At 43.4% G+C, this 283,844-nt stretch overlaps 2 protein-coding genes across 9 annotated transcripts; both read left to right on the top strand.

Annotated features, from left to right (window-relative positions):
• The first annotated feature begins 41,228 nt into the window (after window positions 1–41,228).
• DENND5B (DENN domain containing 5B) lies at window positions 41,229–213,554 on the top strand. 6 transcript variants are annotated; one of them, XM_075006597.1, is made up of 23 exons: window positions 41,229–41,466; window positions 112,633–112,698; window positions 124,515–124,624; window positions 134,793–135,459; window positions 151,830–152,017; window positions 155,898–156,434; window positions 157,983–158,214; window positions 161,074–161,224; window positions 169,203–169,296; window positions 170,846–170,956; window positions 173,081–173,212; window positions 173,990–174,142; window positions 174,615–174,693; window positions 177,457–177,538; window positions 187,790–187,918; window positions 189,410–189,531; window positions 193,229–193,374; window positions 197,123–197,241; window positions 203,474–203,661; window positions 204,941–205,023; window positions 205,160–205,286; window positions 207,877–208,054; window positions 209,148–213,554. In XM_075006597.1, exons 1-23 carry the CDS (start codon window positions 41,355–41,357, stop codon window positions 209,329–209,331), a joined length of 3,990 nt encoding a protein of 1,329 aa, XP_074862698.1. In that variant the 5' UTR covers window positions 41,229–41,354; the 3' UTR covers window positions 209,332–213,554. The 6 variants fall into 6 exon arrangements, with proteins under 6 accessions (XP_074862698.1, XP_074862709.1, XP_074862719.1 ...); XM_075006608.1 differs by lacking the exon at window positions 112,633–112,698; XM_075006618.1 differs by lacking the exon at window positions 170,846–170,956.
• A 15,146-nt stretch (window positions 213,555–228,700) lies between these two features.
• Window positions 228,701–262,397, top strand: SINHCAF (SIN3-HDAC complex associated factor). 3 transcript variants are annotated; one of them, XM_074983783.1, is made up of 6 exons: window positions 228,701–228,757; window positions 253,077–253,226; window positions 256,188–256,287; window positions 257,246–257,372; window positions 258,448–258,598; window positions 259,862–262,397. In XM_074983783.1, the coding sequence occupies exons 2-6, from the start codon at window positions 253,099–253,101 to the stop codon at window positions 260,022–260,024; spliced, it is 669 nt and encodes a 222-aa protein (XP_074839884.1). In that variant the 5' UTR covers window positions 228,701–228,757; window positions 253,077–253,098; the 3' UTR covers window positions 260,025–262,397. The 3 variants fall into 3 exon arrangements, with proteins under 3 accessions (XP_074839884.1, XP_074839882.1, XP_074839883.1); XM_074983781.1 differs by lacking the exon at window positions 228,701–228,757 and adding an exon at window positions 237,452–237,530; XM_074983782.1 differs by lacking the exon at window positions 228,701–228,757 and adding an exon at window positions 240,139–240,247.
• The last annotated feature ends 21,447 nt before the right edge of the window (window positions 262,398–283,844 follow it).

Below are 283,844 nucleotides of genomic sequence, written 5' to 3'. Positions count from 1 at the left end.
GGACCAACCCCAACAGTATTGTTAGTGAGGTTTCAGAGGAATCAGTACTAGGCGCCATGTTATTCAACCCCTAGCTCAATGATCAGGAAGCAAATATAAAACCACTGCTGATAAAATTTGCAGATGGCACACAAAGTAGAAGAGTGCTAAATGAGAACAGGATAATTATATTGAACTAGCTGGATCACCTGATAACCTGGGCCCATTCCAATAAAATAAGCTTTAATACAGTCAAATACAAAGTTATGTATCCAGGGACAAGATAGGCAGGTGATGTCTACAGAACAGGGGACTGCGTCCTGAAAAGCAATGACTGAAAAGGATTATTATGGCTGGGGTCAGCAGACGAGCCACTGAATACGAGGGAGAAGCTGTGGCCAAAACAGTTAGTACAGTCCTGGGATGTACACACAGGACAGTGCACGTAGGGAGGTAATTTTACCTCTGTACAGACAAGGAAGTAGTGAGGTGTGGGAAATTGATAGATTAGTGAGACAAATACTATATACATGTCTAGTACTGACGCTTGAAAAAGGTGACAAAATTAAAGAAAATTTTGAAAAGAGGCACAAAAATGATTTGGAGCTGGACACCTAAATAACACAATCAGTGTGGAAGTACTTTCCCAGGGAAAAAAATTCCTGATACCAAAGGGGTCTTTAAAATCAACAAGAACCAACGGCTGGAAGCGGAAGCCAGGCAGTTTCAAATGAGAAATTAGGAATTATTTTTCAATCGCGTGTGAGATTAAGTAGTGGAATGACCTAGCAATGGAAGTGGTGCACCCGCCATCTCTCGACATCTTCAGACCCAGAATGGAGCCCTTTTGGAAGACACTTTTTGGTCAAACATAACTTAAACTTTAGTCTAAAGATATTGGGCTCAGGATAAAGGTGAAAGTTAATGACTCCTGTCATATATTGGATATCAGACCACACGACTATCTTCATATCTTCTTCTAAGATATGAAGCTGAAAGACATCACAAAACTATGTGAAATTCTGTGGTCTGTGTGGTAGACCAGAAGAGTGCTTCCCAAAATGTGTGCCACATAAGGGTTTTACATGTGCTGTGGAAATTTTGTCATCATTAAGAGAATTTTTATTTAGTAAAGTAAGTCTTCTATCAATTAATTAGAATCTTTGGATTTCATTTTTTTCTTTATATTTTCCCCAATATATGAGTAATTCCACTTATAAAAAAATGAGAAGAGATCATGTTTAAAAAATGTGGATCAGCAGCTCCGTGTAGCTCTTGCCGGCATTAAACTGAATATTAAAGAGTTGTGTTCATTAAATCATGCTCACATTGCACATTACAATTCTAGTTGAAAATGTAAAATATTGTTTTCATTAAAAAAGTAATATATGCATGTTTCATTTTTAAATAAGAATTATTTCTTGTAATATTTTATGCTGACTAATTGTTTTGGTTTTGGTGTGCCATGAAAAGTTTGGGATCTTAAAAGCGTGCTGGTTTTCCAGTTGTATGGTTCGTTGCATTGTTTGTTTTGTTTTTTTCTACAGTCTCGGGAGAGGAAAAGATCAGTTTCTAAAAATAAGAAACATGAGTGTAAACACACACTGACATGACTCAAATGCTGGTCTCTTTTCTGTAGATTAGGTTTCAAATCTTGTTTCTTGAACAAAATTAATAAAAAAAAAAGGTTAAAACTGCCTTAAAATCAATCCAAAGAATGCGATCTGCATCACTGATCTTGTACCTCTATTCCCAGTGTCTCTTTAAAAACTCCTGGCTTCTCCCCTTACAGGTGTGCAGCAAGCCTGTAAAATGTTCTAAATCAGTTCCATATCCCTGTCTTCATTGGGCAGAATTACTGGCATTGGCTGTGCTAGTAAAAGCAGTCCTTGACAGCAACGTGCTACCACGGTGACAACCCTACTGCAGACAAGATCTGAACCTTTTTTTTTTTTTTTTTTAAATAACCTACCTTTGTTATTACTGTGACAGCTTAACCCTGCAGCCTGTCTGCACAGTGACTTTGGCCTTCTGTTATTTTTTTGCAACTTGTATTGTTGCTAAGGTTAGTAAATGGCCCGGTATCTGTTTCCTGGTTCACGTGCACTATCACGCTGAGGTCATCAAGCTCGTGCTCCGCTTTGGAAACCACGTGCTTTCTTTTCCCTTAAAGGGTAACAGAGCGGTAGCTGTGTCAGTCTGCACTCCAGCAAAGCAAAGCAGCAGAAATGTAGCACTTGAAAGACTAACAAAATGGTTTATTCGGTGATGAGCTTTTGTGGGACAGACCCACTTCTTCAGCTCAATCTCATTGTCAGTACAGACTGACATTTGTAAGTACAGAAGACCAAACAGAAAAAATTGCAGTAAAAACTGACATATCGAATGGAAGGTAACTGATGCCTTTGTTCATACCACGTTAATACAAACAGAGACATCAGTTACCTCAGGTATGACAAGGACTGCTTCCCTTTCTTTGATGCTAGTAATTATCTCAGACAGGACAATTAACATCCCCCCACCTCTCACCCCCTTCCTTCAATGCTATTTTATTTGTCAGTTTTTACTGCAAATTTTTAAAGTCCTCTGTACTTATAAATGTCAGTCTGTACTGGAAATGAGATTGATCTGAAGAAGTGGGTCTGTCCCTCAGAAGCTCATCACCGAATAAATCATTTTGTTAGTCTTTAAAGTGCTACATTTCTGCTGCTTCATTTTGATCCCTTAAAGGGGACAGTGTCTGGGAGGGTAAGACTGCTGCTGGATCTGCCTTGAGATACCAATTTAAAGGAAAAAAATCTGGGACGGCAGGGAGACAAATCAGACTGACATTTAGCATCTCTGACTTCTGGGATTCTTGCTGCATTAGAGTTGGATTGTTCATTCTGGGTTAAAAAATTCACATTTAAAAAAATGTTCTTCCCTTAGGTAAAGAGAGCAACCAAGATTACAAAACTAGAAATGATCCTTGCAGTCTAATTTACTTTTTGCTCCTTACTCTGACTGAAACAAAAAAGCAGTCCAGTAGAACTTTAAAGACTAACAAAATAATTTATTAGGTGGTGAGTTTTTGTGGGACAGACCCATTTCTTCATACCATAGCCAGACCAGAATAGACTCAATATTTAAGTTTCACTCTTCCTGTTTCACACAGCCAGAAGAGTGAAAATAAACTAGCCACTTTCATTTTCAGTTCTCACGCCCTCCTGCAATGCTGCAACAGCTGAGGTGTCAATGTTTTGTTGTTGTTTGGGTTTGGTTTGGTTTTGAGACTGAAATTCTTAGAATTCCATGGCCCTTCATACATTCTTACAATAAATATTTCTCACACTGGTGTTCTAATTGTTTTTCAGTTCTGCATCTGAAAATAAAAGTTAAAATCAAACAAAAATAATTAGTCAAAACAAAAAGCAGTCAAGTAGCACTTTAAAGACTAGCAAAATAGTTCATTAGGTGAGCTTTCGTGGGACAGACCCACTTCTTCAGACCATAGCCAGACCAGAACAGACTCAATATTTAAGACACAGAGAGCCAAAAACAGTAAGCAAGGAGGACAAATCAGAAAAAGATAATCAAGGTGAGCAAATCAGAGAGTGGAGGGGTGGGGGGGGGAACATCAAGAATTAGATTGAGCCAAGTATGCAGATGAGCCCCTATAGTGACTCAGGAAGTTCCCACCATGATTTAAACCATGTGTTAATGTGCCGAATTTGAATATAAAAGTCAGCTCGTCCACTTCTCTCTCTAAAACGGTGCGATAATGTATCTTCAGTAAGACACATACCTTGAGGTCATTGACAGAATGCCCCATTCCATTAAAATGTTGACTAACTGGTTTGTGGATCTGGAGTGTTTTCATGTCTGTTTTGTGCCCGTTAACCCTTTGTCTAAGGGAGTTAGAAGTCTGTCCAATATACAAAGCATCTGGGCATTGTTGACACATGATGGCATATATGATGTTAGTAGAGGAGCATGAGAAAGTGCCCGTGATTCTGTGAGTAACCTGGTTAGGTCCAGTGATGGTATTTCCAGAGAAGATATGTAGACAAAGCTGGCAGCAGGCTTTGTTGCAGGGAAAGGTTCCAGGACTGGTGTTCCTGGGGTATAGGCTGTGGCTGTTAGTAAGGATCCTCATGAGGTTGGGAGGTTGTCTGTAGGAGAGAACAGGCATGTCACCCAGGGCCTTCTGGAGTGTAGCATCCTGATTAAGAATAGGTTGTAGGTCTTTAATAATTCGTTGCAGTGGTCTGAGTTGGGGGCTGTAGGTGATGACCAGTGGTGTTCTGTTCTTGGCTTTTTTGGGCTGATCTTGGAGTAGCTGGTCTCTGGGTATGCGTCTGGCCCTGTCGATTTGTTTTTTTACTTCTCCTGGTGGGTAATTCAGGTTTATGAATATTTGGTAAAGTTCTTGTAGTTTTTGGTCTCTGTCAGTTGGATCAGAGCAAATGCGATTGTACCTAAGAGCTTGACTGTAAACAATGGATCTAGTCACATGTGCAGGATGGAAACTAGAAGGGTGTAGATAAGTATAGCGATCAGTAGGTTTTTGGTACAGTGTGGTACTGATCAGGCCACATCCTTGATTAGTAGTGTAGTGTCCAGGAAATGTATCTCTTGCATGTTGTAATCGAGGCATAAGTTGATGGTGGGGTGTAGATTGTTAAAGTCTCTGTGGAATTCTTCTACAGCCTCTGTACCATACTTGGCTCAATCTAATTCTTGATCTTCCCCCCCACCCCTCCACTCTCTGATTTGCTCACCTTGATTATCTTTTTCTGATTTGTCCTCCTTGCTTACTGTTTTTGGCTCTCTGTGTCTTAAATATTGAGTCTGTTCTGGTCTGGCTATGGTCAAGAAGTGGGTCTGTCCCACGAAAGCTCACCTAATAAACTATTTTGCTAGTCTTTAAAGTGCTACTTGGCTGCTTTTTGTTTTGATAGTGTATAGACTAGCACGGCTTCCTCTCTGTTGCTATTCAAAAATAATTAGTGTGATACCATTTATAACTGATACGTTCTGTTGAAGCCAAGGACTTCTCTGTGTTTAGGCAGCTAACAAAAAGCTTTATTGATCAATAAGGCACCAGATGAGCCAAACTGGTCACCCGTAAAACCAGGTCCAGCAAGGCTTCTCAATTCATCTAGATCTAGTATTTTATACCCTTACACAAACAAGTGCAACATCTGAGGCAATTAGTCAGAGAAACATAAATCATTTTCAGAGAGAAAACTGTTATCAGCAAGGAGGAACAGGTATCAGGGACAGGGAGATAGCTGTGCTAGTCTATATACTATGAAAACAAAAAAGCACTCCAGTTTAAAGTAGCACTTTAAAGACTAACAAAATCATTTATTAGGTGAGCTTTCGTGGGACAGACCAACTTCTTCAGGCCATAGCCAGAACAGAACAGACTCAATATTTAAGGCACAGAGAACCGAAAACAGTAATCAAGGTTGACAAATCAGAAAAAATGATCAAGGTGAGCAAATCAGAGAGTAAAGGGTCTGGTATGCAAAAGAACCACTATAATGATCGGGGAGTAAGAGCTCCAACTCTAAACAGTTCATTAATACATTCCACTGAGCTCATCCCCCTGCCATTCCCAAATAGGTGAGGAAAAGTTCAAGTTCTTGTGTATGTGCAGAAAAAAGAAACATGAAATGGCTTCTATTATATAAAATGGCTTCCAGAGTTCCTATACGGAAAAAACATCAATGATTAGTTATCAACTATTTGGAAAACAATTCATTATCTTGGATAAAATTTGGCAACTGAAAGCCATATTATTTTGAGATTGTCTTGCTGTGAGAATATTGGCTTGTAGGAAGTAAAACCTCTAAAGTGCAACCCTGCACTAACTACAACAGAGCTACTCACAGAGCGAAAAGCTGGCCATATTGAAGTTAATGCCAGGGTTTGCCATTGACTTCAGGACAGGATTTCACACACAGTGCATTAAATTAATCACCACCGGGATAAATCCTTAAGCACACTAATGTAGTTACCCATCTAAATTCTATCAGACTCTGAAAGCAGAGTAGAGGGTGTGACCTAAATTAATGCATACGAACAATATCACTGCTTAATTATATTGTACAGCGGTACCTCGACTTACACAAGGGTTGCATTCCCACGCACCCTGGCATAACTCAAATTTGAAGTAAGTTGGGGGGTGGCTTTTTCCCCTGGCAGAACACACCTGGGGCTCCTTTTGAAAGGTAAGTCCTGGGGTGAGGGGGCAGTTGGGAATGGTTAAGCCAAGTAGTGGGTTGGGGCTGTGGGAGAAGGACAAGGGGGTTAAGCTTGGGGTGGGTTCGAGAAGTGGGGCATGGGTAAGCTGGAGCCAGTTGGGGTGGGGGTGAACAAGAGCCACACGGGGTGGTGAGCCAGAGCCAGGCGGGGGAGGGGGGGCGCTGGAGGCCGAGTCAGGCACGGGGGGGCAGGGTGAGCTGGGACCTGGGGGGTTTAAACCAGGGGGCAGGGTAAGCCAGAGCCACATGTGCACGGCTGGAGATGAGCCGGAGCTGCACGCAGGGGGGTTGAACTGGGGCCGAGGGAAGCAGGATTTTGAGCTGCATTTAACTCATTTTAATGCAAGTTAAGTGCAACTTCAAATTGCACGTTTCGAGGGATTACTGTATTTTTGTTACTATTACTATCTTCTTGTGTATTATATCTGTATTCATAAAACAAACAGCACCAAATTCAATAAAAATGTATGATTTTTTAAAAAACCCTGCCTATTTGTCATACAGATGTGAGAAGAAGATTCTAGACTGCACCTCACATAATGCTCCATCTCAGATGATTTTTTTATGACACACCTCTCTTCCCGGACCGGAATAAATTGCTGAATTACTTTTCTTTTTAAATAAGTGTAAAATAAAAGGATTTCTGAAAAACTCCTGCGGAGTGTGGTGAACTAACCCTAAATTTAAAAATGCAAATAAACAAAATCAAAATGGGGAATGGATTTACTCCTTGCAGCTACTTTTAATAGTAAAGTTTAGATTCATTTCTTCACTTATTTATAAAGCCCTTGTGAAATAAAGTTGAGTTGGTTTAGATCACAGCTTCCCGGTATTTTTGTCCAGTATTTTTGCAGAGGACATCTGGCAAACCTATGTTTGCTTCCGGTTAGCCATTCTGTCGAGAGAGGGCCAGGTAGTCTGACCAGTCTCTGTCGACAGACCAAATCACATTTTTTGATCTGCTTTCACGTGTGGACTCACTCTTGAGAGAAGTTTTGTCTGACACCTTCCGACAGTGACTTTTGGTGACAGATCCGTTGAGTCTAGACATAGCCTACAAGTATGGGAATTGGGAGGTATCACGGTATGCTGCAAAACCAGCCTCCAGGCAACCTAACGAGTACAGCTGGCCATTAGCAGGCTACCTAATCAGCTACACCACCTGAATGGTGGGAAGCCTCAGCAAATCACTTCTTAACTCCCCCAGCAAGCTACCAACTGCTCCTAGCATCAGCCTATCAAAACAAAAAAGCAGTCAAGTAGCTCCCATGAAAGCTCACCTAATAAATTATTTTGTTAGTCTTTAAAGTGCTACTTGACTGCTTTTTTGTTTTGATAGTATATAGACTAGTATGGCTTCCTCTCCGTTACTAATTAGCATGGGCCTGTTTGACCCATGCCTGCTTTGCTCCAGGTAACCTTGTTCTGACTCTGGGCTTTTATTCTAGGCTACTGACCCCTGCTCTAATTTACAAGACTTAGCTGACCATATCCTAGTTTCTCACAGGTTCCTTCTTCAGTCAGTCTAGGCATGTGGCAGAGCCTCCATTGACCAGTCCCCTTGGGTGTAATCAGTAGAGCAAGGGCTGTGTAAACTCTTTCCTCCCCTACTCCTCACTGTACTAGCTAAATTTGTTGCTGTCTCCCTCCCTGCCTGGGGGAGAAAAGGAGTGGTGAGGGTGCTGAGCATCAGAGCCCTGGCTCCTTCTACCTCCTTTCACACATGCACACACACACACCCTCCTGCCCAGGAATATGCTTTGGGAGTCTTAGCGGACAGCTGGGTGGGATTCAATGGCCTACGTTATAAACGGAGTTGCTGAGTCCAAAAGGGTAAGTCTTTTGTTCTAGAAACCTTCTGTCGCACAGTATTTGATTGATCTAAAAGCCTTACAAGGGCGTTTTGCTTGTCCTCTGTGATAACTATAAATAAATATTATAAATAAATCAAAACCCAAAGTTTTTAGAACTGTCAAAACAGAAAAGCAGTCAAGGCTGGAAATCGTACAATATCCTTAACCGCCATCTGCCTCCAGTAGCTTAGGCTAGGCCGCCATCTAGTGGTCAGCTGCTTTAATGCAACTAAATTGTTCCCTGAGAACTAAGACCTCCATTTACACTTGGATATACTCCTGAATATTTTGGCAGAATGTACCATGTCTTTATTCTCAGAGAGATAGCCGTGTTAGTCTACAGCTTCACAAAAAACAAGCAGTCCTGGTGCATTTTAAAGACTAACAAACTTATTTATTTATTAACATGTCTTTACTGCACATCCTCTCTGTCTTCTGGCCCTGCAGTGAAGAGCAAACTGAGCAATTTACAACTGGGGCAATTCATCATGGATGTACTTGTACAGGCAGATTTCAGCTTGTAGGTGTGCTACGAGCTGCAACAAATGAAGAGCTAGAGTAAAAATTAAAAGAACCAGCTTTCATGTTAAATCAAGATGTTTAACCACATGAGGTATGAAATAAAAATCTCTACAAGAATCCTGGTAAAGAATGACACATTCCGATATGATACTATTCATTCTACAGCAGAAATAAAACTGTGGCATATGGCATACCAAGGGCTGACCATGCTGCCTGCAACTGCAGAAAGAAAGTTGACAACGTCTTTGCCATTACCTCATATAACAAGAATAAAATAGAAGAAAATCACACAACTTCTTGGATGGAAATCATATTAAACGTCTGACGTGAGGTTGTTCAGCTCTTTTTTTTTCTGGCTTTTTTTGGGGTTTTTTTTTTTTTTTGTTTAAATCTCTGTGAAATGTTTTAACCTCCAACATGCTCCAATAATGTGTTGTGGGAATTAAAAATTCTTACATTGTCATTGATGGGTTGACTGAGGAAAAGGAGGATTGATAACACAGCTTCACAATACTGTCTCAGCTTCACAGAAAAATTGTGTCTCTGCATTTATTACTCTTTATGAATTTAGGCTTATGATTAACACATGTCAAAATCGTGTAAAGTGGCAGTTTACTGTATTGTTCAACTAACATAACTATGCTGACATTTGCACTAAGGACAGGGAAGACTTTGATCAAAACATAAAACAAACTTTGTTCATCAAGGGACTGTACCATGAGACACTGAACGTACTATAGGAATTGAAGGAGGTTTCAGAGGGATTTGCTGGATTACTGGCTGATGAGGAAATCTAGCGCAAGCTAATTAACAACAAAGAAATGGAATCTCAAGGCTGGAATAGCTCATTCCTTCTCTTCTTGCATTTACGGCAGAAGATTCAGTTTAGTATCTCATATCTATGTTTGCAAAGAAGGTTATCAGTTTATTGCATCACAATAGTATGAAAAAAAGGATAGAAGTAAAATTGCAGGGGCAGAAGAGTTGAATTCAATGTTGTCAATTATTAAAAGACTTGCACTCTCATCCAGTAAGCTCAGAATCAGTCAATTACATTTTTAGCATGTTAGGATCAGTTCAAACTTCATAGTAGGTTTGATGTTGAAAAATTTGCAAAACTGTATCGGTAGCTAAAGACACCTGCAAAAGAGCAGGAGACCTACCTAACTAGCTGGTAGACAAGAACTAGAGTCTTGTGTTTTCTTTCATTTTACTCACAAAATTGCAAACTCCTGCACTTCAGGCAATACATGCCTTTGTGCACTTTTGTGGAATGATTATGTTGATGTGGTGAACCACACCACCCAGGATTTGTTTCATTTCACAAAAGTGTTGTCTGTTTTCAGTATGTTTCCTGCTTCCCCCTACCCCGCAAGAAAATAATGGGTTCTAGGAGGTTGGGAACATTCATAACAACTCTTCTGCCTGAAAACCTGATGCAGCAGGGCAGGAGAGAACTTTTGGGAAACAACTACACTGCTAAAAACATCTGTGGCAGTGTCTCACAGCTTAGGTCTCTTGGGGCTCATTCCTCAGTGCTAAAAATAGCTGGGTAATTTGTTCCTGGTTAGTTTGAAGCTCCGTCTCTGAAGCTTGGGTGGAGGACAGATTCAGAACCCAAGAAAAAATGTCTCCATGGCTATTTTTAGCACCATGGCATGAGTCCCATGAGCCCAGCTCCGTAGAACTGGGCTTTGAGATGCTGCTGCAGTTGTTTTTTCATTTCAGTGTAGCTGTTCCCACAGTGGTACCAGTCTGGGTCTACAAGGGCTAATTAATGCACAACCTGCTGGTGTGCATTAGAATTTCCTTGTGGTGCTCATTGGTTCACCAGGTAAACCAGTGCTAAGGCACTTAGGGGCCAACCTCTCACTGACACTTACAAATAAAATAAACATTTAGGCTTTTGAGCACTGAAATTTCTTTTTAAAATGGGATGTAGGGTTCCTAAATCACATGGGAAATTTAGAACCACAGTCCCAGAAAGACTTTATCCACTTGCCAGAAAGACATTTGCTTCTCCTTGGGCTGATCGTGGCAGGAAGAGACCATAGGTGCTGAAACCAGGAGTGCGGCAGGTGCTGCACCATCCCCTGACTTGAAGTGCTTTTACATATGGGAGTTACAGTTTGGTTCAATGGCTCTCAGCACCTTCAGTATAAAAACTGTACAGCTGTGTTTACACTAGCATTGCACTTTTGAAAGAGGCATGCAAATGAGGCACATATTTTCATATCAGGTGCCTCATTTGCATATTCCTCTTTCAAAAGAAGAAAAGCAGCGTAGACACGGCTCTTTTGAAAGTAAGTCCCATCTTCAAAAGAATGCTTCTTCCCATTTTTGGGAGTAAGAAGGGTTCTTTCAAAGATGGGGTTTACTTTTGAAAGAGCCAAGTCTACACTGCTTTTCTTCCTTTGAAAGAAGCTATTTTAAAAGAAGAATATGCAAATGAGGTACCAGATATGTAAATTTGCACCTTATTTGCGATTTTGAATTACTCATTTACATGCCTCTTTCAAAAGCGCAATGCTAGTGTAGACACAGCCTTCCAGCCCTTCTGGAAGAGACCACCAAAAATGATCAACCCGGGCAGCCAGAAAGCACATCCCTGGTCAGCCAGAGCTAGTGAGACCTGGGGGACTTTTGAAAGAGGCAGCAGAACATACTCCAACCACTTCAAAATGACTTTCTTGCAGCTATGGAGTCAAAGACCTCTCAGTGGCACCATGGGGATGTGGTTATTGAGGAAACAGTTGCAGACTGAAGCTTTACTACTTCTGTGCCATGTAGCTGCTTGTACTACTACACTGAGATACTTCACTAGGAGGGCGTGCACTTGGGTTACCATTTGGCTTCCCCTGAATGTACAACAAAAGTGATTAGGAGTAAGGAACAGCTTCCATATGAAGGGAGATTTAAAAAACTGGAATGTCGCTTGTCGGACAAGACATGATTAAAGGGATATGTCAGAAGTTTAGAAAATTATGACTGATGTGGTAAAACTGAATAAGGAAATGATATTTACTCCTTCACTAACATAAGACAAGGTCACCCAATGAAATTTATAGGCAGCAGACGTAAAACAAACAAAAGAAATTATTTGTTCATGGTCAAGCTGTGGAACTCTTTGCCAGAAGATGGTGGAAAGGCCCAAACTATAACACGGCTGTAATAAGAATAAAATAAGTTCAAGAAGTATAGGCCCATCAGTGGTGACTACCCAGGATGCACAGCGATGGCATCCCTAGCCTCTGTTTGCCAGAAGCTGGGAATGGATGATATGGGGTGGATCGCTTGATGATTGCCTGTCCTCTTCATTCCTTCTGAAGCACCTGGCATTGGCCACTGTTGGAAGGCAGGATACTGGGCTAGGTGGACCATTGGTCTGACCCAGTATGGCCAATCTGTTGTTCTTATATAGACCCAAATGTAACTGCCCCTGCTGTAACCCACTACGCTCCACTCCTCTCCCAGAGGTGAGACAGAGCCCAAGAGTCCTGCCAGTCTCTCTCCACAGAGTTTATGACAAAGGAAGAATATACATTAAAAACTTAAGCCTAATCAGTGTTCCTTAAGTGACTTACCACAAGATGTCAGAACATGCCCATTAGAGCTGAATGGCTCTATTATTTCCTTAAATAGGGTGACCATTTCTTTAAATTTGGTAACCATAGCAGTGAACTCTGTGACCTCTAACAGTAAAAAAGATAGAGATTATGGTACTAAAATTTTTGAAAGGAGTGGACAGACGTGTCTGCATTTGTGGACATGTCTGGATCTCCACAGTCTCAATCGTAGTGAGAGACTGTCCTCAGACAAAAAATAAAATGTGAACCGGCATTTCATGACAAAACGTACAGCATTAGCTACAAAATATCCTAAGGGTGACATGCCAAAAAAAGCCTGTGAGGGGATGCCACAAGAAATGAACTCCAGACAAAATAGCCTGCTGGCATGGTCTAAAAATGCTGAGAGCTTAAACTCTGCAAGTTTTAAGGGTTCATACAGCATTATTCAAGAGAGAAAGCCTTTCACTGATGGGGATTATGTGAAGACATGCGTGCTAAAAATTGGTCATGAACTATTCGATGAGTTTCACAACAAGGACAAAATTTTATGGAAAATTTGAGTACAACTACTTATTTTTCATTTGCTTCATATGCAACAACTGACATATGTGATGTTAACCAGTTGTGTATTCTGGGATGGTGTATTTGTAGAAATGCTGTGCATGAAGAAATTATTGCGATATTACCAATGAAAAATCAAACAAGGGGTGAAGACATCCTGGAACTGTGATGAACTTTGTAAACAAGAAGGATATACAGTTGGATAATCTTGTCTGTCTGTGCCGTTGGTGCACCTAGCATGGTCAGCAAACACAGGGGATTCCTGACTCTTTTGTCAGAACAGCAGAATCGCCTGCTTTGGAACTTCCATTGCATTGTGCATCCGGAGGCACTTTGTGTGAAATCTTATTGAACCAAACTTAGAAGTGGACTGGTCATTCATATTGTCATTTGGATTCCTGCCCAATCCCTCAATCACTGTCATGTCAGTCACTGCTCAAGAAAATAAACTTTGAATACCCCGATCTACTAATCCATAGCAATGTTCACTCATTGTCTCGTGGGAAAGCTTTGTCTCGTTTTGCCAACTGTATTAACAAGATTGAGTCATGTTTGACACTCTTCATATATAAATATGCTGAGCTTTCAGACTGTGACTGGTTGCTCAAGCTATAGTACCTCATTGACATTACTGGTCATTTGAATGAGATGAACCTTAAGCTACAAGGGCAAGGAAATCCAGTCCTGATTCTGCAGGACGCATTGTTTGGATTTGAGTCAAAATGACTGTCTTCATCAAAGATATCGAGATAGGCAGACTGGCACGTTTCAGAACCGTTAAAGCCAGTCTCATTCTTTTGTTGCTGTGCTGCAGGGCAGGCGCCAACACGTCACAAAGTTCCATAAAAGTGGACTTGCATGTGCGAAAGTTCTGCACCCACTGCCGCTCATCCCAGGACTCCAGAACAATGTGGTCCCACCAGTGTGTGCTGGTCTCACAAGTCCAAAACCGCCGCTCCACTGTCACCCATGCACCCAGGGCAGCCAGCAGTTGTGACTTCTTGGACCGCCCTTGGGAGATTTGCTCTTCCAAACCATCATCATCATCCTTATCATCATCAGCACCATTATGATACTGAACCATCGCTGAGCTTTGTAATCGAAGGAAAAACCGCGCACCAGCCAGTGTGATTGCTGAAATGATGTGTGCTATGAGTTGAAGCATTTGGGGATCCATGCTTGCGCTGGAATGCCGCAGCAGGAAATGATGTGATCTCCAGTTCTTTATCTCACAGTTGCTAGTGCTCTGAATTCTGGGACAGTACTTGGAATTCTGGGATTCAATCATGAAACACCCACAAGCAACTGGGGCTAAGGTACTGTGGGATAGGTACCCACAATGCACTGCTCATGCTGTTGAACTTGCACAGGGCAATGGGGATGTGGAAACTCGACATGGAAAAAAGGTGGGTCAAATTTCAGGAAGCTTTGTAGACACTTAATTTGAATTCATAATATCGAGGTTAAATAATAAAATTTATTAAAGATCTCATTCATCTTGTGGTATAGACACAGCCCAAAAGTAATTTGTGCTCAAGCTTAACACAAGACAACCTGAATGCATGCATGAAGATGAATGTGACCTGTTGTGATGTAAACTCCAAAGATATGGTCAAAAAGCTGCAGAAGCAGAAGTCTGATTAAATAAAGTCTGAGAGTCCATTGTTTCATTTATGCTATTATTGACCATTAGGTCAATTATCAATAATATTAAGTTGCACATTTTCAGTCAGGCAAATGGACATTCTTATACTGGTTCTTTGTGGACCACTAAATTTTGCAGCAGTTTGGCTGTTTGATTTGACAAGGTTGTCGACCCCTGGTCCAATGCAGTGCTGCGGTTGCAGCCACACTTGTGCTTCCACGCTGGTCTTGGAAGGGGAGAAGTGCTTCCTAGGAAGCCCCCAAGGGAGGATGAGTCTCTGAACCCTAGTGAAATATGGTGTCCAGAGGAAGGGGACATCTCACTGACATTAGAGCCCCTCTGACTTGACACCCCCGCACGCCATGTACTTGCCATCTGGCTTCCAGTCTGCCTCTGTCTTAAATGCTCTGAAATGTAGTCATAAAATCTTCACTGTTTTTCAGTCTGTTCTACTTCATGGTCTGCCACCAAGGGGTGCCCACGTGGAACGCAGCCCAGCACTAACCATCCACGGCCTATAGGTTCCCTCAGCCACATAGGAGTAGGGCCACAAACTGGACTATACCAGCACCTTGTCTGCAGAAGCAGGCCACAACAAGGGGTCCATGTTCAGTGGTATAGTGATGAATGTTTCTAGGCCTTTGTGTTACCCATTTCCAGACACACCTTCTCTCCCATTTCCAGACAACAGCAGGCCCACTGACTGGGAGTGGGGAGCAGCAGGGGAGTATAAAGGGGCAGTTGCTCCGGGGCTCAGTGTTTCAAAAGGGCCTTTCAAAATGGCTGTTACTTTGGCAACAGTGATGGCCAGAGGTCTAAGAACATAAGAATGGCCATTACTGGGTCAGGCCAAAGGTCCATCCAGCCCAGCATCCCCTCTGCTGACAGTGGCCAGTGCCAGGTGCCTCAGAGAGGGTGGACTGAAGACAGTGATCAAGTGACTTATTTCCTGCCATCCATCTCCAGCCACTGACAATCAGAGGCCAGGGACACCATTCCTACCCTTGGCTAACAGCCTTTTATGGACCTACCTTCCATGAATTTATCTAGCTCTTTCTTAAATTCTGTTACAGTTCCAGCCTTCACAGTCTCCTCTGGCAAGGAGTTCCACAGGTTAACTATGCGCTGAGTGAAGAAGAACTTTCTTTTATTAGTTTTAAACCTGCTACCCATTAATTTCATTTGGTGTCCTCTAGTTCTTGTATTATGGGCACAAGTAAATAACTTCTCCTCATTCACCCTCTCCATACTTGTCATAATTTTATATTCCTCTATCTGAGTTCTGGGCCCCTTTGAAGTGCCATGGCAGCGCTACTCCACCGCTGCGCATGGCTGTGAGGCAGTGTGGAGAAGTGGGGGCGGTGCTGTTGTTCAAGCAGTGCTGAGGGTTGACTGCCCTAGGCTCTGTCTTTTCTGCCCTTGGCTCCAGGAACATGGCAAGCATATTGTGTTGTCTTTCTGAAGTGTTCCCAGCTCTGCTCAAAAGCAGATTTCCTTTAAATTGACCAGGGCCAGAGAAATAAGTGGAATTTTTCTGTGCCTTTCTTACCGCATAGGGCCTAGCCACTCACTGGTCATCTGACATTTGCTTTGACCAGGGGTGGGGAACCCCAGGCCCCTGGTCTGGATGCAGACCCCATGGCTCAGGGCTCCCGCCCATAACATCCAGCCCACGGTGGGGTGGAGAGTGCAGAGCCCTGAGCCTTGCGGGCGGGATCAGGCAAACTGTGGTCTGGATCCAGACCATGGGCTCTGCTGGAGGCTGGGGGTAGAGGGCAGGAAGGGGCTCCACGCTCTGCTGACAGTCACTGCTGTTCTGCCAAACAGGGAGAGCAGCAGCCGCTTGGGCAGTGTGCCCACAGGCTTCCTACTGCAGCTCTGATTGCCTGGAATTCCAGCCAATCAGAGCAGTGGAGGGCAATGACTGGGAGCAGGGGGGAGTGGCACAGAGCCATGTGTTTCCGGGGCTGCTGCAAAGATAAGTGCATCCGGTGGCTTTGACTTCACACCCCAGACTGCTCCTGCACCCCCTCCCATCCAGATCCTCCCTCACGCACAGACCCCTCCTGCCCAGACCCCACACTCCCTCCCACCAGACTCCCCACACACATCCTGCTTCTGCCTCTTGCCTCCCAGAACCCTCTTCCCAACCCTGACCCCTCCTTCCCAGACCCCACACAGCCAGGCTTCCTACACTCTTCCTTTCACCTAGACCCACACCTCCAGCCTGCTCCTGCATCTCCCTCCTGCCCAGACCCCCACCCCTCTCCGACACCCCCTACTACCCAGATCCCCCACCCCCAGCTTGCTCCTGCTCCTCACTCCACAAAACTTTTACCTGGAGTAAGATGGATTTACATGACAGTTTGGTCCCTTTTGGAGGTCGGTTTCCTGGGTACTGAGACCATAGAATTGAGTCCTCCCAGAGCTGAACTGGTTCAGTGTCTGTGTTGCCCAGCACAGGGGCAGTGCCCCCAACTCTGTGTCTTGTCTGGAGGAGACCAGAAGATTTTGCTTAGCAGAAGAGGATGGTGGCAAGTCCCACAGCACAGTTAGGTGGGCATCAGCGGCATGACCAACACACCAGGGGACAATCCTAAGGAGACTTCTGTGATTCACCCCATCACAGCCTCCTCATTGTCACCTCTGCCTGCCACTTGCTTACTCACCTCTGAAGGGGGACACTAGAGTGGAGGAAGATTTACCAGACAGGCTGTGGGGGACTTAGGGAAAGGTGGAGTAGGGAGAGGCGGAGGCAGAACCAGCTGTGACATTATCTGGTTATAATGTGACTATAAAAACCATTGTTGATACCACTGTACTAAAGTTACAAAAAAATCTTGTGCCAACTAGGGCACATGGCCAGAAAGGATTAGACAATCCCAGGCCAAATGATCCAGAGTCAACCTGCAGAGACATGTGAGGAAAGAATGTAAATGGTAATTAAAGCCACTCAGCGCTAATTAGGCTACAACTTTGAAATGCCAACCTGTACTGTGAGAAGTAATACTAGTTATATGTGATTTCTTAAATCTTACAGCTGCTAACCATGTAAGCAGACAGCTCCTGTCTATCACTGTAACTGTTGCTTCAGAGATCAAAAGGGAATATTAACATTTAGATGAATCTTGGGTGAAATCATGTCATTGTCTCTTTGAAGATTGTGATAAACTGCTTAATGGACAAATTAGCTAATGCTAATTGCCATGATGTTTGGGAGATAGAAGGTTACATCAAAAACCTTTGATGTTCTCCCATGCAAGGAAGCTGCTGCTGCTGCTGCTTCAAATGTAGGAAGTCCCTTTGATGAAGATCTTTTTCTTATCTTGTATCTGCTTGGATGCTCACTGGGAAAGCCACAATTCATGCAGGATGAGATCCCAGGCGATCCTGGTACTCTTACAATGAACATTGACTTAACTCTGAATTGATCTGAAAAGATCCATTTGCAGCAACAAGATCGCCATCTGTATGATGTATAAAACAAAAAGGATACAGATTCACACAGCTACCTCTCAGTGTCTGTTATGTAACTGAACCTTAAAAACTGAACTCATGCCTGTACACGTAATGATCTTTTAACCAACACTCCATCTCTTTTCTAATGAATTTTAGTCTAGTTCATAAGAATTGTCTGTCAGCATGTTTTTGATATACAGTCTGAAATATTCGCTAGCCTGGGAGGAAGTGTGTCTGATTCTTTGGGAGTAGTAGAACTTTATTTGTCTGGGTACTTCAAGGGAACTCTGACATTTGGACTTCTGATTGACCAGTAAGGTAATACAGATGCTGCTTTGTGCTCACTTCGTAAATATAGATAGTGGAATAACCACGAGCTTTGGAATTGGCCATCTCATTTCCTGTGATGCACTGTAATTAAGTGACTTCAGCTGGCTACCCTAGGACTCCATTTATCACACCAGCCTATTATGTCTGCTGCCCATGGCCCCCAGTGTGGATTTTCTAGTTCCAAAATTATTTCCCACTAACCAGTAACAGTCCAGAGAGCAATCACAACCACTCACTTGTCAATGAAGTTTGAATTCTGGTGTCCCTGTGCTGGAGGGCTGGGTACACAGACCAGAAATAAGGAGTCATGTCGCACTTTAAAGACTAACAAAATACTTTATTAAGTGATGAGCTTTCCTCGGACAGACCCACTTCTTCAGATCATAGCCATACCAGATATATAGGCAGTCCGTCGTATCCGACAATGACGTCTTGAGCTTGCACAGGCTCATCGGTTGTGGACTTGCATGTGGCTGAGGAGACCAAGCTTTGAACGGCATGGGCATTCACAGTGGGGGCAAGGGAATTGTCCTAGCTCTGTTGGTGTGGCTGCTGCTGTTGTTTTCTTCCTCTCACAAGCATCAATAAGGCATACATGTCGCTGCTCTTCAAAGTTGTCATACGCGTGTCGTATGAGAGCACACCAGCCTGTTTGGTCTTTTGCATGTTGCTCTAGCTGATCTGGTTTTAAACCAGCATGAGCAATGTTGGCTCCCTCACAGTCTTTATACCTCTTGCAAGGCCTACCTTGATTCCTTTTGCCCTGGGAGAGTTCACAGTAGAGGAGTTGCTTAGGGATTTTTGACTCCTCCATTCATATGATGTGCCCTGTCGGGCAAAGCTGGACTTTCAGAATCATGGCTTCAATGCTCGTGGTTCCTGCTCTGTCCAGGACTTCCAGGTTCATAACTCTGTCCTGCCATCGAATGTGCAGTATTGACCTCAGGCTGCATGTGTAGAAGTGCTCCAGCAGTTTTATATTTTCTGTACAAGGTCCAGGGTTCACAGCCACACAGGAGACCGGTCAGGACTACAGCCTTGTACACTTTCAGTTAAGTGGACTGTTGGATATTGTGCTGGTTCAACACTCGTGCTCTCAGACGTCCTAGTGCCCGGCTGGCCTGGCAGATTCTGGCATTGATTTCTTTGTCAAGGGAGCCATCACTGGCTATCACACCGCCAAGGTACTTGAACTCCTCTACTGTTTTTAACTCTGTTCCTTCAATAAAGATTGAAGCAGGGAGAACGGCAGATCCTGGAGCAGGTTGAAACAGCACCTCAGTCTTTCCTAGGCTGATGGTCAAACCAAAGAGGCGAGTGGCATCAGCAAACTTGTTAACGATAAGCTGGAGATCAGATTCCTTGTGTGCCGTAAGCGCACAGTCATCAGCCAAAAGGGCTTCAAGGATGAGCCTCTCAAGCGTCTTGGTTTTAGCATTCAGACGACAAAAGTCAAAAAGTGACCCATCAAGTCTGTATTTTATGTAGACTCCATGGGCCAGGTCCCTAACTGCGTGGCTGAGGATGCACATGAAAGAGAGGTTGAATAACACTGGGGCCAGCATGCACCCTCGCTTCACACCATTGGATATCTCAAATGGATCTGAGGACTCACCATTTGAAAGAACAAAGCCAGTCATGTCATCGTGGAACAGGCGTATGAGGTTAACGAATCTTCTCAGGCAGCCAAGTTTTGACAGGATAATCCACAAGGCTTCTCTGTTGACAGTGTCAAATGCCTTGGTCAGGTCTATAAAGACAGTGTACAGATCCAAGTTCTGCTCTATGCACTTTTTCTGGACCTGACAAACAGCAAAGCTCATGTCAATGGTGCTGCGGCCTGGGTGAAAACCACACTGTGCCTCTGGTAGGTTCTCCCCTGAGATGCTGGTGATCAGACGATTGAGGATGACTCGAGCCAAGATCTTTCCAGCAGTACAGAGAAGAGAGGTGCCCCAGTAATTTCCACAGTCAGCTTTGTTGCCCTTATTCTTGAAAAGCGAGATGATGTGGCATCCTTAAAGTCTTTGAGCATGTTTTCTTCTTCCCCGATGCCGAGCAAGATGTTGTGAAAGGCTTCAAGTGACACTGGTCCTGCTGCTTTGAAAATTTCAGCAGGGATACCGTCCTTCCCAGGGGCTTTGCCAGAGCTGGTCTGGCTGATTGCCTTTCTGACCTCATCTATTGCTGGGGGCAGGTCAAGACTGTCTATTGTGGGTTTCTGTGGGATCTGGTCTAGGGCCACAGGTTGACAATGGAGGTTCTGTTGAGAAGGTCACTGAAGTGTTTTCTCCACCTGTTCTTGATGCTGGTCTTCTACCTCAGAAGGGTCATGCCATCTGCAGACAGGAGAGGTGTAGTACTTGGCTTTGAAGGTCCATATATAGCTTTGATAGCACTGAACAACATCTTGGAGTTATTGGTGTCCGTGTAGTATTGGACTTCATCAGCTTTACTCTCCCACCACTCGTCTTGCATTTTGCAAAGTGCTGTTTGTGCCTGGCTCTGAAGATGTTTGAAATGATGACGTTTGGAGAATGTGTTCTGTTTTCCCTCTAAGATCTTCATGATAGCTGCATCATTTTCATCAAACCAGTCTTGGTGAACTCTGTTTTTCAGTCCTAATGTTGACTTGGCTGACTTCATCACCAGGGTTTTGAACTGGTCCCACTTTTGTGTTGGGTCTCCAGTCAGAGGTTCATGGGACGTCAGCGCTTCGTCAAGGCAGGCTGCGAATTTCTCACTATGACCAGTATGTTGCAGCTTCCTGATGATGAAGGAGGGTCTGACAACCTTAAGCTTCTTGTGGTGCAGTGGTGTGATGTGCAGCATAAGGACTGATCTGATAAGTCGATGATCAGTCCAGCACTCAGCTCCCTGCATGGCCCTGGTGATCTTAACATCTCGAATGTCCCACCTGCAACTGATGACATGGTCAATCAGGTGCCACTGTTTTGATCTCGGATGCATCCGTGTGGTCTTGTATTTATCAGCTTGCCTGAAGAGAGTGTTGCTAATATTCAGGACGGCATGGACATCCACTGCAGCCTAGGAAGTCCCAGCCGTGACGACTTTTCACACCACTGGAACCAGGCTTCTGAGGTCGAGAGAGTGGAACTGCCCCTGTGCAACGGCATTTCCACTTTAAACATTCTTCTGCACAGGTTCTTTGCATATTCTCATCACTTCCGTCTACCTCAAAATCCTAGAGGGGTATGGAGTGTCCAGGGAGGGGTAGCACCTCTGGTGTGGGGACTTGTCGTGTCTCTTCGGGGCAGTTCTTGCACCTTTGGTCCCCACCTGGCACCCAGCTCTCACCTGTGGCTCCGAGAAGCTGTAGCATGCAGTGGCCACGCCCTCATAAATGACTTCGACAGGAGGGCTAAACCAGGTGAGGGTAGCCGGCAGGTCTGAAACCTGCGGTAAGATAGGGAATTGCCTATCCCAGCATGCAAAGTCGGCCCTGGCGGACTGGGTGGATGAGATCAACAGCAAGATCCAACAACCAGGAAGGTGGTTCTGTGACGCTCTGTGGAGAGCGACCAGAACAGACTCAATATATAAAGCTCAAGGGTCCAAAAATTGATAAAATGTCCTAAAAGGCACTATGTGCTGGATGGTGGCATGTGGCATGCTGTGATACCTAGTTGTGGTGTGCTGCACTTTACAGATGCAAGCACTCATGATGAATATGTGCAGCACTGATGCAGGCAGCTGTACATACATGAGCCCAAGTAATACACAAACTTTGGTGGCTACATGCTGCCTGCCGTGGCTTGCGGCAACCAAAACTGGTAGTGCAGACATGCCACAATCACTATTGTAAAAGTCTGAGCTCTGAAAAGCTGACTATCAACAACTCAACTCTGAAATAAGGGTGCGAATGCGTTAGTCCAGTACAGAAAGTGGAGTGCAGTTTGAATTGCAACTGATGAGAGAACACTAACCAGCAAGCAATTTCTGGGCTATTCCGCTCTGAATGACATCTAAATGACCGGCTATGAAGTATGAGTGGCTAATCTAATAGATGTTAAATTATCATGCTACTAGCCAACAAACCATGGTTCTAATAGCAAGAAGTGGAAATTGTAGAGTTTGTCATGGAGGGGTTTTCTTAAAAAGGATTTGAGGATATCCATAAATTTCTCAGGAGAACTGTGGTGGGGGTTCTTCTCTGAGTTCTTTACAGAAAAGTGGCATCAAAGAGTTGTCAGTTGGCCCCATTAACATAGTTATCATTAACCCATCCCAGGAACCTTCTACTTGCTTTCCAAGATACACAAACAAGGGAACCCAGGCTAGCTCATCATAGCTGGCCAGCCACAGCACTCTTACCAAGGGAATAACAGTCAAGCTGCTTAAAAAACAATCCCCAAACCACTCACCGAACAAAGATTCAGCTTCTTCCAGGACACAACTGACTTTCTCCAGAAATTCCACAACATTAACAGCCTCCCTCGGAACACCATCCTTGTTACCATGGATGTCACGTCTCTGTACACCAACAGCTCGTACAATGATGGCATCTCTGCCTGCATGAAGTATCTACGAGACAATGGACAACACTCTGATAGTCACCCCTAATATATCACCAAACTTGTCCATTTCATCCTTACCCAGACCTATTTCACATTTAATAACAAAAACCAAGGGTAGTAGGATGGCTCCTCAATAAGCAAAGCTCTTCATGGGACATGTTAAGAAAGAATTTTCTCGAAAAATGCACTAAAAATCAAAGTTATACTTGAGATAAATGGGTATTTTCATACTCTGGACAGACGACAAACTCCCTCACAGATTTTCAGCACACCTTTAACAAGCACCACTCATCTGCCAAGCTCTCTTTAGAACATGACCACGACAGCTTCAAAAATGGAAAAACTACCAACGGTTATAAACTAGAAACCCACACATTGCAACAAATACCTCCAGAAATCCAGTAACCACCCCCTACTCACCAAGTAATATGTTAGCTCCAGACAAGTACTCAGATATGACAGAATATACTCCAAAGAGAAAGCCCTCTTTAACCAAACAAGGACACTCCACCAAAGAAGTAGATTACATCATGTATTGAGTCATGCAAATACTCCAAGACAATTTAATTCCATATGGGGAAAAAGCCTTCTGACCACATGTCCCTAGTTGTCACGTGCTACCCCACACTGGAATGTATGTGCTATATAATCCAACAATTACAGCCTATATTTGTTGGGGACCACATCCTGAAAGAAATCTTTTTTGAATGCTCTCTTCTGGGCTTCAAACAATCTTCCAGCCTCACAAAGTTCATCGTCAGAAGCAAGTTCCCCGCAGACCAGGACACACCTACTCCAAGCAGCACCAAAACCCTGCCAGAACAACATGAAAAACCTGCAGACATATCTCCACTGCTACAATGATCAGTACTCCACACAAAATACCTTTCAAGATACATGGCTTCTTTGTATGCTTATCACTATAAGTGATGTACTTCATTCTATGCACTAAATGCCCCAATGGCTCTCATTACAATAAGGCTGTGTCTACACTAGGAAATAAAGCTGAATATATTAAAGTAGATTTTATACCACTAGATTCCATAAAGTCGACAGTGGGTGTCCATGCACATTTAGAAAGTCAACACAGCGTGTCCCTGTTACCTTTGCTAAGTTCGACTGTGTCAGCAGTGCACTGTGGGTACCTATCCCACAATTCCTGCACCCCCATTGCATTCTGGGTTTCTGTGCCAGTGTGTTTTGGGGGAAAAATGCTCTTCAAGTGGTTGTGGGTGTCTGATGTCATCACCCCAGGATGCATTGCCCACTGCCACTGAGAACAAACTGCCAAAATGACAAATGCATTTTTGCACCACTTTTCCACAGCCTGCCCCGGCACATGCCGTCACAAAGCTAGTGGGCCAGTCCTGAGAAATGTAAAATGCAGAAATAAAATTCTGAAAAATTTCAATTTGGAGCTATTGAAAAGTTTTTTGTTTTTTTGTTTTTTGTAATGTTGAAATTCTTCATTTTAATAGTGTTATTTTGATTAACTTCATTTTGAGCCGGCAGCTTTATCGTGGGGGAAAGGGGCAGCTGGAGAGATCAACAGCCACATGGTGGGGAGGGAAATGCATGATGCAGGGGGCAGCTGGAGAGCCCAGCAACCGTGTGGTGCAGGGGGCAGCAGGAGGGCCTTGCAGCCGCCTTGTGTGGGGGGCAGCTGGAAATCCTGGGCTGATTCCTGCTGCCTGTTTCCTGCTTCCTGCTCACTAAAAGAGCAGCAGAGGTGAAAGTGATGGTCAGAATGGACATATGGAGTCATTTTGGGATACTTCTGTAAGCAAATAAAATTGAATTAAATAATGCTGTGTCTATACTAGCATTGTCAATCTTGTAAATTCAAATTTGGTGTTACTCTTCATGAAGGCTGCATCTGCACTGCCCCTCCCTTTCGGAAGGGGCATGTAAATGCAGCAGATTGAAAATGTTAATGAGGCACTGATATGGATGGTCAGCGCTTCATTTGCATAACGGCAGCCACTCGCCACAACGAAAACTGGTGCTTTTGAAATGCAAAGTAGCTGTGTAGATGGGGTTCCTTCAAAAGGAAGCCCCACTTTCAAAAGCACCCTTCTTCCTGAAAAAATTAGGAAGAAGGGTGCTTTTGAAAGCAGGGCTACTTTTCAAAGGAATCCCATCTACACGGCTACGTAGCATTTCGAAAGCAGCACTTTTGACAGGGAGAGTGGCTGCCATTATGCAAATGAGGCACTGAACATTCATATCAGGATCTCATTAGCGTTTTCAATCCACTGCATTTACATCCCACTTCTGAAAGGTAGGGGCAATGTAGACCTGCCGAAAAAGCTGGAGTAAAAATCGACCATAGGACCCCTTAAAATTGACCTAATGATATTTGTAGTGAAGACAGGTACGTTACAAAAGCGACTTAACTCCCTTAAAATCAACTTTATGCTCTATTGTAACAGTGGCCATAGAGAGATATTTCAATCACATCTATAACTTTTTAAAAACAGGAGTAAAACAGAACCCTTTAGAATGTAATTATAAATATCCAACAAACCCATTTTCTTAACACACAGGTTTCTGTCACCTTTGTTCTTCTTGCTCTACCTTTAGCATCAGCCCTCTTTCACCCACTTCTCCCATTGTTGTAAGTATAGCTCCGGCATCACCCCCCTTTATTAATTTCTTCCTTCAATAAAGTGGAATCTCCTGAGGCCTAGCACTGCTCCCGAAAAACCTCTCAGTTCATCCTCCTTACTCCTAGCAGACTTGTCTGCCTTACAAGCTGTTCACTGCGTCAATTGTCAGGGACCACCAAGTAGTCAATATGGCCCCTTGTGACAGAATTTTTCTTGTTCAACACCTCCTACCCTCTGTAAGTTGTTCTGATCCACTCTGATCCTTGCCCTCCAGACTGGTGCAGTTTGAACCACAGCAAGTTGCTTTCTTTTGCAATGGAGTCATTGTTCTTTACCCTGGCTCCTTAAAGGACTTTGCGGGTTTTGGGTTTGTTTTTTTTTTAAGATCTTTGATGAGGAACAGTAGCAACTGTAGCAAGCACAGCTAGCAATTTGCAGGGTACTCACTGTACCCAGGCACTCTTCCTTATATCTTGGGACAAGAGATTTTTTCACTTCCTTATCTGTCTGGAGATTCAGGTCATGTCCACCTTTTCTGTTGCATATTCTTCCCTGCGCATAGCTCTCTATTGTCTTGCACTGCACGTTGTCATTTACATCTGTGCACTGTGGCTGTACAACATCATCACATCACTTTGCATGGGCATAAATGACAGTACAAGGGGAAAAGGCAACAGAGAACCAGGCCCAGGGAAGAATATGGAATCCCCTTTAGCCACATCTGCAACCCTATACTGACAGCTCTGTCTCAATACCAAGTTTTCTCATTTGTAGGAAGTCAGAAGGGAAGAATTTGGCTGGGCTGATTTACTCTTTTTGACCAATATTATATATGCCATTATATGCCAGCAATGCCCCACCACTGCGTACCCTGGACAGACTGAGCAAAGTCTTTGCCAAAGAATGAATGGAAACAGAGCAGACATCAGGAATCTCAATACACATAAGCCGGTCAGTGAACACTTCAATGGAGTGGGTGATTCTGTTAAAAACCTGAGAATTTGTGTATTAGAACAAAGAGAATTTAAAAACAGATTGCAGCGAGAAAATTGTGAATTGGAATTCATATTCAAATTTGACAAATTAACATGTGGTATGAACAAAGACTACAATTACCTCACACTATTACAAGGACTGCTTCCCTTCCTTTGATGCTCATAGTTATCTCAGGAAAGACGCTTAACTTCCCTCACCCCCCGACCTGCCTCCGTCAGTCTTATGTACTTGATTTGTCAGTTTTTACAGCCTTTTTTTTTTTTTTGGACGTCTGTAGTTATAGATATCAGTCTCTACTGGAAATGCTATTGATCTGATGAAGTGGCTCTGTCCCATGAAAGCTCATCACCAAATATATCATTTTGTTAGTCTTTAAAGTGCTACATTTATGCTGTTTTCTTTTCTCCTAGTTAATCATGTTTTCTGCTAGCAATGGGAAATTACCAGTTTTAAGTGATTATCGTTTCTGGCTTTCATTGCTTGCACTTTTCTTCATTTCATAGTAAATCTTAATCTTCAGAATCTGTCACTTTGGGTGCATCTACCCTAGCCAGCTATTTCGAAGTAGCCGGCACAACGTCGAAATAGCATGCGTCACATCTACACGCGCTGTGTGCTATTTCAACATTGAAATCGATGTTAGGCGGTAAGACATTGAAATCGCTAGTCCCATCCGAAGATGGGAATAGCGCCCTACTTCGACATTCAGTGTCAAAGTAGGGCATGTGTAGACGATCTGCGTCCTGCTACTTCGAAATAACAGGGTCCTCCATGGCGGCCATCAGCTGAGGGGTTGAGAGATGCTCTGTTCAGCCCCTGCGGGGGTCCATGGTCATTGCGTGCAGCAGCCCTTATCCCAGGGCTTCTGGCTGCTGCTGCTGCAGCTGGGGGTCCATGCTGCGTGCACAGGGTCTGCAACTGGTTGTCAGCTCTGTGGATCTTGTGCTGTGCAGGGCAAGTGTGTCTGGGAGGGGCCCTTTAAAGGAGCAGCTTGGGGCTTTGCTGGCCCCTTATTTCAAGAGGGAGAGCTTGTGTGTGTGGACACTCCACATTTCCTTCCGGGGAGGCTCCTTTCGATGTTCCTCGTCGCTACTTCGATGTTGAACGTCGATGGTACCAGCCCTGAAGGACGAGTAGACGATACGCATCGAAGGAGCCTATTTTGATGTCCTTACTTCGAAATAGGCTACTTCGACATAGTGTGCTAGTGTAGACGTAGCCTTTAAGTCAAATGCTAACATTGGTTTTCAGTATTTCCTCCTAAGATCTGGAACAAAGAATCAGACTTTTCCTCTGTGGAGCCCTGCATACTACTTCCACCAGCAGGCAGTGCTTCAGAGAAAAGTTTTAAAAAATGTTTTGTTGTCAAGCTACCTTGTACATACTTGTCAGTGACTCTGCTGTCTTATGCTTTATTTGCTTCAGTATCCTTCAGTAAAAGACATCAGGTCCTGGTGATATACTGCTCTTGAATCTCTTATGTTAGCCCAAAATTTGCACATTGATTTTTTCCGTTAAAATCTTTATTATTTTTATTTAAACTTTTAGATAGCGTCATAAGGAAAGGGATGGAGGGACAAGACTAACAGACAATAAGATGCAAATAAATGTGCATAAAGCTTGAAAGGACTAATTTTCAGATTTGACAGGGAGAAAAATTGACTAGATTGCACTGATGTAGGAGTTCACAGGAAAGCTAGCTGAAAGAAGTGGGTTGGTTGTAAAGAAGGATTTGAAGACAGAATAAGATTATTCTAGGCAAAGGGAGAAAGATGAAGAAGAAAAACTCAAAGGCAAAAGTGGGAGGAGACAAATTAAGTAGCAAAAGACAAAGAGCTGGCAAAGTGTATGAAGCAAACACACTTTTTAAAATAATAGATTGGAGACTTCAGTATGCTTTTGGAGTTTAAATCTGAACAGGCCAAATTGGTAGGCATAAATCCTACAATTTATGGGTCTTCCCCTTGGACAAATTCACAATTACCAAGAAAACAGATCCTGCAGGTTTGTATTCTGAACTAAATCAAATTATAATGCCAATAAAGTGAGTGGTTTATCTTCAATACCAGCCTCGTATCTGTAAAAACTTTAAACTGAACAAAACGGAGAGCTTTTCTTTGGCTTAATGATCCATTGAGTACTGTGATACATAATGCATTCAGGAAAGACTACTGTTCTGTCTGTGATTTACCATAGCCATCAGTTACAATATAAAGATCTTGCCAGAGTCTCTGTGGCTACTTTCCATGTGTGATGAATTCCTAAAAATCAGTACCAGCGGGAGCTTGTAGCGTTTTGTTTGCTTCAAGCACATCCAGTAATATTTACATGATGTGATTTAGCTGAGATTGCTGTTAGGATGCCCTGTAGCACTGCAGCAGCACTTACAGGTTATGTTTATGCTGAGGATTAAGGAACTCTGATGCCTGCCTGTTTTCCTGTCACTGCCTGGGGAGTAGACTCTCCTGTCGACCACAGTGGCTTTGTTCTTGAGTCCACATGAGATCTATGGCCTTCTCCAGTAGAGTTGGTGTCCGACTCATGGTATTCATCCTACAGTCAGATCAAGGGAGACTTAAAGTCCTTTTGGACAATCAGTGAGACAGACTCTCTGCAAGTACCCTGAGTAGATATTTCACCAGCATAGTCACATGCCAATGGAGGAATTTTTCTGTGGGCAACGGGCAAAACCATCCCGCACTAGTGATTGTGTCACTGACTTGCTGTGTGTCCCTGGCCAACTTGCTTAAACCAGATGTTCAGAGGACTGGGCACACTCAACTCCCATAAATCAGGCCATTATGCTCTTTGTTCTTACCCTGCCTGTAAAATGCAGATAACGTTCACCTTTGGAAAGGGCTTTGAGATCTATAAAGTGCCCTGTAAGGCTACGTCTACACGTGAACGCTACATCGAAATAGGCTATTTCGATGAATAACGTCTACACGTCCTCCAGGGCTGGCAACGTCGACATTCAACATCGACATTGCGCAGCACCATATTGAAATAGGCCCTGCGAGGGAACGTCTACACGCCACAGTAGCACACCGAAATAAGGGTGCCAGGCACAGCTGCAGACAGGGTCACAGGGCGGACTCAACAGCAAGCCGCTCCCTTAAAGGGACCCTCCCAGACACACTTGCACTAAACAACACAAGATCCACAGAGCCGACAACTGGTTGCAGACCCTGTGCATGCAGCATGGATCCCCAGCTGCAGCAGCAGCAGCAGCCAGAAGCCCTGGGCTAAGGGCTGCTGCACACGGTGACCATAGAGCCCCGCAGGGGCTGGAGAGAGAGCGTCTCTCAACCCCTCAGCTGATGGCTGCCATGGAGGACCCCGCAATTTCGATGTTGCGGGATGCGCAACGACTACACAGTCCCTACTTCGACGTTGAACGTCGAAGTAGGGCGCTATTCCTATCCCCTCATGGGGTTAGCGGCTTCGACGTCTCACCGCTTAACGTCGATGTTAACATCGAAATAGCGCTCATCACGTGTAGCCGTGACGGGCACTATTTCGAAGTTAGTGCCGCTACTTCGAAGTAGCGTGCACGTGTAGACACGGCTTAAGTGCACCGCACTGTAATGACTAAACCCTGCTGCCGTCCTGCCATGGTTCACACATTTCTCTCACTAGGCACCAAATTAAACACTGGTGTTGGCAGACTTTGCTGAGTCAATCCAATATGGGGCTGTCGGTGCAGGCTGGAGTAGGCTGCATTAAGGCATGTTAGTTATGATATTCTATCTGGGCTGAAACTGATCATGTGTTTTCTTTCAGCAGCATATTGCCTACAACAGCATATCTCAAACTTTTTTTTTTTTTTTTTAAATAAAAGTACCCCTTTTCAAAAAAAAAAAAAAAAATTTATAAGTACCCCCCAGTACCTACAATTTTCAGACACACAACATTTAGATGAACGTAAAATAAGTCCAACTTTTTTATTCATGAAAAAGGTAGAGAAACACTGAGTTAATGTACCCTCTGGAAGAGCGCTGAGTACCAAACCACTGTCCCATGGCATATTTCTAGCACATAGCACTGCAAGGCTATGTCCAGATTAGAGGGTTTTGTTGACAAAATGGCTCTTTCAATCTGCTTTAGTGTTTGGATGCAATCTGTCAACAGAAGTTTTGTGGTAAAATATCTTCCAGCAAAAACTTCTGTAAACAAATTGCTCTATTGTAGATGTAGCCTAAGTGTATGGAAACAGTTAACCACGTGCATCTCCGACATCAAGGCCTCAAGATGTTTGTAGCAATGATAGCCTAGAATCTGTTTTATGGGAAAGATGCAAAGCAGTAAAGAGTCAGAAGTCTTGTGACATAGGAAGAAATACCCGCATATTTTTGCTGGCTGAAGTCATAAAGTATAGTTTTATCCCCATTATCAGTGACTGAGTATTCTAAGTGAAGCTTAAGTGTAGACTGTTTATATTTGGCTATCACCAAACTAATAGTTAACACTGTTCTGCCAGACAATATGGATCAGTGAGCTTTAAAAAAAAAAAAAAAAAAAAAAAAAAAAGGAGAAAATCATTCTAGTCTTCATGTTTAGCTGAGTAAAGGCGTGTTGTTTCAATCTGCTTAAAACATGTTTTTTTCTGTATTGCTAAACCAAATAAGGTTCTAATCCTGCACAGACTTCAGTGAGAGTAACATGCAGCTTAATATTATCATGTGGTTTGGACAAAATGAAGCAGTGCATCACACAGGAGTTGTCAGAAGGCACCTCCAGGACTTCTGTCTTAATACAAATTGAACTAATCTGTGATTTCAGCATTTGTGATCAGGCTTCTCACTGGTGCACTTTGATTTCAGTGAGAAGTGCCAGACATCTACTTCACAATGCAATACAGCACAGTTACTAAAACACGGAAATTTTCTGAGTCACTATAGGGGCTCGTCTGCATACTTGGCTTAATCTAATTCTTGACCTTCCCCCACCCCCCACTCCTCCACTCTCTGATTTGCTCACCTTGATCATTTTTTTCTGATTTGTCCTCCTTGATTACTGTTTTTGGTTCTCTGTGCCTTAGATATTGAGTCTGTTCTGGTCTGAAGAAGTGGGTCTGTCCCACGAAAGCTCACCTAATAAATTATTTTGGTCGTCTTTAAAGTGCTACTTGACTGCTTTTTGTTTTGATAGTATATAGACTAGCACGGCTCCCTCTCTGTTACTATAAAACACAGGAAGTTTGCTAAGGAGTCCTGGAATCTATAGAAAACCCACAAAAGTGTGATGAATGAAAATTCTGAACCACATACTGGAATGAATACAGTAGGGACTCAACAGTTGCGAGAATTCCATGTTGAATTTCACGAATTCTGCTCCTGCCTGGAGCCCGGCTGCTGGCGCTCCTGCCCGGAGCCACAGGGAAGCTGCAGCTCCCAGCTGTTCCTGTCTGAGACCCCAGGAAAGCAGTGGCTGCTGGCGCTCCTCCCTAGGGCCCCGGTGGGGAAGCAGTGGCTGCTGGTGCTTCCTGCCTGGGACCCCAGGAGAGCAGTGGTTGCCAGTGCTCCTCCCTGGGGCCCCAGAGAAGCTACAGCTGCTGACGTTCCCTGCCCAGAGCCCTGGGAAGCGACAGCAGCCAGTGCTCTCTGCCCCAGAGCCCTGGAGAAGTGACCACTGCAGATGCTCACAAATACTTGAACTCACGAACTCTAGGTTTGCGAATGTTGAAACCCTACTGTACTCAGCGTGATGTCTTTAATCAAACAGCAAAAAAACATTCTTTATTCTGTGTTCCATAATTGGTGCATATATGATCACAACACTGCTACAAACTCAGAGATAATCCTGGCAGATTAAAGATTTCTGTGGCTTGTAGGTCCTATTCTAACTGCACAGTCACTGCTATTTGCAGTGCTGTTAGAGCAGTGCTGGTCCCAGGATATTAGGGAGACAAGGTGAGATAAGATATTTTATTGGATCAACTTCTGTTATTGTGAGAGACAGAGGGCTTGTCTATGCCAGGGCTTTTTTGTGGAAAAAAACCCTTTTTTACTGAGAATAAAAAAAATTTTGCATTCACACTGCAAAGCTGGTTATCCTGGAACAACAGGGCATTTAACTCAAAACAGTAAATCCACCAAAACAATTACTTTTACCTACCTCCCACCGTTTAATTTCAAAATTGACTCAGTCTGTATTAAGCAGAGTAATTATGACTTAATCGGCCTCCAGGAAAGCATCCCATCCTTGCTCTTATTTCGAAATTGGGCTCTCTGGTGTGAACACACTCAGTTTCAAAATGCTCTTGCAGTGTGAATGCTCTTTTCAGAAATAACATTTCAACGTTAGAACATTGAAATAAATATTTTCTGAAAAATCCTGCAGTGTAGACATAACTTAAATGAAAAGGATATGGTGAATAAAAATGATTGCTCTGTGTAGTAGCTGGTTAAAACACACCAAAACTGAATTGCCTCTTATGTAAGTGAAAAGTCAGAACTGAAAAGTTTAAACTTTTGAGTACTTTGTTTGGGAGGGATCTAACTGATATAGCATTAAATATCTGTTTTCAAGGGATGTTATATTATTTGCTCATCACCAACAGAGAAGCCTGCAACAAAAGAATAGTATCATCTTCATAAAAAAACAATTTGGTTTGCTTGAAGGTTTGTTCTGTGTGGACTCTGGGCATGCAATCTAGAGCTGAATGGTCAAACAGAAGTAAGTTAATAAACAAGCCAAATTACATAAAGTAAACTAGCTCCACCTGAGATGTAGGGAAAACAAAAAGCCATTCAGCTGGTCCTACTTAGAGTTGGCATAGGATCCTGCTAAACTTGATGCTGCATTCAGAGAAATGATGAGCACATTAGCAGATCTTATTTATTTTTCTGTTTACAGAAGAAAAATCTGCTGAAAATACATCGATGTAAATAGCTTAAAAGCCAAAAAGGGCAAGCTGAAATGCCTGCCATTGAGATACAGTCTGGCACCAAGAGCAGATATGTGTTGTGGTCACTAAAAGGGTCAATGTGATTTGCGGCTGCTTTCATAGAAACGTCACATCACAGAGCAGGAAAGCCTGGCTGTTCCTCTGCTTCTCCCTCTGCATAATGCTCTATCACTATTCCAGCAGTTATTTTCTATCACTAAGGACTTCGAATTTGTCACTCCCCCCACCCCCACTCATGCTCTCATTTTCACTGGAATGGTTCCAGGGGCAGGTGGGGATTCTGATGTGGGGCCAGGGATGAGGGATCTGGGGTACAGGAGGGGGGTCAGAGCTAAGGTTGAAAGGTTTGGAGTGAGGGAGGGGCTCTCAGCTGGGGCAGGAGGTTAGAGCACAGGAGGCAGAATGAGGGATCTGGTTACAGGTTTGGGCTCTGGGGTGGGACTGGGAATAAGGAGTTTGGGGTGCAGGAATGTGTTCCAGGCTGGGACCAAGGAGTATAGAGGGCTGGCGTGGGATCAGGGCTGGTGCACAGGAGGGGTCAGGCATAAATGCTCTGAAGGGCACGTACTTCAAAACAGCTCCCAGAAGCAGTGGTATATTCTCCCTCTGGCCTCCAGTTGGAGGCTGTGCCATGTGGTTCTTCACACTGCCTTGTCTTCGGGCACTGCTCAACAGCTCCCCATTGGCCAGGATTCCTGGAAAAACAGGTGCTGCAGAGGAGCAGAGGAGCTGGAGGGGGGTCATGGAGTCAGAGGAGGCAGGGAACCTGCCTCAGCCTTGCTGTACCACCCACCAGACTTTTAATGGTTGAGTTACCAGGGTTTCTTTTTGATTGGGCATTCAAGTCAAAAAACAGACACCTGGCAACCTTAACTGGTATATGGTAAATTCCTCTTTTCCCCCAAATGGTTAAGATATTCTTCCCTTCCATTTCTACACTGTTGGGCTGCTGTGTACCACTCAACAACTGCTACAAATGACTGTCTTTCAATGTTGACCTTAGTAATTCCTGTATATAATGTGGGATGGCTGTGCCACAAAGTGGGTGAGGTAATATCTTTTAGTGGACCAGTGTCAGATGATGAAAGCGAGAAGCTTTAGAGCTACTGCTGAGGCCTAGCCTACACTACAGAGTTAGAATGATCTAAGGCAGCTTACATCAACCTAATTACGTCAGTGTCTACACTACTGCCTCGCTCCCACACATGTAAGTGTCTATTACACTGATATAATGACTCCATCTCAGCAAGGTGTATCAGGCTTATGTTGATGTAGATACATCTGCTGTTGCTGGTCATGGTGAGTTCATGGCTCCCTGCTGGAGCTGTGAAACGGACAAGAAAGACAGCTAGGCTCTCTGCTGTGAACTTGGGGCCTGGCTGACACCTTGAAATATCACCCTAGGGCTGGTGGCAGATTCTAGCTACAGTTTAGTTGCCCTACCGGCTCTTGACTCCCCTCTCCCAGCCAGGCTGTTGCCTGAGCTCCCTGGTAGGAACCTGGCTGTCCCCAGAGCCTCTTGGTTCTCTATTCCCTGTTGGGGGCCCAGTGGCTGCCCAGGCTCCCAGCAGGAAGGGGAAACTGAGAGCCTAGACAGCTGTTGGGCTTCCAGTGGGGAGTGGTGGGTGGAGCTGAGAACCCAGGCTCTCACCCCACCACAATGCCTCTCAAATTGGCAGAGGCGTTGTCTCCACTTCGCAGTAGATCAGTGTGGTAGCACTCAATCCACTGGCCATTGGATTTGTCATGTTTACTGTAGATGTAATAAATTGATCTCCAAGCTTATTCCCCTCGACATGAGAACTCCACCAAAATAAGAAGAGCAGCTGGCATCCACGGGATAACAGCCCCCCACTGTTACCCACACAAATTTCTTTATCCCTTCCACACTCAGGGACATTCACATCTTTACCCAATCCATAGGGCTCAAGGCGCAACCCTGTTAATTTCAACTCACACCTTTACCCAATTCCTAGGGCTCAGGGAGTAATTCCCTGCAGGTATGCAGGATCTGTGCCACTGAAAAAGCCTTACATAGTAACATTGTTATTCTCTATTTACTATTATCAAGAAAGCAGAGTACATGCTAAGCACACAGTATCATGCTCACCAATCCTGATAAGGCAGGCAGGCAGACTTCCCCTGTTGGGACAGACAAAATCACTCTCTGGATGCTGGTTGCTGCAGCTGAGAGTCTGGCAGTGCTGGTCTTGAGGGGAATGAGTCCTCCCAGGTTTTTTACTTAAGGTCTTCCTTCTTCCATCCCTGCTCCCCTTCCTGCTTTTTCCTTCTTGGATTCCAGTTTAGGTAATGAAACATGAGTCCTGCTTACCTATACCTTGACCAATTATGTTAGTATAATTTTACTGACCAGTCATAACATATTGTAACAGAATTACCTAATCAGCCATACTCCACCACCTTAACTGATTTACGACTAGCAAAACTAATTATACAGCAGACAGAAACAATTACAAACCACACAGATTATACAGAAAACAGTAGAAATGAGAAGACAATCATCATAGAATGGTGATTCCACAGCCTCAGCTATTGATAAATTATTGCCTGCCAGACAAAATGCTCTTAGTGTCTGCATACTTGGCTTAATCTAATTCTTGACCTTCCCCTCCACCCCTCCACTCTCTGATTTGCTCACCTTGATAATTTTTTTCTGATTTGTCCTCCTTGATTACTGCTTTTGGTTCTCTGTGCCTTACAACTTGAGTCTGTCCTGGTATGGCTATGGTCTGAAGAAGTGGGTCTGTCCCACGAAAGCTCAACTAATAAATTATTTTGCTCATCTTTAAAGTGCTACTTAACTGCTTTTTGTTTTGCTCTTAACTAAGTTTTCTTTACACATCTTGACATATGTTTCTTTATCTGGTAAGAGTGGGGTGCATTAGGATGTGCTCTTCTTCTTAACAGCCTGATGTGACACTATTGTACTGAAATGTAAATAGGATATGAGTGTATGACCTGTAGCTTCACAGTTAATGGTTGCTGCTCTTTATCCTGGCTACAGAAGAGCTCCCAGCCTCTCAATGTGGCTAGAAAGAAACCATGTTAGTTATGCTGTTACACTGCCAACCTCACTGTACACAAGACTCTATGGTAAGTATATTGACTTCAGCTACACTGTATCAGAGGGTTAGCCATGTTAGTCTGTATCTGCAAAAACAATGAGAAGTCCTGTGGCACCTTGTAGACTAACACATTTATTGGAGCCTAAGCTTTCATGACATGCATGTGATGAGAGCTTATGCTCCAATAAATCTGTTAGTCTGTGAGGTGCCACAGGACTTCTTTTTTTTTCAGCTACGGTGTTTGTGTAGCTGAAGTAGACCAATGGCACCATATAGGCAAGACCCTGTTGGTGATGCACACTACAGACAGAAGGAGGGCAGCAGGGACAAGAAAACTGTAGTAAGTGCTACAGTGCCTGTAAATTGACCACGTCAGTTTGTAATATAGACCTCCCCTTAGACCTTCTCTTCAGGTCTGGGAAAGATATTCAGAGATTCACTGATAAATACAAGGTGGAACAGATTGTTCAGCATAACAGGTTAACACATATCGTAAGACCCATTCAAAGTTAAATGGCCTTTAAGGCCTCTGCAATCATAGGACAAAAAAAAAAAAGAAAAGAAAAGAGGGCTTAGCGGTTAAAGTTTGCTGTAAATACCCATGAGTTCAGTGTCTTTATAAAGATTGTGATTTTTAGTGTTTGACTATGCTATAAATCTAAGCTCCCAGGCTCACTTTTGAAGGTGCTGTGCTGTGCAGGTTTCCTTTGAGGGCTAGGACTTAGAGGTGAGATATGGAGCAATGGTGTTGTGAGAAGTGTTTACCCCAGGTTAGAAAGGGTTGTTTGTTTTTTTTTGTCCTTTGTAATTTTTTCATGTGTCATCTTCTTTCAAGAACATAGTGATTGTCTGGTTTCACCTTCATTGTTGTTACTGGAACATTTAATGCACTGGATGAGGTGCACTACATGTTGTGACTGTCGTGTAGGTCCCATGGTGTGTTGTAGGGGGCCATTAAACATTGTAGCATTTGAGATACTGTCTGCAGGTTTTGCATCTGTTGTTATGGCAGTATTTGGTGCTTCCTAATATATGTCGTGCTTGCATCTGATGATGAACTTGGTGATGGGGAGAGGGATTGTTTGAAGGCCAAAAGAAGGGAAGCAGGAGTTCTTTTAGGATGGGATCACCACAAATGATATCACCACACCAACCTTGTCTAATATCCTGGGACCAATATGACTACAACACTGCAAAGTACTGTCAACAAACCAGAATAGTCCTAAAGTGAATTTATGAAAAAGTGTGTAGCATAGATAAAGAGGTTCCTTAATTACTTATTTGGCAATGACTGTAGTAAAGAGAATTGTAGGTACTTCCAAAGGCTACCTTGTAAGGGTTATGTACAAATATACTGCTTCAGCCACACCAATAAAACTGTGCCTCTGTAAGGCATCTGGCAAAGAATCTCTGTGCCAAAAGGAGAGAGCTCTTCAGTTAGCACAATAAAACTGCTTTCACAAGCAGCAGAAGCTATGCTGGTTGGACAAGCTCTCCCAACAACATAAGCACCAATGTGGACCGTGCTGTGTTGATGTAACTTATGTCCAGCCTGTGGTTTATTCATATCTCTGCATGACATAAGTTCTTCCAACATAAACTTTAGTGTTGATAGCCTTAGGAGGAGGTGGTGAAGCAGTCATGAACTGCTAATGTTATGAAAGTGTTGCTTATTCCTTGTTGGCCGCGTCTACACGTGCAGGCTACTTTGAAGTAGCGGCGCCAACTTCAAAATAGCGCCCGTCATGGCTACACATGTTGGGCACTATTTTGAAGTTGAAATCGACATTAGGTGGCGAGATGTCGAAGTCGCTAACCCCATGAGGGGATGGGAATAGCGCCCTACTTCGAAGTTGAACGTCGAAGTAGAACACGTGTAGACGATCTGCGTCCCGCAACATCGAAATAGTGGGGTCCGCCATGGTGGCCATCAGCTGAGGGGTTGAGAGACGCGCTCTCTCCAGCCCCTGCGGGGCTCTATGGTCACCATGTGCAGCAGCCCTTAGCCTGGGGCTTCTGGTTGCTGCTGCGGCAGCTGGGGATCCATGCTGCATGCACAGGGTCTGCAACCAGTTGTCGGCTCTGTGGATCTTGTGTTGTTTAGTGCAACTGTGTCTGGGAGGGGCCCTTTAAGGGAGCAGCTTGCTGTTGAGTCCGCCCTGTGACCCTCTCTGCAGCTGTTCCTGGCACCCTTATTTTGATGTGTGCTACTTTGGCGTGTAGACGTTCCCTCACAGCGCCTATTTCGATGTGGTGCTGCCCAACGTCGAAGTTGAACGTCGACGTTGCCAGCCCTGGAGGATGTGTAGACGTTATTCATCAAAATAGACTATTTCGATGTCGCTACATCGAAATAAGCTATTTCGATGTAGCGTGCACGTGTAGACGTAGCCATGGATAGGTCTACACCGCACAGTTATTTTGAAACAACAACCCTTATTCTGAAATAACTTTGCTGGCATCTACATAACAACTGCTATTTTAAAATAATTTCAAAATAGCATTTGGTTTATTTCAAAATAAGTAAACCTCATTCTATGAGGAATGGTGCCTATTTCTAAACAGCTAAGTTTGTAATATAGACATGCCCTCAGAGCTACTCTTCAGGTCTGGGAAAGGTATGCAGAGTTTCACAGATAAACACAAAGTGGTACAGGTTGCTCTTTCAAAGTAGGGGCTTTGTAGACAAGGATTAGTCTATTTTGAAATAAGCTATAGTGCTTCCAACGGCTCAATTTCTAAATTGGCTCTATTGTGCGTTGACACCCTATTTTGAAATAGTTGAGGTCTATTTTGAAATGCATTTTGTGAGTAAGCGTTATTTAGAAATAAGCTATTCCAGAATAAGGCTGCTGTGTAGACATACTGGCTGCTTCTACACATGCCTCTTCGGTAACGAGCAGCCCAGAAAATGCTATAGAGGCACGGATGTAAGTTTCCTGTGCCTCATTAGTATATTACCATGTGATTCGGAATCCAGAAGAAGCTCTTCCATACTCCAAAATAGCCATGTAGATGCATGGTCCACAGAGACCCCCTGGAAGGAAACCCTCCTTTTGGAAGCCCCCTCTTCCTCAAAATTCCTCTACACAGATATTTTGGAGTCTGAAAGTGCTTCTTCCACGCTCTGAATCACATGGCCATATGCTAATGAGGCACCTCATTAGGTTTTTCTGGGCTGCTTATTACCATGCCCCTTCCTTTGGAAGGAGTACATGTGGAAGGGGACACTCTATGGCTATGTCGGCAGTACAGAGATCCTTCAAAAGAAGTTCTTCCAGAAGATGTCTTCTGAAAAAACTTCTTTAAAAAGAGCACGTCCACACGCAAAAAAGCAAATTGAAAAAATTGATCTGCTCTTTTGATAGAGAGTGTCCACACAACCTCCACTCTTTTGAGATAACCCGCCAGGGAGTGACAAATCTAGTGCCATGAGGACTCCTATTTTGAAAAGGGGGCCCCCCTCTGGTGCCATGAGAATTCCTCTTTCAGAAAAAGGCACTCTTCCTCATCTGGGAGAGGAAGAGGGCTGCTGGAAAAAGTGCTGCGTTCTTCCAATTTAAGATCAAAAGAAAGCATTTTTTGTGTAGATGCTCCAAAGGATTTTTTTGAAAGAGCCCCAGCTTTTTCAATAAAACTCAATACTGTAGACATAGGTTATGAGTGACAAGTGAAGGACTGGCAGCTCAGCAGCCACCTATTGATTTTTGACAGAATCTGATCAGAAATGTTTTTATATGAGCCAGAATGTCCATAAATATAAGGTGACCACATTACCCTATGGTACATATGGGACACCAGCCTCTGGGGTTGAGGGAGGGAGCTGCTGTCCCATGTCAGGGCTCCTTGGTGATGGGGGCTACTGCCCCATGGTGAGGCACCGGAGAGGGGGATTCTGCAGCCTTCCAATGAGAGGGAACAGAGGATGGGGGCTCCACAAACTCCTGGGGGGGGTGCACCAAAAACAGGGACTGTGCAGCCTCCTGGCGGAGGAGGGACAGAGAAGGTGGCAGCTGCCCTGTGGCAGGGATTCCTGGCAGCAGGGGCTGTCACCCTGGGCAACAGGGTTGCTGCCCCACAGATGAGCTTCCCTGCAGTAGGTATGCCCAGCAACGAGGCAGCCACCCTGTAGCAGAGCTTGCCAGCAGAAGGACCTGCCACTGTGGCGTGCTGGGGAATGGGGCAGCTACCCTAGGGAGGAGCTCTGCTGCAGCAGAAGGTGCCACTCCAAGGCACCAGGGAACTGGGCAGCTGCCCGCAGCAGAGGCTGCTACCCTGAGACCCCCCAAGTGTTGGGGAACAGCAACCCCACAAAACACAGGATAATTTGCCCATTTTCTTTGAAGAGTCAGAACGCCTGCGAGACAGCTTAAACAAGAGACCAGCCCACTAACAGCAGGACAGATGGCCACTCTACATAAACAGTTTATCAATTTTTAAGTAAATATGAACAGAAGCCAACATAGTCTATTCTCCTTCCAAGCACGATCAATAACTCACAGAATCCTAGGGCTGGCAGGCAGCTCAGGAGGTCATCTAGCCCAGCCCCAACGACCGGGTTCCCCCGCCCCGCCGCTTTGAAGGCAGCTGGCTGGATGCCGAGGCCAGCGTGCTCGCCACACTCTGCCTTACGTTCCTGGAGAGTGGGGCGAGCTGTGGCGGCGCCTGGAGCGCTTCGCTGTGCGCTGATGACATTGAAGCCGGGCTCGGGCCCGCATTAGCACCTATGCGGCGGACAGTCCGGCCGCACTTAGCACTGGCAGCCTAGAACAGGCGATTACCCGGAGCCTCGCGCCCCGCCCGGGCAGTGATTTAAATCTCCCGCGGGGGGCGGGGCGGAAGCCGCGCAGGGCCCGCCCCTTCCCCTCGCGCTGAGTGGCTGCTGCCGCAGGGAGGGCGCTGTGCCCAGCCGGCTTGGCCGCCCCCTCCCTTCCCACGCAGCTGCCCGCGGCCGGGGCATTGCCTCGCCTGGGCGCTCGGGGCTGGCGGCGCTGAGTCTCGTGCCCGCCTGGCGAAGTGGGTGAAGCGGCGGCTGCTGCTGCAGGGATGAGCGGGAGCGCTGCCCCCGGGCCCGGCCCGGCGCCCTGCCGCTTCGCCCACTACTTCGTGCTCTGCGGGACCGACGCGGACAGCGGGCTAGAGCCCGACGAGCTGTCGGGTAAGCGGGGAGGGGGCGCCGCTGGCTCCCGCCCTAAAGCCCGGTGCCGGGGTCGCCCCGGAGCCCATTTCGCCTCGCGCGCTCCGCTGTCCTTGCGCGTGTCCTCCTCAGCGGGCGGCGGCGGGTGCGCGCTGGAAACCGCGGGCTGGCGGCTGCTGGTAGCCGGGCGGGGGCTGCGCACCCGGGCTGCCCGCCTGGCTCCCTGCAGCAGGCCGGGGCGTCTTCCTTGGGTCTCCCTTCGCTCGCTCGCGGGGAGCCGCTCGCTGTGGGGGGAGCTGCCTTGCTAATGGCTCCTGGGGCGGCTGCAGCCCTTCCCACCTGCCCCGGCAGCTCACTGCCGCGCCAGGCGCCCGCGGGCTGTGCAGCGCCCAGGCATTGGCCCTTCTCCGCCCCGGCTCCACGCCGCCCTGCTGTGGCTCGCGCTGCTTTGTGGTAGCAGCTGCTGCGGTGGCTCGAGCTGGTTATGTCCCTGGGAATAAGCCGCTAACCTCGGGATGCGCGGCTGGGATCTTATTCCCGCCCGGACTTTAGCCTTTAATTGGAGCTGCATTCACTTGGCACCTCGGAGACTCTGACTGGTTACATCCTGGCAGCAAACGTGTGCGTTTAGCAGTAGCTTGGGCTCAAAGAGCAAGCAAGCCACCTTTGTACCGTCTGGCAACGTGGAGCAGCCTCTGGCTGTTCCCTGCTGTGGGTTTCCCTCTGCGGGGTTTGGGTTTTTCTCCATTAGCAGAAAATCAACACGCATTGTTGTTACCGAGTGTGAAGTGCGCTGGTATTTCTCCCCATGTCTGAGTTTGGAGGGGCTAAGGGAGGTAGCTGTTGGGGTGGGGTGTAACTGATGTAGAGGGATGCAGTAAAAACTGAAGAGGTCCTCTCCAAGGTGGTGAGCAAAGACTCTTGCCAGCTGCAGTTGTTTTTAAATCCTGCAATGCATTCAGCTTCAAAAAGAAAATGAAACACGTCTAAGAGGGTACCCTTAAGTCCCTGCTTGTGTATTCAAATGTTTAACCTCCTCTTCTCCTATCCCCTCTTTCCTGGGGGTGGGAGGTGGGGAAAATAATTTAGAAGTGCCCTTCTTCAAAAATGTAACTTATCCAGACAGTATGGAGAGAGATCCCATTTTGTTAGGAAGTGGTTTCTGTGGAATAATTAAATGCTGTTTCCACACTCAGTTTCAAGGTCAGTGCATAAAGGATTAAAAATGAGGTGTTTATGTGTAAATCTTGTTGAAAGCAAAGAAGGCAGCACTTTATTCACTGCTGATCAGTACATTATAAACAGAGTGCCTGTGCTTCACTTATTGTGGTGGGTCTCCATTTTCGATGGACATTTTAAAAGGAGAAGGTTGCTAATATGAATATAGTCAAATGTGATCTTTCCTGTTCCTAATTGTTAGAATAAAATGAAAACATCTAGGGGGATAGGAAGAGTTGAATAGAGTAATAACATTTTGAGGGGCAAATGGATCTGGAAGACTTGAAAACAAAAATAAGTGAAATGAATAATACTTTTTAAAATTCATTCTGGTAGGATTTTCCCCAAGTTTTCATAGACTCCAAGACACAATATCCCAATGTAAAAGTGGTGGTGGTGGGAGGGGGGAATGCTACAGCTTTTTAGAGACCCAAATTTTTACTTTCTGAAATTTTTATTTTTGGGTTTTTATTTGTCTCCCCACCTCATTAGTAGAAAATCAAAGTAAATTATTTTGGAGGGTGTGAAGATTATCTGGAGCAGAGATTATTCATCCTATTTCTTACCATTGAGTTGACTATAGTGGGAAGTTAATACATTCACTTTGTATTTCAGGATCGTACATTCAAATAAAGGGTAGAGAAAAAATTATTATAAAGGAAGTTATTAAAAATTGAATTTCAACTTGAAAAGAATACCAAAACATTAAATAAGCCTCTGACCAAGCTGTGGTTTGACTGCACAAAGTCAGTATTCTACAGTAGAGTCCCAATTCTGCAAAGTGTTATGCATATGTGTAACTTCTGTTTCTGAAAATAACTTGCCAGCCAGCACTTTCTTTAGAAGAGTTTATCACCACCTCCACTATTAATTAGCTGACTTACTATGTGAAGAAGCTTGCATATAAATTATAAGACAAAGTGAGAACTGTTCATGGGAGAGTATAAATAATTTACTGTTTTTTTGCATTTTTCATTTCATGTGTTCTAACACTACTTGTTTTGGTTTTGTTTTCAGTAGAAAGAGTTTATCATTGTCAGGTACAGGATTGCATGTGTGTGTGTGTCCACTTTTTTATTTTATATAATTGAAAACCTGGAGAACTTGTTTGTAGGGGATGTATTGAGTTATCTGTTTAAAATAAATGTCTTAAACCATTTTAAAAATATCATTAAACTCTCTTGGTATAATTGGTGTTGGAATAGCTTAAGTTTTAAAGTAGTCCAATTCTAATAATATCACTTGAGTATGTGCACTACATGTTTTGCTGTTCAGCTTAATAACAATCACAGGAAACCAATGTATTTTAACTCAAATATGTTTATAGTAACCTAAAAGCATTCCAGGACTCTTTTTATTTTAGGTATACTATTCTAAACAAAATTGTATAGTTAAGCAAGAGATGTGCTGCTTATCATGTGAACCTTGTTTCACTGTTACCTTGACCACCTTCTGCTTATTTGTTGAATTCATCTGTTTTCTCTTGTCTACTGTAAGCTCTTTGGTTCAGTGACTATTTCTACTACATCTGTGCATAGCTTAGCCATGAGTGTCACAGATCCTCTGCTGGAACCTCTTGAGTGTTGCAGTGTACAATGGAAGTCATACATAAACTGATCAAGGTTCTTATTGGACCATTTGCATCTTACTTGAAAGGTGTAATGAGACTCTGAAAGCACAGTAATAAGGACAATACATCTTATTGTTTTAATACAATGTAAATTACTCCGGACATTTTTAATTAGATATTTGGTATTGGAAAAATATCGCAGAGCTGGAAGTGTTGACATTATTTTGATTATGGGTCTAGCCAACATTAATGAGTTCCTTCCTTGGTTGTGATTTAATGGCAAGTGAAGTGACTTGTTGGATATTATGAGATGAGGCCAGAGGGACCTGGACAGCAATGTGCTTTCCTCCTTGTTCAGACAGCGTGACAAATGTGTGACCTGCCCAGGGGATATAGTGTAAATTAGATATTTGAAGCTATGGAAGAGACAGAAATATATTCCTCTATATCTGTATAGACTGTCCTCTTCATTTTGGCTGTGTGTGGGAAAATAAATGCTGGCAAAAGGGGATGTAGCTATAATAATGTTGAGATTTCTATCTCTGTATTAAAGACTGCAGTAAATCACAGCCTTTCAGGGCAAGGACAGTGACGCCCATGATGGCAAAACTCTCTATCCCTAATCTAGCAAAATACTTAAGCACATGCTTAATTTTAAGCACATAAATCTTGTTGTTGTAACTATTTACGTACTATTAAGCATGTCTGTAAGTGCTTTTCTAAACTGGGTCCTTAACAAAATTAAATTGCAGTTGGGACCTCAGTATGGAAGTCTCAAATTGGAAGAGGCTAGCTCTTCCGCTGTGTCAGTAGTACCATATCCTTTTTTTTTTTTAATGAATTTTGAATGGATTTTAGAAACAATTTCCCTTTTTCCCCCCACACCATGGGACTCATTTGAGATGGGTGGTGAAGCACAAATGCTTTTACTAAGTCATGTGGCTTGCTGACAAGCTGCCAATGAGTCAGCATTCCAACATCATCTGGTATTGCATGACCTATGTTTTCCTGATCACTAGGGCTAGCTTTTGTATTACATATTAGCTGCATTTAGGCCTAGGTTGACTGTGTGTGTGAATTACTTGTGCTTATGCCTGTGGAGATAACTTGCTTACTATTTTATAAACGCTCATTGTTTGTAAATAAGGTGTTCTGTAAATTAAACTTAGCATTGCAAGATGATGTGTCATAGGCTTTGTCTTAATTTTCAACATGAGATTTCTGTCTATACTGGCAAGTCTTTGAAGTGCAGCTTAATCACAAAGGGCTCTGTCTAGATTGCGCGGCACATTTTGTGTATCTTTTGCTGACAATTCTCAGCAATTTATGTATCTCTTGGTCTGCAATTTGTGTGTCTGTTGCCAACAGCTGGGTCGGGAGAGGGTTTCCTAACATTTGGCCCATCCACGTGGGACCAAATGTCAGAAAAAACCCCTCTGCCGAGATATCACTTCTTCCTCGTGGAATGAGGAAGACAGGGATGTCAGCAGATGGCTCTTGACAGAAGGTTAGACATAGCCTTAGTGCGAAGGTTTCTGTGCAGTAACTTGACAGTGTTTGAGAAGCCCTTATTTTACTTAACTCCTGTGTGCTCTCTTTACTGGTAGTTCAGTTTGTATTTATTTGTCAAATAGGAGATAGATCCAGTACTACCATATCCATTTAATATTTTTATTGTATAAGTAAGTAATTTGCAGTTTAACCTATTGAAAATGTCTCTAATTACCTGCCTTTCAATGTTTTGCAACCCCTCCAGCATTCTGTGTAGCGTATGTGTATACTGTACATGTGATTGCGAGCAAAGAAATTACTTGGCACTGCTACAAACCTGAGGCTGGAAGAAAATCTTTTATGGTGGGTAAGAAAAGAGGATTCAAGCTTGAACTGGAGCTTAATAACTATTGAGGTCAGAAGAGGAGCAACATGTTTTTATGTGACCTATATTCTGAAGAGCATGAAAATTCAGTTTCTTTGCTTGCAATCACATGTGTATATACACACAGGTTGCACTGAATGTTCTGTTGAACTCTGTGTGCCCTGTTGAACTCAATGCCAGATGGTGTGAATGACAACTTTTCTTCTGTCCCCTGAGATGAAAACACAGTCGATTCAAGTTTATTTTTATCTTTAAGCCGGCTTCTTTCCGATAGAAACTAAAGCAACTGTCAAACTGTCACTCTCAGAACTACATGGCTTTAGAATGAATCCATCCTAGTAAATATTGAGACTTGGCTTAAGGTGTAAAAAGGAAAAACTCAACATCTTACTCTGTAAAATTTAAGGAAATAAACAAGCAAAGGGCTGGGGCTAAACTTTGGATCTTAACTGTAGTTATTCTGAAGATAAAACATATCCAGAACAATGTACTGCAGTTTACATTTTAATACCTTTTTTTGAATGCACAGTGGTACTATGTGATGTTGCAACCACGTCAGTCACAGGATACTGAAGAGACAAGGAAGACGTCTTAGCATATATTCTAAAACTACTTCTACTAAACTGTCTCTTCAGTCCTCTCTGGAGTTCTGACACTCTGGCTGTGTCTACACTTACTCACAACTTTGAAGGGAGAATGGTAGGTAGGGCGTTGGGAGATTATTAATGAAGTGCTGCGGTGCATATGCAGCACTTTATTAAGCTAATTCTCTCCCATGCCAACTTCGAAGCGTTAAACTTCAACATACTGTCTTGCATGTAGTCATGACTAGCCCGCAAGTACTTTGAAGTCCATTTACTCCTCGCAACTTGTAAACGTGAAACAAGGAGCATTAAAGTTCTCACTAAAGCCTTCTCTATGCTTGGAAACTTAGCTGGCCCTAGTGTAACAGTATAATTTTGCCACTACAATTATATTGGTATAATTCCCTAGCTGGCCCCTCGTATTTAGAATAATAGTAGCCTTCATTCAGTTTAGTCAAGTATAGTGTTCTCGTAATGATGCTGGTTAATTTCTGTATGCAGACAAGAGCCTTTGCTATGATCTTGTCACAGTTGCAGTTCCTGTTTCTGATTTTATTTCTTGTTAGAATTGCAAATGAATTGGCAGCCTAAAGGCTTTTTTCAAAAAAGAAGGTTGCTATAACTAAGATGCAGAGGCCAGGGGCTTTGTAAGTTTATCGTAGGATTGACAAAGTAAACCATCAGGATATGTCCCTGGAAAGGCTGGGCAGAGAAGATGATTACTGACACCACACAGCTTAGTGAACTTTCTCATACATCTCAAGAGAATGGGGTTATTATGGAATTATTTGCAGGCCTGGAACCCGGTTAGAGCTCTTGGAACTGATAGAATTTTAACATTTATCAAATGTAATGGTGGGAGAGAAGGTCTGTAAGAAGAGTAACAGGTCTTCTAACAGGTTTTAGTGCGTCATACATACCATATGAATTTTGTATGGTTAGAGAGAGTAGACTTTTCATTGTAATAGCTGATGAGCACAAGTTGGGGCTTCTGTAATAAAATACCATACACAAGAAAATGTGGATAAATGAGTCGGGAAAATCATCTTCTGGTGTGTTTAAATTCTCTTTAGGTTTTTGCTAGTGTAGATGAGAATTACTTTTTTTTTCTTAGTCTGCTTAAGTAACCTGTCACTCTTCCAGTTAAAGGGAGTGTAGTGATACTCTTCATTTTCTTGTGACAGTGCTACAAATAGCATGTAAATAAGATCATGTATTTATGTTCCCCTGGAACAGTGTCAAACTTACTGTGTCACAGCCATCCTCAACCCTTGTTCTGTAACTTTTTTTGTTTTATGGGTGCAATATGCAGGTATTCAGGCACAATGAATGTAAGTAAAAATAGTTGAGTTGATATCAAATTAAAGAGACTGTCAAATAGAATTAATGAAAGTTAGGCCCAAATTATGCAAATAATTTTCCACAAACTCCTTCCTTCAAATGACTTGTTTATCTAACTGGCCTGTAGCCAGTAAGTAATTGCTGAGTTACTAGGAGTGTGCCGTGTCAGTGTGTTCCTGGCATAATGTGGTGGCTCATAACTGAGTTGAAAATCTCAATATTCTCTGGCCCCAAAAGCTGCCTATATAACCTTTTATGTTTGAGACCAATGGCCGGTTTGAAAGAGGGAGGGAAAACAGACAAGACTTTTTTGGGGGAAATAAAAAAGCACAGAATTAGTATATAATGGTAAGTCAGTGCACTGCTTCTTATAGGATTTTCTATTACATGTTTAAAAACAGGCTCCCTTCAGAAAAATCTTGATGCCAGAGGAAACAAGGCATCTTTTGTTCATATTTGTCAGTGCCTACTGAAAAGTATCCAGCTACAATAGCCTGTAATAAGGAGACTGGCTTGTTTGGTTATCCAGCTAACTTAGTGCTACTGGTGTCTGGTGTTACTGTATCCCTCTTCAGATCATATATATTTATTCTAGGGCTGTCAATGTGTGTTAAGGAAGGAAAGGCTTAACGCATTAAAAAATAAACTGATAGCCAATAGTATAGTGTTGTGTCAAAAATCTCATAAAAGAACATGTGACTGACATTCAAAGAATATTGTTGAGTAGTAAGAACCTGGAATGTAGTTTTGTATAAGGCTAGTGTAATGGGATTGAGGGGTCCCCAAGTTCTGCACCCCATCTGCAGGTAGGAGTGACTTTCACTTAGCAGGAGAACAACAGGTTTACTAGCGAAGTTTACTAGCCTGTTGCCAACAGGCATCATACAGAGGTGTCAGTACAGCAACTAGAAACAGCCAGTCCAATCTGTTTTGGAGAGAGAAGGCCCTGAGGGGGGGGGGCCAGAGCTGGGACCTTGCCTTCTGCTTTGTCTTTCTCTCCCCCAGACTAACTGCTTTCCAACTCTGTTCCAATTCAAACCCCTCAGGCTCTGCCTACCCCTTTGTCTGCAATACAGGGGTGTCACCTAGGTTACCCTCAGCAGGAGACCCACACCCTCTGTGAGCCACATACACACACATCCCCCACTACATCACATCTGTCCCCCACTTCCGGGTGGAACTGAGCGGGGTCACTCAGCCAGTGACCTGAGGAAGTTCATGGCCCTCCTCATGTGACAGGGCATTCGCTAAACCCTCAGTGCTCCCCTTGATGTGTACCACTTCCATGTCATAATCCTGCAGGGGGAGGCTCCACGTCAGGAGGTTGGCATTGGCCCCTTTTATGTGGTACAGCCAGGCAAGTCCCGTTGGTTCCCTCAGGTTGGCTGGTTGGTCTCCCTGCTTCAGCCTCCAATCCATCAGGCACATTCTTAAGTCAGGTAGGCAGAGCACATACAGCTGCTCCAGCAAATGGGTGGAATGTACTTACTGTCCAGTAGATGAAGGCCCCCTCCACGTGGGGGAACCACACTTTGCTGCCCTTCAGCACTCATGGATCTTGCTGCCCCCCTGCTCTTCTTCCTACTGTGCCCCAGCCGCTTACTGCCAGAAGCTCCATCCACAGGGTGCAGTACCTGCCACCAGCTGTTATGGACTGCGGGGATCCCCATGCTCTGCACCCAATCCGCAGGCATGAGTGACTCTCATTTAGCAGAACATCAGGTTTGTTAGCCAATAGGGACACAGCGTCTTACAGAGGTGTCAGTACAGCAATCGGAGACAGCCAGTCCAATCCATTTTGGAGATAGGAGGCCCCAAGGGTGTTCCCCCCCGCCCCCAGTCGGTGCCTTGCCCCCTCCTTTGTCTGTCTCTCTCTCTCTCTCTCTCTCAGCCCAGACTAACTGCTTTCCAATTCAAAACCCTCAAGCACCCCATCCCTCTTTGTCTGTGGTACAGAGGTGTTACCTGGTCGCCTAGGTTATCCTCAGCAGGAGCCCCACGCTGTCTGTAACCCAAATGCAGATGTATTCCCCCACCACATCACAGCTGGTGAATGGGGAGGGAGAAGGACAGAGATTTGCAGACATTCTCTTCCCCCCTCCCCCCAAGAGTTTTTACAAATGGCTTTTTTAAGTAGCCTAAGATACTGGGGTCCTGCTAAAATCGTATTAAAAGGCAGTTCTAGCTAGGATTGTTGATAGGCTGAAAGAATAGTGAATGTTTTATCCTCCCTGACTTTTCTCTTGAAAGTACCATTATTGGAAGTCCTATTTACAAGTACTTGACTGTATTGCTCAAGATGAGATTCTCCTTGGCACCTACAGCCAACAGTTGGAAATAAGGGTTCATTGAGGCTTTTTAGTTCATAGCTTCCTTGTCAATAGTGATGATCAAGTTGCCTATCAAATCGGTGAACTATTTGGAATCAGTGTCTCCTTACCATGCATACTAAGAACATCTGTTATGTCCTCTCTGAATGTAAAATGATTTTTTTCATTAAATCCATGAGTTAAACTTCAGAATTTCAATGTGGATACTTGCAAAGTGATTCTGAAGAGCGTTGCCATGTACAGAAGTTACTTTTTTAAAAATATGTTTAAAGATCTTTGTAGATTGGAAGTGACCTTGCTCTCAAGTGACGATGTTATAAAAGTTAAGGTAACTTTTATCGGACTGTTGCTTGGTCTGCGAAGAGCATGTGCTTTTTGACTTAAAATGAAAAACCTCCAAAAATGCTTATTAGAAGATACTTCTAAAAAGAAAAAGAAAACAAGAACCAAGATGAGACTTAAAATTCACACTGAAAGCGAAGTTGATTTACTTTGAATCTGAATGCTTAATTTTAACTACTAGCTTGCATGTCTTTTTTTAAAAAATAAGGGACAGTAATTATAATGTGAAGAATTTAGTCCTTGCTAATCAAATTTAGTGGGTTTTAATTCAGTCATAAAATGCACCCTGCTTCCAGGCAATATGCCTAGTTTTTTCAGGGATTCTGTGGACCTTCACACAGGGAAGCTGGAATTTCCACCCTCCCCCTACTCACAGCTTTTTCTCTATTCACTTGGGTCCTGTAAAAGGGAGACATGTAGGGAGGGGTTAGGGATGTAATCTAAAAAGCCATGTAAAGCATAGTGACAGCCACTCTCTGGTGTTGACAATAGCAGATTTTTTTTTCTTAACCTGAGGTGCCATTTACTCTGGGGGTGAGCGGCTGCCACAGATAATTTCACTTGCTGGTGACATGTAATACAATTTTCACTATTTAAAAAAGTACTTTGATCTTATTCACATGAATATAGATATTTTCGTGCACTAAATGGCAAGCTATATGCCTTAACTAGCCACTTGTACGTACAATTGCATGCTTGATTTCTCCATGCTGTTCCGACAGTTACACATCTCTGAAATGTGGGCTCTTCAGCAATAAAAGACTTCATGCTTCTTGTGAATGACAAACCATAGTTAAGTGTTGATAATAGAAGCATGAAGCAAAGCATTAATTTACTCAACTACTACTCACATCAATGAAATACACTGACGTATTTATATCTCAGTTAGGGAATCTGCTTTTATTCTGTCTGTTGAAAATTGGGAGACAGATGGAGCCTGCTGCAGCAGTGTATGGAGAACACACAATGACTTTTTTTCTTGATTAGTGGTTGGTGCTTTTTCTTTTCCATCACAAACTAAAACGATTGGGCAATGAGAGCAGTATGTAATTGGATGGCTCTTTTTGCTTTTAGTTGTCAGTGGGTAGCAAGAGAGAATGTGGTGCTTGATTATTTAATCATGCAATACACTGCAGAGAAAAATATAATAGCCGCTAGTCTTATTTTTCTTCCATGTTAAGTGGTGGTATTTAAGTTTTGTAAAATGTTAGTTTTCAGAATTTTGTATTTGAAAATAGCAATTTTATTGTAAGGAAATACATTTGTATCTCAGAAGCTAGCATGACTGCTAAGCATTGTAAGAATAGCAGGTTTCCATTCATGAAGCATTTTTGTTAGTTTAATCCTTTTTAAAATATTAACTCCTGTGACTGAACACTGAAACAAGGCAGAACCTTCAGAAACAGTGCGATACTGAGTAAAATGAGATGTTTATGGATAGAAAGTGAAATGAGATTCAGAAGAGTGACCATTTTCTTATGGATTGTTTTGTCGTACCATTGGTTCTCAGTGAATGTTAATGCTATCTCATCTTTTATGAACACCAGTATTAAAATTTCTAATGCTGTATTCTTGTTTTATTTCACAATATTGTTAAATAGGAATCGTTACAGACTGAGTGTCTCTAATCTGGAACTCTCTTGTTTTGGCAACATTGGCAATCCAGCATGATTTTATTTAACTGGGTGACCGCTTATCATGGATGTGGCAAACTTCCCCACAGTCCCATAAAGTTTGTTTAACACTACAGCCACCAGTCCTGGCTCTGTGTTCTGTACTGTTACTTAGCTGTAACTTACCCCTAAATGTCTTCTAGGAGCCCAGTAAGCAGTGGAAGGGTTGATAATGCTGGCAGACAATATTCACCTCGTATGGTCGGGCAAATTCTCTCATCTGGCACCAGTCAGGTCCCAAGAGTGCTGGATTAGAGATGTTCAACCTGTATTAAGAGCTAGATTTTAAGTATACACAATGTGCCACTTTTCGTGTGTTTGACTTCTGACTGTAATCACTACCGTTATCATTCAACTAAGTGTTGGTTTACAAAATTCACAACAATTGGCAACTACTCAGCACAGATGGATTGTGTGATCAGCCTTTTCCCAAAATAATACTTCCTGAAGATATATGGATGCTTTTAGGCTTTAAAGATGACACCAGATTTTCCACAACTTTTAAATCCAAACATACTTAATGTTTCGTTTTTTTTAAACTGAGGTGTGACAGATTTAAATATTCATTGTCTAAGGCATGGTTTCCAAAACTGGTGGGCATGCAGAAATTCTGGGGGGGGGGGTGACCTGGTCCCCTCTCCCCCCATTATTCCCCCCACCCCAAGAGAGAGTCAGATGTTTCCAGCTCTCAGCCCCTGACATTTTATGTGGGTGACCCGGTGCAGCCACTATAAAAAGCAGGCAGCTGGTGAAGTTCCACATGGAGCTAGCTGCTGCTTGCAAAGGTGAGTGAGAGTGACTTGTGGAGGGGAGGAGGAGGATGGGGTTAGATGGGGGATTGGGGGCATCTGGCTCAGGGGAGGAGGATGGGGATGGGGAAGGAGTGGGGGCTGGTGGTGCCTGGCTTTGTGGGAGGGGAGGGCCCAAGCTGGGCGGCTCTGGCAGCTCAAGGCATGGGTGGGTGGGTGGCTGGTGCAGGCAGCTCTGGTGGCTGGCATGGGGTTGAGGCATCTGGCCAGCTGGGGCTGCACCAGGCACCCGCAAGGGGCCAAGAAAAGCTATTTGTGCGTATTTTTAATTTTAAATAAAATTTTTATATTAAGTTTGTGTTTATTTTAAATTACAAATTAAATTTGTTAAAAAAGAGTAGATTGGATGAAGGTAAAGAACAGGTGGGGGGGCGTGAGGGTTTCTGAAAAATCAAAAGTGGGGCATGATGCTGAAAAGTTTGAGAACATCTGGTCAAAAGAATGTTGCTAAATAATCATTCTTTTTTAAATGCTGACCTCATGTTAGGTGGCGTGACTGAAAAATGTCTTGTGTCCTATATATAAACAGAAGGTGACTGAAGAATGTTTTCCAAATCTCTTCTCAGAGCAATTACTTTTTAAATCATTTTTATCTTTAACCATAGGAGTACAAGACATCGAATACGTATTTGGTTGCTTATTTTGTCTTTCTTCTGAGCTTCAAAAGGGGAAAAAAGTGCAATATTTACATAACGTATTGTGCTGTGATAGAGTTGTCTGTCTGCTGTTTGAATGCAATACAGGCCAAATGTCTCACAGAAACAGTTTTCCTGAAGTAATCATGTCCCCTCTCCAGTGCTTTTTGCCCTAAACAGTAGGGCTACGTCTACACAGCAGCCCTATTCCACATTAAGCTATTCTGAAATACTATTCCAAAATAATTCTTTCAAAATAACACTGCTACGCACAAATGTATTTTAAAATAGCTCATAGCTATTTCAAAACACATTGTCTAGACCCTTAGCACCTATCTTGAAATAAATGCTATCTTGTGTCTCAACAGCAACTATTTTAGAGGCGCTGTTCCTCCTGCAGTGAGGTTTATAAATTTTGGCATAATGCACCTGCTATTTCAAATTGATTTTGAAATAGAATGCATGTAGTGTAGACGACAGCAGAGTGGAATAATTTTGCTTTGTAACCATAGCCTCGGTGAAAAAGAGTTGAACTTTTTTGGTGAGTTTGCCCTTTACATGACCCCAGAGAGCTTAGCCCCCCTTGAAACATTTAAAGCACTGCTGAGTGCTTTCCCCTAAGTGAGAATATGTGGTCGTGGCCCCAGGGCTGGGGGAGAGCTCTCCAAGCACTCTCTGTAAACCACCTTAACAAGGGGAGCAGCTTGCTATACTGGGAGGCCATTCACACTGGTGATTTACAGTGCTGTAAGTTAGTGACAAGAGTTGTGCTGTAACTTGTGCACCTGCTCTGCTGCCCCGTCCCTCACCTTTGAAAGTCAGTGCCACGTCACTTCTGATGAGTGCGGAGGCTGCCCCACCACTCTCCCTGGAGTGGTGCATGCTGATTTCAGGCTGCGCTGCTCTGGGGAAGGAGAAGGGGGACTGCCCCTGCACGGCCACACCTGCCAACTCCACCCTGAAACCAGCCCCCACTGGTAGTGTTGCAGAATTTCCACAGGAAGAGGTGGGTGGGGGCTGAGCAAGGGAAGGGGGCAGAGAGGAGCACAAGTGAGGGGGGGTATGGATGAGGAGGGGGCGGAGCAGGGGCACATAGCTAGTGCCACCACTGCATCCTTCCCAGAAGACCTGCACCAGTCCCCACTAACTGTAGAAATGGGTTCACTGCCCTGATTAATTCATCTGTTGTCGTCCCTGCACTCGGCAGGAACAAGGAAGAGCCAATATCTTGAGCTATGTTGTGCTGTCTGGATATATATGCATTTTCACACCTTTCTCCAGCAAAATTGATGCAGTTGGGAGGGCAGCTATAGCCCTAAAACAAAAAGGAAAGCGCTAGTTTAGATCTCTTATATGAATTGTTCTGTGTTTCTAGGAATTGCCAGTTTCCTTGCAGTTGGTCAGTAACGAACTGGCTAACACGTGTCAGTTCGGTATTTCCAATTGAAATCGTAAGTGCCTCTTGGATTTCAGCTGCTGGTGAACATTTTTCTGTTCTAAATTCTACACCACTGCTTTTGAAGGAGTCCTGTCTATTAGTATTTTTGCTCAGGCCAAAACCAAGTGGCTTTTAGACTAACGAGAATGCTTGTGTGAAACCAGTTGTGGTAAATCTTAACTTTATTAAGAGAACTGATTTTTTTTCATCCGCTCATGTATTGCATTGGCTCTAACTAGTAAAATGGGAAACTAAATCTTACCCTGAAATCAGTGTTGGGGTGTTTGTGTTTTTTGTGCTCAGCAGGAGCCAGGTATATTCTCCTTTTTCTCTTCTCTCCACCCCAACATTATAAGGGCAAACCTTTTTGTCTTGCAGTGTGTCATTAGTAACTTCACTGGTAGCCACATAAGTATCTTAGACAGCCAGGTGTGTGTGTGTCTTGGTGTGTGGTGTTTTTTGCTTAATGAAATCTTAAGGTCTAAGGTCACCACCCTGGTATACATGGAAAATTAACAAAAATGTTTCCCAAATTGACTGTTAGTAGTTCGTTTCTAAAATGTTTTAAGTGGTGGTGTCATTCTTTTGGTGCTGATAGCTCTTCATGCATAGGAAATGTCTGATGAAGTGGGTCTTCGAAATTCGGCACATTCTTCGAAGAACCTGTGGCTACGCTGCCCCTCAGTGCTTTGAAGTTTGCAGCTTCCAAGTTCCTGTGGCAGCCATTATGATAATGAGGTGCTGCATATGCATCACAGCACCTCATTAGCCTCCTGCGACTTGCCTGCTTGGCTTGCCCCCTTCAAAGGAGAGGGCTAGTGTAGATGCACCCATCTCTGTCCAATTCTTTAAACCAGCATACCCTGTTGGCTGGATTTAAGAAGTTCAAGTGTACTTGTGACAAGCTGAGGCTCATGTGATTCCAGTTGCAGGCCTTGAGGCCTGTGATACTGAACATCTGTTGGCTTAGTTAAGTTAGATGCATAAACAAAAAATGTGTAATGGGCCAGACCTGGTAAATTGCTATGGTTGTGCCAATGTTGGGAATGAATTTGTCAAGTTATCAACTTTTACAGTAACTTTTAGTTGCCTACCCTCTTTTACTTATTCAAAAACAGGGTTTGCATCACACAATTTGTATCTGTATGACACTGAAAAATCATTTACAGAAATCTTACTTCTAAGAATTCTACTAACTGGCCAGCTGTGTACTCTGACTTGTCAATCACTAAATTGTGATTTTTATTAAGCAAAAATTCAGGGAATTCTAGTTAAAGCAGTCTTGTGGTACTGTGCTTATCAAAACTACACTACCTGTTAATGCCTTTTTAATTGATTAGCCACACCCTTTGTTTGTCCCCAAGCACAGCTCAAATAATTTCATGCTGAAATGAAGTTTCTTAAAATTGTCTTCTAAAATAGCTCCTTTCAAATCACCAATGGTAACATATTTAAATTTTATAGTCTTTTATCTGCAGGTTTTTTTATATGGTCTGCTGGTGGTGGGAGGTTGTTTGTTTGTTTTGTTTGTTTGTTTGTTTGTTTGTTAAATCTTCTTTCTCCACCTGAAAGAGAGTTTTTCGGATGGAGATACAAATTTCGTGGAACTGGAAGGGACCTTGGCAGGACTAGGCACCATCCCCCCTGCTTTTTTTTAACTTCCCTATTTGTCCCAGATCCCTAAATGGCCCCCTTGAGGATTGAGCTCACAACCCTGGGGTTAGCAGGCCAATATCTCAAACTACTGAGCTCCCCCCCCCCCCCCAAAAAAAAAATATATGTGGAGATACACATCTCATAGAACTGGAAGGGACCTCGGGAGGTCATCAAGTCCAGTCCCCTGCCCTCTTGGCAGGACCAAGCACCATTTCCCGCCCCCCCCAACTTTAAAAAAAAACAAAAACTATTTGCCCTAGATCCCTAAATGGCCCCCTCAAAGACTGAGTACACATCCCTGGGTTTAGCAGGCCAATGCTTAAACCACTGAGCCAACCCTCCCTGCTAAAAGAGGCTGTGGTTACCATCAGTTGTCATCAAGACTGTGGAATCCTAATGATTTAGAGCAGCGGTAGGCAAATGTGGTCTGGGGCTGGATCTGGCCTGCCTAGCCTTTTAATCTAGCCTGTGGCTGGACCCTGTGGCTGTCGGAGGGGGAGCAGTGGGGTGCTGCCCTCACCCCCTGCAAAACCCCTTGGGTCCCATTGGCCATAAACCAGCCAGTAGGATGACAGATTTTGCAGGGGGTAGGGGCAGTGTGCAAATCTAGCCAATGGATGCTGAGAAATCTTGCTGGGGGCAGGACAGCACAAGAAGCTCTCTCCACCTGCTAGCACAGAGAATCACATAGAACAGGCTGGGGCTGCCGGCAGGCCAGAGAGTTGCTGGCCAGGAGCCTGCTTTCTGGTGCCATTCTCCCAGCTCCCTCCCAGACCCTGTACCTGCTCCCACCCCTCCTGCAGACAGAATCCTCCCCCTGCAACCATGCCCCTCTCTGACTCTCTACACCCCAATCCCCTGCTGCAGGTCACACCCTCTCCTTCACTCAAACTCTCTCTCAGACCCCATGCTCTCTTCTGCACGTCAGTCCCCACCTCAAGCTTCATTCTGCATCTAACCTCATTCCCAGACCCTGTACCCCTCTATTGAAAATTTGCCATCCTTAAGCATTTTTCCAAAATCACTGATGGTGGGCCACTCCAAAATTATGGCCCACCCCTGGTTTACAGAAACAAATGAACTTCCTAGAGCCTTATTTTTTCTCCCAGAGTTGTTCCTTTACATTTAAACTGTGTCATTTTCTGATGTGTCAGGTGCAGAGAAATAAAACTAGTTTAAATTGGGAAAAGTTTCACTTTATATTAAAATGCTTTCTGTTGCTGTCCTGCAAACCTATTGTGTTGGTGATGTGAAACACACAGTCTAACTGTGCTGTTCATGGTAGAAACTAAATCGTTCCTTCTGTCTACAGCAGCAGGTTTTAAATAGCGCATTGCTGTCATGTGATGAGCATGAATGTCAAAACATTTAAAGAGAAACCGGTAACCTGATGATATCCTGTACATTAAATATTTATTGAAGAAAACAAATTCCAGAGCACCATGCTATGCAGGCAGTTGTAAACTGGCCAGATACACTGCTGTGTTGGTAATAACATGAGCATTCATGTTATGGGTTTAGGAAGAACATAACACAATTGTGTTTAATTATAATGGTGTATTTTTGTACATCCACAAGCTGACACATGGAAATTTATAAACAGGGAACTGAAAAACATCTGAAACTGTAGAGAACCATTTGACCTTAACTAAACTAATTGCTAGTCAGCTGCCACAGGAACAGCCCATTATTTTGTTTTGCTTTCTAGTCTTTGGGTAGAAAAGCCATACGAAAAATCTTCTAATATGTAGTCCTTTGCATGGCTAGTCCTGAGCTATACCGTATCTCTATTTCATGTGCTCTGGAACAAACAAGTTATAAATAAGAAAAGAAAGGTGAAGGCAAGCCATGTTAATTACATCTAAAATTTTAATGCAATAAAAATATATTATACCATTTGGATTCTTGGATTCTTTCAAACCAATGCACAATGGCCATGATTAATAAGACTTGGTTGTACAACCGTAGCTTATGTAATAAGTTTGTTGTCAGGCCGGTGGTGTAAAGCCGTGCTATTATACAAGTGTCCAATTCATATGCTTGATTTAAATGCCTTTAATTTCAGCTTCATTGTTGTGGTTTCCTTAATAAATCAATTTTGTTGCTTGGGAAATCCAGAAGAGGGAGTTTAATTTGCAAATGAAATCTGTTTGCTTTACTGGAGGAGTCTGAGGAAAAAGGTGCAGCCGCTACATAACTGTGAAGATATGAGATACTATTGGTTTGGTGGTGGTTTAAATATGGAAGCCTTAATTATCTTGCCTTTGGATCCCCTATGGCTTGGCTTATTGTCAAATATTAACTAGAAGGACTCTACAAATTAGTCTGATATTGGTTATGACTGGTACAGATGTTCTGGGTATTCCAACAGTCCAGTGATAACAAATCTCAACAGAGCACTTTCCTGCTAAGATTTCTTCTTTTTCCTCTTTCTCCCTCACCCCTCGTTCCCAGTCCCAGCTAGATATATTTTTATGGTTGTTCCTGCTTTCTTTGTAAGGAGGACCCACCATGTCTCCATCCACAAGGTTTAGTCTCCACAGAGCTGGGGGGCAGGGGCGGGGGGAAGGGGAGAGGAAGGAAGAAGTATTTCACCTGTTAGCTTGTCCCTGCAGCTATTAATAGAACCTTTTTAAAAAAAAAAACCATGAATTTGCTGCATATACAGTGGTGCTCTGCTGCAAAATGGGTGAGAGGGCAGAGCCAAGATGTACAAATGGGTCTAATCACTGGACCTTACCTTACAGCTCTTGGTGTTGGCTTACTAAATGGGTAATATGGCTGCCCTGCATTGTGTAGCTTCATTAAAGTCAGTGGGACTGCATAGGAGGTAATTAGATTTAAAGCATCTGTCTCAAAATAGTGCATCGTTCCTGTCTGGCAGCTCCTGAGAGCGAGCTTTAACGGTTCTTAACAGATCCTTAACTGAAGAACAATCTGCCATGTAGTTTGGGTGTATAGAAATCCTTCCTGCCCTTTCCTATTGTCTCTCTCACTTGTCTGCTTTAGCATTGTTGTCAGAATAAGCGTTAATGGATTTGTTAGGGTGAGCGCTTCACAATGTGACCGTTGACTTTGATGTGCCAGAGGACATAGTTTGCCACTCTCCACAAAGGATTTCTAGGTCTTGCAGGCTGCCATCTGTTTCTGGAAACCAGTGTTTGTGTAGGAGTGATGCAGTTTGCATGCAGAAAGCTTTTGCCTGAGGTGTGGAGAGAACTACTGAGCCTTTTTGTTCAGGCCTTTTTATTTCCACATTAAACTAATCCTCATCCTCCTCTTTTAAGAGAGTTAAAGGCAAGTGGTTGCATCCAGCTCCACTGAATACTATCTTAATTTTTTGGTAATAGATCTGAAATGTTTACCTTCAGATAGCTGGAGGAAAAGGGGTAAAACAACTTTGAGTCTAACTGGAGGTTAGATTTTAGTTTTGATGCTTTGATTTATTTGGGAACTAATTTTCAGAATAGAATTATTTGAGCTCCCAGAAGTTCTTCCTTTGTTTTGTAGTTCTAGGTTGAAAATACGGCATTCTCTTTAGATGGACCTCGAGTTTGAATTATTGGGAGTTACCAATGTTGCTACTATACAGTATTAAAAATTCTGATTGAGAGTCTTGAAAATTACTTTTAACTTTGAAGTTGTATTTAGAAGCTGAATAGATGACCACGTCTTTTTTTTTTTTTTTTTTTTTTAAATTACCTTTAGTCTCTCTTGCTCAAATCACTCTCCGGTTCAGACTGATTGACTCCAGCTTATATCTGTCCAAACAAAGCAAGTGTTACATGGCATCCAGAAATGTAAGTGCACAATCAGTTTGAGAGGGCATAATTTAATTAGCCATGATTATTTTACTGACATTTCAGCTTCTCATCATGAAATGACAAAGCATGGATTTAAGTGAGCAGGAGCTATGCATCCTGCTTAATTTCTGGAAAGGAAAAATACTTCATGCTCTGGAGAGTAAGGCACATATTACTGTTGCCTAATTGTGCCAGCTGAAGCAAAGCAGAGGCCATGTCATAATGGCAAAACTTTGTGTGTACAATAGACGCTTGTTTTACGCGGACTTGACTTGCATGTTTTTATATTAATGCAAGTTGAGTCCAGGGGGACACTATTTTCTTGTACCCTGCCTTGCTGCTTACCCTTGTGCTGTTGGCTAGGTCAGGGGCTCCTTACGAGGCTGCTCCTGCCTTGCAGCTGCCCAGCAGAGCTGCCCAGGGCTCCAGCGATGCAGCTGGAGGTGCAGCCCTGGGGCCAAGTCATGACGTGGGTGAGGGGCTGCAGGGGTGCCATGGCTGCTCTGCATGGCCCGTGGCTGGAGCAGGAGACACCAGCCCCCTCCCACCCGCAGGGGGAGCTGGAGTCACCCGCATTCCCCAGCCAAGGGAACTCTGGGGATCTCCCCAACCCCTCCTGCCCCCAGTTTATGTGAAATTTGATTTATATACGGGGTTTACTGTATTATAAAACTCCTAATTATAAGTGAATGTTCAAACCCTGCAATCTGTTTCCATTTATGAAAATATATAGACACAAAGTTGTGTTGCAGCTCTCTTTAGAAGCTGAGCATATCTTGAAGTTTCCTTTTTCTGAAGACAATGGACTCTGAAAAATTAAATATTGAAAATTATATGCTTCGTATATTTATCTTGTAACCTGTTAGTGCTGGAAGAATAAATGCTGAGGTCCTCATTTATTTAACTTCAAACTCCAGACATGAGCATATGTGCAGAGAATTAGAAATGTGTGATTCTTGAAAGCAGTGGCCATAAGTGGTTTTCTGTTTTGCTTATGGATAAAAGGGAGAATGTGTGCGCCAATGGACAATTGGATTTGATCAATATGTCAGTGAACCTTTAGAAGTGACCCATATTCTGGGTCCTCTTTCTATTTATTGGGTTTTATCTTGGTGCAAAACAAAAGAGCTTTTTATACTCTTACCTAATTGCTTTTAGAGCTCATCCAGTTTGGATTACTTTCCTAAATTGACTTGCCTACACGTAAGGCTTGAATACATTGATAAGCTAATTACTTGTACAGTAGTATGATAGGATTGGTTAACTTGGTGGGAGTGCATTGTGTTTCTTTGCACAGCTACTCTAGGTAGTACAGAACTGTAATGCCTGGCTTGCAGGGTGAGTAAGACTGAAGTCTAAGACTTTAAAAATGACTGTGCAATGCATGACAAGTATCAGAGAGGAAGCTGTGTTAGTCTGTATCTTCAAGAACAGCAAGTCGTCCTGTGGCACCTTATAGACTAACAGATATTTTGGAGCATAAGCTTTCATGGGCAAAGACCCGCTTCATCAGATGCATCCAAATTGTCTGTTAGTTTATAAGGTGCCACAGGACTTCTTGTTGCATGCGATGAATTTGATAAAGACCCCACTACTCTTGCTCTCTCTGAATAGTTCTACCTGAGAAGAATGTGTATCTGCAGAGCTCTGGTTCTACACTTGCCATTCCCTGTAGTTTAGCCAGTTGTTGGCCTGATGGAACCATGGCTATGTCTATGCTAGAGGGTTTTGTGGACAAAACCCAGGGAGCATCCAGATTCATGGCATTCTGCCAACGGTAAGTCAAGAAAACGCAGCACTTTTGTCAACAGCCAGACCCCACTCCCCAGGAGGCACAATGCCTCTGTTGACAGAAACCTGGACTGAACGTTCCCGGGGCCCTCTGTTTGACAGAAAGAGCTTCCGGGACACTGGGCAGCCATGTCCGCTGTGCTTCCAGTTGGCTGGTTTCCCAGTAGAATGGCCGAGTGGTCCAGCCACTCTCTGTCGACAGAGCAGGTTACTTTTGCGATCTACTTCCCAGTTTCGCCACCATCTGTCAACAAAAGTTTGTCACTTTAATCTAGATGTAGCCTGTGCCTCCAGGAATGACTTTTGGTCTGGGCAGAGAGAAGCTGATCTCTGGCAGAGTTGTTGAGGTCACAGTTCACCTGCATTTGACCCTGGGGTATGGATGGGTTAGGGGGGCTGGAAGGTGATGGTACTGTGAAAATAAGAGGTAGAGATTTTCTCTGCTTTCTCTTGCTTGGCTGAATGGAGCTTTCTCTCCTCTTTGGTGTGGTGGGGGCTTCTCCTTATATCAGATTACTTAATCACTGGAGGTTTGTCTTATGATTTGGTTATCCTGTGTGTTTCTCCCATGGTGCAATAGGATGAAGGCATTCTGATGGGTGGAGAGGCCTTTGCATTTCTGTGCAACTGCATGCATGTCCCCAGATCTACTGGTCTAGAATTGCTTTTCCTGTCCGGTGGTATTACAGCAACACTGCTGTAGTAGCTTTTTATAAGAGAATGGCAGCATTGGGGATCTAAACTGGAGCTGGTTTGGGACTGGAGATGGAGGCAAAAAGAATTTTTTGGGGAGGAGAGAGGTGGGGGAGGAGAATAAATGCCAAGGGGTGGAGTGCAAGATAGCACAGGAGATCTAAAATATAGGGCTTCAGCTTTCAGAATTGTTACAAGTGTGACCACGGTAACTTTGTACATGATTGTGTGTGGGTATGGCGTCTGTAGTGCTTGGAGGTACTTCCTGAGGAGCAAAGAGATGGACTCTAAGGAAGGAGGCCATTCATGCTTGGAGGCTTTGAGAAAGAAGGTAAGAAAATAACTGATGTCTCTAATAAGGCTGATTTCAGAGAAGGACAAACTATTCCTTGGACTGCTCCGGAGGAATCTTTAGTCTCAGACAGCCTCATAGAGGGCTTCATAAGAGTTATGGAATATAGTAATTCCTTGATTTACGTGGAGGTTGTGTTTGAATTTCACGTAAATGAGAGAGAGTTGGAGTGGGCAGCTGGGGGAAGTGGAAGGAGCAGCCATGCAGCCCCTGGCTTCTCTTAGCTGTGGGGGACACAGCTGTTTGCCCAGCAGTTTCTGAGAAACCGCACTGCAAGCAGCTGTGTGCCCTCTGGGCTTCCCAGCTGGGGAGAGACAGCTGCTTGCAGTGTGGGTTCCCTCAGCCGCACAGCAAGCCTCTGTCTGTGTGCTGGGCTCCCCAGCTGGGGAGCCCGGTGTGCAGACAGCTTCTTGCAGCACTAGTTCTCCTGCCCCACCAGGAAACTGCTCCTGTAAGGGGCAGCAGCCATGAGTCAGTCTGCTGTCCCTGACACGAGCAGCTTTTCCCTGTTCCTGTCGGACTGCAGCCTGACTTGCTGCTGCTGCCCCTGACGGGGACAGGAAACCGCCCCCTCAGGTGTGGGAGTTAAGACACGCGCAACTCAGTCCATTAGAGAAGAGAGTGGTTGATTGTAGAATTGAGTGCTAGAGCTTTTCTAGAAGGTTGGGGAATGTAATTTTCCCAAGTGTATCAGAAAATTGGCTTATTGGTTTGAACATATGTCTCTGCTAGTGAACAGTTATTCATCTTCCTCTTAGAGCTTCATGATGTAGTATGTACAGCAGTGCTCAGTTGTCACGGTACAGCCCTCTGTATTGGGAATAGCTTCTTGACACTGGTGTCAGCTGCTTACCCTAAGCCACAAAAAGAGGTAATTGTCCAATATATGGAGAATGGGGCACCTTGTCAATAGAGCAGAATAACACTGGCCGCTTGGGCCAGCGGTCAGACTACATAGCAATCCTGACACTCTAGCTGGTTTTGCCCCAGTAATCTTTCTGCTTGGTTTGACTGTATGTGAGCACATATGGTTTGAACCTCATGCAGGCATGAGTGAGATTTTCGTTGGGAAGCAAACTCAAGTTTTGGGGATGGGAGGAGCAAAAGCTATAATGCTTCTGAAAGAGAGGCATTGTCCTGGAGGAATGAGCACGTTGCTTGGGATCTGAAACGGAGTTCTGATCCCAGTTTTGCCAGCGATTTGCTTATGTGGATTTTTTGACAGATCATTCGCTCTCTACTTCTCTGGCAGGGATATTCTGAAGGTTATTTTATATTTGTATGGTGTTTGAAAGTGTTGAATATTTAAGTATTGCAATTTGTATGTGCAATAGACTCTTTTCTTTAGCAAGATGTGCATCAAAGGTCATTTTATATAGGCTTTATGAAAATGTTTATGAATATGACCTAACTGGCCTAAGCTTTTTGCAAAATGTTTCATGTTATAATTGGAAAGCTTACAATCTACTGAATATGATCATCCCACTTATACACATTTATCATTCCTGCATTGGATGTTAAAAATATGGAGTATAAACCTGTTACTAAAGTAGCCATGCCATTAGTAGCACTTCAGGAGGTGGATGTTCCATTGTTTTCTTGCGAATGAACTGTAAATGGACTTAGCCCCTCATATCAGGCTTACAAGAAAAACTGTATTTTGCTAGGACCAACCATGTGGCCATGGCACCTGATGCTGGGACCCATCTTGGATGCTGAATTTTTTTTCTCCACTGAAAATGAGGGGAAAAAACGTAAACTGAACACAAGGGATTCTCACCTTTTGGCAAAATTCACATAAAGATGTGAAACTGAACCAGTGGGTGCCAGCCATCCAGATAACCCTGCAAGCAGAACAGGGCGAACAGGCTGAGCCCAGACTGCATATGAGGTTAGTCTGTTCAGATGGTTATTAGATCCACTGTTAGGCTAAGATGTTACAGGTAACAAGTTGCTTAGTGTATTAAACTTTAGCTTTCATGTTCTGTTTTTATTATGTTTAGTTACCTACTTTGTTCTGTTTCATATATCTTGTGACTGCTTAAATCCCACCTTTTTATACTTAGTACAATCACTTGTTTGTTAATAAACCCAGTATAAGTAATTGTTAACAGGGTGGGGGAAGATTCTGTACAAATCTTTCTTTACCCTGAGATAGCGGGTGAGCATGGGTTTACCATGTATAAGGCTTCTTACATAGGGCTGATCTATACTTAATATCTTCTGGAGTTCGATTTTGCCATATTTAAGACCACTCTGGGCTCGGCCATCAACTGCTGTACTCCATGCTATTGCATGGAGTAAGGGATGTTGGAGTGAGCCTAAAGGGGCCCTGGACTACAGTAGGTAAGAAAGTATGTTCTGGTCTATGCTAGCTATGTTAATGATGTAGCTAGAACTGTGTATTGGAAATCGACTTTCTACTGTAGTGTAGCTCAAGGCAGAGTGAGATAGATCTATCTGGGGTTCAAGTCCCGTTGAGGCTGTGCATTGGGTGCTAAGGCAAATCACTTTGACTGATCCTTCCCAGCACTGACCTGTTGTCATTGTCTGTTAGATAGACTGCAAATGGCTGTGAACCTGTCCGTGCTGAAGGAGGCCAGAGGTCAATGATTCCTCTAATTTCTTCCATCCCTGTGCAGAATAAATTTTATGCAGACCAAAAGCATGTGCGATTGGGCATTACCAATACAAACACATTCTGCCAGTTTTGAGAGCTGTGTGCACTCTGCTAATCAACTGGACGGCATTTGCATCTGAATCTCTACTGGATGGCCACTCAAATGCCTACCTTATAGGGAAAGCTGCCAGAGGGCCTGGCTCAGCAGGACAGAGTTCGGGGGCACCCAGGAAGGCAGTCCCAGTGGTATTTCACATCAAGTGAGAATCCCTGGGGGGGTCTCTGTAACAGTACCCATCACAATATACTTAAGGTATTTCGAGCCCTAAACTAGTGTGGAATACTGGGAATGCCACAATGGTAGTTATAGTCTCTCATATTACCTACTGTATATGCAGTAAGCAATTTAGTCTGGTGCTGTTGTGGGTGAATCCATTTAAACTGGACCCATTTGCACTACTGGACATAAAGAACTGATCAGTAAGGAGGAAGAACAGCTAGTTTTCTGCTTTATGAACCTATCTTACATGAGTGGAAAGCAGCAATTTGGCTCCTGGCCAGGAAGGAAGCTTCATTGATGCCTCCAGATAAAGAGTGCCAAATACTCATCTTCCGTGAGAAATGTACTAAATGAAATTCTAAATCAACTAGAATGACTACTGCTGCTCTAATTTAAAGGTTAATCAGTTAACTTATATTAATGCACTGGATTCGTCAGTGTCTGATGGGGATACTTTTGCACGGAAAGATTATGTGCAGTGAAAAACAGTTGGTTAAAATTAGACGGCTAAACCTAGCAGGAAGGGAGTGGCTTTCTTTCTCTTATTTTTACGCCTATTTCTGCTTCAGTTTTGTTTTGGGTCTGTAATTTGAATTGTATTCTTTTCCTTTGAATATAACAGGGAAATTATTTCATTTAACTGGCCTGTTCTTGCACTATAATATTTGCTAGCAAGATTCTACTTTCGTGTGGCAGTCATAATTCACTTGGTGCTTTAGGAAACTGAACTAAGACACTTCACAGCAGAGAAATCACTTCTCCTATTTAAAATAAAATAACCGTCAAAAGCTTTTCACTTTGTAAAACCTGAATTCTTAGTCTAAACCTATATTAGCTTAAAACTGTAAAATGATTTCTTCTGTCATTTATTTTCCAAGCCCAGAGTTCATGGCCTCCAGGTCTCACATTCTGCTCCTCTCCTGTCACATGGTTTATGTCACCAATGCCTGAAGTACTATAAGAACACAGAGCTTTTTGGTCTACTTTAGGTGATAATTTCAATTGAAAAAAGACAAACTGAGGTGGAGAAGAAAACTTCAGGACTCAAATTTAAATCTTACCCAGAAAGGCATCTCGGTTACCTTGTAAAAGGCATGTTGCTTTTTCAGTCTTTGAAAAAAGAGTTGGTGTTATGTTCTAATCATTTGAAGTCTGTCTGTATGTTTAACCCAATACAGAGCAGCTCTTTTTTTAACTCTGGAGTTAAGCTAAAACTGAAAATAACAGGGTCACATAAAAGATTGTATAACTTCTCCAGAAAAAACAGGCAATTTCTCCACTGGATTAGTACTTACATTCTCAATCTTAGAATTAGAATTTTCTGTTTTGATGTTCACCAAAATATTTGTAGGCCAGGCACCCTCGTTTTAGTGATTGGGAAAACTTAATACTCTTCTAAACCACATTTTTAGATGGAGGCACACTGAGGCATGGGGACTCAATCCATTTGTGGGTGGGAAAGAGTGTGTTTGTTTGTGTTTTCCATGTGGCTAGGTGGGAACTATGCATGCACCAGTTTGGGGGTCCATAGGAAATAGCTTGTTATTTTAAGCAGTTAACTGAAATTAATGTGATTTTGGAGATTAAGAATGAGCAGATGTTTGGAACTCCTTTTCCACCTTATTCCATTTTTCAGGTCATCAAACTTTTCAAATGTGAAATAAGACTCTGTGTCCAAGTTATTTTCCATGTTATTGGAACTATGTTCATGGTACTTCAACATAACATTTTTACTTCAATTATTTTGGTAGGAATAAGCATTGCCATCTCCGCATTGTAGTAGTTGAGAAATTAAGAAAAGGCAGATATAAAGTTGCTCTTGCCAAATACCTGTAATAGGATTTGTCTAGGTAGGTGTAATATATGGGTTGTCCTAGGGTTGCCAGCCCTCCAGGATTGTCCTGGAGTTTCCAGAAATTCAAGATTAATCTTTAAAGTTTGTCCTGTCATGAAACTTCGAGCAATATGTCCAATAAAAATTGGAGAATTTTTGGCTACCCCATTTATTAAATTTACTTGACATACTAATTCTAAATCTCTAGAGTATATTGCAACATACAATGAGTGGATGTAGGATTTGTATTTCTCAACTGTGTGTATTTTTTGGTTAAAAAATGTCTCAAACTTATTTTACAAAGGATTCATTTTCTGTTTGTTTTTTACAGATGCATAGATTCTACTGATCAGTGCTATACATTGGATCAGAGTGCACAGTAAACTTGGCAGTTGAAGGAACTCATTGCAGCTTTGGCTTCTAAATTAATATTGTGCCATCCATCACTCAAAGCATAGCTTCCATGTTATTTAGGTTTGTCATGACAGATCTCCACAGTGTGTTTATGGTTTGTCAAACCAAACAAAAAGTTGGTCTGAAATAATGCTATGGCTGCTTGAGTTGTCTTGCTCTGATAATCTTAGCAAAGAGGACCGAATAACCCACTGCAACAGCAATGGATTGCAATGAGTGTCGTGATGGTGGGCCCAACATCAATTTAGGGAGTGTAAATTATAATGAAGGCTGAGGTTTGGAAATCAGTGAATGAGTTTTTGCTACCTAAACATAGGCCTTGTCTACGCGTGCAGGATATAGTCGCTGATGAAGACCTGCTAAATTGATGGCAACATGACCTCTGGTACTCAGAGTAACAATAGTTTAAGGTGAGTTGATGGGGCAGTGCAGCACAGTGTAGATGCTGTAGTAAGTCGACATAACTATGTTGATTCCAGCTACATTCATCACATAGATGAGGTAGGGTAACTTGGACCTTGTCTACGCTGTCATGGTACAGCAACCGAAGTCTTTAAAATGATGATTGCTTAGACTTTTTACAGAATCTCAATGTGACAAAATTGAAACTGCTCATACAAAGTGGGGTAAGATGGAGAAGTGTTTGGACTCTGACGTGTAACATCTAATTGATCTGCTTTTGAGTATCACCTTGATGATGTCTGGCAAAAGCAGAGACCATATGCCTTGGTCAAAACACCATATTAGATCCTGTTTTTGTAGTCACAAAAAGACATTGCAAGATACAAATATGAACTGCAATATATATTGGGTCTGTGCTGTTACTATTTAGGTTTAGTAGGTGTATTTCAAAGTTAGGCCATTATATTTAGGTGCCTATCTGCATCTGCAAAGAATTAGGTGATGCCAAGGCTAGGAAATCATCTGTTTTTTAAAATCCAGTGGTTGAGTATGTGTTCATACACAAATGTAACTAAACAGAAGTTTTTAGTACAGTTTTTTAAAAATACATTTAGCTAGTCATGTTTGACCTGGTTGCTTAGTTTTTAGCGGTTTTAGCAGTCCATTTGCTTGGAAGAATGCTTCACTGCTTTCATTGGGATTAGCTGTTAGGGGATTTAAATGTATTGAGGACAATGGGATGGTGCAGCTTGTTTGTATCAACTGAGTTCCCATTTAACTGTTTATCATGAGCGTGTATGCATACACAATATGGATCTCATTCTAAGAAGTGCTGGCTGCCACTTTTATCAAATAGTCAAAGGGAACTCTGGGCATTCAGAACTCTGAAAAACAGACTCCATATGTAATTGCAAACCTAGTATGATTATAGTCAGTTAACGCATTTTTTACAGTATCAGTTCAGCACAGTTAGCTATGTGGTCCCCCCGCCCCTTTTCTGGCAAAAGTTTGCACCCTGAACTTTATTTCAAAGCATACTTCCACAGAATACCAGAAGGAACTTTACCTTAATTTTAACGAAGTAACCCACCATCTGTGCACATCCCCACCCCACATCATCTCCCTCTGCTGAGAACTGCTGCAAAGATATGGGATCTTCCCCCTAAAATGAAAGAAAATCACATTATGCTATTTTGGAGTTCTGTTTGAAATGGTACACCAATTTCTTAACACGTGATTAGTCATGTCCAAGAAGCCAGAGTCTTTCAAATATAATATACAACTTTCTAAGTCATATAAAATATAAGCAGACTGAAATTTAATGTAATGACTGTGGTGATCAAAACTATTCTGCACCTTAGCTTTAAAAAAGTTGAAGCGGTGTCTCCCGATAGGTAGTATATTCTGCATGGAGGATTTCAATTCCATTGCTAATGGTTCTGAGTATTTTGCTCACTGGTGTATTAATTTTGTCAAACTTACTTATTTCTGTTGACTTGGTTCTTCAGAAGCTTCTCTGCCTTTTTTCCCCCCTCTACACAGTCTCAACTCTGAGTTGAAGGACACCTGTGTTATAAGAATGTAGTTCAGTGTGTGCATGTTAGTTTAATTTTTGATCATCCTGAGTTAAGATGGCTGCCTTTGTCAGGGTTAGGTGGTCACAGTGGAAAACTTCCTAGGTGGCCACCCAAGACCCCTCTGGACCCGACCAGATTAAGCACAGGTTCTGTTTAAGCTGTGGTTTAGACAGCCAACAGAACTTTAATGTGTAGTTGTGAGGTGGGGGACCACCAATGGCAGAGTGAGGTAAAGGAGCTGGAATTGGAACAGTCCACATAAACATTCTCTCCATTGCAACATCTTGCAAGTAATTTCACTCAGAACTGTATTTGGTAACTTGCCACACATGGGCTTCAATGAGGATTACTGGTGAAGTGCTGCTAAACAGGTGAAGGAATAGTTGAATATTGCCTTTTGTGCTGCTTGTATTAAATGTATTTGGAGGAGAGGGGAACACTTGACATGCTTAACTTTATGGGGAATGGTGGGCAAAGTTTGTGTTTAGACCAGTGGTCTCCAAACAGGTCCACTCCTTCCCCCCAGGCAAGCCCTCCGAAAAGAGTAGGGAGAGAGTGCCTTCTGCCCCCAAGCTCTGCTCCAGCTCCCGGCTGCAGCCTAGTTGCTGTTCTGGCACTAGCCTTGGCCCTCTTATCCTTGTCTGGGTGCTGATCCTAGGGCTAGGGCCCTGCTCCTGCGCCTGGCTTCCACTTGCAATTCCTGGGGGCATGCAGACAGAAGTTAAGGGGAGCATGACTTGAAAAGTTTAGGAACCGTAGACTGACTCTACGCTGAATTGTAAAGGATCCCTAATATTCTCTCTCCTTCAAGTGCACTTTGTCACACTCAGTTTAGTGTGGTTATCTACGAAAATTGTTCAAGCTGTCCTAGCTTCGGTAGCTATCTAGCCACCCAACATGGGTGGGACTTGTACAAGATGCTGCCATAATGTTCATCTACATAGCTGGTGAGGTGTAGGTTCCCAGCTGGGATAAACATGCTAGCTCTGCTCTCGCTAGCAATGAAAAATAGCAATGTGGCTGTGATGAGAGGGGTGGTGGCATCTTCAGCCAGACTATGATTCCACCTAACCCTGGGGTAAGTATTCCAACTAACTGAAGCTGCTGCTTGTGCATAGCCATGTTATTGTAGGGCCTTTTGTGAGAAGAGTTTATGGCTTTTTTTCTTTAAAAACATCTACCAGAGGTGGGAATTAGACCTCCCAAATTCTACATTGATATACTCTTTAAACGACTTCTTTTCAGATTGCTTCAGTTTCTGTACTGTTAGAGTTGTGGAGGGCAACCTGTGGCCAATGGCCACATGCAGCTTATCGAGCTTCTATTTGTGGTTCATGAGGCATTTTGTTGGCTGATTTCATCCACATAGTTTGTCATCTTCCCCCCTCCCTCCACTGGTATTACAAAAGTAACACACTTAAAGCAAGGGCACATGAAGTGAGGTGCTTGCTGATCACACAACATTGTGAGTTCAGCGCTCTTCCTTTGCATCCAATCAGAGCGCTGCTATGGTTCAATTGGCACACTCCGTAAATCCTAGGTACACAAGAGCATTGAGTAAAACTACTTTATTCTGGGAGACTGTTGTGGTTACGACAATCTTACAGCCCACTGAAATGAAGGAGGGTCACTCATACAGCCCACTCCCTAGCCTAGCTTCCCCTCACTAACTTAGAGTAAGAATACATATTCTTTGTCCCTGAAATATCAACAAATTAGAACTTTTCCATCTCCATTCACTTTGAAATACTTAAGGATCAGCACTGAAGGCTTTATGAGCTAGTCTTAAGCCTGAAATAGTCATTTCATTAAGTAAAAATTGTGATCCTTAGTACTATGCTTGCTTATTTGCAAGTGCTTTTTGTGTGTAGAGTACTGGACAGGAATACTAAGACTTTTTATTTCTCTCAAACCTGAGTAGTATGTAAAGATAGCCTTGTGGGGAAAAATTTATTACTGATTTTTCGAATATCTCCTGTGCCTTACATTTGAAAGACTACCGCAAGCTAAGTATGCACACTAGAAGTCTGCATAAGTGTGCAATTGAATATAATTTCATTTATATATTGCATCTTAGTTTTTATGTGCAAATCAAGGTAATGAGAAATTAAAGGGATTCAGCAGAAGTCATCCTGATGCTCACTGAGGTTAAAAGAAGTGAAGTGGTAACATAATTAGGCTAGTTTTTAATTCAAGTTAGAACTAACTTGCTTATAGAGTGAATATGGTTGCCTAAGAGGCCACAATGCTTAATTGATATGCTAGTGCAAGAGCAAGGAGGTGAAGGGGTGGAAAGGAGCAACCACACTTCAGGTAAAACTGTCCTCTATCCTTCAGATCACTACACTTTCTCCTCCTGGGAATGAATAGCTCAGTCATATGACCGGGTCTAGTGGGAACAGCTACTTCTCAGATAGCAAGTTATCAGAGTTCTAAAGTTCAGTTTTTATTTTGTCCATTGCTTACCCCGAGTTACAACTACTGGGGGACTCAGCGTTCAAGGGAAAGTGCTATACTCATGGTTCTGATAGTCATGGGATAGTGTGGGGGGGATGCTACAGCACCCACAGATTTTTGCACCCAGATTCTCTAGCTCTGGGTCACCACCTTTGGGAAGTCTCTGCATCATCCTACCAAGGCCCTGGGGTTCCACTGACTCCACTGGCTTCCCTAGGCTCCCCCCCCACACACACACAGGTCCTTCCGGTTTTGTGGGTTCTGACAGCCCTCAAATTTCCATCACGGGCTGGCTCTATAGGTCTCCGGCTCTGCTAGCCCTGGGATGCAGGCCAGCAGCCTTGGAAGCTTTGTTGCCACCTAGGGTCCTATGACTGTCATGGAGCTCTACTCCTGGCCTCAGCATGTGGCCCCAGGCTGGGCTAGCAAAGGACTAGGGTTGCTAACTTTCCTAGACCTGATGGACTGGATGCCATTGCTATCGATGGTGTCTGGTCAGTCTGGCTAGGGGAGTTATCAACCATCAGCTGGGGGTGAACATGTGTATGGGAGCTGTAACTCAGCACTCCCCTACCTAGTTGTTCCAGAACCACTGCTGACGGTTCTCTTTTTGTCCCTTGCTAGATGCAGTTCAGTGAAACCCAACCAAGTACGGGTAGAAAGTACTTGTCAGAGGGATATGGTTGGACTGTATTACTGGCACAGCATTCTGCTCCAGAGCCTTTTCATCTTCTGTCAGCTTTCAAATAACCTGTGTCCTCTTAACTTCACCATAGAACTCACTGTGCTTCAGTGACTCGCCGTACCCTCCTAACTGTCTTTGACCCATCTTCTGCAATGGCCCATCAGTACTTTCTTGTTGCCATAATGGGCTACTTTTTGTTTCACACTGCAGACAAATCTGAGACAATAGTTTGTAAGACTTCTTTTATAGATATTGCCCCATTACTTTTCTCTCTGAGCTCAATCTCTGCAAGTAAACAAGTTTCATAGAGGAGTTTCCCAGTACCTCCTTCATTATTCATTGCTCACAAAACTGGAGAATGGGGTCTCAGATATGAAGATCCAAGGGGTGATCCTCTTCTTACAGAAAGAGTCTAGAAGACTTTCACAGAAATCTTGTTTGGCTTCGTCAGTTTGCCTAACTGTATTTGCTCCTCAGACATTGTCAGCCTTAGTTCTGTTGCCAAGGGCAAAATATTCCAGTTTTATTATAGTTCCTCTGTTCTTACAGTAGATGGCTGTAGGCAGACTGATTCAAGGATCTTGGCTATGATCTTTGTTGGTTGCATTTTTGGAGAATTCCAATGACTGGCTTTGCAGAAACCCTTTTTTGGGGGCAAATAATTTGTTACAGTGGGACTTGTATCATTCTGGATTCAAAAATACCTGATGGGTTTTTCTACAGTTCAGTGGCTAGTACAGTACATTATGAAATATTAATGTTGAACTTAGTCTTGTTCTATTAAAGGGCTCATTAGATTTAATTCAAAACCACCGTATCTTGGTGTTCAGACATTTTAGTGAGGCAGCTGTGTGCAGCATGGTTGCTACAGATAGCAGTAGATCATGAAATAGTCACAAATAGTCATAAGCTTACTCTTTTTCTCCTTTAATTTTTTTGGAGGAAGCTGGAGCAGTGGAAAGTAGAGCTTTGGCCTGCTAAACCCCGGTTTGTGAGTTCAGCCCTTGAGGGGGTCATTTAGGGATCTGGGTCAAATAGATTTAAAAAAGAAATCTGTCAGGGATGGTGATAGTCCCCTGCACTCACAGCAGGACCTGGACTCGATGACCTTGGAAGGTTCCTTCCAGCTCTGTGAGATAGGCATAGGTCAGAACTTGTAAAGCATTAATTGTACCAGTGAAAAGAATTACACTTACATAGTAGCTTAACTATTTATGTAATGGCTTATGCAAGGATGATTTTCATTACCAGAGTATTGTCCGTGGCGTGTTGGTGCATGAAGTAAAATATATTCCTTTATTGGAGATTGTCAAAGACTTTACAATGAGATGAGGCTTCACAAGGTCCACAGTGTCCATACAAATCTCCCATTTGACAGATAAGAAGCAGCTCAAATTAAAGGTCTCGTCCAGCGTCACACTCTAAATCTGGAGTTGAGCTGTTGTTCCCATTTTTCCTTGGGTTGATCTCCTAGCAAGCTCACCCACGTTAGGGAGTCCCACACAAAGGTTGTAGGCCTCCATATGTGGTGGGTAGATTTTTCTGTTTTGGCAAATCTTTGGTTCTTAATAGGGATTTTCTCTTCAATATTAGTTTTGAAAGCCAAAGTGGGCAGAGCTTGTTTGATAGAGTAGTTCTGTTTGAAATGAATCAGTCCCAATACAGTCAGTGGTCAGTGTAGGATGGCTTTCATGAGCAACCTCACAATAGGAAACTGATATGATTGTGGTAAAGGTTATTATTCAACGGGGAGAAGACCTGTGTATCAAATAAGAGTTGAAAAATGAGTTATTCAGTTTTTAAAGCAATTGTGATTATCTAAGGTAGGTATGGGAACACCTTAAAAACATCTGGTAATTTGAACCTATCCTTTCTTTTTTGCTCTTCTCTAGAGTACTAAAAATAGGCTAGTTTCCACTGTTTCCTTTTTCTGTGCACCAACATAATGCTTTGAAGTTTGGACTTTCAAACACTATAGTATTTCTTTAAATCAAAACAAAGCACCATGTTTAAATAACTCCTTTTTAATTAACTATTCCATTCTAATGGAAATTGTGTCCCGTCCCCCCCCCCCCCCACAAAAAAAAAAAGCCACCAGAAGTTTTAGGATAACCTTGCTACCTCTCTTTTTTCCTGTACTGGAAAGAAACTGAACATAAAACCTTGCCAGCATAGCATGAAGTGTTGTATAATTCTTAGAGGTTTTAATATCACAATTAACTCAGACATTTAATGTGCAAACCTTAATGCTTGTGTAACTTATCTATAAATACAGCAAGGACTGAGTTTTTCCACCATTAAGGAGACTAGTCTATCAAAGTGTGAATATGCAACAGACAGAAAAGAGGTTTATCATTGAGAGTAATTTAATTGATTAGGCAAATAGAATGGCAATTGGAAAATCCCTTTTAAATAAGTCTTGGAATGAAAATAAGCAATGGAACAAAAAGGAAAACTGTTGTACCTTTTTTGAAATTCAAAATTTGAAATTTTTGGTAGGGAACAGCAAAGTAAAACTATTTTTAATGATAAAGTTTAAAATATCTTCATTACTTTGTGACTTCCATTTTGCCTGTGAAAAAGACAAATTTGTGAATAGGGTCTTATCCCATTGACATCTGTGAGGGTGAGAACTCTTCAAACATTCCAAAACACTGAAGTAGTGCTTCGTTAGTAACTTGTTTATAAGCTTCTTTACTATTGGTATTGCTGTGCTGCCTACGGCCCTTGATCAAGGTCTCATTGGACTAGGCATTGTACAAACACAGAACAAAAAGACAACATGCATTCCTATGGCACTTTATAGACTAACAGATATTTTGGAGCATGAGCTTTCATGGAAAAAGGCTCGCTCCATCAGAACAAAAAGACAGTTGCTATCCCAAAGAGCTGCTCTGAGCAAAACAAAACTAGAACCCTTTAGTTGTAAGAGAACGCTTTCGTCTGTTGATAAGGTAGTAAATCTAATACTGTGCACCTTCATTTGAGAATAGGAAAGTTTGCAAGTGTTCAACAAAGTGCACTTCCACTCCAAATGGGGACCTGGCCACCTACTTATACTGCGGCTTGTTTTTACTACCATCTAGATTGAAGGGGCAGTGATTGATCTAGTTGTAGTCAATTCATCTAGTATAGATGCAATGAATTGTCTGCCAGTTAAGCTCATGCCAATTATTAGAAGGGTGGCAGAGTTAGTCTGGATCTTCAAAAACAACAAGAAGTCCTGTGGCACCTTTATAGACTAACAGATATTTTGGAGCATAAGCTTTTGGGGGCAAAGACCTGCTCCTGGCCCACCACCCTGGTGGATGAGTGAACCCTCTCTCTGTTCAGTCACCCATCCCAGTGCCACCCCAGGAGCCCCTGTTGTTCATAGTTCCCTCACACAAATAGTTTTCCATGATGACATGTTCATATGTTTTAAAAGTTTATTTTGCACAAAGAAAATCTGTGTGCTTGCATCCCTAACCCCATGTCCCTCTTGTGAGGTGGGGGAGGGTCATTGTGGGCCCCGGTCGAAGGCCTCCCGCAAGGCCTACCTGACCCACACCCCAACCCTGTCCACCTCACAGCACGGGGTGGCTGCTCATACCTGGCAGCGGTCTTGGCAGCCCAGGTCTGGAGAAAGGTCCCATTTGCTCTCTGGTCTTGTGGAGAGTGTAGCGGGCCATGACCACCGCCAGCACGTTTGGGATGCTGACCTGCAGCCTTGTGAGGAGGCATCTAAAACTGCCCCTTCAGCTGCCCGAACACCAACTCCAGGGCACTCCTGGTGTGTTTCAGGTGCGCATTGAACCGGTCATGGGATGGGTTGGTGTGTCTGGTGTAGGGCCTTGTGAGCCATGGGTGCAAGGGGTGCGCAGCGTTGGCCACGATGAATGGGGGCATGGTGAGGTCTCCCACCGTGAGCTGCTTGGGGGGGAGGTAGGTCCCCATCTGCATTCTGTGGCTGAGACATGAGTTCCTGGGCATCATGGGCCTTCCCAGACCATGCTACATAGATGTCCATGAATGGATCATTAGCATCCATGAGGACCTGGGGGACCCCAGAGTGCTAACCCTTTCTTTCTATGATGGCCCCGGTGCTATGTTCCAGGGCACAGATTGAAATGTGCGTGCTGTCCAGTGCGCCGTAACAAGTGGGAACCCCAGGTCCGTGAAGCCGGACGGGGTGGTGTCCAGGTCTGCAGTGGTGACCACCCAGCAGAGGAGGGGGGTGTTGACTGCCCAGATGACCTGCATGGAGTACAAGAGGGATGTGTCCAGGAGTGTGTGGCCTGATGGTCCTTGGCCCTATGCAGGGTTACCCCTTGCTGGGTCCCCTCACCCCCATGTGGGATACATGTCCCCGTCCTGGCTTAGCTCTGTCAGGAGTGCCCCAATGGTGGCCTTTCCCACCCTGAACTGATGCCCGATGGGGTGGGGGCTGTTTGGGGTGGCAGGTTTCCAGAGGGCAGTGGCTTCCCTCTTACGCAGGGGGACTGTGGGCCGCATCCTGGTGTCCCAGTGCTGAAGGGCTGAGGCGAGCCAGTGGCACAGCTCCTCGAGTGTCTGCTGGTTTGTCCAGAGGTTTTGCCACCCACTGGTTGTTGTCCTAGTCCCCCAGCAGATGAAGCATCGGCATCTAATGGGGAGCTATCAACACCCAGAATAGAGAAACTGTCTTTGTAAGCTGTGAGCCACTCCCAGTCTCTGTTTAATCCATGGTTAATGGAGTCAAATTTGCAAATACATTGCAGCTCAGAGATTTCTGATCGCTCCCCATTAGATGCTGACAATGGCTCACATGCCCCTGTCTGATCTGACTTGTTTTTTTCTCTCTTGATAAGTACTGTTGATACTGGGCCATTTCCAACTTGCTGAATAGACCTTGTCAGCTCTGGCCTTCCCTCTTACTGGGACCCCACTCTTTAAATAAATACCCCTCTGAAACCACCAGCCCCCTCATGTACCTGATGAAGCAGGTCTTTGCCCATGAAAGCTTATGCTCCAAAATATCTGTTAGTCTATAAGGTGCCACAAGACTTTTTGTTGTTCTCGAAGCTACAGACTAACACAGCTACTACCTCTCTGGTTCTATGGTACAGGTTGAAACTCTTAAATCCATCAGTCTCTGGTCCCAGCAACATCCCTCATCCAGTAGGACGAGGGGTGTCCCTGGACCAGACAGTTGGGCAGGAGTGTGCAGCCCACATCCTCAGGCAGCCCTGGGTTGGGGCTAGGGGGGAAGGGCAGAGGAGCCCACGTCCCCCCAGCAACAATTGTGGAAGGGCAGGTGTGCAGGGCTGGGGCTGGAGCCAGCTTTCCCCCCACAGCCCTAGGGTAGAATGTTAGGGAGCAGTCCAGTGACAGGAGCAGGGAAGGGGAGGGTGCTGGCTTGAGGGCTGTGGCAAGGAACCTTCCCTTGTCTGGCAAATTATCTAGTCTAGGACCGATCAGGTCCCGACCATGCTGGAAAAGGGAGGTGGAACCTGTACTTAACAATCTCTCTCTTAAAATCAGAACTATAGGCTACTTGCTCTTTTCCTCTCTCTTACATCAGTTGGGCTGTGTTCTTGATCTATTGTTGTGCATACCTGTAGAAGCCTGCTGTAGGATTGCTTTTGTTGAATTGGTGAAATGGCTTGAATGGGATTTGTTAGTCTCCAGCTCTCTTTTGTGGATGTAATGGGATAGTATGTTCCCTTCATAAGTCTGCCTTCTGCAGCATATTCCATTAAATCTGGTCTTTCTCATGCTGTATCTGTGTTCAGCTGCTAATGTTATAGCCCAAATGCAATCTCGTAATTTAACTTACCAGCATAAGTGAAGACTCTTAAATTAGACTTTTCATTACAGTTTCTATGGTTACATTAGAGAAGAAACCTACTAAACTGCAAGTCAGAAGGGTACTAAAAAGTGTTCTGGTAACAGTTGCCTTCATTATTGTAGCTTTACATTTCCAGTTCCTTTACTTCTCTATAAAATCTACTCTGTTTAAATGAGTCTGTATTTCTGAATATTAGCTGCTGCTATTTCTAGAAAATATTTGTCGTGTTAGGATTTAAGTTTTACAAACCAAAATTAGCCTTTTTAACTGGTAAAAGCTATGACGACAAAGATTTTGTTTGTGCTTTTTTGAAGAGGCATTTTTCTAGCTCTCTGTAAACAAGAGTAGACTTACGTAAAAAAGAAATTCCCAATTTATGGTTGAATACTAATCAACCTAAAATAATTGTATAACAGACCTTGTCTAATCTCTTCTATCTTGTGGTGGGAGACGACAAACAGATGCTGGTTCATCATGGCTGAAGCAAAGAAAATCAGTAACCATATAACACTTTGTTGGGTGCTCTTGTTTTTTGAGTCCTGAGTAGATGATAAACCCTTGGTAAGAACTCTGAACCAGAAGTGGAGACATTGTGTAACATTGTTGTAGGATGGTGGGTGGGGTCTATGTGCTGTGAATTAAGGATCTGTTTCCTACCCTCTATTAAATTAGTACTGGAAATAATCAAAAGTGGCTGCGGACTTCATTTTAAACTGCCCAGTAGTCCTTGCTTCGATTTGTGTTAACATGCAAAGAATATGTAGCTCTAAGAGCATCAAATCAGTAAATATATAGCCAATGGGCAAAAACCTCTCTATGAACTCAGCAATAGAGAAGGACAGGTGTACTTACTTGAACATCATTTTGAAGTTTTTTAGTAAATATGCTTTTGAGCAGGGGGAGGGAAGGGAACAAACATTGTGCTGTTCCTGCATTCTGTAACATAAATTTTGATACATGATTGTGATGTGTTTATGTGGATTAATACAAATCTATTAAATGCCTACTTCTTCATAAAGCGATGACAGAACACTAAGCAAAGTGCTAATTCTATACTACATTTTAGATTTGTATTTCTCTTGGCAGAAGCAAATTGCCAGAAGCAAGTTTCAAATGCCAACCGTAATAAATAATTCCATAGCAACAAATTCACCGTGGAATGAAAATGTTTAATTGTGGCTGTTTACTGTTAGATTAGTAACTGGGATCGGCTCTTTTCCATTGGCCATCCCCCATTCTATTTTGAATCAGCATAACTGTCATTCCTGAAAAGTTATTGGTGTTCATTTTAAGATGCTTAAAATCTTCTGTATTGCTAAATTTTTAAATATTTCATACCTAACTAGTTTTAAATCTTGGATATAAAGTTAGAGTTTCTCAGGGGCAGCCACACAGATTAGTTTGCGAGCTTAGATTTAACGGTAATTTAGATTTCAGGTTAATGTCACTATTTTTGTGCTTTCTAGACAGATGCAGAGGGGCTCAATTTGATTTGCTCGGTGTTCATGAGTGAAACTCGTAGTTTCACATTTTTGTCTGTCATCTTTTTAACAAGAATTTCTTCTTCTGTGTTGCACCACCACAAGAGCTGGTCTTCTCTGTGTGTAAAATTGTCCATCAAGAAGGTGTGGTGGCAGAAGTCACCTTCAGCCGTTCCTCTGTCATTCTTCCCTGTTTGTGGCGTCAGCTTGGTGCTGCCAGATTTCTTTGCTCCATAGTATCAGACAGTGATTCGGAGGTATAGGGGAAAATGTTCCAATGTTTCTACTTCCTGCCAAGATGTAAATTTGGGCCAGCACCAGGCTCAGGTAAGCAAGCAAATTCCCAGTATTAAAATATCCAGACAGATTATATGAAATTATTAAAAAAAAAAAAAAAATTAACACCCAAGAACACCACCTCCAGTCTGCTGAAATGTATGGATGAGCTTTTTTTCAGTAAAGCCCCTCTTTCCTCTGCTGCTTCCAGTCAGGCTGTTAAGTTCTGCTGTAACTGATTGAGAGGTAGCCATATTTCGTTGACATCCGGAGTATCATCTCTGCATAATTTCTTTCAGTTAAACAAGAGCAATAGGAGGACAAAAGTCTTGTTGCCACCAAAATGTTTTTGAGACAAATGACTGTGTATGAATTGCCTTGCTGGCAAAGTACTAGTTATCTCTGACCCCAGGAAAACTGCAGGTTTACTGCTGGAGAAGAAATGATGTTGCTATAGTGAGCACTATCTGTATGTATCACACAGGAGTGAGTCTGTATTGGGAAAGAGTTCACATTTTTGGGTTTTATCTTAAGCAACTATAAAACTGAATGAATGGGTTGAAGACTTTTTTCTGTTTTTGTTTTTGAGGCTTCAGAATGACTTGAGCTCATATGAAACTGGTGAATTTTTAAAATACTAGACTGGAAAAAATAAAAGTTACAAACTCTTTAACTAGATCCATTGCATCGGCAAACAGATATTCTTGTCTTCTCCATGCTGCACTGGGGCCGCCTTCTTGCTGCCAAGTCACTAGACATACAGTCAGATGCGAGCTGGGAGCAAGGAATCAAATTCCCATTGTGTACATTTCTCCAGCCACTCGTGCCATTCCTAGCCCATGACTTTCATACCTTTTAAAAAAAAAAAAAAAAAAAAATCCCACAAACCCATGTGGCACTCGTTACCTTCTGTCATTTCTGACAGAAGCATGGAGTCCACACAGCTCTGCACTAGTGCTGTGTACCTTGTAAATACAGGCTGAATGATCCTCCAGTCATTGCAGAGCTGTGGGAAGAAGGCCAGAGTGGGGAGACATGACAGCTTCTCTGAGGGCAAATTACTAAGGGAAGTAGCAAAAAAACCACAAAAAGCATGGGTGGTAATATTCACAGAGGAGCTGTGGATGATCGAAAGCTGTTTCCAGGCCTCAGAAATGAGCAGCAGATGGGGGGATTGTGTGATAATCCCAGGTTTAGGGTGACAAGTGGTTGCAGTTTTTGGATGTGAAAAATCTTATCTTCTCTGGTCTATGCTGAGCTTGCACCAGCAGCCCAGTCCGTAGACATGGGAGTGAGGTACACTGATAGTGTAGAAGCAGGTAATGATCACGCTATGGAAGCTTGGTGTGCTGTATTACGCTAGCATCAGTGGGAGATCACTTTGGATTTGCAAAAACTGTATTGAGGGCGGCTCCAATGCAAACTTAGAGCCATTGATTGTGTTCTGTTCAGGAATGTGACATTGCAGTGTATAGCAAATAATGGATGGATTTGCAGTGATGTCATTCCTGATTTGTGTAGGGCTGACTAATGGCTGAGGTGTCCCTTTTTTGGCATCAGCCCACCTTGTCAGAGGACTTAACAGAAATGGTTATTTTTCTATGGCTTATGCAAGTGGTACTGGATCATTGCGATGGTTCAGATACCGGTCTTCGGCTGATCAGGTAAGATGCATAACACTCTCCTCTGTAGGAATATAGGACTGTTCAGGAAGATGCAAGTGGGTACTTTTTCCCATGAGTGGCATATTTCCCATTGGTGATGTTGAAATGTCAGTAGAAAGATGGGAAAGGTTCACCTGCTAGTTCAGGAAATGTAGAAAGAGTTGGAAGCGATGCTGATAATATTTACTTGTTAGACTAGAGCTCAGTGAGACATGTATCCCAGAGGTTATAGCTGCCTGTTGTCCTGCATAATCAAAGGGAAAAGTTGCTGCCAGAAAATAGGGAGAGGCAGAGCATCTGTTTGTGGACTTGGAACAGCTAGGTGCAGCAACTATTGAAAGAGCTCAATACATAGTGGTCCAGAAATGGTCAGCCATCATAATCTGATGTGGTGGGACTGTGCTCTGTCTGCCCCTGCAGCTCTCAAGGTTAGGAATGGTGCAGTTTTGAGTGTACATTTATAAATATCATATGATCTTTTACTGAACCTATGAACTATACTGTGGTTACTGTACACTTACAATTACACTATTTTCTGAGAGCCTTTTTACATTAGAAGCAGTGCGCACTTTGAGTGGCGTTAGAACATTCTGCAATATGTTTATAAAGTAATGAGTTTATTTTCAAAAAACAATCTGTGCAACAGAAATTATACAAAATATTAATGTGCAATTAAGACCATGTTGTTCACTTATAAAATTAATGCGAGAATTTTAATTTTAAAATGGTACAAAAACAATGTCCATTTCCGCTAAATACAACATTGACCTATGAGTGCTGCAGCTGGTGATATGAATCTGTGGTTTTCCTTATGGTTGCCTGGTATGGAGTAGTAATGGTGACAGAATGCACCCATATGTTCACATCCTACACACTATTTCAGTAATCTTTCCACAAAACATACATTGTGAGGCATCATTTGAAATGTAACAACTCACTGGTCAACAATGTCTAAATTTATTTCAAAGCTGATTTCATCATATCATAGAATCATAGAACAATAGAGCTGGAAGAGACCTAAAAAAGCCATCAAGTCCAGCCCCCTGCCCCAAGCAGGACCAAACTCATCAGATCAGCCCCGCCAAGGCTTTGTCAAGGCGAGACTTAAACACCTCCAGGGATGGAGACTCCACTAATTCCCTGGGTAGACCATTCCAAAGCTTCACCACCCTCCTAGTGAAAAAGTTTTTCCTAATGTTCAACCTGGACCTTTCCAACCACAACTTGAGACCATTGTTCCGTGTTCTGCCATCCGTGACCACCGTGAACAGCCTCTCTCCAGCCTCTTTGCAACCTCCCTTCAGTAAGTTGAAGGCTGTTATCAAGTCCCCCCTCAGTCTTCTCTTCTGCAAACTAAACAGTCCCAATTCCCTCAACCTTTCTTCAGAAGTCATATGCTCCAGCCCCCTAATTATTTTGGTCGACCTCCACTGGACCCTCTCCAGTGTATCCACATCCTTTCTATAAATGGGGGTGCAGAACTGGACACAGTACTCCAGATGTGACCTCACCAAAGCCGTATAAGGAGGAATAATCACTTCTCTGGTTCTACTGGCAACGCTCCTCTTGATGCAGCCTAATATGCAATTAGCCTTCTTGGCTACAACGGCACATTGTTGACTCATGTCCAGCTTCTCGTCCACTACAACTCCCAGGTCCTTTTCTGCAAAACTACTACCGAGCCAGTCGGACCCCAGCCTGTGACAATGCTTGGGATTCTTCTGGCCCAAGTGCAGGACTCTGCACTTGCCCTTATTGAACCATCAGATTTCTTGCAGCCCAGTCTTCCAATTTGTCTAAGTCCGTCTGGACCCTGTCCCTACCCTCCAGCATATCTACCTCTCCCCCTTGCTTAGTGTCATCCACAAACTTGCTGAGGGTGCAATCCAACCCCTCGTCCAGGTCATTAATAAATATGTTGAACAGAACAGGACCCAGAACTGAACCTTGGGGCACTCCACTAGAAACCGACCGCCATCCTGACATCGAGCCATTGATCACTACCTGCTGGGCCCGACCTTCTAGCCAGCTTTCTATCCATCTGACCATCCATTTATCCAGTCCACATTCCTTTAACTTGCTGACAAGAATATTGTGGGAGACTGTATCAAAAGCTTTGCTAAAGTCCAGATAAATCACATCCATTGATTTTCCCTTTCCACAGAGCCAGTTATCTCATTGTAGAAACTAATCAGATTGGTCAGGCATGACTTGCCCTTCATGAATCCATGCTGACTATTCCTGATCACTCTCCCCTCCTCCAAGTGCCTCAAAATGACTTCCTTGAGGAGCCCCTCCATGATTTTTCCAGGGACTGATGTAAGACTGACCGGCCTATAGTTCCCTGAATCATCTTTCTTCCCTTTTTTAAAGATGGGCACTGCATTTTCCTTTTTGCAGTCATCCGGGATCTCTCCTGATCTCCACGACTTTTCAAAGATAATGGCCAAGGGCTCGTCAATGACATATGCCAACTCCCTCAGAACCTTAGGATGAATTAGGTCCAGGCCCATCGATTTATGTACATTTAGCCTTTTTAGATAGCTCCTAACCTGTTCTTTCCCCACCAAAGGCTGTCCACCTTCATCCCACAATACACCACTTATTGCATTCGTCCGGGAGCTTTCCTTGCCTGTGAAGACAGAAGCAAGGAAAGCATTAAGTACTTCAGCTTTCCCTACATCATCTGTCACTGGGTTACCTCTCTCATCCAGTAGAGGCCCCATGCCCTCTATGATCACCTTCTTCTTGGTAACATGCCTGTAGAAACTTTTTTGTTATCCTTCACATTCCTCGCGAGTCGCAATTTCAGTTGTGGTTTTGCCTTCCTGATAACTGCCCTACGTTCTCAAGCTATACGTTTATACCCCTTCCTAGACATCTGTCCCAGTTTCCACTTTTTGTAAGCTCCCTTTTTGTGCCTAAGTTTTCCAAGGATTTCTCCAGTAAGCCAGTCTGGTTTCCTACCTTATTTACTTCTCTTGCTGGGCATCGGGACAGTTTCTTCTGTGCCTTCAATAGGGCTTCCTTAAAATACTGCCAGTTTTCGTGGACTCCTTTTCCCTTCATGATAGCATCCAGGGGATTCTGTCTATCAGGTTCCTGAAGAAGTCAGTCTGCTTTTCTGAAGTCCAAGGTGTGTAATTTGCTGCTCTCTTTCCTTCCTGCTTCCCAGGTTGTCCCCCGCCTCTACCTTCCCTATTAGTTCCTCCCTGTTTGTAAGCAGCAGTTCAAGCCGCACATTTCATCTCATGTTTATAAGTTTACCATGTTAGCAAACAATAGCATGAAGCCTCTTCCAGCCTGAGACTCCAACCTCACTGTGGGACAGTGAGGGCTAACTTTTTCTAGGGTTAACCCTCAGGCGAGGTATTTCAGTGATGGATTGGTCTATAAAATGGCAGCGTGGGTAGATGGGTCTGGTTTTTTTTACTTATTTATTTTTAATATTTGTGTGTGAGAGAAAAACAGTGTGGACTTTTGGGAGCTGGTCCTGACCCAGGAATTTGGTCAGCCATGTTACTTGGAACATAAGGTAAGGGAATTCACCTTGAACCAAGACTAGTTTAAGTTTTAGCATTAGGCAGCGTTTTACCTTTCTCTTGTAACCATTTCTGACTTTGGTGTCTTATTCTTGCTGTTCGTTCCCAGTAATGTCATAATAAGGATAGGGCTGTCATCCATGATGCTTCATGTGGAATGAGTATGGGGTTAGGAGTGTGTGGAAAGGAGCTGCTGGGATGGATTTCTCCATAAGCTGTAAAGGGACGTGAGCCCATGACTGTTGAACTTGTAAGGATTTGCGTTTTCTGCCTACGGAAACCCCATTATGTCCTTGCACATTTCCCTCTTCTTTTCCTACTGCGGCTTCCAGACCTTTTGCCTATCTGTTTTTTCCTTCTCTAGCCTGTCTGCCATATTCATCCTCCAGGCCCTCTGTTCATGGATGCAGCACTAACGTGCAAGATCTTTGTGACCATGTCTCCCTAGTTCATGTCTGTCTCCCCCTTTATCAGGGTCAGGATTTCTGTGGCTGTGGAGGAGGCATGTCTCAAGGCTGTAACAGCAGCAACTGCAGATGGAATATTGTATGTACAGACACAACAAAAAGTGAAAGACAAGTTTCAGAATGCCATTCTTGTAGTCTCAGAGTTTTAAATAAGACATGCTTATTGACACAGCAGCCTTGGAGCAGAGGAACTTCAAATTGCACCTGAGACACTACCTGAATCGGGAGTTTATTCATATAATTCCCATTAACTACTGCCCACTCCAGAAGAACAGAGGAAATGTGACATGGTTAACCTATCCTTCCTTTTTTTGTCCTTTGTTAAATGAAATGCTGTAGTTTGTAAAAGGTGATTATGCTTGTATGTTTCAGCAGCTGTGGTGATGATAGAGTGAAGGTGTATGTGTTAACAGGGCATTGCTGAAAGAGGAGAGAGTTGAGGTTGCATGGACAACTTTAACTGTGCAATTTCAGATTTTCAGAAGTTTGTTTTATGCAACTCAGTGTTATGTGAGGGAATTACATCCCACTGTAACTTTGCATGAATATAATATTTTTGCAATCCAAATTCTTAATTTATTTTAACAGGAGATAATGTTGGTAGGAGTTGATAGTCATTTAGGCAGTTGTACATATCATGACCTACAATCTGCATACGGAGACAGCCTCCACTTCTTCCCAAACCCATTATCTGGGGCTCACCTAGTGGGCTTACAGCACACCATCCCAGTCAGTCATTGGTCTGTTCACTGCATTTCCCCACTCCCACCTGGATTCTCCCTTCTATTGAACCCAACACTCACTTGTTGCAAGAATCTCCCTGAAGTCTTCAGGTTCTGCTGTACAGACATTTCTATTCCTATTACTTCCCCTGCCTACTTTAACCTGACTCATATGCAGCGCCTGAAGTGCAGAACAATTATGTTACAGTGGAATAATAATCCTGCTCCTGTTTCAGAATGCTTGATTGGAGGGTTGAGTTTGTGGCAGAACTGCAGAAAGAAATCGCAGAAAGCTCTGCTGACCCCCATCAGGTAAAGCCCCTCTGCAAGAAGTGTGTGTGGATATATGTCTGACAATTTACATTTTCTAGTCATCTGTGAAACCTCCAATTTCCCATTTTTATTTTTTCCCAACACTTAGTAACTTTCATATTGTTGTAGCAGCTGGTCAGATATTTGGTCTAATTAAAGAGAGCTATCATAGCTCCTGGAAGCAAATGTCTTGATGCTTTTGAATGTGCAAGCAAGAATAAAGTCCAGATGATTTCTGCCCCAGTGAATCATCTTAATGTCTGGTAGATGACAACTACTTAAATCATTGGCTAATTGCTGCAGGGTAGGCAAAACACAAAACTAATGTGCCACTTCTCCACCCATTTCCGCCTGTTGTCGTGTTGTACTCTTGCTTCTCCCATAAACTTCTGCAACACCTCGATCCAGGAAACACCAAGTGCCTATGTGTTGGCAATGCTGGCAGCGTGCATGTTTTGTTTTCCTCTGTAGTTAGGGGCTGTCAGTTTCAAACATCTGCATTTGTGTGTAGGTGACCTGAGGTAGCACTTGGGAGATGCACCACCCTCCTGTGCCTCTGCAAGCATCTCAGTTACTAAATGGGGTGCTCCCTCATGCCCCCTACCATGCCCTCTGGGTAGCCCTCCCTTTACCTCCTCCCAACCTCCACCCTGTAGGCATCAGTAGCCTATGGTGCTGTGTCCCCTTTGAAGACATGTTAATCTGCCATGAGATCAGAAAGCAGCAACTTGCTCTTCCCCACAACGAGTAAAGTACATTTTTTTTCTTTTTCCAAATAACTAAGCCAAATTTTGCTTATTTCCAGCCTTCGTTTCCTATTTCTGCAATTGCACTCCATCTCGTCATCCCCCTGCCCTCTGTCCGCCACCCTGGTCCCATGCTTCTTGGTCTCCTCCACACTGAATACAACAAAGCTTTTTGACTGTTGTATTCACAGTGAACCTCCTAATAAAATAGAAACATGTTAGAATAAAAGCAATATGTAGCAAGCTGTGTGAGTAATTAAATCTTAATTGCACAGGGATACAAAGCTTCAGACTAGAAATGGTCATGATAGAGTGCTGACTGGTGTAATATTGAACATTTCCTTGAATTACCCTTGCCAGTATAGTGGCTGCATGTAACCCCTCATGGTTTGTGGGTTTTTTTTTCTTTATTGGTGTATGGGCACTTTAACCCTTCCAGGCTATACACTGCATGCAAGTGAATTGAACTGAATGCATTCTTAAAAATGCTTCTCTGTTTGGGTCCCCCAAGGATTTATTGGCTGCTGTGCAGTCAGTCCCTTTTGTAAAACTTGACAGACTGAGCGAGTGTCAGTAGTTAGTAGCTAGATGTATGTCAAACAAATAAATAAACCCCACTCCTGGTAACTTTTAAAAACGTATTTTATTCAGGTCTTATACATATGGAGCTATACCTACATATCTCAAAGAGCTGGAAGGGACCTTGACAGCTCAAGTCCAGTCCCCTGCCCTCTTGACAGGGCCAAGTACCTCTAAATGGTCACCTCAAGGACTGAACTCGCAACCCTGGGTTTACAAGGCCAGCAGTCAAACCAGCGAGTTATCCCTGTAGTTCTGTATTCCTATGGTGGGATTTCTCCAAATTTTGAATCTCAAATGGTTCTCTGCATCTGACTGTGGCATACCAAAGTTCAAAGGAATCGGATTATGCATGTTGAATGTAGCAGTCTTAAAAGTGTTTAAGACCTGATACAACCTTAACAGTGGCACTGCTGTAATTTCACAAGATACCTTGGCTCTTAAATTTTGGTGTAAGCATTATATCAGAATGAGTCTTGCCTAACTGAAAGGATTCATAACTTTCTCATCCACCCTCATCTTCAAAATGTTTTTAGTAAATATTTTGAATTTTTCAAAATCTCAGGAAGAGAGAAGCCATCCTCCATATGTCAGATTTTAATCAAACTTGCCTGGCACTTTTTCCACGTGTCATTTGCCAGATCTTTGCGACTTGTCGCAGCACTTGCTAATGTACCAACATTCTGTGGTGGTTCTGCTAACTTGGTGTAGACTCTCATCAGCCTGGGGCAGGGGAAAATATTGTGAAGTAGTTTCAGAGTTAGTTGTGCAATTTTGTATTTTTAATATTATGGTAGATCTTTAGATAAAACACAGGTTGCATGTGCCTCGATATTTGCATGGAAGATGCTCCAGTACTGGGTAAGGGTGCCAGAGTCTATGGTGGGAGCAGAGGGGAAATAACCAGATTAGAGCATGCTTGTGGTGTTATGGGAACCTGTGATACATTGTGGAACTAAACCATTGTGCCTATAAAGTGAAGAGGAAAAGAAGGATGATGGAAGTAAATCGTATGCAGCATGCCACTCTTACTTTGATTACTGAGGGCATTCCACACTTAACTGGTGTTGGTGGGGTTTTGTTACTTACATTTGCAAGTCCTCTTTGAATAATTTAGGAAGTAAAATTGCTCCAACTGGAGGGTGCATTTAAAACAAAGCTTTTGAACATGCATTTTGTACTGCTTACCTTAGGGTTTATTTCAAGCCTAACCTGATCTTTTCCTCACACCACATCATATCTTGCACTTTTAGACTAAGGTAGTATAGATGGTTTTTAGACTTTGTTTTATCCTTCTGTCTCATGCTGAGCTAATTTAACCTCATCTTGGTAAACAAGAAAACAGTTTTTATTGGACAGATTTCTGAGCTGGAGTGACTGCAGCTGTCGTCTGGCCTGTGTGCAAACCAGTTTTGTTCATTCTTTTGCCTGGCAGGGAGCCTACACCAGAATTGTGTCAGAACTAATCAGCAATAAACCAATGTCAGGATTTCTGTAGAAAGCTGCCCTGCAGTGAGGCAGTAGCAGTAAAGCTTGTCAGAATGGATTAGTATGAATGCTGCCTAGTCTGCAGCTGTGCAAAAAAACTCTGAAGTATTTCAGTTATGACTCATTGTTTGGGATTCCGAGCTTTCCACAGAAATGTGGCTGCGCAGTGGCTTATACGCTCAGAAATCCAGCATGATCTATGGAAGGGGTGAGTGAAATGCCAGAGGACCTATAAAACACAACTATTGTTTTGAAATTTGGAGCTCTTGGGGAGGGAATTCAGTTCTGTTGTCTGGCCACAGGATGTAGAAAATATTGGCCTCCTGTGGTCCTGAAAATTCTCTTGTTTGGCGTTGGTCCAGTCCCAAGGGTACTGGATTAGGGATGTTCAACCTGTATAGACTGTAGACTCTGATGTACCTAATCCATCTTCCTGAGTGACCATAGCTCCTTTGGGAGAATTTTTCCAACAGCCAAACTGCCTCTACCCTAGGGGGGTGGGCCGAGGTTGACAGTCATTGTAACTAAGCTGACCTAACAAGTGTATGTCAGGGCATTAGATGCTTTAATTTTTGCTGTTGTGTATATTCACCTGCAATATTATGCTCACTAGCTCCCCAAATTATCCTGAAACCGATGGCAACTGCTGACCATTTATCTAAGGCAGGTGTGACTTTGCACCTTAATTGAACAATTAACACTTTTGAGGATGGTCTTTGTCGGAAGTGGCAGTGGCAGTTAATGGGACCCGCCTGGCTTCTTTCTTTCGTGTCGAACTAGGCTTTGATCTACCACCTTGGAACTTTTTGCACAAAATCTGTTCCAGTAGAACAGAAAATGGTCTGTTTCTTGTCCCTGGTGAAGATGGCAAAGATCAGTCACACTGCCGCAATGCAAATTCCAGCAATGCAATGTAGGCCAAGGGTTTCACCTGCTGACTTTTGATACCCTACCAAGAGATTGTCCTGGGCTGACTAGCACTCCTGACAATCTCTTTATAATAATACTTTTGAGAAGCCCTTTTTCAGGTGGAGGATGGAAAGACAGCTTGGACTTCTGTTAGGAGCCACCTTGCCAACTGACAAGATGCACAAAACAGAAGATGTGAGCAACGTCATATCTATACAGACACTGCATCAGCCTCACTCCATCTATTTACATATCTCATGGACGGGAGGAGCTGGTGTAAGTAGGTATTTAAATCAGCAGGAGCAGCGCTGTAGCATAGATACTGTCATCATTAGGTCCACCAAACCTGCCTTACATTGCTCTAACTGTGTAGCATTGAACAGCCCCAAGTCTATATTTTGTCACAGCTTCCAGTTACAGAGTGCATTGTCAGAAGGGTAGCTGAATCCATAATGGTTCTCAGGTCTGACGCAGGAATATATAGGTAGCATAGGTTTTTGTACTTCTCTTCTCAGAGGGTACAGTGGAAAATGCAGTGATTTGCATATGCTGCTCTAGTTGTATGGGTATTCATTAATTATTCATCAGAGAAGGAGGCTCTTCAGGAAAACTTGATGTATTGCAACTCCTTTCTGTCTTAATTGAATTCCACACTTGTGTCTAGTACACATCTGCTGCTCACACAAAATGAGGGGCATAGCAACAAAGGTAGCCATGTTAGTCTGTATTCTAACAAAACAAACCAGCAGTCATGTAGCACTTTAAAGACTGAATAATTTATTAGGCGACGAGCTTTTGTGGGGCAGACCCACTTCTTCAGATCTGCATTCAGTGCATGGCATGATGGTTTTATAACACAGAGATCCCAAAAAAAAAAAAAAAAAAAAAAAGCTCCTCACCTAATAAATAATTTTGTTAGTCTTTAAAGTCCTACTTGACTGCTGGTTTGTTTTGTTAGAATGAGGGAAGAAAAACAAAGAACCACCTGGTACTGTAAATCTTGAGGTGTTCAAGGCTTGCAAGAATACTCTGTTTCTTTATTTTTATTTTTTTTAAGGCAGGTGCTGAAGGAGAAGCTTTGTTGCACTTATTTCACTAACAATATTAGCATATAAAATGTACATATTCTGTGCTGTGCTAATGTTGCCTGATGGTCATTTTACCCATTCAGGAGTAAGGAAAATAAATAATATCGCAGTTTCTCAGAGAGGAAAGATGGTAGAGCAGTTAAGAGAGTTGCCTGAGGCCAAACAGTTGATCATTTGTCAAAGTCAGGTTCATAATTTTGGAGTTCTGTTACCTTAGCCTGTCTCATAGTCCCCTGCTTTGGTATTGTTTCCCAATTTTACATTTTAAAACTGTGCCTGAGCCATACCTCTTAAGGTTGTGGTATCAAAGGTTTTGTGGGGAGGTTGTACAGTTTCTTATTTTAAATCTTCCTTCTTTCCCTGTTTTATTAGTCACTGGCATAGATCATTTCTAGTAGCTACTGGGATATTCTTAAAATATATTGGAAACACCATCTTCCTGTTAATTTTGCCTTGCAAGGTCTATGTTTTGGGAATACATTCCTGACAAAATATTTAATGAACTAGGATTTCATAGGTTAGTCCTCTGATCATCACCTGTTCCAAAAAAGCACTATTTCTAAATTATTTGACAAATTGAGGATTCAGAAAGGAAGAAGGCAGTTGTCCTTAAATGGGTTCACCTATTGTAAGAAAAGCACGTGCAGGGTGATTTTTTTTTCCATTTTGTTGGAAGTAAGGTTATCATTAAGTGGTTTTTGAGCATAGCCTGAAAGGTTTGTTTTACTTTAAAAGCTTTTTAGGTGAAATGTTGTTGTTTGGTAGATGGTTTTTCAGGTTCTGCTTTTTTAAAAGCAAATCACCTGAATTTGACCCATCTACCTGCACTTTGAGGGTATCTCTTCAATGGAGCAAAAGAGCAGGTCTGTACCTAAAATACTGCAGCGATGCAGCTTCACTATTGTAGTGCTTAAAGGAAGAAGCTCCTACGCTGACAGTTTCTCCTATCTGCAGAGGGAGCTCCCGCCTCTTGGGCAGGTTCATTATGTCCATGGGAGAAGCTCTCCCACTGACAGCACTGTCTACGCTTGGGATTAGTTTGGTCTAACTATTGCTTAGGGGGGTTGGATTTTTTTCCATCCCTGAGTGATGTGCTTCTATGGAGATGAGCCTGCAGTGTTCACCAGGCCTCAATCTGGGTGACTTGTATCCAGGTCTGAGCATCCAGATTAGGCTAGCTCAGATGTGAGTAACCACAGCTATGAAGCACTACCAGGATTGACTGCCCTCCCTGGTGCCAACTCACCAATGTGTGATGTAACAGGAACACTCCCCTAGCGTTGATGACACAGGCACAGAAATTACATTTAAAAACCTAAATTTACTGGCTGCTTGGAACATAATATTGCTTTATTTCTTGGAATTCAGAACAGTTGCACGTAAGCAGGGGTGCAGTCAGAATTTTTCTAAGGAGGGGGCGGGGTTGTCAAGCATGTTCATGTGTATGCCCTCACTGAGCTGCCCCATCTCTTTTTGGAGAAGCCCTGGAAGCAGAAGAGGTGAAGGAGGCAACATGAAAAGATGGTGGCCTGTGGAGAGCCTGGTCAGGTGTAGTACTGGGGGGTCTGGAACCTCCGGAGGAGCTGCTGCCCCTGCTCGAGGAATTGCTCGTTGCTGACAGGCACCTTGTTCGTTCTGGTCACATGGAGGGAATGGTGCAGGGTGAAGTGTTTATTGGAGGACTGTCAGCACTTGAAAGGTTTATTCTGTGTCAGCTTGCTGATTTCACAGCAAGATCAGCCCAAGGGAGAGCAGCACCAATGTTCTTACCAGCACTTGTAACTAGGCCCAGCCAGCTTGGGTTAGGAGTGCCACCTAACTTGGGATAAACAAGTTCTTGTTTGTGGGCCTAACATACATGTGCACATCTCATAGAGTTGGAAGGGACTTTGAGAGGTTATGGAGTGTGGTCCCCTGCCCTCTTCACAGGGCCAAACATCATGCCAGACATGTGGGTTTTTTTTAAATCTATTTGCCCCAGACCCTAAATAGCCTACTCAAGGATCAAGCTCACAAGCCTGCATTTACCAGGCTGATGCTCAAACCACTCAGCTATGAAGGGCAAAGCTAAAAGGTTTACCAGGCACCAATGGTAATGCCAGAGAGCAGGATAGCATACTAATTTAGTAAGTGTGATTTGGTGAAATTAAGCAACTCACGTTCATCTACAACGCATAGCGATGCGTGAAAAACTTGAGAGTTCTGGGGCTGAAAGTGTACCATATGCAGTTCTTTTAACTGATTTGGGGATTGTGAATTTAAAGCCTGAAACGGAGCCCTCCTAGCTCTTCACAAGCAACTGCATTTCAATGTTTTGTTTGTTTAAAAAAAAAATTAAGCTTAACTGCTTGGCTCAAAAGTAATAGTTTAGATAACTCTATAAGCCTCCTTGAAGTTTGTAGCTATAAACCTTGAGTTCGATAAATGCTCAGTTTTCTCCTCTGTAGTAGGCATGTGTGTGTCCTTTTCAGTTTTTTGAAAGAGGAATTCTATTCCTGACATGCATAGTCACAAATTGGTAAAAGCATCTGGCAATTGCCTGATCTCATGATCAAAACAAAAAGCAGTCAAGTAGCACTTTAAAGACTAGCAACATGGTTTATTAGGTGAGCTTTCGTGGGACAGACCCACTTCTTCAGACCATAGCCAGACCAGAACATTCGAGTCTGTTCTGGTCTGGCTATGGTCTGAAGAAGTGGGTCTGTCCCACGAAAGCTCACCTAATAAACCATTTTGCTAGTCTTTAAAGTGCTACTTGACTGCTTTTTGTTTTGATAGTGTGTAGACTAGCACGGCTTCCTCTCTGTTACTGATCTCATGATGTTTTTCCATGCACCTGTGGAGCTGTTGGCATCTTACTTTGTAACAGCTCTTGGTAAGCTGATGATTGTATCCCCTTGCAATCTTTTTACCCATGCTATTTGCAGCCAAATAGTAAAAGGATAGACGCGTCCTCAATGTCTTAGTTCCTTTGTCAATTAGCAGTTGACTGCTTATTTGTTTTAAAGACAACAGAAGAGTTGCGGCTCTCCATAATATCACAGCTGTGTGTCTGTTACAGTTGCTGTCACTAACAAATATTTGTGGTCTGAAACTTCCTTTTGATGTGCCCTTAAAAAACAAAAGGGGGAAATCCCTATGCAAGTATCTATATACAGAGTATATTCATTTCCTCTTTTTACAATTTAGAAGGATATGCAGGTATGTATTGCATCTTTCCTTTTTGTTCTGAGAAGAGCTAGTATACATTGAGGATCCTTTGGGCTACATTACACTACAAGATAAACTCATATTGAAGGCAGTTAGCTCGATACAAAACTTCACTGTAAATACAGTTCTCTTAGTTCAAATTAGGGAGCACCAATATTGATATAATATTGTCTCTACCAGCTGGGTGTAGTGTCAAGTTTGAATTTAAAATTTAGAATTAAGGGCAGGGGCACTGGATATGTGCAAGCCTCATATCTCAAAATTGAATCTATTAGCCTCCAGAAATGTCTCTTATATATCCCACAAAGCTACACGATCACCTGCCAAGTATGGCTGCTGCTGTCCAGGTGCACAGGAAGGAGGTCACAAAAAGCCCGCAAATTTGAATTCATCAGCACCCATTCCTGGCAATATAAAGGGTGCCAATAATGAAAAATTTCTTTTGCCCATCACATCGTACTGCATAGGTAGCCACCTCCTTCAGTCATGAGTAATGGTGTGCCTAGTAGTTCTCAGGCTTGCAAGAGAGCTCCAGTGTGGAGCCATCAGGAGATGAATCAGTGGTGAGCAGACTTGGGGTGTCCAAGAGAAACACAAACATATATAAGATCTAGCAGATGATGATCACCAAAGGTTACTCCCGGGACTCTACGCAATGCTGGATGAAGGTGAAAACTCCAGCAGACTGAACACACAGTCCAGGAAACCAACTGGCTTTCTGGGTCACCTCCACAGACCCACCATTATTATGAACAGCTGCACGTGCTTCATGGAGAGGACCCCACCACATTATCCAGTATTAATTACAACAATTGTGGAGGCCCTGTTCTGGAGTCCAGGGTGAGCTGAGAGGAGCTGGAGACCCAGGAAGAAGAGGCCAATGTAGAGGAAGATGGGGGCAACCAGCAGGGGCCCAAGGAAGTTCTTCCCGACAGCCCAGACCACTTCACCCTAGAGCTGGAACTGGTCCCCTTTATGCTGGTCCCCAGGACCAAGCTGTTCTGGTGAGTATTTTTTCCTGAATGCTAGAAGTGGGTTGTGGGTGGGCATGGGTATGGGTACAGGTTTTCTATGCATCTGTCCCCCTCAGAACAGCATGTTCATATTTCTGGGCACGGAGAACTTATCCTTTTTGGAGATCTCCAGGAAGGCTTCATCCAGGCATTCTTGTATTTTTTTGCACCAGGTTTTTGGGCAGGCCTGACTTATTGTGGCTTCCATGGTAGCACACTTTGCTGTACCAGGCAACCAGGTAGCAATCTGGTGTCACGGCGCCACACAGCATTGTGGCAAATTTTCCAGGCTTGTGGTCACACAGGATGAGCAGCTCTTCTTTGTTGATATCTGTTATTTTTGGCAGGGTGATGTCGTCTTTGGCAACCTAAAGAAGTATGGGAATTTGGATTGGTTATTTTTTTGCAATGCTCCCTGCCCTTTTAAATTTCCGTGGAGCACGTTGTCCCACTATGTGGCTGGTGCACACACCGTCTCTTCTCCCTCTGGAGCACAGGTGGCAGGCTCTCCAGGCCTTCTTCCCTCCCATTTCCCTTTCTCCCTGCATTTTATTTAATTAATTTTCAATTCACTCCTCACCCAGCCATCCATGCAGCTGGAATCAAACTCTTCCCCACCTTTCCCCCTCGCCATGCAGCTGCCAGGCTTTGCAGATCCTGCTGCCGCAAACCGGTATGTACAGTATGGGTGAGTTTGTCCTCCTGTACGTGAAATTTTTCCCTGATGAGGGCTGCTCTGGTGACCGCCAAGAAATGTTTTTACCCTGTCCTGGCAGGCAACTGGAAAACCCCTCCCCCAGCATCTTTTTTTTTCCAATTTACCTGGATCTCTCTGCACCCAGCCATCCATGCGGCTGCAGTTGAACTCTCTCCCATGGCCACATGGCTGCCGGGCTCTGTGGTCCTTGCTACTTGCAGGGGATTGCTCCAGGAGTAGGCAAAAAGAAGTATTTTCCCCTGTTCCTGGACAACAGACAGCTTACCCTTCTTTGTAGCACCTCCACCTTCCCCCCCATAAAGTGAACAGTAGCATACCATATCCACAACTAAATGCTCTGAATAAATGGTGGTAAACAATGGCTTCTGCAATGCACACCTTGAATGCCATCCTTAATAAGCCTGAAGTGGCCTTGCAAAAAAGAAAGTTTCCCTGACAGTAGAGAGAGAGAGCTATTCATTCCTTGGGTAAGGGCGTAGTGTGAATCATATCTCAGTTGTGACCTTCACTTTCCAGCTGTCATGCCCAGCGTGGGAGACAGGCCAAGGAAGCACAAAAGGTGTCAGCAGGATCTGATCCTGCAGCACACGGAGAGGTCTGAAGCGGAAACTAGTGACATGAAGAGGGAGATAGCAGAGTGGCAATCGGGTATGCTTGACTTCCAGAGAGAGCAAGTGGCAAAGCAGATGGAAAATGTGGCAAAGCTTATAAGGGCTGTGAGCAACCAAACGCAAGTCCTGCACTCCATGCTGGAGCTGCAGAGGGGCTCCCAATGCAGCAGCTGGGAGTCCCCTGGAAACAGGTCATCCACCCACCCATTGTCATATTCCCCAAATGTGGGGAGAGAGGGAAAGGGCAGCCTGCCGCTACAGCCCCAAGGGTCACAGCAAAAGGCTGTCCCACCGAACTTGACCACACTTCTTTCCCCTTCCTCTTAAACCTTTCTTCCACTCCAAAATAAACTTACTCTTTTGAGATCAGCGTGGTGATTTTTTTTTTTTTTTTTTTTTTTTTTTTTTTGCCATGCACAAGTTGTAGCATGCACAAATCATTGCTGGGAACAGGGCAGGGGTGGTAAGAACTGTTAGCACAGCTGCCTGCCACAATGCCAGGGTCTGTAGAGGATTCCTGGTAGAGGTACCCGAGTGGGGGTGGAGAGGGCCAATAGCACATCTGCCCCCTTTTTTTCGTTTTAAGGAAAATAACTCTCCCTCCACATCCAACTTAGCCCCCTCCCTCCCAGTGGTTTGACCATTGGCCTGCTAAACCTAGGTTGAGCTCAATCCTTGAGGGGGCCATTTAGGGATCTGGGGCCAATAGATTAAAAAATAAAAGAGGGGGGTGCTTGGCTGTACCAAGAGGTCAGGGGACTGGATTTTATGACCTCCCAAGGTCCTTTCCAGTTCCATGAGGTGTGTTGCATGTATTTCTCTCTCCAATAAAAGCATTCTTTTAAGACACGGTCTGACTTATTGGCTCACATTTGGTGGAGAGTACAAATGAGTTTGTGTGAGGGTTGGTTGTTATTACAGCAGAGAAATACCTCGCCATCCTGTGTATGGCAGTTCATTTGTGAAGCTGTTTTTTAAAGCATACCTTACTGCTGCTGCCTCCGCATGGTCATTGGTGAATGGCTGTGTAGGTGGCCACACGTAAACCCTGCCTATGACCTCAGACTCGATACTCCAGGTGTTCAGGAAAGAATCCCACCTGGGTTCACAAATGTGATACCGAAGAACGCATGCTGTAATCAGAGTGGGGACATTAGTTTCACAGAGGTCCAAATGGGTCAGTTGGTATCTGAACCTCTCTTTTAAACAGCCAAAGGTGCACACAACTGCCATTCTGCTCTTGTTGAGCCTTTAAAGTTTTCTTTGCTGCAGTCCAAGGCTTCTGTGTAAGGTTTCATAAGACAAGGGAGCAGAGGGTAAGTAGGGTCACCCATTATTACAATAGACATCTCCACATGGTCAATCTTGATTTTTACCCATCTGGGGGAAAAAAAAGCCCCGTCCATGAGCTTTCTGTATAGCTCAGGATTTCTGACCTCCCCCCTCACCCTTTGGTGAAATGACCTTTGTTATCTACCAATGCCTGCAATACCATGGAGAAGTACCCCCTTCTGTTTTATCTACTGAGAGGCCAGGTGGGCTGGAGCCATGATGGTGAGGTGCATGCCATCTGTTGCCCCACCACAGTTAGGAAAGCCCTGACAAGCAAAGCCTTTCACTATGGCCTGTATATCTGCACGGGTCACAGTCTTCCAGAAGAGATGCCAACAGATTACATGGGCAACCTGCATCACCACAATCCCCACTATAGATCTGCCCACATCAAATTGATTTGCCACTGACTGGTAACTGTTGGGCTTTGCAAACTTCCACAGAGCAATTGCCGCTTGCTTGTGAACTATTAAAGCCTGCCTTTTTCTTGTGTTGCTGTGCTTCAGGGTGGGCACCAGCACATCAAAAAGTTCCGTAAAAGTGGACTTGGGCATATGAAAGCTCTGCAGTTGCTGCTCCTCATCCCAGGACTCCAAAATGATATGGTTCCACCAGTGTGTGCTGGTCTCATGAGTCCAAAACTGCTGCTCCACTGTCAGCAGCGCATTCAGGGCAGCCAGCATTTGTGAATTCTTGGACCACAGTAGAAAGATTTCTTCTTCAAAACCATCACCACCACCATCTCACTTTGTAACTGACACAAAAATTATTACACAACAGTTCATGAAGTTGCTGTAACAGTGTGTGCAATGCACTTGAAACATTTGAGGGTCCATGATTTTGCTAGTACTGTCTCCTGTTCGTTTACATGTAGTTACTGGGTGCTCTGAATTCTGGGACAGTACTGTGCATTCTGGGATAGTGACATCAAACACCCACAAGCAACCAGGGCTAAGGCACTTACCCATGCAGTGGAACTTGGACAAGGCAATAGGGACACAGAAACTTGACATGGAGAAATGGAGGGTCAAATTTCCAGAAGGTTTGTGGACACTTGCATTTGAATTTTTACTATTGAAGTTAAGAAATAAAATTCATTAAAAATTGAATTATCTTGTAGTGTTGGTGTAGCCTCAGTTTCTTAGTGTATTGCAGAATAATGAATAATACAGCACCATGAAAATTCATTAATAAAATACTGTTGCCCTACACAAGTTAATCTGTAGTGTTACAATAAATTACCATCCAATTGAGGTCCAACTGGTAGAAGCACCCTTTGCTTAATATCTTCCCTTGCAACTTTCAAAGGATTGGAGAATCTTTACTAACTGGCAAGGTTAATTTCTTGACTGACTGTTCTTTTGCCACAACTGTCTTTTTGGAATGGATGTGTGTGTTTACATGTGCGTATCCTGGAATGCTTAAGGATCTAGCCAAAGAAATCTTGGAACCATTAGCAATTAGAGAATTCCTGCAGGATAAGTGAGAGGACTGGTGAAGGGCAAAGACAGGCTGGCTGTAGAAAAGGAAACAAACTGGACCTGGAGAGTTACACAAGTCAACCTAACTTGGATTATTGGAAAAATACTAAAATGAAGTATGTAAACAGTCAGTTTGTAAGCATTTAAGGTAATGTTCCCTCTTATCTCTTCCATCCGTATAGGGATTTTTTCCAGCCATGTGAGGAATAAATTGTTATGTGCACTCAGGCATGTGAGAATGTGCACCACCAGCAGGACCAAGAAACCTAGCTGTGGACACTCTGCTAATTAGCATTTTAATCTCTCCTGAGTGGCTCCACAAGCACATGGCTTGGGGGAGCACTGATCTAGAATGGTGGGGGGGCAAGCCTCCCTTGGGGAGAGGGGCGTGAAATTTCATAAACTGATGCAGCACGATGGGCGGCTGGGTCTGAGGCTCGTCCATCTCATTTAAAGTGTTGAAATACACTACTGGTTTAATGTATGTGTATTCACATTTAAATACCAATTAATACAGTTTTACAGTTTATAGACATCCTCTTGGCATGTGTAAGAAAATGCTTTTTTCATATGAACATAATGGAAATGTCTGTTGGTTTCAATTACATTAGAACAAGGGACCCTGCTAATTGGAGGGACAAAAAGAGAGGCCTGATGTAAAGTTTGCACATTCCTGATCTAGAGAATAATGGGATTATAAATAAAGGCAGAATAGATCTGTCATGAAAAAATAGTCAAACTTTAAAGGTGGAAGGATGATTATGTAGTAATCTCTGGCACACTGCAGGCCACAGAACCTCACCCACCCTCTTTTCTAATAGGTCCATAACTAAGGCATGTGTATGTTCAGGAAAAGTCATGGACAGCTCACAGACAAAAATTAATGGCTTGTGTATTGTGTACCCCTGACTAAATCTTAGGGGAGTTGGTTGCTTGGAGGGGGGTGGGGGATGGCACCAGGGACCACCAGGTAGCAGCTGCTTTCACACCCCACTGCCCTTGTTCTTGCTGCTCTCAGGAGCACTCACGGAGCTGCTGAGCTGTGGCTGCTCCTGCTACCCCTAGGATCAGGCAGTCCCAGGGCTGGCCAGACCAGCCACTGCTCAGGTGGTATCTTAAGACTCTTTAGCTGCATGGTGTGGCTGGTTGTGAGACTGCCCCAGCAACTGGCCATGAAGGTGCTCCAATGTGGTCATGCACAGCCCAGCTGCTGGGTTGTCTCTGGGATCAGCCACGCTGGTCACTGCAGAAATCGCCGAGCCCTACCCACAACCTATTCAAAGTACAGAGAGTCCACCGCATCCTCTAGTTTAGACTAATATATAAGCAGTGCTCCATACTGCAGGGGAAGGTGAAAACCCCCAAGGTCTCTGCCAGTCTGACCTGAAGGGAACTTTCTTCATAACCTCAGATACGGTGATGAGTTACAGCCTGAGCACATGGACAAGACCCACCATCTAGTGTCTAAGGTGTTATGAGATCTGCACTATTTACAGATAAATACTAAATCTAAAATAGCATCACATGTTTTGGGTTCAGTGATTATTTGGTGAAGAATTTTGTCAGCTTTCACATCCGGAAAACCATTTATCCTCCAATCTGTATCTCAGAAATTAGACTCCCATAATCAAATACTACTGGGAATTGTGTATTTGATTTTAAAAATATTAGAAGTCTCACTTCAGATCGATTGGATCCTGGGGGTACTTTCCCTATAATAACTTTGATGTACCCAAATAGTCCATTGTTTCTGCTTTCTTTACAATCCACCTCATCATTAATGTACAAAGCTAGTCTGCTACCTTTACCTTCACTTCTGTCTTTTCTGATTCAGAGCAACAAAAGTAGTAACCACAATGCCCCCCTCCAAATGCTGAAGGTAATCAAAACCGCATTTTAAACTACCCAGAGACATTCTAAATTTATGGCTTTGTTTGTCCTGGGTCTCATGTCTCAAAAAGTAGGGATATGTGACAGACTAGTGTAGGATTTCTTCTGATCTAAACTGTCCTTGAGAGTCATGGGTATTCTTTTGTTTGTTTTGGTTTTTGTTTTTATTTTTCTTTTGTACCATAGTAAGATATGTGGTGCTAAATGTTCATGTCTGATGTGTTTCACTAACCTACAAGCCTCAGTAGGTACAGCCCTTGGGCAAACAACACTGCATGAAATAGTTCCTCAATGGACAAGTTTTAAGGTGGGGGGTGTGTGAAACCTAATGATCTACATAGAAGTAAACTTTCTTCCTTAAATTTCTATCATGTGATAAGATTCTAATGTTAACACCTGTGGACCTCATCTTACTGAAGAGTAAGTTAACAAACATGCGTTTCTGGAGAGGGAACTGCATTAACTTAAAATGGTATGACACAACCTACTGTGTGAAGCATGAAGTTAGTGTGTTGATGGGATATGATGTTGGCTGAAGACCAAAAGATTATGCCACTGGGTGAATAGTAATAGCAGGGTGGACTCCTATACCAAAGTTAATCCAGACAGTTTATTTGGCACTTGGAGGGGCTGTATTTCAAGGGCAGCCAGTTAATCCTGAGTGGATGGAGGATTGTAGACTCGGCTGGGTAGTTAAACTGTGATTAGGAAGGGAAGAACTGCAGGAAAAATTAAGCTTCCCTCTGGGAGTAAGAAGTAGAAACACTACAGAAGGCTATTGGGCTTGTTTTACGTACTTTGCTTTAATAAAAGTGAAATGGTGTTTCAAAACCCGCAGTTGAAACATAGTCAATCAGTGGGCTTTGGTGAAGTCTGCAGAGTCCCTAAGATGGTTGGGAAAAGCAGACAGAATTGCCTGATACTTGCAGGCAGAAGTGAAGAAGGAAGGTGTGAAAGATCTGGACTAGCAACCCACAGGTCCCAGTGTCGAACAAAATGCATGCCAATGAGGCAATAGATTGTGACAGATATTCTGAAAATGTTATTGCACCATAGATGAACTCAATCTTTTTAAAGCACTACTACATTTCACAGAACATATATACAAAACTTTCTTCTGTCATTTCCTTGGCTCCACCCCAGTACTTTGAGCAGGAATTTTACCATTTGGTCACTTACATCATCTGTAACCAAGAGCTGCCAAAGATGCCCGCCCCCTCTTCCCACAGAGTTAAACTCAGTTTTGTTCTGTTCATGTAAAAAAAAAAAATCAGGAAAAGGTATAATTACCTGTGCTAGAACTAAATAGTAAAAAAAAATCACACTTGTTTGGGGTGAGGGGAAGGAAGTGCCCACAGGAAACCACTTTTAAAACCGAGGCATCTTTTAAAGATTTAGGTGGAAAAGTTCCAAGCCTAGCACAATACGGTAAGAAATTGTCCAGCCCACACTTACCTGAACTTTTTGTGTTTCCCAAGAAAAGCAGAGAGGTGGATATGAAAGTTGGTGGGGGAGAAGGGGGGCTGGGGGGAGAGAAACCTCTTGGACTTCTGGCAGCCTGTATCTGCCATCTTTGTACTCTGTGTCAAGTATTCATTAATTAAAACCTTGGAAATAAAAATGTAGCCCAAATAGGAGTTTCTCTTCTTTCTACCATATTTCCCTACCTCATAGTCACCTTAACTTATTCACCTTCTGCCATTGTGGGAATAGTTGATAGTTTTCAGTAACAAAACATACCCAGAACTAGCTGTCCTAGTTGGTGACCATGAAGGCAATCTATATATGCTGCTTTGAGTGATTGCACATGTGCATTCCAATGTGCATGCGCATGCACATTCCCAGTTACTAGAAAGTTTTCCCCCTAGCTGGTAGCCATTGGGTCAGTGTGGCACCAATAGAGGTACCATCTTACCTGACCCTCCCTCTGTCCCAAGGTGAACCCGCCATGATGGCATGGCCACCTATGCCCCCTGGCCTCACTCAAAAATGGGGCATGATGCCAAAATGTTTGGGAACCACTGCTCTACAATATGGGACATGAATCATTTGCAGGTTTTAACCAGTGTAAATTATGGTGTGTCTGTAGCTTGAAGTCTTTATATCCTATTTAAATCTGGCAGTTCAAAGAGAACTTAATTGAGCAGATCTATTAAGATGTATGAAGTTAAGACAGTTTTAAAAACCTAAAGGTTTTAAAGTGGAGAGACTTATTTCTTTTCCTTTCTACTTTCACAAAATGCAAAGCAACCACCCTTCATTGTAGAGAACTTTAGAAAGATTTTCAAATAAGAAAAGTCAATATAAAAATATTTCCCTTTTTAAAAAAAATACAGATCTCTTTACAAATCAGGAAAACAGATTTTGAGGTAAAGAACTTAAGTAAAGCATGAATCAGTGCAGTTAAAAATCTTAGAGGAACTTGACATTTTATGTTTATTTAACTGGTTAAATTTGTTGACGCATCCAGATTATGAACTTGAAACATTTTATTACATTTAACCCCAAAACTGCTACTTTACAGTGAGCAAGTTTATTACTTGTCTCTTGTTGTAAGGTAGAAAGATAAAGCGTTTGGAGTAATGCTCAAAGTTGTGTGTGTTGACAGAGGCATCAGACACCAATGTGTGCTGAGCCCGTGGTGGTTGCTGCTGATATAATTGCTGTGAAATGGGGGGTGGGAATGACTTACTTTAAAAAAACTGAATTTTTCACACCAACAGCAAATAAAAACATCATATTGCTTTAAAATAAAGCTTCAAGTATGGCATGTTAATGTAAAGGCCTAATACTCAAACTTCTTCTGATAGTACGTATATAACATAAGTATGGTCATACTGGGTCAGACCAAAGGTCCATCTAACAAGTATTTCATATTCTGACAGTGGCCAATGCCAGATGCTTCAGAGAGAATAAACACAACTGGTAATCATCAAGCCATCCATTATTCCCTGTCACCTATTCCGAGCGCTGACAGAGGCTATGGACACCTATTCCCCCCCCCCCGCCCCCCCCCCCCCCCACACACACCCCTTCTGGAATTTATCTAGTTTTTTTGTTTGGTCACAGTTATTATCTTGGTCTTCACAGCATACTCTCAACAAGGAGTTCCACAGGTTGACTTTGTCGGGTGAAGAAATGCTCCTTTCGTTTGTTTTAAACCTGCTGCCTATTAACTTCATTTGGTGACCATTCTTTGTTGATTGTCTGATTGGATGTGGGAATGAAGAAGGGAGGGAGGTTGTGAGGTCGAGGGCAGAGCTGTAATTGATTGGTTCATAGTGACAGCAGGTCCCTCTTGGCTATCAGGCAACAGAAATGCTACAAGTTGGGTAGACCCCTTCCACGTGGTTACCTACATGCCACAGAATAGGTAATATCCTCTGGGAGCTGCTAAAATTTTGTTTACATTCTGTCTTTGGGTTGATGGTAATTGGTAGCTTTGTAGCATTATGCAGTACTGAGCTTCTAGGTCACGGGGTGGGGAGCCTATGGCCTGTGGTCCAGATCTGGTCTTACAGCTTGCTTGGTTCTGGTCCCTGAGGCTCAGGGGCTCCGTCCTACCCCACACACATCCAGCCTGCTGTGGGATTAGGGTGTGGCACCCAAGCCTTCCAGTTCAGAGTCAGGTGAGGTGGGTGGGGCTAGATGTGCCCCATGGGCGCTATCTGGCAGGGAGGTGGAAGTGGTTCCATGTGCTGCAGCTGTTGCCAGTCCCTCTCTCCCTGCCCTGGCTGGGGAGAATGGCGGCAATGAAGTACTGCTTTGTGACTTTCCCCTGCCCCTCGGGCTGGATCTGTGGCTAGTCAGAGCAACACGAAGATGGTGCCTGAGAGCAGTGGGGGACATAAAGCCACATGTGCCCCCTGAGGATTTGTGCTGGGTAAGCACCCTCCCGCCATCACCCAGACCAGCCCTCTCCCTCCCAGACCCTCCAGACCCCATCCTGTTCCTGCACCCTCCCTACTGCCCAGATCCTATACCACAGCCCTGATTCCCACACACTGACTCCCTCATTTGTGGCTTCCTCAGCCCGGAGCCTGGGGGACCCACAAAATCTCCCAACCCTGGCCCCCCATGCCTTGGAGCTGGGGTGTGAGGGGAATGAAGGGACTGTTGTTTTTGCAGCAAGGGACCATGTCAGTCAGAGTGGCCCCGACTGATTTTTCTGTGGGTCAGTGGCCCCTGACCCAAAAAAGGTTCCCACCCCTGTTCTACAATGGTGGGTAGTGGTCAAAGTTCCCTCAAATCTCTTCTGTCCACACACAGTTGGGTTTTTTTCCCCCATTCCTGTGCAGAATACTTTTTTGTTTTGTGTTGTGTTTTTGTGTACCAAGACATCTGTGAATGTGCACCACCAATAGAAACAAACGAACAAACCCATGCTGTGGGCGTGCTGCTAATCAGCTGGGTGGCATTTGATACTCTTCTTCTGAGTGGCCACACAAGTACACTGCTGACAGGGAACATTGGTTGTGGTTGCTTTTTGGGGTTTTGGTCACAGCTTTGTGTGTTGTGATTGTGAACAGAGCAGTACAGACCCCGTGGGCCTGCTACCTATCTGAGCTTTCCTTGATAAGCCACCATTCTCTCTCAAAACAATTTTCTTGTTCTTCTCTGCATTTTCTAATACTGGCATATCCCTTTTTTAATCCTAGCAACAGAAATCGTGTACTATTATCTCAGTTTTGACTTTATTAAGCTCTTAGATGTAGTGGCCGAACTTTCCAGTGACTAGTGGTTTTTAGCAATTTGATTTTGAAATATATTGAAGAGTCTTCCCTGCCCCCTCAAAGGTTCAAGTAAATCCTACTCCCTTTCTTTCCCAGGCAAGAAGCGATCAGATTATCAATATAAAAATGAAAGGCACCAGCAAGAGAAACTTAAGTACCTTGTATTTACATTAATGTGCCACACTTTTCCTCCCCTTTGTCTGCTCCAAGGTATCTGATGTCTTTATAAGATAAAGATATGGTGTATCAACCCACCATACTGAAAGTGTATTGTGTGCTGTATGACGAAGCGCTGGAAAGCATCTTTCTTCCAGCAAGCAACAAATCAGACAGCTAAGGGCCAGATTTTGATATCTCCCTTCTGTTTGATTTCTCTGTAGTCTCCCGTGCACTTCAGTGAGAGTCCTCCTGGTGCAAGGTGGTGTTCAATGAGAAGTAATTATGTTGGAATCTGCTCCTGTGTTCATGGGCATTTAGGTTAGTGAGACATGACCGGGAAGTAGGACTCAGCGTAGACAAAAGATGAGCATAGACAGAGGAAAACTCAGAAGAACAAGCTTGAATCCCATTGGCAAAGTCAGTGGGACTAAAGAATGTTCTTGAGTGCTTTTCTGGATGAGGGCGCAAGATAGCAACCAGCATCTATTTTGGGGACTTGACCAAGTATGTAAACAATGTAAGGCCTAAATCCTTGCGTAAGACTCTTACTTAAAAATAGTGCACTATGTTGAAATAACTCGCAAGAACAAAGTCAAAAATAGTGTATGATGTTAAGAACTCACTTAAATCTATCGCTCAAACTCTACCTTTCTAGCTAGAACAGATCCTTTTTCTTTTCTGGTTTCCTGGATTCAGAATCCTCACCAACTTATGTACAGGGGAACAACAAAATAAGAGCATCACTTTTTTAAAGCTGGTGGTGGTTCAACCGGACAGGCTAAAGATCTGTGTCCAGAAGCTGTGTTTAAATAATGGAAAGCTATGGATCGGAATCCCGTACTCAGAAAGCTGTTTTCTGGGGCAGAAATCCGCTCTGGTAGCCAAAGGGCCATGTTTTAGAATTGCATGCATGCTTGTTGTGGAGAAAATGGAGGCCTAAGACTAAGGGTATGTCTTCACTGACAGTAGGTCAGGGTCAGTCCGTAGTAGGGACATGCAAAATTGAACTCTCTGCGGTCAGCAGTCGAACTCTGTACTCCATAATATCGCGAGAAGTAAGGGAGGTCAATAGCAGAGTTTCCCTCTGTGAGGATGGCCAGGTAAGTTGATTGTGCATAAGTTGATTCTAGGTATGCAATTGCCGTAGCTAGAATTGTGCATATACAATCGACTTTAATGTTTAGTGTAGAGCTGGCCGAAGTGAATAACTGTGCTCCCCATGTCTAGAATTGTGAAAAGTCCATTTTCACCTGTTATATTACTTCCTGCTAACTAATTGAAGCCTTTGGGATAAACTAAGGAATACATTCATAAAACTGCGCTGTACTGTTTAGGTATGAAGCTGAGTAAAGGGACATATTTCAAACATATACTCTGAAGCTAGCTGCCTAAGTGTAATACTTTCTCTTGATTATGGTGACTTTACATAAAATAGACACTAATTCAGTGGAAACATTATGAATGATTTAACCTATATTTAATAATCCTTATTACCCGAAGGCAAAGATAAAATTTATATCTCTAAAATGGCTTAATCCACAGTTCTTCTGGTGACATGGAATTTACCTACGTTGTTCAGTTTAAAATATATCCACTGTCTGTCAGTGGAGTAACATTATACAAGATAAACAGAGTCAGTTTCTTATAGCTGCACACTCAAGCGCCAACAGATGAACAAAGACTTCTTAGTACACCAGGCAACAAATAGTGAAGTAGGTTAAATAGAATATATTTAATGAGTGGATGATGCGTAAACTGAATTGTTAGGGTCAGATTATTTAGTCTTTTTTAACTTTTAGAACTATATAATGTTAACTTTGAAATCGTAAAAAAAAATTGCTTTTTTTCCCCAAAAGCATACCTATTCAGTGGTGATAAACTATAGTTTCCATACCATAATTTTTTTTTCCTGTTCAGTTTGCATTGACAGGAATCCTACTATACATTATTGTTTTATAACTGCACACTTATTTCTTCATTATTAATAGTTCTTGGTCTTTGTTTTGGAACCATATGAGTTCATAAATCTCTGTACTTTAGTGCAGGGTTGGCCAACATGTGGCCTGCGGACCAGAATCTGGCCCGCATAGCCTTTTCCTGTGGCAGCAGCACCATTTTACCCAAGCCAACCAAAGTGAGTGTACGGTGCAAGGTGTAGTCAAGCGAGGGCATGGGGTGGCAACCTGTGGCTCCAAAGCTGCATGCACCTCCTTAAGGAACCACGTGCAGTTCTCTGCCCTGCTGCATCTGAAATGATAGAACTAAATTTAATTGGTTTAACAGCTGGCAAGGCAGTGGGGAGGGATCTGGCCATCAAACCAATTAAATTTAGTTCCATCATTTCAGCACGGCAAGCCAGGGAGCCACCTGCACTGCAGGTAGGGGAAGTGAGCAGGAGAGCTGGGGGGAGGGGCGGTCAAGTCTGCCCCTGCTGGAGCCATGCCGAGAACAGGAGGGGAGGTGGCAGCCATGGAGAAGCAGCAGTAGCGCGCAGAGCTTGTTGTCTGAGGCAGGTTAATCCTGGGGATTAGCGGGGTGGTGGGAGGGCAGGTTTGAGATTATTTTGTGTTTGGTGCCTGGAACATGTAAAAAAAAAAAATTGCCCTGTGGCTCCTGTTGTGAAAAGGTTGGCCACCCCGTTCTAGTGTTTAGATATGTGTCGGCAGTGTGACAAGCTGACCCATTTCCTCCACCCCCACTTCTTCCCCACCCCCATTATCCTAGATCATTCAAGTCCTCTTGCTGTCTTGTCCCACTGAAGATAAGGTATCCATATATTAAAAATTCTTGGTAGTTGAGAGTGTAACCCCTTTATAATTTTTAAAGGGCTTAAGTTAGGAGTTTTGACGATGGCAGCCATTCAAACAAGACAGGTGTAGAATCACTCTGGTTATTAGTGTACAAAGTAGTTCTGCATCATTGATTAACCCAGAGATTTTAGAGCATAGGAAATTTCGTAACTGAGAGCAGACTGCAGTTGTGCGTCTACTTGAATAGCTTCTTTGTTTGGGTTTTGTTGTTGTTTGTGTGTGTGAAGAGACTATTCCTTCCTTGAGTAATTTCAGGAGAGGCAGTGTTACTTCCCACTCCTATGGAATCTACTGCTATTAAAGAGGTGGGGGAAGGATCTCATGGGCCCAAGAACTACACACTTTTTCCTAACTGGTGGTTTCCCTAACTAACTTACATTCTTCTGTCCCAACCCTAGGAATCACACAGATAGCAGTTTATTTCTTACAGACTCTAATTATTAGATTTTGGTAGGTGGCTCAGAACATGGGACTGATATCATTTAAGGTTTCTGGAGCAGAAAACCATTGCTTTGCAGGTTGAAAATGTAACCAATGTGTTAAAACTGAGGGAGAAAATTGAAGGTCAATGTCCCACTGTCAACCCAAGGAACAAGAAGTTTCCTCCTTAAAAAAAAATCCATTCTAGATTTCTTAATTAAAAGCAGTTCTCTCACTCACATGCAGAGGAGTGTCTTATCACCTCAACAGACAATTAGAGAAAACAGGAATGATTGCTTCGAAGTTCTTGGTGCCATAGACAATTGACCAGCAAAGAGAGAAAATAGATTTGCTCTGTTTATTTCACTTCTTGAAAATAATTGAATTGTCTGGTAATTCAGTGCTGTAAAGAAATTTTTTATTTTGGTTTTGTAGATTTGATCTGCAGTTCATTTATTTAGTGCCTGAGCACATCAAAATCTATTTTCATTTGATTTTGTTTCTGTGGTATTTTACTGTATCTCTAAAGATTTTTGTGGACTCTTTTTTTTCTATGAAAGAGTGACAAAACCTGTGCTAGGAAGAGAACATTCAGTTAGACATGTTGTAAATGAACCTTCAAATTCAATGTTGCCAATTTTGTTTAAAATGTTTTAGTTTATGTTCTATCAAAACAACACGGCTATCTCTCTGTTACTATTCAATGTTGCCAATGTTTATTGGGGTACCTGCTGTGGAAATATGTTAAGGGTTCTTTTCTCAGCTCCTAAACTATATAATCAGTGTTCAAAAGCACCGTTGCAAATAGTGCCATCAATGTGAAACTTCGTTTTCTAGAGGCACCTTGCCTATTAAAAACTGCTGTATTTGAACAGTGAAATTATAAATAGACCTATTAGCCCTGCTTTTTTAACTCTCAGATGGAATAAACTATAGTATTAGAATTGCAGCACTGTTGCTAATATAAAGCATTTAAGTGATTCTGTCCTTTTCAGTATGAGCCCAACATACCATTGCTTTGCTAAAATATGCTGTAGGCTTTGTTCATGTATTAATTGGCTCCTTAATAATTTTAGATGTTTTGAAGTTATACTAACATATCATTATAAACTCTTCTATTGCTACTGATCTTGACAGGTCTTCACCTCTGTGTTAATGTGTTTACCAGTTACATGCTATAACAGGAAGGATATACTTTAATATTCAGTGCTAGGTGCTTTGTTCTTTGGCAGAAGGGCTGGAAAGGAATGATTTCTTCTGCATCATGTTTTTCTGAGTTTTGTGCATCTTTGGTTTGTTCATACATGCTTTTTCTTTTTGTTTTTGTTTCCATTATGCTATATATAGTCTTATACCAGTGGCTAGAAGCTGATCTCCATGGCAAGAGCTCAGATACTGCAAACAGAACCTCAGGTAAAAGAGAGGATGTAAAAATCAGAACTCCAGGCTCTCTCTGCCTTTTTAAAAAATATTCTTCATCTTATTTCTCTTAAATCAACTCAGATTAAGTCTCAGCATTAAATATTGCACCATTTGTTTGTAGCTTAACTTGAATCAGTATCTATTAAATTATATCTTCCTCTAGTGCTCTCTTGGCAGATATGTTTCACTCTTACAAAATAAACTTAATTTTTCTTGACGTATATTGGTGGAAATCCTTCCACATATGTATTTAGATATATACTTATATTCATAGAGACAGAATCTAAAGGCTTCTTTTATGTTACTACATCAATAGATATTTCTATCACAAACTCCAGTTGTACCTAAAATGCAGGTGTAAACCAAAGTTTTTGAGTTGCCACCAATTCCTGCTACAGAGGCTCATACGATTTTGAAAAGATCTACGTTGTAAAATGTGCCTCATTATATCTGCAGGAAATAGCATGTTTGAAATTAACAATTAAAACTTTCCACACAGATTGATAGGACATCTAACTCTCCAAAGAGTCCTTGATTTGCTTGTACTTGCTTAAATCTGACATTGATGCATTTCTATCAAACATTGAAGGGTAAGTGTTGCATGGAATATACAATCCCACCTAAACAGATTTCCAGTTGAATAAATTCATTATATATTTTTAATTTTAGTTCTAGAATCATATTTATGTGCCACGGCCCCATGTAAGAGAACTACAAAGCATTAGTCTAACGATAACAAGAATATGTGTAGAGTCCTGGATACAAACATTTGGATTGGCATCTGCTAGAATCAAGCTGTGGACCGCTAGCTCTCCTGTATGTGCATCTGCAGTCACAGCAGCAAGCAGAGTCATGAAGTCTTGTGGGGGCTGGGAGCAGTGGGAAAGCTCCCTAAAGATCCTCTAAAAGAGGTAGGAGATATTTTTATTGCGGTAGCTACGTTCCAGAATTCATAATCAACCACACACAGCTACAGTTCCTCAGGCTACAGGGTGTGGAATGAGGGGGCTTTGCCAATTTAATACACATCCATTTGCAGCCTCTAGCTGCGATAGCTACTATTTAAATGTTTTGTTTAAAATCTCAACACTTCTAGTTTTATTTTCTGAGCAATCACTCCAAAATGCAACTGATTATGGATAACTGAAACCTTTTTGCCCTTTATCTGAGTTCCTCACAACCAACCCCCTAAATAAACAATAATACTTTACACAGCTTCATGACATCTGCTTATCATTTGAAGATTAAATTCGCACAATTTCACATTTTATTTAGCAGCGGGGTTCAGCACCTAGCCACTTACTTGTAAATCTGAACTAAACCACATTTAGCAGAAAAAATTAAAATTTTATTAGTGTTTTAAGGTAAAATTTGCAGAACTATAATTCCACTCTTGCTCTATATAATTCAAGTATCCATTTTCAGTGAAATTTTATCTGACCTATTATTAGTTAAAATATTCAACTTACTACAAACGTTTTGACCCTCTGATTTCAAGGGTTTAATTTAGGGCCAGATTGTTAAGCTTGCTTGCACCGAGGTAGCCCCTTTGTCTGTGAATTTGAAGTAAATGGAATCTGCTGTGGAATTCCGTGCAATTAATAGTGTCCGTATCTGGCCCACAGTGATAAGAAGCTGGATTCCATTTTAAAAGCTAAGTCAGGCTCAAATATGGTACATTCTGGTAATTACAGTTTGGAATTTCACAAGCTAATATTGCAGATTTACATGTTAATTATATTAAATCATAATTCACTTAGTGCCTGAAAATACTGTCAAGTTGAAGTCCCTCTCCAGGCGAGGTGTGATGCAGCAGTCCAATACCACCAGTGATGGGAGTTTATAAAATGGTTTGAATACTCCCTCATGTTTGCCAAGAAGATTCTGCCTGCTGTGACTTAACTTTTCCCACTTTCTTTCCTGAGTGGATTTAATTATTCTATCTGCCTGAGTGTTGGTGAGAGTTCTTTTCTGTAGATTTAGTATATGATGACATTTCACCCTCACAGTAAAGAGCTTTTAAAGAAGGTACAACTCTAAATTATCCTTTGCTGTGCCATCATCAATTGAATTGAAGTTACTTATAAATTGCTTTTTCCACAGTCCTTGGTACTCAAGAATAGCCTTTTATGGAGGGTGCAATGTTCTCTGCTTTATTTTGCAGTTGATCAATCAATGAAAATTACTTCGGTGTGGCTTCTTGGTAGCTTCCTTTTGTCTTTCGGTTGTTGCCTATGTGTACGTTTTTACCTTTTTTAAAAAAAAAATGTTATCTCAATAAATTGTAGGCATTGCAGACTTTCTGGAAAGGTAAGAAAAACTAGGCTTTCATACAAGCATACGGGGCTTCAGACAGCCCAGGATTTTTCCATAAAAATGCTAGATTTCTCATTATAATTGTGTAAACTTTGTGTATACTGATTGAATAGACTGGTGTGACAAAGTCCCTTGTCAACCCCCGTGGGTTCCTGCGCTTCCTGGCGGTTTCTTTGGTGGGCCTCAGAGACTCGCAGAGAACCCTGTATTTGCTCAGTACTTTCCCAAGGCAGAAGTCTCCGCTTAGCAAGCCATCCTCATCACAGGCAAGTCCCAACTGGGGAGGACAGCACCAGTCCCCTTGCAGGGCTCTGCCTGTTCCAATGTAGTACCCCTCTGGGGAAGGGTGGGGGGAGTCCAGACCCGCCCTCTACCCTGGAGTCCAGCCCAGGGTCCCTACAAGGTCAGGTGGCTGCTGGCAGGGCCTTCTCCCCTGCCCCAATGTAGCAACCTACCCCTGGGCCACTTCACCCACCGCTTCCCTGTGTTACCTCTTGCTCTTGCATGCGCCTTTCCCCCTGCAACCAGCTAGGGGGAACCTTTTATAGGGAGTGCAGGGCCTCAGCTAGCCAATGACTGCTGACTGTGGCTACTAGTTAATGAGGCCCCCAGCTGTCTGCCTTGATTGGGAAACAACAAGGCATTCCCCCACCAGCCAGTATACCAGCCCTCTTGCAGGATCTTACAGCCCCCAGGCAGTGGTCTGTCACACTGGTTAAAAATCCTGAATTTCATCATCAACGTGGCTTGGAGGCAAACTGTTATCCCTTCTTACTATCTTCTGTTTGTTGGGTGAACTATTGTGTACCTCACACTGCTGAAAACAAACAAAAAAAACTTGTGGTGCTCCTATTGCTGTGGAGTCATTCAGAAGTCCCTGCACATCCTGAGTGACAGAATCTTGTTAATTTGTAAAATAACTTTATAGCTGTATTTGAGTTTTATCTGTGGGTGGAAGATGGTGGCTTGGTAAACTTGTGCTACCGGAGATGAAAGGAGGAGCAAATATGGGCTTCGGTTCTGGCTCTTAGAAGGAGGAAGTCTCTGCATTCATTCCCTCCATTTTTAACGAAGGTCCTAATGTGGCTTTCTCCAGCTGAGGTGCTAAGCATTGCAATTTTGGACACAATCAGCGCTGCTGTAAGTATTGGCCAAAAGAAGATTTTATAGTGGTGCTAGGTGTCTCTACAGTTAAGCCACATTTTATTGAATAAGGACCGGACTGGAGATCTGTCTAGCATAGAGTGCCTAGGGGAAATGAATATGACACTATGTCCTCGATTTGTCAGATGCCTTTAAGTAAACAGACGCACAGGAAGACCTTAATGTGTGAAATACTGTGGTAAACTTTAGGTATGAGGTGCTTCAGAAGTGCCGTGTTTTATTCTTTGTCCAGGACAGGCAGATATCAGCGGTTAATCACAATAGATTTCACAGCTATGGAATTTGAAGGTATATAACTTCTAGTACAGAGAACCTCTTCTAGAGAGAAATTCAGCTGACTGTTTAAGAAATGGTTAGCCATGTGGCTTTTCTTATACCCACCAGCTCCAGTAGTCCCACCATCAAGATGCTTTTCAGTTACTCCCTCCAGAATCCAAGGAATTTATATCTGTCTCTGCAAGAGAGAGAGGGTATTAAAGACTTCACTTTGGCTGTGTCTACGCTACAAAATAATTTAAAGTAGTTTACTTCAACGTAGAGCATCTACACACAAAATACACCCCTCCTTACTTCAAAGTAGGCTTCCCCCCTACTTTGAAGTAAAACACCTACACTTACAATTGGCCCCTACTTCAAAGTAAGAGGCCAGGAAATGATGCAGGCATGGGGTCGCATGGCAGACAAGCCCTTCTGGACTTGCAGCCAACTGATCCCTTAAAGGGCCCCTCCCAACACCCATACCCTTCACATGCTCAAGGCTGCCAGGCTGTGGACAGCAGCAGAGCATGTGCTGGGGAGAAGACATAGGGACAATGCCTGATGACAAACCCTCCTTGAGGGCGATGTCCTCGCTATCCTGGCCAGCCTGCTGGCCAGGCTGGTTGCCCTGCTTTTTCAGTGATGCAGCTGAGTTGCCTGCATGGGACCCATCCTGCAGGCCCTGGCTACGGCCCTGCTGCCCCTCTACCAGTCCCCCCATTTAGTGCCAATGGGCCTTCACCACCAGCACGGAGTGGAAGGACCTGCTGGTGCTGAGGACTGGGATGATGAGTGGTGGCTGAGGAGCTTTCGGATGACCCGCCAGACATTCAAAGACCTCTGCCACTGGCTTGCCCCAGTCCTCCAGCACCAGGACACCCAGATGCAGCCAGCGCTCCTAGTGTGGAAGAGGGTGGCCATCACACTCTTGAGGCTGGTCACCCCGACAGCCTCTGGTCCCGTTGGCCACCAGTTTGGAGTCGGCAAGGCCACCATCAGAGCAGTAATGATCGAGGTAAGTCTGGCCCCCGCCATGGACACATCCTGGGAAGGGGGCTACTGGGCAGGGGGCAGCGGGGACCCCCTGCTCAGGCATTCATGGACGTGTCCTCCTTCCTTCCCCCTCACGCCCCCACAGGTCAGCCTAGCCATCAACAGCGTGCTTCCGTGACACACTGTTACCCTGGGGGACCTGGATGCAACCCTCACTGGGTTCACAGACCTGGGCTTCCCCAGTTGTTTTGGAGCCCTAGATGGGACTCACGTGGCGATCCAGGCTCCAGACCACAGAAGGGGTGCCTACGTTAACAGGAAGGGGGTAACAGTTGGGGGTAATCCAGGCCCTGGTGGACACGAGGGGCAGTTTTCTGGATGTGCGTGGGGGGTGTTCCAGAATTAATGGCTGGGAGACGAGATGCGGGCGCTCCCCCCCGTCCCCCCGTCCCCCCCCCCCGAGGTGCTCCTGCTCAGGGACATCATGGCACCCCCTGCATGATAGCCAATGCCGCATACCTGCTGCACATGTGGATCATGCAGCCCTTTACCGAACAAACCACAGCAGCCCAGGATACCTTTAGTGGTCACCTCAACCATGCTGGGGCACAGTTAAGCCAGTGCTGGGGAGGCTGAAGGGGAGGTTTCACAGCCTCCTTATCAAGCTGGATGTCAGCCTCCCAAATGTCCCCCCCCAGTCATCAGGGACAACTTTGTGGAGAGCTGGTGGGAGCCCTTTCTCCAGGACTGGGCTGTGGACTTGGAGGCCGGCTACGAATAGCTGCCTGGTACCGCGAGGCCCAGAGGGATGGGGTCAGGGTCCAGGAGGCCTTGTGTGAGGCCTTTATGCAGGGCCTGCCCTGCCCCTCCCAGCCACACTCCACACCACACCTCCCACCCCCACTCTCCCACCAAGCACCAAGGATACAGGGTTAGGGTGGAACAATAAACTTTACTTTGGGGAGTAAATGTATTTGAGAAAACACAACAGAACATTTGAAACTATTTACATTTCATGGGGGGAACGGTCCACGGGGGAGGTGGGAGGCTATGTGGGGGGGGCTAAACTGGGAGTGGGGCTGGGATGGGAAAAGGATCAGTTGCCCAGGGGCATGTGGTGCTGGGAGTTGCGTTGGCCATGGCTGCCCTACCAGTCCGGGGCCCCCTGCGGGGCCGTGACAGGGATGGGACCACGGGGGGGTGGGGTGAGGGGCCACTGGTGCTGGGCCAGGTGTGTCCGCCTCGGTGAGCAGCAACAAAGCCAGCTTGACACGGGCAGCCAGTGACAGTCCACCATGCTCTGGGCAGCTGTTTCGGGGGTGTGGGGTATGAGGGGGAAGAGGTGGCTGGGGGCCAGGCTGGGAAGGGGTGGGAAGTTGGGCATGGCAGGAGGCCAAGGCCTGGGCCATGGCATCCAGGCTGCCGGTCAGCCACACCCACACATCCAGCTCCATCCCCAAACAGTCCTGGAGCACCCCGGTCATCTCCCACACAACAGCCCTGTTCGTGGCCGCCTCCTTGTCCTTCCAGTGTTGTCTCCAGGAGGCTCTGCCACGGCTGCAGGGGGATGCAGGCTGGGGCAATGGGGCAGCCTCCTGGCTCTCTGCAGCTGCAGCCTGCTCTGGTGGGCTGTGGTGGCTTCCCAGTGATGGACCTCTGGAGACACAAGGGGACGGGGACAGCCCGTGAGTGCTGGTTCCCAACCCCAGGGGGTCTGGGGCCCCCGTTGTGCTGGCTCCCACCACACACCCCTGCTGCTCCTCTCTCCACACCCCTGCCACCTGGTGGCCTGAGAACCCTGTGAGATCCCGGGTGTTTAGAGGTTCCCTCTTGGCGAGGGTTGGCCCGTGTTCCCTTCCCCCGTCCCCAGGCACGTGGGGTCTGGGGCTGTTCGCTAGGGGGCATCCCCAGTCCTTGCAACATCTTGCTCACCCCATACATACCGGCTGCGACCTCCCAGGGCTCAGGCAAGGGGAGGCTTGATGAGGCTCTGCTCGGTGTCCCGGAGGGGAGGGCAATGATGAGGGTCCTGTTGCTGGAACCCTTGTCATTGTCCTCAGTATCAGTGGGCCACTCCCCATGCTGGGGGCTCGTGGTGCTGGAGGAGCCTGCTTCCTCGTCACTGTCCATGGGGGTGGGAGGGGGACTGGCTGTGTCAACCAGGTGCTGTTGGGTGTCTGCCTCCTTTGGCCTCAGGAGGTTGTGCAGCTCCCTATAGTGCGGGCAGTGCACAGGCCTTTCCCCCGACCAGCTGGCAGCATCATGGGATTTAATGTATGCCTGCCTCAGTTCTTAACTTTGATCCTGATGCTGCGGTTGGCATGGCCTCGGGCTGCAAGGCCTCTGGCCAGCCGGTCAAATACCTTGGCGTTCCTCTGCCGGGTGCCAGTTTTGCTGAAGGACCTCCTTCTCCCCGCTACAGGAGCAAGGAGATCCTTCAGCTCGTCCTCAGTCCACAAGGACCCCTCCTGGCGCAGCTCTTGCCCAGGCACTGTGAGCCCTCAGACTTCTTGTTCAGGACCACGGGGGGGGATCCTGGCATCCTACCATGGTGGCCAGGGGGTGCGGAGCCTAGATGCTGCATCAAGGAGGGGCTGTCTGAGTGGGAGCTTGTGCTGCCCCTGCTTGTGGCATAGTCTCAGCTTCCTGCCTGGTGTTGCCAGGGAACTGGTTCCTTTAAGGTAGCTGGCAGGGACCAAAAGGACCTGGGAATGGAGTAGTGACTTTACTGCAAAGTTAACTGTCAAGTAGGGAGAAGCGTGTGTAGACACTCTGCAGGCTACTTCAAAGTAGCATCTTACTTCGAGGTTAACTTCGAAATAAGCTCGTAGCACAGACGCAGCCTTCCTGTAGCGGAGATTAGAGTAACATTGTCACCCTGCAAAGGGTGGGCTGAAGCTCGAAGATATTGGAAAGGACCAGTTAAGAAAAAGTTAGTAGAAAAAGGTAGTTCGATCCTGGCTGTGCTCATAACTTGTATAGATGAGTGTCTGTGTAATGTGGCTTCTACTTCATGCCAGTCTTCTCAAGGTTCACCCGGTCATGTGCATCAAGAGCGTCTGATTCATTCTGCAGATGGGAAACTTCCTTTATGAATGTGTTTCGTGCTGTTATTGACTGACTGCTACAGGACACACTCAATCAAATATTAGAGGAACATTCTGAAAAGATACAGGAACTCACTTTGAATGCTAGAGACCAACAGGTTCCATTTAACTCCATGGAATCAGTGGGAACTGTAGGTGCCCAGTACCTCTGAAAATCAGATCCAAAAGTTTTTGGGTTAAACGGGCATTATAATATGGTTGGTGTCTTCTGAATAATTTGGAAATCCCAGTTCAGTGTGACCTAAGGAATGGAATGTACATCGAGTGGTTGTGGCAACGGACTTATTGAATTGTATTAAGTTTTTATATTCAGACGTGGTTTCCTCCTGGTATTGCTACCAGCTGTGAAAGACTTCTGAGCTTAGAGGTAGAATTTAATGCAATAGGAGGTTGTAAAACAGATTTCTGGTGGAAAAACTGCAGTAGCTCCGTCCTCCGTATGCTTTCCCAGGACGAGCAACTTGTCTCAGTGCAGGGTTGTGAATAGGCATTTTAGCACATAAAGTAAACCAGCATATTTGTGTCCCCTTCTATTTCCCCCTCCCCCAGGATTTTTCCACCCCATTTTAATGCTTCTGCGTTTTTGTCCTTGAGTGGTTGCCCCTCAATTAGTGGCCACCAAGAGTCAGACTCTCTGCTTCCGCCACTGACAGGAGGGGAAACAGACCAAGGCAGCAGCCCTGGTCAGTTTCCTGGCTCTGCAAGCTGAGGGGGAGCCAGGCTGCCCCCTGGTTCCTGGCTCCTCTTCACTGGCTGAATCCAGGAAACTAACCAGGGCTGCTGCCCTGATCAGTTTCTTGGCTCTCCCAAGTTGCATGAAATTTGACTGACACAGGGTTAAGCAAGAACACAACCTCCACGTATGTTGGGGGTGGGGTCTACTCTACCTATCTTCAGAAAGTCACCTTATGTAAATCCATTATCTGAATATTGAAATATTGCTGGACAAAATGAAGGAAAGTAGTGGAAATGAAAAGGAAGTAATGGAGTTAATTTGAGTGAGAGGAGAGTGTTTGTGCAGGTTTATATGCCTCTACAGATCTGTTACACCAGCAGGCTTTAAGCTGAATGTAACTCCTCAGCTATTTGTTGTGGGTATCTTTTTTTACCTGGGCAACATCTCATGTCTAACAATGAATTTGAGCGTACAAATCTTAAATCCTAGATTATACTATCACAGTTCACATCACCTTCGGAAAAAGTCTTAAGTAAAAGTAAGCAGCTCTCACTTTCATTTCTCTTATAGGAGTACATAATCTCCAGTACAATTTGGCTGAAAATTTTAAAACTTTTTTTCATCCAAAAATTATTTTCCCCCAGACCTTTTTCATGGAAAAACATTTTGTGCCTTTTTTCCATATTTAAAAATAATCTTACAAAAACAGGTTTTGGTGAAACAATGTTTATTTCAGTAACCTTCGATTAATATTTTGATAAATATTTAAAAACATCAAAAATGAGTGGATTTTTTAAATCTTTGAATTTAAATTATTTAAATCTTTTTCTCCACAGAGATTTCATTTTTCTCTTATCTCCAGGTAAGAGATGAGTAGAATGTTTGTTTGTTTATTTACCTCAGTATCAGCTGTTGGATGTTGATAGATTCCTAGAAATGTTGTCTGGAAGGGACTTTGAGAAGCCATCAAATCCAGACATGTGCTGAGGCAGGACTAAGTGAACTAGGCACCCCAGACAGGAGTTTATCTAACCTGTTCTTAAAATCTTCCAGTAGAGGGGATTCCACAACCTTCCCTGGAAATGTTTTCCAGTATTTTACTGTCCTTATAATTGGACTGCTTTACCTAGCATATAACTTGCTGAAGGTTATATACCCATTACTTGTTATTGTACCATCAGTGGACATGGAGAACAATTGATCATAATCTCCTTTATAAAAACCTTCAAATATGTTAGACTGTTTATCAAGTTCCCCATCAGTTTTCTTTTCTCAAGACTAAACATGCTCCATTTTTTAACCTTTTCTCATCGGTCTGGTTTTTTTATGATTTTTTTTTTTTTTGGTTCTCCCCTGGACTTCTGCCAGTCTGTCTACACCTTTCCAGAACTGGTCACAGCATTCTCACTGCAGCTCAACGGGGTGAGCAGAGCAGAACCATCTCTTGTGTCTTTCTTATAATATCCCTGTTAGTACACACGTGAATGACATTACATTTTTTTAACAATTGCATCATGTGGTTGACACACATGCAGTTTGAGATTCACTGGTATCCTCAGATTCTTTCCAGCAGTACTACTATCTAGCCAATTATTCCCAATTTTGTAGTTGAGCCTTTGATTCCCTTTCTACCCCCTCACCCAACTTTTGGAAGTGAAGTATTTTGACATTTGATACAGTCAGGTGTATCTTGGTGAATTCAAATGAGTTTTCCCAGTTTGTCAGTCATTTTGAATTATTATTCTGTCCTTCATAGTGTTTGCAAGCCCTTCCAGCTTGGTGCCATCTGCAAATTGTATAAGTATACTCTCTACTCAATTATTCAATTAATTTAATGAATATATTGACTAGTATCCAACCTAGAACTGAGTCTTGCAGAATACCACTAGGTGTGACCCTCCAGTTTGACAGTGAACCCTTGATAACTACTCCTTAAGTATGTCTTTCAATCAGTTGTACACCCACAATATAGGGTCCTGTGGCACCTTATAGACTAACAAAAGTTTAGAGCATGAGCTTTCGTGAGTTAACTCACTTCTTCAGATGCTTCAGAAGTGAGTTAACTCACGAAAGCTCATGCTCTAAACTTTTCTGTTAGTCTATAAGGTGCCACAGGACCCTTCGTTGCTGCTGCAGATCCAGACTAACACGGCTACCCCTCTGATACCCACAATATAGTAATTTTATCTAGATCATATTTCCCTCATTTACTTCTGGGAATTGTTTAAAAATCAATCAGGTGCCACAATATGCTCAAGTATTTAGGCTTTTAGCTTTTTAAAATCTTCTAGAGCTAGTGCTGAAAATGAAGGACACCTTGGAAGAGTATTAAAATAATTTCCTCTGGGAAATGCTTGCTAATCTTTGTCATTTTTTGATTTGTTTGTTGATTGGCTTAACAGATCTGCAGTCAGAAAATTTGAAAATACTTATGTAACGAATTAATATTTTGATTCAAGAAATAAAGGGTTTATGGCATTAGACCTTTGACCTGACCTCAAGAGGTTGAGAGAGGCATTGGTATTGTAATTCACGGCTCTCAATAAACTTCTTTTTAGGATTGTGTTGCCCATACAATAGCTTTCCCTCAAGCTGTGCTATAACTCCATGGGCAACTAACTTGAGATGCTTTTATTTGTAGCTTGCTAATTTTGATGGATTTACTAATTTATTATAGGTTTAACATCAGTATTGCTATTAATACATATGGAAGATGTCACAAAAATCTGTTTCTGAAATCTGACACTCAGGAAATAAAAGGCTTGATTTTCATGTTTCTCTGGTATGACAGTAGGAAAAAAAATCTTATTTGAGCCTTAACTTGTTGGTTTAATAGTCTGAAGGTGCCTACATATTTGTCAGAAGCAAGAACTCAAGTGCATCTCTTTTGGACTCCATTGATAGTTTTCAAGTCTTATTAAAACAGCTGTAAATATTGTAGGTTCAATTGTTTTGAGATTTTTCTTCAGTTAACTTAAGTAGCGATTCTAAAAGCTCTATCTCAAGTTGAATTCATGGCTATATGTACTAAGCTTTTTATTATGTTTGTATACGTTATTTTTTCCTTATAATACAAGTCTTGATTCAAGATAATTCAGGCAAGATTTTAGCATTCTATTCAAAATTTACTTCTTTTAAATAAATGATCTTATTACAATCTATTAAAATGAAAATGCCATGTATTACTTCCATTACTATGATCACGCAATTGCGCAAAAAAAAAAAAAAGCACAGACCAATTCTTTTGAAGTGACTTCTTTTTTGACAAGCCGCTGCTTTCTAATTTGTTCCAGGTGAGAACTTTGACCAGAGCCCCTTAAGGAGAACTTTCAAATCCAAAGTTTTGGCACATTATCCTCAGAATATAGACTGGAACCCCTTTGATCGAGATGCCGTAAACATGGTAGGTGTTGCAACTCTTTCTTTACGCATCAGCTTCTTAATTATTAGATGTAAAAACAGCCCTTTCATTTATTAAAATAGCATTGATAGTATGCAGAATGTGAAAGTCAGGGAATCAGAAGGTAAGTACACCAGAAGTAATATGCCTCCCAATCAGGTTTCGGGGCTGGTAGATGACAAAGGTGCTAAAGGAGCACGCAAGTAAGTCAGGGTCATGAAAAAGAAGCTAAATATAGGCGTTGTTTTGTTTTTGCATTGGTCTTCACTTCAGAAGATGTAGGGAATATGCCCAGAAAGAACAGCTCAGATTTGTTACCACCATCAGCAGTACCATCCAGCACTGTGTCAACAGGAGAGGTTTGTAACAGATGGATAAATTAAACTGTAATAAGTCATCAGGATTAGATGGCATTGCCCTAAGAGTTGTGAGGGAACACAAATATGAAATTGTAGAACTATTAACCGTGTTATGTAACCTGTTGTGGGTCACTGGAAACTAGCTAATGTAACACCAATTTTTTAAAGGGGCTCCCGAGGCAATCTGGAGACTAGTGACACTAACTTCCATACAGGGCAATTGATAGAAAGTGTAGCAAAGAACAGAATTACCAGACACCTAAATGAATATGATTTGTTGGTAAATAGTCAACATGACTTTTGTAAAGAGAAATCAGGCCTCACCCGTCTATGAGATTCTTTGCTAGGGTCAGTGAATGTGGATAAGGGTGATCCAGTTGATTAGTATATTTGGAATGCCTGTGACAGGGACCCTCATCAGAGGCACCTAAGGAAACAAACTAAGTAGTCATAGGATAAAAGGGAATGTGCTTTGATGGATCAGAAACAAGTTAAAAGAGGAAATAAATGGTCAGCTTTCACAATGGGGGGGAAAAAAAGCAAATAGTTAGGCCTTCCAAAGATCTGCACTGGAATCAATGCTATCCAACATAATAATTAACGATTTGGAGAAAAGGGTTAAACAGGTAAGAGGCTAAGTTTGTTGTAGATAATACAAAATTATTTAAGATCGGTCCAAAGCAAACATTAAAGAATTACAAAGAGATCTAACAAAACTGGGTGAAAGGGCAGATGGAAATTCAATGTAGATAAGTGCAAAGCAATGCACATTGGAAAAACAATCCAGCTGGAAATAGTGGGTTAGGTATTGGCTTTACCACTCAAAAGGCAAAATTTTTGAGTCATCGTGAATAGTTCTCTGGAAGCTTAAGCGCCGTGTGCTAACAGAACGTTAGGAACCATAAGGAAACAGATAGAAAATGTAAAACCATTAAATCAATCCATGGGTCACCGGCATCTCAAGTACTGTGTCTAGTTCTGGTTTCCTGAGAGAGAGAGAGAAAGAGAAGATGTGCCGTCAGGTTTAGAAAAGAAACGACTGGCGGAGGTCTGTGTGTGAAGGGGGTTAGTATGATAGAGGTCCAGAAATTCATGAAAAGTGTGGGAAAAGTGTTTGCATTTTAATGCAATACAAAAAAAAGGGGTCACCTGGTGGAAATTAACAGCAGGAAGCTGGATGAAAACAAGATTACTTTTTCATCCAGAATAGGGTTATTGTGTGATACTCATTTCCATGAAGTGCTTTGATGCCAAATCAATGGATTTAAAAAAGAACTGGGTAAATTAATGGAGGATGGGTCCATCAATGGCTGTTAGCTTAGATAGTTAGGGATGTACCCTCTTGCCCAAGGGGACCCTAAACCTCTGCCAGAAGGTGGGGGTGGAGTGCGGGGGGAAACAGGTGAATTGCTCCAATTGCTCTGCTTTGCTTACTCCTCTCTGGTGTCAGCTGTCGGAAGACTGAATACTGAGCTAGATGGACCATTGATGCAGCTCAGTATGGCTGTTAGGTTCTTGCTGATCTACAGTGAATTAATACTTTTTGTTGGGCTCACTAAGTATGCTAATTAAAGTGCTGTGGAGCAAGGAGATCTCCACAATTGACTGAAAATTTCTGTAAACTTTTGAGGGGAAAAATATTAATTTTAAACAAGCATCAAGACAATTAGTATGTCATAGAATCACAGAATGCTAGGCCTGGAAGGGACCTTGAGAGGGCGTTGTGTCCAGCCCCCTGCCCTCATGGCAGGACCAAGTACTGTCTAAACCATTCCTGATAGAAATTTATCTAACCTGTTCTTAAGTCTCTCCAGCGATGGAGATTCCACGACCACCCTTGGCAATTTATTTCACTGTTTGACCACCCTGACAATTAGGAACTTTTTCCTAATGTCCAATCTAACCCTCCCTTGCTGCAGTTTAAGTCCATTGCTTCTTGTTGTATCCTCAGAGGCCAAGAAGAGCAAGTTTTCTCCCTCCTCTTTATGACACACTTTTTAGATACCTGAAAATTGCTATCATGTCTCCCCTTACTCTTCTTTTTTTCCCAAACTAAACAAGCCCAATTCTTTCAGCCTTTCTTCATAGGTCATGTTCTCTAGACCTTTGATTGTTCTTGTTGCTCTTTTCTGCACCCTTTCCAATTTCTCCACATCTTTCTTGAAATGCAGTGCCCAGAACTGGACACACTACTCCAACTGAGGCCTAACCAGCGTGGAGTAGAGTGGAAGAATGACTGCTTGTGTCTTGTTCACAACACACCTGTTAATGCATCCCAGAATCATGTTTGCTTTTTTTGCAACAGCATCACACTGTTGACTCATATTTAACTTGTGGTCCACTATAACCCCTAGATCCATTTCTGCCATACTCCTTCCTAGACAATCGCTTCCCATTCTTTGTGTGAGACTGATCGTTCCTTCCTAAGTGGAGCACTTTGCATTTGTCTTTATTAAACTTCATCCCATTTACCTCAGACCATTTCTCCTATTTGTCCAGATCATTTTGAATGTTGACCCCTATCCTCCAAAGCAGTTGCAACCCCTCCTAGCTTGGTATCATCTGCAAACGTAATAAGCATACTTTCTATGCCAATATCTAAATTGTTGATGAAGATATTGAACAGAACTGGTCCCAATACAGACCCCTGCAGAACCCCATTTGTTATACCTTTCTCTGAGTACGGTTATCCAGCGAGTGTTGCACCCACCTTGTAGTAGCCTCATCTCAGTTGTATTTGCCTAGTTTATTGATAAGAAAGTCATGCAAGACCGTATCAAATGCCTTACTAAAGTCTAAGTATACCACATCTACCGCTTTTCCTTTATCCACAAGGTTCATTATCCTATCAAAGAAAGCTATCAGATTGGTTTAACATGATTTGTTCTTTGCAAATCTATGTTGGCTGTTCCCTGTCAGCTTACCACTGTCCAAGTGTTTGGAGATGATTTCCTCAATTACTTGTTCCGTTATCTTTCCTGGCACAGAAGTTAAACTGACCAGTCTGTAGTTTCTTGTGTTGTTCTTATTCCCCTTTTTATAGATGGGCACTATATTTGCCCTTTTCCAGTCTTCTGGAATCTCTCCTGTGTCCTGTGGTGAAACTAATCTGCCTGACAGCGTATTGCACCATCAGAAGGAAATTTCATTGCATTTTAGCAGGGAAAAAAATGACTAAAAGAGAGAAGATCTAACATGAGAAAAAATGAGTCTTTCCAGATGGATTACAAGGCTGCAACACTGAAGTGTTGTAATCAATGGAATGTGAGAATTCTTGGTGGCATCTTGTGATTAAGCCCACCACTCACTGCTGCTCTGCTGCCTGTTTCTGCTACTCTCTGGAGGTCGTCAGCACAAGTTGTTTCCAGGTGCTGAGGATTTAATAAAAATACCAAGTATGCAATATTCATGATAACGTTGCAGGAGTTATCGCTGATGCCATGGCAGCAGCTGTCACCATGAATGCTGAGTATATGATGCTACATTAGTCATCTTGCACACTGCATGTAGATTTCAGTATCTTTTGAACTCCTAAATGCACAGCAGAGGAAACAGTGCAATAGTTACAGTAGTCTCTGCAATTTCTTGCATCTGCATTAGATTGAGGGAGTTGGGACAGTTAGTGTAATAATACCTAAGCCGATATATAGGCCACTTTTGCCAGCAAATTTACAGGAGAGGTTGTTAATGTTCATTTCTGAATAAGTGAAATGTGCAAGAGACAATGAAAACTATTATCACAATACAATAGGTATTCATGAGGAAGCTGCGATGGTATTCGTGTGCAAAAATAGAATAAAAATTATGTAGGCTGAGTCAGTGATTGCACAAAACAAGATCTTCTGTTTTAAAGGAAAAAAAAAATAATTTCAGAGCACATTTACTGCACATGTTCTGACAAAAACAGCAGTATTCACAAACTGTATTAATACTTGGTTTCAACTTATCCTTTGAAAAACTTCATCGTTATTTTGATCCAGAAAGTCACTTAAAATAATTTTCCTCTTCCTAATCACTTTGGCCAATTATTGGCCTTCTTGAGCTCTCGTTTTGTTATCCTTTGCCTCTGTCTGCTTTATATAAGCTTCAAGAGGCAATTTTCTTGGATGAGAAAAAACCTCCTTTATTTTGCCTTCAGATGAAGTTTCCTTTCCTGTATTGAACAGTAAAGATGTTACTTGGATTCAAATAATACCTTTTTATTTTTCCATATTGACTCCTTTCTGTATTCTCCCCTCTTCAAGTTATACTCTTTCTCAGTATCTAGTTTTGATGTTAAAATCTGGTGGTTTTCAGGCTGAGGTTTTAACTATAGAAAACAATGAACATAATTTTGCTGAACTGGGCCCAAATATGGTATTTGTATTTATGTACATGCAGAGATCCATTGACATCAATGGGCCTCCTGGCATGTCTAATATTACGCGCATGCTAAAAGTTCCGTGTTTATCTGGGGATTTAATGCAAGTATACCTAATATGGGAAAGAAAACAGAATGAAAGACAAAATCGATTATAAATTATTTTGGTAACAAGTGTAGTAAAAATGCTTATACAGATGAATTGTTTGAAAATGAAGAAAATATCCGCTGTTCTTTAAATTTAGGTTCTTGCATTTTTGTACAGAGCCGCAATGAAGATGACATTCATCTTCCATGGGGTGTGTCTACACAACAAATTATTTCGGAATAAAAACCAGAATAATTTCAAAATAATGGAACTTATTCGAATTATTATTATTTCGAATTCTGTATTCTACGAGGAATAGTGCCTGTTCTGAAATATACTTCAGAATAGGGGCTGAATAGACAGGGGATAGGGGCTATTCTGGAATAGCTTATTCTGAAATAATACTGCTGTGTAGACATAGAATTTCAGATTAGAGCCAGGGGCTCTAATCTGAATTGGGCTGTATTGTTTGTGGAGACACTATGTTGGAATAAGTTTTGCTTGTTTTGGCACTCCTCTATCGTGTAGGTGCATTATTCTAGAATAGTGTATTTTGGAATAATAACACTGGAATAAGAGATTCCAGAATAATGCTGTAGTGTAGATATAACCCCAGAGAATAAAGTAAAGTTGTGCTGCCACATATAGTGTGGGTCCTAAGCAAATCTTTAAACAAAGTACTTTTATTGGATGTTTTTGTAAATGTAAATTGAAATAATTATACAAGTTGCAGCCCTATTCATGTAGTGGTAAAAACTGTGCTTGGGAAGTAGTGAATTTTTCTTAGCCAGCTTCCCTTTATCATGCATGGGATGATCTGTCTCTGGTACAGCAATCAGAAGGGCATATACACGTAGTATAGACACATCCACATCTGTCAGTTGGATCTTGTCCTGGAAAAGTTTGTTGGGTGATCTTGTACTGAAACTATCTCATAGCCCTGCCTTTTGCATGGAAATGCTGAATCAGAAACAGTGTCTTAATTTCTGAAGGTTCATATAAATTGTCTTGTGTACCTTCTGCAGTACAAATGACCCAGGGTGGTCATCTTGCAAGTGAATAAAAAGCTGATCCATATTTCTTGACCAAATTCTACAAATTGCAGATAATGTCTGGCTTTCTTCTGTTTCTCCAGTTTGTTGCAGTCCCTTTTCTTCTGGACCATGCAAAAGTGTCCTCTCTTTTGGCCAGCAATATTTCTCTTTCAAGGGCTCTACTATCACATTAAGTTAAAAGGGCTGGGCATTTTACCCATTCTGGGCTTAATCAGCCATAGCATAAGTACTGAATAAAGGTTTTTTCAGTTGGCCATTGTAAAGTTTCCCTTAGTAAAGTAGAACCTAAGTTATGAGTTGAAAGTCAACGATGCACCTCATTTTGAAACTGGAAACAATCAGGCAGCCGAGACAAAAAAAAAAATCACTTTACAGAACAGTATTTGCAAACTTAAACTACTAAAAAAGGGACTTTTTTTTTTTTTTTAAATTATTTGACAAGTTAAGGAGACGGCCAAGTTAAGAACATTTCTTTTGCATAGTAAGGTTTCAAAGATGTATTAAAGTCAATGTTTAGTTATAAACTTTTGAAAGAACAACCATAACACTTTGTTCAGTGTTACAAACAACCTCCATTCCCGAGGTGTTCATAATGCTAAGGTTCTATTGTATAATTAGCTGTCTTAATTCTCCCTCAGAAAGATGCAGTCAGGAGGTAGGCAGCTCAATAATGCTGAATCATCTGGTTTAAACAAAACAAAAACAAAAAACAAAGGAAACTGTTCAAGTCCCTCCTCAGGAGATAGTTCTCCATAATTCTTCTAGTTCATTCAAACATTTCTTAAGTTTTGAATGAAAATTCTTTTCTTCAAGGACCTTCCTTTTGTATATAGACTCTGATTTGTGATCCATATGATAAACCTCGATGACTCTGTGCTATTTTCTTGCAAGGCACTTACCTCAGTGTAATAACCCCATGCATCAAGACCACAGTGGCTACGTCTACACTAACACACTACGTCGAAGTAGCCTATTTTGAAGTAAGAACATCAAAATAGGCTACTTCAACGCGTATCGTCTACACATCCTCTGGGGCTGATGCTATCGACGTTCAATGTCAAAGTAGTGACGGGGAATGTTGAAAGGAGCCGCCCTGGAAGGAAATGCGGAGTGTCCACACGCACAAGTGCTCCCTGTCAAAATAAGGGGCCAGCAAAGCCTGCAGACAGGGTCACAGTCTGGGCTAGCCCTTCTGGGGCAACAGCAAGCCACTCCCTTAAAGGGCCCCTTCCAGACGCACTCGGCCTGCACAGCATGAGGTCCGCAGAGCCAGCAACCAGTTGCAGACCCCGTGCACACAGCATGGACCCCCAGCTGCAGCAGAAGCCCTGGGCTAAGGGCTGCTGCACACTGCGACCACAGATCCCCGCAGGGGCTGAGCAGAGCGTCTCTCAACCCCTCAGCTGATGGCCACCATGGAGGACCCCGCTATTTCGATGTAGTGGGATGCGGATCGTCTACACACGCCTTACTTTGACGTTGAACGTTGAAGTAGGGCACTGTTCCCATCTTTGGATAGGAATAGCGATTTCGATGTCTTGCCACCTAACATCAATTTCAACGTTGAAATAGTGCATAGCGCATGTAGATGCAACGCGTGCTATTTCAACATTGTGCCAGCTACTTCGAAGTAGCTGGCTAGTGTAGACACGCCCAGTATGTTTAAGACTCTTCTTTTTTGGATGAACAGTAACCTGTGGCTCCTTCTTCTCTTTTGGTTTAGCCATGGTGTTCTACAATTCAATAATCCCCTGGTCACCTGTTCCTTCATTACTAAGCTTCTTGTCTCCTCACTTTTCTCCTGGTCTGTTCCAAACCTAATAATATTTGCCGTCTCTTTATCAGTGTGTTTTGTTGGTGTTGCCTTTCTGTGTGCAGTAGGGGATGCAGCAATAATGAAGTTTAATAGTTGTTGATTGTGCGGGGGGAGGAAAGTAACCTGCTGGAGGATTGCAAAGAGAAGCGTGGGCAGAGGGATATTTAAAGGTCATCAAGAGGTAGCCTAAGCACCCTGGCTACGTCTACACTAGCCCAAAATTTAGAAATGGCCATGCAAATGGCCATTTCAAAGCTTACTAATGAAGCGCTGAAATACATAGTGGGCGCCTCCTTCGAATGCCGGCAGCTGTGGCACTTCAAAAAGACGCGGTTCATCCAGATGGGGCTCCTTTTCAAAAGGATCCCGGCAACTTTGAAATCCCCTTATTCCTAACAGCAGATAGGAGTAAGGGGATTTCGAAGTTGCCGCGGTCCTTTCGAAAAGAAGCCCCATCTGGACGAGCCGTGCGGCATCAATTTCGAAGTGCTGCAGCTGCTGGCATTCTAATGAGGCGCCAAATATGTATTTCAGCCCTTCATTAGTAAACTTCGAAATGGCCATTTGCATGGCCATTTCGAAGTTTTGGGCTGGTATAGACGTAGCCATTGTACACAGATTTAAGCCAGGTTATCTTAGACGTTAAGGTCAATTTGTAGATACACAGTTCTAGCTATGGCAATTGCATACCTAGAATCGACTTGATCTAACATTGAGTTACCTGGCCATCTTCACAGAGGGAGTTTGAAGGAAGAAACTCTCCCATTGACCACTCTTACTCTTTTTGATACTGAAGAGCACAGAGGTTGACTACCGACTCCAGATAGTTCAATTTTGCACTTCCCTACTAGGCATGTGAAATTGAACTCTGAAAGATTGACCCTGGCTCGGTTGATCTTCCATGGGGTGAAGACATACCCTCAGTATACAGTCCCCATGGCAGAAGTCCAGTTTTCAGAATGTAACCTGGTATTGGACATGCAGGTCTAGTAAAAGTTACAAGGTACGTACGTGTATTACGAAGACTACATTCAATCCTCAAAACATGAAATAAGAATTTTACTCCTACTAAAACAGAATTTGAATGCAGTTGTAACAGAGCTACTATTATCTTCTCAGGAACAAAGCTACAAACCTTCTGAATTAATACATGGCCACTGTTCAAAAAATGTCTGGAGCTGCAATGTCATGTTTGTCAGAAATGCCCATCAATTGACTTGAATCCTGTCGACTCCAGGCCATTTATTACCCCATGCATTAACTTTTATGGCAACACATAAAAACTGGTCTGGGTTATTCATGGAATGGCTAATTGGGGGGTAAGGGGGGAGATATGTGATGACTTTGCCATTGATCTGAATCCTGCTTAAACAACTTTGTTGTTGTCATCTGCTTGTTCACTGGTCGTTCAGTGGGAGCTGGTGTTAATTAGGAATGGAAGTGGCCACATTTATAAAATTATCCATTTTGATCTCTTCTGACACAAGAATTGATTATACTTGATCCAGGTTAGGATGCAGGGGAGCCCCCACTGTCACTTTCCAGTAAGCTCTATGATGTGGATAGACACTGACCCTTAACAGCATATTGAGCCAACCCCCATCCCCACCCCTACCCCCACCCCGGCTCTCATCTTTCACTGGGTTCTCTTGAAAGGTTCCTTTTCTTTCTTTGCACTTAACAATTTCAGACAAAAGTTTGTAGTTCCTCATTTGAAAATATTGTGTACGTTGTTTGGAAGATAATTTGTCTTCATGCTGTAGTGTGATTTAAATGTGTTTAGCAAAATTATTTCACAATTTTGTATTACATAGCTGATGGTATTCCTGAAAAATTGGTCGGGCCCTCATTTCAAAGAAATATTTATGTAAAATAGAATCATTGTAAAATAACTACTTGAAAGATGAATCAAAAACTAGGTTTATATTGAATTCCTTCCCTTTCCCACAATCAAAATAATATTTTACTGCTTTGGTAAGAAAATAAAACTTTTTCTGTATAAGTCTTTATTAGAGGGTTACTTTCAGTTATTCAGGTTCTGTGTAAAAAAAAAATTGAAGGTGAACATAATACAAAACTTTAAATTTTGCTTTGATAGCGCATGTCTTTTTCCCCCATTTCAGTTGTACACTTGAGCAAACTAAAAGTTGTGTGTCAGTGAGGGGTTTTGTCTGATGTTTATATACAAGTTTAGAGGCTATTATGAAGAATAATTAGGTGAAGTGGTGCTGCTGAGGTGGTAAAATAAAACCATCTCTAAAAGGATCATTCTTGTAAGCAACGCTTGTTGGATCTGAGGCCGTACTGTTCGTTCTCACATTTCTTGCAAGGGTGCATTTTTAAGCTAATTTATTGGTAAATTAGGATAATTTGCCATATATACAACTTAATTTTTTCATTGTCTGTCTGATGTGCATATGGAAACGAGAAATACAAAATCTTAAATTATTTCAGATTAGACACCAATATGATTCTGATCTTTTTCTCTCACAGCTGTGTATGCCTAAAGGGCTATCTTTCAGGACCCAGACTGACAACAGAGACCCACAGTTCCACTCATTTATAATTACCAGGGAAGATGGTTCTCGTACTTATGGATTTGTGCTCACGTTCTATGAGGAGGTCACAAGCAAGCAAATTTGCACCGCCATGCAAACACTTTACCAAATGCACAATGCAGAGCAATACAGCAGCGTCTGCGCCTCCTCCTCTTGCAGCATGGACTCCCTGGCCAGCAGCATTGATGAAGGAGATGCCACTTCTCTGGCTAAGCTCCAGCAGTACAACTCATATGACATCAGCAGAGATACATTATATGTATCCAAATGTATATGTCTCATCACTCCTCTGCCCTTCATGCAGGCCTGCAAGAAGTTCCTTATCCAGCTTTACAAGGCAGTGACCTCTCAGCAACCCCCGCCTTTACCATTGGAAAGCTACATCCATAACCTTCTTTATGAAGTACCCCTCCCACCCCCAGGGAGGTCCCTAAAGTTCTATGGGGTTTATGAACCTATTGTTTGCCAGCGACCTGGACCCAGTGAACTTCCACTCTCTGATTACCCTCTTCGAGAGGCCTTTGAGCTGCTGGGACTGGAAAATCTTGTCCAGGTTTTTACATGTGTCCTCCTGGAGATGCAGATTCTTCTGTATTCACAAGGTAGGCTATTTTTCTGGATTATCATCTGATCTAATCAGACAATACACAAATAACTGTAGTGCTGCGATGACTTTGAACTATTAATTGCTGCGGTTAGTGAGACATGGCATAATACAAAAGAAATGAGGCTTTGCTGGTGAAAGTAGTAATTATTTGCTATAAGCATTCTAGGTGTCATTTTGTTTAATTGTGCGTATTTATCACTCATGAGAGCTAGTGATAGAATTTACTTAACTGTCATCGTTAAACTGCCCTTTGTCAGTTTGCAAGACATCACAAAAGTAATCCTCCCTTTTGCAAGAAATTACAGCATTACACAGCATGTCTTTCAGAAAACTCCCATGTTCTTTTTGCCGTGACAAATTTTAAGACTTTTGGTGTTTTAACCTTTGAGTCCAAACTTTGAAATTCATCCGGGGATTATAAGTAGAAATGAAGTTATCTGCTCATAAGCCTACTAGCATCTTGAAATAAGCATTTTCATGGGAACGTAGCTGGTGGCTTCTGTTAGAAATACCTTGGAACTGCACTCAAAGTTAGTTTAGGCCTTCATGACAGACAAAGCTTTCGTGACGGATCCTGTTTTATGCTTAAAGTGTTAATCAGCTTTTGGGAGTTAGGTTTGTCAGGAGAGAAGGTTCAGTATTTCCTATTGACTGTACAAGCACTCTGACATGGGTTTCAGAATTGTCTAGTTCAGTGTGTAGGCTTTGAGTCTTCACATTGGTATTCGCATGAAGACTTCCACAGGAGCGTTGCTTCTTGTGTGGTTACAGGGCTGCTGACCAGGGCTTAGATTTACAAAGGGATTCAGATGGACATGTAAAGTGGGTCTCTTGATCTGAAGAAGTGGGTCTGTCCCACAAAAGCTCATCACCTAATAAATTATTTTGTTAGTCTTTAAAGTGCTACGTGACTGATGGTTTGTTTTGATTGGTCTCTTTTGGATGGCTTCGTAAATTGTACTATGTACCTATTGGCAGATTTAGGCACCTAGATATCTTGGTAGATCTGGCCCTAAATTAGAATATGTAGGTGGGAGATAAGAAAAGTTGGGGCAGGTTTTGAAATGACGACTATTCAGGTTGGTGTATCTAAATGGGTGGTGTGTTTTTTAAAGATGATGAATATCCACAACTGCCAGTAAAGTCAGTGACAGCTCCAGGTATACAGCGCCTCTTAAAAATTGGGACATGTTTTGGGGTAGTTTTGGATGGAGGGGGCAAGAAGCTGCTTGAATATCTATATAGAGCTCAAGTTCACACATTAAATCTGAAGATGATGAAATGTGAACAACTGAGTTCTCTGATGAGGATCCTTTTAAATAGCATGTCCAGCTCCCTGGCCTTCAGGGTGACAGCCAGGAACACTACCACTGACCACACTCAGGTCAAGGTTTCTTCCCCATCTCTGCCTTTGCACATGCTTACTGCCTAGGGTTGCCAGGTGTCTAGTTTTTGACCAGAATGCATAGTAAGTAGGAGCCCTGGTGGCACCAGTCACCACCACTGAACGGGATGTTGAAAGTCTGGTTGGCAGTTTAGTGGGGCTTGGGCTAAGGTAGGATCTCTGCCTGTTGTGGCTCTGCACAGCTCCCAGAAGGAGCGGCGTGTCCTGCCTCCTGCTTCTGTGCATGAAGGCAGCATGTGTAGTCCCCGGCTGCCCCTATCCTATATCCTGGCTCTACAGCTCTCATTGCCTGGGAACTGCAGCCAGCGGGAGCTGTGAGGGCAGCGCCTGCAGGCAGGGCAGTATGCAGAGCCACGTGGCCACATCTTAACATAGGAGACGGGGGGGGGACAGCCCATTGCTTCTGGGAACTGTTAGAAGTAAGTGCACCCTGAGCCCCTTGCTTCCCCTGTGCTCCAATGCCCTGCCACAGCCCCCATTCCCTTCCCACCCTCCACACCCTTTGCTCCTCCCAGTCTGGAGCCCCTTCTGCACATCAAACCCCAGCCCTGAGCCCCTGCATCCAGGCCTTCCATCCGATGCACCTTCCTGTACCCTCAACCCTTCATTTCCAGCTCCACCCTGGAAGCAGCTCCCTAGCCCAGGATCTGTATCCCCCCTGCACCCCAGCCTGCTCAGCCAGCCTGCTGAAAATGAAAGGTATTGGGGCATGGGGAGGGAGAGTCAGTGGGGGCAGGATCTTGGATAAGTGTTTGAGCAGGATGGAGTCAAGGGTATTTGGTTGTGTGTGAACAGACAGTTGGCAGCTCTTACTGCTGGTTGCCTCTTCAGTTTTGACTTCCCTGGGGCCTCTGGTAGAGGGATAGGGAGCCTATAGATTGCATGGAGTTCATAAAGGTTAACTGTTGGCATCTGCCTAGGCGGTTTATGTACCGGAGCTTCTGCAGGCACAGTTACTTTCAGCTTCCAGTGGCCACAGTTCATTCTTGCTCACCAATGAGAGCAACAGGAAGCAGTATGAAGAAGTTCAACCTAAAATCAGAAGGGCACAGGATAAAGACAAGAGCTTTGGGTGGAGAAGGAAGCAGCATGGGAGCTGGCTGCAGAGAGGAGGTCTGTTAGCTGTAAGAGTGGGCTAGAAGGCCTGAGAGCCCATCAGAGAAACACACATTATCTGGCAGGAAACAGCAGTTGCTGTGGCAGGAGAACAGAGTTTTACAAAACATTTCATTTTGCATTGAACAAACACAAAAAGAAATCCACCATAAAAGGTGAGAACTGATACAACAGCCTAACCATCTTAGAAACAAGTGCAGCATTTTGTCGTCTATCATCCTGCTTCACAGTTGTGCTCTGAATTCACACTTAAACACAAGTGGAGTCTAGGGCACCCGTTGTTAGAATGTCATTTACTATTCCCAGGCACTTCTAGCCCTTAGGAACAAAATAACTCACGCACATTTCAGGTTAAACCTTGTTGCCAGCCCCAACCATTTTAAAATCAAAAACAAGTTCCCCTAAAATCATGAGATTTAAAATGAATGGTTTGTGCACCTTTGTTTTAACTTGTTCTTGAGTCATATTTTAAATTGTTTCACAACCCTGAGGACTAGAAACTTTTGATTTTAAAAAGTTAAAACTGAGATTCATACATACTCACATGCCTTCAGGAGCTGAGGCTTTCAGAAGCATACCAAACATCACAAGACGTGAAAAAATTGAGTTAGCAACGCTAACTTCTTTTAGCTACTGGACCAAAACTGTGGTTTTTAAAGAATATAGCTAAGACATTTTATAATACAAGACTTGTACCAAAATGTCTACTTTAAACAGATTTATTGCTGTGGAATTTCTATAGTTTAGCAAATCAGATTTGTTTTGAGACTTTATTTTTCCATTCTCTTGTGACTACCAAGAAGCAACAGTATTGAGAACGTTTGGCCTTCCAGCAGTTTTCAAGTGAATAACATTCTGTGATAGTTCCTATAATTTCCCAAGGATCAATAACAAAATGCTACTGGCATGAGATCTCTGCTGGAGAGAGATGAATTAAATTGCAGTCTATGCAGAAACATAGGTAATCCATTTTGTATGTTTGCCTTCCAAGGGGTTTAAACATGAGTACATGTGGACTAAACAAAGGTGAACTACTTTTATCTCAGGCTCTTTCTGCTTACTATAATTTTGAACATCTCCCAAGTTGTATTTAGAAGGATTTGAATAATTGCTTCTCAAAGATGGAAATATGTTTCATATTTTTTTAAGCTTGGGGAAAATTATGAAGAATAAACTACATGTGTGTATAACTGTGGCCTAAAAAGGATCGTGGTTCTCAATATAGTCATCTGTCATCCAGTGTATACTAATCTTGCACACATGAGAAAGTGGCTGCCATGAAAATCAGTCCAGCTAGGGTATAGATTGTAGCACTATCCAAGATAAAAAGTATTTTCCCATTTCAACAAAAATTTAAAAATTCACTAAAACCATTCACTAAAACCCTTGCGAAAGAAAATAACATTTTACATCCAACACAAATCTGTACAAAATACTATGTTTGCACATGCATTGCCCTGAACATATTCAAATGATGTGCCTCCATAAATATATATCGGAAAGCTTGTGAAATGTGTAGTGGTTAGTGACTTGGATGGCAAGGATTTATGGCTTGTTGAATGTCAATATTAAAACATAGTTAATAGGCCAACACTTACAGGACAATTCACATAACCAACATGCTGTTCGGTTTTTTTTAGACTGAAACAGACTGCTTTCCCAAACACACTAATATTTATACTCATTATGTAAAAACACATTACTGTTGGGTTTTTTTGGAAATAAATATGCTCAATTTCTTAGACTAAACCTAAGATGCTGTACTTTCTAGGAAGAAAAGGGTCTGAAATATTTTTAGAAAAACACTCAGAAAAGCAGCTATTATTTGCTGAGTGTAACAGTAATTCAGCACTGTACAAAGCATAGAGGACGTGGCCCTTGCCTTCGGAAACTTATAACACAACCGAATGATAGTAAGCTATCTACTTCACCACTCTCTCTCTTCTCATTCTTCCTTGGTTTCCCTACTGTAAAAAGTATAATGTCCTTTCTGCTAGCTGTTTAATTCTCAACAACCTAACTTTTTATTTGCAGCTATGGAAGTCGCTGAATAAATATGATGAAATCTAGAAATGATCTAACCAAACCTGTTACTGCTGGCAAAATGTGGCTATGTTTCAAGAAATATGTGATTTTTTTTTTTTTTCCCTCCCCCTCCCTCTGGCCCCCACCTCAGTGTCTTGATGGCATGTGTGTAAAGGAAGGTGGTACACAGCATTTATCATGTAGGCACAACCCATTCTCTCCTCATTGTACTGCGCTGTTGGCCTGTCAGTCGGCTTAGCAATACAGTCAACCCACAAGATACAGGCAATCAAGCTGTGTGTGTCTCAGTTTATGCGACTGCCACCCCTGATAGGGGCAGCAGCCACTCCTGTCAAGGGCGGCAACCTCAAATCAGAAACCACTGGGCAAGCCGCTCCTCCCCCAGCACCCCTCCCCTCCATTTATGCAAAATTTGTTTTATGTGGAGGTTGCCCAGAATACAACCTCTGTGTAAATCAAGGGATTACTGTATATTATAACTAGCAACTTGAGTAGAGATAAGGTGACTTATTAGTTTCTTTCCTCCTCATGGTGGAGGAAGAGAAAAAGTATGTCTGTGTTGTCAGTAGATCCGACTCACCAGGCTGGTTATCTTGATATGGACTTTTGCCCAACTTTGGAACAGTTTTTCTCATTGACTGTTCCATGGCAGTCTTTGCCAGTCCTTCAGGCTTCCCTGGCTCAGAATAATTAACATTTAACATATAAAGACGTTTTTTGTACGTTTAATTTACATAACTGAATTATTCATTCAATTATTTCTGAACATTAAGAATATATGGGTTTATGTTGGTTGCAATGGTGCTGATATGCAAAGCATGTTTTTATGCATTTATTGGCAGGAAGTACAGTCAACTCTTTCGTATCCAGCATGCTATCATACGGAACTCTCAAACGGCATTTTAACCATAAGTAAATTTTAGTTAAGTTTTCCATAAGTACCATATAGTGATAATAAATACAAATAAATACAGTATAAGTTCACAATGTACAATACTACTCTTGTTGGTAAATCAAGTACTTTGAATATATTTTGTTTCTTAAAATTTAATCTTGTTTTTCTGTAGTGTTATTCATTGCTAGGTATAGCTTTTATTATCTAGAATATTTGAATATCTGGCAACCTCCTGTTCCCAGGGCTGCTGGATATCATGGAATCACAGAATCATAGGGCTGGAAAGGACCTCAGGAGGTCATCTAGTCCAGCCCCCTGCTTCAAGCAGGATCAACCCCTACTTAGTCATCCCGGCCAGGACCTTGTCAGCCGGGACTTAAAAACCTCAAGGGATGGAGAATCCACCACCTCTCTAGGCAACGCATTCCAATGCTTCACCACCCGCCTGGTGAAGAAGTTTTTCCTAATATCTAACCTATACCTGTCCCTCTTCAACTTCTGACCACTACTCCTTGTTCTGCCATCTGACACCACTGAGAACAATTTCTCACCCTCCTCTTTAGAGCTCCCCTTCAGGAAGTTGAAAAATCACCTCTAAGTCTTCTCTTCTGTAAACTAAAGAAGCCCAAATCCCTCAGCCTATCCTCATAGGTCTTTGTGCTCCAGACCCTTAATCATTTTTGTTGCCCTTCGCTGAATCTGCTCTAGGAAATCCACTTCCTTTTTATACTGGGGGGCCCCAAAACTGGACACAATATTCCAGATATGGCCTCACCAGTGCCGAATATGAAAGAGTTACTGTAGTTAACAATGGTCAGTGAAATTTAAGTTCCAGTAAAACTTTTACTTAGCTAGACCGGACAATATCATTGTCAAAGCACTTCTTGGCTACATCTATACTAGCCCCAAACTTCGAAAAGGCCACGCAGATGGCCATTTCGAAGTTTACTAATGAAGCGCTGAAATGCATATTCAGCGCTTCATTAGCATGCGGGCGGCCGCAGTGCTTCGAAATTGACGCAAAGTAGGCGGGGTCTTTCCAAAAGGAGCCACATAGGGACGAGCCGCGCGGCTGTGAGCCGCGTCAATTTCAAAGCGCTGTGGCCGCCCGCATGCTAATGAAGCGCTGAATATGCATTTCTAAACAATGGATCTAGTCACGTGTGCAGGATGGAAACTAGAAGGGTGTTGTTTACAGTCAAGCTCTTAGGTATAATCGCATTTGCTCTGATCCAACTGACAGAGACCAAAAACTACAAGAACTTTACCAAATATTCATAAACCTGAATTACCCACCAGGAGAAGTAAAAAAACAAAATCGACAGGGCCAGACGCATACCCAGAAACCAGCTACTCCAAGATCAGCCCAAAAAAGCCAAGAACAGAACACCACTGGTCATCACTTACAGCCCCCAACTCAGACCACTGCAACGAATTATTAAAGACCTACAACCTATTCTTAATCAGGATGCTACACTCCAGAAGGCCCTGGGTGACATGCCTGTTCTCTCCTACAGACAACCTCCCAACCTCATGAGGATCCTCACTAACAGCCACAGTCTATACCCCAGGAACACCAGTCCTGGAACCTTTCCCTGCAACAAAGCCCGCTGCCAGCTTTGTCCACATATCTTCTCTGGAAATACCATCACTGGACCTAACCAGGTTACTCACAGAATCACGGGCACTTTCTCATGCTCCTCTACTATCATCATTTATGCCATCATTTGCCAACAATGCCCAGATGCTTTGTATATTGGACAGACTTCTAACTCCCTTAGACAAAGGGTCAACGGGCACAAAACAGACATCAAAACGCTCCAGATCCACAAACCAGTTAGTCAACATTTTAATGGAATGGGCCATTCTGTCAGTGACCTCAAGGTATGTGTGTTACTGAAAAGAAATTATCGCTCCTTTGTAGAAAGGGAAGTGGACGAACTGACATTTATATTCAAATTCGGAACATTAACACATGGTTTAAATCGTGGTGTGAACTTTCTGAGTCACTATAGGGGCTCATCTGCATACTTAACTCAATCTAATTCTTGATCTTCCCCCCCCCGCCCCTCCACTCTCTGATTTGCTCACCTTGATTATCTTTTTCTGATTTGTCCTCCTTGCTTACTGTTTTTGGTTCTCTGTGTCTTAAATATTGAGTCTGTTCTGGTCTGGCTATGGTCTGAAGAAGTGGGTCTGTCCCACGAAAGCTCACCTAATAAACTATTTTGCTAGTCTTTAAAGTGCTACTTGACTGCTTTTTGTTTCTTCAAACACAAGTGAGATGAAGTGAAGTGGCAAAAGAAACTACTGCACATTGGTATAATATCAAAACAAAAGTATGTTGAAAGCATCATATTTGCTGTCCCTATGCATGGTGCAGTGCAAATTGCCATTTACAGTTCAAGAACTAATCATGCCTTCCATAGTGGATGTGTGTCAAGAAGTCATAGGTGATGTAGCTGCCAAAAAGGTTGAGTTGCATTCCACTTGCAAATGATACTGTGTCATGTCAAAATCACTGATATTTCAGAGAATATTGAAGATGAGTTGATAAAAGGGGTCAGAGTGTCAAGCTGGTTTGCAGTTCATTTGTAGGAGTCTATGGACATTTCTGAGTCTGCATTTCTCATTGTTTATGTGCACTGGGCCTAGGAAGGTGCATCCCATGAAGATCTACTATGCTGTAGAGAACTGCCATAGAACACAGTAGGTGTTTGAAATCTTCCAGACTCAGTGCTAAATGAGTCTATAACAGTGGAACCACTGCATCCAAGTTTATAATGATGGAGCACCACAAAAAACAGGCGACAGTGATGGAAATGGCACTGGTTGCTTGAGCAACATGGTTTCATTGATCGACAGGTCTTGGCTGCCAATACCTTGTCTCCAAAGCTCCATGACATCCGTGGTCTAGTTTTTAAAATTTTAAACTTTGTGAAACTAAATGGAGGCAATTGTGCCTTTGCTATAGTGTGAGGAAATGTGTTCCAAACGCCATCACTTATTCTGATGTGCTGAAGTGTGATGGTTATTCTGGGGCAAAATATTAGACCGGGGTGGCCAACGCATTGCCTGCGGGCCAGAATCTGGCCCACCAAGCATTTATATCTGGCCTGTGAACCTGCCTCATCACAGTATCCAGCTTTGTAAAGGCAGGCAGGGACAAGCGTTGGGGAGATGCTGCTTTGCCCAGGCCACTAAAAAGCTGGGAATATGTCTCCAATGTGGAGCTTGTGTCCCAGTGAAACCTACCCACTGCCTCTCCCCTATCCTCGGCTTCCCTGCATGCTGCCCCAGGCCGAGGAAGCAGCGGCAGCAACCGCTGGGATCATGGCTGCCCTGCAGTACAGCATGAAGCTGCGGCTGGTGAGTGAGGAGCAGCTCACCAGCTCCAGCCAATGCATGCCCCAGCTGGCACTGCAGTCGAGCAAGGCGACTGCAGATGTGGTGGTGACAGGGGGAAATACTGAGCATGTGGTGGTGAGGCAGCTGTGTGGATGGGCAGGCAGGTGGTGGGCTGTTGAAGAGAGATGGGGGTGCTCCTGAAGGGGCAGCTCATCCCCCACAACACACACACACCCTTGGCATGCGCATGTGGTGCAGCCCAGTTGGGTTTGCATGGCTGCTGCACACAGCATGGCTCGGACTATGAGAACAGCCCCATCCTCTTATGCTGAGGTGTTCCCAGCCCACCAGTGTGTGTATCCCGCCCAGGGGAGGTGTCTCTGGGGCAGCCCAGCCCAGCCCCTCATTCCCCTCACAGGCCTCCTGCCCAGAGAGCCGTGCAGTTTGCAGATGGGACAAGGGGGTGTGGTGACTCTGGCCCCCTGATGTCATTCTCAAGGACAGGGCAGAAGTTCATTCCTGCATCATCAATTGCATTGCCTGCCCTGCACCCAGCACCTCTGTAGAGACCGCAGGGAGGAGAGTTGAAACTTAGGAGCCAGTCAAGACACTGAATGTTGTCACCTTTGGAAGCTCTTTCTTTAGTCTGGACCACCCGTTGTTGGGGTACATTGTGGTGCCTGCAGCGCAAGTAATACATAATAGTGCTGTCTGGGGGTGAGTGAAGGAGTAATGTTGGGCAGGAGCTGGGTCTCCATTTATTCATGCACCACCAAACCCATAGCCAATAGGGGCTAAATGACGATGTTCTAGGACAGAGTTTCTTAAACTTTCTGAGACTGTGGAATACCAAGCAATATTTTTATGCAGAACACCTGCAAAAATTTTCTTCAAAAAATTATCAGACACAAAAAAAAAAACAACAAAAAAACAAAAAAAAGCAAACCAGCAACATATACAGAAAAAAACAAAATAAAGCAATTTAATCAGGTGGTATAATTTTAGATCAGGGCTGCCCAATCTTTTCTCATGGTGGGGGGAGGGGGCACACAGCAATTTTTTACATGTTCTAGGGCCTGAAGATAAAATAGCTGCAAACTGTCCCGCACCCCCAGGCTTAAACCCCACACAGCCCCAAACCACCATCCCCCAAACATCATGGCAGGGGCAGCTCCCTGCTGCGCTGAAAGAATAGGACGCAGTTTCACTGATTTAATGGCCAGATCCATCCTTCCAGTCTTTAAACCAATTAAACTGAGTTCTACTCCAGTGTTTCTCAACCTCTTTTTATAAAATACTGCCCCTCCTTTTTTGAAGTAAGTACCCCAGGACCCACAATTTTGAGACATATAAAATTCCCAATCCCTGCCTTCCCCTCTCCAGAGTCAGGCATCTCCAGCCCTCCACTTCAACCTGATTCTACATCCCTCAGAAGCTGGCACCTCCGGCTCCCCAGTTTAAACCGATCCCCCTTCCCATCCACCAAAGTCAGGCACCCCCAGTTTCACCCCCTCTGGCAAATAAATGCCTTCCCCCTCCCGCAGAGCCATGTACCCTCAACACAAACTGAATATGGCACCTTACCAAAGGCACCGCCATCTCAGGAGCAGCAGGAGCCATGTCAGTGTAGAGGCCAGAGCTGGGACCCATGCAAGCCATGCTGGAAAAATGGCAGGCCAGATAAAAAGGCTCCGTGGGCCAGATTCTGTCCCATGGGCCTCAGGTTGGACACCCTTGCCTTAGAGTAATAACATATCAATTTATGCTACATTTTTCTGTTTTGAATGATTATACTATTGTGTTCAGCCCCTGGAACATGTAAAAAAAATTGCCATGTGGCCCCTAATGCAAGAAGGTTGGCCACCCCGTCTTAATCCAAGTGTATGAACTGCAACGTGAACCTCAAAAGACGTCTCTGGCAGTATACCATTTGGATTTGCAACCGGTCCTCCAACATGCATTTTTGGCTGAAGTGATAAAATTCATCTATAAGTTCAATCTTTTTATTCAGTGAAGGAGTGTTTTTGTATTGGCTGACAAGATCATAGACCTTTTTTAAATAAATAAATAAATAAAGTCTGGGTAGAGATAGTTGGCCATGAATATTTGTGATATGTTTTATCTTTACATTTCTGGCTGCTGCTGACTGCAAAGACATTGATTTCCTTCTACATGAAATATTGCATTCAGTCTAAACACAACCCTTCGGAAGTTCAGAAACACTTCCCATCAGACTCTGATCCATGGAAAAAGCATTAGGTTTGTGATTTATTCTACTCTTTCTAGAAACTGAGACCTTTGTCATTATCTCTGGAGGACAAGTTGCTGGATCTGTTGAATGATGAGTGTTAAGTAACCATTCCAGGAAGTCATTCTATCGCTTTTATGGATCAGAGTCACAAGGGAATATCCCCAACTCTGTGAACTCACTGTCAATCTGTTGCTGCTGTTTCACTCCGCATATCTCCGATATTTTTTCCTTGATTGCAACAAAAACAAAATCCTGCAACTGGCTGAATATTGGAAACATACTCTGAAAGGCCTTATCAGATATTCATCCCCAGGTTGAAAGAGTTGAATGTCCAAGCCAGGCAGAAACATTTTGTTGATATGGTGAGTGAGTAACTCTGATTAAAAAATAAATAAATAAACTAAATCAGTAGAATTCTGTGTAATGTACAAATTGAAATTCAGAGGTAGACAAAGATTTTGAAATGTTTAAAAATAAGTAACATTTTCATATCCTGTGATTGGTTGAACTAGACTTTTAACAAACAGAACTGGAGTAGCGGCCCTAATTTGGTAAGTAAGAAATATCTTACATAGAGATAGTACAAAAAGAAATGTGACAATATTAGAAAAAACAGCAAGAGATATAAGTGAAATAGTCTTCTCTCCCCCATGCAGTCCATGAGAGTTTAAGGAAGACAGCAAGTCACTCCCTGGTATAAACAAGGTTGAGTAACACTGCTCTAAAACAGGGGTCAGCAAAACCTGGCACAGATGCCAAGAATGGCACGTGAATCAATTTTCATCAGCACGGGAGGTAGGAATTCAGCCACACCCCTTCTCCCCCCACACAGCCTGTCGATAACAAAAGTGCAGTTAATGCTACCAAACACCACCGAAGCAGTAAAGCTTTATTTATTAAGGAAGTTGTTGTAGGTAGACTATTAGTGACTTTAAAAAGTATCACTGGCGCTCAGACCATACATAGAGGTCACACTCCAGCATACCACTGAACAGAAGATGCTGACCCCTGCTCTAGAACAAGGGTGAAAAAATTTGTCTGGCCCCACTTTTATCCCTGCATTTAGCAGGCCCTCCCCCCACCTGTAACCTGTCTAATGTAATCCGAAGCGATGGAAATTTCCATTATATTCATATAAGGGGGGGGAAAAAAACCTTAAGGCATGTAGAAGAAAATAAGTACATTAAAAGATTTGTTATCCAGCACTTGGATAACTGGCAAGTTCTGTTATCCAGTGCTGCGGCCCACAGAGCCACTTGGCTGGTGGTTATAGGGTGTCCGCCCTGCCAGAAGCAGAGGGACCAGCACTCAAATAACCAGATGATTTGGTTATCCTGCAATCCCTGCTCACCAGGGGTGCTGAATAATCAAGCTTTCACTGTATATAGAATGTAAAAACTTCATAATCAGCATATAAATGTGAATGCACAGACATAAGTTCGGTAACATATTTCAGCATTTTTAATGAGATGGATGAGCCTGAGATCCAGCAGCTGATTGTGCTGCCCCCCCTCCCCCTTACAAAATTTCATTCCCCCACCCCCAGGGCCCACTCCCCACTTTGCACAGGCCTGCTCTAGAAGGCTTAAACTTCTCAATAGTGGGAAATAATTCAGGTTTTCTTGTGGAATAATTAGAGTGACTGCTGATAATGAGCTAATTTATACTGTACTGTTGGTTGCAGGCTGTGGCACAGATACATCAGAAAAGTAGAAATTAGCTGAAGAGGAAGTGATTTTTTTTCTCCCCATTACTGTTTGTCCTTGTTTGCAATCAGTGATGATCAATACTAGAACGTTTTCCCTTCTGGTGGATGTTACTTCTAATTTGAGAGGCTAAATCTTGCTTTTGATTCTGTCTTGATAACATGCCCATTTCTTTTGGGACCCCCATAAATAACTGATAGTCTGCTTTGGTTCTTGTTAAATGAACGTGATCTGTTAGTAATTTACCTACATCTAAATAATCATTTCACCCACCAACTTAGAATAGGCACTCCTGAGGTAGGAGACAGCAATTTGTTTTCTCACATACATAAAGATTGCTAGAGCTGGAGTGGACCAACTCAAGTGTATTAATTCAAGTTAAATGTTGCAATGAAGACATGCCCTTTAGCTGTCCCTGGGTAAGATGAATTGTCATAGCACCCACGATTTATTTCACCATCTCTGGCATAGAATATGATTAGTTTTAAGATCCATCTACCAGTTACTCCGATTATGTCCCTACCTGCTAAGTCATTCATGAAGTAATGTAAGTTTCCCATAGTTGCTTACTCCTACTTTAAATGTTAAGTACCTAAAATAGTATTCCCCAATTTTTAAAAGTTAACTTGGAGGAGATTTTTTGGCTTCAGAGTATTCACACAGCAGTCCCAATCATTGCAAATATATTAGCTATTCAGAAACACGGGAAGGGATGTATCACAAGTGAACAAAATGCCAGTGTATAGAGTAAGTATCTTGTGCTGAATATCCATAGTCAGACGATTCACACAGCTAGACTAGCTGGAGTGGATGAGGGACCACACTGCTGAAGAGCACCCAAACAACACAGAACGATTTGATTAGCACCTGAAGAGTTATTCTAACTCTAACCTCTGGCATTCTTACTGTTTCACTACTTTGAGCATTTGAGTTTCAGTCGCCTCCCAACTCTCATGAACAAGTTCTCTGAAACTTAAAGCCTCAGTGATATTTGTTTTCAAGCATTCAAAGAGATAAATGCAGATTTTTCTTTCATTTAAAGAAATGCCAGGAGAATAATTTCCCAGTGGAATCTGTGAATGTTCCCGTCCATCCACCATGCTTGTGTTTTGCTGTTCAGGCACTTGCTCTTTTTTTTAAATTTTGCTGTTACTCACTGGAAAATATTACCATCTCTGGTAATGTTTATGCTAGTTATCAGGTCACTTGATTAGTTTATTCAAACAACAATTTCCCTCCCAGGTAGGCAAGTACAAAGTTAGTAGGTGGTGTCCAATGAAGCAGCTGTATGTCTGTAAGAGAGCTTTCATGAGCAATACAAGAAAATCAAAATCCTTGAATCTGCCCATTCCGTAGGCTCCCAGAGTGGAGACAGTGGCACTCTCCCTGTGAAGCCCTGTTCTCCCTTATTAAGGCTGCTAATTCTGTTTGCAGGGTTCATGGCTTAGACATAACCCAAGTCTATTTTATGTAAGACTGGCATTTTCTACATCCCTTAAATTTGACCTCTAAAACCTGTATGATTATCAGTAAGTTCATGATGTGCTTTCATAATGCTACACTCGGTGTAGCCAACTTGTGATTTATCAAGAAGCTTGCCTGAATTTTATTGGGAGACTTGTTACATTATGTCACTATTTTAAATGTTTATTACACAATAGACACTGGGAATAGAGTTAGATTTCAAAGGCTGTCTAATTTCAGCGTTGCATACAATTTACAAAAAAAATTTAAAATGAGTTTGGGTTCATTTTTGGCATTCACAAAGAGGTGCTCTGTAAATATGCCAGCTCTAAACTTTTACTTTGCTAAGTGTTGGTAGGTCTTTTGAGACACAATGCTGAGACACAAACTCATATTTTAAGACATTCTAACTCTTATCAGTATGGAATGAAAATAAGCTTTCTCTAGCCTTGTCACCATCAATAAACCAAGCCTGTTTTTCCACTGATGATGTCGACAAGAAGGAGAAAACATTATGAAGTTTTAACTTGTATTTCCGTGCTATTTCATGTGTATCGTGCTAGTGAGCTCACAAAGCCAGTGCAGTCTCGGGGTAAGTCTACAGTTATGAGAAGATCAGTATGCTGATGGTTGTTGTTCATGTGTTTGATTTAAGCATGTGTAGAGGGAATGCACTAAATCCAACTGTCATGGCACTACCATCGACCCCAGTACTTCTGGCAGTTGCAAGGAGTAAAAGAAGTCTGGTGTGTAGATGGTGGCAAAAATCAATGTTAGGTAAGTAGACTCCAGCTATGCAAGTCTCGTAGCTGAATTTGTGTATCTAAATTAGGTTTTTCCTCCCGGTATAGAACAGGCCTCAACATGGTGGAGCTTCTGATGTAATTGTGATTCTTTCCAGAGTCCATCATTAGCTTATTTTCCAAATGCCTTTGACCAGAGTGATGACTGGTCAGCCCGCCGACAGTGGAGCAGTAGAAGAGGTTTCTCACATGAGTATGTGAGAACTGCAAATTCTTCTCTCTACTTCACAGAGAAGAGAGATAAGGAATTGACTGAACCTTGGCACAACTCTAAGGCTGGTAGCAACACTTTTTTTTGACTGTACAATTAGTTTGTTAGTTGCCCACTGTTTTCTTATGAGAAGACATGATTCTGAATTAAGTTTTATGGTGCGTTTCCATGTTCTGATAAGAAAAATTCTATAGAAGTACAAAATACCCCTTTTTTCGGAAGTTGCTGTAATCTGGGGGAGGAGCAATAACCCTGTTTCGTATAGCTTGATGGCTCTCATGAGCCAGTGGCCATTTGCTTGTGTTAGGTAATGGGCAATTTTGCAGATGAAGATTGGCCATAAAAATTGCAAACCCTCTCATAACTAGCATGTGCCTAACTACATTGGGCAGCTTAGATTGTGACATTTACATAATGAATATATAGTGGCATTGAATTAATCATTTTGTTTGAATATTAAATAAAACAATAACCATTTCAACTTCAACAACAAATTATCAGCTGTATTTTTAAAATGGGATCATAGATTGATAACTTAAATTTTACTTGAATTAGTGCACAAATCTATCTTTTTGGACAGAGTACAAATGAATTAACTCTCTCTTCTGACCTACAAATTTGGGAAAAGAACAGAACATAGGTGTGCTGCAAGCAAAAAAAAACTCTTTTTTTCTTTCAGAAATTAATTCCCATTAGAGTTTTATCTGCTAGGGTCTTACTTAGAGTTGCAGGGCTGAGCTAGCACCTGGAAACCAGTATTAATGAATGATCTGCGTTTCTCTCTTGGAAAATTCTGGAAAAACTTAAGCATTTGTGAGGGAAAAGGCATATGACAAGTAATTTTTGCTTATTGTCCATTCCTTTCTCCTCATGGCCCCTGCACAAAGATTACACTCTTACTGAACTGAACCAAGTGATATTTTTTCTGCTGTTCTATGGTGAGTAGTTTTGATATGTTTCAATTAACTGGTTTTGTTTCAGGTCATGATGGAACCAATCTAGATAAAATAAAAGGGCTCATGTAAATATAATTGTATTGCTTTATGGTGCTGTTCTTCACAAAAGTGATTTCACACTATGAAGCTCTGAAATACTTGAATGCCTTTTTCTTTCTCTTTAGATTATCAGCGTCTGATGACAGTAGCTGAAGGGATCACCACACTGTTGTTCCCTTTTCAGTGGCAACATGTGTATGTTCCCATCCTTCCTGCCTCTCTCCTGCATTTTCTTGATGCTCCTGTCCCTTACCTGATGGGTCTTCAGTCCAAAGAAGGAACTGACCGTTCAAAACTAGAACTTCCTCAAGAGGTAACAGCTGCATAGTATTGTCACTCTTTGTGATTTACTAACCCAGATGAAAACATTTATTCATTGTTCACTTTAGTCCCCAGTGGAAAGCTGCCACATCATAAACAACTGCCCAAAGTAATTTTGGCCCGGGTAAGTCTTTGCTTAGGAGTGGCCCTCGGCTGGAACCTTGCACAACAAAATTAAGAAATGCTAGGGGGAAAACCTGTTGTTCCTCCTCTTCTCTGCTTCGCATGCGTCTCCTACTTTGGTAACTCTTTGTCAAAGTCATAGTCCTTGATGGAATCCCATTGGGAACAGTGTATTGGAATTGATATTGGGTTCCTGTTAGGTGGTACAGGGCCCTTATGTATACTTTTCCCCTACAAGATGTAATACGGTAGCTTTTTCTTCTGTATTCCAAGACCCTACCTGCCCAGGGATGAGCTTTTGGGAATTGAGGTTGGGCCACCGCCCTGCTCTTCAAATGAGTTGTATTTAAAGTTGTATTTGTAATATAATTTTTAGTTAAGTCTCTGCACAAGTGCATGTCTGAGTCCTTCTAAAACATTTCAGTGAGTTTAGTAATTGTAACAGGTGCTGGGATTGGAGCTCTGTAGGCGAAAGATCTCTCCATGCAACGACATTTGTGTAAAATGCATACTTCACCACCACAGGAAGCACACTGATAGTGCACTATCTGACAGTGAGGGATAGTTGAGTCTCTGTACTTGCTCAGTCCTGGGCTTCTCTGGAACTGCCGTCTACTGAGTTCTGCACTTGGTAATTGTGATAGGGATGGAGTGTTGGAGTAAGAGTTGGACTGAGACCATTAAGTTCATTTCGAATAACACGCCTTATAATGGTAGTGACTGTGGATTACCACAAGCTTGAGCCATGTTCAAGATGGTGATTAGAAATAAATGGCAATAAGTTAAAATACCTGTCTTCTGAAACGTAGAGATACACAGTATATTGATTTGCCTTCTCAAGAAATAAGATTTTGTTTTATTTATGTTGCTGTACATTTATGCACCACGGTGCAGTTGTGCCAGGCACTGTACAAATGTGACGACCAATGGCTTCTTAAGTACTGGAGGATGTATACTTTAGTAGGAAGTCAAGCAAGAATAGGGATGGGAAATATTCTAGGCAGAAATTGTGCACGGAACTGGAAGCAGAAAAACGGTTCGGGGATAATATTGCTTTATCATAAAGGCCCCTTTTCAATGTTAGGAGGATGTGGCTTTGAGTCTTTACATATGACAATAAGGTTATTGTCGATTCAGTATTCTCTTGGATGAGGTTTCCTAACCTTCTGAAACTTTTGTGTTTTAAACATGAAGCAGTTATCTAGACATTATTCCCCCACCCCACCCCATACAGTTGCCTTAATGCAACATAATCATTGTGCTGTCTTCGGTTACCTGATATATTAAAATGTAACTTTTTAAATTTAGTGGCCTGATGATACTAACGGTCTGCCAAGTTAAATGTCCTTCACTATGGGAAAAGTAATATTTGGGAGGAAAAGCCTGTTAACTTAATAGGAGTTATAAAAGATATATATAGCGCAAAAAGAGGTGTGGAACAAAACAGCTGTTTCTTAAGGCTTTTTCTAAATATGCACCATATATTTTGGAGAAGTACTATATCAAAGGGTATTTATTTTTGATGTATTATCATCTTCTCCTACTCTGTAGAAGAGCAATGCCTAGTCTTGTTTGAAAAATGGTTATAGTACATGGTTGTCATAATAGATATAAGGGTGGGCCATGATTTTAATAGAGAAGATTTTGAATCTGGACTTCATGCAGATTTTAAAAAAGCAAGCAGAAAATCCTATAGCAAACATGAGCCATGATGAAATACTGTTCACTTTAGCATTCAATTATTGTTCAGGCCAAGGGCCAGCTTTTAAGCTCTTGGTCTAAATATAAACTATTTGTATGTTAGAGATAAAATTCTAACTGGCCATCATGCCTTCTTAATGTTACTAATCTCCCTGCATTTCTTTAATCATGGGATGTTTTGTGAAGAGCATAGTGAGCAGGACACCCTAAGGGCTTTCTGAAAACAAATTCGTTTTAAAATTTTTGTAAATTGTATGCAAAGCTGAAATTAAACAGCCTTTGAAATTCAATATTGGTAGATAAGAGGGTCTTTGAGCTAAGAGCACAGAAAAAATTGCTACTATAGGTCACTGACCATTTCATAAATATGTGTTAAGGAAAGCAGATTTTTTTATATTAAGCAAAAATTTTATTGTCATGTGTTCTCCATTTGTTATAGTGCATTATTATCATGGTTTTCTATTTTAACCTGCAAATTTTAACATCACAGAAAGGATTAATGTAATTTAATGCCAGAAATGTCCTTGAAATTAAATAATTTCTCAAATAACTCTCGGGGGTTGGTTTTGTTGCATTGAATGCTGTTCTGCTCAAAATTAACTCTTCGGAAAGTGGGGAGAAAAGTTAATTTACTTGACCAGGTCTAGGGATTAGCCAATCACAGTATAATTTGTTAGAAATGTAATGGAGATTTCGGATGCACTAGACAAACAAGAGGAGTCATGGTAACCAATTAAATATCAGTTCAAAGCTTAGCAAGGACAAGTTTCTGTTACCCTGTGAATATGTATGTCTCTTGTTCTGTAGATTGTACATCAGGCTGGAACATTTTAGGACACAGTACCCTTGAGAAACTGATTTGTTTTAGCACTTGCTTTGTTCAGGCAGTGGATGTGAGATGCAAACCGCAGTTCAGGAAAAGAAAATCAGTTGCTATTTGTTTTCCTTGTGGGATTATTCCTTAGAGGTGTGCTTGCTGTGTAACTAATTTATGTATAGGGTTTTTTCACTGTGAAGCTTCTGAAATGAAGTGTCTGCTAGAGTAGACAGATAACTGCATACAGGTGTAAAATCCATGGGCCAAGATCATCCCTACATTTTAAAGGCTGTGTGAGAGACATAGAAATCCTGGTGAGGGAAATCCCCATGGAAATTTCCCTGTGTGATACAGTGACGGACAGTTTTGTCCCTCAGTGGGGAATGCTGCTGTTAAAATGTAGCAGATCTCTGAGTATCCAGATGGAGGCCTTCAACACCCCCATTCTGAATCTGATCCCAGCAGAATCTTCTCTTCATCCTCACTTCTTGGTAATGTAGCTCCAGAGGCTTCCCTGGGAAATGTGGCTGACTGGGAAAATCCTCAGAGAAATTATTAATGCCTGGAGCTACTATGACTCTTGTGGCTAACATTCATGGAGGCAAAGAAAGAAATGTGGTTCCCTGTCTCCCTTGTAGACTTTGAGGGGGCCACCAGGCATTTTGGGGGCGGTGGAGGGGGGGTGCCCCTTTGTACCAGACTCCCCTAGCCCTTTACCACATAAAAAGCATGCTCATCTCACTCCAGATGATTTTAAGGAGGTGCACTGTACCACCTTGACTTTCAAAAGTGTGGGGTTTTTTTATTTTTTTTTGTTTTTTGTTTATTTTTAAAGTGAAAGTGTTACCCTAGATTTATTTCAGTAAGGCAGTATGCTGGTGGATTTCCTAGGTAACTTTCCTACATGTCTGTCTGTTCTTACCCAATACTAAAATTCAGTAAGTGTAGTAGTTATGGATGTCACCAGCTAGCAACATGAGAATGGTTTGGGGCATGTGTGTAATATTTCATGACATTTCAGCCTTGAAATTTAATGTGTGACTAATATGCTTACACAACAGCTCTTGCTTTGTATTTTTTTTTCTCATTTTAAAATCTAGTTGGAAAACACAAACTATGATCTGGGCTTGGTTGGTTGATTGGTTGGTTGTTTTTCCCCTAGAGGTTAAGAAACAAATTGGAGCCAATATCTCATTTTGAAAAGTGTGTGCTATTTGATCTTGTTTTTCAGGCTAACTTGTGCTTTGTGGATATTGATAATCATTTCATAGAGCTGCCTGAGGAACTCCCCCAGTTCCCAAACAAACTGGAGTTTATTCAGGAAGTCTCTGAGGTTCTCCTTCAGTTTGGAATCCCTCCTGAGGGTAACCTACACTGCAGTGAGAGTGCCACCAAACTCAAGAATCTCGTCCTTAATGACTTGGTTAATGACAAAAAGAATGGAAATATACCGAGCAACACAATCCACATGTATGAATTGCTGAAGGGCAATGAAACGATCGCCCGGCTGCATGCTCTAGCAAAGAGGACGGGAGTGACAGTAGAAAATATAACCCTCACAGCGCCTATGGTAGAGAAGGAACGGAACGTAAAATTGCAATGTGAAGAAGAGGAGCTGAGGAATTATAAACTAAATGTGCAGCTTCGTGAAGTCTTTGCTAACTGCTTCACTCAGATGTTTGCAGATTATGAGGCCTTCGTCATTCAAGCTGCACAGGATATGGAGTCATGGCTGACAAACAGGGAACAGATGCAAAACTTCGACAAAGTAAGAACAACCAGAAGGCTTATGGTTTAGCTGTCTGCTGTTGGGTGACATAGCTGCATTTTATTACTTATTCATTACTCATCCACTCCACAGAGAGTCCTGTATGTTTTGATATATAAGGCCAGAATCTCAGCTGGTGTAAATCAGCATAATTTCATTGATGTCAGCGCAGAATCCATTGAGAGTCCTGTCTACAAATGCAAATACAATTCTGTCTGGTGGTGGAGCACTTGATGGAGCATTACCTGTGACTTCATTCAAAATATAGTGATATAAAGCACTTTTATACTGTAGGAATAGGTGCAGTCATGGGACTTAGTGATGCTTCACTTAAAGTAATACTTCCTTTGCTTTCGAACTAGACTTTCTTTTTTCTTACAAGTCTTTGCAGTGAAATTTACCTTTTTTTTTCCCTCTGCAGTATGAATTTATGAAAAGAGAAGTGCTGACCTAAATTTAGCATTGTGAATAATGAAGAGTAGTCTGTGATGTATTCAAGAGTGCATGAGGAAAATCTGAAATGTTAGTAAAAGATGGAATGGTCATGTAACATCATTTCAGTGGGGGTTTTTTTTTTAAAAAAAACAATAGTGCTCCTGTAACATTCACTTTGTTTTTTTTGATATGCAAATTCTACTCAAAGTATGACACTAGGAGGATTAACATAAAAGAAAAGATTGTTTTATGTCAGATTTGGCAAAAAGTGGAAATGCCGCCACTCATATTCTTTAGCTAATCAGTATTTGTCATGGGGGTAGCTTGTTCCACTGCACCGCGCCCCCCCCCCCAATGTAGTTTGTTTTACTAGGCTAATTTCACTAGCATTCACTTTTCATTTCTGTGGATTGTGAGGCTGCGAGTTTCACAACCTGAGTAGAGCGTTTAGCCAGGTAGCTCAATTTGAGCAGAAGTTGTGTGGGTAATCCCTTAGTTTTAAAAATCCCAGCCTATGTTTTTTTTCTCTTTCCTTTACAACTTGAGATTGGTACATGGATAGCGGTTAGATGGTGCTCCTGAATGCATTTACACAAATAGTTGTTTACTTGCCTCAGAGTTGAAAAGGTGCAGGTAGTAGGTGGATGCTAATTAGCCTTGTAAACACAATAGTGTGCTGACAAGGATACATGAGGTTCCCACACTGTGGGCACTTGAGTGGTCTGGAGGGAGATGAAATGTTACGTGATGCTGCCTCTTCGCATTTCCAGCTGTGAAATTGCATTAAAAGATGTCAAACAATACACTAAATACTTCTCCACGCGAGTAATTGCTATAGCCATCGAAACATGTCACAGTCCATCTCCAGATCTGAAGAAGTGGGTCTGACCCATGAGAGCTCATCACCTAATAAGTTATTTTGTTAGTCTTTGAAGTGCTACATCACACTTTTTTGTTTTGTTAGGGTTCACTCTGTGTGTGTTTGGGAACCTTTTTGTTACATGAACTAGTAGGTCTTTTCTGTCTCCACTTTATAGTATAGGAGGAGTTTGTTTAATAAGTAGCCAGGCAAAAAATAAGGCTGCAGCACTAATTAACTATCACTTATTTCAGGCTTCTTTTCTGTCGGACCAGCCTGAGCCGTACCTGCCATTCCTCTCACACTTCATTGAAACCCAGATGTTTGCAACCTTCATAGACAATAAGATTATGTCCCAGTGGGAAGAGAAGGACCCTTTTCTGCGGGTGTTTGACTCCAGAATTGAGAAAATTAAACTGTATAACGTAAGGGCTCCTGCACTGCGGACATCTATATACCAGAAATGCAGAACTTTAAAAGAAGCAGGTAGGTTCAGAGCTGTGCATGCTCAACTTCAAAATAAAACTCCAGGGTACAGTGTTGGTGAAGAGAGCCTTTAAATACATTTAATTCTCAGCCATGAGAGAGAGATGTGCAGCTTGTTGAAGTCCTTAGTAGTGTTTTTGGATGCTTTCTTTCAATACTGAAAGTGTAGGGAGAATAAGGTCATGCTTCCCATGTCCTCTCCCTTACTCTATTTAATTACATTTTTAGAATGAGTTTCATATTTTTGTGGTTCCTGTATCTGTTTTCTGACTTCAAACAGCTGTTGGTATTGCCCAGCTGCACTGATGCGCAGCCCATCAGGAACAGCACTGGGTAGAAAGGCTGAGTTCCTGGGGGTAGCTCTGTGATACCACTTCCCTCTCCATCCACCCACTCTACTAAGGAGCCAGCTTTGGACTGACTGGATCACAAATTCTGTTTTGATTAGTGAGACGTTAATAGAAACAGTTACAAACAGAGCCTTTGATTGCTCTGGTGGCATAGTTTTACTCCACAATGTGCAGTATGTTGGAGACTTTATTAAACAAAAATTATTCACCAGACACATTTTTTCCCCCAAAGTCCTGCACAGGGATTTGGCCATGCAGCACCAGTTGTCTGGGGAAGTTGTGCTGCTAAATTCTGCCACATCACATAAGAAATGTACCTCTTGAGCTATTAAGATGCTAGAAACATTACTATCAAATGTTTTTTTAACATATATAAAGCTTTTTAATTGTTGCTAAAACTTCAGCATATTCCTACCTTACAGAAGAACTGTAAGAATGTTTTATATGACTGAAAACCATTCTAATTTGTCAGTTGACTAGCTATCCAATGGCTTATTTCTGTTGATATTGTGGCACCAGAACCTCATATTCTATATTGTGAAAGGCAGCAAGTTGATGGTAATAGCAAGTCTCCTACATATTCTTCAGTCGCACAAATTGTGAACCCAGCACCAGTCACTTGTTTGTCTGTCTGTCTATTTCTGGGTGCCTCAAAGCAATCATTTAGCCTTGCATTTTTGTGCTTCCCAGTGTTTTGTGCCATCAAAAATAGAAGATACTAAGACTAAGTGGAAATTTAATATTAGAAATGAAGGGGTTTTAGTACAGAGGTTCTCAAACTTTATTTGCTGGCCCCCCTTGGAAAATAATTTAGATCACGACAGCTTTCCTATTCCCAAAAGGATAGCATATTACTGTACATATTCATAGGAATGTACTCCTTACATTGTCACTCTTACTTCTGTACGGTTGCAAGCAATGGTGCTGCCTGCAGAGCTGGGTGGCCAGAGAAAGGGCTGATACACCCATTTCTCCCCCTACAATAGCCTTGTGAGCCATTTTGGGTCAGGATCCCCAGTTTGAGAAAAGCTGTTCTGAGAACAAAATGCCAAAAGATCAGCACCTTTTCATTACTGATCTGTTAAGGGTTATGGGATGTGCTGTTCAGAATAGTTTGGGTCACAGCTGTAGTTTCTCCATCTTGCATATTTATTCATCTTTAGACTCAAGACTAAAAAGCCGTTTAGTGTAAAGATGAATAATCGGATTAATGTTTGGCAAACACAAATTTCTCCACTCATTTCATTGCTTGTTCTGAATCATAAGTTTAACTGGCTTGGAATGTTTAGTCACATTTTACTGAAGACTTGGGAGAAAATCCTGACCCCATTGAAGCCGATGCCAAAATGCTTATTGACTTTACTGGGGCCTGGGTGTCACCCTTCCTTCCTTTTCTGGTGAGGCTTTCTTTCTCCCTGTTATAGCTTTGAGGGCTCATAAGCTTTTTTCCCCTATTTGGATCAGGCTTTTTTCAGAAGTAATTATTAGTGACAGTTTATTTAGATTTGGGAGGATGCCTTTGTAATCAAAGGACACTTCCAAAACCAGAGTATGGCCTCTCAGATCCTGCCTGCCCAAGAAAATAGACTGAGAATACAACCTGGCCCTCTGGTGTAATAACACAGTTCTACTAGCCTTTAGAAGATTGAGCTACTCTGAGGATTAAAAGGTTTAGTGATAGATGCTTAAATCTAACTCATTCACTTAAGTTAAGCAATCTTGCCTTTTCTCAACAACAACAAAACAGATTTTCCCTCAAATATATTTTTGTTACCAATAGTCTGCACTAAATGCCTGCTTGCTCCATTTTTTCAGCTGTAGTTTTTCTAGATGTAAAGACTTATTGTAATGGACCTATCCATGTACTAATAACTGTTAGTGTGACATGAATAATTAAATAACTGCAGAGATTGCCTTACTTCCTCATTTTTCATAAATGATATATTGGAGAGATCTTGTGATCACACAATGCCTTCCCTTCCACAAAATAAAAATGTCAGTCCACATATTAATGTGCTACATTCCTTGCTTTGTAGAGTGGCCAATAGGTCGGAGGGCTGCACTATTCTGCATTTTGGTTTTAGAGCTCTGGTCATGCCATGCTCGGAGGACGTTAATTTCCCCATCTGACATGACTGAGAAGAACTGCTGAAGGAGGATGCTTACACAGTGAGAACTGGGTTCCTGCCATTCCTCCACTATAGCAAAACTTTCCTTGGAGCAGTCCTAAAGAGACAGCTGGGAGAGGCAGTCATGGGGGTGTTTAGAGTGGGGGAAAGACAGCTGTCTTTAATGGTGCAGAGGGAAATCCTCAAGATGCATGCAAGTCCGTCTCCACGTTAGTATATACACATGCTTTAGAATGTTTACTGTTCGTGGTGACTAAAATGATCAATTAATTCATTGTAGGACTTGCACAAAATCAGAGCATGGTTAAGTTCCCTGCTGCAGCATTAGTTTTAGATCAGGACACTTAAGTTGTTATTCATGTATGCGTGATTTTTTGCAGCTCAATCCATAGAACAGCGGCTAACAAAGATTGATCACACTGCCATTCGCCCACACTTACTTGATATGAAAATCGGTCAAGGCAAATATGAACAAGGGTTCTTCCCAAAGTTGCAGTCAGATGTGTTGGCAACAGGACCTACCAATAACAAGTAAGTCCTCTCATTATTTCTTGGTCTCTGAAGCAGATATTTTACTAACCAGGTTTCTCTTATGACTGACCCATTCTATAGAGAGGAACCAGAAATTATAAATATTTCTTTCCAGTTGAGTAAAAGGGAGGCAGCATTCACCATTTTATCTTCTCTCAAATGACAACTTTTGAGTTTACAGATTGTACAGTGTCTTTGAGCCAGGTACTGAATCATCATTTTTTGTTTGATTCAGTCATATCATGTATTTACTGTGTTCATCTCACACTTGGAATTGAATTTAGTTTTGTTCCCTACTTAATGGAAATTTAAAACGCTGCTTCCACCATCAGTCAGAACTAAGAATACATAGTAGTCCTGCCATTTAATTTATATTAAATTTTAAGGGAGGCAAAAGGTCATGAGAAGAAATCAGTGTTCAGCCCAATTAAGGACATTAAAGAGTTTAAATATATTCTGAAAAAAAAGAAATTCTAAGAATGGTATTGATTCAATCTGTGGAATAGATTGAATTGGCAGAAATATCAGTAATACAAAAAAAGTAAAAATTTTCAATAAATATTTGTTTTGTGATAGGGGAAAAGCCAGATTTTGTTTTCAGAGCATAGGATAATAGTGGAGAAACACTTTTTTTCCCCATTCCAATAGTGTAGTGTTTCCCAAACTGTGGTCCATGGCCCAGTACCGGTCATTGGAAAAAAAATACAGGGCCTTAGAAAATATACAAATTATCCGTATGTACTATTATTATTGTCAATAAATAATAAACAGTGAAAATTTATTCATTTTTCATTCTTTTTTTTTAAATTTTGTGTTTATATTTTGGGGCTGCAAAAAAAGGTTCTGAAAAAAACTGGGTCCCAACTATATAAAGTTTGGGAAACCCTGCAATAGTGCTTTTGATAAAGTGGGTTCTTGTCCACAAAAGATTGTGCCTATTAGTCTTTAAGGTGCCATGGGACTCCAAAGGTGGTGGTGTTCACATTATAGACTTCTATAAGGCATTTGACTTGGTGCTGCCTGACATTTTGATTAAGAAAGTAGAATGATCAAAATCTATGTGGCATACATCAATATGGATTAAGAAATGGTTAAGTGATGCTTCGCAAAAATAACTGTGGGGAATCATCATTGAATGGGAGTTTTTTTCCTAGTGGGTCCTAGAGTACTTGGCCCTATGCTATTAAACATTTTTATCAGTGACCTGGAAGAAAATGTAATCACTATTAATGTTGGTAGGTGGCACAAAGTCTGAGGGAGTGGTAAATAACAGGGGACTGGTCACAGGTAAGAGTTGATATTAACTTAGTATGGCTAGGGAGGATAATTTTTCTTCTTCCTCCTTGTTTAACACCCTTTTAGGTACTTGAAAGCAGCTATATAAATAAACCCAGTTCTTTTAATCTTCTCTCATAGGTCATATTTTCTAGACCTTTAATCATTTTAGTTGCTCTTCTCTGGACCCTCTCCAGTTTCTCCATATCTTTCCTAAAATGTACCCAAAACTGACACCGTGCTCAGAATGAGGCTTTTGTTTTTGTTCAACTCTTTCTCCTTCTGCACTTCATCTTTGTTACGTGCACCCTGAGGACTAGGCTCCTATCGCTGCCTACCATTTTCTGGGTTCCTTTTTGCACCCCAATTGTAACAATTCTAGTTGGAGGTGTGATCTAGCAGTATGAGCACAGGCCTGGGATTTTTTTTCTTTTTTTTGTTACAATATCAGTTTTATCATGGTCTTACCAATGTTGTACCTCAATTTCCCTGCCTTAAAAACAGGAATAATAGTACTTGCTTACATACCTCCCTGGAGTACTGAGGTTTAACTAATGGTTGTAAAGACTTGTGTATTGCTAGGCACAAAGCATTATCCTCTGCCTCGTTTCTGTTAAGTGAATGGTCTTCATTCTGGTTTTCTTAAACCCTAAGGCTGCTTCTACACATGCCACCTCCCCTTGGAGGTGCCATAGTAATGAGGCAATTCAAAGCAGGCTAATGAGGCGCTAATGTGCATATTCAGCACCTCATTAGCATAATGGCAGCCATGCAAATTTGAAGTCTGCACTTTGAAATTGCAGATTGACAGTGTAGATGGGGGCAGCTTTGAAATAAGCACCTAGCTTCGACATTTTCTACTCCAGTCTAATTCGGTGCTGTCAGTTTGCAATTTGAAGTCTGCACTTTGAAATTCGTGAATGGCATGGGTGCACTGAATATACACATTAGTGCCTCATTGGCCTGCTTCAAATCTCCTCCCATGGGGGATGGCGTGTGTAGAAGCAGCCTAAGTATTGTAACTCTGTTTGGGCTGGGACCATGTGTTTTTCTGTATTGCTGAGTGCTCAAGAAATATTAATGTTTCCTTGACTTCCTTTTCCGGGTGTTAATAGCCACTTTAAGCCTGGTTGCTTTTATATGGCCTCTTTTTAAAGGCCACCTAAGCAGACGCACTTTCACTCTGCATAGAATGGACCATCTTTGTAGTGCATCTAAGTGGAAGGCAAAGATGAGCCGTCAGCCTGAAATGCGAATCTTGTGTAATGCATACAAATAATAAAAAAAAAAAACAAAAAACAGCTTTTTTTCTTTCTTGGAGTGTGAGTGATAGCATTTATTTCCGAAATACGCTGTTACATTTGTCACTGCTTTGCCTTATTAGGTAACAGGAATGGTCTGTTTCCATGATGTGATCTAATGCTTTTCATTAAGACCAGAATCTGACCTATGCTGACTATGTTACTGCAAGTGAGTCATGGGTGGGAACTTGAATGGTTTACAAGACTCAAAATTCAATATTAGAGCCATTTACTTATTTGCTCCTTTGGTCAATCCCAGTCCAAGAACATAATAGTGATAGTGCTTTTTGCACTGTTCTCTGGGAAATGGCTAGATCTACATTAATAAAGCAGCCTCTAAAATGTAATGCATGAACTAAAGTTGATGTGAAAAATGTGCATCCCATTTCTACAGTGTCCCCATGGTGCCATTTATTTATTATGTCTGTGTTATATATCTGGTGTTTTGTCACCTTATAGAGACACAGAGCCTGCCTTGAGGAGTTTGTAGTCCAAATACCACATGGTAGAAATGATGTAGTACTGAGGCTGCTTCTACACTCTCACTCTCCTGTAGGAGGTGTCATGGTAATGAGGCAATTCAAAGCAGGGTAATGAGGTGCTAATGTGCATATTCAGTGCCTCATTAGCATAATGACAGCCATGTGAATTTGAAAGTGCAGACTTCAAATTGCAGATTGACAGTATAGATGGGGGCAGTTTCGAAATAAGCACCCCACTTTGACATTCCCTTACTCCCACAGAACTAGATTGGAGTAAGGGAATGTTGAAGTTGGGTGCTTGTTTTGAAGCTGCCCCCCATCTACACTGTCAATCTGCAATTTGAAGTCTACGCTCCAAAATTCACATGGCTGCCATTATGCTAATGAGGCACTGAATATGCACATTAGCACCTCATTAGCCTGCTTTAAATTGTCTCGCTACAATGCCACCATTGATGAGAAAATGAGCGTGTAGAAGCAGCCTCAGAAAAGCGGCGATTGTGGAATTGTCTTCATCATTTTCCATAGCACTAGGTGGCTTTATGTCATTTTTCCAGATCACTCCCATTTATGTAATCTGACAAAATTACTACACTGCCATATGGAATGACTGCAAGTGCTTTTACGTAGCTTTTTTTCTCCATATTAGCTGTTTAAAAGATCTCCTGTTAACACAGTGATAAAGTCTCTCAAAAAAATCATTTCTGCCCTGTAAGAAACTTCAGCTCCCATTATCCTCAGGCTGGACAGTTGACTATAGAAATCTGCTGCAGACATCTAGTACAGAACAAACATAATGCCCCAAATTGTGAGCAAAGCATTATATGGCAAGGTACTGAATTTGGTTTTGACCTTCTATTTAATCTGTTCAATGGGGTTTAAAACAAGCCTGGTGGCTACTAGAGCTTTTGTTCTATTTCTTGGTATTCTAATTCATATATAGTTCATATATAGAAGTATATAAAACTGGGCAGATGAAGTGCAGAACTGCTTGCATATACCTTACACCCACAACCCTAGTCTCTGAAGAGGTGTGTCTGTGTCTGTGCTATGCCTCCATTTGTTTTGAAGTCATAATAAATCTCCTTTCTAGTTAATGAATACTAAAGCTCGTTGAAGGTCACCAGTTTATGGCACAATAATGCTGACTACAAAAGATGAAGCTATTTCATGCACTCTCCTGAATGTTTAAAGCAGGGGTCAGCAACCTTACCAAAGCAGAGTGCCGTTTGACCTTTTGACCTCTACTTCTAAACCTCACTCATAGTCCTACTTACAACTGGCAGAGTAGCCTTCTTGTGACCCCAGCGTTGTTTTATCAAGGATTAGTTTAAAAGTATAAAGAGCCATTTCTTGTTGGGATCTAAAATGCTTTTTTCCCCTCTCTAACTGCAAATAAGCAGTGACTCCAAGTGATGGGGGAGGGCACCAGGACTGCACTCTGGCACGGGGGACCCCATGCTGCCATCAGGGCTCCCTGGGGGAGGAGAGATGGAGCTGAGCTCCCACTGCATGCCATTCTGAATTGGCTCACGTGCTGAGAGTAGCACATGTGCCAGAGGTTGCTGATCCCTGGTTTTAAAGCATAGAATAGAATCATAGAACACTAGAGCTGGAGGGCACCTTGAGGTCATCGAGTCCTGTCTTCTGCCCTCAGGGCAGGACCAAGCACCATCTAGCATATATAACTAGTGGGTAAAAGGTGCACTGCCAAGGCTTGTAGACTTAAAAGCAGTCTACCTTTGGAGCTGCTCTCTGTGACAGGACTGTCTTCTGTGCTATAGGTGAGCGTATCTCTTGTTTCCTTCCCCTCTGTTTTCTCAATTCATCCATGTAGTGGTGGTGAGATGGAGACTAGTGGTTAGAGGAACAAGTAACTGATAAAGTTAATATTAAATGCAGCTGCTTCATGTTCCTATGCCCATGCAGTATATCATATATGCTGCAGCATGCACCATAACTGTCAATCATAAACTGCTTCTACATGCTCCTTTCCCTCTTCCATTTGTTGGAAAGGAAAAATACACCTGCCTGTAGTATTGAAGTTTAGTCCTTGTATATGTGAGACAGCTTTTTAAGTGTCCTTTTTTTAGGATTATCAATCCTGACACTGATTTTGATGCTATTGTATTATTGAAACTAGAAGGGACCGTCCCCTTGCGGCACAGGGGCAACTTGTGCCTGTGGCAGGAGGGAGGCTAAGGGCAACTGTCTTGGTAAGGTGGCCAGTTTGGTGCCCACAGGGCACTGGCAGCAGAGGGATCTCTCTGGGGCAGGGGGTATCCAGCAATGAGTGTGCCAGCCAGGTGAGACTTACCGATGGCGGCTTCGTGGGCGAGAGCTGAGGCAGCGGAAGAAGAGTGCGCGCGGCCAGGTTTAATGCTGGCTCCGAGTATCTACACCCTGGCTGGACCCCCACTGGCTGTGGACGGGCCACTGCCAGCCACCTGCTCTGCCAGTGTTGCGCTGGATTTGGAACTCGCAGCCCCTGCTGCCAGCTGGCAGGAGGGATGAGCCTGGATGAGACACAGTGCCTGGGCAGCCAGCCTGCCTGGGAAGGATCCTGGAGTGTAGCATTAAACGGGGCTTCTCTGGGTGCTGCACACTGGACTTCCCACAGGAGACTGGTAGCAGCCCTAGGAGATGTGCACTTCCCTTCCCCCATGTTCCCACCAATTCATGCCCCCACCTGCCCCTCTGGGTGGCCTCCCTTCACCCTCTCCTCCTTGGGTTGCCCTCCCTGCCCCCCTCCTGCCACAGGCACCGGTCGCTCCTGCCCCTCCTCCTGTGTCAGGCGACGGGGGCAGCCAGCAAGCTCCCAGCTTGGTAAGACAGCCAGTCTGGTCCCCAGAGTGCACTGGCGCAGGAAGGATCTCTCTGGGGGAGAGGGGTGTAACTGGCGCTGGGTGCGACGGTGCCATGGGCACAGGGTGAGGGCGCTGCAGTGAGCAGGGTGCCATTACCATTGGTCACCGTGCTCCCTTGGTAACTGCGGCAGTGGAGGCTGCAGTGGTAGAGGGGGAACAGTGGCTGGGGTGGGGTCTGGGGGAACCAGCATAGGCTGCAGGGGAGGTAGCAGAAGCCAGGGTGGGGGAGGGTGATCATATTCTGGACTCTTCCAGAAGATGTTCATGAGTACAGTGGTACAGCTGGACAGACGGATGGCTCTCCTTTTATAATAGGATAGATTAACCACCTCAGGTGTATGAAACAGTCCTGTGGCATCTTAGAGGCTAACAAATGTATTAGGTCATGAGCTTTGAGGGGTAAAACCCACTTCTTGAATGCCTGTTAGGTAGTGTGGGCAGAGATCCAACACCACATTCTGCACAACCCTCACCCCTGTTTGCCAGAAGCTGGGAATGGGTGAGGGGATGAATCACTCAGTGATTGCTGGTTGTGCTCATTCCCTCTGAAGCACCTGGCATTTGCTGTTAGAAGACAGGGTAGTGGGCTCCGAGTACCTTTGGTCATGCCCAGTTTTGCCTTTCTGATACTCCTACGTAGAACCCAGATGTATCTGCCCCTGCTGGAGTCTGTGTGTGTTCCTAACTCTGCAAAGAGAGAGTGAAACAAACTAAGAATATATATTAAAATTTTAAACCTAACTGTGTCCCTTAAATTACTTGCTACAGTATGTCAGAACAGATTATTATTAGGATTGAGTGGGTCTAATATTTGTCTTTCTTTTATATAGGAACTAGATATAGAGTTCCTGTCAGCTAATTGCTAAATTTATCTGCCAGAAAACCAGAGTTTTCAAGTGCCAATGGAATCATGGTTAAAGTTGTCCTGCCAAACAAATTCTGAAATGGCATCCCTGTTGGAGACATTCTAATTATTCTGGAAAGCAGTAACTTGTATTCTGAAGAGTATTTACATGGGAAGCTGTTTTCAAAGAGCTATTATGGAATAGCTAGTTACACACACTAACTATTCTGGTCGGTTTCCTCATGGAAACAAGTCTTTATTCATATGCATTTGTATAAAGCTCTCTTCCTGTTTTCACACACGCTGAAAGAAGACAGTGTGCTGAGATGGCTAAGGGCCTGTACAAAATACCACTTATATCAGTATAACTTATGTCACTCAGAGTTTTGAATAAGCCACTCCTCTGAGCGACATAAATTGAACTGACCTGAGCACCGGTATGAACCACCACTCTAGCTGTCACTTGACTTGGAGATGGTCTTATTATACCAAAAGGAGAGTCCTCTCGAACATCAGCATAAAGTGTTTTCACCATACATGCTACAGCAGTATGCCATTATCATGCAGCTAAGGTGGACTGGCCCTTGGTAAAGGCTGTCTTTACAACTAGAAAGCCAGAAATTAATACAGGTCAAACCTCTCTAGTCTTGCACCTGGGGACCTGACTGGTGCTGAACAAGAGAATTTGCCGGATCATGGGAGGTCAGTGTTGTATAACACGTTACCAACACTTCCGCTGCTTACTGGGCTCTTGGACATTTAGGGGAAAATTAAAGCTGAGTAACAGCACAGAACACTGAGAGCCAGCATTGGTGGCTGTAAACAAACTTTATGGGACCACGGGAAACTTTGCCGTATCCATGTTGACAAGTTATTTTATGAAGGAGTCGCATACAGGTGAACATTGAAAAGCTTCAAAAAATTTTTGCTTAAGGTACATAAATGCTATTTCTGCATGGTCCAGTTTTTGGATCCTAATGCATACATAGTCGTCAGCCTGTCACTCGTAACTTACACATGTCACGTGACGCCTTGGCAGGCATTTGAAATCTTATTGTTTCCTTGGTGTTTGTTGGTTCCTCATCTGCTAATACTTACAGTAATGCAGTTTTTATGTGCATATGCTCTTGAACTTAATGACTCATATTAAGGATTGCTGTAACTACTGACAGTAGCTTTTTCTTCTGATTTTCCTTATGTAAATTTCAGTCGGTGGGCCAGTCGAAGTGCCACAACACAGCGCAGGAAAGATTGCTTTAGACAACATTCAGAACATATTGGACTGGACAATGATTTAAGAGAGGTAGGTGACATCTGCAGGCACCAGGGGGATTTCAGTCAAAGAACGTAGATATAATCCAAGTGTGTTTTGCTGCCTCCAGCAATTTTTTGGTACCATAAGGTTTTCATTAATTTTCATGGTCTTTAAATGATGTACATATCATACATGTATATAATACGTAATTTGAATATCGTCAAAGTTGACACGTGCTGTAGAGATTGTGTTTTTCTAAATTGAAGAACCAGCACTTTTTTTAAAGAAGGGTGTTGGTATTCACCCTACTCCCAGCTGGTGGCGGAGGGAATCCTGCAGCCCTGTGATTGAGAGCTGGTGGTGGCATGGAGCCCCGCTGTCAGCCCCAGCTTCAGGAGCCCTGACACAGGGGAGGGGACCATGCAGCCCCATGACTGGGAGCCAGGTGAGGCACGGAGCCCCACCAACAGCCCCAGCTGTAGAATATCTGGCCGGGGCACTCTGAGAAAAGGTTCTAGTGTGCTGAACCATCATATACCAGCACAAAAAAGCACTGTGAGGAACAGTTTAGACTATTACTGTTGCTGAAAATTTACGAAAACGTATATGCAAAATTCAAGTCTAAGGGGGAAGGTCAGACTCGATATTTTACACTTTATGTAATGCCTTCTTATAGCAAATCCAAAGCTTGAAATACTGATTTATGAGCTCCTGTGTTATAATAAAACAGACCATTTACCGTAAATAGACTTACTGATATAGACTCCAGTCCTCCAACTGTAGTTGCACAGGCCGACCCTTTTGTGTGTACAGATTTGGGCCAGTAAAAAGTATGAGTTTTTCAGAGATTTTATGATAAACACTAACTGCTTGGAGACAAAAATGAGGAGGATTTATTGTGAAGGGTCTCTTTTGTGTTGCATGGATTTGTTGTTTTCACTGGTTAACCCATTTGAAAGGGAAGGTTTTTGTTGGGTTTTTTGTTTTGTGTTTTGTTCAGTTTTCATATTCAAATCCAAAGCTTGGAAACTCCCATGTCTGGTAAAAACTCAGTTACTTGTGTACTTTTTTCCTGTGTCTTCAGTTTCTCCTTTTGATTGTTTAAAAAAATAAACCCACACATTTTCTGCCATGTTTTTCACTGTGACTGTAGTTCTTGTGCTATTTTTATCATTAGGTCAAAAAAAAAAAGGGGGGGGGGGGCGGGGGGACAGTGTGAGAGAGAACCCTCCACCAAACCTTTATACTGTTTTGCCATTGGAATCTCTGAATAAACTTTTACCAGTATTGCCATTTGAAATTAAAACAAGTAAAATTGAATTCTTCAATCAGCGTTTTAAACTTTGTTTCACTGAAACAAAGCAAAACAGACTTTATGAAAGTTTGTGGCTGTTGTTGTTAATGTGACTTTGTAAATACAGTTTTAACCATTGCAGTATGTATATCTCAACACAGTTCTTTCAGTGCTTCGTCATGTTTTTAATTTTTTTTCTTTTGTTGTTGTTGTCGTTGTTGTTGTGGATCATTTGCATGCCTGTTTTGCTTTGTCTCCTCTCTTTCGGGCTTTTCTGCCATTGGTATATCTGCCTCCTCTTAGCCATCGGAGGAGCATTTGATTCGTCAGAACTCAGTGGCATTCTGGGAGTGGGATCAGGGGCCACCCCCTCCTGCACGACCTCCTAAAAAATCCTTCTCTGAATGCTGCCTGGTATGTGTTTTGCCGAAAGCTGCTTTGAGACACATTTCTAGAATAAGGAACCACTGTCTTCAGCATCACTTCAAGCTCTTGTTTATGTGGCACATATACATAGCCTGTAGTTCCTGAAGTGTGGTTATAGTCAGAAAAGTAACAGTGAAAATTAGGTCCTAGCCTGAAGATTAAAATGAAATCCTAAATTTATCCTTGTAAAGTGTGGTGGGTTTTTTGTGTTTGGTTTGTTTGTTTCCCCCACTGCTATGGAGTCATCTCAGTTAAGGATCTCAAGTTCCAGCTCCGTTGTTCCAGGATGGGGTGTTAGGTCACCAGCAAAGATTCTGCAGTGAGGGCTTAGGTTGTGATGCTAGTTGTTTGATACCAATGCATAGACTAGAATCCAAGTCACTCTTTTTGTAGCACACTTACTCTTCTGTAGAACTTTCAGGGCCAAGAGAGCTAACAGGATTAAAAATGTGTGCCTCATACGCAGAAGAATAAAGTAAGGCTGTCTAACTGTGCTCACTCTTCAGACTATGACCACACTGATTTACTTTATTTTTCCCTTTCTGTTTAAAGAGAATTTTAGATCTGTTAGCTCTATTCCCTTTTCATTGTTTTCCATAATGTTTATTATTTTGACACAAATTAAATGAAACCCCTACTGTGAGGCTGCCAGTGTTTGAACAAAACACTTTCATTTCAGTAGCAACTTCTTCACTGCCTGAAACTAATAAATGCTTTTTGTTTCTCACTGATGCATAACAAGATTTTGGATTCTGTTAGACAGAGTAATGAACAGACATCTATGGTCATCCCACACTAGCTCTATTGGACAGGCTGTTGACTGACTTGTCCAAATGTGGCATTCTGCCATGATTTTCCACCACTGTCATGATCTATCCTCATGCTGGTCAACTTACAGGAACATAAGTTTGGATTTTATTTCCATTACACAAACTAGTGTAAACTTTTTTTTCAGGGAAGTTCAGAGTTCTGCAAAGACAGGATTCTCAGTCCCTATACATTGTCTGGTTCTAAAGCACTACAGCCCAATTAAATATCAGCCTTATGTATGTCTGAAGGCAGTAACACTAGTCCTCCTGTGAAGCCTTAAGTGCAGATGGACTTAAGTGAATGAAAACCAGTGGGGAATTCTCAGTTCTTTTATGCATGTAGGAAACAACAACTACTCGTAGCAGGAGGCAGCTTATTATAATAGAGACATGAATAAATAATTCAAAAATAGAATAAAAACATTCCAGTAGAATAGCCAACTTGCAATCATCAGGCATATTTTTAAATACTTGTCATTTCCCAACAAAATTTAAAAAAAAAAAAATGGGTGCCTAAATTTAGGCTCCCAACTCCACATTTAAGCACTTATGTATGTGTCTAATTTGTAGAAGTGCTGAGCATGTAGCCCTCTCATTGGTGGGCATAGGTTTTCAGCTCTTCTGAATGTCATATGACACATTTAGATGAACTTCAGGCACTCATGGTTTTTAAAACTGTGGCCTAACACACACTGTATTTTGCCTTAATGCCAGTTTCCAAAAATTGAATTTTGTTTAAAACAAGTCTAAGAATTAATAAACTCACCATTGACTAAGCAAGTTTGTCAGTCAAGCAAGAGACAACTTGTCCCATATCTTTTTCCTAAGCCAGAATTCTTTGAAATCGATGAGTCCCTGTCCTTCCCCTTCCCTCACAGTTGTTTTTCCTCATTTCAAAAATACTTTGCATTCAACTCCATATTGTGTTCTTCAAATGTAGTTGGCTTTTCATCTCTTTGGCAAGTGAAAATCAAATAACAATGGAAAGAAATTTTAATGCAGGTTTGAACTTTTATGCTGTAAGATATTGTCATTTTGGCTAACTCTGTACTACTACCTAATAACACAGTTGGCTGGCTAGTTCTGTGTGACATTTTGACTGCACATACCATGCAGGAGACTTTTTTTTCCTGTTGACCTGTGGAGTGTTACACTTCTCTAATGATTAAAGCTTCAGCTAAATCACTACAGTGCATAGATTTTACTTATTCTGAATCCTTTTTAATATCAGTGCTTCTCCGTCAATGGTTGAAATCAGGAAATCTCTGTCATGTCATGTTAATGTGTATTCTGTTTGTTTTAGAAATACATGCAGGAGGCAAGGAGTTTGGGGAAGAATTTAAGGCAACCCAAACTCTCAGACCTTTCTCCAGCTGTAATTGCTCAGACAAACTGGAAATTTGTGGAAGGGTTGCTAAAAGAATGTCGCATGAAGGTAACTTTTTAAAAAACATGTATATTTTCCACCCTTCTGTAAGCAGAACAAAAATGTCTTCATGAAGGTATTGCAGGAAAGGTTCATAACAACCATATTTCCCTTGGTATCATTGGTAGTTCTCTGCCTTGGGATCTTACAGAATCAACCCGTGAGTTGGTCTTTTATGCCAAAGATGAAAGATTACTGGGCAGAGGCTCCTCTTCCTTGGTATGTCCAGCTCCTAATTTGCATTAAAAGAAATACATTGCTTTTCCAGGCATGTTGTTTCAGATGTTTTATGAGATCATGAGTGGGGTAGAAGAGGTAGTATTCAAGATCCTGAATTAGAGAGAGTTATCAATATAAACTCTGTTAAAATGTGGTCCACATACTGATAAGGTTTTGGGAGCCTCTACCAAAAAAGATCAGTCCATACAGAGTAGTGACCATTGTGTATACTACCCATGAGGTCCTTGTTTCCAATATAGCGCACATCTTGTGTGAACGCGAGAAAACCTTTCCTGTGTAGCTAAAAGCCAGTTTGTTGATATTTAAGGATATTTGTATGAGAGAGAATATACTATCAAATTTCTTATGTTACTCATTATGTAGAAACTTACCAAAAGTGTAATATTAATTTAGAATGTCAATAGTCAATCAGAATTGATGTTTCAGTAGCTAGAATTGAATGGATGCTGGACGAATTAAGCCAGTAGGTACATTTATCTAAGTGGATGAAACTGTGGATTTCACAGCTGCTGGGTGACATACTCTGCAAATCTTGCTGTCTTGTAGACTAAACGTATGTTGGTAGAGAAGATGGGCCATGAAGCAGTAGAGCTGGGACATGGAGAAGCCAGCATAACAGGTCTGGAGGAGAATACATTGATTGCTAGTCTTTGTGACCTGTTGGAAAGGATCTGGAGCCACGGTCTACAAGTCAAGCAGGTTGGTAAATTGATTAGGAAAAAGCATGTGTACCCAGTAACCTTCAGGCCATTAAAAATGTTTCCTGTCATCTGCCCCTTTAAACTACTACTCGGCTATATCTTGTTAATAGACCTGAATGTATCTAAACACTTCAGCCACAGCTATTCATTTCTTAAAAATGTCAAGAGGTCTTTCAAAAGCAGCCTTTCCATAAATAAAATAGGAGGCGTGAAGGACTGAGGAGGGAAAACCCTATGAAAAAGAAAAGTGATACAGACAAAGCTTCATGATCACACACAATTACTTGTTCTGTGATGTGGTTTTGCCTGTTTTTCTTGGTCCCATTGCTCAGGAACAAAGAATTGAAGCAACAACACAGAGACTTCCTGGATCCACTGACCCACCAATCTGTAATCCAGTATCTGTTTTTGTTTCCTTTGGCTCCTTTCTCATTTGTCTTAAATTTCTCTGACATATGTCCTTTTTTCAGGGGAAATCCGCGTTGTGGTCCCATTTACTTCAGTACCAGGAAAGGGAAGAGAGGCAGGAACACATGGCAGAGTCCCCAGGTGAGTATTCAACGGTTCTGCTCTCCACCTCCAGTCTTGCAGACTCAGCAGTAAGCAATCATAGTTCTGGTTGGACTTAGGCAACTGCACTTTGTAGTGGATTTTGTTTTCAGTGTGTTCATGATACTGACATCACACTTGTACCTTCAGTTTTTTCACATATTTGCTCTCTGGGTCAAACAGATGGCTTATTTGTCTCAATGATGCCATGTTTATTAGAGCCTTCAGGAAAATCATCGGATGTGGCATTTTGCTTAGTCTGCTCTGTTTGGACTCTGATGAAGCACCAAGCGAGGTATGAAAAGGCCATATGTTTTCTGAAGTGGTTGACAGAATCATACAAAGGCATAGGTCTGGAAGGCACCTGAGGAGGTCAAGTCCAGCCCCTTTCACTGAGTCAGGATAAAGTGCACCTACTCCATTCCTGACAAGAATGAGGAGCAATTTTATAAATACTAGACAATAGAGTCCACCAAGCTTCCGATGCATCCACTTGGATTTCTTGAAGGCATGAAGCCTAACCTGAGGCAGCCAATGTTGTTTCATCAGTGAGAATGATTTGTCATATAACATTGCTCAAATAAGCAAAGATGTACACATTATTATCTTCTGTAAACTATTTTGCCATCTGAACTCCTTTTCTGTACAAAACCATGAAAGCTGTCGAAATTTCAATGCAAACTCTACAATGCTTTCCTTGCATTAATAACTTGCTGGTTGCCCTTTCTAACTTGAAGGTGGTTCTCTGACCATATTCAGGATAAGCAGACTTTGTTTTTGAAGTATCATCAGGCTGTGATGGTATTTATTGGCCAAGAGCATACCAGGTGTATGACTGAGCTTCGAACTGATGAGAGAGATTTTAGAGACAATTTCCAGAAATGTGAATCTTCTCAGAAAGAAGCAATGCACAAAAATCCCTCTTTTATAGCTGGGTATATGAGGGCATGTAATCAGGAACATTAATCTGCTCTCTCGTATCTAATGGAATTATTTTTTATAAATTTGGTATTCATGCCGGTTCCTCTAGAATTACATGGCTTGCGCACACAAGCAATTATGTGGCATGCCTATACAAGGAGTCTCCAGCTGAGAGGGAGTGACACAACACTATGTGCAGTAGTTACATGTAAGAGATCCTCACTCATTGGCCTAGGCTATTAGTTAAGCCTGCTGGGAATTTCCTTTTGTTTGGCATTCTAAAGCCATTAAGCTACATCACTGATGTGTGATTATTTTGATATGGCATTGCCCTTCTCTGCGCTGCGGCTATTTCCCAGCATTTTTTCTCTAAGATTTTCAGTTAAATTAGATGGTCTTTTCTGCGAGTTTCCTCACAGTTCGTCTTTTTGATGTAGCAGATGTACCAGAGTGTTCTCAGTTTATTGTAACTTCTGCTTATACAAACATCGCTAATTCAGAGTTGTGTTTCGGACAGACATAAGATATTTAAAAAAATTCATTGCAGTCATTGTGGCATATTAATACCCAATGAGTGTGCAACAGACTCCCCTCTCCCTCTGCGATTGGCTAACCAAGCACAGCATTTTGGAAAGGACTGAGGACTTTCACAGTGCCCCCATTCAAAGTGCCTGCAAAAATTCTGACCCTAGGATTATCGGGAACTCAGCATCCTGCAGGCCCAGGTAAATAAACTGAGCTGTGATTCATTAATTCTTTGTAATAAGCACTTGTCATGGGTTAGAAGACCTAAAATTAAAAAGTTGTACAACTGGTGGCCTGTGAGATGATTCCATTTGACCCTCAACCTTGCATGGGGGATGCCATTTTGTGGAATGTCACTAAAGATGCATAAGTGTAGAAATGACTGCAAAATGGCAAGTCCCCCTTGGAATCTTACATAAGTGAAGAGGGGACCATCTCTATTGCATAACTCAGTGATTGAAAATTTCTGAGATATCATTCCTTCGTACATTTCTGGCAGATGATTAGAAGTGTCATAAAAGATTGCGGACCTCAGAGTGCTGCTATTCTCAGAACATGTATCTACTAAAAATTCGCACTAGGAGATAAGAGCTGTTAGAGTATAGCTATGTGGAAGAAAATGTTGCATTCTTAAGGTGAATTAAGTTTGTGCATTTCTGCACAGAGGTCTTAAAGCTTGCAGATGTTGAACTGAATTGTCCACGATAGACCAAATTAGCACTACCAACTCTTCATCAGAGTGGAAAGCTTATATCTGTAATCTACAAAGTTGTTGCATGTCTTACTAAATATACTACTGCATGCCATTTCTATGACTAGTGCACAGCAACCAAGCAATTGGATTGGCACTTGTAAATTCCAGAGTGGAAAATATGTAATGGGAAAGTAGTCCGATTAAAATATTAGAGTGCAGAAATGTTTGACATTGTCAATATCTAATATTCCAGCTATGCTTTCTGTAACTTTATCTAGTGGTCTTCAGTTGTTTGAGATTTCAGTAAAAATACTTTTATCAAGTGTCAAGTTGATATGAGAGATATATATATAGTATATATATCTCTTATCTAGCTATATGAGAGAATATTTTATAAGCAAAGGAGGTGGCATTTGATGAATCATCTGAAATCTCCAAGTTTAGTCTTGGATTAGCTTGGATAAACGAGATAATGCATAGTGTAGAAATAAACTGGAAAACAGTTTGCTGGGCCATATATTTCTGAAAATGCATATAACTGTTACAGTTTCAGTGTTGTATGACTTCTGTAAATGTGTAGATGAAAGTACTAGGAACTATTGTAATTTTTTTTTTCTATACAGTTGCCGCTGGCCCTGAAAGGAGGAAGTCTGACACAGGAATTACATTACCTACGCTGAGAGTGTCACTTACCCATGATATGAGGTGCAGTATCTTACTCCTTGGAGCATTTATTATTACATTAATGAGGAACATTACACAGATTCCCATTAGGACAATTATTTGGGATTTAATCAGGCTAAGTAGAATTCCTCAGCCTTCTGTGAAAGGACAATATACTCAGATCCATGTGGTTTACCTTGTAAAACATTTTATAAAACCTTTAGTTTTGCATTCTTCTTTGATTTGCTTCAGCTAAAAATTGTGGGAAGAGAATTTGTGCATAAGATTTTGGAAATGATTATTGCTGATGAAGACTGTTTTAGTCACAGGTATTTTTAGTAAAGATAATTATGGACAGGTCGGACAGTAAACAACAATTTGTGGCCAGTAATCTGTCCATGACTTTTGCTGTATACCTCCAGTTTTTAGGGGTGGGAGCTCCGGGTGGTGGCCTAGGGAGCTGAGACAGCCTGGGATGCCCTGTGGCTGCTGGGGGCTGGGGGGAGAGAGAGAGAGAGAGGTCACATCCCAGAGGTTGTCATGGGTGCCGGTGGCAGAGGTGATTGGCAGAGCTAGGAAGGCTCCCTGCCTCTGAAGCAGCAGCCAATACTCCACATGCTGACTTTGGTCCTTCCCAAGACCCAGTTTTGTTGGATGGAAGCTATGGCCAGTGGGAGTTGTGGGGTGAGGGTTGGGGCCTGCCACACTGGCAAGTAAAAGCAGCATGTGGAGCTAAGTGCTGAGGAAGAGAAGTTCTTGTTGCTCTTCTGGGGGGCTCCCACCCTCAGTAAACATTCTCCAGCGCCCTAACCACCAGCCTTGAGTCCCCCCACACCCAAACTCTTGCTGCTAGAGGGCCAGGGGGCTTGCCACTGCCCCAGCAGCTGTCTGTGTGCCTGGCACAGGCACTGCCCAAGCAACACAAGTGGTCCCTGCTCCAGGCACATCAAACACTGCAGAGGTAACATACATCATGGAAGGTCATGGGAGATCCCTAACCTCCATGACAAACCCAGAGCCTTATTGCTCATGTAATACCTTTATAGTAGCCAAAAATATTTTAACTTTAAGCAGAGCTGCTGAAATAGCCAGTGCAATATTTTATTGTTGAAGCACAAAAAGCTAAGTTGGCCAAGAAAAAGGACAAAAATAGAATCCAGATGGAGAAAAGTCTGTCAGCAATGGCTGAGCTATATTAATTTTCTAAACTGGTATTTCATCAAAATTTGCTATTTAAATGATGATATGACTTTGAAAACATATATTCAGCCAAGCATAAATTTTAGTGATTGTTCTCAATGAAATCTAATTCCTGAAATGTTGTCTCATCAGTAAGATTAGAATAAAAACATAGAGATAACTATATAACAGCATCTACTGTGATTTTTTTGGGATGCAAAACATAACTATTATAAAACAAATGTTTGGCTTCAAAATTATTCAGCTGAGGCAAAATAAGCATAGTAATTTTATGTTTTATTAAACAATTTATATACTGGCCATCTAGAGGAACTTAAACTGTATTAAATAATTTGTGGGTTTGTGTGACACTGAGGGATCACTAGTAAGATTTAAGACTAGTTGAGTTTCAGTTCATGTTGGTAATGGCCACAAGTTGTTACCAATGGCAATTATTAGCCCCGGTCCTCTCCCCTGTGAACAAATTAATGCTATTAGTATTGCTAACTAGCAACCTTGTTAGTGTTGTTGTGTTCAGAAAGGCCAATGGCTGAATGGGTCACACAGAGACTTAGCCACGTCTCAAGTGTGGCGGTAGTCCCTCCAGACCAGAGTTTAGGCACGCTGACAAAGACCATGTGAGAGCTGCAGCTCAGCCACTTCTATGTTTGCTGTATGCTTTGTATCTGTTCTGGGGGGGGTGGGGGGAGGGGAGAAAGGAGCTTCTGTCTCCAGGTCTCTCAAGCTAGCATCTTTCACAGATGTAGAATTTACATACACTGTTTTCGCACGCGTTGGGTGTGAACATTTAAATAAAGGCCTCAGATCCCAAGGGATCCCCTCTGCAGATGAGAAGGTAATGCCATCTCTGTGGCTCATTCAGTTTTTGGCTTCTCTGTAGACTCGGTCAACAAAGTTATTAGTTTCTACACTTTTGTGGCTTGGAGGTATTGTGCTGTGGACATCTGTCATTGAGACTGTGTAAACTGTGTTTATACAATATTAGACAAAGCATGTGCGGGGTGTCGGTTGTTTTTTGTTTTTGTTATTTTAAACAAGGAAGCCTGTTGAGCTGATCTAATTGCTCAGTTGATTCGTTACTCAGGAGAGACTGAATCAAAGTAAATTTTATACCCCTAGAAATGAAGGGTTTCATCAGTTTAATGGGATAGTTCTGACCAAATCTATGAATAACCAAAATTACAAAGAGAGGAGTCTTTCTAACAAAAAAATAGACTATTCTAACATGGTTTCTCAGCTATTGCCCTGAGTATTTGTTTGCTTCTTGTGCATCCTTTAAAGGGACGTCAGGGTGAGACTGATCTGTTAGTTTCTCTTGGATTTCTACTTCCCACTCCTTGGCTGTGTCTACACTAGAGGGCTTGGTAGTCGGTCTGAGCGAAGAATACTCCCAGTAAGGGCACTTCAAAGTTGCGCAGGTACTTCAAAGTGCCCATGGCTACACAGCATGCCGGTACTTCGAAGTTTACGACTTTGAAGTTGCCGCAGGGAGAATTAACCTAATGAGGTGCTGCATATTCATCACAGCACTTCATTAGTATTCTCCACTCAGGCTGATTACCATGCCCCCTTGTGGGGTATTGCCTTTTATATATTGCGTAAAAGAAAGCAGTAAAGGACAGTTTAAATTATTTGTTGTATATTGGTCTTAAAATGATCCCTTTTCTTCTGGGAGGCTTGCTGATGGACTAATCTGTGGCAAGCAGCTGATTTTTTTAAAAAAAAAAAAAATCAAGTCAAGTCCTGAAATAAACCCAGCTATGGTCACCATGTGTCCCTTTCTTTTACTGAAAACAACTTTAAATGTAAGACACTGGTGTTTTGGCTAGATATAAACTAACCTCATGGAACAATTGTCAAGCAACCTGATGTTCATCATTTGTAAGTAAATAATGACCCATTTTTGTAATAACACCAGTTTAAAACCAGTCAAGAGATACCGCTAAACAACCCGCAGCCTGGTGTAAATTGGAGTTTTGTTTTTGCCTAAAGAGAAGTTCTGCTGCTGACGACAACAAAAGGAGGTCTTTCCGATCTGAACTGAGGTATGTTGGCAGTGGTTTGCCTCATGAGTACAGACATACTCGTGCACTTTTGAGGGTAAAGAAAGCAAATGTAAGGTGATTAGAAATTGAAACGGAGATGACATAATACAAGGACATCCAGTTAATGTGTAAAAACTCAGAGATGTATTGCATTACTGTACTCCAGGAGGTCCTTCTTCAGGCAGTAAAGTTTGAAAGCTCTTAGAGGACAAAAGGCTTGGAGGTTGGTGTGACCATGTCAAGTAGTCTCTCCAAAGGAAATCTTTTCATATGAGGTGCCGAGGACTGCTCACTCTTACTACCAATTCTAACCAACCTTCTGATCCATCAGTGAGAGTGTTAGTGTCAGAAAAGGACAATAGCAGAGCATAAAAAGATGGCTTTCCTGGAGCACTGCCCCCAATTTACTGAAAAAAGAAAAAAACTCAAGTGTGTTTCCCTGTCCATGTGAAAGCAGGGTGGAGTAGGGTATTAGCTAACTGTATTAATCTGGCCAAAACATGCCAATGACAACGTGAATTAGTTACTGACTATTGTGCTATGCTTTCCAGCGGTGAGCTCATGCAATATAGTCAAAATAGCACATCTCATTTTACCTACAATACAAAATTAACTTGTTTCATTACCAACTCTGCACATAAGTATAGTCTGGTCAATCCCAGGAAAAAGATGCAAGGTGAGTGAGGTAATGTCTTTTATTGGCTCAAGTTCTGTTATTACATCATCCACCTTGTCTCTCACTTTTGTAATATTAGAAGGTAGGGACTGTTTACAGTACATTTTGTGTGTGTGGTGATTTACAAGCAAAGAGGGGCTTATTTTTGAGTTTGGAGAACTTGCTATGCCACCTAGAAATAAGATGACTGGTAAGGGGATGGGAACACTGAACAGGACATAGATATACACAGTATAAAACAATTACGTTACTTGGTTTTGTATCAACATCATCTTGGTGGTCACTCAATAACGAGTAGGATGTCTTCTTGTCACCCTCCTATTTGTGAGTCCATTGATGGCTGATCAGCCCAATTCTGGAGCCACAGATCTTATCCCAGACGGGGCAGGTGTTGATAGTTGTTGGAGGGGCACAGGGCAGTTTTTGATACTCCTATTCTTCTCCGCCTCTCTTCATCTGCACTGCAGCGGAACCTCTCAAACTGCAAATCTTGTGGATTATCATTCTCCACTGGGAATGGTCTTGGGCAAGGCTCTCCCAAGTGTCAGCACCAATGCTGTACTTTTTTGTGTGCCCCTTCAGTATGTCCTTATATCACTTTCACTGGTCCCTAACACTTCTCTGTTCTCCTTCCAACTCAGAAAATGGAATCTGTTTTCAGAGGCGCTGATCAGATATCTGAATGACATGACCAGTCCAGCCAAATTGTTCATAAATGATGGTAGCTTCAATGCCAGTCATGTTCGACTTTTCCAGGACACTAGTGTTCATGTGGCTATCCTCCCAAGAGATATATTTGTTTCTCCTGAGGCAATGTGGATGATATTGTTCAAATGCCCTCAAATGATGCTTGTATATTGTCCAGGTTTCACATGCATACAGTAGCATTGGAACAACCACTGCATGGCATACAAAGAGCTTTGTCTTGGGATAGAGGTCCCAGTTCTCAAAGACCCTTTGTCTCAGGCAGGTGAAAGCAGAGCTTGCATGGCTTTAGACAATGGTGCACTTCTGCATCAATGTCAACTTTAGCGGAAAGATGACTTCCAAGGCATGGGAAGTGCTCCACGTTTTCCAGTTGTTCTCCTTTGACTTTAACTGAAGGAACATGAGATTGTCCTATCAGTGAAGGTTGGTGGAGCATCTTGGCCTTTTTTTATGTTCAGTGTGAGGTCGAGATTCTTGTATGCTTCAGCGAAGGCACTTAAGACCGTCTGCAGGGCTGTGGGAGAAAGAGCAGCAACCATGTTGTCATCCGCGTACTGGAGCTCCATGATCAAGGTCGTTGGGTGGGGGCGGGGGAGGGCGGTCTTGCCTTTAGTTTCCTGAGATTGAGAAGCTTCCTGTTAATTCTGTAGACAGTCTTCACACCAATGCAGTGAAGGGTCACAGCAACGAAGGTGCAAAACAATGATGGGGCAGTGACGCAGCCTTGTTTGACTCCCCTTTTGCCCTCACAGGGGTCATTCTGGGATCCATTGTTACTCAATACTGTGGCAGTAATGTTGTTGTGAAGCAGCCTCAAGATGCTAATGGATTTTTTCGGGCAGCCAATCTTGGGGAGGCTGGCCCACAGGCCACTACAATGGACTGAGTCAAATTCATTGGTCAAGTTGATATAAGACTTGGTTGTGTTCACACCATTTTTTTTTTCAGTTGCTGGGTGGCGAAGATCATTTTCGCTGTTCCTCAGCATGGTTGGAAGCCACACTGGGATTCTGGGAGCATTTCGTCTGAGAGGGGCAGGAGTCAGTTTGTAAGGATTCAAGCTCAGATTTTCCCTGCCATTGCTGGGGCCGGGGGGAGATGCCATGATAGTTTCGACAGTGCGACTTGTCGCCCTTCTTGAAGAGACCAGTATGTCTCTGACATACCCCGGCATCTGCTCCCTGTGCCTGATCTTGAGAATCAGGAGGTGGTGCTGTTTGTGGAGTTCTGACCCACCTTCTTTGAAGACTTTGGTGGGGATTCCATCTAGTCCAGTTGCCTTGTTGTACTTTATCGCTTTGATGGCAGCTTGGACCTCAGGGTAGGAAGTGTTGCAAGATTGTCCATATCATGTCCATGTCTGTCACCCTATGGGCGGCACAGATGTTGGTCCACGTTTAGGTCTGGGCTGAACTAAGAAAGGGTCTCTAGGGGCTGTTGTCCATGGCCCCGGGCTAAGGTAGGCCCCACAAAAAGATCTTCATGCCACCAGCTATAAAGATTTTTTGTGAGGCCCCCTTAGCCCAGGGCCCTGGATTGCAAGCAGTAAAGCCCTTGTGTGTTATCTGGCCCTACCTGGCGCAGGGTCTGGTGGGGGGGATGCCCAGTCCTGAGCTCAATCCAGAACCCTAGCTCCTGCTTGGACCCTACTCCCCTACGCCAGCCTCCTGTCTTCACTTTGCCAAGCAAGACTGTAGTCATACCAATATAGGTCTGTGGGGTAGACCTGACCTAAGTCTACTAATGGTAAATAAATTAAGCAGTGCCCTAAGTATTTCCTGTTTTGATGTTAAAAGATTATGTAAACAATTTAAAATACAGTCAGCTCTTTCATATCTGGCAGCCTGATGACTGGGAGGTTGCTGGATATTCGAATAATCTGGATAATAGAGAGGTGTATACCTAGCAATGCATAACGCAAAGAAAAACAAGATTAGATATTGAGAAACAAACAAATATATGCAGAGTACTTGATCAACCAATATCAGTAGTATTGTACACTGTAAACTTATACTGTATTAGCTGTATTTATTTGTATTTCACTATACTGTCCTTATGCAAAATGTACTTATTAAAATGTCGGTTACTTGAGAGTTCCAGGTAATACAATGCCGGGTATAAAAGAGCTTCCTGTGCTCAGCCTTGCTTCCTATCCCTTTGAACAAAGCGAGGTCCAGTTTTGTGTCTGTGGCCTCCCTTGCGTAAAGGCGTGCCTTAAGCATCATAGGCGGATCGACAAAAGCAAAAAAAAATTCTCAAATTTACGAAAAGCCTGTACAGCATTCATGGTGGATGTTCAGAGAATTGTGTAACCCATGTGAGATGGGTGATTTAGTGGAGGATAGGTTGCTGGAATGATGGTCAAGAGCTGGTGCCCACCCCCAGCTATGCCACACCTTGGGCATGTCACATCACCTCTGTTTGCCCCTCTTTCTTCTCCTACCCTTTCTTTTGTCTCCCGGGAATGTAACCTCTTCAGGATGAGGAATCTCTGTGTTTAGGTAGTACCTATCCCACAAGCTGATTTGGGGGTACTAGGCTGCATTGCTAGCTTTGGTTGATTTATCGTAAACCTAGGTTAGAACAGAAGAGTAGCTTTTTTTTTTTCTTTTTTTCCCCCACTAAAACTTTAAATATCTTAGAGGCTACTACCAGCATCCTCACAGTAAACATTCTATTTGGTATTTTTCCTGACAGTAATGTAAATAAGTATTTATGCTGGGCAATGGTATGCAAATATCCCAGTTTTTAACTCATTTTAATAAGTTGTAAGAACTATTCACATTCCCACAGTTGCAGGTGAAATAAATGGGCAGTGGAGTCTGCAAATACTCTGTTTTTCTGGTCCAAAATGTCTTTGTTAACATTGATATTTATGACTGAGACTTTTTATATTTTAGGTAAGCTGTATGTTTTTCAAGTGTGCAATCTGTGCAAGTCCCTGAACAGATGTCTGTCTCTGCATGAGAAACAGACAGCTGTGAGATATTCAGGGAGAATAAATTAAGGGTAAGGTACAAACTTATTTGAATTTTCTCTAAGAAATAAATATATTCTATGGAGTGTTTCATATTACAGATAATTTGAAGTGAGCACTAGGATGGAAAAAAACAGAGAGAGGCTGGTCTTTGATCTTCTCATCTCAGAAGACTTTAAATAACAGCAGAATGTACCTCTGATTTCTCCAGGGCTTGTGATCACGTGCCCAGTTATCTGAGTTGGAAGCCCTAACAACTAGCTCTCAGTCCAAACCAATGAAGGGTTATGTTTCGCAAAATGCTTACCAGTTCCATAACAGGGTTTTTTTCAGTGATTCAACTGATTCAAGTCAGTACTGAAAGAGGGAGGCATAACTTTAGTAATGAAAGACAAGAAGGCATCTGTCACTGTAGCCTACTTTTGCAGACAGGCAGAGAGTTATAATTAATCAGGCTCTAAAAGCTTAGTACACTTAGGCTATGTTTAGATTGCAGACTTCTGTTGGGAGACTTTCAGCCTCCCGACAGACGTTTGCTGCATGGAGCCTTCTACTGACAGCCCAGTCTTCATTCCATGAGGAAGAAGGGGTTTGTCAGCAGAGGGGATTTCTTGACATTTTGGCCCCATGTGGACTAGCCAAATGTTGAGAGAGCCTCTCCTGACAAAACTGTCAGCAGGAGATATACAAATGTATTGTGCTGTTTGTATATCTTTTGCCAACAATTCTTGGCAATCTAGACATAGCCATACCCTTAGATGTGGTTTACGTCAGCAGCTTACGTTGGTACAATGATATTGCTTAATGGGAGAAAATCCAGAGCCCTGACCAACGCAGTTATACCTGCCTAACTCACTGTAGTCAGCATGGCATGACAAGAGGGCTTCTCCATTTGGAATAGCTATCCCCTCTAGTGGGAGATGGTGCACTTATGCCAGTGGGAGAAGCCCTACCCTCTGTGTAGGTAGCTACTTAGTGAAACACATCTGCAGCCTTCTATGTATGGACATGCCCTTAGCCTGGTCTCTCTCTATACCTGATCATACATCCTAATATGGCATGTTAGGGCATTTTCTTTGAAAAGATAATTTAAAAGGGTTATTGTTTGTTTGTATTATTGTTTGTTTGTATTGTGGTGGCTTCTGGAGACCCCAGCTCTGTTATGCTGAACGTGGTACGCACAGAACACAGTGCCCTCCCTCAAGAATTTATAACCCAGATTTGGAGGTGAAGGAGCTGCAGGGCAGATGACAAGAATGGGACTATACCAGCCAGTATAATAAGCAGCAGTTATAGCCTAACTCCATCAAACAGTTATTTAGAGTAAGTGTTGTCTAGTTTCCTAGTGTGGGGCATTTTGTAGAGCACAGGGGGCCTTCACAGGTGTTATGTGAGTTGGAAAGCAGGTGTTAACAATGCTCAGTTCAGCTTTAGTTGATGAAGGTCAGAGACTTACACAAAGGGATGGAGTACTGTTAATTGCCTGTGCACTTAACATGCAAATTCAGTGGAAATTAACAAGTTTGCCACTTTTTCCATGTACGGAAAATCACTTCTCTTCTAAAGTGGCCTGTATTGTAGGATTTGCAGCCACTACTATTCTGGCCAAATTAGAATGTGGGAATTTTTTTTTTTAAATAAACTTTTCAGATAACTCTGCTTTCTTTGCTTTCTTACAAATGGAAGTGTAAAAAACCTACTGGGCTTGTGTATCATTTATGCAAGGCCCTTTTCATACTTCTCTTGACATCTGAAGGGGCCTTAGTGTAAATCTCTGGAAAAACTAGCACTTTACATACAGATTGCAGTGATGAAGACTACCAGTGTAGGTAGGACCGAGTCATGTATTCATTGCTCGTGGATCAGTCAAGTCACTGTTGGCTTTGTCCATCGTAGGCCTATTTCTTAAATGTCACATCATTCCTGCCACTCGTGATAGCTACAATAGAAATGTGTCAGTAGCAAATTTCACTTTAACCACTGTTCATCTGCACCTCCTTTTAGACTATATCGTAGTGTAGGAGTGCAGGTGGCAGCTTCTGAGACATAAAGATACATTTTGTTAAAGCTGTCAAGGGAGCTGCTGTTCTATAACTGGATTTCCCAGTGTGACTGTGTTTCTTTTTCTTAAGTGTATTGTTACCTCAGTTTCTGTGCTGTAGATGAGTGTTAGCCAGAACAACGTTCAGACACCTTGTTAGCAAGGTTCTAACATCGTTCCTCTGGTTGACACAGAGCCAATATCCAGTATAAACGATTCTAAATGGCTTTGCAAAACTACTGAAGACTTTCTAATAACTTTTAAAACTATTTTAAAATCTTTTCTTAACAAGTTGTGTCCCTCTCTGTATGCTAGCTTTAACAGAAAACTTTGAGATCAAGTTTTTATATAGCTAGAGCTATTTGCTGACAGCCATCTGAGCTCTGTTTAACTTTAGTTCTGGTAAGATTTCTCTGCTTGAACCAAAGCCAGTACGAAAGGTGATGAAAAGCCAGGGGAAGACCCACCAAAACCCTCAGGATAAGGTTGATAGAATTGAGGGAAAAATGTTTTGCATATCTTGTGAACAATTTTAATTTCCAGGGATATTTCCAAATTCAACACATGTGCTGCAACCTATTGGAGATAGTCATTTGCAATGGGTGGGATTCGGTGATTTTTCTTTTTTTCCCCCCTTCTGTTTCAGACATATTCAGAACATGAGTGAGATAAAATCCGATGTGGGTCGAGCTCGAGCGTGGATAAGGTTGTCTCTCGAAAAGAAGCTTTTGTCTCAGCACCTAAAGCAGCTTCTCTCTAACCAAGCACTGGCGAAGTAAGAGCAACTTACTGTTCTTAAAGCATTGTTTCCGCAGTATCCTGGTTAGGGTTTTAAGGTTGCTCTGTGAGCAAAGCCTTATGCATAGCTATCTGCCTCTGCAGCTGGTCTGGAACTGAAGCTAGCTAGCACTGGGGAAGGGTGTTTGCCACATGAGTCTGGGACAGCCTATTTCCTGACACTCTATCAAGATACTGCCAGTTTTTGAATTGCTGAGGACCAAATACCTGCCAAAACAAAACACAGAAGGGAAGACACACAGCATGACTTGCAGACCCAGAGGCAAGAACCCCAGTCAGAGTACACCAGGGGGAAGAGTTAGGATATCACATGCACCCCATTTCACAGAAGGGAAGGGTTGAGTAAAGCCTGAAGCATGAGAGGCTCACGCAGGGTGATGGTGTCTTTGAATAGCCTTAGTTCTCATCCACTCCTCTTAGCAGACTGAGGGTATGTCTATACTTACCAGAAGATTGACCAATTAGGGTCGATCTTCCAAGATTCCATTTCACACTCCTGGTAGGGACACCCTAAATCAAACCATCAGGGCTCAACAGTCAACCCTGGTCCTCCCCATTCTCGCAAGGAGTAAGTGAGGTCATCTTGAGAGTTTCTTTTGTGGACCTCCCTCTGTGTGGATGGCCTGATGAATCAATTTTCAATGCATTGATTACAACTACGCAGTTGTCACAGCTGGAATTGCATATCTATGATAGACTTTCAGGTCTAGTGTAGACCTGCCCTGAGTGAAGACCAAAGCTCACCTTAGTTCATTTGTATCACAGAGGTAGCTGTGTTAGTCTGGTAGACTTCTTGTTGAAGTCGGGTGATACCTTATAGACTAACAAATATTGTGGAGCATAAGCTTTCGTGAGCAAAGACCTGCCTTCATCAGATGCAGCTGGTCTTTGCCCACAAAAGCTGATGCTCCAAAATAACTGTTAGTCTGTAGGTGCCATAGGACTTCTTGTTGTTCTCTTAGCCCATATGGTTTTGGTTGGAAACAAATTACCCCAGTGCAGTTGCAAATCCAGGCATGTTCAGGCCTCACACACCATGCCAACTTACTTAGTGGCTGAAATAGTTTGAAATAGGAGGAGAAGAGCTCCAAATACCAACTACACTTAATCCCTTCTGCTCCCCATCACTTTTGCTGACCCTTCTTACAGCATATATAGCTTGTATAGAAGATTAGAATTGGTGTCTGTCACCATTGGAAGTCTCTGCCTTTGTAGAGGAGCTTATTTGCTGATATTAAGTAGATGAGGTTAGAGCATTAAGCAAGTGTAACATATTCTTTACATACATACAACATAGCTGCATTGACTTCAGCAGATTTCTGCCAGCTTACACCAGTGGCAGACCAGGCCAAAATACTGCCTGTATCTGTAGATTAACCCTTAATTTGGTGGGCTGGGATTCACAGAGCTTTTAATCTTGGTGTAGGGTCTGTCTTTAAGGAAACGACAATATTTTTGTTTCTCACAGGAAGCTTTATAAGCGTTATGCTTTCCTACGCTGTGAAGAAGAACGAGAGCAGTTCCTCTATCACCTTCTTTCACTCAATGCTGTGGATTACTTTTGCTTCACAAGCGTCTTCACCACGATCAGTGAGTTGGCGACTTGGACTTTCTCTTGACTGAAAAACTGTCACTGCCCGGCGGGGGGGGACAGAGGAGCAATCCTGAGACCACACTTCGCTGCACGATCCATGTAGTTGGGCTTTTACTCAGGAGCCTGCAGTTATGGCTACTGTGATCAGCACCTCTGGGTGTTGTCTTGGGTGACCCGTTGGATGTGTAGCTCGTGTGAGTGCTTTAGGTAATAAAATGAAATAGTGACAGAGAGTAGCATCCAGATAATACTACAGCACGTAAGTGCCTTGGTACAATTTCCATATCTCAGAATCATGTTGCTCTTCATCTGCTTTTACACTGAAAAATCCTCTGTCTTAAGGCTCCCCTATATTTCTCCACTGTCTGCGTGCCATCCTTCTGCCTCTGAAAAAGACAGAGGAATCTCTGCGGCCTGTTAATGGTATATTTTGAAGGCTGACACATTTTGTGTTAGAGTTGCCAACTTTCCTGACAGGGTGCCATTGCTCTAAGAGGCATCCCATCCATCCAGTCAGGAAAGGTGGCAACCCTTCTGTGTCTGTATGTGTGCACTATATACTGTTGCTCCTTTGGAGCCAGTCAGTTCAGCAAAGTTTGGGGCTTTGAGGATGATGTTGAAAGTAGAAATTTGGGTAGTTCGGTATTTCTCTTTGGTGTAATTTTGGTTGTTTGCAAGGAGGGTTGGAAGTCCTGTATTTCTGAATGCAGAAGAAACCAGGAACAGAAGGAACAATTTCTTACCTTAGAGCCCCTGTCCACCCGTACCAATGCCAGCTTGGCTTTTCTTAACAGTTTTTGTCTGTCAGCTTGGTTTCTGTATTTTCTCTCTCACTCCCTCAGACACACCTGCACAAAGCTATGCACCACCCAAAAATGCCTCGCTGGGTTCTCTCACACCTCTTGTCTCAGGTGGGGCTTAAGCGAAGGTGCTGAGTTTTATTTTTCCCTGCAGGTGCTCTGCCCCTGTCCTGTCCTTCTCCAAGTTCCCACCCTCACCCTGCCTCTTCCTGCCACACTCTTCCCCTTCTGCCAAGACTCTGCCCTCATTCCAGCTGTTCCTGCTCTCACACAGCCCCTCCCCCCTCCTCTGCCCTCACTCCAACCTATCCCCAGAGGCCCTGCAACCTACCACTTGTTGCTCTCCACCTTCCTCCAGGTGTCTCCCCCAGACACCAAACAGCTGATCAGCAGCAGCTGCTCATTAGTTGTGGCAGGGGCGTGCTGAGCACCCAGAGGTTTTCGGGTGTTTTTCCGTGGGTGCCTTGGAGGACCCAGGGAATGTTTTCAGTTGAGCTAACTGAAGGGCGAGTGCATACCTCGCAGCTGCCAAGCCGTTTTCATTGCCACCGGCCACATGTGCAGTTGTGCAGCACCTGCAGAATCAAAATGGCATTTTCTGCATAGTGTGACCTCACGTGTGTGTGATGTGTGTGTGGTGGAAGTCGTTTTTTAGCACCAAACTGCTTTGGGGGACAGATTGTCCCTCCCTTTGGCTGCCAGCTGGACAAGTAGCCTTCCCCATCTCCCTCCTTATCCCTTCTCACGTGACTGAAAGGTTTGTTTCCCCTCTTCTTCCTCCTCTCCTATGTGCTTATTGACACAGTGAGCCAAAACCTAGACACTAACTTGTTTTTGCCTCCTGGACTTGGGGGATGCTACCACTAGGCGGCTGTCTTGACTTTTTCCTCTCTGTTTTCATGTCCTTGTTTGTTTTGGAGGTGAAGTGAAGTGACTCTTACCTAGTCATTGAAGTTTGGGCTTATCTTTTACCTTTTCATCCTCTTAAGTTTTAGTGAAAGAAATGAGTGATTACTAAATACAGTGTGTTCAGGGCCCTCCGTGTTGGCAACCTATTCCTCTGGGTCACAAGGGTGAATTTGAGGCATTGTGTGTACAATATTGAGTTGTTACATGCGTGAGTAAAAAGGGGGGCTTTTCTGAATCAAAGACAAGGCAGTTTTGCGAAACATCGGGGAGCACAACTCTGGCAGTACAAACCAAGTGTGATTCCGCGTTGGACAGTGTAAGTTTTGACCTATGGGCAGTTCTTTTTTTCTCGCTCAACTATGCATTAGGCATCCAGGCCTACTGAGGCGTATAGCTTTTAAATGGTGCTTTGAGAATAGTATCCATTGATTTTATTATTATTAATATTACTATTATTAAGTGCTGTCGACTATCAAGACTGTTTCTGGGATAACCTTTCTCTCTTGCCCTCCTAACCCCCATTTGCAGGCTGTGCCCTGCCCCGGTCCACCTCTTGTTGCCTCTGCTCCCTCCCCTCCCTTGAGCACCATGAGCTGAGGGATTATTGGGAGGCCTGGCATGGGGCAGCAGCAGGAGTTGGGGGGGGCCACCCTGCACTCACCATAGAAGTAGGAGCCAGGAAGGCCCAGCAGCCTGCTCAGCTGCACCTTGCCGCCCATCTTCCAGTCCATTCCTCTCTGCTTCACCATATCAGAGAGAAGCAGACCGCCCCAGAGCCAGGACTGGGGTCCTCTGCTTACCAGTGCAGCGGTGAAGCGGAGTCAGCAAGCTGAGAGGTGGGGCTCAGAGTGCAGGCAGGCTGCCAGTTCGCTCCAGATCCTGTCACAACAGTGAGTGCAGTGGGGGAGAGAGTGGACCTCTGCTGCCACCCCACACCAAGCCCCCGCCCCAGGTAATCCCCTGGGTTGCCCTAGGCCCTGTGACTCCCATCCATAGGACAGCTGAGGTGGCTGCCACAGGGGTGTTGATTGGAAGTAGAAATTGGGGATAGCTTGGTCTTTCTTTGATGCAGTTTTAGTTATTTGCAGGGAGGGTTCAAGGTGGTGATTGCCAGTATTCAGATACACAGGGTTGTAATGATGTATTCCACTTATTATGCTCCACTTTTAGAATGGAGATGGGATGAAGCAGGCATTTTCTAAAATTCTTTATTGTTCTGAACTGTTTTTTACTGCAAGACGAATGCTTTTCTCTTTCGTTGTGGTACAACAGCAGCACCTGGTGGCTGTTCAGCTCAATCACAAATATATTTTTTATGCACAAGCAAGGGAGTGCCTGGCCATCATATTCTCCAACTTAAAATGTGGAAAACTATCTCAATTTTATAGTGGAGTCCACTTTGATCATTTCTGATTTATTGGCTAATGCATCTTGTTTTGTGCACATAGCCGCTGAAGAACATTGGCAGGTTTCCACTCGAGTCTATTGACTCCAAATTTTGCAAGAGAAAAGAGGGGGTGGGGAAAAACTGAAAAACATTGTTTAAATTTGAAGTGCAAAATGCTCCTGGTCTCTTTTCAGTGTGCGGACTTAGGAGAGGGTTTTGCTTGCAATGGCAGAGACTTTAGGAACTAATACATGAGGCTGCTCTTATAAACAAGTAATAATTGGTGTCTGTTAAAACCATTTCAAGTCTAGACAGCAAAGAATAATTATGTTAAAATAAAGCTGATCTGCACGGCAGTTTCTGGGTGGTTTCATGATCTCTCATGATGAGAGTATGTGTTTTTCAAAGTTCATGCAAACACTGCACGATGGATACTTTCAAAATTCTTTCATTTATATTAGGTATTGGGAATGATTTTTGCTTGTAATGCTACTGAGGTACAAGCACAAGAGCCATGCCTTAATTGTAATCTGTTGTATAAACCATACTTATAAAAATTCAATTGTTTTGATTCTGATTTGTTTTCCCCCTCTTTAGTGATTCCATATAGGACTGTGATAATCCCTATCAAAAAGCTAAGCAATGCAATTACTACGTCAAACCCATGGATTTGTGTTTCGGGAGAACTAGGAGATACAGGAGTAATGCAGATCCCTAAAAATCATCTAGAAATGACATTTGAGGTGAGCGCTGCACACTCTTCTTTTTCAGCATTGAGCACTATTACCAAGAAACATTTATTTTGCTAGTTTCTCCTTTTGTCTTCAGAGCTCAACTTTTTAGTGTGCGCCTCCAAGGTTACTGTAGATTTTAAATAAAAAGCAGAAAACTAGTGCTTGTAAAATTATTGTCCTCACTGGGGGGCAGAACAGGTCACTCTCCTGTCAGAATTTTTCACAGGCTGTCACTTTCCCACTTCCATACTTTTTGTCCTGATCTGGACAGTTCTCTACAACTCTCCTCAGCCTACATCCCTCATCACATGTCTTGCTGTTCCCTGCTTTCCCTTTGCCAGTGACAGCTGTACCACTAAGCTGCTATGAGGGAATCAAAATGCTGACTCCCACATGCCCTGAGCCTGCTGGGGCAGGGCAAAGCTCGTGTACTGCGCATGGTATGCGGTTTCTAGGCATGCACTTGAGTCATACGCCTTCACCTTGTGTCTGACGCTCCTCCTGGCAGCAGGGATTCCACCGTCCAGATGCCTAGGTCCTGAAACTAGTGTAATCTGCCCCGCAGCCAAACAGCAGTTCTTTTACGTTTCTCAGACTCTCACCAAAGGTGAATATCTGTCTGCTAATTTATGGTTACCTTATCGGGGTACAAAACAGTGAACACCACCAGACAAACACACGCACAAGGGTGCACAGGATTCCAAAGCTCCTATTGCTCTTCATTTAATAAATGAGAAGTATGCATCTATACAATCTAGTACACTCAATGCCTTTGCTGCTGGTTCCTCACCACTGTGGAGAGCACCTTGGGCATGGGCAGTGTCATCTGGGGTGTCTAGAATCCTTCTCTTGCAGTTGATGAGTTGTTCCAGCCCAGGTAGCTTTCCCAGACATTGGACAGGCCACAATTAAAGCAGCCCCCTGTTAAGAAAGCCAAACCATTTCTTCTACTCTCCTGGCAGAGCTTCCTGCCCCTCAAAAAGCCTTCTACCTTTTGGCCTTCTGAGAGTCCTTTTCAAATCCTTGATTTCACCTCAGTCCCTTTGTTCTGTTGGGGAATTTTCCAAACTCTCCACTTCCCCTTTCTTGAAAAAAAGTTGGAGGAAGCAGCTTCTCTCAGATCCTGCCAACCTCTATAGCCTGCCCATTCAGTCCAGAGCACCATCACTTCAATAATGACTCTATGTTGTCCCTGGTCTGAAAAGTGTGTGATTACGTGAGCAAGTGTTGGGTTCCACAGACACAGAGGTACTTTTAATCTACACTATAGCTGGACAAGTTGCAGTTCAAGTACAGGTTGAACCCTCCTTAATCTGGCACACTCTCATCCGCAACATCCATGGTCCAGCATGATTTTAGTTAGCCAGATGATTGGCTTATCAAGGGTGTGGCCAGGTTTCACATGGTTCCATTAAGTCTTTACAGCCCTCAGTCCTGTCTCTCAGTGTTCTGTGCTGTTATATAGCTCTAATTTATCCCTAAATGTTTTCTGGAAGCCCCATAAGCAATGGGAGTGTTGGTAATGCTGCTAGACAATATTGACCTCCTATAGTCCAGCAAATTCTCTCATATAGCACCAGTTGGGTCCAAAGGGTGCCAAATTAAAGAGGTTCAACCTGTTGCTGCGCTGGCACAAGTGACAACTTGGGTTAATCACCTGAATGCAGTCTCTTCTGATACCATAGGTGTGTACTGAGGCAGTTGGTCCATGTCGCTGTTGCTAAACTGCTGTTTGTAGTAAACTGATGCAGTCAGAACCAGCGTGTGTACATCTCCCTGGCTACCTCTACAGTAGCCCAAAACTTCGAAATGGCCATGCAAATGGCCATTTTGAAGTTTACTAATGAAGCGCTGAAATACATGTTCAGCGCCTCATTAGCATGCTGGCAGCCACGGCACTTCGAAATTGATGCAGGTCGTTGCCGTGCGCTCGTCCAGACGGGGCTCCTTTTCGATAGGACCCCGGAAATCTCGAAATCCCCTTATTCCTAACAGCACATAGGAATAAGGGGATTTTGATGTTGCCGGGGTCCTTTCGAAAAGGAGCCCCATCTGGACGAGCCGCATTAATTTCGAAGAGCCGCAGCTGCCGTCATTCTAATGAGGCGCTGAATATGTATTTCAGCGCTTCGTTAGTAGACTTCGAAATGGCCATTGGTATGGCCATTTTGAAGTTTTGGGCTAGCGTAGACACAGCCCCTGAGTGGAAAATTACATCTCCAAGTACGCTGACATACCAGTAAACACATTTGCAGATGTACAAATAGAAGCATTCCAAGTATGCAGACTTACCAATAGAAGCATTCCCTGATCCAGCAATGTCATAGTCTCAGACCTAATTAATGCCTTGATTTCATCAATTTAATTGACAGTTATGGACTGATAAAAACATTGCACTTGGTGCCAAGGGGAAGATTTATTATACCAGTGTGCTAACATTAATACTATGTCCCAGAAGCAACTACATTGAAGGAAACTAACATCAGAAAGCTGGGAGCAGTGGAAGTGGAAGACTGCAACTGTGAAGTGTTAGGATTTTTAATAAAAATCGAGTTAAAGGGAGAATAGAATGTGAAATGAGGGTACTGGGTTGGCTGCAGCAAAAAAATTTATGATGGTGGAAAGACAAACAAATAATAGGACGCCAGAGAAAATAATGCAACACAAAATCAAGGTCAATTTGATCTAGAGGCTAACCACTCACCAGATACAGACATTACCTGTGTGGGGACGTGGTCAGGCCAGGCTTAACACAAGAATGAGCCCTGGACAGAAATGAATGGTGATTCAGTACTTTGCCCTGTGTTGGCAAAGATGCTCTGGAATGAGAGATGTGGCTTATCCCTCCATTAATGGAATGATCTCCCTTTATGCCAGACCTTTTATCCCTCATCACTCAAATCCCTTCAAAAGACCCCACTGCTGCATTTCTCTCAAATGCTTGTTCACATCATCTATAAAACATTTGGGTGAATAACGCATTTCATAAGGGAAGTCTCTGTTGTCGCCCTAAAGCATTGTTCCAACACTTCTTCATGTTAGTAGTGCCACTGAGTGCCAGTCAGATTATTGTGGATGTAAAGATGCTCTCCTGTAGAAACGTTTGCAGGATTGAGGTGTTAAATTGTACCTCTTTTGGAGCGGGGGCTGCCCTGGATAAGTCGTATAGCATCTAGCAGAATGGTGTCTTGTCTGCACTAGGATCTCTGATCATTACTGACATATAAATATTTAATAACATTGCTGTGGACTTCGCAGTGTTATTTTCTACTTGTCTGTGTTTCGTGGTCATAAACTCAAACTGGGTATTTTGTCTTATGAAGAACTAAGCACATTGGCATTTAGTAGTAATCGATGATGATGGCTAATTTCCAGCTATGGAATGACTATTCAAAATTACAAGAGATTTTTGAGATGCAGTACATATTGAAAGCAAAATTTTTATAATAAATGCTTTCTTGCCTATTTAGCTTAAAGACAAAGCATGGTTCACAGGACTCATAATTATGCATCATAAACTCTTGCTGCAAAGAATATAATCCTTTAATGAGCTATAAATTTGTTCTGAGGTCCTTCTTTGTTCCTGTTTTGTTCGGTTAGAAACCATCAATTGTGTGGATACTCAATATGTTTTCAACTCTATTTGCTTAGTAGGTGCCCATGCTTTTAAAGGAAATGTAATTAAACAAAAGAGTGAATTAAACTATTGAGTCATCTTTGAATAAAATCTTTTTTTTTTTTTTTTTCAAATTTGCAGTGCCAGAATTTAGGAAAGCTAACAACTGTTCAGATTGGCCATGACAACTCAGGGTTATTAGCCAAGTGGCTGGTAGATTGCGTCATGGTAAGAAATGAAATCACAGGACACACATACAAGTAAGCAACAAGTTTCAAAGTTTCTAACTTTCTAAATCTGAAATCATTGCCTAATCCACGAAACCTGAGAGATCTTGTGTCCTTTTGGGTGTGCTGAACTATAATTCAGGCAAGTGACCTGATTTACACTTCAGAGATGTTAAGGGATGCTTTAGGTTTAATAAGCTATAACTGAAACTGAAAAATACACATAGCCTAGGGGAGGCTTAAAAGTAGAGCAATTTTATTTTGCTGAAACAAGGCAGACTGCATATTCTCATGTACTTATCGCCATTGGCTCTAACAGCCAAAATAATGGATTTACGTCTGTCCAGCACAGCTCTATTTAAATAAATAAAATAATTTCCCAAGAGCTTGAATGGCAGTTCTGTTTCAGATAAATCTTTGTAGTGGAAGTATGGACATACGATTTTTAAAAGGTAGGTTGCCAATAAAGAAAAGCCAATAAATATTTGACTATTTGAACGTAGAATGCAGAAGTATAGCTTTAAGAAAATGAAAGTTCTTCAGATGGCTGCAGCTGTGTATTCTGATCAAGTGTGCATGTGTTCAGTGTACCAAAGCCATAGGTCTTGCTTAGCAGTACGCATTGGGGTATTGCTTGTGCCTTCTGGACGTTGTAGCCCCTTCCCTGTTGATACGAGTTGCCACCAGAGTTCTCTGTAAGCTATGTACTTGTATGGCTGCTCAAGAGAGATTCACATGCCACCCAGCTGATTAGCAGAGTGCCCCCAGCTAGGTTTGTTTCTGCTGGTGATGAACATTCACACGTGCCTTGGTGCACAGGAAAAATGTATTCCGCTTGCAGATTGCAAAGATTAGAGGGAACATTGGTTGGCATCACCTGACCCCCATCTCATTTCCTTCTCCCTGTCCACAGTTTGATTTGAAGTATTCAGTGTGGTGTCTCAATCCACCTTCTTTGTCACTGCAGCTATGTCTAGATTGTCAAGAACTGTCAGCAAAAGATACTCAAATTGCGCTTTGCCTGCTGACAGTTTTGTCCGGAGAGGCTTTTCTGTCATTTGGCCATCCACATGGGGCCAAAGGTCAGAAAAACTCCTCTGTCAGAAGATCTCTTCTTCCTCGTGGAGTGAGGTGTATAGGGATAGCGACAGAACACTCCCTGCCCACAGATCTGCAGTCTGGATGTGCACTCTGTTGACTGAAGCCCATGGTCTAGGCACAGCCTGAGTTTGTGGTTTTTCTGTAAATTGTTGAGTAATACCTGAGGACTTAATTTAGTGTAGTACGTTTAGTAGAATGTTAGCTCAGGATGATGACTTCTCTGAGTCCTAAGCAAAGTCCGTGATGTGGTGCTGATGTCTGCTAGTGTTCCGACACCCAAGGTTTATTGTGTTTCAGTGAAGGGCACACTGCTTAAGGGTGCTCTACTTGTAAGTTATTTAAGAGGAGAACACAGGTGGCAAGGGACTTGTGTTGGAAGGCAGTACCTTTGGAGAGGGTTATGAGCCCCACTTCTGCTCTGGGGACTGCTGCAGAGATCATTAGGTCCTCCAGAAAATGCCTGAGCCAGAATGGACAGGGACTACACGTCCAGATACAGATTCTTCGTCCAGCAAATAGAGAGCTTATTCTCCTTTCTCTTGTGCCCCAGGGAAAACGGACAAGGGCAGCTCCAGACAGTTCGGAGAGAGTTGTTGTCCTTGACTAAGAGGAGTGAAGACTGACATCCTGAGTCTTTTGATAGATGTGATAAAGCTGTTCAACCCACTTCACTGTACTAAAGGCTGATGAACTAGATCAGTGATTCCCGACCTTTTCACTAGTGTGGATTCCCACCCCAAACCATTCACAGATTCCCATCAAAGTCAAATTCCAGCAATTGTTCCCCCAACCCCACGTGGACCTCCTGCAATACCTTTGCCAGACCCAAGGTTGGGAACCACTGAACTAGACTTTACCAGCAACTGTGGTACTAGTCTGGGGGTACGTGCTGAGTCCTGCACCGATGAGTCGACGCTGACACACTCCACACCACTGAAATACCAGGTAGCAGCAGACTTGCTGTGCCTGTCTGTCCTTGACTCACGACCCATGAATGCATCTGCACGCATTAGATGTTGAAGCAGTGTTAGGCCATTTAAGGACAAATGCCAAAACCGTTTTTAGTCACATTGACGTTCGTTGTCTCTTGTGCACATAAGAACATAAGAACGGCCATACTGGGTCAGACCAAAGGTCCATCTAGCCCAGTATCCTGTCTGCCGACAGTAGCCAATGCCAGGTACCCCAGAGGAGGTGAACCGAAGACAATGATCAAGTGATTTGTCTCCTGCCATCCATCTCTCGCCTTCAGCAAAAGGCTAGGCACCATACCTTACGCCTTGCTACTAGCCATCTATGGACCTAACCTCCAAATATTTATCGAGCTCTTTTTTAAACTCTGTTAGAGTCCTGGCCTTCACAGTGTCCTCTGGTAAGGAGTTCCACAGGCTGTCTGTGCGCTGTGTGAAGAAAAACTTTTTTATTAGTTTTGAACCTGCTACCCATTAACTTCATTTGGTGTCCTCTAGTTCTTATATTATGGGAACAAGTAAATAACTTTTCTGTATTGACTTTCGCCACACCATTCATGATTTTATATACCTCTATCATATCGCCCCTCAGTCTCCTCTTTTCTAGACTGAAAAGTCCCAGTCTCTCTAGCCTCTCCTCATGTGGGACCTGTTCCAAACCCTTAATCATTTTAGTTGCCCTTTTCTGAACCTTTTCTAACACCAGTATATCTTTTTTGAGGTGAGGAAACCACATCTGCACGCAGTACTCAAGATGTGGGCGTACCATAGTTTTATATAGGGGAAGTAAGATATTCTTTGTCTTATTTTCTATCCCTTTTTTAATTATTCCTGACATCCTATTTGCTTTACTGACTGCTGCTGCACACTGCATGGATGTTTTCAGAGAACTATCCACTATAATTCCAAGATCCCTTTCCTGATCTGCTGTAGCTAGATTTGCCCCCATCATATTGTATGTATAATTGGGGTTATTTTTGCCAACATGCATTACCTTACACTTACCCACATGAAATTTCGTTTGCCATTTTGCTGCCCAATCACTCAGTTTGCTGAGATCTTTTTGAAGTTCTTCAGAGTCTGCTTTGGTTTTGACTATCCTGAACAGTTTGGCGTCATCTACAAACTTTGCCACCTCACTGCTTACCCCTTTCTCTAGATCATTGACGAATAAGTTGAACAAGATTGGTCCAAGGACTGACCCTTGGGGAACACCACTAGTTACCCCCTTCCATTGTGAAAATGTGCCATTTATTCCTACCCTTTGTTTCCTGTCTTTTAACCAGTTTCCAATCCATGAAAGGATCTTTCCTCCTATCCCATGACCACCTAATTTACATAGGAGCCTTTGGTGAGGGACTGTGTCAAAGGCTTTCTGGAAATCTAAGTATACTATGTCTACTGGATCCCCCCTGTCCGCATGCTTGTTAACCCCTTCAAAGAACTCTAGTAGATTAGTAAGACACGACTTCCCTTTACAGAAACCATGTTGACTTTTGCTGAACAAATCATGTTCCTCTACATGTCTGACAATTTTATTCTTTACTATTGTTTCTATTAATTTGCCCGGTACTGATGTTAGACTTACCAGTCTATAATTGCTAGCGTCTCCTTTAGAGCCCTTTTTAAATATTGGTGTTATATTAGCTGTCTTCCAATCATTGGATACCGAAGCTGATTTAAAGGATAGGTTACAAACCACCGTTAATAGTTCTGCAATTTCACATTTGAGTTCTTTCGGAACCCTTGGGTGAATACCATCTGGTCCCGGAGACTTGTGACTGTTTAGCTTATCAATTAGTTCCAAAACCTCCTCTAATGACACTTCAGTCTGGGACAGTTCCTCAGATTTGTCACCCATAAAGGACAGCTCAGATTTGGGAATCTCTCTAACATCCTCAGCCGTGAAGACTGAAGCAAAGAAATCATTTAGTTTTTCCGCAATGGCATTATCTTCCTTGATTGCTCCTTTTATGTCTCTATCGTCCAGGGGCCCCACTGCTTTTTTAGCAGGCTTCCTGCTTCTAATGTACTTAAAAAACATTTTACTATTGTTTTTTGAATTTATGGCTAACTGTTCCTTAAAATCTTTTTTGGCCTTTCTTATTACATTTTTACATTTAATTTGGCAGTGTTTATGTTCCTTTCTATTTTGATCACTAGGATTTGATTTCCGCTTTTTAAAAGATGCCTTTTTATCTCTCACTGCCTCTTTTACATGGTTGTTAAGCCATGGTGGCTCTTTTTTAGGTCTCTTACTGTGTGTTTTAATTTGGGGTATACATTTAAGTTGGGCCTCTAATATGCTATCTTTGAAAAGTTTCCACGCAGCTTGCGGGGATTTTACTCTAGTTACTCTACCTTTTAATTTCTGCTTAACTAACCTCCTCATTTTTGTGTAATTCCCCTTTTTGAAATTAAATACCAGAAAGTTGGACTGTTGTGGTGTTCTTCCCAACACAGGAATATTAAATATTATTATGTTATGGTCACTATTTCCAAGCAGTCCTGTAATAGTTACCTCTTGGACCAGATCTTGTGTCCCACTCAGTACTAAATCAACAATTGCCTCTCCCCTTGTGGATTTCTGTACCAGCTGCTCCAAGAAGCATCATTTAAGGCATCAAGAAATTTTCTCTCCCTGAGGTGACGTGTACCCCGTCAATATGGGGATAATTGTAATCCCCCATTATTAGTGGGTTTTTTATTTTGATAGCCTCTCTAATCTCCCTGAGCATTTCAGCATCACTATCACTGTCCTGGTCAGGTGGTCGATTATATATCCTTAGCGCTGTATTTCCCTCAGAGGAAGGAGTTGCTATCCATAGTGATTCTATTGAACATTTTGATTCATTTGGGATTTTTATTTCATTTGATTCTATATTATCTTTCACATACAGTACCACTCCGCCACCTGCTCGACTCATTCTGTCCTTCCAATATATTTTATATCCCGGTATGATAGTGTCCCACTGATTGTCCTTATTCCACCAGGTTTTCGTGATGCCTATTATGTCAATCTCCTCCTTTGATATGAGGTACTCTAATTCACCCATCTTATTAGACAGACTTCTAGCATTTGTGTAAAAGCACTTTAAAAAACTACCACTATTCATATGCCTACCCTTCCCTGACATATTGGATTCTTTTACATGTGATTTTTTTTCTCATCTGATCTGGCCCATACTCTATCATCTCCCTTCTTCTCTTTCTGACTGAATTCTAGAGAATCTCTATCAATGGAGTCTCACCTAAGAGAAGTCTCCGTCCGATCCACATGCTTCTCCACGCCAATCGACTTTCCCCCATCTCTTAGTTTAAGCACTGCTCTACAACCTTTTTAATGTTTAATGCCAGCAGCCTGGATCCACCTTGGTTTGATTAAAGGTTGGCTTGTCTCTACAGATCGTTTCCAGGTGGATAACTTCTTTTATTACCACAGTTTCTGGACTAGCCAGTCTCTGCACACCCCCAACGGACATGATTGACTCATTTGACAAGAGCCGAAGTAATATCAATTGTGGTTCTCCGTGATGTTTCGATATTAGGCACTTTGAGGACTACATGATCACACATGCATACTTCTGCTAAACTGTTACTGTGGCATCTCTGTCAAATGCAGACTTCAGGATGGCAGTGCTGAGGTCATTGCTTAAATAAACTTAGAGCTTTACGACCTACTAGAATTGCTTGTGAGTCATCTGAACATGTGTGCAACTGCTTGGCAAATTAAAAAATGGTTGTTTACCAGTATTGTAAGCACTGCTCTTCGAGATACGTAACACACCTCTGTCTTCTGCTGTCTAGTGCTTTATTTCCTTTTGATTTGACAAATGTGGATGGCTTTTTTAATGGAACTAAAGCTAACATTGCCATGTCTTAATTATTTTTTGCAATTAAAAACATGGATGGGTGGCAGAGCTCTGATAAGACATGGCTTGTTGGATAATCATCAAACAGTGGTCTTATGCTTTTTCTAAGGTAGACACTTTTTCCATTTCTGATTTTAAAAACAAAAAAAACAAAAAAAAAAAAAAGAAAAAGCCCCTCTCTTTTAAGTCATGGTTTTTGAGTCTGGAGATTATTTCCTATTTAATTAGGTCATAGCTGAACCCGAAATACTTGTTTCTTTGTTCCAATTTAAATTCATACCTATCAGCTAGCTGAAGTTCTTGTGTTGGGTGGTGCCACAGGTTCCCTTGTGGACGATGGCTGGGGAAGGGAGTTGATGATGGCAGTCTGGAGAGAATTCTTATTGGAGAATTGATATCTTCAACATCAGATGAAGATCTTGGGAAGCAGTGCCGTACCCCTCCTCAACAGAAATCCCCAACCACAGCTCGCAGACTGAGTATCACCTCCCTAACAGGAAAAAACACAAGTAAGTCCCTGCCATTTCTGGTGCTAACAGCTATAAAATGGTAAGAGTAACAACTGGGAAATAAAGGCATCTTTGTTAACAGGAACTCAAAAAACTATGACCCTTCTGAAGGCACAGTGATTTCTAACCCTGACTGCCTCTAATTTGCTCTCTGACTTTGGGCAAATTACTTAATCTACCTGGATCTCACTAAGAGCACAAAGTTCCAAGGCTTAAAGTAAAGTGCTAAGTACTAAAGATTTTATTTCCATTGCCAGTTTGTGCTTCTCTTCAGGCAAAACGTAATCTAAAGAGAGCAACGTGAAAGCAGAGCCGCTGTCCACAAGTGCAGTTATGTCTCTATGCATGTGTTCAGACCATTTCAGGAGTAGTGCTCCGTGATTGTTGCCTTTCAAGTCACATGACGCATCACTTCTGACATGTGGAAGGCCTGCCCATCAGTATTTTTAAAAACAGAAACACTTAACTGTCATATGTCAAAAATTGAAAAGCGTTTGGAAAAGAGCTTTGAGACTGATTGCAGGTCTAGAACATGTTAAAATGAGATATTTAAACTCTCACTACCTATTTAGCTTGTCAGAATTAATTGATTAAATTACTTGATGAGAGCCTGTAAATGCCGTGTTGGAAAGATGTCTGATGATACAGGGCTCTAATCCAGCAAGATCCAGTGGCTGAAACCTGGAGCGAGGCAAATTCAGACCAGCTATACAGCACAATTTTTTAAGTGAGGTTAACTAATCATTGGCTCCACCTATAAAGGGTTAATGTGGATTTTCAGTCACCTGGAAGTCTTTCAATGTAAATTGGATGTATTTTATAAAATACAAGCTCTAATTCAGTAAGAAGTTTTGGATTTGATGCAGGAATTACTGGGTAAAATTTTTTAGCTGGTATTATACAGGAGGTCACTCTAGGTGATCCTAATTATTACCTTCTGGCCTAAAATGCATGAGGAATTCTTAGCAAATTAGAGTACACCGTGCATGTGTGATGAACAGAGCTTTGTTAGCTGAAATAAGTTATTTATAAAGGAAAGTCCTTGGCCTGTGCAGTCTGTCTGGGAACTAATTTAAATAGTTTTGATGATGTTCCTCCTTCCGTCACCTATTACTAAGGGCAGTATGTTTCCTCAGGGCAAATAACTCCATGAGTTCTCCCTGTATGAAAGACTGAATGTTTCCTGCACTTTGACCCAACTCTGGCAGTCTGTGTGTTTCAGTAATGTGCATTGTCTTAATGTTGTCACAGTCTGACTGCGCTTTCCATTAATTTACAGAACCTAATGCAGGACAGATCCAAGAGGGAATTGGGGAAGCTGTGAACAATATTGTGAAACATTTTCACAAGCCAGAGAAAGAGGTACATGCTATCATTTAATATATTGTAATTAGAAGAGGTAATACATGTAAATTTACTTATAATCAGGGAAATGGTGTTGTTAAACCTGGGCTTAGAAGTTCATTGCACTTAAGAACAGTATCTTTTTGTTCCACAGAGGGGCAGCCTTACCATTCTACTGTGTGGTGAAAATGGCTTAGTAGCAGCACTGGAGCAGGTCTTTCACCATGGATTCAAATCAGCTCGGATTTTTCACAAGAACGTGTTCATCTGGGATTTCATAGGTAAACTGGTGTGTTATATTCGGAAGAGAGGACAGCCAGGGTTAGAGGAAAATGGCCACAAGTGTGCATACCTCAGATTTTAAATAGATCAGTCTCCGTCCCTTCCCATAAGACAAACTTTAAGTCTCCTTTGGTAACTCTATATGGCTACGTCTACACGTGAAGCCTACTTCGAAGTAGCCTATTTCGATGTGGAGACATCGAAATAGGCTATTTCGATGAATAACGTCTACACGTCCTCCAGGGCTGGCAACATCGATGTTCAACATCGACGTTGCGCAGCAGCACATCGAAATAGGCGCAGCGAGGGAACGTCTACACGCCACAGAGGCGCACATCGAAATAAGGGTGCCAGGCACAGCTGCAGACAGGGTCATAGGGCGGACTCAACAGCCAGCTGCTCCCTTAAAGGGCCCCTCCCAGACACACTTGCACTAAACGGCACAAGATACACAGGGCCGACAACGAGTTGCAGACCCTGTGCATGCAGCATGAATCCCCCGCTGCAGCAGCAGCAGCCAGAAGCCCTGGGCTAAGGGCTGCTGCACACGGTGACCATAGAGCCCCGCACGGGCTGGAGAGACAGCGTCTCTCAACCCCCCAGCTGATGGCCGCCATGGAGGACCCCACAATTTCGATGTTGCGGGACGCGCAACGACTACACGGTCCCTACTTCGACATTGAACCTCGAAGTAGGGCGCTATTCCCATCCCCTCATGGGGTTAGCGGCTTCGACGTCTCGCCGCCTAACGTTGATGTTAACATCAAAATGGCGCCCAACACGTGTAGCCGTGACGGGCGCTATTTCGAAGTTAGTGCTGCTACTTCGAAGTAGCGTGCATGTGTAGACACGGCTTATGAGTGATATTTTAATGCACCTGTGCGCTGTATTGTAAAAGATAGATACAGGCTAAAAGACAGGCACAGGTGAGATGAAGTGATCTTGAAAACCCAGGTAAGGTGTCAGCTTGGGATATTGACCATTATTTCCTGTTACCAACAAGTGTAACCTTGGGGTGAAGTGGAGAGGGCCTTTAAGTGATATAAGCTAATAATGTATTTTAGTCTGTTAGATGATGTGAGTGTTTTGGGAAGCATTAAAGGGAATGACTGGCACAGTTTGAGGGCTTACACAAGCAGAGGGGGCAGCATAAATGAAATCACAATGTCAGGAGTTGAAGAAGGAAACGATAGAAGAGAGACCAGTGTCTTTTGGCAAATTCCAGTCTATGGCGTCTGGAGGGATGAGGATGGGGAATTTTAAACTTGCTAAAATGGACAAGTGTGAACCAGAACTGGGGTTTGAGGGAGAAAAATGATCTGATCTGCTGGGGAAAGGACGAAGATTTTAGAGGCTGCTTTCCTTACTCAGTGGAGAGAAGTGATCTGTAGCAAATGGGGAGGCAGTACTGAAACAACTTCTTATCAAAGGAGGGGAAGACAAAGGTGTCAGAAACCAAAGAAAGAGCACTGCTTTTTCTGCATGTGGCAAAAGAAGCACTAGCAGGACTTGATGATAGTCTGGATGTATGAGGAGAAAGGGAAAAAAAGTCCAGGTGAGTCAAGAACACAAGTCTGAGCCACGGCAAGGATGACGATGATGATTGTACACAGCAATAGCAACAGTCAGATTTGGGGAGGGCCTACTGGGAAGAACAAGGAAGAATTCATGTATAATTCCAGAACTGTATCTTCTGAGATAGCAAAAGATGAGAAGAAATGGTTTTGGAAAAGAAGTAGCCAGGAGGAAATATACAATGCAGTATGTGACTAGAAACAACCTTACCCTTTGGGAAATGGGTTTACTTTCTGATTGCAGTGAAACTTGGCTTCCTTCAAATCTAAATTTGTCTGCAAAAACTGTCACACAGATTTGACAGCCTCTTCTCAAGAGACAGCCAAGACATGAAATAATAAAGGGTATTGCTTCTCAGATTGAGGCTTACTGGAACAAGCATATTTGCAAGACTATAAGACATGTCACCTGTTAGAACCTATTTTTGTAAAGAACAATTCCTCTACAATTTCCCTCTATTTTTTTAATCCAAATATTTTATTGAATTTGACAAGATTGAAACCCAATAAACGGTCAATTGGAAAACGGCTTTAAACTACAATCTGATAGAAAACAGTATTAACTAGTAGATGTTATGAAGTTAATTATCTTTTAGTCTGCATTTCTCAGCCCTTGAATCTCAGGAATATATTTTAAGGGAATAAATAAGTTAATGTTCTTAGCTTGAGGGAACAGCTCACTCAGGAGATCTTTAACTAGTAGCTAATGATGCTTATAAAATGGGAATAATTAAACAGTGTGTAGTCAATTTTGTGGCATTAGTCACTAAACTATTGCATAATACTAATTCTGTTAAAATCTACAGTGACTGCATTTGCCAACAACCACCACACCTCAGTTTCTGAGACTCCCACACTTCCCCCTATATTTAGACAGGCTATATGGTAACTATGAGGTAGCTTTTGGCAAAATCTAACTTTTTTTAATGGTTTTCTTTGCAATAGCTGTAAGGTGCTGAAGTGTCTTTAAGGTGTTTTGTGTGAATCATTGCCTGGCTTGACTTTCTCTCCCCAGAGAAAGCTGTTGCTTACTTTGAAACCACTGACCAGTTTGGGGACAATGAAGAAGAAGACGTCCTGCTTCAGAGATCATCTTGCAAAACATTCTGTCACTATGTAAACGCTGTCAGTACTGCACCAAGAAATATTGGGAAGGACGGCAAATTCCAAATCCTGGTTTGCTTGGGGACTAGGTACAGCAGCATTCTTCACTGTGGCGTTCTTTTGTGTTGGAATAGTCAGTTGAATGACTTTGTATCACTCTTAGTGGATGCCTTAATTGACCACCTTTTAAAATAACTTGGACGTAAAACTTGTCCAGTTCATACGTTTAAATAAAATGCCCTTCAAGGCAGAAGAGAAATTTAAGATATGTATTATTCCTGACTATAGATTTCTGCAAGACACTTTTTTTTATTTTGATGAACTTCATAGTGATGCAGAGAAATTGTGTGCCTGATCTTATTTTGCACAGGCCTTGTGTGTTCAGGGTGCCCTCAAAAGAGGAGTCAGTCCACTTCTTCCTCCCCCAGCTCTCTTTTTAATATCCCAGATGAAAACAGCACGTGTCTATTTCTGTCCCTGCACAATCTTGTGGGATGAAAATCTGCCCTCCCTGAAAAGATATTTTTGTGTGTGTGTGTGTGCGTGCGCGTGCGCTTTCTGTTTTTTCTCTTCCTTGGTCTTTTGCATCTATGGTAGATATTTTTATTTTTAAAACTGCATTTCACCCATATAGAATTCCTGGACCCTTCTTTCCTTGCTACTGACCTGGGAATTAAACTGAATCTTTCCCCAGTGCATTAATCTGACTTCTTGATCTCTTCTTCTCTGCCTCTACTTTTTCCCTCCTCAAAAAAATTAACATCATTATCTTACCTCCAGCATTGTCAGGGATTATACTGAAGTAGGCTGTAAAAGTTTTCTGTTCTTTTCTCCATCAGCCAAAGTATAAAAGTGTATTTCTGTTTCTCTGAATAGGAATAGGGAAGTAGTAAAAAGAAAATAACTTGTTCTTGAAACTGGGATGGGGCATTTCTTACTACATGTTTGTGTAACACCTAGAATAAAGTGATGCTCACCTGATGGGGCCTCCTGGTGCCACTGCATATAAATAATGATGATAATATAAAGAGGATCCCAATGAAATGCAGAGCTTTTGTATACAAATGACACATTGCACATGGGCGCAAAAGGATGATGTGTTTGGGGGGCGTTATACGTGAGTTTTTCAGAATAAGTTCTCTGGACCAGCATATTACATTAATTCCATTGTTCTCTCTATAGGGATCACTTGCTTCCTCAGTGGATTCCATTATTAGCAGAATGTCCTGCCATCACAAGGATGTATGAGGAGAATGCCCTTCTGCGGGACCGCATGACAGTGAATTCCCTCCTCAGAGTCCTACAGACATTACAAGATTTCAACATCATCCTCGAAGGGTCACTCATTAAAGGCGTGGATGTTTAGCACAGCTCTGAAGAGAACTTCACTATTTCTCTGCTAAGCAAGCAAACAAAAACTGGGGACCTGCTAGAACTTGAATTGTGTGGTAGTGCATCACTGTAAAGCGAAGCACCCTGTTGTCGGGTGGGAGTGGGAAACCCAGTTTGCACCAGATTCAGGACTGTGCTAAAGCTGCAGACCAGCGAAAACGCAGTATTGTAGTTTATTTGAAACAGAATTAAAATAGAGTATTTTCCTGTGTTAGATGTGTGTAAATACACTCTCTTTAAAAAAAATTATATCTCTCTGAAACTTTTCTTAGACAATGTTCTTGTGTTGAAAATAAGTAGCTTAAAGCTGAGGGGTTTTTTTTGGCGGGGAATAGGGGTTTTGCTGCTTGATAGCAAGGAAGAAGCCAGTCAATGTGTAAATACAGTGCAAACTCAGCAGGGCTTTTTTCAGGTATTGCAAAGGAACACAGTAAGGATCGCTATGTAGCCACTGCTATCATCTCATTCTTGAAAACATTGTGAATGTATGCTGTTTACCTACTGTACATGGTTTCCCTTGTTTTGTTTTACAGGTCCAAGCCTTTCCACACATAGAAGCTGTGAGTTGTCATATTTAAGATCTTTTGTGTAATTTTTTTATCGTTCAGCACAAGCTGAGGTGCACTTGAAATGTTTGAACATTGGACGTGAGGAATTGTTGAGCCTCCAAGAGAACCCACCAGGATCTGATCTCTGGTTTGGTTAGGTTGAACTTCTTTTTTTTTTTTAACGGTATACCATGCTGTATTTTGGAAATACCAATAGCTTGGTTTGTCATTTTGTCCCTGTTCGGTCTGGTGTGGCTGTTTGCTTTTGTATTGTAGGTGATGACCTGTAGCTTTTGAGAAGTTGCTTGTGCTTTTATAAATTTGTTGAAGAACTTGGTTCAGAAGATAAACCAAGCGCTGTTTCTGTTTTTGAGATGCAAATGTTGCTATAAAGCTACAAACACTGACTTGGCTGTGCTATAGAACTGTTTCAGCCAGTTGTGAAAAACTGGCAAGTTATTAGTCTTCCTTTATCTGGGAGAGTAGGAGTTCCTGGGAGGTACAGGATCATTTTGGTTTTCAATAATTCAGCTATTAAAAAAGAAGTGAGGCCAGGGGAATTGGTGTCAAGGCTTCTGTCTCATACTGGTTCAAAGTATTAATGTGTTAAAGAAACAAAAATGTCAGACAGAATTTGGAGAAACTGGGAGCTGTGGAATGTGGACATGCTAAAATTAAAGCTAGATTGTTTAAAGCCAGTTGGGTGTTAGCATGCTGCAGATATTTGAGATCTATCATTCAGTTTTCCTATCATTGAGAGCAGATTTATGCAAAGCTACAGGCATGTTAACTCAGACATTATTAGCCTTTGGAGATGCATTCAAAATCCTTTTGTTTCACTGGTTTAATCAATTTGATCACATCTTACCATTCTTTGGATGCCTGGGGACATTACACAGCTTGGTATATGTGGTCTTTGCTTGGTTGAGCCCCTCTGCTAAAATCAGAGATTCTCTTATAGGTCAGAACTGCAGTCCATTACAAAAGATTTTGGGTGAATGTTGAACCGTGCTTTTTGTTATGTCTGAAAAGCTAGTGTGTCCCTCACATAAATATAATGAAGAGTGGAACAAGATCTAGATGAGGAAAGGGGCTTAGAAATAGTGTCTTTCTTTCCTGCTTGTATGTTGCCATCTTCAGAACAGTGTTAGAAAATTAGCATGTTGGTCACTAGTGGCTTTGTAGACCAGGTTTAACATCTCCAGTGAGCTTATGGTTAGGCAGGATGAAAGCATAGTGGTCTATCAAAGTATTTGAAGAAGATTAGGGATAAGGGAGGTAGGGACAGAATGAAAATCTGGTAATACAAAGGTATTAAGTGTTGATGGGAAGAAAATGGCCCCAGCTTTTGGGCATGATGGCCTTGCACGGTGCTTTACAGGGTATCTGAGGTGAAAGGATCCACTTCACAGGCTTGTGAAGCCCATACGTATGTGATGTTGGTATACGTTCGCTTTTTGTGAGCTAGTAAGACACATCCACTTTCTAGCTGCTGCCCAGATGGGCAGTTCTTGTAAATAACATTCTTTTTGGTGCCAGGAAAGAAGTCCATCTCCTGGATGGATGAAAAGCAGTCAGTGAGCATCTGTCTTATTAGAAGAAAGGGTTGTAGTGTGTAAATAGAAAAATGCTGACTTAAAAAAAAGGAGCCCAGGAAGGTACAAGGACTATACCAGCCTGTGCTTAGCAGACCTTTTTCAATATCTGAACCTTTGTGTGCAAAACTACCACTCTGACACACTATTCAAATTGTTTTCTTCAACACTTGAGGTTGTCATGGGAGGGGGGTTCTGTATTGCTTCTTAATTTAACCAAGGCACAGCTTTTACCCAATCAAAACTGTTCAGAATCCATTAATTTCCTCTTGTTTTAATTGACCAATACCATCCAAAATGTTCTATTCGGGACTGCAGTATCAATATTGGAGTTGCGGAGAACTTATTTGGGGGCTATGAACAATACAGTGAGTTAGTACCAAAAGCCACATCTGTACCTTGTCTTCAGGAGTGTGTGTATTGGGGTAGCCAAACCACTCCAGTTAGAGTTAACAGGAGATTAGACCAACAACTGAAAACTCATCCCTACCTTCTTAAAGACTTCTTGAATTATAAAGTAAGTGTGAGGAGTCATACAGCCCTATTGTGTGATACTGAGAACTTAGAGAGTTTGTTTTCATTATTTGCAAACCAATTTTATGTCCTGTAATTAGTGTTAACCTTCCTTCCCACCTGACCTCCCAGTCTTCTAAATGATCTTCATTACAGCATGAAAAAATAGCCAATAGGTTACATTTCCTTTCTAGAGGACTTTGCCTCCTGCTAGAAGTGCTTTCTCTCTCTCTCTTTTTTTTTTTTTTTTTTTTAAATACTTATGGCTGATGAAGGCAACTAGCCATGATACTGGGCCACAAGGAAATTAAGTGCAAACATATATGTAGCTTAGAATAGAAATGAAAATGGAGGCATCTTTAAAAGTCAGGCATAGAGGGCACGGACCGAGAGGAGAAGGACCTTCTAAAGATAGTCTTTCGATTCAAAAGACTAAAGCAAAACCTGGCTAATTAGAAAGCTTTTCAGTATGGATTTTCCTTGACAAACTAGATGTAGAAAAACCCATGGCATCTAACATGACTTCACATGCAAAACTTTAACTTATAAGACACATTTGTTTTGTCAAGCTTCCCACTACATGAATGATATGGGAAGAATATTATGCCTCAAATTGTCATGCATGCAATAAAACACCATAGGGTGCCCTGAAGTATTCAGAAGCATGAGGCACAGCTGAGTGCTTCTGATCCCTAATTCACTGGTTACTTGATGTTTTAGGGTATGTGTGGTTCTTTACAAAGAAATTTTATTCTTTCATGTATTTTTGTAGTAGATTACTCTGATAATTGGAAACTGTGAGTATTTTTTTTTCTGTGGGGTCTACAGAAATCATTGTAGCCCTTTACAATAGTGAGAAGCCAATCAGGATTCTCTTAAGCTAACATCATTTATTCTTCAGTATTAAAGCACCTTCATAGGTTGAGAAATGGGGATTTGGGAAAGATCAAAACCCTCTGGCACCTATTATTAGGTAGTACGCTCTTTAAGCAAACTTTTGTCTGTTTCTACTGTCTCAGTTCTGCATAGTGTTGTTACACTAACATTCAGTATACTAGTTTGAAAGAGTCAGAAAATCAAATGCATCACTGAGTTGCTATAAAACATGTATTTATAATTCTCCAAATCTGAGTGGATTCCATTTTGTTCAATGAAAGAGCTGCTGGTTCTGAGCTGACGTTTGTAATTAATCTTTGTTCAAAATGATCTCTCTTTAATGATTGCATATTTAAGAAATTTCTGTTTCAGTCAAATGAAGGTGTGAATTTCATAGGGAAATGTTCTGTGTTACACTTGAAATGTACAAATGTGCCCTGTATAGTTCAAAAAAGAAGTTGTCTCCATAGTAAGTTTATTATTTTTGTCTTTACATTATTACTGAATCAGAACTGGATTATTTTCGGAAAGAAATTAGTAAAAAGTATTGTTATATCAGCACTTTAACATATCATAAACTGACATGGGTTTTTCAGGTTTTGAAGTACATTTAAATACAGCTTTTCATGCTATGTTCTTTACAAATAAAACTGTAAAAATAAGAACCTGTGTCATGTTCTCCTTGCAGAATAGTGACCCGGAGATGCCTGATAAACTGAGCTGATTAAAAATAGGAGTGCAGGTCCTGTAGCTAGGACAGGTTAAATATAACAGTTCTGTTGTTGTTCTGTGATTTTTTTTTTTGTAGAGAGGCGCTTATAGGTATTTTGTTTGTATTCTCTTTGATAGTTAGCTCCCTCAAGCAGCAGTGTGACTGTCTGTACCTTTCATTTGAATGCTTAGGCTGAAATGTTTTGCTGATCAGAGGAGATTATCTTAATCATGATGAAATTTAACTCTTAGAACAAGAGACCAGATGGATGATATAATACTGTTCTTGGGGAAAGAGACAAGCTTTCAGACTACACAAAGCTCTTCTTCAGGTGGTCTTAGAACAAAGGTCTTTTCTAGATTGCCATTGGAGCTGACCACCTTGAGTTCTATGTTTTCCCTTCACATCTAACATCAGATTCTTTGTTTGGATAATGGGGTACGTTTTGAAGATCCTGGAGATCATGTTTTGTTCCCTCCAAAGCTGGGCTGCACAAATATTTTGAGCCAAGGGTCTAAAATGGAAGCTGATAAGGTTCCACACATCTAGCTCCGTCAGATACTTTGCATAAAGAATGAACTGTAATGCAAAAAGGGGAGATTGAGAGAAATGGGGAAGATGAGAGGCACTGTAGGAAAAAAGTGCAAAATAATATGGGCAAAAGTTTTTTCCCTTACTCAAAATGGCCACCATTTATTACTGTCAATGGAGCTGAAACCAGCAAGATAGCTACCATCTCCCTGCAGGGTATCAGCATGTGGAAGTGAAACTGCCCTTAATAAAGCTGATTGCCACCCCCTGTTGTTTTTGGTTAAATTAGTGCCCTGCCCACAGCCAAATGGATGCCACAGGGGACTCCATAGCCTATGGACTGTGAGCAGCAGTGGAGACATTGCAAAGTACATGGGGGGGCAGAGGGCACCAGCCAGGAATGTGGTTCAGAGAGCTCTTTGAGGGCTGAGTGAGAAACAGACCTGACCTACCACTGAGTCTCGCCTAGGGGAGGGGTGGGCAATAACTTTTGTTGGGAGGAGGCACTCCAAAAGTTTGGTAAGTGGTCAAGGGCCACACTTCCCTATGGAGGTGGTGTGGTCTCTTGCATGGAGGTTGGGTGCAGAAGGGAGCTCAGGGTAAGGGACTGGGGAGCAGGATATTTGGGTGCAGGGCCCAGGTGGGGGGATGGGTGCAGAAAAGGATCCTGGCCTGGGGGAGGGATGTAGGAACAAGTGCAGAGACTGAGAAACTGTGTCCCGGGGCTGGGGGGAGGAGGGTGCAGAGAGTATATGTGGTTGAGGTGCAGGGCCCAGGAGGTGGTATGGGTTGAGGAGAGGTTTCTGGCCCTGGGTGTCGGGTCTTGGCCACAGTTTGTGTGCAGAGCCAGAGGCAGACTCTGGCTGAGAAATGCTTACCTAAGTAGCTCTAGAACAGCTGTACTCAGGCAGGCCTCCCAGCAGCTCCAGCCCTCTGGCTGTTCCCTGCAGCTCTCTGCACTGTGGGGAAGCAGGTGTCAGGAGCTTCCAACCCCAGCAAAATCTCTGGAGATGCTGGCCAGTGGAAGCTGAGAACTGCCCAATGGGAGCAGAGAAATTGTGTTGCACTGTCCTGCTCCCAGCAAGATCTCGCAACTGCTGTTGGCCAGTTTCCAGGCAGTAGGAACTGAGAGATTTTGCTGGGGGCAGAAGCAGCACTAGAAGTTCTTGCAGCCATGAGGTATCTTGCCCACTCCTGCCCTGGGGCACTGAAGTTGGGGAACAGTTACTGCTGGCTCTGGACCCAAGAGCAATCACTTCCCTTCTGCAGCTGCCTTGGAATTTCTCCATCATTTGGGATCCAGGCAGAGAAGCCCCAAGGGAGGCTGGAGAGGTGCTGCTGCTGGGCCCAGGAAAGGGGAGAACCCCAGGGCTACCAGGAGCTAAGGGATGTGGGGAGGCAAGTCAATAATAGGGGAACTGTCATCTATTTCCTGTCCTTGGGCTGTCAGACTAAGAAACATGCTGTGACACGTTTAAGGCATAATTTGTGAAGCCAGTCTCATTTTGGGATCAGAGTTGTTTTGTTTTTTAAATCTCTGAAGACTGGCAAAATTGCAAACCCCTGAAAGGCTGAAATTCTCAGTACGGATTGTTCTGTGTGTGAAAATCCCAATGAGAACACTGTTTTGGGAGATGTTTGTGGTCGTGTCAACAGCAGGCCTGTGCTGTTCCCTCCATCCCTGCAGGATCCCTGCAAGGCAAAGTTCAATAGATGTGGCAATATGGAACACTGTCCTCATTACTATTTGTAGGTCTAAAACCAGGTGGTGCGAGATCAAGAGCAAAATGCAGCTGGAGCTGCTCTGATGCTGTGTGTGCAATGACCTTCCTCAAAAAACAGGGAGGAGAGAATGAGCTGTGGTTGACAAAACTGTTTGTTCACATCAAGGGCTTTTTATTTTGGTGTAAACTAGGAGCATCAGTGCCATCTGTTCAGGGTCGGCTGCAACATTATCTCCCTTGTGGGAGATGTCAGCAAGCCTCGCTAATGACGAGACTCAAGAATAAGCCTTTGCCGTTTTAGCTTGCAATGAAAAATATCTACAAGCTTAATGTACAAAATACAAAGGGGAAGAACGTGCAATTCTGAAGCGTTTAAATGTATGCTGCTGAGCACCAGCTCCACACCTCGCAGGCTATCGAGGCAAACTAATGAAATGTAGCAATGGTCATGAAAATAAGCAGTGAATTGTTCCTTGCAGTTAGAGCCAGTAGAGAATTTGTGAGATAACCCCACACAGAGCATGTTGAGTGTCACATTCTCACATCTTCCCACAACTGTCAGACCACATCTAAACTCTTCGCAAATCAAGTCTTGGCTATGCTGCTTCCCAGGTGTTGAGTTACATACGCATCAGCCAGTGCATTCTCCCTTTTTTTCTATGGGTAGGTCTATATTTCAGCAGAAGGTCGAATTCCAGCTGTGGTAATTACATAGCAGGAGATGATGCACTTTAATTTGGGCTTCTGCACGGTCCCTATTAAGGGAGATGGATGGGAGCATTCACTCCCTTCAACTTCCCTTATTCCTAATGGGCCGGGCAGGAGTACACAGTGCACTGGAAGTTTGATTTAGCGTGTCCCTACTAGATGTACTACCTCAAACTCATAAGATTGACCATGGCAGGGTCGATCTTGTCTGTAGTGAAGATGTACCTTGAGAGCCCTAGTCTAGACTGTCACACAGAGGAACCAGAGCTACCTCTTAGGGAGATAAATGACTCCTTAGGTCTGTGACACAGCATGGTAGTGGCCTGCTGTGGTGAAGTCTACCTTCTTGTTGCCTTTGTTGGGTCTGTTCGAAGGCTAGAAAAATGACTGGCAATCAGGCTATTAGTCATTGGCATTTTGGTTGTGGTTTTCAAAGGAGCCTGTGAGCACTAGGTGTCCAACTCCCTATAAAAACCTGGTCTAACATCTCATATGATTACAAGGGCCAATGTGCCCATTTTTTTTCTTGCAGAGCTAAAACTGGCAGTGTCTGGATGACTCAACCTAAGTCTGAGCTATGACACCCTTTTGCTTTACTTCCTAATTTACCAGGGCTCTGTACACTACCAGTCTAAAGACAGCCTCCATGTGCTGTATCTGGTTGAGTGATGCATTGCATATTGCATTCTCAAACTGCGCAATAAATAGCTTGCCCCCGCCTCCAGCAACCTGTGGTGCCTGGTGAGCGCTCTTTATCATCAGCACAAAGTGGGGTGAATTTATAGGCTCAAAAATATAAAGTCTGTCAAGTTCCCATTGGAAGGGAGTGTGTCCATTTAGTTTCACAGGTGGCTGTAGCCATGAATAGAAGTAGACGTGCAGTTATTGATCCAGGCCCATTTCAAATGCACACAATCTGATCTTTTGGAAAGTCTGCTCTGGATGCAAACTTTGTGGTTTGAGTTCATTTCTATTGGTCCATGGCTGATACTACAGAGGCACTGTTACATGTCTTATCCACACCAGCATATAAGGAATCTGCAATTTACGAAAGGTATTTTTGCCTTCCTGGTTCAGGTATTCGACAAATCCAAGAGGAAAATTTATCTCGTGGTGCAGGCAGTTTCTGAATCTATTGGACTTCCTGAAATCCTTGGGGAAGTCAAAGGTATCTAGGTGCCTAAATCCCACAGAAATCAAGAAGAGTTAGGGAGCTAAATAACTTCTAAGGAGCTGGAACTTAATTTCTGTTCCGCATCTACAAAAGGGGGTGATAATTCTTTCTTTCCATCACCCTATGCATGTCTTGTCAATTTAGATTTAAGCTCTTTGAATGAAGAGCAGTGTCTTAATACTACTTTGTATAGACCCCTGGCACAATGGGGCCCCAGTCTTTGTTGGTTGGGCGATGGAAATAATCCCTAAGAAGCCTGGCTTGTGGCTAGATAAGGTTGTTACTCAATGCTATGGTGATTAGCACCACGGACATGTCTGTGAGTAGCACCCACCTGGCTGCTGCTTCTGACCTGTGAGCAGTGGGTGGTGGTGACAGCACATGGGCAATAAGCCTGGGAATAGGGAGAGAGCAAGCTGCTGCCACTGGAGGTTATCTGGGTAAACTCCTCCCTCTCCCCAGCTCCTTGGCTTTCCAGTTGCTGGCCATGACTCTTCTAAGAGAGCAGGGACTCTCTGAAGCCCACCCAAAAGATGGTTAGCACTGGGAGGGAGCCCTCCCGTGGAGGTGTAGGGACAGGTCAATAGGATCTGATGTCCCTGCTGCTGTAGATACGATATGGAGGAAGTGCCTTTGGGGAGGGATTGTCATCTAGAACAGGTTGTCGGTCTTCGATGATGTGTTGGAGAGAGGATTTAACTGGGGGCTGTAGGTAATGGCCAGTGGTGTTCTGTTGCTTTCTTTATTGGGCCTGTCCTAAAGGATGATCCCTCACTCTCACAGACCTGGGGAGGCAGGCCACTCCTCACTTACAAACAGCCACCCACCCTGAAACAAATACCACCACCGACACACCCTGCAACAGAAACACTAATCCAAGAACCAAGCCCTGCAACATTCCCCATTGCCAACTCTGTCCACTTACCTAAGTTAGTGACATCCTAGGATCTACCACATCAGCTATACTATCAGACTCATTCACCTGCACACCTGCTAATATGATACAAGCCACCACGTGCCAGCAAGGCCCCTCTGCCATCTACGTTTGGAAAAAAAACTCTCTGTCTGCAACAGAATAAATGGGCAAAAATCAGACTTCAAGAATGGTAACATACAAAAACAAGGGGGAGAGCCGCTTTAACCTCCCTGGAAAACAGGCTGTCTGCACTACAGAATTATTTTGAAATAACAGCCACTATTTTGAAATAACTTTGAAAACTTCTATGCACCTGCTATTTCCAAATAAATTCAAAATAGCGGGTGCGTTATTTGGAAATCAGAAAACCTCATTGCAGGAGGAATAGCACCTGTTTTGAAATAGCTACTTCAAAATCTTGGCAGTCACTCAATAACGAGTAGGATGTCTTCATGTCACCCTCCTATTTGTGAGTCAGTTGACGGCTGATCAGCCCAGTTGTGGAGCTACAGATCGTATCACATAAGGGACAGGTATTGGTGGCTGTTGGAGGGGCATGGGGCAGTTTTTGATGCTCTTCTCTCCTTCTCCACCCCTCCTTGTCTGCACCACAGTGGGACCTCTCATTGCACCACCCCCTCACAGATTATTGTTCTCCGCTGGGCACGATATTGGGCACAGTTCTCCCAAGTATCGTGTGTGCCTTCAGCTTGTCCTTATATCACTTCTGCTGCCCCCCCCCAGTGCTCCTCTGTCCTTCCTCCAATTTGGAAAACAATCTGTTTTGGGAGATGCTGACCAGACATCTGAACCACATGACCAGTCAAATGAAATTGTTGATGAGTGATAATGGCTTCGATGCTGGTCATGTTAGAATCTTCTAGGATGCTAGTGTTTGTGCGCCTGTCCTCAGAAGAGAGATTTAGGATTCCTCTAAGGCAGCATTGATATTGTTTGAGTGCCTTCAAATGACGCTTGTATGTTGTCCAGGTTTCACACGTGTACAGTAGCATTGGAATAGCCACTGCATGGCTTACAGGAGGCTTTGTCTTGGGATGGGTGTCCCGGTTCTCAAAGACCCTTTGGCTCAGGCAGGCAAAAGTAGAGCTTGCATGGCTCAGACAATGCTGACTTTATGCATCAAGCTCAACTTTAGCAGAAAGATGACTTCCAAGGTATGGGAAGTACTCCACATTTTCCAACAGTTCTCCATTGACTTCAATAGAAGATACATGAGATTGCTGTGTCAGCGAGGATTGGTGGAGCACCTTGATGTTTTTGATGTTCGGTGTGAGGTCGAGGTTCTCATATGCTGCAGCGAAGGCACTTAAGACAGTCTGAAGGGGTGTGGGGGAAAAGAGCAGCAACCATGTTGTCATCCGCATACTGGAGCTCCATTGTCGAGGTTGTGGAGATCTTGCCTTTAGCCTTCAATCTCCTGAGATTGAAAAGCTTCCCATTCACTCTATAGAAAAACTTCACACCATCTGGAAACCTGCCATCAATGAGGTGAAGAATCATATGGCAGAAGATGGGGCAATGATGCAGCCTTGTTTGATTCCTGTTTTGACCTCAAAGGGGTTCTTTTGAGATCCGTTGTTGCTCAATTTTGAAACAGCTGTTTCAAAATAGGCACTGTTATGACATGGGCCGTGGCCACACTATGACATAGGCCGTGGCCACACTAACCCCTCCTTTCAGAAGGCCTACGGTAATGTGGCACTTTAGAATATGCTAATGAGATGCTGCCAGGAATATGTAGCACTTCATTAGCATAATGGCGGCTGCACACACTTCAAAACTGCTGGTTTCAAAATGCACATTGGCCATGTAGCCAGGGACCTTTCAAAATGGTACCCTGATATCAAAATTCTCTTTGTTCCATCTGGTTTTAGGAACCAGGGGGGTCATTTTGAAAGGCCGCCCATCTACATGGGCAGCTGCACTAAGAAGCGCGCAGTTTCAAAGTGCGTGTGGCTGCTATTATGCTAATGAGGCACTGCATATTCATGGCAGCACTTAATTAGCATATCCTGAAGTGCCACAGTACCATAGCCCCTCCAAAAGGAGGGGCTAGTGTGGTCACAGCCATAGATTAACTCTATTTTCAAAATAAGCCATAATGGTGTCCAATGGCACTAATTCGAAATAGCACGGTCCCCAGAAATGCTGTTTCGAAATACATTATGGCCGTGTCTACACTAGCCCAAAACTTCAAAATGGTCATGCAAATGGCCATTTCGGAGATTACAAATGAAGCGCTGAAATACATATTCAGTGCCTCATTAGCATGTGGGCAGCCGCAGCACTTCGAAATTGCCGCGGCTTGTCCAGAGGGGGCTCCTTTTCGAAAAGATCCCACCAACTTTGAAATCCCCTTATTCCTATCGGCAAATAGGAATAAGGGGATTTCGAAGTTGCCAGGGTCCTTTGGAAAAGGAGCCCCCTCTGGACAAGCCGCGCGGCGGCGAGCCACGTCAATTTCGAAGTGCTGCGGCTGCCAGCATTATAATGAGGCACTGAATATGTATTTCAGTGCTTCATTAGTAAACTTCGAAATGGCCATTTGCATGGCCATTTCGAAGTTTTGGGCTAGTGTAGACATAGCCTTTGTGTGTAGCTGTGTTATTTTGAAATAAGATATATCAAAATAGCTATTTCAAAATATCTTATTTCAAAATAGCTCTGTGGTATGGATGTAGCCTTACAGATCTGGAAGTTGGTATCTTCAAGCAAAAAAGTTTAAACAGGCCACACTGTGAAATGGCTGAGCTGGACTTCACATGCAAACGTGACACCATCAGAATGGGTCTGAATAAGGATTGGGAATGGGTCTCATTACAGTAAGTAATTCTCCCCATTAGGGATTTTCACCACCTTCGCATTGTTGGAAGTGGGCCATATCCACCCTGACTAAATTAGCTCCATTAGCAATGATGCAACATTTCAATCGCTGTGTGCATAAATTCTTGCCAACCGAAGCTTTCACATCCTGCATCTGATGAGGTGAGCTGCAGCCCATGAAAGCTTATGACCTAATCAATTGGTTAATTTTTTTTTTTCGTTGTGACAAAAGTCCTGTTTGTTGAAACAGACCAACATGGCTGCCTCCTTTGGGTCTACTCATCTAACCTAATGAGATATTAGGGATTCTAAATGGGTAGATAGCTTGGTTCTAATCAGTTCTCCCTTTTTTTGGTTTGGATTTTCAAAGAATAAAGTATTATTTCCTATAAGGGTCTCTAATATTTTCTTAGGTTTTAGCCTGGCCAGGAAGTTTGTTGCTAATGGTGGCTGTTCTGTTTAGCACCACGTGGTCCCTGATGCCTATCATGCCCTGTTTGGTTAAAGTGTTTTTATGAATTAAATGGGAATATTTCAGTAACGCTGGAGTGTAAAGGTAAGCAGGCCAAACCAATGTTGCTATAGAACAGAATGTCGTATTACAAAAGAGTGGATATGTAAAGCATAGGGAGAACTGTGCTTCCTTAATGAAAGGGTTAACAAGCTCTGAGAGTACAAAGTTGCCTCTAATTAAAAATGTATCACATGGCACAGACAGGTCAAGGTTAAACAAATGGCGGAGACCAGGTTAAGTTTGTACCAAGTTTGAAGGCCATCAAAGCACAAAGCAAGGGTAGTCAGCACCAGGGATGGGGTATGAAAACAACTGTTCTGCAAAAGTATGTTGCTCTCAGCAAAACTCATGAAGAAATGGAGAGGAAAAATGTGTACATCACCATGAAGATGTAGGCTTAAGCTATGATTATCACAATTGAGTTTGTTCTGGGGTCTTTGATTAAAATTGACCAAGCCAGGTTCTACAGAAAAGCCATGTGTGACATGAAATAAACATAAGGGGAATTTTGAAATAACTGCTGGAGCTATGTGCAAGATAAAAGCTAGCATAACCATCTCTATCATTGCCCGATATTAGCACCGAAGGCTAAGGAGATTTCAGAGAGGAGGCACAAAACAAACCCAGGGACTAAGTCAGCAAACAGTGCCACTTCATTTCTTTCTGCTTTTGATATAAATTTTCTAGGAGTGGTGTGGCTTTAATTTTACCGTAGGTGCAGCAACGTATTCTGCTTGCAGTGTTCTTGTAGCCATATCAAACTCAGGATATTAGACAGACAAGGTAAATGATGTACAGTTTGAACCCCTCTAGTCCAGCACCCTCAGGACCTGAGTGGTGCCAAATGAGGGAATTTGTCAGGTCAAGGGATGCCAATATTTTCGAGCACATTACCAACACTTCCACTGCTTACTGGGTTCTTAGAAGACATTTAGGGATAACTTAGAGCTAAATAAGAGCACAGAACACTGCAAGTCAGGGCTGGTGGCTGTAAACAAAGTTTTTGGGACTGTGGGAAACAGTTGGCTGTCCACTTACCATGGGTGTGGCCAGCTATAATTATACAGGACCATGGATGTTGCTGGACCAGAAAGTGCCAGGTTAGAGAGGGTCAACCAACTTTTAGTCCATCATCTGCTAGTTTTTCCTGGTTCTTCAGGAATTCGGGGGAGCTGGTAAACTCTGTGGGCTCAATAAATATTTTCAGTGTTTTGATCACCCTTTTTACTTCTTTTATGGAAAAAGGCTACAAGTCGTCTTCTGTTTCAGAATTGCACTGTTTGCAGAGCTCTGTGTTAGAGCTGCTAATTTATGTGCTGGGCGGGAGGTGAAACTAAGGTCCAGTAAAGGCTGGCCTACCAGAAAACTGCAACTTACCCAAATGGTAGACAGTCATGGCAGTTAATTTGAGGGTGGCATATAAGAGGGTGCAAGTGAATTGTGTGGTGGCTGAGCATGCACAACTTTTGTTGAGGGGTAGCTTAAAGACAGACTGGGTGGATCTCACAAAGCTGGCTCAGATGTTTTATTGTGTGTGTGTTGGAGTTAATAATGGGGGACCCTCATCAGGAGACTTGGGTGTGGACAGCCTCCTTACAGGGAAGTGTTGGAGGTAGGGGATTGGGTGGCCTTGCCCCACTTGGAGCACACGTTATTTTGTGCCTCGGAATCGCCACATTTCAAGAAAGATGTGGAGAAATTGGAGAGAGTCCAAAAAAGAGCAACAAGAATGATCAAAGCTCTAGAGAATATGACCTATGAAAGAAGGCTCAAAGCATTGAGCTTGTTTAGTTTGGAAAAGAGGAGATGGAGGGAGGACATGATAGCGGTTTTCAGGTATCTAGAAGAGTGTCATAAGGAGGAGGGAGAAAACTCATTCTTCTTGGTCTCTGAGGATAGAACAAGAAGCAATGGGCTTAAACTGCAGCAAGGGAGGTTTAGGTTGGACACTAGAAAAATGCTCCTGTCAGGGTGGTCAAACACTGGAATAAATTGCCAAGGGAGGTTGTGGAATCTCCATCTCTGGAGATATTTAAGAATAGGTTAGATAAATGTCTATGGGGGATGGTCTAGACAGTACTTTGTCGTGACATGAGGGCAGGGGGCTGGACTCGATGACCTCTCAAGGTCCCTTCCTGTCCTAGTGTTCTATGATTCAGCTGCCTGGACCAAGGGAGATTGGATTAGGTTTAAGGAGCAACACTTAGAGGGAGAGTTTCTGAAGGAAATACAGAAAAGTTCCAGACGAAGGGGAATGGAAATATGAGCTACTTTTCTAACTGCCCCCAGACATTTAAAAACTGACAGTCCTCTGCAGGCTCTCTCTTGTTCCCTGTGACCAGACTGGGGAATGGCTGAGGAACCATACAATTACTCTAGCAAAGAGATAAAGCGCTATTGTCAGCTGGGAATTGGGTTGAGAGAGACATTTTCCTGATCACACTGAGAAGAAGTGGGTGGGGCACAATACCCCTGGACATTTGTCTGGTACAGTGGATCTGGTAGTGGATGGGACTATCTCCACTGTATGGGTCAGCCCCTGGCCTGCTAGAGGAATTGCCAGAAGGTACAGCAGCTCTGTGGCCCAGGAATATTCTACTTCAGTAAAGCAAGTATTTGTGGGAAGGGCTGGCTTCACCAGCCTGGAGACTGACTGCCGTGCTTTAGCTACCACGCAACTGAAGTAGCAATCCTTGCTAATATACCTTCACACAGACATGGCAAGACCAAGAGTCATTACACCCTGGTTCTGCTCACTTGCTTTTTTTGTGATCCACTGTCCAACACAGATGTCAACTGCTGTAGTGACACGGAAACATATCCAGTAGGAACTGGACTGATACCAATGGTCAGAGGCTGGCTGGGTCTGACTGAGGAGTTGATCAGCTGCCTCCCAGCTTATGACTTGAACCTCATAACAGCCAGTAAGGAGCTCAGCTGAGTGTTATCCCGAGTAGGAATGCTTTGTAAGAGACCCTGGGAGAAGACAAGGAACCCAGCTTACACTTGACTTTCAGGCAGAGGGTCTACAGTGTGTTAAGTTAGAAGGAGAGGGCAACAGAGATTCTCCTTAACTCCTAAGCAGATGGGTTGAGGAATATGGTTGGGTGGGTAGTAGATGGGCTGCTACAGAAGATCCCAGATTAGGGGAAAGGAGACAACGGTTATGTTGCACTTGCAACAAACAGGTTTATTGTGTAGAAATGAAACTGAAACCTTGAAGAAAAAGGAACTCAAATCCTGTGGCTGGAGAGTAGGTTTTGGGGTTTTTTGTGCCTGGGTGGTGAGTCAGCTCACTGGCTTACACCGGTTATTCACTGAGCAGCAAACAGACAATGGGTGACATTTCTAAACATGCCTAAATGACCTAGGAGACAAGTTCTATTATCAAAGTGATTTTTGGCCTGATAATTTTCAAAGGTATTTAAGCACCTAATGATGCTGATAGTCCACACCACAAAATGGCCAGTAGCAGCCTTTTGGTACTGCATGGGAGGGAAGGGATAGCAGCTCCTTCTGGCCACATGGAAGGGCGAGGTGGGGAAGGGAAGACATGACCTGTGTTTTTAGCAGGGTCCTGGAACCTGTCTGATGTGATCCAAGCCAATGGAAACTTCACTGATGTTCATATGAGGGGGGGAACCCTTTCAGCACGTGTAAGAAAAAAAAAAAAGTCTGTAGAATATAAAAACTTCATGAATCGGTATATAAATGTGAATACACAGACATAAAACTTATAACATTGCAACAGTTTTAATGAGATGGATGAGTCTGAGACCAGCCGTCGATTGTGCTGCACCCACCTGAGAAATTTCACACCCCCACCATGAGGAACCCACCCCCCACTTTGGGCACCTCTGGCCTAAGCTGCATTGTGGCAAGACCCAGTGGGAGGGGTGGGTGAAGAGGTGCTAAGCCCCTGCCCAGGGAGCTGATGTGGAGTCTGCAGCTAGACTCTGAAGGAGCAGCAGTCATTAACTGAAAAGCAGGAAGTCACATACTCAATCTAAATTTCATTAAAACAATCTAATACCAGGTTGGTCAGAAGGAGATCCCTGTCCTAACAGCACCCAAATGCATCAGATAAAAAGTAGATCTCAAGATGGTTAAAGAAAACTTAGTCTGATCCCATTTTATCTGGCAAGAAATTACTTATCAGTAGTTGGGGTTGTGAAATCCTCATTCCTTTATTGTTCTATTATTATAGTCCTCACTTTCCTATTGTTTGGCTGCAGAATCTCTGAATTTAATTGTTTTCTGCCTGCTGTATAATTAATTTTGATAGGTAGAAATTAAGGTGGTGGGGTCTGATTGGTTAGATAATTCTATTACTGTACAGTAGGACTGGGTAGCAGAATAAATCAGTTAAGGTATATATAGCTAAGCAGGACTCAAGTGTCACTGTATAAACTGGGGTGCAAAAGGAAGTTCTTCAGGAACCAACTCCATGACACAGCTACAAAATCAGAGCTGCCAGACCGTACCCCTGCTGTGCCAGTGGCACCGTGCAGAAGTGGGAGTCCCCCCATGCTGCCGCTGGACCTGATCCTGACGGGCCATCAAGGACAGTTCATCTGTCTTATTGGGAGTGGTGAGCATTGTATGCTTTGTGTGTGAATTCTGGTTTTGGTGATTGTTAATAAATAGGGATTAAGTAGGACATTACTGCATATGGCTCTTTCCCCGGTAAAAGGCCCTACAACTCCGCATATTGAAAGTCCTATGGATGCGTTACACCCAAGCCCTAGGAATGGGTAAGAGTGGGTGCCCCTAGAGTGACAGAGAATTTTGTGTGGGTAGCATTGGGAGTAGGATGGTTGAGGAGGATATGGAAGAGCAGAAGGGCTAGGGAGGTGAAGGGGAAAAGCAGGAAGAGGGCAGCAAGAGTGGAAGCACATACATGGCTGTTGAGTGAGCAGCAGAGAGAAACAGTAGCTGCCTGGAATTAGGATAGCAGGACGCCTGCTGACTGAGATCCAGTATGCAGTGGCACTGAGCTGACAGACTACTAGAGAGAGTGGCCAGTCATGCACACTGTATCTCAGCCTTTGTGGCTAAGATCAAGTGTAGTCCATCCCCAGAAGACGAGAGATGGTTCAGAGGGACAATGACGAGGGATGGGGTCAGCGGGAGCATTGGCATTTTTTATCTGATGGGCGATGTTTACCTGTTGTGTTGTTTCAGAAAGATTACTGGACAGAAGAGGATGCAGAATGAACATCACCGCTGGGCACACCCTCACACATAGACATGTGAGCTTTATTAGAGTCCGTGACTCTGCTTTGCCTTATGGGAGACACTCATGTGGACGTTTACGGACTAAGGTTTCAATACCCCCTCAAGCTTCGGATGACGAAGCATGAGCACAGACAATGCAGAGGACAAGAGACAACACAGGATGAAGTCAGGGGAAGCATTGGCTTCTTTACCCAATGGACTATGCCTACTGGTTTTCTTTCCCAGGTAGACCACCAGACTGTAGAGGACACACGACAGACCCCATTGCAGGGCACACATCACCCATGGGCTTATGAACTATGATAGACTTTCAGACTCTGCTTTCCCTTATGGGTGATGCCCCCGAGGACACTTCTGAACAATGATTTCAATGCCTCCAGCATTTTAAACTTTTGTTTGCGTTTCCCTTTAGCCCAGCCTCAACCAGTGGACCCCCTCATCCTTTATTTTGTTAAATCTGCCTTTTAGGCTGTATTAAACATTAGCTAGACTAGAACCTTTTAATCTGTTCTTAGCAGTGTAATACCTGATATCTTTCACCTGCCACCAGACTTGCACACCAACCTCCATCATAATCAATCCCTAGCCCAATGTTCCCTGGAAGCCCTGCACTTCTGCAGCCACTCATGAGAGAATCCAATGTTGCCCAGCTGATTAGCAGAGCACCCCCCACCTAGGCTTCTTGTTTCCACTGGTGATGCACAGTCACGCATGCCCAGCAGGATCAATGGAGCAAGGGAGGGAGGGAGGGGGGCCTCAGCTCTGCTTCCCAGCAGGGGCGGGGCCAAGAACAGAAGTGTAATGATATAACCAATGTGGTTTCTCTACAGCCATGTTGAGAGGCCCAGAGCTCTTCTGCAGCCAGGATAAAGAGCAGCAGCCGTGAACTGTGAAGCTACAGGTCACATACTCATATCCTATCTACATTTCAGTACAACAGCATCACATCGGGCTGTTAAGAAGAAGACCACATCCTAATGCACCCCACTTTTATCAGATAAAGAAACATATCTCAAGAAAACTTAGTTGATAGCATTTTGTCTGGCAGGCAATGACATCAATAGCTGAGGTTGTGGAATCACCGTTCTGTGATGATTGTCTTCACTTTTCTACTGCTGTCTGTATAATCTCTGTCTGGTTTGCGGTTGCTCCCCTCTGCTGTATAATTAGTTTTGCTAGGTGTAAATCAGTTAAGGTGGTGGAGTATGGCTGATTAGGTAATTCTGTTACAGTATGTTGTGACTGGTTAGTAAAATTATACTAACATAAATGATCACATTATAGCTAAGCAGGACTCACGTTTCACTACTTTAAACTGGAGTCCAAGAAGGAAAAAGCAGGAAGGGGAGCAGGGATGAAAGAAGGAAGGCCTTAAGGAGAAAACCTGGGAGGACTCATCCCCGCCCCCGAAGACCAGCACTGCCAGACTCTCAGGTGCAGCAACCAGCATCCAGAGAGTGACTTTGTCTGTCCCAACAGGGGAAGTCTGCCTGCCTGCCTTATCAAGGTTGGTGAGCATGTTACTGTGTGCTTAGCATGTATTCTGCTTTCTTGGTAATTGTAAATAGAGAGTAACAATATAACTGTATAAGGCTTTTTCAGTGGTACAAACCTTGAATACCTGCAGGGAATTATGCCCTGAGCCCTAGGACTTGGGTAGGGGTGGGAGTTTAAATTAACAGAGTCGCGCCTTGAGCCCTATGGATTGGGTAAAGGTGTGTGTGTCCCTGAGTGTGGAAGGGATGAGAAATTTGTGTGGGTAACAGAAGAGGCATGGTCAAAGGGCGTGAGGTCCCTCTGTGCTACTGCTTCCCATCAAAGGGATGCAGAGCTCTGGCCCATGCCAAAGTAGCTGCAGTGGCAGCTGGAGCTCCAGCCTTCTTTAAAACACCCGGCCCCAGGGGTAAGTCCCCCTTTGCCCCAACCTGTCAGCGGACTTGCACATGCCTCAGTACACAGAAGAAGGTATTCTGCACATAGAGGGAAAAGATTAGAGAGAACATTGACCTGGACCTCTCCCCCACCACTCCCCAGGTGTCTGGCAAGCAGGGATCCAGCCAACAACAGGACCTGCTGGTACTGCTGGGAGTGAGGAGACAGAAAATACACAACAATTGTCCACTTGTAGGAAAATGTCAAGACACCTGCAGGAGGGCTTGGATACAAGACTGTCCCTTTAGAGCAGAGGTTCCCAAACTTTTCAGCATCACACCCCTCTTTCGGTTTTTGAGAAACCCTCACCCCCACACCTCTTCTTTACCGTCATCCATCCCCCTTTTTAACAGAAAATTCAATTCGTAATTTAAAAGAAGCACAAAAAATATAAAAATGTCATTTAAAATTAGAAATAAGCACAAATAATTTTTCTTGGCCCCTTGCGGGTGCCTGTTGCAGCCTCAGCTGGCCAGCCGCTTGCCCCCCTCAGACCTGCACTGCTGGGGCCAGCCACCCACCCGCCTGCCATCTGCCCAAGCCCCATACTGCCAGGACCGGCCACCCACCCGCTAGCTGCCTGCCCGAGCCTCCCACCCAAGCCCCACGCTGCCAGGGCCAGTAGCCTGCCCACTATCTTAAGCTGGCGGAGCACCATGCTGCCAGAGCCAGATGCTGGAGCCAGCCGCCCACCTGCCAGCCCAAGCCACCCAAAACCTGTGCTGCCAGGGTCAGCTGCCCACCTGCTAGCCCGAGCCATCTCAGTCCTGCGATGCTGGTGCCAGCCACCCAAGCCCCGGGAGTCCCCCAAGCTGGCCAGCCTCCTGAGCCCCATGAACCACCCACGTGAGCCCCTTCCCTCTCACAAAACCAGGCACAACCACTCCTCTGCTTGTATCTCATCCCCCTCACCCGAGCCAGGCACCCCCAGCCCTCATCTAACCCTATCCTCTGCCACCCTGCAACCCACACACTCTCACCTTTGCAGGAGGCAGCTAGCTCCACATGCATCTTCATCAGCTGCCTGCTTTTTATAGCAGCTGCGCCTGGTCACCCACATACAATAGCTAGGGCTGAGAGCTGGAAGTGAAGGCCAGCTCTTTCTTTGGATGGGGAGAATGATGTGGGGGCTGGATCGCCTTGCTCCCCTGCCCCGAAATTGCTTCACACCCCCCAGTTTGGGAAACCATGCTTTAAAACGAGACATCTAGTCACCCTAACTGCATACAGAAGCTTTCCTGCTTCCTGTGAACAGTTACATGCATTCAATCTGCAGCAGGATGCATTCTGTGAGTGTTTTAAAGCTGGCCCGCATTTACATGTACACGTTATGGGTGAGTCAGGAATTTATGAAGCCCCTTAGCTATGCACGAGCATCTGGTAGATGGTGTATGAACATCAGGCAAGCACAGAACTGTGTGCCTGAGCGTGTACATGTGAAAATGTTTTAAAACAACTTGGAATTTTAGAAACATAGGATATACCACACTGGAGCAGCCCTACAGTCAGTCTAGCCCAGTATACTGCCTGGGACAGCAGCCTGCACCAGCTTCCTCAGAGGAAGGTGAAGGAAACCTTGCAAAGGGCAGGTGTGAGTTACTGTATTGTCCACGAAAGACTCGTCCTGAGCTATGATAGTGGGAGAGTAGCTTAAGCCTTGAAGCTGGAGGCTTTTATCCTTCCAGACATGTTCTTTGCTTTCTCTACTATAACTTAGCACATGTTGAACCTCTGTAGTCCAGCACACTCAGTTCCAGCAACATCCATGGTCCACCATGATTTTAGTTAGCTGGATGCCCACTTATTATGGGTGTGACAAAGTGTCCTGTGGTCCCATAAAGTCAGCTTACAGCCACCAGTCCTGGCTCTCTGTTCAGTGCTGTTCTTTAGCTCTAATTTACCCCTAAGTGTCTTCTAAGAGCCCAATGAGCAGTGGAAGTGTTGGTAATGCTGCTAGACAATGTTGACCTCCCATTGTTCAGCAAATCCTCTCATTCAGCAACAGTCAGATCCCAAGGGTGCTGGACTAAGGAGATTCAACTGGTATCACATTTTGATTCTGACAGTTGCTCATCATCTCTCAGTTCATAGCCTATTTGTGTGTGTTTGTTCACTAATATCAAGCACTACGTGACACGATCAGATTTCTAGATACTGTACCATACTGCCTTGGTGTTCTTTTCTCTGTGCTAATTTTGGAAAGGGCTCCCCATGTTATTTGTCATATATCTTTTGTTCAAAAAATAAAAGTGGTTGGTTCCATTCTTGTAACACCAGAACATTTTGGTCTTTCAGCCAAAAACACTAATTAATCCCATTTGTAGCAGTGCTTTTAAGCACATGGTTAATTGAAACACAGGAGAAGTCCCCTTCAATTTAATAAGACTCCTCACATATTTTAATAGCAGCACCTGTGTAAGTGCTTTGTTGAGTTAAGGGGGGCGGGACAATCATATTATGATTTTATGAAACCCTAATTGTACAGTACAGTACTTAGTATTGGAATGGCACCAAGAGCTTTGCACAACTAAGTTGTATCACTAGCACCAAATCAGGACCATAACTTGTTTTTGCTGTGGTCTGGGTTTTTCTTATTTAATTCCCTTCCAGTTCATTCCTTTAGCCATGTATATATATTAAAGAACGTTATCTACACAAAGTGGGCCAACTTTTCTCCTTTCCTTACATTACATTAAAGGCCATCACCACAGAAGTCACTTGAAGGGATCAAGCTGATGCTTGTAGGGTTTGTTCCTCTCATTGGATGTTCTTAAAGTAACACTTTTGAGGATGCTTTTCACCCAGGAGTCAGAATATTTTCAACAGGTGATCATTTTGCCAAAGGGATGTACCAGAGGTATCAAACTGCTGTAATTGTCAAAGCATGTTCAGAGGGATGATAATCATGGATCCTCATTACAGGAGCTTTATTCTCATGCAAATTATGCAGCGAAGCTTAGCGCCCATAGATGCCCATTGCCCCACCCTGATTTTGTTTGGTTTGCCCACCTATTAGGTATGATCTTAATTAAACAATAGATTCCACCTGGAAGTACAAGTGGAAGCTCCTTAGCTGACATGATCCCGCAGTTGTCTCTTCAATGCATATTCTATCATGGGGCTGCTTCTGAGGGCTAGGCTAATTTTTTAAAATAACACTAATAATATACCCCATAGGTAACCTCTTGTGGTGGGTATCTCCTCGGAGGTGGTAGTGATAGCAGCTATTGATGCTCAGTAGCTAGCTGAAGGCATTTTATTTATTAGCAAGCAGGCAGCACTGAAAACTCAAACCACTATCATAGGCATTATCTAGCTGTGCAATGTTCTAAGCAAACATCCCCAGGAAGACTGGGGCATTTTAAGAATCAGATTTTAAAACACAAAGAAAAAAATATACCATTTGAACTTTTGTGTATAGAAATTATTTTTCTTTGGAGGGAGCAGGGCGGCCAGAGCTGCTAATTATACAATAGCCAAAGTAATATAGTGGTTGAACATTTTGAATCCTCCCTATGTTACTAGAAACGTCTAAAATCACCTGTTTTTAGTGTTCGGTTATTAAGTTTTACAGATGCGTTCTGAGTTGGAGGAGTTAGAGTTTGATTGTATGATGAAGGTAAAGGGACATAATCAAAGCTGTGCCCCTTAAAATTAGACAGCAAGGCTTTGCTTTGTTTTGTAGGATTGAACGTCCCCATCATCTGGTCAGCTTTGCTTGGTTTAGCTCTGGGAAAAGGCAAGTTGTTTGAAATGCATAAGGATTTTGCAGGTTTTGCTCTTCTAGAGTCTATTGGCTCCTAGGACCTGAGCAAGCCCTGCACTGAGCAATACTGACTTGTACTGGAGGTAGCCCAGTTTGAATGACTGACCAAAAGAAATGTCACCCTGGGATCTTTCAGAGAAGGAAAGAGGAAAAGTAGGGAAACGCCAAAAGAATCCCTCTCCCTCAGAACTTACTTGTGAAAGAAATAAAATAAAATGGAGTAGAAATGCTGGAAAGACACAGTAAATGAAAGCAAATACACATTATTGCCCCAGCTGTATTGCTGACTGGTCACCTAATTGAGTAAAACAAAAACAAACAAACAAAAACCCAGTCCTGTAGCACTTTAAAAACTAACAAAATAATTTACTAGGTTAAGAGCTTTCATGAGGCAGACCAACTGCTTCAGAGCTGGAAAAGATCTGATCTGAAGCAGTGAGTCTGTCTCAGAAAATCTCATCACCTAATAAATTATTTTGTTAGTCTTTAACGTGCTACAGGACTGCTGTTCTGTTTTGTGAAGATACAGACTAACACAGCTACCTCTCTGGGACTACTCACCTCACTGAGTAGTTATTTTTAGTTTGTTGCAACTTACAAGAAAGAAGCAGGTAGATTCCCCTGCCCTTCTAACCCTCAGCCTGGTACAAAATCTTTGTGCTGAACCAGCTTTGGGGTTAAGTGATTAGAATGAAAGGACAATGAATTATATATTAGTCATTTAAAACATTCTTGCTTGTTGATAAATATCCCCTTAGAAGTCTGCAGCTGAAATCTCCTTACTAAAATGGTCCTTTTGCCGTGCACAGGCTGTATTGTTATTGCAGGGTTGCATTTGTTTTAACAGGGGAAATGACTTCATAGAATTATCAGGACTTTGCAAATGGATGTGAAAAACAAGACAGGCCATTTTAAAGAATGCAAACATAAGAAAGTTAGGTCTTCCCAGTGTCCCTGTGGAGACCTAATCTTGCTCTCATTTAAATCAGTTGAAGTTTTGGCATTGTAATGAACAGAAGTAAGGGTAAGCCCTGATTCAACAAGGACTTAAATATAAATGATGTACTAAATTGAAGCTTCAGTTACAATTACCTTTAAAATGTCTCTGTCCAGATACAAAATATTTGTTAAAAATCCTCATTTCCTCATTAGTGGTGTTAAAAATACTAGATCATTTTAAAAAATCAAATTAGTTTTCACATGTTTGAAGATTATGTACTTCACGCAACAAAAACAGGCTAGTCGCTCTCACTTTTTGATCTAATCGCTCTTACTTTAGTTCAAGTGCACTGTAATTTAATACAATTTCCTCTTTTTTGGTTTCAAATTATTGCAGGAGAGTATTTAAATCTAAATTAAAAATGGTTTTCAGTGAAATAAAAATAATAAATTCCACACTAGGTTGTGTAATTTCAGTTCAAACAACACCTAGTTTGGGGGCCTAAAACACATGCATTTTTTTTGTAATATTCATTATGGCTGTGTCTACACTCACATTCCTCTTTCGAAAGAAGTATGCAAATGAGGGAAATAAAAATGCAAATGAGGTACAAATTTGCATATCAAACACCTCATTTGCATATTCTTATTTCAAAAGAGCTTCTTTCGAAAGAAGAAAACCAGTGTAGATGCTGCTCTTTCAAAAGTAAACCCGATCTTTGAAAGAATCCTTCCCATAAAAAAATGGAAGAAGGATTCTTTCGAAGATGGGGTTTACTTTCGAAAGAGCAGCATCCACACTGGTTCTCTTCTTTCGAAAGAAGCTCTTCCGAAAGAATATATAAATGATGTGCTAAATATGCAAATCTGCACCTCATTTGCATTTTTGATTTCCCTCATTTGCATACCTCTTTTGAAAGAGGAATGCAAGTATGGATGCACCCCCTGTGCCTACACGTGTCCCTTCCTTCCGAAAGGGACATGTTAATGAGTGGGTTCGAAAGATGCTAATGAGGCACTGCAATGAATATGCAGCACTTCATTAGCATAATGGCAGCCGCGGTGATTCTAAAGTGCGGCTTTTTGAATCACGCACCACTCGTGGAGACGGGACCTTCCGAAAGGACACCTTCCCCCCCCCCTCCAGTTTTCAAAAGGCCTTCTTCCAATCACCCACCCTATCTGTCAGGATGCCCACAGCTTGGTATGCATTTTTTCATTCTTTAAACAAAACAAATAAAAAGTAAATAAATAAAACATTCATTATTAAGGTGAGATTTTAAGGGAGTAGCTTAATTATATTTCTAATTTCACATAACCATGCCACTGTGGTACTGTATGAGTGCACAGACCTTTCTGACGTAATAGTAAAATCTATTTAAAGTGAAATCAGTTTCAACATAACTCTGCAGATGTTGTAACACAGAACAGCTGCTACTGAGCTGTGTGTGAATGAGGAAGATTGCAAAAAAGTGTATTTTGAAATGTCTCATTTTAAATGTAAAATTGTTTGAACTATATTTAAAGTGAATTGCATATGCAAAAGTCTTTCCTCCTCCTCTGCCAAAAGGCATAAGCTTTCACCAATGAATGTGTAAGTTTTATCACTGCTGTCAAAGGTGCAGAATCAATCAGAAATGAGTGGAAGATTTGGCGGGGAGAAAACCTGGGTTACATTTTGCAAAAGGCAAAATTAGGAATAATCAGTGTTGGCTTTCTAAATGGTAAAACATACATATCAGAATTTTAGTATTTAAAAAGGAAAAACAAAAATACACCAGAGGTGCTGAAACTGGTAGTGCTGAGCATGCTGCTACACCCCTTTGCTTGGCGTGGTTTCCATGGCACATGGGATTTACTGCTACTTTCAATAGCGCTCAGCACTCCCCGTATATAAATTGTTCCAGCACCCCTCTATAGCAGGAATTAGTTAAATGTAATATTTGCCCTGACGAATGATGAGAAAAGTCAGGTTATAGCTATATTAAAAAAATACTAACATCACAAATATATGAACAAGAGGAAGTTTTGTAAAAAGAAATTTTTTGTAACCAAAAATCTTTGACACATTATTTACTAATAGTTTAAACCCTTTAAAGATACCACACCTCTGGGCTATGACTATGAAACAAGTAATAAAGTTATAATTATTGTATATATGTACAGCCACATTTGTAGTCTTTTCATCAAATCTGGCTCAGTCATTGGCTCACCTGTCTGACAAAGACGGTGTTTTTGTGGAAGCCAATCCTACAAATCCCTCAGAGCTTCTCTCTAGAAGTTGTGGCCAGCGCAAACATGGAGCCAGCCTTGACTAATAACTTTTGGACTGAGATTAGGGAATATGGGGAATTTCTCGAACTATCTCCAAAATCTTGGGACTTTTGGTAAATGGTTACAGTCTACAGGCATTGTGGGAGAAGGTGGTATCTAAGGCTGTGGCAAACATGAAACAGAGTAAAATGGAAGGCTTCCAAACTATGTATCTGAGAGAATCAATTTATCACAACAGAGTATTTACTTAAATTGTATTATTACTTTCTAATGTAAGCAATTCTTCATCATCATCATCATCATCAACAAAAACCACAACCATTGGCTCAGTGCCTGTTGGTGTCTGATGCCTCCCTTAATATTTCCTTCAATCTTTCCCTGTTCAGTGCAGATTGGCTTAGTTTTGGTATACTAGGTCTGCACCAATCTGCTATATCATCAAATTGCTTGTAATAATCTCTGTATTAAAAGATCCATTTTGTGCCATAGTTTGGGAACTTGGAGCCAGAGGTGCAAGAATGTAGCTGCCTTCCTGTCTACCTCGGCCCAAAGGGGGACAGACTTCCTCATTCTCCGTTGGTAGTAGGTATTATTTTAGACCATTGAGAAAGTTCTGGCATTGTCAGTTCTTTCCTAAGTAAAACTGAAAGTGAGCAAACTAAGATTAGCCGGCCCTGGAAAACAGTGGTGCCCGGCTTCCCAAGGGGCAAACTCAGGCTCTTCCGCTGCTCGCTGTAGGCAGGTATCAACGCAGCCGCGGTAATCCGAAGGATCTCGCTTGGAAGATAAGCAAAATCCTCACTCAGGGGCAGTCAGATTCCTTTTCCCCGCACCACCCCCAGCGCCAAACACAGACAGACACGCCCGAACGAGTCGTGACTGAGCGTGACAGTTAGCAAAAGGTCTCCTAAGCAACTTGCAAAGACAAGACTTCCAGCACCAGAGATCGTTCCCCGCTCTGGTACTACACAGCAGCACCGCTCATTGTTGTGATTCCATTGGCTACAATCTCCTCCTACTCCATCGAAGGGGGCGGAGAGTGCGTTATTTGTGTGAAGTCACTGCCTTCGTCACAATGAACCGCACCACCCCCCTCCTCCCAGGCTTCCCGCGCGGCCCTTTCTCCCTTAAAAGGACAATGGGGCGCGCGTGCAAAAGAACTCGATTGAGTAGAATGGAGCCGTGGGAACCACGCTTGCGCAGACAGAGAGAGAGGAAGGCGAGCTATGCAAATGAGATTGGACTGGAGCAGCGGTTGCATGCAGCCCGGGAGAGCTGCGCTCTGAGGCTGCGCACTCTGCAGAGGAGGGGGCAGCGCGTCGCACACAACACACCACGCTATTGATTTGTTGGTGGCTGCAGTTTAGAGGTGAGTGATTTAATTTGTTTCCCCTCCGCTTGTGAATCTTTTGGAGCAAAAAGTAAGACGCATCCTTGGTTTCAGGTGCTTTGCTTTGGTCCAGGCAATAAAACAAGTTCTGTTTGCAGGCTGTCTTTTGCTGCAGGGAAACCCCTTTCCTGTCCGAAACAGTTTTGACACACGCTGACCTGTGTCCGACAGTCGATTTTTTTTCTGTCCCGTTTTCAAATAATAAGCGGAGTGTTATAATGTTTGAAAGCTAACGTTGTCGTGAACGCGCCGCTTGCATTGTTCCCCATCCAGCTTCACGGTGGGACTTTCCGTAAAGTGAAATCAAAATGTGCTCTCCCGAAGAGAGAGAGGGCGAGCGAATGCCCAGAGACACAGCTGGGAAAGTGATCCCAGCCAGGGCTCTGGGGGAGAGGAACTGTGTGCTCAGTTCAGGATGTTATCGGGGACGATCACCTTAAGGGACAGTCGTGTTTTGAGTGGCTCGGGAGCCTTTTCTCACTGTTCTTTGTAAGGCGGTGGAGGCTAGAAAATGGAATGTTGCTACCACTTCGCATGGTCCAGTCAAGCGATCTGGAGAGAAGAACGGGGGCTCGTTTAGTTTTTTGGGGGCTGGGGGGGTGAAGTGGGGTGATCCGCGTTTGGCCTGTTGCGGGTGCTGCTCCCCAGCTCCGTTGCGGCCCGTTACTGTAGGCACGCGGTTTGGCGTTCTTTGCTCCGCTTGGGTGAGGGATGCGGATGTGATCCGGAGAAAAAGAAAGAGAACCCGGACGGCCAAATCGCTCGGGACTCCGGAGCCCGCGTGGGCTTTGGAACGCTTGCGAGAGAAGCGTTCCATTTCCGAACGTTCCCCGGGCCCGCGTGCATTTCGGTTGCAGATTAATACACCTGTAGCTGTTGTTTCTGAGCGCACAGAAGTTGTTGCGTCGTGAGTGGCGGGGGGCAATCGTTGCAGCGGCAATGCACGTTTTCTCTTTCGGTGGGGGGGAGGGGAAAGGGGAAATTGTTGTCTCTGACTTGTTGGGTTCTGTTTTAGAAGAGATATCGGGACTGAACGCTCAAAGTGACCTGAAATGGACGTTGGGTGTGGGTGCGTGTGCAATGTGACATGACACGTGCTCGTAGGGTGCGGGGGTTCGCTATTAGTTTTTAACCTTTTCTGTTGCAGGTATCTTTGTTGTCGATCAGAGGTGTCCTGTTAACGGCAGGACAGAGCGACTTGATGGTGATGGCGTCTTGCCACTTTCAAAGCAGAGTGCTGGTGAAAGTAACTGCTCTTCGTGTTTCCTCTGTAGTGAAAATGTTCCCGTGTAGAACACAACTAAGTTTAACTTCTCGTTGCATTTCCCGTTTCGCGGGAGCTCGTTTTTCTTCCCCACCCCCACCCCCGGGTGATCAGGAATTTTACCGGGGTGATCTTTAAATATCGGAGTGTGTTGTGCGGAGCAGTCCCACCTCCCCTTGATGCTGCGCGCAGGCAAAGCCTGGCTGAAGGGAAAACAAAGGGCTTGCATGTGCTGCAGGCAGTGCTACCTCCACAACTGTGTGACTGCAATCCAGTCCCCCTCACCGAAACCCGGGCTGAGATTGACGAACAGGGAGAGGACGGCTGGCGGGGGGGCAGTTGACGCCACAGGATTGGCGTCTTGGGAAGTCTTGAGCTTGACTTCGTGTGCCTGGCAGACTTTTGGGGGGGTGTTAAAAGTTGAGGTGCACGCACGCTGCTGCAGGGTTACCCTGCCGCGTGCACGGAGGAGCGGGCGGGTTGGTGTGCCCAAGAGCGGGCAGCGCCTTTCACTTGGCGGTGCCCAAAGTGCAGGTTGCTGCTCGCCGGGAAGGGCCGCTGCCCCGGGTGGCGATGGCTGCTTGGCTGGGGGGTGCCGCGGAGGCTTTAAAGGGCTCTTTGCACGGCTCCCTCCGCCGTGTGTGCGCGTGTTTACGGGAGCTCCGGAGCTCGCCCTTTGAAGTCGAACTGTTGCCATGTTTGAATTACGTCAGGGTGAAGCCATGAGGAGGAACCAGCCCCGGCCTCGCGGCAGCTCCGTGCAGAATGCGGCGCGGGCAGGGCCCCGCTGGACGCCCCGGGAGCCAGGCGCGGGTGGGAGGGTGCAAAGCGCTGCCCGGCCGCTGGGGTCGCCCCTTTGGTTCCGGCCGCGGCGCGAGGGAGGAACTTTCGCTCGGGCTCTCGGCCCGGGGCGCGCCCTGGCGGCTGCCCCCGGCCCGCCTGCGTGTGCTCGGCTTCCGACGAGCCGCGCCGCGCCCCGGGAGATCGGACCACGCTCCAGCTCCGCAGCAGCGATCCCGTCCCCCGCCGGCCGGGGTTAACCCTGGGGCGCCGCAGAGCCGGCGCTCCCGCCGCCTTTCAGGCCGGCTCGCTGGCATCTGCCGGCCCGTGCTGCACGCCTGTTTACACGTCCTGCCAGCCGGGCTGCGCTCCGGTTCCAGCGCCGGGGCTTGGTCCGGAGCAGGTCTGCCGGGTGCCTCTCTCTCCCCTGCCAAGCGGCAAGCCCAGGCACCCCCGCCGGCCCTGGTGGCTGTGGTCCGCCAGGCGCTCGCAGGAGTCGTGCCTCTTCCCGGAGCCCGCCGGCTTGTCTCCTGCTAGAAAGCCCCGTCCTCACCTCGGAGGCGGGACTCGGTCACCGCGGGACGCCCCAGCCAGTGCGTGCGTGTGACCCGCGTGCTCCTTGTCTACCTGATCATCATGGCCTCTTTGAAAAGTAGGTCGTCCTTGCTGAGGTGCCTGGGTGGGTGGTCTTTGTGTGGGCAGGCGGTGCTGCAGAGCTGCTGTGCTCTGGCGCTGGGTGGCCCTGGGCTGTTTGTCTCCCCCACCGCGGCTCTTACCAAGTTTCGTTTCACTTTTAGTCTAGTTACTCTCTGACTGGGGTCCGGCTCCCAGAAAAACTTCACCCCCGCCTCACTTTTGGTATTAGGAACAGGCAGGCAGACGTCTGCTCTGAAATCCTGTCCTGGCTGGTACCAGGTGGAGGGCTGGCCTTGACTTCAGTGGAGCTAGGAGGTCAGCCAATGTTTCTTCCAGTTGTTTTTCATCTGTGGGCAGAATAAATTTAATGTGCACCAAGGCATGTGTGAATGTGCACCACCAGTAGAAGCAGACGCTGCCCATTGTGGGTAGCTGTGGGTGCTCTGCAAATCACCTGCGTGGCACCTGATTCTCTCCTGGGCAGCCACCCAAGCACTCAGTTTGTACAGAACACTTGATTTCAGCTCTGAAAAAGAGGTTGTGTGCGGGCAGAGGGGTGGGAGAGATGGTCTAATTTTTTGAGAGCTAAATCCTCTTGAAAGCATATAATTTAATAATCTGCACTAACCGGCACTGTTAGTCCAGTAACTACATAGTTTACCAATTTGCCCCCGGTGTGTTTTTTGGTCAGATTTTTAGCATCTCTTTATTGCCAAGTGTTTTAGGCAAAAAAATAACAATAGAACTCTTTTCTTTTGTGATTCCACTTTATATTATCACGCCCGCTACAAATATCTGATTTCAGAGGGTTACCAATTTAGTTGTGAGTTAAAAGTCAAAACAGAACTTTAAGATACATTGATGTAATATAAAAAATACAAAAAAAGTGTGGTGGTAACTTGGATGGGGCTAGCATTTCCAGATAAAGTCTACAAGGAGTCCTGTGGCACTATAGACTAACAGATATTTTGGAGCATAAACTTTAATGGGCAAAGACCCACTTTGTCAGATGCAATGTAGTGAAGATTTCAGAGGTCTAATTCTACAGGCTCATGAAAAGGAAGAGTCCAGAGTTGAGGAGGTCAATTCAGTCAGGGAGGGTGTGGCCCATTTCCAGCTGCTAATGTGGAGGTGTGAACACCAAGAGAGAAGAAACTGCTTTTGTAATTCTGTTCAATCCTTGGTTGATAGTGTCAAATTTGCAAAGGAATTGTAGCTCTGCAGTTTCTCTTTGGAGTCTGTTTTTGAAGGGGTTTCTGTTGTTGCAGGATGGCTACTTTCAAATCTGTTACTGAGCATGCAGGGAGACTGAAGTGTTCTCCTACAGGTTTTTGTTTGTCATTATTCCTGATGTCTGATTTGTGTCCATTTATTCTTTTAGGTAGAGCCTGTCCAGTTTGGCCAATGTGTGCGTGGCATTGCTGGACCATGATGGCATATATTGCAATAGTAGATGTGCAGGTGAATAAGCCCCTGATGGTGTGGCTGAAGTGGTTAGATCCTGTGATATTGCTGCTGGTATAGATGTGTGAGCACAGTTGGCACCAAGGTTTGTTGCAGGGGTTGGTTCCTGAGTTAGTTGCTGGTGAGAATTTGTCTCAGGTTGGCAGGCTGTCTGTAGGCGAGGCCAGGCCTGCCTCCCAAGGTCTGTGAGAGTGAGGGATCACTGCTCAGGATGGGTTGCAGATCACTGATGATGCTCTGGAGAGGCTTTAGCTGGGGGCTGTATGTGATGGCCATTGGTGTCCTGTTATTTTCCTTGTTGGGCCTGTCTTGTAGCAGGTGGCTTCTGGGTACGTGTCTGGCTCTGTCAGTCTGTTTCTTTGCTTCCTTGGGTGGGTACTGTAGTTTTAGGGAAGCTTGGTAAAGGTCTTGTAGGTGTTTGCGTCTGAGGGATTGGAGCAAATGCAGTTGTACCTTAGTGCTTGGCTGTGTACAATGGATTGTGTGGTTTGCCCTGGATGGAAGCTGGAAGCATGTAGGTAAGCGTAACGGTCTGTGGGTTTCTTGTATAGGGTGGAGTTTACGTGACCATGACTTATTTGCACTGTGGTGTCCAGGAAGTGGGTCTCTTATGTGGACTGGTCCAGGCTGAGGTAGGCAGTGGGGTTGAAAGACAAACCTATCCATGTTGTTTGGCATAAAAGTCTGTCTTCTTTCCTTAGTATGCTCATCCCTAGCTGTGGTTTAGAAGGCATTTCTGTCACGGCTCTTGTTGCTTGCTTTTTTTGCTGTACTGTCTAGTTGAATGAGCAGTGGCTAAATCCTGAATTCCGTCTCTATGCAAAATTCCACCGACTGACTCACTCTCTGAGTGTTTTGTTGTCATTGTCCCTACACATACGCCCCCTACCCTGCCCCACTCACCCTAGATTTTCCTCTGTAGATTGGCAGTCTTCTGGCTCCATGTAACATGATATTTGCTCTGAATGTAAATGAAGAAAACTCTGTAGTTTGACTTATTGCACATCGTTTAGCAAGAAGTTGGTCCATAACAGTATCTAATTGGCCTGAGGATTTTAAATCAGCAGTTGTATGTGCTTCATAGCTTTCATAAGTGAGTTTAGGTGTGCAAGATGAGTGGCCTGATCTCAGACGTGTGTGTTTTGTTTTGGCATTTGAGGATTTACTTCTTTGAGGGTGAGGGCTTGAAACTTTCATCTTTGTTGAAAATGAATGCTTGGATTCTATAGAATGTAATGGGAAAACCCCTGAGACCTAGCAAGGAAAATTTCTCTTTGCCACTGGTGAATGGGCAAATGTCTCTCAAATGGCTTGTGGGTGCATTTACAGTAAATAACCAGTGGGATGGGCTGATTGGAGGAGGGAAGAACCATTCAGTGTTATGAGGCCAGACTTTCAACATTGCTCAAGTGCCTAGTCTCCACAGCAGGGGCCAAACAGAATAGTAGAAACAACACAGTCAGAAGTATGGTTTTTTGTTTTGTTTTTTTTGTTCCATATTTTTTCTTTAGTTGAGCAATGAGGGGATGACACCTGTGGAACATACTGTTTATCTACACACCAGGCACAGCCCAAGAAGTGGAGCAGGTGCAGGGGCATTGTGGCTTGTGTCTAGCTAAACTATTGTGTAAGGTTTTGTGGGATTTTTTTTTCCCAAACATGGGATGAACCTCTCTAATCTAGCACTCCCTTGTCTGGCACTTCTGTAATCCAGCATGATTTTAGTTAGCTGGATGACCACGTATTATGGGTGTGGTCAAGATTTCAGTGGCTCCATGGAGTTTTTTTTTCCAGTCACCAGTCCTGGCTTTCAGTGTTCGGTGCTGTTATTTAGCTGTAATTTACCCCTAGATGTGTTCTAAGAGCCCAGTCACAGAGAGGTAGCCCTGATAGTCTGTATCTTCCCAAAACAAAAAAGCAGTTCTGGGACACTCTAAAGCGTATAGGACTGCTTTTTTTGTTTTCTAAGAGCCCAGTAGGCAGTAAATTCTCTCAGCCAGCACCAGTCAGATCCCAAGGGTGCATGACTAGAGGCTCAACCTGTAGGAGGAACAGATTTCTTGAGTTTGAGAGTGCAATGGATGCACGAGGCTTTGGACTGATCACTCTAATGATGACAGGATTTGGGGACAGGTCCAATGCCCATAGGAGTAAGTGGCATTCATTGGATCTAATCTTTGGCAGGTAGAATAGAGCTCAGTTGTCCTCTCATTAAGGCTGATGGGAAAACTGCAAGTGATGTTAGCGGTGTCGGATCAGTCCATAAATGACAAGAGGTGGAATTTTCAAAAACACTTAAAGATGTTAGATTCCCAGCACCCACTAAAACTCTGGAGGAATTGTGCTCCAAAGTCCTTCCGTCTCCTCTGAAAATCTCCTGTCCTGAAGTGTTAGCTGACAGATGACTTTCACTTGAAAGCCTAGTGCCTAACATTTGTGGGGTTTTACAGATAAGTCAGATATTTACTAGGCGAGTGTGTGTGTTAATTCAGACAAAGTTTAGTTACATTTTCACAAACTAACCAATGACAAAACCATCTTTAAAATTGTGAGTCTGGGGTACACACTGATGCTGAGCACTTCTCTCTCTGTCACCAAACTGTTAGCCAGGGCTGGGTTTCCATGCGCACTGTAATCATTCCTTTTTATCAGCACTGTGTGACTTGACACATTGTTACACTGGGTGAGATTAATAGTTACTAATATTGCCAGTTTCCTTGAAGTCTGAAGCAGCAGTTAGTAGTGAGGCTTTTTACTGCGTGAGAGCAAGTGCCAGAAGAAACAGTAAGTTTGTGGTTGGAAGAGGCAGCTTGAAAACTGAGAGGATCACCAGAATGGAGGGGTGGGACTCCATTTCATAACTCTGAAGACTGGCCCTTGTTTAGATTATACCCTAACATATTGTCTGGTAATCTCCAATCAAGTCAAAATCCAAACATGGGCGGGGCGGAAAAAGAGTTGGATTACTCCATTAATGAGGATATGTTTGTGTCATAGGTAAAAAGTGTAAAGCACTTTAACTAACACGCACACACCGCCTCCACAGAGCTGCAGTACCCGTCAATTGTACTACTGCTAAAATAGCCATGAGGTAGTATTATTGACTTTTAAAACACACTTTATAGCTAATCTAAGCACTATACCTAAATACACAGGCATTCGTTTCTTAACCTGAGTATCACGTACATTTTTAAGACCAGCTTTAGGATGAGCACTTGTGGTCATGAGTTCCCTCCTTAGCTGCATTGATCAGGTCCCCAGTAGGAGCTCAGGGCTTCACCAGGGAGCATCTCTCCCCACTGGCCCCCCCAGGACATAGCTGCTGCAGCCAGTGGAATGGGGGTGCCCCACCTTGAGCCCCCTCCAGCCTTGAGCACCTTACCCTAGTCTTGAGCCCCTCTGCAAATCTGGAGCCCCTTCCTCTATCCCAAGTTCCTTATCTCCAGCCCCACCCTGGAACCTGTGCCCCAACCCTCTGCCCCCGTCCGGAGTCTCCTCCCACATTCAGAACCCCTTGGTCTTATTCCTGCCACCTGAATGTTTTTATGCGCATCAGTGTGACAGTCGTGTCGCACATCACCTGTGTCGCACGTCACCTTCACATAGGTGCAAGTGAGAAAACGCGTTTTGCTCGGGGGTAGAAAAAAATTAGAGGAAACTCTGATGGTCAGGATGCTGATTTACAAACGTCGTGTAAGACTGCAGCAGTTCAGAAAGCACATGGCCCCAAATAATGCTGAGCCATTGGTTTGTTACTCTCAGATGAGTGTTCCTAATGGAATCCCCAGCCCAGCTCAGACAGTACCTCATGTTTTCCTTGGAGATCTCCCATCCAAGGGCTAACTGAACTTAGCCCTGGCTAGGCTGTAGGAGGTGATAGGATCATGGCTCAAGCTGGGACGGCTGCAGGTGGAACACATTCCCCTCCTCCAATTATTTTTCCTCTGAGCATCTCGTTGTGTTTTGTGCTTTGCACGGCATACTTCAGCTTTCCTGCCCTAGCAACCTTTTACAAAAGTACCAAGTGACTTAGTCATTAAGCTGCATTTTTAAATGGCCTGAATAATTTAAGTGCCTGTGTCCCACTGAAAATCAGTGACTTTTGAAAATTTTTCCCGCAGTGGTTTTGACGCAGCTAAGTACACTACAGGCGGCTCAACCACAGTAAAGAAATGTCAGCTGTTCTGATTTCTCAGCAGGGCCGTTGGTTGTCATCTGTATTTGGTACGTTGTATGGTTTCATTGGAGTCAGTGAAACATGGTGGGCACAGCATGGTTGCAGAGGACTAGCCCCACATGAGCTCATGTTCTTGGAGGTAAAACGTTCCAGGAGGTCTAGTTTTAACAGTTCTGTCTCTTCCTGGGATTTGTCAACCAGCTACTGTAGGGAAGGGGAACCTACAGCTCATGGCTCCTACAGCACAGCAAGTTGGTTCCAATGCCCCAGGGTCTATGTGCTAAGGCTGTCACTGGTTGGAGGGGGCTGAGCCTTCCAGGCTGGATCAAGACAAGCTGTGGGAGGGATCTAGCCCATGGGCTCTGCCTGGCTGGGGAGAGGAAGCTCTTCACCCTGAGCCCCCTTCCACATACCCCTTCCTGCCCAGATTAAACACACCCCCAGCCCACCCCTGCACCCTACCTCATGCCCAGACCTCACACATCCAGACTGCTCCTGTACTGTGCCACCTACCCAGACCCTGCATCCCAACCCAGTCCTTGTCTGCCACCTCCCACACACTTGAGACCTTCATTTTTGACCCCACTCTAGATCCTAGGGATGCCGTACAAAATGTAGTAGTCCCAGACCTCCACAAGAGTTAATATGGTGGTGAGGGGAAGAGCTCTGAGCCTTGGCACTTGCCTCCCTTGCACTCCAGCACCACAGGGGAGCCCTGGCACCCCAGGTAGTATGAATGAGGCGAGCGTGTGTCTTTTTTTTTTTTTTTCCTGCTTGTCAGTTGGGGCCACGTTCATGAGGTTGGTTTGTTAGTTTGTTTGTTAGTTTTTTGCTTCTTGCTTTCATGTGGCCCTGACTGATTTTTCTGTAAATCAGTGGCCCCCAACCCACAACAGGTTCCCTGCCGCGTTCAACATTTACAGGGGGAAGTTTCATTAGAAAGTGCTGATACAGTGCTGGCTGCAGTACACATTTGAAACATTTCTTGATCTTTTCACCAACATATGTCAGATGGACTTTTTTCTGGAAAGTGCCTGGGGAGGTGGTGAATTTTTAGAACAATTTATATTATATATGGAGTTTCAAGGCTGCACGCTTCAGATCCTCCTCCTCTCATTTTGCGCTAGAACACTTTCACACTGGTAGCGCTCCATGTGTGAGAGTGCTCTTTTTATTCCACCCTAGTTTTCATACAAAACAAAGCAGCAGAAATGTAGCACTTTAAAGACTAACAAAATGACTTGTTCAGTGATGAGTGTTCATGTTACAGACTCACTTAATCGGATCAAGTGGGTCTGTCCCACGAAAGCTCATCACTGAATAAATCATTTTGTTAGTCTTTAAAGTGCTACATTTCTTCTGCTTTGTTTAGTTGGAGGACCGACTAACACAGCTACTTCTCTATTACCATTCAGATTTCCTGTTTATTTCCTTGGAGTCTTTCCATGTCAGACGCATTAAAACACAGCTAGTTAATGTCCAGTTTTAACTTCACAACTCTGTAGTGAAGGTCTCCTTTTAGATGACACCTTTTTGGGATGAATGACTCATTTATTGAATGTTTAAAGTCATACCCTAAGCCGGAGGACATCACCATAACACTATTGATTTCAGTGGGACTTTCCCAGCTCACTCCAGCCAGGGAGAGGCTTGAAGTATTTACTAGGTAGACTGTCAGCTCAGCTCATGGCATCTTACTTAAGCTGTTGTGGAAGAAGTCATTGTTCTTGTGTACAGGTGTGCATTCCAGAGCTTATGGTCTTTCTTGATTTCAGTTTGGTTAAAAATACTCTGGGATATTGCTCTGCTTTATCCGTGTCAGATAGAAACTAGCATTGTATGATTTTGCTGACAGGAGCAGTCTGCATCAATGTGGACAGACCAAATCCTCAGCAGCTGGTAGGCAGTGTGACTCCACTGACTTCAGTGCAATTGCACTGCTTTATACCAGCCAAGAATCTGGATAATTTTTGTGGCCCAGAGGAAGAGGTCAGGCAACATCATAGTTCCTTCTTACTCCTCTCTGCCCTTCTAAGTGTAGAACTAGGGCTGTGCAAATGGGGAATGAGGTCAGGGCTGGAGCAGAGTGGCAGGAATGGAGCTGGTGTGGAGTGTTTGGAATGCCATCTTTCTGCTTTTCAGATAAGTGGTTTTCTTTGTGAAACAGCCAAGCAGTAGTTCTCTTCAAGTGTCACAGATCTCAGGTGTGTGATTCTTTTTGCTTGTTTGGGCATAAAAATGGAATTACATACCTCTCTGAGCTCTTTTTGGAGATGTTGTTTTTCCCCCTTTCACCCTCTGTGGTCAGGAAGAATGCAGAAGGAATCTGGAAAGGCACGAGAAAATAGCCACCCTGCCCCCTTCCCCCCCCCCTTTTTTTTTTTTTAAGAAAGAAAACTAGCAAGCAACCACCCAACAATAAATCCCTGAAAGTTAGTTTCTCCCGCCACTTGGAAAGATTGGAGTTCAGGGTTTGTTTCCAAATCAAGACTTTCAGGCGCATCTGATGCAGCATGAGCATTTTCTCTGGATCCTTGCTTCTCTTGCAGATGTTAGTCTCTATCACTTTTGCAGCGGGAACTCTGATCCTCAATTCTTGTCCTAACAAGTCTCATAAAGAGGAAATTAGCTTTGTGTGTGGCATAGGCTGGCTTTCTGCCCAGTCATCCATAGATCCGTGATGTCTTTCCTTCCCACCTTCCCCCATTTTATTGACTAGCCCCAGATCTGTTAGGAAACGGAGCCCCTTTTGCTTGAACGTTTCTGGGGTGGTAGCCTTCTGCATAGGGGTGCAGGGTTGGCCCCATCTCCCCTTGCCGCAACTCATCTGGCAGACTCACAGAGGAAAGTTCACCTTGCATCCTTTCAGATTGTGGCAGAGTTGCTGCTGAGCAAGAACTCTAGTCAATGAGAGCTCTCTGCATATGCAGCTCTGTCATCTTTGTTAAAAACAGAGGGGAAACTCCCACAGGTCCCTTTCCTGCCTGGCTAGTACAGTGCACCCTCTTACACCTGCCTCAGGCTACAGTAAACCCTCAAAATACGCGGCTTCAAGCTGCATGTAACTCATGTTAAGGTGAGTTAAGCACAGCTTGAAACTGCTCTGTGGGCTCTTCTCCCTGCCTTCCCCCAGCAGCCGGGCTGTCAGGTAGGCAGGGAGAGCAGCCAGGAAACTGACCAGTCCTGGTGTGCTGGTCAGTTTCCTGGTTCCTGCCAGCCCAGGGAAGCCAGGAACCCGGCTACAGCCTGGTTCCTGGCTCCTCCCTCCCACTTGCATGAAAATTTGAGTTACACGGGGGTTGCAAGAACCCAACCCCTACATAACTCGAGGGTTTACTGTACTTCAACCACTCTCTGGGAGCATGAGTGTGTTCCCCCAGAGAACCAAGAGGAATTCTGTCACCTCAGCCAGAATTCATTGCTGCATAACAGCCCCTTCTGATTCTTACGTGGCTGTTGATTTAAAAGACCTAATCAGATGTGTAAGTGGATTTAAATATATCCAGCCAAATCCTCAATGGGTGAAGACTGATGTAGCTCCTTTAACTTTGGGGGCCATTACAGGAGCACTAGCTAAAGATCTAATACGGGGTTTCTAATTTGGGGTCTTAAGAGACAACTTTACAAGATATATCCCTTAAGGGACTAGCTATGCAGTCTGTCAGCATGCCTCACTCCCATGGAGACTAGGTGTGAGCAATGACGACACACAATTGCTGCTTAGAATAGAAGAGCAGACACTGTTTTAAGTATAGTAGGGCTGATGAGTCCCCTCAGATGCTAATGTGATCTATATTAGCTATTGAACTCATCAACTGACAGTGTTTTAGGTGTTGCAGTGTTCAAATGGCAACTGTATGGATTAAATGTGACTCTGCCCTGACGCTTTCCATTTATAACACTGCATTTGGTCACAGTTGTCAAAGAGAAATCTGTTTATACTTGCGGTTTCTCTAGTAACTTTTTCTCAATGCAAGAATGACGTATGGTGACACTGTTGCTGTCTGTTCCTCAGCTGGGGAACAGATGGCACTAGCTTTCCTTCCATTGAAATTTGGTGCTGAAAGGCTGCGCGTGTGAGAGTGGAAGCAACAATCTCACAATAAAATATTTACTATAAATATTGGATGCCAATCCTCGTTCGAGTGTTAATTGTGAAATGGTGATTCTTATCGTACGACTGTATAAATAGTCACTAATGGTTGAGACATCCCCTTTAAGGTCAGAATTTCTTTGAGACTCAAGCTTACAGTGAACAATCAAGACAGACTTCGAAGTCCCTCCTCTTTGCATCTAACTAGAGTCACAGCATTGAGTTGTCATAAACAAAACCTAAACTGTTACAAATTCCCTGGTGTATATGATCAGTGACCCTCTGAAAAGGTTTATTAAATACAGTATTGCCAAGAAACTGTTTCTTTTGAACGTGCCCATTGAATAGTAACTACATGCATAAGCAAACTTGCAGAATATATAAGTTCATAGTGCTTGGAGTCATGATTTTTTTTCCTTTCATGTGAATGCTGTTGAGGGAAATTAACTGGATCATATTTGGCTATGTACAATAAACTCTTTCATATTCAGCATTCTGTCATTCAGAACTCTCAAATAACCAGCATTTTAACCATAAGTAAATTTTGGTTAAGTTTTCCATAAGAACATTATAATCAAAGTAAATACCAATAAATAAATATAGTATAAGTTTACAGTGTGCAATACTACTGTTGTTGATAAATAACATACTGTGCATACCTTTTTGTTTGTTTCAAAATGCCCAATCTTGTTTTTCTTTAGTATTATGCATTGCTAAGTAAACAACTGTATTATCCAGAATACCTGAATATCCAGCAACCTCCCGGTCCTGGGGCTGCAGGATATGGAAGAGTTTACTGTATAATGCCCATAGACATTGTATTGTCATAGTGGGAAGACAGACTCAGTCTTTGTGTTTGTCTTCCTGCCCTTCTTAGCTTCCTGACTTACGTTTCATGGAAGCAGATTTTCCACCCTTCTTCGCCATAAATCACCTAGTACTCCAGCTGACTGAATGCCACTGGAGACTTATTCATGCAAGAGCAGAAAAATCATTTTGAGTTTAACCAGCCCTTGAGACGCCATTCAGGTCGCTGGCCAGAACACTTGCTCGTGTGCTGCAAGCCTTAATCCAGCGAGCACTCCTGCAGGGGGAGGGCTCTATTTCAGAGACCTTTGTGGCTCCTGGGTGGCAGCAGCGGGAGACAAGCACGTCTGTCAACTGCAGAGCCCAGCTGCATGGGCACTCCTGTGCCACTGAGGAAAGGGCTGGTGGATCAGCTGCTTCTGTTCTCACACATAAGTGATGGAGCAGGTTGGAGCCAAGTTCAGCCCTGAGGCTGTGGAATGGCATGGGCGAGGCAGAGAGAGCACTCAAGACTATGCTTTTCTCACGTGCCTGCTTGGGCTGTGAGCAAGAGCCAGGATTTGGGCCCTTGGCAATTTCAGGCTGTTTGTCTGTAGAGTCAGGAAGACAGCACTTTCTAAGTCACATTTGAGGATGTAATTCCTTGGAGTGTAAGGGCTTTGTTGAAAATGAATGCTTGGATTCTATAGGATCTAATGGTGAAGCTCCTGAGACCTGGCAAGGAAAGTTTCCCCTTGCCACCAGTGAATGGGCAATGGACTTGGTCAACCCCAACTCTTAGGAAGATAGAATCTATACTCCAAGGTATTTGCACAGCACCTAGTACAGAGGAGACCTGAGCCTGACAGGTGGCATTGTGTGATATTGCAGTAGGGATATTAGCTGGTTTAATGACCTGCACCAAAAAAAAAATCTGTTTATTTTGTTTGTTTTTTAGCAGGTTAAAACCGGTTAGCATTCAGGTGGCTAGTGAGAGTGTTACGATGGCTGTGTTTTGTACATGACTACAGATTATGATAGTCTCCATTGGTGTCTAGAAGTGCTGTTAGCTAGCTTAAACCCTGCTACAATGTCCTCCTTCTGACCCTTTAATGATATAGCCGTAAGAGCCTGTGTGGTTCTGGAACTACTTACAGAGGGGTGAAATTCATCTGTGTGGAAGGCTAACAGGAAACCTAGGATGACAGATTGCATCTCTTCAGTGTCACCTGTTAATTTGCTTGTTTTTCCCCAAATAATCTTCTGGAGTCTCTGATACAGAAATCTCATGGTCTCTTGGTTTGATTAAAAAATCCAAACCTTTCACACTTTGTTTGTGACAACTTTTCTTTTTCTGGTTCTATAAACTGACATCCATTGCAGATGAAATCCTGCCTGTTCGCAGCTGCCTGCAACTAAGCAGTTATTCCTTTTCTGTGTGGTTAGGCTGTTTGTTGTCCTTGGTGATAACCACAGAGGGCAAACCTTGCTCGCCAAACAGGGTTGTATAATCCAAAGTCACAACACTCTCCATTGAAAAGAGAACTGTCTTTGGAATGGTACCTCTGTGTTTATGACACAGACTAGCTACAATTTTTGGATGGCCTGTAAAAACTGGTTTTGCAGTAAGGCCTGAGCCACCTAACACCTTAAGTATGTGTGTAACCTTGAGCATTGGAATGGGACTCCTCAGATGTTTAGAGCTATCATGCATGTTCTTAAGTGCTTTGCCAGGTAAGGACTGTACCATTCTGGAAAGTAACTCAAGGATGGGAACATATTGGGGCTCCCCTTTTATTGTTTTCCAGGGGCTCCAAAAATTGATCCTAAATATAAAAAGTGGTTTTCTACCCCTAAGCCAACAAATAACTCTATTGCATCCATAATACTGGATTACAGAATTACAGGTAGTGATATGCATAGAGCCTCAGCTGAGCTACAGAAATATCTGCTACTTTTTTACTTATAAACTGAATACATTTTTGCTGTGGAGTCACTGTACCCCATTGTTCTGTTTTGAGAGTGGCTCTTAAGAGCTGGACAACATTTAGGTTGTCTGGGTTTGCATTATACCCTCAGCTTTGAGATTCAGGTGAAATCAGCCCGTTGCCCTTGACAAGGATAAGCCTGTTCTGAACACCTGTCTTCTTAAGCGGCACTGTGACATAGTGACAACCCATAACTTAGCAATTCCTCCTGAGCATTGCCTGTTCTGGACTGTGATGTAACATTGGTTTTCAAAGCTGCACTTGAAGCTGTTCCTTCCTTTACGTTGTCCTTGGGCTGTAGCTACAAAAGAGATGACCATTTCTGCTTGTTTTATAGGCTCCAGCAGAAAAGAGAGAAGATGTTTGGTTTCCATAAACCAAAGATGTACCGGAGTATAGAGGGTTGCTGTATCTGCAGAGCAAAGTCTTCCAGCTCTCGTTTCACTGATAGCAAACGTTATGAGAGAGACTTCCAGAATTGCTTTGGGTAAGATCCTCTGCCATTCAAAACTGGTTTTACATTTCAGTTAGTCAGATTTGGGTCTCTAAGCATGAAAGGTTTCAGCCTCACTCTGAGTGAGGTACTGAAGGTACTGACGAGATCAGGTCTAGCGTAGGCTTAAGCTTCCTTTTATCTCTCCCGTGAGGGGCCAGGTCCTCAATTGGTGTGAATCAAAACAACGTCACTGACTTCAGTTGAGCTCTGCCAAGAACCTGGCCTATACATCTGGTTCTCTACTGCAGAGTGCTATCACATCAGAGTAGAAACACTTTGCCCTCACTTTTCACAGGTGTAAATTGCTGTACAAGGTAGAAAAGAGTGCAGAGGTCAGTCTTTGGAGTATTAGTTAAAAAAGCTTAAATAGCTAAATAAATACATTTATTTCTTCCCTAGTAAATATCAGTAAGGCTGTGTCTACACTTACATTCCTCTTTTGAAAGAGGTATGCAAATGAGGGAAATAGAAAATGCAAATGAGGTGCAGATTTGCATATCCGGCACCTCATTTCCATGTTATTTCGAAATCGGAAAACCAATGTAGTCTCTGCTCTGTCGAAAGTAAACTCCTTCTTTGAAAGAATCCTTCTTCTCTTTTTTTTGTTTTAAGGGGAAGAAGGATTTTTTCGAAGCTGGGGTTTACTTTCAAAAGAGCAGTGTCTGCACTACTTTTCTTCTTTCAAGAGAAGCTGTTCGCCGTGTCTACACTATCCCAAAACTTTGAAATGGCTATGCAAATGTCCACTTCGAAGTTTACTAGTGAAGCACTGAAGTACGTATTCAGTGCCTCATTAGAATGCCGGTGGCCATGGCACTTCAAATTGCCGCGGGTCAGCCAGACGGGGCTCCTTTTCGAAAGGACCCCGGCAGCTTTGAAATCCCCTTATTCCTATCTGCTGTTAGGAATAAGGAGATTTCGAAGTTGCTGGGGTCCTTTCAAAAAAGAGCCCTGTCTGGACGAACCGCACGGCGGTGAGCCGTGGCAGTTTTGAAGTGCTGCAGCTGCCGGCATTCTAATGAGGCACTGAATGTGTACTTCAGCACTTCATTAGTAAACTTCGAAATGGCCATTTGTATGTTTTGGGATAGTGTAGACGTAACCATTTTGAAATAAGAATATGCAAGTGAGGTGCCAGATATGCAAATCTGCAGCTTATTTGCACTTTGATTTCCCTTATTTGCATATATCTTTCAAAAGAGGAATGCAAGTGTAGACACAGCCTAAAAGTCCAAACAGGTTTTGTTAATTGCCGTCATTGTTCTGGCTAATCCTATCAATCTGTGGAACTGCTGTTGTCTCTCTGTTAAGGGAGGGATTTACCATCTCAGTTGTAAAGATTTCCAGCCCTTGAAATAATCTTGACAAATTTAGCTTTCCTCTTGAAAGGCATTGGAAATTAGGTGAGGGAAGTTGTAAATTTTTTCAAAATTTACTGGTAGACTAACAATTATTCTTAGCGTTTTGGAACTACCTTACAAAAACCTTGAAACTATTCAGTTTTACTGTGCCTCCTCAAACTGTCAGCAAAGCAGGTTAACTTCCTGCTTGAAAAATCCTCATTTATTTTGTAATATTTAAGACTTTCTTTTTAGTATCTTACTTGGTAATCAGCTGTACCAATTAGAATCTCTCTTGTTGCTCTAACTTTCTGCAAAAGTGTATAGTCTAAAGAAATGTCCACTTTGGCATATTTCTCTGACTTTCCCTTCTCAACCCAGTTTGCTTAGTGATCATGAGATTTTAAGCCACAATCCTGAAAAAACTTCAGCCTGTGATTAATTTTACACCCGAGTAGCCTCATTGGCAACGCTGGCACTACTCACAGGTTAAAAGTTATTCACTTGAATGTGTCTTTGCAGAATCAGGCCCTGCTTTGTCTAGAAATTATTTTTCCCTATGAATCTTTATAGTAATTTCTACTGACTGCTGATTCTCTTTTAAAAAAAAAAAATATAAAATAAAATAATTCTGGTGCAGACCTGTACCAAGGGAAGGCTGTGCCACAGTCCAGTGAGTATTTATTTAATGGGAATTTTGAAGCATGGAGTGTGCTATATGCTTTTATTTTTATGCTTTGCAGTCCTACACTAGTTCATCGAAGAATGGCTTGTCTAACCCAGACACCTCAATCACTTCTACAGTATTTCAAAGCCCTTCGCTTAACAATACGAAAAAAATCCATAATCTAGACCGGGGTCAGCAACCCTGCAAGGGAGCCGATTTTCGCCTGCACACAAGGCAGGAGTTCAGCTCCGTCCCTCCTTCCATGTGTAGTTGAGAGTTTGCACGAAGCCATGCCACCTGTAGTTTAACAAAAGACCAGCTCATGCTACCAACCACCCCCTAAACAGTAAAGCTCTGCATCTTTATTTATTAACAAAGTTGTTGTAAGGGCTACAAGTGACTTTAAAAAGTATCACCAGCACTTGGACCATAACTAGAGGTCAAAAGGTCAATTTTTGGTACTGTGCCTTGGAAAGGTTGCTGACCCCTGATCTAGCCCTTCTTTAAATCTTTTTGGAATGATTAAAATGTGTGCCCTACGTTGGAAACAAGCTTATTGAAAACAAACGAGTGCAGCCTTCATGCCAGTGCTTACAGCTTCAAGTTGCTGGACTGTGCATATGGAACTCTGACAGGACCAGAGCTCTTATTTGAAATTGTATGAAATGTTCAAGAGCAGAATGAAGTTTTGATTACTTTAAAATGGACCTTTAAAGGAATGAGGTTTGTTCTGATACAGTGAAGCCAAGATTCTCCCAAGTACTTTTCTACAAGGTACGAACTTTGAAAGTGTCTCAAGCTGAACATTTAAAAAAAAAAAAAAAGCCACCAAAAATCATTGATCACATTGGAAAAATCTCGGCCTGGGAACGTATTGTGTCTGTCTTTGTGCTAATTGGGTTGGTTACTGAAAGCTAAATAACAAACAGGGTTTTCTCTTGTCAGGCTTCATGAAGCTCGCTCAGGAGATATCTGCAATGCCTGTGTCCTTTTGGTGAAAAGATGGAAAAAACTGCCAGCAGGATCCAAAAAAAACTGGAATCACGTTAGTTGCCTTTTTTAAAAAAAAAAAAATCATATTCCCCTTTTGCCCACTCCACTAAAGAGATACTATCAAGTGTTTTCTCTGCACTTCTCAGCACTGGTAAAAGCTGCTCTGAATTTTCTGTAGTGTGACTATTTCCTGCCCCTTTAGCTTGCTTATGTGCACAACATACAAGTGATTGTTGGAGACAGTTCTCTTATAACCCCCTTGTTTTTGCGTGCTCGTAAATTTCTCCAAAATTCTTCCCTGAGACTAAGCACTCCAGACTTGGCCTCAACCCAGAGATGAGTTTTCCCCCCCTTCCCGCTCGTGTGTGTGTGTGTGGCAGGGGAGTTCGAACAAGCAAGACAACTTGCTTGAGTAATGCATAAATCAACTGGACTCTGTCAGATACTTAAAATGACTGTCACCCAGTCATTCCCACTCTCTGATTAATGTATCAAATCTATTATGGGCCTGGGTGTGAAAAGAGAGCCAGTTTTTTTTTGTTTTTGTTTTTGGGAGTAGGTGTCATCAGTCTTTCCAGGAGAGAGGTTTTTGATGGTAACAAGGGGGCCAAGTCTGCCTGCCTCATTGTTCAAGTAAGCCCCAATCACGTAAATTAGCATAAAATGATTAAAAAAGCCATGCAAACCAATGTGGATGCTCCTGTCTGTTTTTTTTTAACTGGCCTTAATTAGATTTGCAAGCTAAACTGAAGTCGTTCATACAAAAATGCATTGGTTTAGCTAAAGCTGTTATTTAAAACCAGTTTTATATTTTTACATAGACTTGGCCTGATATAAGCCAAGCTGAAATGAGATCAGAGTGTCAACACACAAAGTTGTGCAAGTGAACTAAATTGGTTTAAAATGGCAACTTTAGATTAGAAAAGAGCACTTTCACCTGTAGATTAGACCCTAGTCCTGATTCAGAATTGTGGGCAGAGGGAATAAAATGTATCCATGCTGTTTTTCAGGTGGTTGATGCAAGGGCTGGGCCCAGTCTTAAAACAACACTGAAACCAAAGAAAATGAAAACTCTCTCTGGAAGCAGAGTAAAGAGCAATCAAATTAGCAAATTGCAAAAGGAATTCAAACGGCACAGTAAGTGGACACGGTTTTTGGAAGAAGAACAAGAAGTCCTGTGGCACCTTATAGACTAACAGATTTATTGGAGCATAAGCTTTCATGGGCAGAGACCCACTTCATCAGATGATTTTTAAGAAAGCAGCTTATTGCAGCAGTAGCTAATTGTTAATTGGCCAATTGGATACTGGTCAGTGCAGTCTTTATAAATGAGAAAATATATATATATGTTTGTCACCCTTTCATTCTTGACTCATTTGAGGACAATGTTAAGAGGAGTTTGTGAGGGGGGACGTGATGTACATTTGAGCTGAGTTTCAGTTCAAGCTGGATTGAAGGAGAAAGCACTAAGCCCCTGATTTCAGTGCTTTTGAAGCTGTTGCAGCTAATAACTTTTTGGGTAAAAGTTTCATAGAAGCTAGATACTGAAAAGAACTTACCACTTTTCTAGGGCTTGGTATAATTTTAAAAGATGGACTTCAGCCATTTCTAGGCAGCGACCATGATTTTTGGCCTCTTTGTGTTATTTGCTGTACATACAAGCAGTGTGAAACAACCCTTGCAGTCCAAGGTCCAAATTGTGCAAAAACTTACCTACACATCTACCTTTGCATGTTGTGAGTAGTGTCTTTCATGAGCATAAGTCTTTACAGGATCAGATTCTGAATGAAAAAGAGGAAAGCAGGGTGATGTATTATCCCATTTTACAGATGAGGAAAACTGAGGCATGGAGGGCAATATCCTGGCCCTGTGAGAAGTCTAAGCCACTGACTCTAGTGGGGCCTGGGTTTCACTACAGGAAGCTGACATGACCTCAACAGAGTCGCACCAGAAACGTGGCAGATCTGGGAACTGAATCCAGACCCACCTCAATCCAATTCCATATCTTACCTCAAGTTCATCCTCCTCCTTCATGAAATGTTTTCATATTGTTGACAGATGACCATCCCTGAAACATGCCGACATAGAGAAACAGTTGTCAGCTTTTTTAAATATTTTCACTGGCCATATCAGACTTTTCCTGGGTCTTGTCGGGGAGAGGAAAGAAGGTATTTTCACACAGTAGATTCTTTCTTTTCCTTTTTTCCTGTAGACTCCGATGCCCACAGCACCACCTCAAGTGCCTCCCCAGCTCAGTCTCCCTGTTACAGTAACCATTCTGATGATGGCTCCGACACCGAGATGAGCCCTGGCTCCAGCAGAACACCAGTCTTCTCTTTTTTAGATCTCACATACTGGAAAAGGTAAAAAAGCAACCCCAGGCACATCTGGTCTGCCTACAATTCAGTTTAATTACAAGGCTTTCTGTTCTGCTTCCTCAGCCATTAAACAACACTCGCAAACAGCTGGGGACAAAGAGTTGCATAACAGTACAGAAAGTATAGATTTGGACTTGAAAAGAAATAATTGCTTTGCCTTTTATTTTAAGGTTGGTCTCTGTACACCTAGTGTCAGACTATTTAAACTGGGGTGGGAGGTGAGGTGTGGTAAGCCAGAGCCAGGTGTGGGCGTGTGGGGTGAGTCAGACTTGCACATGGGTGGTGAGCCAGCCAGGGGGTTGAGGGGTGGTGAGTTAGAAACAGAGGCGAGGGTGGAGGGTGAACAGGAGCTATGCTCGGGTGATGAGTGGAGCTGGAGGGGAGGGGGCGGAGCTGGGGCCCTGCACAGCTGAGGGGGTTGAGCCAGGGCGAGGGGAGTGAGTTAAGCACAACTGGAAATTGCAGTACAGGGTTCACTATAGGAATCGGAGTCAGCCGCATAAGAACGGGGTCACATACTCTGAGACCTTACTGTACAGCAATTCCTTGTTCATATGCTTTTCAAATTGAAACAGGTGTGATTTCATTGCCTAGATAAACTTGTTGTGAATAGGTCTTTCTATGGTGGGTAGCCAGGATGGGCAGTGATGTTATCCCTAGCCTTTGTTTGCCAGAAGCTGAGAATAGGTGATAGGGAATGGATCTCTTGCTGATAACCTATTCTGTTCAGTCTCTCTGGGGCATCTGGCATTGGCTGCTGTCAGAAGACAGGATACTGGGCTAGATGGATATTTGGTCTGACCTAGTATGGCCGTTCTTAAGATGGCCTCTTACAGGTACATTTGATCAAATGTAGTTGGTCAAAGAAGCAGCTATGTTTATTTCTTTGTATCTGCTTGGGGGTAGCAAAGTAGTAGACCTAGCCTTAGGCCTTGAAGCTTTTATAAAGCAGTCTGGCAGATTTTGCACACGTGGTTTTGCTTTTCTTAGCGGGCTGGTTTCTTTGTGCTTGTGATGTTTGTTTTTTCCTTTTGTTGTTTTCTGTCTGAAGGAAACTTCCCCCAGAACTGAAATTGATCTGAATCTTTACGCATTTCTATGGGGTCTATCACCATGATATCCAAGTGACTCTGGAGGTTGTAAACTCTAGTGCCCTGGTCATATTACATTTAATTTGTGTGTTTGTGACTTATTTCTGTGTATGTTGATATATAAAATTGCATCTGCATCTTTCTTTCCCCTCCATAGGCAAAAAGTTTGCTGTGGAATAATTTACAAAGGGCGTTTTGGGGAAGTCCTTATAGACACTCATCTCTTCAAACCTTGCTGTAGCAATAAGAAGTCAGCAACTGAGAAGCCTGAACAAGAGCAACCCCAGTCTCCAACCATCTCCAACCAAGAAGAATGGTGACTTCCTTGGCTAATTGCAGGAAGGTGTATGTGGAGTGTTTAATTGTCTGGAAAATGCTAGAAGTGACCCTTTGTTCACTTTGGACACCTGCTATGCTGCCAAAAGACTGTTCCTTAGAACTGTTCTTACTGCTACAGTTCAACAAACTCTGAAGCTGGTTTGTATCTTTTCAGAAAGACTACGTAATATTTAAGATGCTGTGGAACACTTAGCAAGGCTGAATGCTGCTGTGAGGTTGTCTCTGAGGGTTCTTTTGTTTCTCTTTCCCCACCCCATCCCTTCCAGGAATGAACTTTTGAGGGTGGGTTTTGTTGTATAATAAAGTGTATGTAGGTAATGGTCCTGTACTGAGAGAAGCAGTGGTTGTGTCGGGCATGTTTCAAATTGATTCCCTCCTCCAACTCAGAGAAAATACTTCATTTTATACGTGTGATTCCGTAACATGGACTTATGCATAGAAATTTCTAACTCTTCACAATATTTTCATTTTTATGTATTTTAAAAGATGCGGAGCGCTAAACCTGTATGACTGGCAATTGAAGAAAGACAGATAGTTTCTTCATTCCCGTGTGGCAAGGCCAGATAATTGCAGAAACCAGTAGCATGAGCAATGCTCATGGAAGGAGGACTCAGATGCTAAATTATTCAAGAAGAACAGAGGGTGAAGACACACACTCTGTCTAGACCCCTGTATGTAAACCCCTCGTTCCTTCTTAGTTAAGAACTGAACACAAGTAACCAGTAAACCAAAAAATGGCAACCCACATTAGGAACACCTGGTACTTGTGCAGTATCGATTTGGCAAGTGATCACATTGAGAGAAGGACCATACAGGCTGCTGGGTGTCAAGGTTAGGTGCAGGTTGAGGGTTGGCCTGGTTGAATTCTCACAGGATGATCTCATGTCTTGTGCCATTTCTAGGCACCTTGCTGTTTTTGAACGTGACACAAAACCAACATCGTAGTGTGGGGATGAGCTTTCTGCCCAGGGAGTTAAAATGCAGTAATCCAAACATGAAACTCAGCAGGGTTCCAGTTCCTGTTTTGGAATCAGTACTCTTCAGGTCTTGTGAACTTGATGCATGTTTATCCTGCAATCCCAGGGTGAGGTTGGTGGTCATGGAGCAGTACCTGAGCTAGCTTTAATCCAGCTAGCTCTGGTACCGAACCAACAAAACTGTGGCAGAATGACTCCACAGTGGGCTGAGTAATTAGCCAGGATTCTGAGCAGCCTTCTACAGCCCTTGCTGAAGACCATGCTGTCATGGCTACACTGCTGTTGGTACCCAAGTTAGCTAGATCAAAGATAGTTGGGCACTGGCATGAGCTGCAGTCACACCTTGTCATTGCAACGTAGGCATGTCCTACATTAAACAACAAAGCAATGCTTCCTTGCACCCCTGGATGTATTATAGATTCTGTAAGTGGTGTTAAATTCTATAAGCATGTTGCAGAAACAAAGGGTTAACATTTCCTATGCAGATTATGTGCAAATGATTGTGGCATTCCTTTATTCTCCAACTTTTTCTTTAGTATAAAAACAGCTTCTTTGAAGAGTGAGCTGGGTTGTTTCATGTTCCTTTTAGGAAGGTTTAGCTTACACAGTATGCAGAATGGATTTTTTTTTTTTTTTAAATCTTTGGGGATATTCTGCAAAGGGCTGCTGGAAGTTGAGTTTTCTTCCATCTGTCTTTACTATTAAAGGTGGGTGGGAAGGCTGAGGATTGGTTTGTAGCTAGATTTCAATGCAGGCTCACTTTTTGAAAGGCGCACATTCAGGGGATGAAAATAGAGCTATAAAAAGATCCTCCCCATCTTGTCCCACCTTTCAAAGCAGAAAATTAGTGTTGGGTTTTTTTTGTCTTTCTATTAAATAAAACTTGCTAGTGGGATGTCGGGGAAAACTCAGATTTATTCTAGTGCCCCCCTTTTTAAATATTAAATTCTAAAGGGAGGATGAAACTGTGTAGCGTGTCTTCACCTGCAATCAAATGGGATAGCTAAACCGGCTGCTTTGCTAAGTCTGTTTCTGAAGACTCATGCAAGAGTCCCAGCCATCTGTCTCTACACACCAACTTACACTGGGTGATTTTCTATACTTATGGGTGCAGTAGTGGTGGTGGCAGGGTGTGCTATAATGTGGATCATCTCTACTTCTGTATTTATTTATTTATTGCTAGACTTCAACCATAGACTGCTTCCCCTCCTCCATCCCATCTCTTCCTTTCCCTCTAGTAGCGCAAGATGAACTGTCTGTAGTTATGCACTTTGTATTAATGTATTAGAAATCTATGGAACCTGTTTTGTACTTTTTTTATACTGTCCATACACTTGTAATCCAAACTTCTTTTACTAGAATGAATAAATTTAGACTTGTTTAGAAAAAAACAAGCATTTTTCTCTTTTTGGATGTGTGAGAGCTCCACTCTGTAATGAGATTTTTCTGACACACCACAGCCACTGTATGGTTCATTTTAAACAAACTTACCAGATCAGAGACTGAAAGATAATTCTCTGCTCCAAAATAAGGAAGTCTTGTTGACTGGTGGAAGGCAGGTGGGGCAGGAAAGGATCAGTGTCTAGACCGATTAAGTGCTTGATTGGCAGAACTTCCCTTGAGGGCCAAGTTTTTTTTAGTAGGTATCCCTATACTGGAAGCTAGTGGAGCTGATGCTTTTGAGTTCGTAGCATGTTTGCATTCTGTATTGCTCCCCAGGACTGAGCCAGGGACCAGTGGAAACAGCATTGCAGAGTTGAAGCTAAGCCCCAGGTCCTCACACAGGTATGTAAAGCCCATTAAAATCTTTAGTCTTGTAGAGCTGGGCCTATCTGATTGCAAAACTCTTAAACTGAAATGGGATGTTCATCTGTTTTGGGGGAGGGGAATTTGGCACAGACCCTCAGTGGGTTTGAATTTGTCAGGCCCCATTTTCCTCAAGGGGGATGCACTGATTTATTGTAGCTGAGGGTCTGAGGACTTGGGTGTTTTAAAAAAAAAAATTGTTGCTAATGGGTGAACATGGACATCATTTGAGTGAAAGTTGTTGGACTTGCTTTGTGTCCTTCCTGTTAATTTCTGAAAGGAGTAAGTTGACCAAGACTAATTCCTATTAACTAAATTGTCAAAATAGAACTAATATACGAAGGGCCCACATCCTCTCCACTTACTCCCACCCCTCAACATATTAACACAGATGAATTTCTTTCACGTTTTATTAGGTGCTACTGCTGCATTGGTGTGGCCTTAAATTTGGTATAAGCTCAAGCTCTTGAGGAAAATGGTGCTAATGGGCACTCTGTGTACTACTAAGAAGCAGATCTGGTTGAGGCATGTGTGAGCAAAGGTAGAAGCCATTTCAGTGAGGAAAAAGGGAGAGACAAGGCTGCAATAGGCAATTGGGCCAGTGGAATGAAAGGGTGAGATAGCATGCAAGACCAGATTACTACTTGAAGTCCATGGAAAGTGCTGAGACCCCTGAACCACTAGGAGTAATCACAATACAAACAAAGTGAATTAAAACTATCCCCTACCATGCCCAAAACAATAGGGAAGTTTTCAAGCTCTTATTTTTTGCATAGCAAGTGCCTGAGCTGTGTGCAGGGGTAGGGAGAGTTCCAGAGCCTGTGATTCTTACAAAATAAGGTCCTATCCCCTGGTAGGTGTATGTATGGGGTGTGTTAATTGGTAGTGTGATGTAACTTAGTTGCCAGAGTGCCCTCCGCTTACATAGCATTTTTCCTCACTAGCACCTGTAAAAAAAATATTCTCAGTGGGGTTCATAACTGCTTGGGTGGGTGGGAGGTAAAGAGAACTCTCTTTGGTAATGACAGTAAACTGGGTAGCTGAAGAGCAACTGTTTTTGAAGAACATATTGCACACACAGCGAATATGTATTTTCATTGTTTGAAAGTCCTACCTCTGAACCTCCATAAACAGTATGAGGGCATAGTTCTGCTATGACCACAAGCATACACAAGGTGGTGCTGTGCTCATAGGATCAGTGAAGTGCAGTATGTATTTTTCCACATTCTAACATTATTGAATTCTTCCACGTGGTTGTTTCCATAAAAGACTGCCATGAAAAAGTTAAAATCCAGGTTTCTCGAACTATTAATTCCTGCATGGCACTTCAGAAAAATATAGAGGCTCCCTCTGCAAGACTTCTACCCAGGAAAGTAGAGAAGAAAGGGAGGAGTTTTACACATATGTTGTGTCTACACATGCGCCTCCCTTTTGGAAGGGGCATGTTAATGAGGCACCCTAGAACAGGTTAGGGAGGTGCTGATGTGCATATTCAGCACCACATTAGCATAATGACAGCCAGTTGCACTTCAAAAGTGCTGCTTACGAAACCCAGACTGGTAGTCCAGAAGTGGGTGCTTCAAAATAAACCCCACAACTTGAAATTCCCTCTTCCTAAAATGAAGTGTGGCATTGATACAGCCAGTCTGTTTTGAAAGCAGCACTTTAAGTGGGACTGGCTGCCCTTATGCTATGAGGTGCTGAATACACCTGTCAGTGCCTCATTAATATGCCCCTTCCAAAAGGGAGGGGCATGTGTAGACAACCACAGCTATGGCTTATTTTTGAAGCCTATTAAATGTGTACAGGCCCCTCTTAATTTGTACAAACCTGTGAGTCAACTGTTGACTATTCACTGTCTACTCTACTTCAGAGAGCTGTTCTGGTTCTGAACCAGTAAGAAATACCCACCCACCCACCCCGCCCCCACCTGTCCTTTTTCCTGAACTTGACTCCGCAGGAAGCTGACCAAGCAACATTTTGTTAGACAGTGGAAACAGCAGATGATCCACATGCAGAAATCAGAAGTATACCTTCCTTTTGAAACTCCAGCCAGTTCAGCTGAGCAGTGTGGGTAGAGGCAGAGCTGTACTTCTATCTGCTTCCCAAAAAGGGGACAATTCAAGCTATCATTTCTATGCAAGATAAATTTAAAGACATGCTTACATCCCACAGCAATAACGTACCTTGCAGCATAGGGAGGGACATAAGCCCCTACTTCATTGTCTTCCAGAATTAGTGCCAAATGGATTCACCAGGCAGAAAATGGAAATAAAGCTATTGTAAAAACCCAGCTGCAAAACAGCTATTCAAATGCCTTCCTCTCTCAGGAAAGTGGATGTGCCCTTCTTTGAGCTTCCCCTTAAAACTCCCGCCTGTCTAGCCAGGAAGACTAGCCTGGACCTCTTAACCCTTTAAGTAATGCCTTTATGCTGCTACAGCAAGCAACTTGATCACAGTCTTCCTTGCTCCCCTGAGCACAGGAGCTGTGCCTGTGATCAGCCCTGATCAAACTGCAATCAGCCTCTTTCACTCTACTTCCTACGTGGCCAGGTACGGACTAAGTCTAGTGCAGGGGTAGACAAGATGTGGCCCGGGGGGGGGGCAGGGCGGGGTGAAATCTGGTTGGCCAAGCCTTTTGATAGGCTGCAGGACCTATCTAAGGCTGTGGAGGGGGGAGAGCTTTGGTTGCTGTCACTGCCCCCCACCAATAATCTCTCAGCTCCTATTGGTCAGAAAGCAGCCAATGGCAGCTGAGAGATTTTAGTGGCAGTGGGAGCAGCACACTTAACCAGGCAAGGGCAGTGGAGTGATTGGGCTGGGGCAGTGCAGAACAATTTTTCAACTCAACCTGGGCCAGTTCCTGGCTACTAGAAGCAGAGAGATTTTGCTAGTGACAGGCTCAGTGCAGCACAGTTTTTCAGCTCCCAGGGACCAGAGCCTACTTCTGGCACCCTACCCAAACTCCCTCCCAGACCCTTCACTTACTCCTTCCTCCCTCCCCATTCAGAAAACACTCCTGCCCGCCCCCCACTACCTAGAACCTGCACTCTAATAGCCCACCCCATATCACATCCCCCCTCCACCCAAATTCCCTCTCCAACCCCACACCCTATCCTGCACCCCCAGTCTCCTACCCTCTGCTCCCTTCTGCATCCATCCACCCTCCCAGACCCCACACCTCCTCCACAGAAAAGGGCAGCCATAACCACTTACCAGCATTTTGGCATGCCCCCCTGCCATCAAAATTACCCAGCCCTGGTCTTGCTGTTCCTGTGAGATCTGGAGATGAAAGATGCTACAATGCCAGAGAAGATTTTATTTTTATGAAGCTGGAAGGGCCAGGGTGTGAGTATAAAAACAGGAATAAGGACATGAATTGGACACTAAAAACAAGGGGAGAGGGATAGCTCAGTGGTTTGAGCATTTGCCTTCTAAACCCTGGGTTGTGAGCTCAATCCTTGAGGGGACCATTTAGGAATCTGGGACAAATAGATGGCAGGACCAAGACCTGTCCCTCCCCACCCCTGCCAAAGGGCAGGGGACTGATTTAATGACCACCCAAGGTCCCTTCCAGCTCTATGAAATGTGTATCTCTATATATTAACATACAGCATCAAAACATCTCCCCCAGGTTTCATCTCATTAACAGAACAGGTCACAAGTGAAACTGCAGCAGCAGTACTACAGTAGTGCCCCCACAGCACCATATTAACTATACAGCACCATCAAAAGGTCCCTCTGAACAGCTACATTAGCATTTTATGAGTGGTAAAATTCACCTCCTGGCTGACAACTGGGCATTTATGGTCTCAGGTTAACAGCACTTATGAGCCTCAGCTCTTGAGTTTAAGCAGGATTTGTTAAAATCTCCCCTTATTTTCTTTTAAAAACCACTGGTTTAAAGCTTTGTCCTTTAAATGCTCAAGAGGGTCTGTGACTGGGCTGTGCTCTGTAAGGTGGGAGCTCTCCATATCTTCCAAGTTAAATACACATAGAAGAGACAAGATAGTGGAGTTTAGAAGTGGCTCCAGTGAAAGGAATCCAGTGCATCTTGCTTTGTTTGTTACTGCTCCAGCATTAAAAATGCCTTTGCTGGTAAACTGTTGATTCTTCATCGAGTGTCCCCGTGGGTGCTCCACAATAGGTGTCGGGCTCGCCCGGCGCCGCAGATTGGAAACTTTCCGGCAGTTTCTCCTGGATCGCGCATGCACCGGCGCACGCCGCTCCCTTGCACGATCCGGTCCCCGCCAGTTCCTTCTCAACCGCCATCGGCTGCAGATGGAATCTGCTCAGGCTACGGCCAGAGTCAGATTAGCTAGAGTTTTTTCGTGGAAATTTTTGTTTCTTTCCAAAAAAAAAAAAAAAAAAAAAAGAGGAAAAGCAAGAGAGTAAAGAAAAAAAAAATATATATAGTAAAAAGACAGAGAGGAGCGGAGAAGACGCGTGGACGTGAAGCCAGTAGGCCTCCCGCCGCTGCAGGCTGGTGTCCGCGAAGGGGTAAACAGGCACGAATTCAGTGTTAAGTACCCTATTAACAGCACAAAGACTCACCGCGATGTCCTCTTCAGGCTTTAAAAAGTGTGAGTCCTGCTGTGAAGCTATGCTGGCCTCTGATGGGCATAGTGAATGCATTCGGTGCCTGGGGGAATCACACGTTACCCAAAAGTGTTCCCATTGTGCTAAGCTCACAGCCAGGGCCAGGAAAGACAGAGAAATGAGGCTGAAAATGCTCTTGTTTGATAAGGCTCTCCAGCCTGACATGCCGGAGAGGCCTCAACCAGAAGGACCCCCTGGGCTCCATAAAAGGAAGGCGGCTTCCCTCACCCCCTCAGTGCAGAAACGGAGGAAGCTCTCTCCAGCCCGATCCCTGCCAGCGGTCTCAGCGAGCGGGACGGGCGCAGCACATAGCCCCCAGCTGCATACCCAAACAAGCGGCAGTGCAGCAGCGCACGTGGCAGAGGCTGAGCCTCCGATTACCAAACAGCCGGCACGTGCAGCACTCAGAGCGGCGGCCAGGCAAGCGCCGGAACCGGCGGCACCGCCACAGGCGGCACCGACCCCTGCGGCGCCAGCGGTGCAGGGCCAACAGGCACGGAGCCTGCAGGCACCGGAGGACGTGATCTGCGCGGCACCGCAGCTGAGCGTGCCGAGTGCGGCACCGACAGCGGGGCCGAGATCCCCGGCAGGGGAGGGGGCGGTGCCAGCCCCGCAGGGGAGGGGAAAGGCGAGAGCAAAAACCCGGCACTGCAGCCCTTCTCCGGACAGGGCTGCAATGCTACTATCAACCAGCCCTCCCCTTATGCTGCACATGCCACCCAGAAGATCTGGGTCTCTACCAACCTATCCAGAGCCGCCTCCTCCGTTCCTCCAACCAGCGTCACCATGGCTTGGGCCACCTTCGCCCTTTCTGGGATTGGATCCCTTGGAGTACTATCACAAACCAGTTTCACCATTGTCTGAATCGTCACGGAGATCTCGTTCTCCCAGACATCGGGGGTACGCACCCCGAGAGTGGTCCAGGTCTCCATCCCTGGACCTGTGCCGCCATGGTCGCTCTTACCATGCTGGACACAGACACCCCAGGCATACACCTAGGGGCAGGTCCCCCCTGGCCATCCAATACCCCCGCGGACACTCTCGGCCGGGGATGGAAACACAGCTGTCTCAAGGGGAGTTAATTTTGGAACCCCGAGACTTTCCTTCGCGAGCCTCTAGCGAGTGGGTGTACCATCGGCCGCAAGAACCTGAAAGTTTGAGGGAGGTTTACCCTAGTGGTTCCTCTTCGTCCTTCCCTGAAGAGGCTACAGCCCCCGGGGACGTTGCTCCCCTGGACGACCTCAAACAGTTTCAGGAGCTGTTTAAAAGGGTGGCTTTCACGCAAGGCATCCAAACAGCAGTGGTACAGGAGAAACATCACAAACTCCTGCAAAATTTGAGACCCCCGGCTTCATCCAAAATCGCTATCCCGCTCGACGAAGCCATCATGGAGTCAGCCACCACCATATGGCAGACCCCAGCCTCCGCTCCACCTATAAACAAGGGAGCGGATAAGAAATACTTCGTCCCGGCGAAGGGCATGGAGTTCCTCTTTAGTCACCCACAACCAAACTCACTGGTGGTAGAATCGTCTCAGCAGAGATCAAAGACTTCCCAGTACAAATCGGGGGGTTCAGACAAAGATGCCAAGAAGTTAGAGCTGTTTGGCAGAAAGGTATATTCCTCCTCCACCCTGCTATTGAGAATGGCAAATTATGCAGCACATCTAGCGAACCATAATTTTGACAATTAATCCAGGCTTACTTCTCTCATGGATTCGCTTCCGGAAGATAAGAAGCCGGTGCTAAAGGCGATTGTGCAAGAGGTCTACGCGGCTTCGAGGACGGGAGTCCAGATCGCCCTGGACGTGGCAGACATGGCGGCATGCTCAACGGCTACAGCAGTGGTCATGCGTAGAGAATCCTGGCTCCAGACATCGGGCATCCCGAGGGATCTGCAGGCGAAGATTGTTGATCTTCCCTTTGACACACAGAAGTTGTTTGCAGACTCAACCGACTCGGTCCTCCACTCCAGTGAGGACTCCAGAGCTACACTTAGAACCCTGGGTATTTATATCCCTCCATATAGGAAGAAAAAGTATTACCCTCAGCAAAGACGATACCCGTACCAACCACAGCGTGCTCAGTACCAACGGGGTTACGACCAAGGGCGACATCAACAGCAGCAACAGTATAGAACTCCCAGGCAACGTTCTCAACAAAGCCGCGCATCCTCGGGGCAGGCCCAAAGGCAACAAGTTTGACGAGCAGGTCGAGGGCTGCACTATCACTACCATCGCGCAATGCCATTCCCAGCTAATGTTCCATCATCGCCTCTGACCGTTCCACTCCCAATGGCAAAAGATCACTGCAGACAAATGGGTACTGGAGATCATAGCCACGGGTTACGCGATCCCCTTCCAGTCGCTCCCACCGCCGAAACCTCCGCCCAGGCCCCACCTCAGGGATGCTTCCCACGAGGCAAGACTCAAACAGGAGGTGGACCATCCTATGTTCATAGGGGCGGTGGAAAGAGTGCCGGAGCGATTCCAGGGGAAAGGTTTTTATTCACGCTACTTCCTTACAGAGAAGGAAACAGGAGGCTGGAGGCCCATCTTAGATCTTCGGGGCCTCAACCGGTACTTGCGCAAACAGCGTTTTCGAATGATCACAGTCGCCTCTATACTCACGGCACTGGACGATGGAGATCGGTTTGCAGCCCTCAACTTGCAAGATACGTATTTTCATATAACGATCCACCCGGCACACAGACGCTTCCTCCGTTTTACGGTCGGCAAAGAGCATTTCCAGTACAAGGTTCTTCCGTTCGGCCTCTCCTCGGCCCCCAGAGTCTTTACCAAAACCCTGGCAGTGGTGTCAGCCTACCTGCACAGACAGGGGGTATTTATATTCCCATACCTGGACGACTGCCTATTGAAAAGGGGCCTCGAAGGCAGAGGTCCTATGCATGATCCGTGTCACAGCAGACACGTTTTCTTCGCTGGGCCTGGTCATCAACCTCGCGAAGTCAAAGACCGACCCCACACAAGACATAGAGTTTATAGGGGCACGTATAAACTCTATTACAGCAAGGGTCTATCTACCCGACGCTCACTTTCGCACCATCGGTTCCCTGGTGCACGTCATTACATACAGCCCCACAGTGCCGGTCTTAATGTGCTTGCAGCTGCTAGGCCACATGGCAGTGGCGACATTTGTGGTGCAGAGTGCCAGATTACATATGCACAGCCTGCAACATTGGCTGGCAAGCGTCTACAAGCCAGCATTCCACACTGTCTTCAGGGTGGTGTCACCCACGACAGAGGTGCGCAGATCCCTGCAGTGGTGGGTAAACCCCAAGAACCTGCTAACAGGAGTACCCTTTCACCAACCACAAATCTCTATTTTTCTTACTACCGACGCTTCCCACATAGGATGGGGAGCACACATTGGCAACAAGGTGACGCAAGGACTATGGTCTCCTGCGGAACAGTCACTGCACATAAACATACTGGAGCTCAGAGCAGTGTTCAACGCCTGCAAACACTTTCCAGACCACATACAGGGCAAAGTAGTCGGGATCAATACAGACAATACCTCCACCATGTTTTATATAAATCAACAAGGAGGAGCTCGATCCCGTGCCCTATGTGCGGAAGCAGTCCGGCTGCGGAACTGGTGCATCGCCAACAATATAACGTTGAAAGCCTCGTATTTGCTGGGCGCTCACAATGTGAAAGCAGACCAGCTGAGCAGGCGCTTTGCACTCACACACGAATGGCAGATCCACTCCGATTTGCTACGACCGATCTTTCACACATGGGGGTTTCCTCAGATAGATCTGTTTGCCACTCAGCACAAGAAGTGCCCCCAGTACTGCTCCAGGGCAGGATTGGGGCGGAGGTCCCTGGGGGATGCATTCACGATTTCATGGAAGGGCCCCCTACTTTACGCGTTTCCCCCCACAGTGCTCATCCACAAGGTCTTGCAGAAGGCCAGAAGGGAGAGAGCCCGCATGATTCTAGTAGCCCCAACGTGGGATCGACAGCAATGGTTCCCCTTACTTCTGTGCATGTCGGACCGCCCACCGCTCCCCCTTCCGGTGGCGCCGGACCTGCTCACGCAGGCCCAGGCATCCATAGTGCACCCACACCCTCAAGGCCTGCGCTTACAAGCGTGGCTAATCCATGGCTCAGCTCCCTAGAAAGCACATGTACGGAGGGAGTACAACAAGTCCTGGAGAGTAGCCGAAGGACCTCCACCAGGAAGACCTACAAACAGAAATGGACTCGATTCACTGCATGGTGTTCTGCCAAGCAGCTAGCTCCCCTTGACGTTCCTATACCTGTAATACTAGAATACTTATTGGACCTCAAGAGGGGCGGGCTTTCCCTATCCTCGCTAAAGGTCCACCTCACCGCTATATCTGCTTTTTGGCATGAAGAGGAGAGGCCCACGGTATTTGCCCATCGTATTGTTACCAGGTTCCTGAAGGGGCTGGTAAACCTGTATGCCCCTCGGAAACCGCTTCCACCATCGTGGAACTTGGACCTGGTGCTCAGCGCGCTAACGGGCCCACCATTTGAACCCTTAGCCACAGTTCCCCTACGTCTCCTTACGATAAAAACAACCTTCCTCCTTGCAATTATGTCAGCTCGCAGGGTGAGTGAGCTCGCAGCAGTCATGGCAACGCTGCCCTGCACAGTATTCTCAAAGGAGGTGGTAGCTTTATGGCTGCACCCAGCCTTTGTTCCAAAAGTTTCTTCAGAGTTCCACCTTAACGAACCCATAGTTTTACCTTCGTTTTACCTGAAGCCTCACAGCTCCAGCAAGGAGGCACGCCTACATCTCCTGGATGTGAGGAGGGCATTGGCCTTCTATACAGACAGAACTAAGTCCTTCCGGAAAACGGACAGACTTCTAGTCTCTCTCGCTCCCAGGTCAAAAGGAGAGGGTCTCTCTTCACAGAGAATCTCGAAGCACATTGTGTCCTGTATAAAAATGTGCTACGAACTTCGAAAGACTCCTTTGCTGGCCCCGCCCAGGGCTCACTCCACCAGGGCGGTGGCGGCGGCAACAGCCTTTTTGAAGGGCATCGCGTTAAAAGACGTCTGTAGAACGGCAACCTGGTCATCCTATGACACCTTTGCCAAGCATTATGCCCTACACCGGGTATTCCAAGAGGATACCCGCCTCTCGACAGCGGTCCTTTCGGGGGCAAGCTGCACATAAACCGATTACCCACCTCCTTACTTGGGTTACTGCTGGGTAGTCACCTATTGTGGAGCACCCACGGGGACACTCGATGAAGAAAGAGAAGTTACTCACCATAGTAACGATGGTTCTTCGAGATGTGTCCCCGTGCGTGCTCCACCACCTGCCCATCCTCCCCGCTTCAGATCTCTGTTTAGTGTTTTTCAGGAGCATCCGAGGCGGTTGGTCAAGGAACTGGTGGGGACTGGATCACGCACGTGGCTGGGGACGTGCAAGGGAGCGGTGCGCGCCGGTGCATGCGCGATCCAGGAGAAACTGCTGGAAAGTTTCCAATCTGCGGCGCCGGGCAAGCCCGACACCTATTGTGGAGCATCCACGGGGACACATCTCGAAGAACCATCGTTACTACGGTGAGTAACTTCTCTTTCCTGACAGATGCTGAGGTCCTGTGACTTCCTCTCATTGTAAATGAATTAGGGGGATATTCCTGGGATCCCATAATGCTGCTTTACCCCAGCACAAAAGACCTACTGAGTAGTAACCTGGAATCAGGCTCACTGAGAGGAAGGGATAATCAGCACAAGGTGAAGCATAGCTAAGTAGTGATCCAAGGCCAGCTCAGGGGGGCATGCTCATGTCAACTGGGAGAACATAACCTTTTGGATAGGCTCTTCTGTTACCTCCCTTGCAGATGCATGGCCTACAGTGCTTGTAACTTAGAGGGAGCCAGGATCGGTGGTGGGGGCGGGGGTGAACCTAGCCTTCCATGCAATGAAGAAAGTGTGCAGTTAGCACAGCTGTTTTTCCAGCTTGTGGGCAAGACCAGCCAGAATTTGGCCAATGGTTTGATTAGCAGAGAGTGAAGAGTGAATACAAACAAGGAAGAGCCTGTGTAAGTACCAGTTACAGGCCTTTGTTCTTAGTCACACTAGGGGTGTTTTCACAGCACCAGTTGTAAGTTACATGTACACTCACTTTAAGGACCCTGCATGTTGCCAGAGCTATATAAAAGACTCCATGCAACTGAGCATCAAGCCCAGAGCAACCATTCCCAATAAACTGGAAACAGTAAAATCATCCTAAAATAACTTCTTGTTCTACATATTTTCCTAATCCCACATTGCTTAACCTGAGGGGGATTTCAGGTTGTGTAAAAGCATTAAACCCAAGTATGGCTTTACTTACACAACTATTGCCATGAATGCTAATTTGCACTATCAGCTGAGTATCTGGCCTACTGAGAATAGTTAGAGATATTGAGAGCTAGATTAAAGCCAGTTGGAATTTGAAAAGAAGGAAGCTTAGTGGTTCATGCTTCTTCCTGTGTTTAATTCCTACTGGAGTGTGAGAGTGCTGCATGTATGGTTATGGTAAGAGGGACCCATGTCATTTCTCTCAGTTAGGGCTCTGGTGGCATGTTGCAAAAGCAGCATTCCATTTGGAGACCTCTATTGTCCAGAGAGAGTAAACTATGTGACACAGGGCCATGGGTGATCCAATATTCTTAGCAATGTTTGTCAGACCCAACATATTCACTACACCTACCACACGCTATACTACATTCCACCATTTCACTTGTGACAGCATCAGGCCAGAGGCAGCTTTAAAAAGCAGAAACAGCTTCCATCATAGGCATAGTGGGAGCAGCAGGGAAAAGGCTTCCATAAAAGTCAATTAAGCACCATCTGTCCCCACTTGAGGCTGCCACAGGGCTTTTAAAGAGATCCCCACCCCCCGCCCCGTGTGTGTAGGAGGCTGGAGAGAGGTGAGGAGATTACAGCAAACAAGGAGAACACCAAGAGTACCAGAGACAGCAGAAGAAATGATGTGCTCCTGCAGGCAATGTTTGCTCTGCTTGCTCTGGTAAACGCAAGGGCTCAGGTGGAAGGTGTGAGGGACTGGCCACTCAGACCAGGGGGCTCCTACTGGCTGCCCTTTGGGGCAAAGGGCCAAAGCTTGAACCCTGACAAAGGAAAGCAGGCCCCATATCACAGGACTGTGGACTGAGCAGACGTCTAGGATGCAGGAATGATACTGACCCTGCCACAAACTGGAAAGTGAAAAAATTCAGTGATCATTAATAGGTTTGCATGATGTAGATCTGGGCTGCATACAAGTATGGATATGTGCTACAATGGGGAAGTTTTTGGGAAATGGACAGCCTAGGAAGGAAGAATGGGCTTCACCTAAATCAAAATGGAACCAGATTGCTGACACTTAAAAAAAAGGTTGTAGAGCAGCTTTTAAATTAAGTGCTGGGAGAAAGCCAACAGATGTGGAGGAGCACATGGGTTGGATAGCTACATTCTTTACAAAAGGGTCTATTAATAGAGATTCTCTGTGTCTGAGTAAAGAGGAAAGGATGGAACATGGTAAGATCTGATAAGAAAAGTTATATGGGGGGAAAAAATCCCATTCAATTATATCAGGTTATGGCAGATAGCTACATAGTGACAAATCTTTCAAGTGCTTATATGCAAATGCTAGCAGTTTAAATAAGATGGGTGAGCTAGGGTGTTTCAACTTGAGAATATTGATATAAGAATCACAGAAATTTGGTGGAGTGAGGATAATCAATGAGTCACACTAATACCAGGATACAAAATATAATGGATGAACAGAAAAAAGTCATGCTGGTGGGGAAGTGGCAATGTGTGAAAGAAAGTGTAGGATCAAACCAAGTGGAAATCTTAAATGAAATAACTGTTTCATAGACCCTTTATGGATAAGTTCATACTCTGACAATATGAATATAGCAGTAGAGCTATATTACTGACCATCTGACTGGAATAGAGATGACTGTAAAGCTAAGGGAGATTAGAGGTTATAAAAATAAGACTCAATAATAATGGGGGATTTCAACTACCCCCATATTGATTGGGTACACATCACCTCAGGATGGGAGGCAGAGAAAATTTCTTGACACCTTAAATGACTGTTTCCTGGAGAAGCTGGTTCTAGAAGAGGAGAGGCAGCTCTTGATTTGGTCCTAAGTGAAGCACAGGATCTGGTTCAAGAGGCAACTATAGCTGGACCACAATATAAAATTAAGTGCAACATCTCTTTAGTTGGGGGGAAAAAAAGAAACCCACACACCACAGCATCCCATCACTGATATTTAGTATCAGCGAGGGGAGCTACACAAAAATTAGGTTAGTTAAAAACTAAAAGTGCATCGCCAAAAGTAAAATCCCTTGGAAGCTGAATGGAAACTTTTCAAAGACACTATAATATAGGTTCAACTTAAAAATGTATATCCCAAGTTTTAAAAAAAAAGCACAGTAAGAAGCAAGAAAGTGCCACTGTGGCTTAACAAAATAAAAGAAGCAGTGAGATAAAAGGCATAATTTAAAAAGAGGAAGTTAAATCATAGTGAAGAAAATAGAAAGGAGCATAAACTATCAAATGAAGTGCACAAATGTAACTAGGAAGGCCAAAAATAAATCTGAAGAACAGCTAGCCAAAAATTCTAAAAATAGTAGCAAAAATGTTTTAAAAAAGTACATCAGAAACAGGAAACCTGCTAAACAACCAGTCAGGCCACTGGATGATTGAGATACTAAAGGAGCACTCAAGGATGGTAAGGTAATTGCAGAGAAGCTAAGTGAATTCTTTGTATCAGTCTTCATGGCTCAGGAGGTTAGGGAGATTACCCAACCTGAGTCACTCTTTGAAGGTGACAAATCTGAGGAATAGTACCATTAGAGGAAGTTTTGGAACAAATTGATAAACTAAACAAGAGGATGTTACCAGGACTGGATGGCATTCACCCAAGAATTCTGAAATAACTCAAATGTGAAACAGGGGAATTAACTGTTTGTAACCCATCCTTTAAATGGTCTGTACCAAATGACTAGAAGACAGCTAATGCAATGCCAATTTTCAAAAATGGCTTTAGAGGTGATCCTGGCAATTAAGTCTGGTAAGTTCAACTTGAGTACGAGGCAAATTGTTTGAAACTATAATAAAAGAACAGAATTGTCAGACACATAGATGAACATAATTTGTCAAGGGTGGGGGAGTCAACATTGTTTCTGTAAAGGGAGATCATGCCTCACTAATCTACTGGAATTCTTGGGGTGGGTGGGGGAGAGGGCGGTCAACAAGCAAGTAGACAAGGGTGACTTAGTGGATATGGTGTACTTAGATTTCCAAGCACGCCTTTGATAAGAGCCTTTGGTGAGAGGCCTTAAGTAAATGGTCATGGGGTAAGAGGGAAAATCCTCTCACGGACTGATAACTGGTTCAAATATAGGAAAAAGGGTAGGAATAAATGATGGGTTTGCAGAATAGAGAGGGGTAACTGAGACCAAACCTATTCAACAATTCATGAATTATCTGGAGAATGGAGTAAACAGTGAGGTGGAAAATTTGCAGATGATACTAAACTGCTGAAGATAGTTAAGTCTATAGCAGATTGAAGAGCTTCAAAAGGATCTTAAAACTAGATGACTGAGCAACAAAATGACAGATGAATTTTAATTTGATAAATGCATATTAGAAAACAATCCCAACTATACATCTAAAATGATGTAGACTAAATTAGCTATTACCTCTCAGAGATCTTGGAGACATTGTGAATAGTTCTCTGAAACCATCCCTTCAGTGTACAGCAGCTGTCAAAAATCCAAAGAGACTGTTAGGAATCATTTAAAAAAAAGTAGTAGAGAATTAGACAAAATCTTATTGCCTCTGTATAACTCCGCATTACACCCGTAGCTTCAAGACCACATGCAGATGATGTTGCCTCATCTCAAAAAAGATATCTTGGTATTGGAAAATGCTCAGACAATGGCTACAAAATGATTAGGGGTTTGGAATGGGTGCCATAAAAGACAGACTTGAAAAAAAAGACTGGACTTTTCAGCTAAGAAGAGAGGAAAATGGGGGTTAGGTAATGTGATGGAGATCTATAAAATCATAACTAGTGTAGAGAAAGCAAAAAAAAAAAAAAGTACTTCTTCCCATAACACAAGAACTAGAGGCCACCAAATGAAAATAGGTAGGATGTTTAAAACCAACAAAAGGAATTATTTCTTCACACAACAGTCAACCTGAGGATCTCCTTGCCAGATGATGTTGTGAAAACCAGGACTTTAACAGGGTTCAAAAGGGAGCTAGATAAATGAGGATAGGTCCATTGATAGCTATTAGCAAGGATGGATAGGAATGGTGTCCCTAGCCTCTATTTGTCAGGAGCTGGGAATGGGTGACAGAACAGATCACTTGAGGATTGCTTATTCTGGTTGTTTCCTCTAGGGTGCCTGTCAATGGCCACTGTCTGAATTGGAAGGCAGACTATTAGTGTAAATGGAGCTTTGGTCTGACTCAGTGTGGACATTGTGTTCTTAAAATTTGTAGGTGAGTGGTACATAAGCACATTCTGCCTTTGACAAAATAACGTGTACGTGTTTGTAGGACAAACCTGAGCATCATGCAGAGTCAATGAAGGCACATGTTCATAAAAGGCAAGTGAAATCATCAGTTTCCTGAATGGAAGAGAAAAAACCTCTTACCTATAAGAAAGGGGTCTGAAACTCAAATGGTAAGTAATTGAATCAACTGATTCTATTCACATATTACTGTATCAAGTGAATTATGAAAGCTAAAGACACAGACATACGTGTGAGACGTATGCATTAACTCTGATAAATATAATAAATTTTTATGCTTTAAAGTCTTTGACCAAACAGGGAGAAACAGGTTCCTTTCAGATAGGAGGAAAGGCAGCTATTTACTTGTCTCCCATGAAATTAAGCAAGGTGTGACCAAAAAAAAAAAAAATCCACTCAAAGCCCCATTTATTTACTTATCCCCAGGAAGAGAGGAACCACGTGAGGTCATCCTGAGTCGGGACAAAACAGTCAACTTGAGAAGATGTAAGAAAGAAGAGGTATTCTTCAGATCCATGGACAGACTGCAGTGGACAGATCTTTTGCAAACTGACAGATGGTGTGATGTTTGCCCTGCTCTGGAAGAGAGGGAGTTAGAGCGCTAGAGAAGCTGCATGGAAAGTACCCAGTAGGACAGAGGCTGCAAAGAGCAGCCAGTCAGGGCCCAATGGGCTCACATAAAAGAACTGCAGTAGAGTCACTCAGTGTTAGGAGCTTAAAGTGGGAAGACTACATCCTGAATAGACTGCAATCCTGTAGCACCTTGGACAGAGCAGCTGTAGGTAGGGAGCTGGCCAGTAGAGCAGGCGCTCTGGATGGAAACAACCAGAGTCTTAACAAGCCAGCAGTTTATTCCACCACTGCTACAAGTTTGGTCCAAGAACTTTGCATTTACATAGACCCTTTTATAACAAGCATTTATACAACACATTTGACATAAAGTGGCTTTCCTTTAGGGTTGTGCATGCTGTTTTTAATATGGCACACTCACAGGAGGGAGTTTGGGTTTGGAAGAGTGCAAAGGGCACGTGGTTGGGTATGGGAGGGGTCTTGGGGTGTTGGTTGCTGAGGCATCTCCCTGCAAGTGACTCCCCCTACCTGTTGTTCCTGGCAGGGACATAGCTATGTGGCTGTGCACAGTGCAGTCCACAGAACCTCTTAATTGTACTTCTGCCAAGAACACCAAGGGGACCTCTCCCTGGATTCAGCACGCTGAGCCCCTTCGGGCATCTCCCTGGACCTGCTGCTCATTTCAAAGATGCAGCCAAGCCCCCATGCTTCCCTGATCACCAGTTGTAGATGAAGGTAGTGTAGAGAGCTGCCTGTCCATACCTCCATTAGTAACAGCAGACAGAGCTGTCAGAGGTGAGGACCCACTGGATCCAGCCCCCAGAGCTCCTCCCATGCCCCAATCACCTTCTCACAGCCAAACTCATTCCCAGACTTAATGCCCTACACCCCTTCTCATGTCCCCCAACATGTACAACTTTGTAATGGAACATAACCCTAATTTTCCTCATCTACTCTTCAGTTTAAATAAAACAATATTATCTAACATGCAGTTTTCTAGGAATATTACTACCACACTTCATAAGGTTCACCTGTGTTGCATGGATTTGAGTCCTTTAACCAATTTCAGCTCTTTTTTTAAAAAAAAAAAAAAAAAAAAAAAAAGAAGTAGACCTTTAGATTTTAGATGCTAAATCATTGGCAACTGTATGATTATTGTGCAAGATCTGAGCAGTAAGTTAACCAGGTTATGCAGCTGGTCCTTTGAGATCAGAACAACCAACAAATTGTGTTTAAACGATGGCTTATCATTAAGTTCAGGGTTTTTGGTGGATTGACTAAGGAAACAGCTTTTCTGACTTCTTGTTAGCCCATGTGGTGAAACAAATTTACTTTTGTTGCTGATTTGTTCTTGGGATATGTCTGCCCTATTTCTCAGCACTTTGCGAGTTACAACTGAGAATACCAAATTCAGAACAGAGGCACTATTACACCAGGATGGGGCCACTGTGTGGAGAATTGGGGCCAGTGTTCTCAAATGGGCTGCACTACACCCAGGGAACAAGGCACTTCTCTGCCATTTTCTGTGTCTGGGCTAAGGCTCACAGCCACAGAGCATTCAGGGCAGGAATGGGGAGCCTTTTTTGTGCTGGGAACCACTGAGGCATAGACAAATCAGTCGGGGGTTAAGCAAGGGCAAAAACCCCCTCAATTATGTTGTCCCTGACTGAAAACAAAACCAAACCAATCATTCTCCTTATTCCCCTTGCACAACCCCAGAGCCTAGGTGGGGCCAGGGCTAGTCCTTTTTATGGCCCCTTTAGGCTCTGGGGGTGGGGCCAAAAATGAGGGGTTCATTGCAGGAGGGGGCTGCCAGGAAGTGGGATCTAGGCAGGAGGGAGAGTGCAGGAGCGGGCTGGGAATTGGAAGGTGGGTGCAGAAGCAGGCTGGGAATGAGGGATCTGGGCAGGAGTAGGGTGAAGGAGAGGAGTGGTAAGAAGGGTGCAGGAGGGCTGGAGTGTGGGGTGGACAGTACAGAAAGGGGGTGGAAAAGTGGAGTCTGCAGGAGAGGGCAGGATGGGTGTCTAGGCAGGAGGGAGGATACAGGGTCTCAATGATAAGGGTGCAGCTTATCTGGGCATCTCTACAGGCACATGGCCCTGCACTTTCCCCCTTGCCACCACCACTCCCAGGCTTTGCCCTCTGCTGCTCTGCTTGGCCAGATGCCTGGACAATCAGAGCAGCAGGAGGAAGCCTCTGGATAATGGTTCCACTGCTACTCCCCTCACTGACAGGGAGTGGTTGCAGCTCTGCATGGAGCTGCTTCCTTCCCCCTTGCAAGGAATATACAAGTAGGTTTATCTGACAAACAGTTATAGAACAACAAGAATCTCTCATGCACTCTGCTCACTGATATAAATGTATCAAGTTTATTCCACTCTCACTGCAAGATATAGCTCTTTTGAAGTTTTTAAAATATTTTATCTAATAAAATAAAAGAATGAATTGCACAAACCAAAGCAGGTAATACAGCTATATTTTGTAAAAAATTGGTAATCACTCTATATGCACGATAAGACATTAGTTTAGTGCCTGATAAGTTATAGGAGTGTTAGCAAAGCCGAGTAGTTTCACATGGGCTAAATCTCTTAAGGCCTTCTTGCAATTCAAAGCAAGCATCACTAGGTACGTTTGGGAGTATTGGAAGATCAATGAGAAAAGGCAAGTCAAGTCACTGAAAGCATACTTTTAGAAGATTGATTTAAAGGACAATGTAAAGAGAACTTTTCATTGGCAATATTCTTAAAAAAAAAGCAGATGGCTGGTTTGGAATGTACCTCCCTTGTTATTTGAGAACCTTCTGGCACTGAAAACTGTATTTCTGGATGTACCTGACTGCTCTGGTCCAACAAGTGTCCTAGAACCCAGCTAGAAGGAATCGGCATGCTTTTTTGTTTAAACCTAGTATTTTATAGCTTTAAGGGGCACCATATTTTACCTTACTCCAAAATAAGAGAAAATGGTAAAGTCTGAGCACGTGAATCTGCATTGTTGAAGAAGCCCGTTATCTCCAAAAGTAGGAAGCAAGATTTCATTGCTTAGAAATTTAGACATAAGTATGGCAGAGGCCTAGACACTTCAGGAAAAACAGAATCTGTATTGTAGTTGAAGGATTAAACTTGTCAAAGCAGCATTTTATATATAAAAAAATCAAACAGTTTTCAATAATTAAAACACAGTTTATCAAAGCGAGCTGTAGGTGGGATGAAGGATTATGTAGCACTGGGGAACTGGCTGAATCCAGACTCAATTTAAGAAGGTTATCCTCTGCACTTTAGAAAGTGTTGGTATTTTTGATAAAGATGAGACATTTATTAGCGGACTCCACTGACAAATACTTCCAATCCTAGCTCTTTGTTTAAAATCAAGTTGTTTGTATACTAAGCCACTGAAGATGGTCTGATGCAGAAACAAAAAAACCAAAATTTCACTTGTGAATGATTAGGTAACACTTCTCATGATCCCTAAGTCCACTTAAACAGCTAAGACACCTCTAAAATAAAATTATTTCCTAAGCAAAAAAAACCCAACTGTCCCTTCACTTCGTTATAGTACAGTATCTAGATAATAATAGGAATCCTAAAACTAATGTGCAGTAATTCTAGACAGCCACTGGTCTAAAGGTACTTAAAAAGAAATTAAGATGTACTACTGGTAGCCTAGTGACTGTGCAACCAAACAAGCAATTTGCCTACCGCTTATGCGCATTAATACAATGTTCTCTATTTAAAAATCACTGTTATAATTCTTACGTATGATGTAGAATAAGATTTACAATAATTTCAAACAAACCCATAATTTTCTAAAACATTACTTGCAAGCGCTGTTCTATGCAAATTGGTAAGTGACTACTCTGCTTAAAAATGGTTTTACATTTGTTACCATCAGCATCATAAATAGTTCATTGTTACACAGCTTTAAGAATGATGATTTTGACTCCCTTACCCTAGCTCTCTCTCCCATCTGCACACTAGAAGCTGTGCAGTAGTTTGATGAAAGTAGTTAGAAGACAGTCCTGTGTTCCAAAAAGGAATAGCATAGATGGAAAAAAACTGTTTGATTTAGTTACTCTCCTATATGGGCAATGGTGTAAGGATGGTGAATAGAAAGGGAGACAACAAAACATTAACTCAGGGGTTCTCAACCTTTGTGATACCACAACCCTGTAAAATGCTAGATGAATTTGAGTCGCCCCCACCACTCCACGAGTAAGGCTGAAAGATATTGTACAGTCAGGTCTCAGAGTACGTAAACCTGGAGTACGTGACCCTGCTCTTACACGGCTGACACCTCCCAGACCCCCACAATTCCTACAGTAAACCCTCAAAATGCACAATTTCAATTTCACATTAACACAAGTCAAGCGCACCTCAAAATCCTGCTTCCCCTGGCCCAACCCCTGCACAGGCCCACCACCCCCAGTCCCGCTAACCCCACATCCCCACCTCTGGCTCAGCCTCCCTCACCACCCCTCAGACACAGCTCTGGCTCAGCCTCCCTCACCACAGTTCAACCCTCCTGCCAGCTCACCACCTGAACATGGCTCCAGCCCAACCCATCCCCATGCCTTGCTCTGGCTTAACCCCACCCACTCTGGTCAACCCCCCACCCCTCCACATATGGCCCCAGTTCCATCCTCCCACCTGGGTTCAACCCCCTCCCCCCTGCCCTGGTTTAAACCCCTCATGGCCCAGCTCACCACCTAAGCAGGGCTCTGGCTCACCACCACCATACGCAGCTCCAGCTGAACTCCACCCTCCGGCAGCCCTAACTCACCCCAGACTTAGCACTGCCCTGCCTTCCTCCTATGGCCCCAGCCCACTGCCAGGCTTAACCCTCCCCAACTGCCCCCACACCCCAGGGCTTACCTTTCTGCTGCTTCCCTGGCTGCAGAACATGTGTTCCGCTGGGGAAAATGCCAGACCGTGACTTATGCATTTTTGCAAGAGAAAAACTGACTCCAACTGGAACTCCCCTCTAAGTTGCTCACAACCCCCTGGGGGGTTGGTACCCATAGTTTGAGAAATGCAGCATTAATCAACAGATGATAAAATATAGGTTTCCATTATTCTTTAATCTGGAGTTTCCCCAAACTAATTTGGCCACAGAACACTTTTGAGCTTGGAATATATTGCTGGAGGGGTAGAGAGGGGTGTAGGATTTCATACCAAAAAACTGCTGCATGTAATGCTCAGAAGTTGATTGAAAAGAGGGCTTCTGTTTTTAAAGTGTTGCAAAGAACCAAAACCACAAGAGGTAATCATATGAATGAACAACTAAGGTCCCTCTGAAAGGAGGCTGGT

Source organism: Carettochelys insculpta, chromosome 1 (assembly GCF_033958435.1).
Source record: "Carettochelys insculpta isolate YL-2023 chromosome 1, ASM3395843v1, whole genome shotgun sequence".
NCBI classification, from domain to species: Eukaryota; Metazoa; Chordata; order Testudines; family Carettochelyidae; genus Carettochelys; species Carettochelys insculpta.
Note: the sequence above shows the minus strand (reverse complement) of the source record. Positions and strands in the feature narration are given on the sequence as shown.

Coding starts and splice junctions, on each gene's coding strand:
- DENND5B (XM_075006597.1), top strand. CDS start 41,355: ATGAGCGGGAGCGCTGCCCCCGGGCCCGGCCCGGCGCCCTGCCGCTTC. Junction 173,213..173,989: donor TAAAAGAATGTCGCATGAAG/GTAACTTTTTAA, acceptor GCTGTCTTGTAG/ACTAAACGTATGTTGGTAGA. Junction 177,539..187,789: donor TCACTTACCCATGATATGAG/GTGCAGTATCTT, acceptor CTTCTGTTTCAG/ACATATTCAGAACATGAGTG.
- SINHCAF (XM_074983783.1), top strand. CDS start 253,099: ATGTTTGGTTTCCATAAACCAAAGATGTACCGGAGTATAGAGGGTTGC. Junction 257,373..258,447: donor AAAGGAATTCAAACGGCACA/GTAAGTGGACAC, acceptor TTTTTCCTGTAG/ACTCCGATGCCCACAGCACC. Junction 258,599..259,861: donor GATCTCACATACTGGAAAAG/GTAAAAAAGCAA, acceptor TCCCCTCCATAG/GCAAAAAGTTTGCTGTGGAA.